Raw genomic sequence first — 229815 nt, forward strand, 5'->3', positions numbered from 1 at the left:
CGCCGTCAGTTGTCACTCAAATTACAGGCAGCCGGTCGTTTTAGTGCCTGCCCGGCTAGACGTCCTTGCAAATTATGATTATTAGCGCATATACGCGTCTTTACGACGCTCGTAACGGACGCTGAACGTGCAACTCGTAAGACTCTGCGCGATTGTCTTTGCTTTCCCTCCTGCTCGATGGTACGCTGTTAACGCGGAAGCAAAGATTCGTCATGGGACCGTTTTTATTAAAAATAATTTTGTGGAAAATCTGTAACTTTTATTGCATGTTCCTGGGCGATCGGTGTGTAACCGTACGCGACAAAGACGTATCGTTATTATCATTATATTGTTGCAAATCGAGAGGTTCGTAGAGATGAATCTTTTTGGTCATCGTAATATTTCTACGCAGCCCGGAACACGCGATCGGGAATGGCTACGCTTTCGCAGCTGCGATTACGAATTCTGGCTAGGGTCTGGCCTCGATGGCGTAGCAATCAAATTATCGTAGCAGAGGGCTCGTTTCAGACAACGATTTTAAATGGGGTTGGAGAAGGCCATGAAGGGAGCGATCAAACTACAGGAAACAAGCCCTTCTCCGATGAAACAGGAAGCACGAACACTATCGAGTTTTGTATAAACTTGTTAAGAACCCGACGAGCTAACGGATCGCGTCTGCTCCAATCGTGAAACGAACCAATTTCTACGCGCGTTGCTGGATATTGCTTTTTTTCGAATCGACAAAATTTTTAATGCTTCGTCGACGAAAAAGATCGCGCCACCGCGTTTGAACCGTAGAAAACGATCATCCGACAAAGATCAACTTGCGTCGACGAACGAGTAGTACGAGTATTGGTTAACGTTCAGAATAATCGTCGAAGAAAATTAAATTGTTCCTTTATTTTCGTACTTACATATTTCGTACAGCGGAGGTGAAATTCGTAAGAAACGATGTAAACCGCGATATGAGTGTATCTACCGCAAAGGGAATTGTTGCCTAGAGTGTCGAAATACGTAGCTTCGTGTCTGATCGGTACCAAAAGGACTCGTTGCAGGATTCGGAGGCATATCCGCGGCAGGAACGCAGGAGATCCACTCAGCCACTTAGCTCGCCGTTGTAATTAGATCGAAACGACGCAGACGCCACGGCGTCGCGCGACTCGCTTCGGAATTCGCTTAATTGAGTGATTCAGTGCTCTAACTGTTATTTCAATTAACGCTCGCGTGCTTGTCCCGACATCTGCATACAGGCGCACCTGCACGCGCGATTTCGACGTTTCACGGTCGAAGAGGAACGCGTGTGTGCAGGCATTCGACAATGGACGACGGAGCGCCGCGACAGACAACTAACCGGGGCAAAACACGTTCCCCGTTTGACGCCAGTTCTTCTGGCCGCACAGGTGTCCTTCGAGTATCCGCGTTAATGTAGACCTCACGCTAGGCGCTCGCACAATGGCCTTTCAAAAGAAACAGGCCGTGGCCACGGTTTTTAATGGACTTAACATACGAGTATGGGACGCGCACGTGGGACAGGTGAGTCGAGCAAATTGCAAAGTCGTCGATGACTTGGCGTTTCGTGGTAATTAAGATCGTCGCCGCGATAAGCGAGCTCGTGGCGTTAAAATTTTCGTTATCACGCGAAAGAACGCGACAGAGTCACTCTGTAACACTGATTCTTAACGGTTCTCGTTTCTCGATCGACGTATTCGACGCATAGAGATCGGCCGTAAACTATGTAAACGCGCCATTACCGAACACTAAAGCTGGTAGGTGGGGGGTCGGCACAGCAGGCGACAGTCGAGAATCGTCAGTCGGTATAGCACTTGTCGCAGACTAACCTCATAGATTAAATTATTCACGTTCTCGCTCATTATATCGGAAACCCTTGAAAAACTTGGAAAAGCCACGAACGCATGCGATATCCACCCTCGTTATACGCGGTGTCCGACCAGTTTTCGAGCATCCGGAGTGAAAACTACGGTGGAAGAAAAAAGTCAGAAGTTGTAAGGTTAAACGGGCGACAAGCTCCGTGAACTTGTTTGGCGGGAATTTCGCGTAGGAAGGGCTCGGCGCTGCTGAAATCGCATACCGTGGATCCCGAGCCGCGCGTGTAGTGATGTAATTGGTCGGCGACGGTGCATTAAACATTTCAGCTCGCCAGACAAAACAAAAACTCACGAGGTGGCTAGAGCAGACGGTCTCCCGTGGCGGGTAACACGAAACCGCTGGGATGGCGCGTCGTAGACGGCGGATGATCGAAACGGATGGCGACGTTACGACTTCGTTACCCGCCGCGGCGGCACCTCCCGCCCTCGTTTCCGGTATCACCCCGTCTCCTTTCGGCCTTTTTCCTCGGACAGCTCACGGCGAATGAAAGGCCCGCGCGACCGAGCAACAAGAAACGAGGGTGCAGGCGGGGTTATGTTTCGCGGCGACGAGCATTATCGAGCGAGCGTGCAATTATTTCGTAACGGTGATCTTATTATAAAGCAGATTTCACGTGTGACGGGAGCGGAACGACGTCCCGCCCGGCGTGGACCGGAAATGGCTCGATTCTGCTGCGTACGATCGATTTAGCTGCAGCTGCGTCCCATTCGTGCATGGTCGAACGTGATTTAAGGGGGAATTCCCGACGGGAAGACGATTACTTTAACAATTATTGCAACTTCTTTTAAGCCCCACGAATACGAACTTGTGAACTATCGCCTCCGTGTTCTATCTATGCCGATATATCGTAATTGAGACGTTCGATGGAGAAGGGGCAATGTAAATGTACGTTCGAACAGTTTTTTCACGCGTTGCAATAAATGTTTCAGGCGTATCGCTCCCGCTGTCTAAGCCAAGGTGTTTTTACCGTCGATGCGATTTACACCATTCCACAGGTAGGAACTGGATAAAACAAATTATTCACTCGGGTCTCTTTTTACACGATTTTTTTCCAACGTGTTTCATTTACATTTACACGGTTTTTTAACCACGTTTCGCTTACTAAAATATATACGCCCTCTATTACACGGACCATTTTTTTCCACGCTTATTTGGTACGCATCTACCGTGTAAAAAGAGACGTATGTATGTACACGAGCGTGGTTATCGACTATTTTGTAATAAAAAATATATTAAAAAGAATAACGCAGCAATTTGTTGTATCGTTACAGGGGTCTGAAAATAGAAAATTAAAGCGCGATGAAAAATTTGACAATCGCAGGTAACGTTTTTTTTTTTGCAATTATTCTCCTCTGTAATCTGTCTTTCGCGTTTTAAACAAACGATAGATTTTGCTGGAAAGTTTGTCGCAACGCCCCTTTGACACGTTTTGTGGGTGGTCGGAAAATCTTGATAATGTGTCGCCTGATGGCGAACGAATCGTGCGTTTCATCGGCCGTTGCTCGGCTGTTTGTTCGGTGGCCACGTGGGGAAATAAATCTGTCGATAGAAACGATGTGGCGGTATTGTAGCGTACGGTACTTTTCCAGGGTAGCTGCCCTTTGTTGTACATTTCGTAATAAGGGGCCGTACACATATTACGTCACTCTTTTAATGGAGGGGCCGAAGCGTCAAAGAAACGTGACAACTTACAACGTAGGGTGGCAATAGTAATGTATGTAATTTCCTAACTTGTATTATTTTAGTATTCATTTCGAGCGATTGTATTATAAATGCACCACGTTCGAAGGTAACGGTGCATGATAAAATTTGGACTCTGTAATGAATCGCGATAACGCGATAAAAAAAGCAACTTGCATTCCGTAAACCGGCGTAACGGTCGATCGACGAGAGTAATCGAAGACAGCGGGGAGGAAATAAAATTGTAATCGGAACGCGCGGAGTCACCCTCGGGGATTGCTTGAAATCAAAGGGTTGCCGAAAGGGTTGCCAGGGTCCGCGACAGGGGTGCCGGAAAGTTAATTCGTCCCCATCGCGCAAGAAAATCGAGCAGTCGGACGATCAAATTTTCTACAACATCTCGCAATTTTCACGCTCGAGTTCGCGAGCCGTGCAACCTCCTCGATTCCGTCTCGTCGACAGCCATTACCAGCAAACATCCCCGAAGCAACGATGGAACCGACGAGCAGACACGGACGAGACTCTTATCCGTATACGAATTTCGAATTACTAGAACGAAAGGGCGAAACGGCCGTGTTTCTAGGGGAATAGTTTTCATTTTTGTTCATTTAATTTTAAGCGGACTTTTCTTAAACAAGCTCTCGATCGGAATTAAATTGCAATTCCCGTCGATAGAGCAGAGGACGTTTCGTACAAAGGGAAAGAAAACAATTGTTACGGCATTGGGAAGAATACAGAGGGGAACCATTTGTCAAACGCACCGGTATCGGAAGATCGAAATGGACGCTGGCAATATATCTTGGTCCGTGCTTTCTTCGACGCGTCCGTCGCGGATAAGGATCGCGACGTGGAAGCCACCCTCTATTATAAGGATTTTCGGTCGGTTCTCATTGCCGTGCGCTGGAACAACGAACGATCGTCGACCGATTCGTGACACCGGGAGAAAAATAACCGGCATCGAACAATGCTCGACGCCATTCATAAACGATGACGGATGCCGCTTGTTACCCGGGGTATCTCTACTATTGCTCGTTACCGATTCTTTGGTCCCTGGGCGACTCCTTAGGGACGCCGGGCGCATCGTTCGTTGAGTAACGGGGTCACCGCAATTTCGCTTCCGTGAAATATACGACACCGAGACAGATTTGTTATTTTGTATCCTCGGTTTCCTTCCACTCGACGATATTTCTTCTTTATTAGCGCCGCACTTTTTCCCTGCACCGAAGCTGGAGGGAACTTCAGACTTTGGTAAAATCGTGTCACAATTTTGTACGGGGGTTTCATAACGGGGGCTTTGTATTAATACTGTTTTTGTGTTGATCTTTCCAGAACATGGTCCAATACATACGAGATGCGGCGGTTTGCTTGTATGGAAGAAGCGATAGCAGGAGGAAAGAAGAGGGGAGTCAAGAAGGAATGTATGTGTAGGTTGTCGGTCGAGTATTTGCGAGAGAGTCGTGTCGAGGGCAGCCCTCTGCCGGCGAGTGCGGGAAATGTCGCCCGAAGGGTAAGTAGACACATTCAACACAGCTTAATAACAGACGTCGTGCATCCGTTTACACTTTCACGTTATGCATCGATCGACATTGATACACGATTTACAATTACTTTTAACAAATCGTTTTCCTACTGCTCGGTTTAAGCAGCCCTTTCGTCGCCAAAGGGAACTGTGCGCGGTCCCATTTAGGACCAACACCTCCTGGTACCAACAGCTGGGAAATTAATCACCGAAAGATCGTCGATACGGTACGGTCGGGTAGATAACGCGGGCCCGGCCGTACTTTTCGGACACGCGAGGGTTGTTTCGGTCGTTATCGCGATACCAATATTCGCACTCTCTTGACGCGCGGCCCGACCGTGCACCCCCGGTGTATACCAATTGACGCCTGCTTCCCTTTTCGCGCAACCTATCCAATGGGATCCCCTCGATCGCTCGCGCGGCCGGGTGATATCTGAAGTGGCGCGTCCCGGCACGCGAGCGTCATCGACATCGGACGCGAAGCGTGCCCCGCGGGAGTTCCCGCGTCATTTCGCTCGCGCGTCCATGCTTCCCGCTGCCTCTGCCTGGCACTCTGGGCTCCTGTCGATCGATCATTCCGCGGAACTTGTTTTTCAGATTGCGCCGCGGGAATTTACGACTCCGAGCGGCGCGTCGCGCGGACAACCGCGGGACCTCGAGTCCGCCTCGCACGGCTCCGAATCTTACCACGCGCCCCACCGCACATTATTAGAAACAAATCGATCTATTGCACCATGCACGCAAAACTTAATTGTCCCGCTTTAATTATTTATATTTTAAAAACAAATCGAAGTTGGACCTGGACTTTCCCTCACGGGTGTGTGATACAAACAACGCTCGTACAAATAAATTAACGGTTATTCTACAACAACGTACAATATTTTTAAGAAGTTTTGTTATTGTGCAGGTAGTGGAACGTTGGTATCTAGGAAAGTTGATATCTGATCCTCTATAGGCGATGGTGGGGATGAGCTAGCGACGATACGAGAAGCAGGAATCGCGACAGGACGGCAGTCGGTGCACGGAGGTCAACGAGGAGGGGGGAGGGAGGTGACGCGTAAGGGGGGCAGGTGAGAAGGGGTTGGAGGAAGGAAAGACGGGACAGGGCTGCGGAGAGAAATTTGCGGGATCGTAGATGTAGAGACACGGCGGGGCACGCTGTAAATTACAAGCGGAGCGCCAAACCGCTATGGTCTTCTCTCGGTGGCGCAGGGGTGTCTAGACGTATAGATAATGCCGAGTTTGTGCGGGGCAGACGCAAGCTAGACGGTCCCTGGTTCATCCAGCCACCCGAACCAGCCAGCCAACCAGCCAGCCAGCCAGCCAACCGGGCTAGGCTAGACACATCGACCATGCTCCGTTTCTCTCGGTATCTTCTCTCTTGCTCGTTCTCTCTCGCCTTCTCCGTTCCTCCATCGACCTTCTATCCCGCTTTAACCGTCGCTATCGTTCCGACCTACACGGTCGCGATCCTCCTCGCACCCGACCATTCGCGGAACATACCTACACGGTATATGCCGACCGGATTTCCCATCGTTTTCGTCGCAACCGGCTCCCACCGCGACAGATTTCTCGAAACACGGTCGAAACTCGAATCAGTAATTTATCATCGGCCTTTTTCCGCCAATTTTAACGCGTATTTACAAAACACTAGCTAGATTTCAAGTACCAAAAAACCTCCATCGATGGTAGCCGCCAAAAAGTGCAAATAATTATAATAAATTTATAAATGGTAGAAAAAAAGGATATACTACGTCCGCGCATAAAATCGTATAAAATATCATTTACGTTGAAATTCTACGCGTTCCAGTTATGAAATATTTACGTTCTGCTCGCGACGTCCGCGCAATATTTTACCTTCGAAGAAAGTTCGAATTACCCGTTAAACGCATTCGTTATAATATTAGTAAAAAAGCAAAAGCACCTTGCTTTCAGGCTGCCCATCCCCCCCGGACGCGGTATATCGTTCCGTCCTCCCTGCTGCCCCCGGGGCGGGCAGCCTCGGGGCGAACCGCCGTAGTGTTTTAATCGGCAGACTGCAATGCATAAATCCCCGTTAAATAATACGGCAGTTAACAGTGCCATTAAGCCGTTCGAGATACCGCAAAACCGGGCAGGGAGCTCCTAGCTGGGAGCGCGAAGTCCGTATTTATCGGCAGCCGACGCGCCGCCACCGAGAAATATTGTTCCGCATTCGTTTCCTACCGTTCGGCTGGCCGGCAAATACGCACCGCGGCCACGAGGAAAAAAGCCACGATTCAACGTCGGTTCGGCTCGAAACGACCCCCCGGCGAAGGTACAAATTTCCATTCTGCCCCTTCGTCTCACCTTCCCTCTCTCCGTTTCTCTCTCTACCCGTCCGCGACCGTGCGCGTAATTAATTGTTTCGAAGGGGTAATGAGTAGAATCGTTTTTACGCGGCGCGAATCGTAATTAGTGACCGGCAGCTCGCTATAAATATGAAATTTCGTCGGGATTATTTTACGTCTCGTTGTCGAGTGCAAGCGCGCGCGAACGCCTCGAAAGGGGGTTGCTCTACAAGGGACCGCTTTAATGATCTCGATCCGATGATTCCGAATGATTCACCGGGAGGGTGCGTTTTCTTGGACCTCCGAGCCGCCGCTGATGGCGACAGTGCTCGTTAGAACTCCTTCTTCTTCGTCAAATATCAAGGAGGGAGGGTAGAAAGTCCAAGGCAACTTGAAATTGAAATAAAACGAAAGCTACGAAAGACTATTTCGTGCTCGTTCTTTTATCGTAACGTTTCGACGACGTTGTACGTGAAATACAATATCGTTCGACTGTTTGCTGGAGCAAATACGATAAACCCAATTTTCGGATGAGCGTGGTACATAAATTTCTTGTTCTTCGCCGATAACACAAACGGTGTTTGCTTCGAGATCGTCAACTGTTTGTGTGACAAATGTTTGTTGACAAATTAAAATTCTGTTTCATTTTGGAATACGATTCTCCGAGAACTGTTATGGAAGCTATTTACTTATTTATTACAAAACCCCATTAGTATACGAGAGAAAATATAACACAGAGGTACTTATAAATTGTAGACTTGATTTTCGAATTTATACTCCCAGACGGCGGTGAGTCTGAAATAAATTCTTCCCCCATCCAAAGTTCTGTCAGGGGGTACGATTTAGGCAAGTTCACCCTACTTCCACGTTTCTTCATGCTCGCGAGATACGTTCACGGAAGGGAATGGCCACCATATAAGGGCTGGCAACGCGTTATCCGTACGAAATTGAAAAAATCGCCCGGTTAATCAAAAAGGAACGCCCGACGAAAGGCCCCACCCCCGCGAACGAGCGAGATCCCCGTTCGCCCCCCTCCATTAATATCCATCGCCTCCCATAACGGGTGTCGCCGGGCTCGTAACGTCGCCGTCTCTTCGCGCGAGATTACTCGTCGTCGGCGGCTTCATTTATTCCGGCCGCGTTTTACGCAACCGCGAAACAATCTCGCCGCCTTGGTACTTGTTTTTTTTTCCACGCCCGGCAGCGTCTACGACGGCCTGGTAAAAATAAAGAAGGACGAAAGGAGGCAAAACAGGAGGCGTGTCGCCTCGTGCTTTATTTACACCGCGCGGGAAAAAGCCTAGACCAAGGGGTGGCGAACCTATGGCACGCGAGATTATTCGATTGGCAGGCAACCAAGCCCTAAATAAAATTCTGTGCTCGAGATTTTCAACGACACAGTTTTTTAACACAATCGCAAAGTACAAATAGTTTGATGAGAAATGAAGATTTAGGACGACGGTGTCGATATTTCCCTTTGCGTACACTTGTATTTCAGTCGAAGTTTGCTTTTGAGGAGATCGTATCGAGGATTTTGGCTTTCGGGAGTCGCATCCTCGGGTCGCCTGTTCGCGATAAAAATTTCAAAGGAGCTGCCGCGTCGGAAGAAATACGAGAAACAATTACTACCTTCCTGGTGTCGCGTGAGTTACGTTTTATCGTCCCGACCACGAGAACTGTTTGGCTGTGTTTTATACGACTGCCAGTGTTCCGGTCTGCGCCTTACGATTCTTTTATCCCGCTGTGCAAATTCTCGGAGAAACCCAACGAACCGACGCCCGGTGCTTTCAGAGTCTGAAAGCTTACGGTATAAATGTTGTAAGCGCGTGTATGGACACTTCTAGTTATTTGGTTTTACTAGCGCGACGGTCGTTTCGTCTTGGATCCGTTAAGGGACTAATCGGCGAGGCTTCTCCAGCGGATCCTGGTTACAGAGGAGCAATACTATTAATTGTTTCGATTAAATGAAAACTATCTAAACCGATGGAACGACTGGCTTGAACGTTTGCTCTACATTCTTTTCAACCTCCATCTTCGGTGGTTCCAAAAGTGATTCCCCCGGTTGGGAAGGATAGGAAGGTTCAACTTATATAAACTTGAGTAGTTTTGCTACCATAAAGTTCTAAAAATGTCCTTGTTCCCTCGTGTTCCGACCAGAGGAAACTACCCCCTTAAGAGACCACTGATCCAAATCGTTACTAGTTTCTCGAAATTTTGGTTTAGACGAGACGTTTGGTTGTCTTGGGCTGTTCCAGCAGAAGCGTCTCAGCTACCCTTAACCGGTGAATCTTTCCCTTAAGTGGATTCCACCGATAAAGCAGCGCCCCGGTCGCGTTTACAGCGACTCGCGGCACGGGTCTCTTCGCGACTCGCTTTCTCTTGATTAAAGGAGTAATCCCCGGAGGGCAAGGAGCACGATGCTCGTCCGATCGTTCCGTGTCCGTTCCCCGGGCCCTTTAACATGGTCGCTCGGGGCTTCTGGAACGAAGGGGAAAAGTTTTCACGGAAACGAAACGGGAACGGACGCAGCGGGACCGGAGGGGCGGAAGGCACGGGAAAAAGAAAGGGAACGAACAGATAGCAGACGGGCGCGGTCGTGCCGGACGGCATTTTAATAGGTTCGCGGGGTTCGAGCGAAAAAGTTGCAAAACAAAATAAATCGGCGTCGCGACAGGTCGGTCCGCGCGCTCTACTTCGTCCGCTTCCAACTCTTTCACTCCCTCTGGATATTGTATTTCTTCTTCTTTTTTTTTCGCGTGCATATATTTTCTATCTTTATATTTTGCGTACCTCGCGCAGCATTTGCAGAATTTTCGTCGCGCATTATTTCAGTTAATTACTCTATAACATCTTCTGCGGTCGATTTTCTCGTATCGAGCCCTCGTATCTTGCTTTGTACTCCCTCTCTGTATTTTACATTTATATTTTATACGCGCAGCACAGTTTCCCGTCGAATTTTTCTTGCCCGTTGCTACGGTTAATTCTTTCGTATTGCACTTTTCCGCCTAATTGCATTGTATTCCGCGGACATTCTGTATTTTCGGGCAAACGCTCTTAGGGGATCTCGTTCCGGGGCATATAATAAACAAACGTTCTCTCTCTCCCTCGCTCTCTGTCCCTCTCTATCGGTGTTCCCTGCCACGGTTCCCGGGGTGCAGGTCATGCATATTCACGTGTGGCATTCGTACGCACGGAATTAAGCGGCTGGGGAATTAAAGCGCTTTTCGGCGAGAGCAAGTCCAGGAGCCGCCACCCCTCCCTCCCCCCCTCGTTCTCGTCTCCAGGTGATTACGCGGGGATTTTTCGAGGGACTGGCATTTCTATGGCGCCGCCGGTAAGTGCAGCTGCGAGAGACTTCGGCGAGCAGCGCGTCGATTCGAGTTACATTATTCCCGGGGCAAATTGGACTGTCTCGCGTCTGCCGCGCGGACAACGCCAATGGCGGCGCACGGTGGTTGCAAACCCTCGCAAATACGATAAAAAATCCCAGACACGACGAACTATTCGATCGGCTCTGCTCGAGATATCGTGGTTATTAGAATTATGGACGAAATAACTCGAATATAATTTTTAATCCAAACTTACTCCTCCGATCGTAGGTAGATAATTTTAACCCGATAGAATCGAAATCGTCTCTGCTCTCGAACGAGAATTTCTGGTTCGGAAGTATAAAAGAAAAAAGTTCTCCTCGAGCGTCAGGTCGACGGGGATAATTCCGCAACGATCCGCAGGACATTACCGCGTATCAATATTTCCCCCAGGTCGGCGAAAAACAGGATCAAAGGGTAGAGAGAGGCGGGCGGGCGCAGGACGCGCAGGATTTAACCCTGACGAGCGACACGATCGCAATTGGTCTGGCAATTTTCGCGAAACTTTTATGCACGAACGAGTCGGCACTCGTTAGAAATCCCATTGACGATGCTCCCAGCCGGCAGCGTAATTTGTCGCGGGCGCGTACGGCCCTGCCCCCCTCCATTCTCGTTGCGACATGCACACGGTTTCTCACGTACGCTGATATTTACGTAGGAGAGCCGCGAAAGAAGCGGGAAGAAAAGGGATGCCCGGGAAGGGGGGGTGGGATGGGGTAGGCGGGGAACGAGAAATCGCCGAGAGGAAGACGAAGCGTCTGAAATAAGGCTCGAAACCTCAAACCTCCCGGAATCTCCGGCATCGTGCAAGTATCACGTCTGCCAGCCAGCTTCCTCGCCCACCCCCCTCGACTCACCCCTTTGCCGGTGTGTGCGTCACGTGCGTGTGTGTGCCACAGTCGACCACCCCTTTCACCGCCGCGCCGTCGCCGCCGTCGTTTTCATCTCTCCTTTCACCCTGCCCTCGTCTCACCGTGCATCCCCTTGCCCTCCCGTGAGGGCTGTCTCACCCTTCCCATTCGACCGACCGCCCGTCTAGCCGCCCTTCCAACCCGTGACGCTGCGCCGCCACCCCCGATCGCTGCGTCGTCCCCAACGAAACTCCTCGCCAGCCGTTCCAGACGACAGAAGCTCCCGGTAACGGAGACTCCTTGAAACGTCGAACGAGCCCGTTACGACCCGTTTTCACGTAGACGCGATCGACGCCCCGGCTCGCGAACACGAGCGTGCAAGGTCGAGTCGAACCACTGCCGCGGCCTCCCAGGGATCGATCTTTCGACGATCGGATGATTTCGAGTTTTCGTTTCGGAATTCTTTTAGATTCTGTTAAGAAATACTCCGGGAATCCAAAATGCTCGAGACTTTTAGATGCTAAATTTGTTTCTTTGGCTATGGAACTAGAAAAATTTGCGAATTCCAGCATAGTTACGATAATAATTTTCGATTATGGTGTAAAACCGAAATTTTAGTCTTGCGGAATATTATGCGGTTTCTAGTATCGAGTATCTCCACCCCCGATGGAATGAATTTCCCAAACTAGCGATACGGCCATAAATAATGGTGTCTAAAATTAAGAATTGATTCATAGTGATTTATAGTCCGCGTCGTGCGTCGATGTCGGATGATTATGGATGGTGTTAAACAGCGGCTCCCGACGCAGCAGATATGGTTCGAGCGGTCTACCATGTATAGCAAGGGTGAAGGAAGAGAGGGGACCGTCTAAACCTGCGACCGTGACATTGAAACGTTACGTCGGCCATCCCCCTCAACGGATGGACAGGCAGACGAACAGATCGAAATCTGCCTTCACGGTCCTCCGTCCCCCTTCTCCCGCGATTGCCGTGTCCTTTTTCTTTGATGATTCGGGACCCCGGGGTCTTATACGCTTCCATTAAATATTCATCGATAACAAGGTGTTCCCTGGCGTAGCTGGAATTACGAAAACGCTGCTAGGATTGATTATTAATAAAAGATTGTCGACCATTCCCTTCGAAGATAGGTATTATCCTTTCCTGGTCTGATTTACGGGGTGTCTCGCAGCATGAATTGTATTTTTTTGTGGTTTTCAAACATTCTTTGATACCAAAACGGGGGGAAAATATAGAGAAAGGGGTGAAGAAAATTTGCAGCCTAGAAAATAAGCAGATGTAGATGCAATAAAGGAGGATTTGTGATTTTCTAGCGTGCACGATGGCTATCTTCCTGAATCGTGCACAATGTCATTACAACAAAATTGCAGAGGAGAAGAAAAACAGAACTTCCGATTTACAGGCCACGCAACATGTCGCTCCGCAGTCGTGGTTACAACCGGTCATCCGATATTACATCGTTAGATACGTAGTTTAAATTAGCTGTATCCTTGGAACTATCCAGAATCTAATATTTTCCAAATATCATTAGAAATCCGTACACTATAGCCCTACGAAAGATCGTTAAAATCGAAGTGGTACCGTTGGGGTCCTCCCCTTGTTAGTTCGCCGGATAATCGAGGTCCTGCCGTATTACAAAGCAGATATCTCGAGTGCCCCCTTTGGTAGAAATTGCTATGTCAGTGTCTCCTGTCGAAAAGTGGCATTCGCGAGCGCGTGACGATCTCGATGACGAAAATCGGCGGAAGTCGCTTCGACCACCTGCTACGACAAAACTTTCTCACGCGACTCCCGGATTTCTAAACCGACGTCTTCCCTCTCTTCCTTTCGACGAGTATGAATTCAAAAAAAACTGTAGATCCATCGATCCGTCTCTCGGAATTTCACCGAAATAAATAACGAAAGGGTCGAACGAAGGCGTAAATTTTGGCGCACCCTGTACGCTACAGGACGACGACCATTTTGCACGGAACTCGATATTCCACGGGCACGAAGGTACCAGCGGGATGCGCATTTATACTCGCGGTGGCGGTCGCATGAAAAATTCAAGCGTCACCGGTGTTCCGTGAATGCACGCGGACGCGCCGCGGCTTTTCGGCCGGGTACCGTCAAGGTGCAGCCGGCTGAGAGCCGCGCAACCGAGCCAAGTATCTTCCGCGACGATCGGCGAGATCGAAGCTGACGGGCAGACGAGGCGTGTTACGTCCCCGGGGCGGTTTTCGACCGGACAAGATCGCGTTATGTTCCGTCCTGATCGGCGGGAATGTTCACTTTCGTATGCGAGAAAGGGGGAGGAACAATGGCGTACGCGGCATGCACGACCGCACAGACAGACGGACGGCCCCGCGGGAAATTGCATTGCACGCATCGGACGGGCACGGAATTGCGGCCCCCCCCTCCCTCTTTCCCCCTCTCAACGGCGAACCGCCTCCTCTGTTCGGTTTGTCTGTCGCTCCCCGAACGCGTCAGGGGCCCGATGTCCTCCTTCCTGCCCACTTACGATCGTCAACCGGCCACCTGTCCCTGCCGTATCCTGTCCGCCCGTCTGTCCGTTCCTCCATCCGTTCGCCAAGCACCCGACGCTTCGCGCTTCCGGGACAGCCGAGCGGCGATGCTTGTTCTCGAGGAACGCTTACGGTTCCTCCTCGAAACGCCACAGAGAGCACAACCGAGTTTCTCCGACGAGCAGGATCGCGAGATCACGGAGAGCTCTGCAACGAATTATTAACATTCTAATGATTCTTAAAATGAATCCTCCCCAGATGAGATTGAAAGGCACATTTAAACTTCCATTGTACAAACGATGAACATGCCAAACTCGGAGCGACGTTCACTTTAAGAATCGTTGCTGTAGTACTAAGACTCTGGTGCAGCGGGCCCGGTGGTTCGAGAATCGAATGAAGTAAATGCCACAGGTTAACGATAATAAATGCATTTAGATGCTACTAGTTCGGTGTCTAGATCGAGTCTGGGCTCTTGTCCTCTAAAATAAAAGGGTGGGAATCACTCGCTTCGAGACCAATTACAAAGGTCGTCTTAAGAGTATTCGCAGACTCCTATGTAAAATAAAAAGCAAGAACGATGGAGTTTCAGGCCCGTTTCAAAGAATTTACGATCCGTCGAAGTCTCTTAACCCATTAGCGGCCAAGCAGCGATCGAGTACCGCTTCCGAACGGTGATTTTGGGATATCCGCGTAGCCGTCTAATCGGGCAAAAAGCGAGCGGTGCGCGGTGACCTCGAGCGGCTAAAACATCTGGCGCCGACCTCGTTGATCGAGGACCGAAAACGTCGGTTCGCGTTTACGGAAAGAGAAATTCACACGGGGCCGATCGATCGTTGGCACGACCCGTTGCTTCGCGTGACATCGAACAGGATTCCCGTATTTTTGTCCCGCGCTTAGTTCTTGCGTTGGTATGCGGTAGCGATGGGATTAAGACGTGTTCAGATGGTATCGGCGCTCTGACGTCAGTACGGATCCATCGTACGGAACGACCGCGGTTCGAGACTTATCGAGTCACGCGACCGTCTCATCGACGCTTATCGATTCACGAACCTTGATTGCTGTTTACAATTCGCATCAGAAATAATACTAGACGACGTGGGAGTCGTGAGCGGGGGAAAATTCTTATCTGGATGGCAAGCTCTGAATAACGAACGAGCAAGTGGTTTTATTTCCGTTCGGTGATTACGATGGACGGAACAAAGTCTCGTTCGAACCAAACGATTCGGTCGCGAGGAGATGGCTAGCCTCTGAATAAAAAATAAAAATCGGTGCGAACGGGTATTAGCGAGTAACGTCATCGAATTGGTTCCATCGCTAGTGTGCAACCAAGACGAGTAGGACAGCTTCCCCCCACGGCGTCAGAATCCGAGACCCTTGTCCACGTCTCGGTCGACGCTTCTGCGTGACCGTCGTCGAGGATGGCCGATACCGGGTATCCGGGCAGCTTTAACGAGGAAAAAGACATCTCCTTCTATAGGGTTGAGAGACGGGAAGCTACGTAAGGCGATGGCGAACGCCGAGCAGCCAGCAGAACTTGCCTATAAGGAGGCAAAAGAGGATGGCAGACGCCCGCTCGTCTAGACCCCGCTTCGACTCGACTCGACTCTCGACTCTCCACAGTCACTCGATAAAAAACAGTCCGTCGCTTTCCTGGCCGTCCGATGCATTGGCGTACCGCGCCAGGAATCGCTCCCTCTGTTTTCCAACCCCGACGACAACGTGGCTCAACTTACGTCACGACGTCAGCGCGGCGTCAGCTCCGTTTTCTATTTCTTTATTTCCGTGGACGGGAAACATCCATGCGATGTTTAAACGATAACTATAGTTAGGTGGTTAAATGGAAAGAGTCGAAATTTGAACAGGGTACCGCTATCTTCAGTTTCTCGAGGTCCATCACGGTGCTAAAGCCGATTAAAAAATCAGCGTTACACCTGGGGACCTCTCCTTGTAAGACTGTTCATAATACAGTAACTATGGTCAACGATGGACGTGGAACGACCGGTTTTGTAGGAAGCGTACCTAACAAATTCGTGTCGAACCCTTTCCAGCGACGTTTTTGTACTTGACAAAGTGCGGGGAGAAAATTACCGATGCACGCTCGAGACGAGGAGGAACTAGTTCCTCGAAGGTAACCAAGGACCTTCGTTCCAGCGTGAAATATGTAATTATAATGATCTGTGAAACTTGGGGTAGAATCCATTAATTATTTTTACTTACTTTTTGTGTCACGTTGCCGCGAATGTAAATGTTTCGAACGACAAAAATCGGTAGCCAAAGAACATGCGTATTAACTTGCCGCTGGTGTCTCCCGCGTTGGAGGAAAATGTTCCGTAGTCTGAGCGTTTACGTGTACAGAGAAGCACAGCCAAGAGTAGACGAGACGCGAATTACCCGGCAGACAAGAGGAATTATTCCATCGGCGGCAAATATGATTTGCGAAACCGCAACGACAATTACCAGGGCAGCGTCGCGTGTGCGTTCAGCCGATCGTGGCCGGGTCGACGCGTTCCCAGACCGCCAGATGGGAATCGAATTCGCAAGGCGCAGCCAGCCCACGCGCCGTTGCCTGAATTTCTAAGGACGAGTATATCTAATTTAAGAATTTATACGCGGAATATTAATTATAGTCGGTTCGTTCCGATCGTTCTTCGTACAATAGCGTTTCACCGAACTGTCAGCGTCCATTCATCAAAGGCATTCAGGTCTAGACATGCGATTTTTAAGTCTTTTTTGTTATTTTATAAAAAGGAAACTATACACTGCTGTGTATTGGGATTTTTTTCAAGAAAAAATAATTAAAATTACTCGAGCTACATCATCGAAGGAAGTTCCTTTAATTTAGCAGATTCTGTGTTGAACGCGACGCCAATGGTTTTTCGAACAATCGCCAATTAGTCGATAGCGTATTAGCAGATAATCGAACGGATTATAGAAACAATCGGTAGTCCAATGCATACGCCAATGATGCAAACGGGTTAAAGGCTGCTGCGCCGTTTAAGCCTAAAAACGAGAGTTTCTAGTTATTTTGGAAACCGAATTCGCGCCTCGTAACCTTCTTTCGTGGGCCCGACCGATCCACCGTCGACCAAGAGATTTGAATTTCAGCCTCCGACTCATCGGTCCGGCTTGGCGGTTAGCCGTCGCGATGTCCTTTTTCGTGTCTCTGCGCGCGTAATCAGAACACGTGCGCCCGGCCGGTGGCCGTCGTCGATGCAGGTGCAGCCTGCAGGCGGACGCGCGCCGTGACCTTTCCGGGAGAGGCCACCCTGATCGCGCCAGGTGCTGTTCTCTGCGTCGGTCTGGCATCGACGCCGACCGTTTCCCAGCTCTCGACGCCAATGCAGAAATTACCCCCTGCGACCCCCTGGACCGTCTGAGCGGTGTCTAGCCAGCGCCCCCTACCTCGAACAACCGGAGCCCTCGCCCCCGCTGCGCCCTAGCTCCCTCTTTCTCCGTTCTTCTCCCTTCGAACCTCGTTTCTCTCTCTCTCCCTCCCGCGCTACCGTATCCGACTGCCCCACCCATCCTCCCTTGCCCGTCTCCGTCGCTCCTACCCCCGTCCAAGCGATCTCTGCCGACCTTCTCCCCGTTCGGCGGGGGTGCAGTCTAGCCAACGACTATAGTCTCCGCACCGTGGCACGTTATGCCGTGTAACCGTTCGACCCAACGCGTTGCATTCTATGGTCGACCTGCACTATAGGCGACCAGCCGAAAACCCATCGACGAGACGTTGTTGTTGGATCGAGGAGGAACATTTTTGCCTTTCCTCTCGTCTCCACGGTGTTCGCGGTGCTCGACTTACCTCCCGCGAGGGGGGCGGACCGTCGAGGGGCCGATTGACAGCCCCGTCGTTGAAACGTAGATCGCTCAACGATCTTGGATATCGAGTTCGCGCTCGTACCATGAAACGGATCGTCCGTCTCGCCGGCGCGGCGCGAACACACCAAGGCGACGACGGTCCTCGATTTCAGGATACGCGATGGACCCGTTACACGCCAAAGGCGAATTAAATTATCGGTCGAGAAAACACTTTTTCAACGCTTGTAAATTAAACAGGACAATGCATTTGTTTTAACGATCGTTTTTCTAACGATCCGCGGTGCAGCACTGGTATAATCTTGGACGACGATATTTAGGTATGCGTGGCCCTGAAGCGAATAGCAACACTTTTGCGGGGTTGACACGCAAGGTTATCGAATTAACCTTATCGAGTACCAGTTTAGCATGCCCCAAGGAGCCCGCTATATCTCTTTCGTCGACTGTGCAAATGGAACGACTGCTCGAGGTCGGGTTTAGTTGAACTTTACGACACGAAGGAAATCAACTGTACATTCTTACGATCCCCTCAATATCGTACTCGTTCGTAATACTAAATTATCAGACAAGTAATAGTTGGTAACTCCGTCTCTTCTACGTATTTCGTCCTTCCGTCAAACCATGTAATCCCAGTCGATTAAACTCTGTCCGTTAATGATAGCGCGGGCACCGCGTTTGAAACTATAATGGTATTTAATGATAAATTCATGCTCTGGGAATGGGTTAAGGTAGCGACAAAGGGACGATGAAAGTTATCGCGCGATGGCAGAGGGTCCAGGGCGATGATCACAGAAAGGCTGTTGTTAGCGAAGAGAAGATTCAGAGTATTACCATACGGATTAACTACAGTATTCCTTTGAAGCATATTGAGTTTGTTGAATAATAGAAGCTAGAAAGCGGAAGTCAAGGTTGCGCGACCGGGGTGCAATCAATACCGCGTAATTGGACGAGCGCCGTTCTTCATCTTTGTGCTTTAGACCCAATAATCGTAGAATAATAAAAAAAAAAGGGTAGAATAATAAAAAAACGTTCAGGCTGGCCTCGAACGTTTCCAATCGTCTTCGTGCAACCGTTAACGCGCACGCGCCCGTTAAGGGGATGATTGGGAAATTAGCAAACGGCGGGTACATCCTTCCGATATTGGTTTTCATTTAACCGATCGCGTCGGGTAATTATTTACTGTCTACGCGGCGATACCGATATCACGCGATATATTCAGCCGGCACGGCGTGAAATATCGATTCTCCCCGCGGGATTCCAGTCGTTGCTCGGTTCTATCGTTGCTTTATGATGGTCATCGGGGCCGGGTCTCCGGAGATCTATCGGAACGGTTTAACGGCAAGACGTTAATTAACGGGGGTCCCCCATCGGTGACCTTGTCACGGCGATGGAAGGTCCACGCGGTTCGCTTATTACGCCGTCGACTCTACGTTTGGGACCTACCCCAATCAAAGCGAGACTAAACTCCTGCGCTCCCAAGCGCGGACCTAATCGTCTTGAGTCACGCGACGATGCGAAGGGCGTCTGCGAAAGCGTCGGGTAGCTTTTTGCGCGCGTTCTTCGATCCCCTTCGGAATGCACCCACTCGTGATCGCTCGTACGCAACGGACAGAAAGAATTATTTACGCCAGTCACACGGAACGCGGACAGTGTCCGTCATTGTGACCGCGCGTACGACGCGCACAGACGTTTGTTCTCTCGCGCGTTCGTGACGCAGCGTTTTCGTACGCAGTTTACAACGTGCGAAATTTAGAGGCCCCTTGCCCGGATCGTAAAAATGGAGCTTAATCGCCGGAAGTGGTCTCCGATCGGTATGGCGAACCTTGGCGAATTCATTATCTCCGACGAAAGGGGGGGATATTTTATTTCGTATTTACTATTCTGAGCCTGGGTTTGTACGCAAACTGACTTTTGGATAGGTTGTCGCAACGTGTAATTATTTATACGTTGCTCCGTATAAATCATGGGTATTTAATATGTTTAACCCTTCCATTCCGGTTTCTCTTCGCAAGACCGTCGAATCGATATTTGAGCGACTAGGAAAGCGTTTAATTTAACAATAGGCAAGATGGCTACACGACGACGATTCATGCTCCGCGATTGTGTTCCTTACTTGGCGGAGCGCATCTGGAATTTTCTCTCCATCGATAATGCGTCATCGGCAACACGTGCGTGCGTTTGCGCAAGACGATACAGTCGCGTCAAAGTCAACTGGCCGTTCAAGGCCACTTCCCCGGCTTATGAATCACGCCAGACGCAGCCCCCCACTTTCCAGCTACGCAAACTCGTCCTGGTAAACTGTTCGAGGGTGAGGAACGACTCGATGTAACAAATTTCTGTAGCGGAGGAAGTCTGGTATATATAGCTTGCGTGTACACCTGACCATTCTTTTGATAAATCGTGTTAATGGAAACCGTGTAACTGTAAAATCGCGTAAAAAAAAAATACGGCGCGAGAGGAGGGTCAGGTGTATATGGATCTCGATCATCGAGTGCTCCCGTAAAAGCCCTTCGACCGTGGCAACAAAATGTTGGGCGTGTGTGACAATATTTATTCAAACGGACAGACAGTGGCTGCTTCATCCCCCGTAGGAAAAACTCAGGAGTAATTACCATTCGCCGGCGTTGTGTATTCCGTTTGCGCTTTGTAAGCTCCAGGATACAATGGACCGGCCGGGGATCTATGGAAAATCCCATGGCTGAACTGCGATCGCGGCACGTCCGTGAATACGAATTTCCGAGCCCGGCAGATTTGCTACAGTTCGGAAATATTCAATGGGAAATTATTTAACGAAACGATTTTTGTTTGTTGCGCAATAAATATGAAAAACTTGACTTAAGCCCACTTAAGATTTGCATCGCGTTGAAGTGTTTTAAAAATTCTGAAAAATGATAGCGTTTGCAAAGACCGAGGAACAAGTGGCACGGGGGGGTATGTTTCGGATAGGAAGTCAAGATTTTGGTATCGAGATTTCATATCGCGTGTCTTTGGTAGACGAGGACCTGGCCAGATGGTTGTCGTAGGTTAGTAATCGATAAAAACTTATTTTTCCCGTGCTTTGGTGCGGCGACGAGGGGTCGGAGTAGTGCTAGTTCTATTATGGTTGGCAGCTGTACATTTCGTCGCTTCGCACGAGTGGCGTTATCGAGGAAATCGTTTTGTTGCATTCGTTGTCGCGGAAGACCAATAGAGTGGAAGTGAAAAAAGAGGAGAGTGCGGGGCAGGGGTCGTGCTCGAACGAGTTATTGAAAAGCGTGAAAAAAGAACGCATAGAACGCGCAGCACGCAATGCGATAGGGTCGGGGAGAGACACGAGTCTGTCGGGGCACGGGTTGCCGCGCCATCGCGTAAAAAACCGAATGGAGAAATCCCGAAACATCGTGTGCCGGGACGATGTGTCACGTGGTTCGATTCCGTTTCCGTCGAGACGCGATCTTTTCCACTTTTCGTGTCCTCGAAATCCTCCGTGTCTCGTCCCCACGCTTGCACGATGTACGAGGACTGATTGATAAACGAGGTCGAAAAATCGTTTGGGGGTGGGGGGTTAGAACATTTCACATTTCCTTAACCATTTAATTAGAGGAACAGTTGGTTTAATTTGAAAAAAACAATGACATCTGCATCGAATGATAACCCCATGAGGGGTGCAACTTTTTGTTACAGTTTGTCCCATTTTTTAGAATCACCTGTATAATGGTGTAATGGCCAGGAGGCAGACACGTTTGCATTATGTTTAGCGGATAGTTTGACGGCTCTGCGTCAATTAATGTCAAGATAATCTTCATTCGATATCGTCCATACCGCGTGATTTGCGATAATGTTTTGAGTCATACATATTACTATTGCATGATTTACGTCACTGATCAGATTCATTTTTATTTTATATCTAATCGTAAGTAAATACGTAATACCTAACAAACGTTACGTACACATAATTGATTTCTGTTTAAACATATTTCGCTACAATTAGTGACATCTGTCGAGAAACATTAGAAATAATCTGTGGATTAGAGAATCCAGTCCAGGAGAAATGATAACCTAACCGCGAATCAATGATAATCTGGATCGTATAAGCTGGTGGATTTCCAAAAAAATTTTACAGATAGCACGAAGATATTTATGCACGTTGCTCGTTATTTTTATTTGGTATCCGGGTAAAAAGAGCTTGGCGTTCGAGACGTCGAGAAAAAGGATCCAGAGTTCGAGTTACAACGAGTATTTCGGGTACTCGAGTGTCCGGGATAGAACACTGGTGGGAACAATTAAATTGGTCACGGACCTGTTGGAACAAAATATGAAAAATGTTTCGGACCGTGGCGGCGCAGTTTGCCGAGCTACGTGAGAAAAAACTAGTTTTCTCGGGCGTTTCATCGGCCATCGCGAACAAGTTCCGCCGCGTGGCGCGACATCGCTTCCGGCGTGGTACACCCGGCTCGGGACGCGAAAGTTTTCGATTTTTCGTGTTCTGAAAATCGTCCTGGTAGCTCCGTAGCCGGCACGCTGGTATGATGTAACTAGCGCGTGCATCGCGCGGCCGCGTCCGTGGAAACGGTGTGCATCGGGCACGTGTGCGTGGCGTTTCTCGTTGCGAGCGGGGGCACCGCGTCCACGCGCGCGTCCCGGACGTACGAGCGTGCACGAGCGCGGACGAAAACACGCCGTTGCCCGAAATAGCCCGGGTATGAGTCAACTGGAGAGTCTAAATAGGAGGTTCGCCGCATTTAGAGCTCGCGTCTGGATTATATACGGTCTGCACGCGAAATAACCCAGAAAATACGTGGCTGTCGAAAGAGTTCGATCGCGGGGGTACGGGCGGATACGCGTCGAACGAGAAGAAACGAATATCACGGCGCGGCCGTATGCGCGATCTTTTTAGCAACGGGCATTCGTCGACATCGATCGCTGGGTCTGTTCGCGGCAAAGCAACGCAGTTAATGGGAATGTTTTATTCATCCCGTTAATCGACAATTAAGAATACATCCGACACGCGAGAAAGTGTAACCCATCGAGTAGGTGCTCCTCGAGAGTACTCGCGATTTAATTTCTCATCGTCTTCGGTTCGCTTGTTAAAGCGTACCGCGAGGTCACGAAACGACTGGTGGAGTGTTACTTGATTTTGTAGGAACCATGATAAATATGTACAAAGAGGCGTCCGCGCGGCGTGGGTAACGGGACGCCGATAACGATGGTGGCAAAGCGAAAGAACAAAAGCTATCGTTGGCTCTGCGCGCTTGTAATTCAAATTTTCTCTTTTCCGGGGTGGCGCAAGATGTTTCACGGTGCCAGCGGAATGAAACAGAGGTCGTAATTAGCCGGTTCCGGGCGGCCGCGGCGGGAATCGTTTTTGAAACACGGTGCAAAAGCGCGGGCGGCGAGGGTACTTTATTCATCGTTGCAAAACCGTTTAACGCGCGAAAGTGTTTTCATGAGTGGCTAACACCTCGCTCGGCCCCGACAAAAAGGAGGTCTAAAAAAGCCGTTCTCCGTAGTGAATGCGCCGCGCGAGAGCGTGGCGGCGGGATACACGAGCCTCAGATTTTTCAGGGACACGTTTTCGATCGCTCCGCACCGCGCCGCAGAGATCAACCCACCTCTGACGCGCGCGAGCGTGAATATAAATATATACACGGTGACGCGCGACACACGCGCGAAAACCCCCCTTCGCGAGGCTGACCGGCACGTGTCGAGACACGGCGGTTTGCTTGAAAGCGCGAGATTGAAAGGCAGACAGGAAAGAGAGACGGAGCACAAGGGAACAAAGGGTGCCGTGAGGGGCGGGGAGGTTAGAATTATACGTGCCCCGAGGAAAACTCAATTCGCGGCCACTTTGACGCACCCTCCATCTGGGTGAATCGTCGGATACGCGCTGATACAAATCCGCAAGGTATATTCCTTCTTCCTCCTTCCACACCCCTGCATCCACTGTTCTCCCTCGTTCTGTCTCGCATAGTCGTAGCAGTTTATCCTGCTCTCTTGCCCCACGGTGCACACCAGTCGCGCGCGGGCACTCGTTCCTGCACACAGACGAGGCTCGCAGCACGTGCGCGGACCGGCAACAATTCCTAACCAAAAAGCCGGAGTCACCCTCGCCCCCCTCCCCGCCGCAGCCCGTTTTGCCCCTCGCACGGGAGTGTCTGGCTGCGACCGTCATCGGCGCGGCATCATGACGGAGGGAAGCGAGAGGGGTGACCAGCACCAGGACGCGGGAACCGAAAGGTGCGGGGAATAGGACCGTGAGGGGCTCAGGGGGGTGGCTACGTACTCGTGACGTTGCGTCTAGACGCCCCCTCCACCGCAACCCGAAACGACGTCCATACAACGAGCGTCGGGCCAGCGCCGAGGAACCTCTCGGCTTTCTACGCCCCTCGGCCACGTAAATTGCCGAGCACCGAGGCGATCGAAGCCTCCCCCAGCCGCCGCTAGATGGCGCCGCTGCCGACTGGATCGTCCTCTACGGCCGCGGTTTTTCGAAGTGCGCGGGCTTTGTCGTTGCGAACGATGGACAAAAATAAATGTAAACATTCGTGCGATCTCTTTGTCGTGGATTCTTGGCGATAGTGATCGTCGTGAGCAAGGGGCAACCAGCGATCATCGCGTCCCATGCATCGCCGTGGAACGAGGACGGATCTACGGTTCTGGAATTCAAGTAAGGTTATCTTTTTGTCGACATGCGTGCCGTTCACTTGAGAGTTTCTCGCGAGGTTTGACATCGAAAGAGTATTTCTCACGAGATACCAGGATTTTCGCGTCAAAGTTGCTTCGTTTAATCGTAGGCTCGATTCCCGCGTGTTGTACGAAACATTTTTTACTCTAAATGTTGCGTTCATTAGAAAATATTGTGTCCAAGTGTAAAACTCTCAAGTGCCAATTGCGTTACATTCTCCAGAATTGGAAATCGATCGATTCCGCGGCACGATATAAATGTTGGCTGTCAGAATTAACGGTGATTAATATCAGTCGATTTCTGAAATTAATCGGTTATGGCGATTTATGATCAATTTCATCGTAAAATTGCTCGCAATGCGTGACGGTTAACCCTTAAATGCATCGTGTTGCTGTTTGGCAACATTCCAACGTTTCTTAATGTGGCAGAAACGTAGCACTTACTGCATTGTGCGTTCATGCTATCTACGTATAAAACATCAGGGTAAATGATAAATGGCGTCTATATTCGTTAATAAATTATCTTTATTTTATTATCGTCGCACGTCACGGTTTGGAAATTGTGGTAGGTGAGGTTAGATTCGGTTTCTTGAATCCCCTGGTAAAATTCGATGGTTAAACGAGTAATTGGTGAATATCAGTCGATTGTCGACCGCGGGGTAGCGAGTTCTCCGGCGACCGTAGTTGACTCTTTCGTTTTTATCGCGTTATCGTGATTCACGTGACTCACCGAGCAACCCGTGCGTACCCGTTTATCTGGACGCGGGGCTCGCGCACGTCGGTAAAGGTTAGGCAGGGGATTTAAGAGCGGCGTATCCTTAAGTTTGCGTTCTTACGCATGCGTTTAAATTAGGAATGGCATTTAAGGCCATCGGTGAACTTTATTATCGTTTAATCGCGGGGAGCGTGCACGCGCGCGCTTTTAATCGCGTGCACACGCGCGCACGGCAGCTCGCACGCACACGCGTAGGGAGGACACGAGAGTAGATGTGCATCGTTGAATTTTTATGGACTGAGGGGAGCGATGCGAGACAGACGTTTCGTGGCCTTGAAGATCCGCGAGCAGCGATAGGGGCACAGTTCTTTTGTGGAAAATAATTTTAGTCGTTGAACCGACGTTTCCAGCGGCGGTACGTGCCGGTTAATTAAATTTCTACGGATCGGGTATCCCGCTTAACGCGGCAAACAGAGAGCCGGACTACTAAATACCTTTTAAAAAGTTTAAGGCCGAAGTTCGTAACGGGAAGTTTGAAAGGGCGCGTCGTAGAGCAAACTCCGGGACTAAGCGATCTCTTCCGTCGACGAAACTAAAAGCAAATAACGCTCGACCGGCGACCATTTGTTATTTGTCCAAGTTGTTTCGACGTTCTTCGCGAACGCTTTTCAGAAAAAACAAGAAACTCCCTCTTGCTTCGTTATGTAGGGTAAACTTACCTACACCGTTCCTCGACTATGTTATGTTCGTAGTAATCGTACGAGAATCAGAAAAGCACTTAAACTGTTATAGAGGGTACTAGTGGCTCGTATATGTTCCCGATAGATTGTTAAATTTTAACGATTTTACCGTTAAGTTTTAATAGAAAATTCACGTCGAAGATCGAGGGTGCTCGAAAGTTTCAAGCAACGGAGTCAGATCGGTAAATCGATGCGAGGAGGAGCGAGCAAAGTACGGCAGGTATAGCAACCGATTACAGGCTCCCCTGCAGTCGCGAAAATTATTATTGGCGCGTTTCGATTCCAGCATTCCTCGGTTCACGTGCGCGCGACGACCGTGGACGACCGTCACGCGGGACGACCGTGGATTCGCCTTCTGTCGGCGACGACGGCAATAACAATTGAATCCGCGGCGAGCGGTAACTGCACGTGTTTACGACGATCTCAGTCTGCGCTCGTAAAGAGTGGCTGGCCTCTAAAGGCCGAGGCATCCGACCGACCCTTGCCTCGTACTCTTTGCTTTAATAAATAAGACGAGGCCGATTGGATTCCCTACTCCGCTCTTTTCCTTTAATCTCGTTTCTCGCGCCCCGTCCTCTTTGTCTACGCGCTTTCCTACCGAATTCCGCGCACCTCCAACTTGCACGCGTCCGATGCAGGTAATCGCGGAAAGGAGGGCAAGGATCGTTTCGTTAACGATTTGTTTTTTTACAACTCCACTTTATCAATACGACGAATCACGTTGCTTTCTTATCGTCTACGGAGAGGAACGAGCATAGAGGTGGAGGGGAGAGTCGGTTGCAAGTATGGGTGGTGCAGATTGATGCAACAAGCGAGGGAGGATACAATCGCGTGTCCCACATGGGGCATTCTTCTCAGCCGTCGACGATGCTGCTCAGACGCGACGGAAATTTGATTTTCGAGCGTACTTACCGTACCCTGCGCACGCGGATAACCGGATTTCGCGGGACGGGAGGAACGTCTCGCGTTCCCCTGCGAGGGTACAGTGCGGAGGGCCGCGTTCATCGCAAAACAGAACTTACGCAAGCGAATTCGCTCGAAATGCGGGCTCGTGCAGCGAGCACGGGGAAACTATTTAAAGGTCACGCATATATTTCGCGACGGCGATGCAGCTGCACGTCGACCACGTAAAAATATGCGAGCGAACGATCGCGCAGCCCGTTTCGTGCGTATTGTCTTTCGCGCTGCTTGCACCTACGCGGGCTGCAGCGGCACAACCGACCTTTCAATTAAGCGGTCACGCCACCCTTGCGGCGAAAAAATTATGTATTTCATCCCTTGAGAACATAGAACTCTGGCAGTTAAAAAAAAAGTCAATTTCTGGGGAATTTTTGTGAATATTCGTAATTTTTTAAACGTGTTGCGTGGTCTTTCGATGATCTTGAAATAGCGTTAAAAGTTTCTGTCAGCTAGTTCGGTACAGTAGCGTCGAGCGTGTGCGTGTCGGACGGAACAGGTTACTTTCAATAGACTCGAAGGCATATAGAACCAAAAAATTGATTCGCAGGATGTGGTTGTAAAAATCATTCACTATCGAAGAATAGGTTGGCACGCGAGTTACGATGTTGCTCGAGACTCGGGTTCCGTTGTCCACCTGCTCGCTGTTTCGGCCCAGAGAGCGTGCACCCACTGTGGTTGCAAGCCGGGTTCCGTGGCGAGGCTAATAAAATATAAAAATAAAGAAACATGGACGTTCGAAGGGGAGAGGAAAAATAGAACGTCGAGTGTATCTCTATCGGCAATGGGAGAAGTTTCGCGAGGCGGATGGGTTTCTGGGAGCCAGCTCGTCGTCGGCGTGACGTCCGTCGGAGTAGAAGAATGCAGGACGCGGAGAAATCCGGGAAAGATTCCAGAGAGTAAGGAGATCGAGGACGGCGAGGGCCAGAGAGCGATAAACGCTCGCGAGGGAAAGAGAAAACGGTTCGCGACGGGTTTCCTCGTCTCGTCGACACGCCGGGGGGCACTCGACGGCCCCGACGTGCCGATGGTGGGGTTGTTTTGATGATTTTGCGTAAACATATTGCGAAGGAATCCATCGTCGCAAGGGAGCGACGAGGAGTCGTTCGCCGAGTTACGGGAAACTGGAGGGGGGATGATCCGACTGCTTGGTACGAGGCGGGAGGGAACGGTGCGAAGGAGGGAGCCATCAAATTCGTCTTTTTTTGATTAATTTTACTCGCCGACCGACAGCCACGTTTCTAAAATCGTCCCCATTCTTAGCTTTCTGTGTATGGGGCTCACGCGAACGCGGGCATCCTCTTAAACTGCGTCTTACGGGCTCCGGAATGGACGCGAAAACATCCAATTTTCTTATCTGCTGATTATCGACAAAATGTTTTTGCTATCGGAAGCATTTATTGTACGTTTAACGAAGAATTGTTAGGACCCTTAACAAAGGCAACCACGAGATTTAGTATGGCGATAGACTACCTCATCCTGGTATTGTATGCTTCTCTATTAAGATCTACCAAGGTCAAAATGACTTCTTTTCTCTGTAGCGCTGCCCATTTGGGTTTTGTAATTTTTCGGGGCGTGTCCTAATTTATTTTGCAATACTTAGGGTTGCAGAATCGATTATCTACCCGGCAGGCTTAAGATCGTGCCTCGCAACCGCGAACGAAATATAAATTGTTAATGCGGGGCAGGTTATTGTCGAGTTAATTTTAATCGCGTTTTATGCCAAGATCAACGTGCCCCTTCCTGTCGCCCTCTTTGTATATTCATGACCGGCGATCGTCTCGTTGCTTAATTCTCCCTGACCGCGAGGCGTTACGCTCGTGGCCGAAACGAGAAGCAGATTCGCTCTTGCGCGATTCTTTCCAGACCGTCTGCTCCCGCGAAGACTCGTTACACATTTTAAACACTGTTCCAAACAACGCGTTATCCTATTTCGTTTCCAAAATACATTTACGTTATAGCTTTAACATTTCTGTATTTGAAACAATTCTTACCCCGCTTCGAAGCAAACTGGTGGTCTCAAAAATACTCTGCAACGGATTATTTTGGACAGAACGTAACAAAATATACCGATCACTGTTAACAAATCGTGGAATCATAGTGGACAGCCATTTTCAGAAACATGACACAGCACGTCGCGTCTGTAACGATGAATACATTCCGTTTAAATGGACAAACGAAAGAGGGGGAACGCGACGAATTTACAGGTAAAAAGTCCGGAACAATTAGCGGGAACAAATCCTAGAATAGCGGCAGCCGATGAACGGTCGTTTTTAGAAACACGCGTTCGATCGGTGATAAATATCGCTGCCCGCCTCGCTTTCGAGCGAATCGTTCGATCGTATCTCGCTCGAAAATGGGAATTGCCGTACTTATTTCCGGGACATCGAGCCGCGGTTGGTCCCCGTTGTAGGATCTATCGTGGATCTCGACTTCCATCGACGAAAAAGCGTGCACGGTTCCGGTGCACTTTGACCCGAATCGCGGCATCGACGAAGCTGTCAGGCTCGCCGAGCTCCCCCGTCAGGGCAACCGTAACCTGCGTTAGCAGGCCAGCGATTCCAGACTAAACAAATACCATCTGCTCGCGGTTTTTTGCCCCCGGGTCGTAATCAGCATGCCCGATGCGGTCGCGTTCCCGTCTCGTTTCTATTATGACTGGGCGTAAGGGATAATAAGCGTCTCGGCCTAGTGCATGGGATCTCCACGCACCGCGAAAGGCAAACATCTTAACAGCGCGTGTACACCGCGTGTGGAATTCCACTTCTTGCGTGCCCGCCGCGGCGTTTCACTCGAAACGCAACCAGTCGAATAATACGACGAGACGTATTCGTTCTCCATTGCATTGGTCCCGACGAGGACGCTAGCCTACGTTCGAACACGTCACTGGATGCAGCTGGTATTTCAGGAATTATCTTCTTCTGGATTGCAACTGCGGCAAAACTTGCCCCCACTCGCCGCCAGAGGGCTACGCCCAACCTGTCTCTCTCACAAGTGCACGAGGGATGCTAAAAATTTCTAACACAATAGACAGGGTTCGACCTAGGTCACAGATAGCTTCAAAAGCTATTATTGCGATGTTGCTCCCCAGACAGTGGATAGTTAATTCGTTGACTGGGTGAGAATTTAGCTCGCCTCTGGACGCAGAGAATAATCTATTCAGCGAATTCTCGGGTACGATGGCTCGCGCGTTGCGAGAGATTTGCACCGAGATACCGGGGCAGTTTTTATTTAATAATCGGCCGTTGAACGGCAGAGAGGCGTAATATGTTAATAACTCGCGGCCGACCGCCCACAAGATTCTTCGCGACGATCGATCGGTAAAAGTGATAACTGCACAAGTCCTGCTGGTAACCAAGGAGCGCCTTGTGTTGCGGTGAGAGGCCCAGTGAAGGGTAAGGAGAGGAGTATGAGAAAGGAGATCCATAGTAACAACGTCTTTGTCAAGCGCTCGTGCATTCTTCGTGAGCCCGACAATTACATTCCACGCATCGCTTTGCGCTGTGCCCAACCCGCCGCCCGTATTCAGCCCGGCCACACATCGACGCGATTTGCTCCTGGAAAATTTCAATACGCTTTACAAGGTGGCGGACAGTCGCTATCGAGATCAAAGGGATCGTGCACGTATTTCGCGTTTCGCTTGTATCGCGGGTCTGCCAGGGAATTCGCCCTTGCGCTCGTCCCTGCCCCGCCTCCGCCTTCGATTCCACAAAAGAAATTTCGCGTCTCGTTTTCGTCGCCGCCGCGACGGCCTTTTCTCACCGAGGAAAATTCACCAAAGCAAATAATAATAATACCAACCACGATAGGGACAATATCATATCTCGCGGTTGTTTTTTAATTCGCTATGTGTATATCGAAGGGAGAGGGAATCTTTACTTTTGCACGTGCATTAATTCCCATCGTACGTTTCTATTCTTTCCACAATAATACGAAGAAACGCTGGGGATCGTCCATCCGGTATGAATGCAGGGATACGAAAAACTCGTTGCGCACTCAACATGCTAAAGTGGACTCATTAATAAGGCTATTCAATTTGGGACGGGAATATATTGGCCGCTGGAGGTCGCTGATGTGCCATCTCCTCTATCCCGATCGACCACCCTCGCTCTCGGCGTTTTACCTATATCTACTTCGCGATTTTGGACGTTTATCGAAGAGACAAAGTTTCGAACACACCGTCCACTCCATTTCTTTTTTCAAAAGAGGTCCGAATGATTATGTTCCGAACGCGTTCGCAAGAAAAATAGAAACATAATATTTTCCAGCAGGAACAGGGGTTCGACGGGATTGACCATATACGAAGTGACCTTCGACGGCCAAATGATTTTGTTCCGACTCTACTTTCGCGCGAGAACACTTGGATCGCGCGTGCACTCGTTGACCGAACCGCGTGATCCACGCCAGGTCGTTGCACCATTGTTTACACACATAATGTTATTGTTACTGTATCTCTGGTTGTTGGCCGTTGCCAATGGAACAATGACGTGCCTCTACGTGGCGGGCACGCGCACATTTACACGTCCGCCGTGGAATCGCGACGTACGAACGCGCGAAGATTCAATGCGCGCATTATTGGAGGCTGTCGGTGAACATATTATTATTCAACGGATCGGCTGGCATTCGAACGCTCGCGCGTCGAGGGACCCGGCGACGGTATTTAGTCGCATAAACGCATGTAACGAGTACGGGGAGAATCACGGGCGTACGAGCCGGACGGTTTTTCGAGGAACCTCCTTTTATTGTTCTTCTATTTTTCGCGTAACGGGCTTTTAACCGGCCGATCGAGTGGTTAGAGTTTTCTTCCGCGATAAACGGTACATCCAAGTTTGCATAACGGCACTCGAAACACTCGAGTGACTTTATTGCTCGGCTAAGGTACTCTCGGTACTTTTAAAATACCCAACGCGTTACGCAAGCTGGATGTGCGGTAAAAGTATTACCGCGACCGTGAGAGTAATTGGAGTTACTCGACTGGCTTTATCGCCCGATAAACTACCCGACGTTTCGAAAATATTGCTATCGAAATGTCGACAATTATAGAAATATTTCATATAGAACGACGTTAGATCTTTATCGAACGTTTAGGTCGGATTATGGACGATCCCGTTCGAAGCACGGTAATGATTCTTAAAACGATACGACACTGGCTCTTTGCGTTTCACTGGCTACAAGGGTTAATAGAAATGTTCATTTAAAGAATAATTACTGTAATAACCCAGTTAGGAGTATTAATCTTCGTTTGTCAGGTTCAGATCCCTCGAAAATTTGTCAAACTACCACGAACTGGTCCTATTGCTAATGGAGTCCATTCCGAAAGCTAAATGAATATTTCGCCCGGGGACAATAATTAAATAAAATTGCAGAGCACGATATAGTGTTACGCGGTTCTGCCCTCGTTTATGGCCTCGCGCATATCTCGCATGCACGTAGGTATTCGCGTACGCAATAAAGCGTGCTTTTTTCCGGCGGCGCTCGACGGATATAATTTTCCACAGAATTAGAATTTTTAATGCACGCATGGCGACGACGTGGCACGTTTTTGCCTTTGTCCCCGTATCTTTCACATTTGACGGATCCAAGTTTCCCGAAATAGAGGCGCGACTCGGTCGAACAATCGCGTCGCCCAAATTCTCCGAAACTCGTGGATCCGGGCGACCTATTATTTTCAAGCATTCCCGACGTCACGGGAATTCGCGCTTGTATTTATTTACGCCATTCGGACAGCACAAATACGTCGTCAGTTACCGAGGTGAACGCGGCTTGTCGTACAAATAAGCGCCTCTATTATTAGTATTCTAACATCGTGTTTCTCATTTGATGCGTCGAGTGACTCGCGTGCGCGTGCCATGATCCGCTCGCGAGCAAACGCTCGAAGGCGCCGGTTTCCCGAATAATAGTGTTCATTCCCACTGACGCTCAAAAGAAAATATTATAAAGATAGTAGTCGTGTCCGCTGACAGTGTTTTACTTTCGTTTTCGATGTTGCTTGGTGTTTGTTAGCCTTAAAATTTGGTCGCGCGTGTGTATCTCTTCGAAACTAAAATGGCTACCCTCCGTATCCGTTCAAGTAAGTAAAAAGTGCAACATCCCGTCATCCTGTATTCCTCAAACAGATTCGATACCGACAAAATGCTGAAATCTCCTCTGTTTTCGCTCGAACTACATATTTTAACAACTCCCTGACGCGCATCGAATCGAAACGTCTTGAATTCGGCGCTAGCGTTGTCGGAGCTGTAGCATCAGTGAGAATCGCTTGTAGGGCGCTTCATTTTTCCCATCGATACGGTCGCGACGTGCTCCTTTCCCTCGGTCGTTTTCTTCGCGCCCTTTTTCTCGTTTCCCCGGCTCTCCTCCGCGTTGTTCCTCCCACTCGTTCTTTTTTTCTCCTGTGCATCCACTCGTCGGTTCGAGCGTCAAGCGGCGCTCGAGCGAGAGAAAAGAGAGAGAAAGAGAGAAAGAACGGTTAAGAGATTTTGGACGAGTGCATCGGCGAAGGTGTGAGGAGAACGGTGCAGAGAACGAGAAGGAGAAAGACCGGGGGGGAGGGGTTGTTACGACATTGGTCGCAACCTGTCTGCTCGCAGTCTGAGTGGTGGTAGTGGTGGCGGCGAGGGTGGTGCGCAACGGGGGGTAGGATGGGCCAGAGGGTGGGTGGTAGAAGTCGGGGGACTCCCGTCTAGACTAACCCCCGATTCACCCCCGGCAGACAAGCCAACCAAACTGTTCGAGTGAACTGCTCCGCTCCTACTGCTCCGTACACCCCCTTAAAAAGTTAAAATACTCTGTCCTCGCGCCTCCGTCGACCTACCCTCTGTCCCAACCGCCGACGCCGACCGCCCTGACTCGCGACCCCTTATCCAACCACCTCCCCCCATCCACCTATACCTCCCGTAACTCTCGACTCCTCCAGATTTTATTATTACCATTTCTAGTAAGCACCTTCTTTCGCTTCCACCTCGGTTTCTTTCATTCTTTTCGCCGTTCCTTTGCCTCTGTCGCTCCTTCGGCGACCGCCAACCCCTACGCCGCCTCGTGACTTCCACGGTCTTCGTACAACGTCGACGTAACCGGGACCGGGCGTCGTTTAAATTGTTTCCGAGGGAAAAGTGCGTCGCATCTGCTCGCTATCCGCCCTCCGTGTCGCGGGGAAGTTTCATTCACCGGGATCGGGGAACCGATCGGAGACGAAACTTCGAGACTGGTCACGGAAAACTTTGTTATTCTTGGACTGGGGAGCGCGGAGCCGGAGTTGGATCTTTCAGCCGGCTATCGGAACGATTATTATCGTCCGCGCGAATAGCAGTAACAAAACAAATATTAAAACACGTTAACGCGATCTCTATCAAAGGTGTTTTCAATTCCTGTGTACACGTTCCTCGATCGATCGGGGAAGGGCCTACTAGGTTGTCTTGCGGGCGAATTGAACGTTTCAATCTCTTCTAACTGGGGGAATCCCATAATCATTTTCACGCTCAAGAATCATGATTGTACCTATCTTCAACCCTGGTTACCAACTAACTACAGCGTTCGATCCAACGCGATCCACGATTCCCATCATGATCCGAACTTCGTCATCTCATCCACGTCATACCCAAGGTGGATACGAACGTCAAAAGCCATTTTTGCCGCGTCTCCGGGGTTCCGGAACGCAGATCGAATCCTCGAAAGCAATACGAACCGGCGATTCCTCCCGGGTCCGATCTTCCTTTCTCCCGTCTATAGCCCACGAAGGACGATCGAATCGGTGGATCGCGTTCGTTCAGAGGCGGCTGCCCACTTTTGTACCGCTGATAGGGGGGCAACGGGGGTAAGGGCAAAGAGGAGGGTCGGCTGCGTGCAGCCACGGAGCGGAGACCGCGGCGTTGCATTTAAACGACGATAAGTCTCGAAGCTTTGAAGACACCGGTCGGTCGGGATATAAGAGGGGCAAGAGGGGGGTTCAACGACCCGTTGACAGCCAGACAGGCGGACGCAGGCCAGACCAGTGCATCACCTCGGTCGAACCAGAGAGAAACAAGGACAGCCGCAACGACTAGCATCGCCGGGGTGACGGAGGGAGGGTGGCGGTGGTGAGACACCAGCTATAGGTGGCAAGGAGCACGAGTATATCGCCGTTATTATCGCCATCGACTTTTATCGCCAGACGATAACTCTCGACTCCTGGCGGTTACCTAGCCGCTCCGACGATGCTTTTTTCTCATTCTCCTTTTTCTCGTTCTCGCTCCTCTCTGCCTTGCCGCCTCACGTCCCTCCCCTCGTCCCTTTCGCCGGGTTCTTCTTGCCCCTTTCGTCATCGCGGCAACGCGCGGTTAACGCGACGGGAACGATCCGGGGACTGGTCCAGCCGCGGCAAATGCCCTTTGACGGCTTATCGCTCGCCGGCGTTTCGTGTAATTTTTCTGCCTTCGTTTGTTTTTTTTTATCCTCGTACCAGCCCTCCTTTCTCCGTCGCCGCCGCCACCGCCGCCGCACGAACGAGCGCGTCCAGCGATACGGAATGCGATTTTTCCTCGCGGTTTCAACACAATGCGAAACGACCCTCTCGTCGGCCGGACGGACGCGTGACAAACCGAGGACTCCGGTTGCGTTTGATTCGTTGCACTCGCGACACTCTACGTAGCTTTAACGCGAACAAGAAACAAACGTGTCAAACTTGTAGGGTAGCACAAATATTTATTTGGCGCCCAGGTTTCGCTCCGAAAGGGAGAACGGATCGCTTCGCGATCTTGGGACGAACGGGTGGCAGCTCCGATTCAGAGTATTCGCGGCAGCCATTGAGCGCGATTAACGCGATTTAGAAAGAGCCAGACAAGTGTCTTCGGACACCGATCCGTCGGGCGGAATGCGGAATTTTGCAATCACCGGGAAGAATTGGATGGGTCGCGCGTGTGCTGGTGTCACGGGTCGACGGTGCAGTAACGGCGTTGAACCGATAAAGATGAAGGATGAAGCCCTTTCCGAGCGATTTGATCGGATTCCGTGTTTGATCGTCGATAATCCAATTTACCCTCGACGCTCGGTGAGCTTTATACATATGTACACGCGCACACATATGTACAACGGCGGCGGGCGGGGAGAAGCGAAGGGGGGGCATGTATTTTTCAACGAGCGTGCACCGTCTGCTCCGTACAGTCGAATAGATGCCCCCTGTCAGACGTAGAGCCGTTCAATTTTCTGGAATCATGCATACCGTCGCGGCGGGCGCGGGGCAAGGGGGATGGGGACGTATTTTCGCGCCGGCGAAACGTTTTCCGTCGACGGAGAGGAAGCCGGGCGCGGATTCGACGAGTCAGAATTTTTCGGAACACCCCCGAGACTGATTACGATTTTTCGACCCTCCGTTCTATGAAAATACAGCGGCCACATTTGCATAGGACGGTACAGCCCCGTGACGCGCTCGCGACAACTTGCCAGGGAGGGTGAAATTTCATCGTTGTTATCTCCTGGGTTCGATCTATTCTCTTCGTGATTGAGGTCTGACTTTGAAACATCGCTTTTCGTGCCTCCTCGCTTACGTATTTTATTTTTATGCAACCCGCCCCACCCCCGGACAGCCCGTAGTTTTTCGAGCAAAATAAGCCCGGGGACGATGAGGTTACTTTTCTCTTCTGGATTTCCCGTAGCACCGGTACCAATTTTCATGCAAATCCGAAAACTCCTATTCTTCTGCTTCGGGGGATTCCAAACCACCGAGGCGAGCAACTTTCCAGAAATCGAACGGACCTGGTAATTTCGCGGCTCGAACTTATTAAGAGGAATCATTCAACAGGTGTAGCCGCGCGATACACGAGGAATCGCGTTCGCGGAGATGCAAAAGATCGACAGATTTTTTAACGATTCGTGCTCTATAGTTATCGAACAACGGCGTTCAACGTTATCACCGCGTATGGCAATCGACGGGGGCACGTCGTTCGCCATCTTGCAAAAATAGATTGAAATCGAAGGCGGACGATTCCGGTCCTTCCGTCGCGAGAGCCTCGTCCGATGGTCGGTCGCGTATAAATTTCATCCGGCAGTTTAATTGAATATTTGAGCGAGCGAGAGAGGCCGAGCCGCGGCTGATTTCGCATAATCGGGCAAGTTCATTGACTTCGAAAGAACAACTTCAAGAGCGAGTATGTACGTCTGGGTTCGTCGCGGGTATATTCCCTTTCGCAGTCGCCGGTTTCTCTTTTCGGCTCCCCCTTCGTTCAGCCGCCCTCTTCGTTCCTTTTTTTTTTTTCTTTCCTTCTTTTTCCTCCTTTTTTCCCCCGTTGCTCCCCGGTGGCTGGCTGGCACCCCACGCTCCCCGCGATTCGTACGCAGGGCCCGTCCTCATGTTCCACGCATGAAGTACGAAGCGATACGACGCGGTGCGTGACGTTCGCGATCGGTGCCTCGAGAGCGGCAGGTGTAACTGTAAAAAGGCAGCCGCAAAAACTCCGAACCGTTCGCGAGAAGAAGCCCTCTCCCCGTAGGGAGGAGAACCCTCCTCTTTTCTCGTCTCCGTCGAGCGTACCTTCTACGCCCTTGGCTGCCCCCGGTATTTGACGGAATAATAACAGGACGAGCCGGTAAAGATTCGTGACCCGGACGGGGACAGCGGCACGCAGGACCAGCTACGACAGGTTACACGAAACCAACTTAAATGACGGATCATTACACGCAACCGAGTATTTGACCCTGCACGCACTCGAGTCTCTGCAACTGCTCGCCATCGGACGTCTCCAGGATTTTCGAGTCGGTTTCTCACGGGAATCTTCTTCCGTTCGCGTCCTTTGATAATTTCTAACTCGATCCTCAAATTATAATCGTGGGCCAAGGGGTTAACGCAAGCCATACCCTCGTTTTAGCTCAATTATCTCTGATGTCGCTCGGAGGTTTCCAAACCGAGGATATGAAAAGTGACAGACTGATTTGTGATTTTAGTTGGCATCCTCCTCAAAGTCCCCTCGGGAGGCTGCAGTCTCGGACAGTCGTTGGTAGAACCTCCTCGACTGTACCGAACCTCCGCCCTTTGAGCCCCGTCTTTATCGCGGGAACGATAACCCTAGGGAGATAGGGAAGATGAAAAAGTCACACGCGGCGGAATCGGGACAATAGGCAGGGTTATCTTCCGCGGATTGAAGGCTCCCGCACAAAGGACGAAGGTTTGGCACAGTTGACGAGGTTCGGGAAGAGAAAAGGATTGCGTCGAACGGAGGACCATCGCGCGAACTCCTGGGAGGGACCGCGCGAATCTGAATCGTCTCTCTTTAACCTATTTCCTTGCTATAGTTCTCGGTGGTTCGAGTCCCGTCGCGTAAAGTTCCCCGTCGACTGACGTAGCCCGCCGCGCAAAAGAAGAAGTCACGCACGCTAAGCGAGCGGGGGGACAACCGAGTCGGAATGGCTCTGTTGAATGAGGTTTAAGCGGACGGAGTCGTGGCCCCGTGAGAAATGAAAATCAGTGACGGGGGCGACGGGGGCGCGAGGGGCCCCTCGGTGTGTCTTGCTTTCAGTCGTTCGCGCGTTACTCGGTCGTGTTCGCTGTATTATTTATGAAATATGGGCACAGCCGAGAGATAAGAGAGCGCGTCGAGGCGAAATGACGAAAAGGAGAGAGGGGAGGTAAAAAAAAAAAAAGAAGTGGCGAGGAAGAAACGAGGAGAGGAGAGAACCGGGACGAGAGAGGAGCACGGAGGAATGAGCCGGAGAGGCCACGGGTTGGAAAACGAGAGACGGAGACGCGTCGGTGAATGGCAATGGCCTGCACTGTACCAGAAGAGCGATGCAGAAGGGGGTTTGGAGGGGGAGGGGCGGAAGGGCGGAGGGGCGAGGGAACGAAGAGGAGGAAAGAGAGCAGGCCTGTGCCGCAGGCCATCACAATGTGTTCTGGTTGCTTCGGTCTGTCCGTTCGTCCCTGTGCACGTCCGTACGTCTGTCCGTTGTCTGCCCTGGCACTCCAACCGAGTGCATAGCCGTCTGGCCCCTGTAGAGGGTCTCTGACCGATTATCACTTGGTCTTTATGCTCTTTGAGGTTCTTTTAAACGTCCCCCCTATCCTCCCTTGGTCGACCGTTTCTCTGCTCCACCTCCTTTTACTACGTTCGCTCCTTCTCATCGCGCCTCGCATCTCTCCGCGTCTTCCTCCTCTCCTCTTTCTTATGCTTTGTCGCCATTTTTTTCGTCCCCGCAAAATTCCCTCCACGGCGTTCGGTGTTTCTGCCTATCTCACGATCCACCGACGTTCCCTATTTTTCTTACTGTTCTCCCCCTCCCCCTCGTCCCCTTTCCTCGAACGGGGGGACATCTATCCGTTCCCCGCGCCCTCCCCGAGCAGCGACGGCGCTCTTGTTTTCTCTCCGTGTACACGCAATCGTCGGCGAACGAGCGTATCTCCGCGCGACGGGAGGATGCGAGAGAAAAATATTCCAATCGGTTCCGATAGCGGCGACCGATACGTCTAATCTGCCACGGTCGTTCCGGCGAAAATAATGACGCTGTCGTTGGCCGCGGCTCGTGGTCCAGCAACGGGCGAATTTCCATCGAAGCGACGATTCACGGTTACGGTGATCCGGCGCGGCGGACAGCGCTCGGGGCACGGAGGGCGCTGGCGGCTCACGGGGGAGGGCACTCGGCGCCATTTTCTCGCGTATTTTGACGATTACGGTCGGGGACAAAATTAACCCTTTCCGCTGTTATTGTTTCCTCGCTTCGTTCTTCGCTATCTCCGATTCTGTTTGCTCCTGTTTCGATACCCTGTTCTTGACGCATAGAATAACCTACTTTAAATAGAGATGCACGGTTCTTATTCGTCGATAAATTCTACAAGACTCGTAGTGTGAATCTGATTGGTAAACGGGGAGTAGTAATGCCACGATCCAATAATTATCGCGAGTTAGCATAGATTCTCACTAGGGGGGGGTTTAAGCACGGTGCTCGATTGCGACACGGCTCTCGGCGAGTCGACGACGCCGACCACGCGAGTGACGGGCAAAAGGTCGACGGAGAGGTTGATGGTAACGGTAAACGGGGTACTCCACGGTGTGCCTTTCTTTAAATAGCATAGTTCTCGAGTGACCGTCCCGATTCCACGAACTCGGTGTCCGGTTCCAAGTATGTCCGTGGAATGCCGGTGTCCGAGCGCCGCGTAAAAGTGCATTTTTGCATTTTCTTCCCTCCTCTCGGTGTCTTTCCCCCTACTCGTCCCACCCCCGCCAGGCTGCTCGGTAGCTGTATCTATACGCCTATCAGCCAGCGTGTTTCGCCTTTCGCCGACGAGGCTCGTTCTCGGTTCGACGTTTCCCTCCTGGTCGATGACTAGAGACCGTGTCTGTCGTCGATCCTCCTCGTTACGCGAGCGTTCCGTTAACGATACGACCGCCTCGACGAGATCGAAGACCTCTTATCACGCAGATAAGATTCGCTGTGTACAGTAGCGGGGCAACGGTAGCGGCAGCGAGACGTTTGGCGAGAGTCTGCGGACGCTGACGACGTAAGCGTCGCGCGTACCCAGTCACGTGTGGTATGACTAGGCGCGAGTCGGAGATGGGAACGATTCTTATCTATGCAAAAATTCCAAATAAAAGATAAACAACCGTACGTACGTTACTCCTTAAACAAATATAAAAAATTTTTACGTGCTCGTATCGATCAACTACGATCGCATATACGATCAAAGCAACGATGCTTAACAAGGGATGAATAATTTCGAGCGCTTCTCGATCGTTCTTTTAGAACGTCCAACGGAGAAAGTATAGAAAAATCGAGAAAAAGCTCGAATATGTTCAGAATTAATGTTCGTTGCATCTAGGTATGGGCTCGAAGGGGTTAAATCCGAACGATGTTACGTATTTACGGCATGGACGGGTCCGAAGGGTCGGGTGTATCGAGAAAGCGTCAGAAAACCGTAGTTCCAGGTCAGCCGTGCAGGTACCGGTTTTCAGATCGATAAGCTGCCGCGAGAAATCCTGTAAAATTTCCAGCATCTCGCCGAGCTTTTGGCAGAAGCGTCTCTCGCTCAGGAGGCGTCATGAAATCGTTACGTGACAAATTATTGAGAACTGGTCGACTGGACGATTCTGACGTCCTCGTTTCTAAATGGAGAACAGCGAGTCCGTGACGTCGATGCTCGCCACTTTCTAGACAGGGTGGAAAGAGCTCGTTGGAAACGAGAAACCGTCCGTACGACTATTAACTTTATGTTTCTGAACTTCACCCACTCCATCTGTTTACTCGGAATACAGTGAAGGCATTGATATAAAAGAAATGAAAATTGGGGATGTTGTAGGTGGTCATCTAAGTTAGCGTTCACGTTGCAAAGGGTTGATCGTTCCGACGAATCATTATCCCTGACCTGGTGCACCGTGTTTCCTTTCCTAGCCGTGAAATCATGTCGGAAACGAAACAACGTGACCCACAAGCGATTCGATTTCAAGGTATCGGCGTGCCAGAGACAGCGACGTATCGAAATTCGGTTGTACGGCCGGCATGTGTCCTGTTACGTCTGCTGCGCGTGCTTGAGACCGAAAGGGTGATTCAACGGAACGTGCCGCGAGTGATGTGCCAAATATGCATAGGTTCGTCTGTATTGGAGAATCTCGGATTCGGTCGTTCGATTGTCTAGGGCAGTGTATCTCAACCTTATTTGGCTCGTGGCCCACTTCTAAGTACATATTATTTATCTGTGCAACTCTCTCCCCCCTACCCCACCCATGCTCCAAAATTTACTTGAAAGGTTTTTCCAGAATTTCTGGAAACGAGCGTTCCAAGTATTCCGGACGATGTTGAGAGGCCATAGTTTGTTAGGGAGTTTAACACAAAACAACGATCAATTATCGACATCCGCATAGCTTTGCGTCTCACGCTTTGCTTCGGCATCGATTCATAGATCCGAGCGTCGCTAATAGGCTTCAATGACTCTATTAAGCATATCCTGGATCCTAGATTGCAATTCGTCAAAATAAAAAAAGAATGTGAAAGAATTTCTTTTCATTTGAAACTGCACTTTATACACCCATGCTTCAAACATCCTATGTATTAGAGAAACAATAAAACTGCAAAGGGTAACAATCATTATCCATAGAACAATGAAATATAAACTTTTATTAACATCCATTAGTCTTGACGTACACTCCATACGTATACAATAACGAATTTCATTTTGAATAATAATAATGTGATCGGGCGATATTGAAACGTATATTTTCGGAAATTTCGTTCGTTGTAGGTCGGAAAGTAAAACTGGAAACGAGGGGTCGTGAATGCAAGTGGTGCGTATTGGAGGGGAAAAAGAAGGGAAGGATCGCAACGGGGGAACGCGATTCGCGCGATCAAGTCGTCAGGTTGAACCGGGGCCAGCGAGTGCCATAAAACCGGACGGTTTTCGCGACAGCACTCGTCGACTATGACTGCTACGACGGCTGCGGGCGACGACAGCAGCTGTGACGATGGTGGCGGCGAAGGCGGCTGCGGCGGTGGTAACGGCGGCGGTGGTGTTGACAGTGGGCGATGGCGGCGAGATGGAGAAACGATGGAGGCAGCGGCGTTGGCGAGAGAAGGAGAGAGCGAGAGGGTGTTGCATACGGAAGAAGGGGTTAGAGGATCGGCGAGATCGCGAAGAGAAGAGAAGCAAGACGGGTGAAGTTAGGTAGCATAGACGTGCGGAACCGGCGTGAGACGCGGCGGTAGAACTCGCGGGACGGAAAGGGGCGAAAAGTGACGAGCGTCGCCGAGACGAGACGAGGCGCGACGAGGAAAGACGATGAAGGCCGACGGGGGTCGCGCACCGCGGCGCTGAACGCAGTGCCATCCGATAGGCAGCACCGCTTGCTCCACGGATATTCGGCTCGCTCGCTTCGAGCTCCGGTCGTTCGCTGTACGAATCCACGCTCGATCCGCTTCATTTCTACTCATTCGTCTTGGCGTGGCTGCTGTCGCGTCCATGCCGAGAAAGGAAAAGCCTGCATAGACACGGTACACACGGTGGAAAACACGGAGCCGCCGCGAAGACGCGTGCACTCGTCGTGTGTGTCGTTGCCGCGCGTAGTTTTACGTGTACTGCGTATATACGCTGTTCGTGCTCGTGATCAGAGGTGCCCCCTCCCTTCATCCCGAACGGCGAACGCGTGGTGGTCAACACGGTGCGTGTGCTTCTCTCCTTTCTTTTTCTCGCACGCTTTAGTCTCTTTTTTTTTTACTTTTACTCCTTTCGCTTCTTTTTCGTCTTTTTCCGTACCGGCGGCCTCGTCTCTCGCGCGCGTCGTCGTCGTCGTCGCGGTCGTGGTTTTCCTTCTCGTTTGATTCCCGGTTCGCGTGTTTCACCGTTTTCTTTTTCCATTTTTTTCCCCTCTCTTGCTCATACTTTTTTGTTTTTGTTTTTACGCGTCGATCGTCGAACGATCGGGACGCGCGATTACTTCCGACCGTTTCGCGAAACCGCGATACGGTAACGGGCGCGACGACGAAATTTTCTGCGAGTGGATTCGCGAGTTTTCACCGTGTACGTAAAGGGTACCCATTCTCGGAACGCGAGAGAGACCCAGCATGGCCGCCTAGCACGAGACGAGTAGAGTTCCTCACCGGTGTCCACACTACAACGGCAGCATGCTCTCCGTCTCTTTTTCTCACTGCATCCCTTTCGCTCTCCGTTTCTGTCCGCTTTCTACCGTCGTGTATTCAAAGAGTATATGACACACTCTCCTCCCTCTGTCTCGCTCGCTCTCACACACATACGCATATAGATGCATCGCAATCTGTCTTCGTTTTTGTACAATGTTGTTGCTCTCGCTGCGTCGCTTTCTCGCTTTCTGTTCCACGCTTTTCCCTCACAGTTTGTTCCTACGTCCGTCTTGTTCGCTTCTTCCCTCGGTCTTTGTCCCGCGTGTACGCTCCCTCCATTCGCTTTTCGTTCTATCCGCGTCACTCCGTTCTCTCCTTCGCTCCCTTTCTCTCCCGGTTTCTGCATCTCTCTTTCGTTCTTGTCCCCTGATCGCGCCTTTCATTCGAAAATAGAACGTCAGCACGCGTGCCGCGCACATTTTTCCTCATGAAAACAGCGAATTCCCACTCGCTGACACGCGCGCACGACACCGGCTAAGCGAGCGCTCGTGTCGTATTCTAACCTCACTTTCCGCGAAAAAATTGCGTGGATCGTGCGTTAGCTGACGCGTCCGAAATCCCCGTAACCCATCCAGTGTCTTCGACTGTTGTTATTGTTATTGAATTAAATACATCTAAAAATACAAACTGCTTTATTAACAATAATTCTATCATTTAATACCTCACATAGCATGCACTTTTCGTTCGATCGATCGTTTATTTACAGTCGTTGCGATCTATCGATTCGACTGATATACGGAGTATCGCGACTTTCAATATGGCGCCCGCGGTACCTCTCCGTAGAACGTTGTTGTACAGTTGTAAATATTTCACGTAGAGACTGAGTGTGTTTGATAAAGAAATGAAAGTAGTAATTTTGTTCGTGGGTACGAGAAGAAGCGGTAAGGTTATATCGTCTTGCGTTCATCGTGCGTTGAGTTTGTTGCGGTCAGACGGAGGCAGACGTCCGACGATATTCTGGCGGGAGACTCGTAAAAATAGTGTCTTCGCCGTTTCCTTCCTTCGACTCTGTGACTATAATTAGCGGGATTCGCGTTTTCTGCGTAAACAAATATTCGCCGGTCTGTCGCGGCGTGGCGTGGCGTGGCGTAGCCTCTTTTACTGTTGTTCGTGATTTCCTGTTCGTTAGAGTACGCTGAATAAATACCGCAAAACACGACTGTCGACCAGTCACGGGTGTCGCGACCCACGACGTCTATCGATGCTACACGAGTTTTGCATTAGGAGAGTGTGGACAGTAGAAACAGACCACTCTGTCTGTTCCCGTCCACCTTCCCTTTTCCTCTTACGCGGGTTCTATGTTGGCGTACTCTAGGAGACGGTGTCTGTGGCGAAGAGGTGGGCAGAAACTATTCATACCCGACGAGAGCGTTCATAAAAATAGGATTTTCGCGATTCCTCTTCCTCCGATGCCGCGCTTAATGGAAGTCCGCGTACGTGGCAAATAAATGTTAGAAAAATTCTTTCCTTCGTTCCTCTTGATCTCAAAACAACGTTACGCGATTTTAATTTCCGTCCACCTTGGTTTTTTTTTTTAATTTAAATTTCATTTAATAATAGAATTTTTGGCAGGAAATCCGTAAGAGATTTATACAGGAAATTTTCAAGCAGTTCTACGAATATGTTCATTTGAATTTGAAAATGATCGCATGCTAAGGGTTGAAACGTTATTTGGTATTAAAAATGGTAATAAATCTAGGAAGATGTATGTCTTGTTTCGTACTTTGCAAGCCCCTTTACGAATCGAGTAAAAGTTGTTTACCGTTAGAGGAAGTATAGCGATCGTTCGGATTCGCAGACAGATGTCATTTGAATCGTATAATTTTCCACAACTTTGCACTTTACACCTCTATCGGGCTGATTTGTTTGCATTTAGCGCGTTATCGATCGACGTCTATGTTTTTCTTTTTATCAGCGTCATCGCAAATATCGATCGTCATTTATCTCGAGTATCGTCGTCTGTGCGGTTCGAATAATTATTTCTCGGCAAGCGTACTGGCCGGGGTCTCGGGTAAAAGGGCCCCAGAAAACGGACCTGTGGGTCACCGATGCTCGGTGTAAATCAGTGCTTCTCAACCTATGGGTCGTGACCAAAAAGTGGGTCGCTGAGCTGCACGACTCATCGACAAGGTTTACACTCAGTACTATATCATTAATTTTGTTCTCGCTTCTTTGACTTTTCCTACATGTTTGAATTCAAGAAAGAATAACTGTTCACCGCGTAATTTCGTTCTCACTTTGGAAAGTTTGAGAAGCACTGGTATAAATAATAAATTCACGCAACGCGAGACACGACTCGCCTAGGACCACTCGAATCTCGAGTGAGCGTTCCGCGGGGCAACATTTTCATTTTTATGTCGTACGTGAACGGGCGTCACAGGGGAGGGTAACCGTGTGTTGGACATTGTTGTTCGTTATATCGTATATTGTCATGCACGAGGAAAGGAGACAAAGCGCGAAAGAAGGAGAGAGTTAGAGGAAGGGGTAGAACATAGAACGAAACGAATCGCTCGAAATCTGTTCGCCAACTATTTCCTGGGGGCTCGTATTTTAGGAAGTTGTAGGAAGCATGAGACCATGGACCAGAATAAGACAGTGCATGCTGCGTGGACTCTGTCCCTCTTCGTCTCTCACATCATCTTCTCTTGTTTATCGGCCGACTTGTTTCGAATTTTTCACATCGTTCGAACGCTTTTCGCATTATCTTTCATTCCGCACGACTTTAATCCGAATTCCTCCTTTTTTAACAAATATATTTTACCTTTCGAAATCTGAGTGCAGCGCGTTATAAACAGCTTTCCTCTTTTGGAAACGGGTGCAAACGAATTTGTCTTTTGGTAGCTTAATCACATTCCTGACGTCTTTTCTTACTGATTTTTATAAATAGGTCAAAGCGTATATTATTTTTTAAAGGTGCCAAATTTGTCAAATACATATTTTTTTTTAACGACACGTACGCGAGATTTAAATTGGAAGCTGCACTAGATCGACCCTACCAGTTTTCGATACATTCAGGATCGGGCACTTAAAACAGGTCACCTGGATAACTCGTTTATTTTTAAAGATCGAAGAGAATGTTTGTAGCAGAAGTTGTTTGGTTCCATGGGGGACATATTGTGGCGAGGTTTTATTCGTGCTCCAGGTGGAAGTACTAAGGACATTTCAAGGTCGTTAATTTTGTTCAAACGATACTATGTAGTTTTTTTATTTACCTTCTAACGGAAGCATCTACCTGTTCAAGGCCGTCTGGGATCACTAAAGAGGGGGAAGAGGATTTACGAAAAAAAATATTTCGTTCTTTCTCTGGATCGTATCTTTTTAATTTGCGAACACACAAAAACAGTAGTTGGGCGAGAGTAAGAGCCACAGGTAGATTGCGCGGCAAGAGGCAGGATATTAGGGTGGAGGCAATAAAGTTAATAGCATTATTGTTATTTTCCTGTATCCTGATCCCCTTACGACTTGATCGGTGCTCTTCCCTTGTGTAATAATGGTACCTCTCAATGGAGCTCGCTTGATTGATGTTTTTAGGTTGTAAAACTCGCTCGCTGAACCTCCATCTTGCTTGCCAAAACCTCCCCTGTGTGCACATTTTGCTTTTCTTTATAAATGTTCCTATAGAAGAATTTAGATCGTATATTTCGAAACGCATGTACGGTTACTCCCACTCTATATGAAAAAGAAAACTTGTTTCCTACGAAGGGTTTAAGGGTTTGTGTATGAATAAATTACAAACAAACGGTCACGGTGCCACGTTGAAGACACCGGTTCTCGACAGTGGAGCACTGGTCTTTATACATCTTTATCGATTGTGTAATTGGGCAGTATACTTGGCCGTTGATATTAAAACAGATCGAAATTTTGAAAAACCACTTTGTGAATAGGAGTAAGATAGTTGTAACAAACAAGTTTCTTTTCATTTATAGTGAATCAGGTAGTGAATATTACGAATACGAGAGGGAGAGTAACTGTATGTAAAAAAAGGGGGGAAAAGATCGATTTGGTTGAGCCTAACCCTCCTTAACGCGGCATATTGTTTCTTTCCAGACGGTGGTCGTGATCTCTCCCGCAAGGTCGGCGGCGAGAAGCAGTCGAGGAGGATCACGGGTACGGGCGTGGTGAGGTCTGCCGTCGGCGGTGGAGATGCAAGGGCGAGTGCTCGGGGCGGTTGTTATCGCGGTGGATCGTCCGTCGATCGCGCGCGTGATCGGCCAGCGGCGCTCGCGATGATGGCGGAACGCGATCGCGTGGCAGCGATTTCGTCGGTGGAGTCCGCGGGGCCCGCGCACCTCGGGATAAACGTTCGACGCGCGACGGGATAAATGCGAGACCGTAATCTCGCGGGTGGACCAGTTGTCGCGACGACGAAGAGGAAGAAGAAAAAGAGACGGCCGGAATCATCGGGTGGTTGCGAGAGGCGGAAACCACCGCAGCAGTGTACGGGACCAGGCGCAACGGGGAACACAGGCGTCGACGGGACGTTGGATGTAGATCTCGAAGAGGGGGAGGAAGAGGCGGCTGGTAATCCCAGGGAGGAGAGAAATAGGAACCTGGAGGAAGAGGAGGACGAGGGAGCAGCGGAAGGTCGGCCTACAACCAGCTGGACTGGACGGCCTCGCGAGTTTTCGTGGTAGGGCCGGGGGTTGTGGGGGCCACCACGGGGGCGGGGGTGGGCTTGCCCCTGCTTCTTCTCGTCGTCGCTGTCCTCGGCAATCAAACGCGCACGACGACGGCTGCGTCGGTGGTGTCCGATACGTACGTGTCCCTCGACGCTGCGCCTCCTCGTCTTCCGCCTCGATCGCCGGACCGTTCGCCGTCGGGGGCCGCGTTCCGGTTCGCCACCCAACATTTCTCCAGCCTGCGCCCGCGCCCAGAACTGGATCGCCACGTGGCGTCGTTGATTCCCGAACTAGCGGACGATCGGGACGGGGCTCGATCGTTGTTTCGCCAGGACCCGACGACGATCGGCGCCGTCGGGACGAAGGACTCATCTTCGGCCGCGTCGGGCGAAGCGGGAGGAGGCCTGGCTCGCGAGAGGACCAAGTCGAGGCGACGGCAGGTCACGGCGAGCTTGCTGGACGATCGGGGGTCGACGGTAGGTCGCCTGGAACCGTACTGGACGGGATTCTCCAGGCTGGTCGAGGGAGTCGAGGACTCCTCTATCACGGCGACGACGACGACGACAGCACCGGTAACGCGGACCACTGTGCCCTATCGTCCGCTCGGCGGTGGGACCGCGTCGAACGGGAGGCGCAACAGGAAGTCGAAGGACGAAGGAGGAGAAGCAGCAGCAGCATCAGCATCAGCATCAGCATCAGCATCAGGTGTTTCGGTTAAAAACGGGGGTAGGTTCGCGGTCGCGGGGGACGGTAGTGGTGAGATCATAGGTGGTGGTGGTGGTGGTGTCGTCGAGTGGACCACGACAACAGTCGCCGGGCCGATGTCATCGTGGTCGTATCCTGAAGATGAGGAGCCGGGAGCTGGAAGCGTAAGGACACGCCCGAGCCCGGAGGAGGCGCGGACCGAGGACGCGGAGGCTGAGAGCAGCGAAGAACAGGTCAAGGTCACGGTGCCGCAGCCCAAAGGCTCGTCCACGTCGACGCCATCGACCACGAGCACGTCGACGACCACGCAGTTGCCACCACCGAGTCAAGACACCTCTATGGAACCACGTGAGTACCGCAAAATTCACTCCCTATTTGCTCGGCCGACCCTTTCTGGCCTCGCGGTTTCGACTCCCCCTCTCGGTGTCGTTCCCCGTGTGCCGGATACGCAGCCACCGGCCTCTCTCTTGCTCCTTTTGCCATGCCTCTCCCCACGGGCGTGTTTACAGGAACCGAAGCTCGACGCAGGACCCTTGGTCGGGTTATTTTTAACTATTCTAACCGTGCGGCCACTTTCTCCGGGCCTCCCTTCGCCCTGCCTCCCTCCGTCTTATTCTCTCTTCTCCCGTCTCGACAGCTTCTGCGCTCGAACGCGACTATACGACACGCGTACTACACTCGCCCGATCTTTCCCCCTCCAAGGGAAACGATCGCCCTTCTATCAATAGTCTTTCTTTCACCTTTTTAACGCGTTCGCTGCCTCGCTAATATTCTGGATCTTCAACGACAACAACTAGTTTCGTAGCTTAAGTAGAAATCGATATAAAGCATCAGACGTACACACTTTATAGGATTGGAAGAATAATTTTTTTTAAACAGATTGTCACGAAATACAAAGATCACAAAAATCACGATCGTGAGTGTTAACGACCAACGGAATTAGGCGGAACAGAGTATGTACAGCGGGTCCGATTTTTCGCCTTGAAGCGAGGGAGTACTGTTGCTCTATTTTAAGCAAACACAATACAAACTTTAACGACCCTTATCTCATCAAGCACATCGACGCACATGTCCAGTGCAATTAAATTTTGTTCTTTTCTTTATGTATTACTATCTAATTTCTTTTCAGTATCGCAACAAATACTTAGAAAATTTCTCCGTTGAATTGTACATTTTTACTCGCGTTTTAAAAGCGTCACAGTCTAAAAAGGGACTGGCGATTGTTGCCGTTATTCGTGTTTCTTATCTTTCCACAGAAACGAATTTCCCCGATTGCACCATCAATCGTTTAGCCACTATTTTTATATTTATAACCGGCACTAAACCCGCGATAAAAATATACGGGTAGCTTTACGCTATACAACTGGAATGAAAGAACCGTGGTGCGATTTAAAAAATGCGCTATTTATACGTTGGCGGAAGATCGGTGATGATCTACCAGTGGTCCATAACGCCTGAAATCGCCGCGTTGTGTTTTGTTTTCGTCACGGTTCGCTTAATATAACAGACAAGACGATCGAAAATAACATTTTAGAACCTCCCGACACTATTTCGTATATATGACATTATTTTCGGATTATATTCATCCAGTGGAATCTTTACGTAACTTCTTGTTTAACGCGTTGTTCGGTGCACGGATTTTTGCGAGAAATCCCCCTGGCGCCGACTACATTTTACGGTTCCAGCTTTTATCGAATAAATTTTCAAACGTCCAGTGGTTCGCGCCATAGCGCTGCTTTTCGATAGCGGCTCGTCCGCGACAACTAAAAGCCATCAAGCTATCCATGCCCATCCAACGATGCACTTTGTCATTCGAAAAACATAAAGCTGCGCAACAAAACCGTAATTCAATCCGAAAGAATATTCCACCGAATCGTCTCGTAGGAAAGAAAAATATCCCTTTTTGCTCTTTTTTACGGTAGATAGTAATTTGGAGTGTCCGTAAACTTGATACTGTTGTAGTTTGGGTTATTGTAAAGGAATTTATTTTAACACATATTCAACTGTACACGAAGAGTCGCTGTTGTGTTTATAATACGGCTGACGAGACGAAAGTGAGTGAAGGAGCGTACAGAGCCGGAAATCGGGAAACAAGAACAATACAGAGATCACGTGACACATTACATAGCGTTTACATACTATACTAAGAGATGTCACGATTAGTATGATTTACAACAGATACTAGTTCCTAGATAAAATGTTTAATTTGTGGAAAAACCGTCGAAGAGTCTGGTAGTTTCATTTATTGTCATCTCGTGACAAAACGCGAGAGTAAGGCAATTTTTACAGGTTCATTTTATCGCTAAAAGGTGAAGTTGTTCGGTGGATCTTGTCAAATATATTCGACGGAGTTTTTGAGCATTTTGAGCTAAAGAGTAAGCTTGTCGATGTTTAGTTATCAAGATATTGGAATCTGCTAGAAGCGATGCCTAAACGAGCGTAAAGTTGCACTCGCGCGAGCATCGGGTTGCCTGTTGTCAGGCGCGATGGGAGCAGAAGAAAAACGAAAAAAAAAAAAATAATAGATAATTACAATTTATTGACAGTCGGAGTGTGGGCGGAAAGGGGACTCTAAAAATCTACAACTCGATCCTGTACCTTTCCCTCTGTAAATATTTCGTTATCCACATTATATTTGTAAATATCGATAGCTTCTGTTTATATTTTGACAGCACCAATCGCATTATTTAAATCAGTACTGCACCTATATGTATTTAAAGTACGAAAAAATAAAAATAAATTGTTAGGTCGAGTCTCAGGAGAAACAACAGGAGCCAACGACATTTGAAAAATGATCAAATATAGAAAATTATTTCAAATTTGAGAAGGTCCCTTTTGGTTAAAGCAACGTTTCCACCGGTGAAAAAAGAAAATACATTGTAGATCGCAAAATCGACGAGATCTTCGGCGAGTGGTCGTTTCGCGAAACAGTGGCGAGCGTGGTCGGGCCAGCGAGCGTAAAATTCGCGAGAAAGCGTTTCGCGGAGGATTTTTTCGTCGGCGCGGCGTTGGCCTCGCGGAAGGTGGAAAGGAACAGTGGTATAAAAGCGCGCACGGCCGTGTCGGTACGAGGAGGATGGGAAGGGAACAGGCTTCGCCGTGGAACGTGTGCATCTCGTGTGTTTTCGATTACGTTTGCACGGCCGTACGCCGGCTGCGTACGATGTACGGCTCGTGACTTCGCGTATGAATCAGCCGAGCTATTCTTTTCGCGCATTGGCCGACCGCCGACTCGGTTTCCCGTCTCCGTCGCGATCGCGCTCGCCTTCTCGCACTCTCTGTTCTGCTTTTGCACCGTCCGCGTCCCGCGCACGCGAATCGACCAACACCGAACGCGACCGAATCCTTGCAACCGCGTCTCCGTCGCTGGTGCGTTTCCCGTCCTTCTCCGGGGGGCCGCCAAAGTTGGTACCGTACCTCCAAATCCGGTACTTTTTACCTTTCTTGGCAGTCTCACTCGGGGACGGTCGCATTTCCATCGAGTCTGGTACCTTTTACGTTTGGTGGCACCTCTGATAGGGGGTAGTTACACATCGAGACAAATCTGGTGACTTTTGTCGGGGGATAATTAAATATCGTACGGAGTCTAGTACTCTTGGTACAGGGTGGTTGTACATCGTACAAAATCTGGTACCTTTTGCATTCTGTGACCATTTTGAGACGGGGTAGTTGCACATTGTATCGAGTTTAGTGCTTTCTACGTCTCTTGGTGGCTTTACCAGGGGATAATTAACACTAGATTTACGGGCATTGATCGCGCGTATATTTATTGATACCTTTCATGTTGACGATTACCTTACAATTCGATTTTTCTTTTAATTAGAATATGTATTCTAATCAAATTCAACATAAGTTGTTAACAAATAATATTTACGCGTTCTGCAATTTAAAATATGGAATCAGACACCCGTCAAATTGACGGCTTCCGTAAATCTAGTGTTAAACGTCTTACGAAGTCTTGGTACTTTTGGCAGGCTATAGTTGCACCTCTTCGACCTGTTTATCATTAATAAATATAAATACTATGTTGCAAGAATCGTTGAGTTATCTCGATCACCTTTGACCCATATAAGATCAAAAAGGGGAAAGCAATTACGAAGTTTATTCCTTAAATTGAACCAGAACGATTTATGGACTAGTGCTCGGCATGTTCGGTACCACGCATCTGGCTTATCACGTAGGTTATGTGACACGCATCTAGCTTATCACATAGGTTATGTGACACGCATACGGCTTATCATATTATTTATGTAACACTTTAATTCTCATTTGAGTATGCCGACACATACGCAACAGCCACGATTCCTCGCTTCGAATAAATAATTAAAATCTATTTTTAATTATTGACACGATAACGGAAGTGTTAGATATACGAGAAAGTTTTTTTTTTTACGAACAATAGTTCTGAATAGTAACTGAATTATCTACAATTATTTCATCGAAACGTGGGGGCTCTATTTTTCCTTTAGTTACCTTCCGTTTTTAAAAACAATATTTCTCATTTTCTTGTTGCAAATTAACTGCGTGAATCGAATGGAGCAACTCACCTTTTTAATTTTTTTTTAGGTACGTCTATAAATAATAATAAAATTCTGTATAGGTTAGCTTGTCGTAAAATTCTTGGCCTTCAATTTGATATTTTTTTGGCGGAAATCCGACGATTCTACGCCTATCCGTGGCCGTTTAAAGTTTGCCAATTGATCGAGCGCAGTGAATGACGCCCGGTTAAATGAACTTCATAAATTCCTGGAAATGCGTACGAGGAATAGTAAAAAAAACTGACCGTGCGTACGCGCAGCAGAAAAGAACTGTCTATAGAAAAAAAACGTCTAGCCTCAGCACGTAGCACGTTTTTTTTCCGGTTGTCTGGAAGACCCATCGGCGTAACGACAAATTATTCTTCATTCGACCGCGGTTTCGTTACTTTTCCATTGTCGTAGCTACCAATTTTTTTTCCTTATTTCACGATTCCAACAGAAACACTTGCGTCACGTGTGAACCATGCTGGACACGTTTCTTTTTGTTTCTCAGACCTGATAAATAATATATCAATTGTTTAGCGGAGTTCTTCGTTCCAACAAGAATACCACGATTTAGTTAGCATTTTAATTAAGTAGAATAATAAAAAGCAACGAGTTTCTCATACAATAGTCTTCGATTAAAGTTGGTCGTACGAAACAATAGTGTACAATATTCATAAACAAACCAAATGTAGTCGTTGGGGTGTTAAAATACCCCCCGCGTTGCCAGTTAAGGATCAAAATATAATACAATTCAGACTCGGTTTCGTCGCCAACTGACACACGATCATTCTGGGCTACGATGCTACGCAGTCAAAGGGTTAATCGATTGATTTTTTGAGTCAAATCGTGTCGGTCGGTAGGGAAACGTCCGTTTAAACGTACCAGCGACGCAAAGAGGCGGACACGTTTGGGGAAGCCGGGAGTCTGGTGTTTTACAGGCGTCGCGATTGTTTGTAATAACACGGGACGGATATCTGTATCGCGTGTTTGGCGAACGCCGCTTGGAAAGCCTCTGATAAAGCTCGCGGAACAGGGCCGCGGTTTATTTTAGATTATAACGTTGCGTATCGCTGCGTGTAATCTCGATAAATAGCTCGTTAATTCCGCTCGATCATAATAAGATAACCGCGTATTGGCGGCGCGCCAAAAATTTGGACATTCCTGGATTCTGCCAGCCCTCTGCCCGCCGTTTTTACTCTCTTCTCTTTTTTACTCGTCCGTCTTCTCCTATATATCCCGCCCTCTTTTTCCCTCCTTTTCGCCCTCTTTTCTTTCCTCTCGTTATCTTTGTAACCGCGATGGTTCGTTGCTTCCCCTAATTAGACGCCCCCTATGTCGGCCAGGAATCCTTAATTTTATTTACTTATTTGTCGTCTTTATTGCGCGGCGAAGAAAATATACATATATACGTCTATATATACTAGAATAAAACCAGGTGATGTCAAATCGTCGCGTTGTTTTGCACTGAAAATTAGAACGGGGACGGATTAGGGTTGGGGATAGGTATTATTATTTCTTAGTTATATTGGATTATCAGATGGGAGGAGCTAAGAGTAATTAATCAGAATAATAAAAAAAGGCTGACATGGACCAAATAATATTAAATTCGTGAGATGAATAGAACGAACGGAGCTTGAACATCCAGAATCGTAGACGATCGTTAGTCAATTAGGAAAACAACAATTGGAAAGTAAGTTTTGCTATGGAGAAGAGTGGACGATGAGACGAACTGGAGGCAACAAGGTTGTCAAAGGTTCTTGACAGAGTTTGAAGGAATAGTAATCGAATTAATGGCGACTAGGAGCAACCTGTCTAAGAGATAAGGCCAACCAGGAAGGACGATTCGGATGGATTTAGTGCGATACCACGAGGAGGGGATCAGTTTGAAATCTTTGCGATATCTAGTTCGCGTTAGCCTCTCCAATATCTGATAAGTCAAAGGATTGAGGTAGGATTTGTACGTTGGGAAGGGAAACGACGGGATGAATAGGGTTCCCGAAGTTCCGCGAGGACCAAGATTTTTAGCAAAGTTAGAATGAAGTAATCGTATTAATGGCGACTGTAGACTCAAGGCATCCTATCTAAGAGACAAGACAAGTCACCTATTAGAAAGGTCAAATTGGATGGATTCAATATGGAGCCCTAAGACCTAACACCGGTTTGAAATCTCGGTAATATCTAGCTCAAAGTAGACAGGTTTTGAGAACTTCATGGTCCGGGTGAAATCCAAGATTTTTAGCAGAGTTGAGAGGAACTGATCAAGCTAATGACGTACTTTAAAGGTATCCTGTTCTATAGGATAAATCGTGTACATACGATGAGCAGATGGTAATCTCCAAAGCGTTGGTAATGTCCAGTCGGAGGGCAGGGAACGGCGCCTAAAATAGCCGATAATCGAAGGATCGATGCGGAGTATCGGCAAGAGACGCGTGTTCGTGAAGATACGACGACAGGGGGAGGGTCCGGGACAAAAATATCGAATAATAGCGGGGACGGTAATTCGCGTGGAAGGCGTAGCCCGTCGTACGCGTCGCCCCGATCGCGAAGATGTATTCCGATGTTGTTACTTAACGTGTTTATTTCGGTGTGCTTCTGTAACCCTCCGGTGCTTTTTTCGCGAGCTAATTCGTGATCTGGATAGTTCCCAAAGAGCGAGTTCTGGTGACTGCGGGCGATACCGAGTACCCCGTTATAAGAGGAATGACTAAATGGTCTGACTAACCGGTCAGGTATTCCAAAACCCGCGGCCTTATTTTCGACCGCTATAACAGAAGTGACACGTGAGTGACAAGGAGGGCAGAGAAGCGGTTTTTCGCGGGAGGAGGGCTGCGCGCGCGAATTCCGCCCGGTATTTTAGTGGTTTTCATCGCGACACGCGATCCCCAAGGGACGGGTAAACAGATCTTGCGTTCGCGAACGATAAATTTACCGGGGCGGCGACTTTATTTTAAACGTTCGCCGCTATTCTCGCCACGTCGAGATTTGTCAGGATACGCGCTAAGCCGCCGCGGGGTTCGTGGAACCGATTACACGCCGGATAATAACGGCGATCGCGTCCCGTAACTCCGTTTTAATCAAATAATAGTCGTTTAGCGGATCACGCGTACGCGCCCCCCCCCGGGCGGGGGGAGGGGGAGGGGCCGTTAATCTTAGGATTTCTCAAACGACGGATCCGTAACGTCGCTATTTTTGTAGCCAGAAAGGAACGTTGACTCTCCGAGATCCGAGGTCGAATCGAAAACCGTGGCTCGATCCGATTTTCTCGCTACTCTGGTCCTCGTACTGGACGATCTAGGATCTAGCTTTCTCGGGTCGCTTCTGATCGTTGTTCCAGCCGACCTACGAATTTCGTTATCCGAAAGTTGCCAGTGTTTTCGAGCGGTCGAAGAAAATGCAAAGGAAGCGAAAGGTGGAGCGAATCGCGAAAGGGGGTTGTAACGCGAGGAACGAAAACGGGATAATCGGGGCAGAAGCCATTACGCGTGCACGAGCGTAGCTTTAAGATCAACGGGAATAATAGTACGAGGAACCCACGGTCGTAAAACAATAGGTTGGCAAAGACCGGGTAGACGCCAATGATTATCTTTACGACTTTTTAATAATATAATGACGTGTTATTAGTCGGACAAATTGGCCCTAATAATTATAACGTCGAAGGTTTCTTCCCACGAGCACGGTCGAAACGCCGCGATATGTCCGTGGCCGGGCGGTTAGGTCACGCGAAAATATGCAAAGTGTCCCAGAAATTTCGCGCGCGATCCTCGCCGCCGTTGCAAGGCACGAGCGACGCCTTTTTCCCCGCCCACCCGTCGCTGATTTATTCGCGCTTTCGGTTCCGCGGCGATTATTCGTTATTATGAAAATTTACGCTCGCCGCGACCGGAAACGATATCGTCGTTGTCGGTCATACGAATTGGTCGTCATTTTTTTGGATTCCTGTGCTTCGACTTTTCCTTTGCTCCATTCGGGGCGGAGATTAAATTGTTCGGAGTGTAGCTTGGATTTTCGAAGGCATCGTGGGTTGTATTTTATTTATTTAACGGGCGGAGACTCGTCGGCGTATAATAAAGCAATTATAGCAACGAGGGCAGAATTGGTCCATTTTGATTTTTGCATGGTTTTAGTTTTTTATGGATAAATGAAGAATTTATTAATTTAAGCAGAGTACTAGTACTGGAATGAGATATATAGTTTGGGGTCAAAATGGGTCAAATTAAGGAGTCTGATACTCTTCGGGAGAAAATTGATGTAAACATAAACAATAATATATCGTCGAAAGAAGAAAAATTCCTAAATAAATAAGGTCTTTCGGTTTTATTAATACGAATGGATCTACTCCTATATTTTAGTGCCTTACAATAAGTACTCTAACGCATTCACTATTTGATCAAAGATAATGTGGTAGTTAAATTGTTAAAAAGGTAGTTTCATATAAATTGCTATTATTCCATGATAATAAATCTATATCTATCCCTCTGAAGGGGCATCCAGCAAAGAATTTGGATGTATATATTATTGTTTTAATATAGGACAAAATACATAATCAAAGATTGTAAAAAAAGATATATTTTCTTGGAGTATTTACTATTTATTTCGTAAGAAAGTGTGCTTGAGTTGGTAATAGGCGATCGAAGAAAAGTTTCCGACTGCAAAGGGGTAGAATCGTACGAATAAAACCGACGTGTTTTGGAGTCGAAAATTTAGTCCGAACGCGAAGTCGTTTTCCAGAGCGGCAGAACGGCGTGGAAAGTTTGCCATGATTTTTCAGCGGCGGCAAGAAGCCGTCCCCGGCTGACAGTCGATCGCGCGCGACAGTCAACCCTTCGCGCTGCCGAGGGTTAAAGCATTTCCGTGGCGGTTCGGTGGAAACGTCGCGCACCACGGCCGCGCGAAACCCCTCGATCGAGCTTCTCCCGTGGCTCTCGACGAATGCCTCGCGGATTCGTAATTTTTGTTCTCCCCCTCGAGCGCGAGCGGAGGGCAAGAAAGGGGGCAGGGGACGCGCGAAGGAGCGAGAAAGAACGGAGGGCGGGTGGCGCAGAGAGGGAGCCGTTCGCGACGGGGCGGAGGACGAGGAACGAAGCACGAAGAACGGAGAGAAGAGAGAAAGGGTACGTCGCGAGGTGGAAAAAGTGACTGAGGTTGGAGAGAAAGGGACGAGGTAACTCTCCTGCGGAAAGGAGCACTCCTGCGATGAGAAGGAACGGAGGGATGGGCCGGAGAGAAACAAGAAAAGGGTTAACGTCCTTTCGGTTCGCTCCTTGCTCTCGCTCTGGTTTTCTCTTTCTCCGAGTCTCGGTGCCTCTCTCGACCAGCACACCCTTTCCTTTCTGCTCTCCGCGACGGTTCTCCTTTTCCCTCTTTATCGCGGCTGCCCTTCTTGCGCCCGAGACTCGAGCACGGTTCCACTTCGTACTGTCTCCTACCTCCCCTTGTTCCCTTGGTTCCGCCATTTATTATTCATCGGCAAGGAAAATTTATATACGTCTTACCGCGCTCGCCGTCATACTTAATTCTCGATTTACGATTCCGCGGCTCTCACCTTTTTTCTCCAATTTTTTTTTTCTTCTCGTTCTCCCTCCCCCCGTTTTTTTTTTCTTCCTTTTCGTCGGCGTTGCATGTCTGATGTTAGCGGACCCTGGACGACGATCGCGCGCATCCTCGGAATTTTTCTCCAGGTTTTTTTCGCGTTCGTTCTATTTAGCTTCGCGCGCAAGCTCGACGATAGCCGCGAAGGGCTCGTGCTAGTTTCTTTTTAGACGAATCGAGACCGCGCGGAAATCTGCGGAACTCTCGCGTGCTTTTAGGACTTTGGCACTTCTGCAAACAGCATCAATACTGGAAATAATTTTTTGAGGGAAGAACAAGACAGCGAGTCCTAAAAATCACTAAAAACCCATTAGTGTGCAAGAGAAAATATAATATTTTTACTGTTGAGTTGATGTTGAGACTTATAATTTTAAAAGATTCTACCCTTGCCCGGGTTAATTTTGGCCTATACGAATCATATATTTCAGAGACTCGAAATTCTGGCTTTCAATGATTAATGATTAAAAATTTGCTACAATACTTGAATATTTTTGCCAGCTCATCTTCTTCCAAATGAATTTTTTGTAAACTAGAGCGATACGAGGTGTGAACATCGAATACTGTAAGATTTTCGAGCGAAAGAATGCCATCCACACTACAAGACGAGTACTTAGAGTATCGATCACCTGATTCGGCCACGTGAGCCACTAATACTCCAATTATCTCGGTGCATACTAAATTCAGTACGCGGCAGGATAATTAGTATCACCTGATATATCGAATGCATAATATTTTCCCTGATAATAAAAATTAGAATTCGAAGAATAAAGTTCGAACAAAGTCACAGTACGTTCCGAAAATTACCGGCGTCGCGAAAATCGAACGAACCGCGCAAAAAGAAATAAATTTCACCGAGGGCAATAAACCAGAATCAACCCTTAACTCCGGGCGCGTTGGGTGAAAAATTCTCCGGGAACAACGCCGAAAAGAAACACTCTCTCGCGGCGTCTCGTCGTTTCTCGTTCGCGTCCCGGCGTGTCCTGATTTATTTCATCAGGGCGCGATACTTCCTCCGGCGGCGTTGTGTGTATCTTTGAATTTGTCTAATAGATTTAGGGCAGCCAGGATCTAAGGGGTAGCGGCGTAGGTATAGGTCAACGACAGAGGGGCGCGAAAGGGCTTCGGTCGCTATGGAAACCCTGGCGCAGCGTTGACTGTGGGGTGCCTCAAGTTTTTTATGGCCTGGACGATTGTCGGAGGGTCGGGACTCTAAAAATCGTTACACAGACCTAGATATGTACTCTCGGCTCTCCTCGACGCCCTCCCGCGGAGGGGGACCCCGTTCCCCGCGCTCCCTCGACGCTGAAAACTTTACGCAATCATGTTACAAAACCGAAACCGCGAAATAAAATTTTCAATTTTCAATTTTCAATATTTCGTGGCTGCTCAAAAATTCGATGCAATCGTTTCCAAGATGGCGACACGATCCATTTAAGGGTTGAAAATTCAAAGCAACATTCTCCATGATGGCGACGCGATTCGTTCGAGGGTGAGAGTGGCTACTAATCTTCTGGACGTAGGTATGTTCGTGGTGGAATTTATGGTAGGAGTAGTCACAGACAACATTCTTTCGGATGTCAAGATCGGGGAGCAGAGATCTACGGACGATCTATGTAAGGCTCGGCTAATCGGACTTGCCCGGCCAGCCGAAAGGTTCCGGGTTCGAGTCACGGTTCGCTAAACCGACTAATCTTTTCCTCCCCGGGCGTGGATCACGATAAACTAAATAAACTCGATGGAACGAACAGTTTGGGATGTTGACCCTTTGGTGAAAAAATATTTAATCTGTTATAGGCTCGTTACAAATGGATCAGAGAACTTCGTACGTAGAATGTGAAGCTAGAACGGACGGGGATAGAAAACAATTTTATTGAGCAAAATTAAACGATGTTACGTGGCCTAGATTATTACATCGATGCGATTGCACTATACTTTTCTTTCAAATGAAATAAAATAAATGATATCTAATATCTCGTGTCTTCTTAAATAAAACACCGACACTTTCTCGAAGGTTCGAGTCCATTGCAGAAGGTGGCCTAATTACAAAGGTGTCGGTTGTTTTTGGTGAAGTATTCGTAGGATTAGAATCCTACACATACAAATCCAATAAAAATTCGCATTTTCCAAATTCTTTGAGGATTCAACTTCGCCTGGCTGAGGATCGTCTCGCTAAAACTACGCCAAATTATCGAGGGAAGGTCTATTCCGATAGTTTCGAGTCGAAGCACCGACTTTTTGCGTTCGCCCGTGCGTCGATACTGCAAAATGGATCGAATCTACCGTCTCAACGTAAAGTAGGATAATCGAAGCAGTGCCCAGAGCCACGGATCTCGGTCTTTTCGTCGCTTACGAACGAGCAATGGAGTTACCGCCCGAGTTTTATTCGTGGTGCGTCGTCGCGGCAAAATTCGCGCAGCCCTTCGTCCTCCCCGCGGGTCTGGGAAACGCTGTACGGATACAAGGAATATTGCTAGCTGCCGGTGAGACCGATGGGAGATCGTAGAAACCGTCGCTCGTATTTGCCCCCGGTGGTGGAAGAAAGGACGGGGAGGAAAACGACGGCGCGGGGTTTGGCGTACCCTCCACCGGTCTACGGGGCGAATAGGAGGGTTGAGGGGGGAGGGAGGGAGGGAGGGGAACCGCGGAGAGCCCAGAGAGACGGGGAAGTTGGTTCGTGCTATAAAGTATTGACTGTTGTACAGCGAACTATATGTACCCCGGCCCTATAATACCGGCAGACTCGGCCCTCGCCTCCAGCCAGGAGGAATAATGCGACTTCCGGAACCGAGGAAATACCTTTCAACGTTTTAAGAGCTCCGCGCCGAGCGGGAATCCGGCCCAGAAAAGGAAAAATAAAAGAGAGCTAACCGGGAGTTCCAGCTAGGTTCGTTAATGCACGGAATCCCTTTGGATACAAATATTCGGATGGCCCCGACGCGGGGGCGGTTCCTCCGGCGACGCTCGGTCGCTCCGACGTCTTGCGCGCTCTATTTTAACCCTTTTGGATCGTGTGTACGGACCCCATAACAGTCGACGCCCAAACCTTTTCAGGAGTCCACCAAAAAAACCAAAAAGAACAATTTTATGGACGATCAGTGTTTTGATTTTGGTCTGATAATCTTATGCACCTTCATTAGGGCGAGTTCTCGAAACAATGAAATTATTCATTTCTATACTAGTGTTTATGCGTAATAATGTCTTCAATTTATTCTATTTTAAATACCGTCATGGAACAGAAGTACAACACGGTACAATATATCGTTGAATCATAATTCCAAGATACCGTTCGCGCCTAACGTTTCCCAGCCGCGATAAATCCTCGATACCGTATTTTAAAATTACCGCGCGCGTGCGCGCGAAGCAACGGGCACGACAGCGTCGCGTTCCATTAATTCCGTTTAAAAGAAAATTGCGTTTAAAGAGTCCGAGCGGTCGCTACGATCCCAGGACGCTAATCCCGGCGGTTAATTCAGCAGAAGTCGGACGTTTCTCAACCGGAAGAGTAGAATAATATCGTCGAGGGGTTAACTCGAAAAGTCATCGGCGTAGAGTACACGCGAGACCTCGTTCACCGTTCGACTCGATTGCCGCCGGAAATTAAACGTTCCTCGCGAGCGCGCGGATGCTGAGCGCCCCGTTGCGACGCGCTGGAAATTTAAATCCCGTTGCCGTTAATTGGCGATGTAAATGTTAATTACCGCGGTAAATCGCGCGCGACCTGCGGCCAGAGGGGCAGTGGGGGAGGAGGGAACGGAGGAGAGGAGAGAAAAAAGTTCCAGCCGGGTGCAGGTGATCGGTACGCGACCGATTTAACGGGCTCCGGGGCACGACGAGTGTGCGCAGAGAAACGGGATGTTCGGCCTAATTACCGCGTTTTATCAATAGGGATTCTTCCGTGCGCCCGTCTAATGGTGCGTCTAGGCTGTAATCTGTAGTGGGAAGCACGTGACACGATTTCGAAGCCGGGTTCGTCGACCCACGTCCGTTGCGCCATTGTCGCTGACATTTTACACGTTGGAACGACGCGCGTTCCTACTTTCCCTTTGCCGAACTTGGAACACGGACATTTTATTCGATCGACGGGTTCACCGATAGGACCGACGCGTCGCGATGGAATAATTTAGCAATCCCTTTCGTATTTCTCGCAGACGATTTTTGGGACAAATAATTTTTACGTAATCGTAGACCCGAGGATTTCAGAATTTATTATTCAAGTTATCCTCCGCAGTCTGAGTTCCAAGCGCCGCTCTTTGCGCGTAATTAAATGCAACCCAAAAACCTAAAGTTCCTTAATAATTTAATTTTATTTCGTAGATAAATTTTCCATCGTCTCCGTTCTTAATTAATAATTTCTACTGTATTTATCGGGACGTTATGAGTTTCAATAACGCGAGACGAATGTCAGCGAGGGATGTAAATGTCCTTTCCATAACCGTGACAGTTATAAAACCGTACGGCGAAGACAAATTGGTACTTTCGACCCTAGTTCACCCCACCGGTGTATGGAATTATGCCGTGCGATAAATATGCCAGTAAAGTTTGGCGAAACATTTCACGACCACCCTATACATGCCACCGTAGTCCCCGTAGACGCATCGGACCCTCCTCCCTTTGATTTAATCCGTTCTCCCTTTTCCCTCTTTATTCCTCCGGAACGAGGAACGAGGAACGCCGAGCGAAAAAGGGTTGGAGGAGGACGGAGAGAGGGTGCAATGGGGTAGGGTAGGAAAATGGTGCCAAGTGCACAGCACTGGGGCATCGACCAGCCGTCGTTCGCGGTTGTCGTTGGTCCGATACTCTTGGCCATTTTCCATCGCGCGACACCCTACGCCCGGATCGAACGTCCAATCTCGAAACCGGTCGAAAACAAAGCGATCGATACGCAAACTTACTGAGAAAAATTAAACGAATGCCACGGTTCGTTAAACATTATATTCAACAACGTTTCGAAATGGAACGATTGTTAAATACTTTGTCGAGTTCGTTTTATCGTTAGACTTTTAGTCGCGGGTAATAATTTTGCAATTCCATCCCCGGTCTACGGACGAGGCGAAAGCGGTAGATCAAAGAGGCTCTTCGCCAGTTCTTTGAATTAAGAAACAAGTTTATAGACGAAGTAACTGTAAATAGCTCTCAGTGCGATACACGTATAAACACTCAGGCCTGCCAGCCAGCGACAACGTCCACATCGTGGGAAATCGCTAATGGGAGAAAATCTTTACGAGGGGAGCGGAATCTGCCACGCGGAGCGTTGCAAAAACAGCCGTTTCAACCCTGCTATACTACACCTACGTATGGTCTCGTTAACGCTATACCCGGGGAACTGTGACAAACTACAGCTGAAAAAATCGTTTCGAAAGGCAACGATCCACGGTTCTTCTATTATATAGATTTGAAAGTGAAGCGTTAAAGATTTAGGGAATTTCGTAGAACACAGGGACGCGTTAGCATGCACGGAGCGATTCCGTGCAGGAAAATGTTTGTACAGATGAGGATTCGCCCATAAACGCGGGGGTGGGAACATAACAGAACACGGATACTGGCTATTTTAGTTGCAAGATGGACACACGCGGACGAATGCTGCATTCTCGACTAGGAATAACAGTTTTCTAATAAAGTTATCGTTACTTCCCGAGCACCCCTGGTATGTGGACATGGAAGAGCGAGTGCCGAGCGTGTGTAGGTTCGACCGTGCGTGGACGAGTGTGCCCCGCGTGACTGTGAATACGAGACTCGAGGAATGTTTTTGCAAGACTGCTTGTTTGCGACTGCCTTTGCAACGCTCCGCGTGACAGAATGGACTCTCTTCGCTCGTAAAGATTTCCTCCCATTAGTGATTTCCCACGATGTGGATGAGGGTCTGTCGCTGCTGGTAGCCTTGAGTGTCTGTTAGCGTATCGGACCAGACAGCCATTTTCGCTGGAAACGGAATCTATCCGACTTTTTCTGACCCGTTTCGTGATTCACGAGCGTTCCTGGCTTCTTAGATATCGGTTACTCTTCTCGCGTTGTCGTTTCTCATATTCACCGAAGCATATTTCGACCAGATCGATAAAGCTCGATAAAATTGGTTTTAAACGTTGGGCCAGAGAATAGTTCTACTATTAGCGCCGCCAGCGGAGGCGCGATAAAACTAGTGTGTTCGCTAGCGACGCTAGTGGTATGGACGACAACTATTTTTTCGCCCAACGTATTATACGATGTGTAATACATATTTGTTATGTTCTTGGAAATAGTTTTGTTATTTAATTCGTGAAATTAATGGTTCTATTGTCGAAGAAGATCATAAAATTAATCCTTGGTAGAAATTGTCTGAAACATTTTGTTGTATCGACAAAATTCAGCATAAATTGCCAACAAGTAATATTTACGAGTTCGGTATCTTTACGTATAGGATCTAAGACCTATGAAATTAATGGGTTCCATGATTCCAGCGTTAATGTCGTTAACGTTGGTTCGCGTTGTTATATCGAGGGAGGGGTGTGTCGTTGTATCGAGGGCTATTAGTTTCATCGGAATCCAGCATCACCCCGTGGTACCTGCAAGCCGAGCGTAGCGGCAGCCGTTTAGGAGGGACGGGCAGACTAAACAAAAATAACCTCTCTCGCCGCGTGCGCGTTCCCGCCGCGAAAAGAGAGTGACATAAGTATATTTCTAGTGCGAGGAAATCTAACATATTGCCGTTGAACGACGGGACGAGCCGAGGTCATTCGGTTACGCGTATCGCCGCGTGCCGCGTTCCGTAGCCCTTCTGTCGCCCCATTCGGAACCTCCGAAACCTCTCTCCCGGCTCCCTCGTGCTTACACGCTGACTCGTCGACGTTTCGTTTTGTTTCCCGGTTCGCTAACTTGTTTACCGCTCACCAGCGACGAGAATGGCGGCCATCGCGGGACACGAGCAATTTTAGACTCGAACCACCCCCGAAAAATAGGGGCCCAATTTCGACGAACGCTCTCGAGAGTTTTGTAACAGCGAACGTATATCAGAGCCTGTTTCGTTCGCCGCCACCGTTTCCAAATCCCGCCGGCGTTGTTTCTTGACGACAAAAATTCCACGGACGCGCGTACATCGGCGTCGTGTCTGTTTCCTTTCGAACGGGGGCGTTTGTATACACTGGCGCGGTAGCAAAGCATCGCGTGGCGTGGCGCTGCAGCCGGCAGGCTGCCCGTCTGGTACACGCTCCGTCGAGCGTCTGGCCAGCGTCTGGCCGCCGGGATCCTTGAATGAACGACTATTTTTAAAAGGGCGCGCAAACGGATAAACAACCGGCCGCCGGTGATCCGAGTCGGGCGTCGCGACGCTGCATCGATCGTCGATTGCGACGACGCCCGGGCGACGGGCACCACACGCGTCGAGAGCCTTCTCTCGAACCCGACAATGGACCCGGGGGTCCATTGCTTCGATCAACTTGGGCTAATACTAATTGGGGAGACCGTTTCCTCCGGAATACGAATCGCGATCGATGGGTGGTTTCCCATCTCCGAAACGTGGTCGAAATTCAACAAACGGTGGCCATTGCTCACCGCCATTTTAAGCTTACAATAATATTGTTTGCAACGAAGAATCCTAATAGTTGTAACATTCTAAATAACGTTAGTTTAATTAGGGTTGCTATGAACAGCGTTAACCCATTCAGTTTCTTCATGATAGTCAGCTCGAAAGGACTCAGTTAATTTGAAGTTTTTGTTACGAATCCATTTTTGTCGAGGAGTGCATATGTACGAGAAGTATCGCCATAGTTCTCACATAGAGACACTCGCTTGAAATGTGTTAAAAAACCAGTAATATTTTATTCTTATTAACGCATTGACGTGACAAGAATTTGGGCTGCTGAAAACTAATGTCACGGGTCGTTTTAAGGTTTAATTTTCAGTGCTATAAAGTGTCGGAATATTTTATTTGTATATGCTAGTCCCTATAAATGGCGGCGCGTACGATGGTTCGAATTAACAGAGTGCGTATACCTCGTGAAACTGGCGCTCGTTAATAATTTCGCCCTATGAAAGGGGGTCGCGAGCGAGGAAAAGTTTAAGAAGCACCGGAGCTAGAGGACTCTTCAGGAAGGCTTTTCTGCAAATCCTGCTTTAGTCGCGTCTACTAGTTGAAAGCCATCCTCTATGCGTGGAGCCTTTACATCGAACTCGGTAGCGAGAAAAATCTTAATAAAAGCCATTTAGTGGTTAAAGTGCGACTAAACGAGGAAAATGAAACTTAGCATTTTCATTCAACGACTTCGTTCGCCAAATGAAACAAGAACAATATATGTAGAAACGTGGGCCTGGCATTGCTCTTGTAATAAAAATAAATTCAATTATTTTGGGGGATCGCAGTATCAAATTTTGTACAATTGCAATAAAACATTTTGTGGTTTACTTTCGAGGGGATCGTGTATTCGAAGGTGTTAGATTTTCTTTGTTTTGTGGCCGTGTTTATCGCGTCTTTTTGTCGCGGACTGTATGTTCAAGCGTCGCGGTAGAATCGGGTTAAAAGCAGTCTGCAACGACGAGGCGCGAATAAAATGCGAGCGCGTGTCGTAACGAGGCGACGCGCGACACGGATAGTCGCGATCGACACTAATAGCGTGTCTCTTTATCGATAGGTCGGTGCGCGCGGTCTCTGGTAGACGCCGACTAGACAGAAAAAACCTACGCCGCGACGCGTCACGTTGCAGTGCGCCGATAACGCTGCCAAGGTGTTCACGTGTCTGGCTACCGGTGTTTTTGCCCGTCGAGTTTTTATTAGTCTGCAGCTGATCCGACAGTACTTTTATCTCAACTCTTTTTTATTTTTTTTTATCATTTCAGTGAATCCTTGACTTATCCGGTCAAATCGTACTGAAAATTCCACCGTAAATCCGAACACGTTTCTCCAATTACAAATTTCACAAGATGATTATTTTCCTTACTTTTTTTATTCGTTGCAACAACGAAAGAAAAATATGCTCTATGATACAAAGTAGCTAGAAGCTTATAAAATTCATTTGCCAGAGGATGCACATAAATTTCAATAATTTTATGCCGTATTTTTATGTCTCGGGTCGATCTGCGATCCTCCAACGAGGAGGGAAGAGAAAACTTGGTTTTTCCATTAGTATTTATTTGTATATTATCCTCTTCGTGGCACGTAGGTCCGCGTCCCGACGTCGACGCGATTTCTAAGTTCGGAGCGCGACGATTGCGTCAGAAGGTCGTCTACCAGTCGCGGAAATTGCACGGGTCGAATTAAAATCGCGCGTTATTCGAGCGATCGGGAGCGATGACCGAAATACGCGCGACGCCGCGACAAACCGGAGGCGTCTTTTTTTTTATGGAATCCCGGACGCGGAAGAAACGCATTCGATCCGCGCATCCGCGTCGTTAGGCCTCGAAACCTTTTCACCCTCGAGCGGTACGATAAAAAAAACCCTACCAAATCGTAGCCACGGACTCGCGATTCTCGAACAATTACTATTATTAAAAATATTATTTAAAAAATAGGTAAAATTAGCAATGTTTTAATATTTTACTAAATATTTATCACGATAGATTATTATTATTTGTGGTAGTATATTTATGCAGCTGGTCAAGAAATGCAAATTTATTATGAGGAAGATCGATATTTCGCCATTTTGTGGTTTGAAACTTTTTTACCGAAATATGGACGCTTGAAATTTAAAAGGGGTGACTTCTGCTATTTCTGTATCCCCGTCAGCTCACATACGAAAAAGATTCTTCTATCTAACGATTTTAAACATTTGTTTGCAATAGTATGCTAACCCTAGAGTCGTTGATGTAAAACATTGGTGAATTGTAATGATCATTATATAATCTCGACGCAATAGGAAGGAGTTATGGGAATCGTTCGAAAGAGTTTTCTTTGTTTTCGACGTAGCGAAATAATAGCAGAGTTCGATGATCCCGAGCCAATAAGGAAATACTTAAAAGTTTTCCACGAGCGTACAATAGGTTTTATGGCCACTCGATGGGGTTCCTCCTTATCTGGTTAGCACGATCAGGCCTGTACCTGGCCTCAGTCTATTTTTCGAGGAATTCCCAGCCACGAATCTTCTGTACAATCCCACCATTGCATCGGTGACCGACCTTTCCCAATTTCTTAGAACGTATACAAGACCTGGCCCGAGCCTATTCTCCCAACAATTCCCTGTCACGAATCTTGTACACAAGCCACGAAACCGTCGTAGCAGTGACCGACCTTTCCCAATTACTTAGAACGTATACAAAACATAGGGTCTCGAGACGGCACGAATGTCTCTGTAAAGTCAAGCGGAACTTCTGGCAGGCAGTCTTATTTCGGCAGCGAACGCGAAAATAACGATTTACATAATTTCGTACAGTTTCGTCGGGATTAAGATCGAAACTGAACAAACTATCAGTGGAACAAACTTCAGTTAAACGACAGTCGTGCGATGAATAAGCAAAAATCTGAGGGACAGGCTACTGGAAATAAACAAATTGTTACATACGTTCCATACGAGTTAATATATTACAATTCTCCAACACGTGGGAGAAATTTTATTTCGATCGTGGTTTAATGTTTAGTATTGCAAATAAAAACTTAACGTCGCGAGATACGAGAAACGCGTGGTTTCGGTGCTCGAAAAATTATTAAAAATGGTGCGAAAATATATTAAAGTTAGTATCAGCTGACGGTGGATTAAAACAGTCGATGCCGGAAGCCACGCCTGTAAATTTCCAGCGTCGACACAGTGGAGCCTCCGTCCTCAAAATGGTAAGGGATTTTTCAATTTTCTTTTACATGAGAATAAATTTCTGTGTCTATCAAAATATCATTGTGGCAAATTGAGAAGAAACAAAACGATTATAAATATTTGAAAAATATCTCCAGCTGTATTCGAATCAGTGATAAATAGAAACTATCAAACTACTAATCATTTGCCCCGGAAACGAGGTGAAATCGGTTTAAAATTTTTAAGTTCAATCGTCGTGCAAAGGTCGTAAAAGAGTCAAGCGTTATTCTCGCGAATTTTCTCCATGACCAAGTTTGAAGGATCCGGTATCCGGGTGAATAAACGTTGGAAGACGCTTTCCAGAAAGATCCCCTGTAAACCCTTGGCGTCGTATTGCTTCAGGAACGACTGTTCCATCCATTACTCGGTCATCGGCGAATAAATCTGGCTTTAAGTATCGCGACCGCACAAGTCAAGTTGCGCTGCAACATTCTCGCGTCTGGTTTCGCGCTGGACCGCATGATCGCGATAATATTCACAGACTGCTTAACATATAAACAGGAGTGGCCAGCATCAGCTCGACGGAGGCTGAAGAAAAAAATAAAAAAAAGGAATCGCACGCGGTTCGGTGAAAATTATAGCTCCCGACCATGCGCGCCAATTATCGTTTTCTGCGATTCCGTATTATTTTAGTGCCGTGCATCTGCCCCGTCGAAAGCATTTTAATTGCCCCGGCTACGCCAGAATGCATCGTACCGAGCCGCGATTCGATGTACATCGCGAGACGCAAAGTCCTCCTTTGGGTAGCAAATGATCGAACAAAAAATTGGTAAATCCCAAGCATAAAAAGTGCAGTAAATATTTGCGGCTCCTTAGAATCGCCGACAATGTTTTTTCTCTTTTCGTTTTGTCGAAAATTGCAAGCTCAACTCTCTTTTAGCAGGCTCTGTTTAATATCTTTCTAAAGATTTTTTTAAATAAATAACTTCCAAATACCAAAAGTGAAATCCCAGGGCGAGGACCTGACCGAACGCGGATAAGTGGGACTCCGGCTGCTCCGATTTCCTTCGGTTATCCGAGACGTATCGTGATTCGAATAAATATTTTTTCCGTCAGATGTTCGACACGCGTTCGAAACAGTGGCGTTCGATTTGCATATTGGCTTGGCTTATCAGCGGCGAACGATAACTAGTCTATCGGAACGAGCACGGATGATATCTTATTATTACGTGCAACCACGCGCGTACGATATCGGCGCACGTCGTCGGTCGTTCGCGAATAATTTATATTCCGCTGTCAGGACGCGCGCTGCTTCACTTCGCGGCTCTGGTCACGCGTGCACGTGTCCTCTCAGCGGGACAGTCCAGAGCAAAGATTAACAAAATTCGATCCCAACAATAGTAGACGTGCTACAAAAATACAAAAATTAAAATAGTCTTCGATGCAAGGTCCGAAGGTTCGAATAAATAATGTAAAGAAACTGTCAAGGACGAAAATAAATATCGTTATTGAAATTTCCCAGAACGATATAGCGCTGAAACGTCGTCGGAAGATCGATAAGCGTCAAAGGTGAACGACAATTAGAATTTTTATTCGAATAAAATAATTCGGCCCTGAAGAGGTTGTGTAACCAGTGTAAAGTTCGATCGTGTCCAATATAAATTTTCCCAACGTTTTCCTCTTTCCTCCCCACCCCGCGAGGGAGCAAAAAATTTAGATTCGCCGAAACGATCATCAACCGCGTATAAAGAATCCGATCGTCTCGCTGTTTGAGCAAGTAGGATAATGTTTATGTCTGGTCGTATCGCATCAAAATCGCCGAGCACCGACGCGAGGATCGATAAAACGACTCGATGCACGGAGGATTGTAACCCGTGGATTTCTTTCTATTCCGCGGGCCGCGTTTATGGCGATGGTTTCTCAGAAGCAGCGTCGGATAGTTATTACTTTGCATTCAGCAAGAAATCGACTAACGGAACTTATACGACAGCCTATATAATATAAATTTCGTTACGCCGGTCGTTGTTTTGCAAGCGATGAAACGTTATCTCGCGTTTAGAACCGATGGTGATCGTCGGGGTGAACTGAAATCATCCATGCTCGGAGAATCGAGACGCCGACATCGATCGACCGTACGGTTTTCGAGTTTACAATTCGTAAATCATTCGTAGCTCTTCGTGAATCGTTAACTCTCGGTTATATAGTTTTCGTATCGATGCTTTGGACGATGGAAAAATCTGAAGTTTTTTGGTCGCGTTACGATCGAGTCACTGTATTTATTTTTGTTCATAAATATAGCGGGTTATTTTATATTCGCGTACCAGTGTGTCCCAAGTATAAAAATATACTTTTTGTATCGTTGGTCCTCTGGCGCTGTTTGGGTCTTTTACGACCCTAAATTTTATTTAAGAACGAAAGTAATTGCGGACCCTTTCCTCGACAGTCTCGAAGAACATCAGATTCTTTAGATTGACCCTCGAGTGGCGAATCCCCGGGTCCATCTTGACCTGCATCTATATTTTTCGTTTATCGTAGTTTCACTCCTTTAGGCGTTTTAGGGATTTTTTTACAAAGCTAGTATGACTTTCTCAATTTCAACATGTTCTATACATATTTATTTATGTTTCATGAACTTTTTCCAAGCAAAAATCCTACATTATTACTTCTGCGAATGTCTACTAAAGAAAGAAATGAATTTTTCGAAAGGTCTGGATCAGTCACACCCCTCGATGTCCACGAAATGAAACATTCAACGCTAAAAAAATGAACGGAGGTCGTCGGAATCAGTGAGAACGATGGTCGACTTTAACGACTGTGACTTTCCTCGTCGAAATCCGGTTCGAGATTCCTCGCTTCGGGGCGCGAGGCGATTTTCCCGTCATCGACGGGCGAACATTTCAAGACGGGAGGAAAAAACGTAGGAGCGTTCGCTATGCTTGGCGAAACGCGTTGTCGGGCATCGAACGAATGCGGTCCGATTATGCAGGAATGAAGGCAGAAAGGAGAGAGAGGAGGCCCTGGACGTCTACGACGGCAGACAGGAGGCTAGCCGCGCCGGAGGAAACTCGTTTCGCGGATTTTTCTAGGATTCTAGGCGAGGCCTGGTTGAATATACCCGGCGACTCCGGCCATTAGTTGTAATCCTCGTAGTTGCGTGTAGCTATTAATAATGCGCGTTTGCCACAAAGAGGACGTCGCACTCCGCTGCGTTCGGCTCGATTACTTTTCTTACCGGCGCGTCTATTCCCAGTGAAACGGTATAAATAAAGGAATTTACGAGGGTGCACACGCACACACGTTCACGGTGATTAAATCCGCGCCTCGCGTCGCCGCGAAACGATACGTTTCGACATTTTTCCAGCGTCGCGAACGCGAGGGAAGCGGCTCGTTCATGGTCCTTCCTATTTAGACCGGATCATCATCTGTGACCTCGTTGCATCGACGAAGCTCGCTTGACTATCGTACGACTGCCACACCAAACTCGAATTGTCCATGTTGGAAGCATACCCACGACATTTATTTTTACAGACGCAAAGTGTTTAAGTTCACGAATCCCATCTAGATTTGTTTTCATTAACGTTTAATCTTGAGAGCTAATATTTTTTAAGGGGCGATGCAATGGCCTGTGGAAAGCTTTGCAACATCGTATATCGTTTATCGCGATCTATAGAATTTGTAGCACGGTTCGGAGCCTTGATGTCCCATGTTTCAACCTCCTCCTTTTCTATCGGTGGTAGCTTACGAAGTTCTCGACTGGATAAAAAAGTTTCGAAGGACGGATACAAGAGACCGACCCGAGAGATTACGAACGCGTTCTTCGCTGCATTGTGCGTCGTTATTACTTTTCATTTATTATTCTCTGAACTGTGCGGGCCGGAACGACTCGGGGCAAAATGTAATCCGACTACATACAAGATTACTTCTACAAAGTAATTGCAACATAATTGCATTCTAATTACACTGTAGCTGTCGCCCAATTATAATTGTAAATCGTGAAACCATATAAATGCTGCGCAATTACCATCTAATTAGAACGTAATTACGGTATAATCACAAGGCAGTTACTTCTCCGGGAGTAATGTAACAAATGTAATCGAATTACATTTGGCCAAACGTCGGTTCGACTCTCGGCCCAAAAGCGTTAAACAACGAGCGCTTCTCAAATAGGGAAACCATGTTCCATCCGGGAAATAAGAAAAACTCTAGAATATTATTTCGTTAACGTTAAAGGGTATAGCCGAATAAGGGGGTCAAATGTGCCCCCAAACCGAATGGAACGAGCCACGGGTCATTCGATAGCAAAAAAAAAATAACCCCTGTGTGCAAATTTTTAACTTGAAATCTCGACCGTGGGGGTAGTAATGGGGTGAAAACGAAAATCATGTTTTTGAATTATTTCTCTTGACCTATTGAGTAAAAAAATGTAAAAAAATTCAGAGACATTTCGGGTACCGGGGCACATACTTTGGGAGATTTTCAGATTTTTTGATTGAAGAACCAGGTAGTGAAAAATAAAAAACAGCAAAAAATGCCGAAAAATGCCGATTACGTATTGAAGGAGGCCCGGAACTACTTTTATACTTTTACAGTAAACAGGTATTACTATTACTATTACTCTAAATTTTTTTCAGATTTTTCATTTTGGTGCGCCGCAGTGAAAAAAAATAAAAACCGAGTTTTTCCTCGTTTTCTGCGTATTAGAGTAACTTACACGTTGAATTTTTATGCATCCTTCAATATATAAGTGTTTTGTAGACTGTTTAATGTTTCTACACTAAGCAGAATTACATAACAATTGAAACAAATAAAATAAAGCCAACCATTGGGTGTATATATCCTAAAAAATCAACGATATTTTCAACGGCGTCGATGGCGCAGCGTTAGAGTGTCCGACTGCTGAACCGCTGGAAGTTTTTTTACCGTAGGTTCGAGTCTCTCTTCTGGACTTAGTATTTTTTTTTCTTCATTATTTTTTTTTTCAAATTCTAACTATATAACAATGCTTTATATTTATTTATAAATGTTCTGATAGCATTTTACAAATATTTTACCCTGAAATATGTATAAATATTGTCTTGAAGTGTTTTTTGCGTTTTTATTTTTTTTGTCAACCACGATTATTGTTTAACATCTCTTACACTGAAATTAATGTGAAATGTTAGTTTTCAAATCTCTTACCTTTAACTATTGTGAATGGATCGGAGCAGAAGATTGTATATTGGCTTACTATTACTTCTTCTCGCCCTTCGATCAAGCAGATCTTTCCTTCTCGTTCTCTTTCTTTGATAAATATGAATGTTTGCTGCGGCTTTAGTATCTAACGTAGACATGTAAGGGCCATTCCACGCCAAATCTATTAACCCACTCTCTGCCAATGATACTTTTTTCTAATAAACCCATTTTTAAGTACCAGTTTGATCGTTTCATGCTTATTTTTGAATGAAGTATCATTGCTCGATGGAAACCACGGGGAAAAATGATTAATTGTCCTACCTGCGTTACGAAGGAAATAAAGGTTCGTTGGGTGAGGGCCCAGACCGTTCAGGTCAATGGGTGATTGTCGCGTTCGGGTTTCACAATGTATTTTTTAATTACTCAGTTCAAGCTACTGTATGCGATGGGATTTATACATAATTACTTGGCATGGTCCGTAGAGGTTGGTCCTACAAGTGTTTTCATTATCTTTAAAACCAGCAGTAAGTAAAGGATAATAACCCTTACATGTCTACGTTAGATACTAAAGCCGCAGCAAACATTCATATTTATCAAAGAAAGAGAACGAGAAGGAAAGATCTGCTTGATCGAAGGGCGAGAAGAAGTAATAGTAAGCCAATATACAATCTTCTGCTCCGATCCATTCACAATAGTTAAAGGTAAGAGATTTGAAAACTAACATTTCACATTAATTTCAGTGTAAGAGATGTTAAACAATAATCGTGGTTGACAAAAAAAATAAAAACGCAAAAAACACTTCAAGACTATATTTATACATATTTCAGGTTAAAATATTTGTAAAATGCTATCAGAACATTTATAAATAAATATAAAGCATTGTTATATAGTTAGAATTTGAAAAAAAAAAATAATGAAGAAAAAAAAATACTAAGTCCAGAAGAGAGACTCGAACCTACGGTAAAAAAACTTCCAGCGGTTCAGCAGTCGGACACTCTAACGCTGCGCCATCGACGCCGTTGAAAATATCGTTGATTTTTTAGGATATATACACCCAATGGTTGGCTTTATTTTATTTGTTTCAATTGTTATGTAATTCTGCTTAGTGTAGAAACATTAAACAGTCTACAAAACACTTATATATTGAAGGATGCATAAAAATTCAACGTGTAAGTTACTCTAATACGCAGAAAACGAGGAAAAACTCGGTTTTTATTTTTTTTCACTGCGGCGCACCAAAATGAAAAATCTGAAAAAAATTGAGAGTAATAGTAATAGTAATACCTGTTTACTGTAAAAGTATAAAAGTAGTTCCGGGCCTCCTTCAATACGTAATCGGCATTTTTCGGCATTTTTTGCTGTTTTTTATTTTTCACTACCTGGTTCTTCAATCAAAAAATCTGAAAATCTCCCAAAGTATGTGCCCCGGTACCCGAAATGTCTCTGAATTTTTTTACATTTTTTTACTCAATAGGTCAAGAGAAATAATTCAAAAACATGATTTTCGTTTTCACCCCATTACTACCCCCACGGTCGAGATTTCAAGTTAAAAATTTGCACACAGGAGTTATTTTTTTTTTGCTATCGAATGACCCGTGGCTCGTTCCATTCGGTTTGGGGGCACATTTGACCCCCTTATTCGGCTATACCCTTTACAGACATTGATTGCACACCTTTTTATTCAATATCTTGTTGACGATTTCAATGAAATGCATTTTTGAGATACATACCATTACGTCAATGAAATTCGATATAAATTACCAAGATTCGTCAAACCACTCGCTAAGCTTCTGAAAAGCTTCCGGTTTCGTCAAAAAGATTCGCGAGACGTTGAGAATGAACGCGAATGTTCCAAGATGGCGGTTGAAATTCCGATTCGCGCGAGACTTGGGTGCGCGTATCGTTTTATAGCGTCTCGATAAACGCATCTGGCTAAAATTCGAGACTTTCCCATTCGCTGAAATGGGTACCTTGGTCGACTAGGCTATATGCGGAGGAGCCACGGAGGCGAGGCGGAACGTGGTCAGCCGTAAATTATTTCAATGCACCTAGACCGTCGAATGCACCAAGAGTATTATTTACGACACAGGGTTCCCTAGGTGCAGCCTAGACCGGCTCGGATAGGCTAGGATACGATTACATCACGGCATAAACAGTCGGTAATAGTGGCTCAAGGTCTGCTATGCGCGTATGCGTCGCCGCCGCCGCCGCCATTCCAACCCACCCAACGTCGTCGTCGTTTCCTCTCTTTCTCTGCCTCTTTCGCGGCCTCGGAGTTTGCTATGTGGACAAGCTAGGCTTTCCGTTTAACGACGACTATGAGACTCCGGCTCGAGGCTCGCTTTGCAAAACGCTCGACGGATTCTTTCGTAAATTATCCGCGGCCCTGTACCTCGAAACAGTGAGAAAATAGCGCGAAACAGCGTTCGATCGAACCCTTTCGAACCCCTTCGTGATTCTGGTCAACCATTGCTGCCGAGGAAGGAATAGAATAAACGATAGCCACGGGTTAACGATAATAAATGCATTTAAATGTTACTGGTTTGGTGTCCAGATCGAGTCCTCCCTTTCTTTGATTTTCTCAAAAAACAGTTGAAAATTCAATTGTAAGCGATAGATTGGCGATGACTTCGTACCTGCGCTCGGTTCCACGCGTTCTTGACTCGCAACAGCGTTTATTTCGCATAAAGAGAGAAGGATTGGCTTCTTTTTTTTTTTTGCCCCGTTACACGAGGTTCCCGCTTGAAAGGTGTCCACTACCGGAGCTCTCGCCTTACCCGGAAGCGTCTAACTGTTTCGACCGTAAGAATCCAGGCTGTGAAAGTCTCGGGGATCCAGCTCGCAAGGAACGTTGCGTCTTCTCTTTTCTCACACCGATCGGAAGGCCCAGGCGTTCACGCTCGTGGGATAATTAGGTATCCGCGAGGCTGTGCGGACGGGTCCACGAGGGAGGAGTAACGATCCATTCTGTGGAACGCCATAGAAATTTCCAACGGGTTGTGTCTCAAGGCGCCTCCCAAGCCCCTCGAGGCCCCCTGGATGTGCCCCTTTTGCCTTCAATTACACCGTTTCCTACGGGGCTCTGAATTTCCTAGTCGCGCGACGATCCTCGAAAGAATCGCGAAAAACGTAGAAAGATTCTCCGGAAATATTGTACCGGAGAATTTTTAAGGATAACGATAATTGCACGGGTAACCTCGTTCGAGTATGCATATAAATAGAGTAAAATGAAATAGAGCTCAGAAATATCGTTAACAATTTACATCGAGTTTGATCAATGTACTAAAATATGGATCTTAAAGTAGAAAGTAGGTTTGGGAATTATTTTCAGCGACTCTTGAAACTCTTACGAAACTAACTCTCAGCTTCGTATCTAAATTTTTTAAACGTTGAAATATTTCTCGAGAGCCCTGTTAGGAGCCTCAGACACCTTTGAAAGGTTCAAATAAATATTTTGCATCTACGTACCATTTAAAAATTATTTGTCCATTGAGATTACTGGTTCGAATACACGGAGAGACAATATTTCCCAACTTGGCACCATCCGATCGTTGTCCAATCCCCGGAAAGGCAGAAATAATTTACCAGGCGCAATGTTTAACGAAACAGGCTTTCCGAAAGCGTCCTCGGGGTTTTCGCGTCGTTTGGTCCACCACGTGTTCGTTTCGTGACGACCATTCACGAGTACACGATATTATTCAGGAGGCGTTTAGAATTGAATGCCTGCGAAGAACTTAAAAGGGGCCGGGAGGGGTAACGCCGATGTAATGCAATGCAATTGGCCTTGCGAGGTGAACGTACTCGCGGATGATTCGATGCATATTATACAGGCACTGCACCGGTACAGGACGAAATCGTACTCGACGAGGTCTTCGATCCCGTGTCCCTCCCGAATGGACGATCCGTGACTCTCGAAATGTCTCCGGTACGTCGAGCCACCAGAAACCGCCAAAACGACAAACTTTTTATCTTTCCATCTACCATCATCACAAATCACACGAATCACAAAATAACAAATTTCAAAGAAGAAAATTAAATTCATGTTCGATAAAAATTATTTTAAAATATAATTTCAATTATATTTTATGCCGAGGCTGACTGAAATTTGATCGAAACGTTTTCGAGCGAACTTTTGTCAGATTTTTCCTCGCGCAAACGATCAGCCCTAATCGAACAGGGGCAAACAGAGCTCGTGCCTGGTCGATGTGTGTACGTTGGTTTAGGCGGCGGTATGCGGGGTTTCAAATCCATACCTTTCTAGGTGGATGTCGTCCGGGCGATCGTGCAATTAACTTTATACCTACAACAACAGGAAACACTGCGTGAAAAGCGGATGTACGTTGGACGAACGTAATCCCCGCGTAAGCCCTTCGTAATCCTAATACGCGCACGCATCCCTTGCATGTTACTTTTCCTATCGAAAATACAGACGATCGGTAATTTGTAACGCAACCGAAAAGTCAATTCCAAATATGAGTTGAAATTCCAGAATTCTGCTTTAGATAATTACATTTTTGATCTATCCAAGTGCGTAGAAATTAAAGCTTTCTTCGATCTTTATTCTTCACAATTTGAAGGAGAATCAATCGCACTGGGTCAGATATTTTAGTCTTTGAGAGGTAGACTCGACACTGTCTACATTCTACTTAACTATATTGTGTTATTTTTACAGTGAAATTAATTTTTCTTATTACTTATAATGTATCGTACATAGAGGGTGTTTATTTCGAAGAGAAACTAAGAATTTCTTTCTTCTTGATTGGAGATGTCGAGGGAATATTTAGTAAATTTTTGTACGTGAAATTGAATGTGTGTCACCGTGACCAAAGAACGAAAATAACCATCATTGTCCATGGATTTCTTTGAAAGTCTAATGCGATCTCGAAGTAAGAAGACAGTTGTTCGCGCCAGATTTCCTCTTTCAGAAAGTTGACTTCAAAAATTTGCATGGCACACGCGGCGTCGACATTATCGCCGCGACGATCCTTCGTATTGACTATCGCTATGTTTGCATGGTACGCTCGTTACATCATGTTTGTTAAAGCAATTTCCATGTATTAATGTCATAGGTACTTACTTCGACGAGCGATAAGCTATCGAAAGTGTCGCTCTTGTTGACGCGCGGAAATTGAATTCGTTTACATTTGCGACAATTTATCGTCTAAAAAATTGTGTCTGTAAAACTTCAATGTCATTGAATAGCAATAACGTATCAAATCACATTTACGAGTCTAATATTGCGTTGGAATAGTCGAAGTTATATTCCATTCATTTTTATTTATATTACACTTGACTATTGCGTTAGGGAAGAATAAAATAATCCAACGAAATATTGTTACCTTCGTCTATTGTTTAGTTCGAACAAATTTCAGATAGTAAGATATTTATGAAAATGTATAAAACGCATAACAGAATCGATATCGAGACTTATAATTAAATCATAAATATCTTTCGTTTCCACCGAATAATGTATTTAATAACTGTCACGTAACCGTTGGTAGTATTATCGCGATAAAATATACTCGATCGCGGCTCGGTTCGAATTTAAAATTCCGTCTTGGCGAGTTCACGGAACGGAAACGTGAATTAAAGCGACTTCTAGGGCCTTGACTCCTTGTTTAGCCAGTCGATTGATTCACAAACATTTTCTCCAGCTGTTCCCCGAGATCGTAAATTCAGCCTTCGGAGCATCGCGACACTACGTATGTTCGAAACGTAGGGCTCGTAATGCAAATCGCGGATTCAATCTCCTCTTTGCATATCGTAGGACGCGTAAAACCGGCGGAAGTTTTACAATTTCTAAGACTTATCGTCGCTTTTGAACAACTTTACAGGCCTCGAGCGTGCTGTGAAAAGTTCCGGACGTCTCTTTATGGAAATAACACTAGTTCGTAGGGCCGGGTGAACAAGGGACACATTTTTGACACGTCTCTGACATTCGTCCACATTTTCCTCCACGTTTAAGCCTGAAAATTTCTTTAGTATTTACTTCTGTAGCGTCGTCCAAGTTTGGGAATTTGTTCCTTTTGTCAGTGAAAGGACCAGTGACCGGAATTCGAGCGACGCGCGAAACGAACGACCCGTTGAGGGTATCTGGCGTACGGTCGGAACTAATTTTAGGTTTAGGGACTACGTCGAACGGTTTCCCGATGCGTGTTATCCGCGATGATTCAGCGTGCCGCATCTTCGTCTCCGTCGACACGCGGCGAACGGCTGCTCCGTAATTGCCTTATGTAAAAACGTGCCATACAACTGTACGCGTCCAGCAACGCATCGTCGGACCAAGGACGCGTCGCTTAACAGCGGGTTAACACGTAACACTTAGCGCGATAACGTTACACGCGCGTGGGTTACCGTCGCGCCAGTCTGGACTCGTTTCCTCGTAGCTTTGCCCGTATCGGGCCAAGAAACGAGACGTTCCCGGAAATTGCGATCAATTTCGTGGCAACGTCGTCGCCACCCGCGATTTTACGTAACTGACGACGCTCGGCGTCTCCGCGAGCCACCGATCCATCCGCCGTCGCCGACCCGGCGTCAAAATTTCCACTGTTTTTCTCTTTTGTTCGGCAACTTGCCGTTCGCGATATGCAAACCGTAATTGCAAGTAGTTCATTTGCACATACCATTTGCATTTTATGAGCTGCCCGCAATCCCCTTTGATAAATGTGGTTTCCATTGTACACCAGTACTTGTTCAAATGTTTTCGTTTCGATGACCAAAAAATATAGTTGTTCTAGCAAAAATTTCAAAAAATCGGTTATACCTTTCTCGTTTTATTTGAGGTTGTCATCAGATTTCTACAACTAGTATAAACCTCGGTTAATTTATAAGACTTTTATATATTTTTCTTCCCATTATTCGTCTACAAAGGTATTCTATCCATAAATAAATAAGTAAAGACAAATGAACGATCTACGAATTATCAGAGAGACTTTGCAGCCCTGAAACAAAGATGGCGCCTGTGGAGATAGAATTTTGGCGAGTTTGCGACCCGTGTCGTCGCCCATGGGAAACGTTGACGTATCCCGGAGATAGTCTTGCAATAATACTTCGGCGTCGGGACGCGTTGGAAATCGATTTTCCCGCCAATGAAGCGTGACAATGAAAACGACGCACTCGATTATCGACGGGGACCCGTTCAGCCCCGGACACTTTGATCCCGCGTGTTTTCGTTGGTCGTTATTGACGTTGGAAATTGGATTCCGGACGTGGGCCCGGTGTTTTCGTTGGACGCCCTGGGAACCGGGTCATTGGGCCTCGACGCCGGGCGTAGTCGCGATGAACGTCGCGACGCTACCGCGCCTCCGCGGCGTCGTTACGTAAAAGCTCGATCGCATTTGCATTTTCAAACAAACACGGGGCTCCACCGTCTCGCGGCACGAGACAGCTTTTGTTCCTCTTGGCACGAAGACGCAGACTAGGCGACACGCGTCTCGTCGCTGAAGCGTCTCCGCGTCTGGCGTCCATTTTTCTCGCCGCGGCATTGTATCAGCGTCTGCCGCGCGAAATTACCGTTTTTGTGGGTGGAAACGACAATGTTACGGCCAGAAAAATTCACAATGTTTCTCGAACCAAAGAACATAATAAATAGTGTTGATTTTCTTAACCATCCTTTGTATTTAAAGGGGTAGTTTCTTGGGAAATTAAATTTTACATAATAGTCCTATCCCTTGCCTTGATTTGGTTTTTTTTTAACTGTGAAACATAGCAATTTTAAAGATAGAGACAATTATTTTTTGTGCCATTTTTCCTGATTTTATCGAGCCGCTGGATCGAAGATCTCTTTTCCATTAAAGCTGTTTCGAAATATTTCAGCCCGCTCGGAATGCGAGCAATTTTGTGCGATACAAGCTATATAGTAACGACGTTTGCTAGCAATTGCACGGCCCGGTGCCGTTGCACCGAAAACCGTCACTCGGTGCCGTTGCACCGACTGAGATGCACCGAGCTCGACGATGCATTTTTCAATCCCGCTGCTCGTTAGACGAAGTACCTTCAATTAGCTTCCATTGTCCTTCAAACGGGCTCGCGGCGTAATTTCCGCGTGCATCGCGCTAAAGACGCGCCACGGCGCCATTTTATCGTTCGATTTTTCCCAAGCAGACGAAACCTACGGTCTATTTTTACGACGGATTACATTTTAAAATTATTCCTCGAACCCCGCGAGACGTTCGGGTTTGACGGGTATCGTAAAATATTCACCGAGGTTCTGAAAATTGCATACTTGCTAATCAATTTTACGGCATATCGAATCGCAACGTATTTAAGAAAATAGAAAATAACTCGTTCCCGGAAACGGAGAGAATTGTGTTCCCGATAATCAATACTCGCCCATTAATCTCTCAATTTTTTATTTACGTTACGAACGAGTTTATCTGACAGCGCATTATTAGTCGAATATCGAACTTTCATTATTTTTCGAGAAACCCGTCGAAACTCGTATCAAATAAAAGAGTAATAAGTCTGGCGGCCATATTGCTTCTCCTCGTTCCGTTGGTACGATGGAGAAAAATAAACTGAATCGCGTATCGAGCAATTAGCTTTCTTTGCGTAAAAAACGTCGATCGAAACTCTTCTGGATTAATAATCTCATTAGGGGTGTCGATTTTTCGTTCTACGCGTACGTTCGCCAGATATTCAACGTCAGTTTCCCATTTCTGGTTGCTCGTTTCGCGTCGTCGCGACGCTGCTCGAGGTCCACGCGGCGCAAGAAGCGGCTTCAATCCGGTAAACAAGCACGGAGAGGCGAGTTGCCCGTACATGGCGCCGCAGTCGCGATTAGTCGATTTACTTAAGACCGTCTCCCGCGACGCTCGGCCTTTTCCGCAAACTAGGCTAAGGCCATACGCAAGGCGCACACCATAAGGCCGATGCGTCCTGGAATCCGACGTATCTTTAGAAAAGACGTTCTTCTTCGGCTCACGTACGGCGATTGTTCCATTTAACGAGGCGAGTACGCTCGCTCGCGTTTCAATTCCCACGTCGCGACTGCCTTTTATTTCGTACGCGAACGGTGGCTCGATTAACTTCGTCGCGAGTTTCTCTAACCTCGGGCAAACGAGCTTCCTCGCGGCAGACGACGCAACGATCCTCGCGAGATAAAGACGCTTTTGCATATTTATGAGACCCATGCGCGCTCGATCGGATCCATATAATTGGCGGACACTCTACGACGTTGCGTTCCTACGATCACAATTAACGATTATTTGACAAATGTTCACCCTTTCAATTGAATCTCCCGTCAGCAAATATCGTTTTTGATGTAACAAAGGTGGAAACAAGTTGTAAGTACCACCGTTATCTTACAATCGAATCGAGTCGTTGCTGGACACAAAATGGTCGAACTGATAGGGGTCGAAAGAAAAATTATTTACGAAGTCGCGATCTTTCACGATTGAAACAGAGAAAAGTTTGAAGAAAGTCTCGTCGTTGGAGAGGATGACGAAGGAATGTGCGTAAGAGTCGGCTAAAAATGTTGTTGCACAACCTAATCGCACGCGACCCGTGTACGCGCTTCGAGATCCGTTTGGCGGAATGCTGTTGAACAGTCTAGCTGATTGATGACGACTCGGGAGTATTTATACCACGCAGAAGTTTTCTCGAAGCTGGCGGACGCGCTCTTAGTCTCCCAAACAGAGAAGTAAACGGACGTAATTCACAATGAAGGAAGCGGTCTTCGGTGGCCGCCGGGTCTCGCCTTTGCACCAGCCCTCGCTAAATTATCGCAGGGGGTGGAATGGTCGGCCAGCAGCCGCAATTTTGCACCCCAATTCTCCGTTACTTCCCTCGTGGGCCAAAGTTTGCTCGAGGAGGGTAGGGAAAGGATCGAGAAAAGGATCTTACTTGGACAAAAATGGCTCAAGGACGATACAGTGTTCGTCGTCTCCCCGTTTGACGATCCGTTTTATTGAAACGTGCCAGATGAACCGAATAATCCGTATTATCCGATGTTCCTACGGGGTAAATGATCATTTTATAAACTCGAGTCTATCATCATGGTAGTTTATTTGAAACATAACAAACAACAATTATTTGCTATAACAGTGAGAACTACCCCTTGACGCTAGAACTACCGACAGTTGTGTCGTGTTTAAGATAAATAACTCTCGCAGAAAATCACGGTAAACTTGCAAAAATCTAGTCAAGCAAATTTGTAACAATTTTGACTGTTTTAGTAACTTCGGTGTTAAGGGATGCATTTAAAAGAGTGCAAATTCGAAATCTCGATCGTGTGGGGTGGTTTTCGAGAATCGTCGGTAAATGAATAGGACCAATGTTTGTCGACGTTTGGGGAAGTTTCGATCGTAGTCGATCGGGGTTTGTGGGAAGTCTGGTGGCCGATGCTCGTCGTAATTGTCGGGGGCGAGGATGACGGGGAGGCCACGTGTAAAAAAAGGAACCCGGAGGAAAAAAGTTGAGGCGCCCACGCAGTGTTGCTGTCGGGGGACGCGTGGGTGGACGGTTCTCTGTGCGCGCAGACGGGAAGGTAGGTCGTCGACGAGAGCGAAACGACGACGGGAGACGGCGTAGCCGAGAGGAACGTGGCGAACGAAGAGAGCCAGATAGCAGACGGTGGAGGAGGAAGGTGGTACCACCAGGTTGCGAGGACCGAGGCTGGCCAAGGCCAGAACGTCGTGGAACCGAGCCGGATTATTTTTAGCGCTTCCTACTATTGTGCAAAGCACAAGTCTGTCAAGTGTCTAGGCGGCTGCTTCAACGGGGGAGTCCACCGTTACACGTTACTAACTCTGGGACTCCCCTCCCCCCTGTTGTCTGCTCCAGACAATTTTCAAATTGCTTCTGTTTCGCTCGACCCTGCACTTCCGTAACGTACTCCGCGAGTAACGCCCCTTTGCTCTCGAGGATGGTCAGTTTCTTTTCCTCAATGAAGATTCTGTTTAGGTTTTTCACGTTCGCGTGTAAGTAATTCATCGTGTTTGGGACTCAAATTCACCTTTATAGTTTTTTAATTACGTTAAACGGAGGTCAAAATTGTCAAGATCTCTTCGTTAATATTTGCAAACGGGTATAAATAGCGTACTAAGAAGAATACATACTGATTTTGCATCGCAGTAAATATAATTATAATTTATAGAGACAGAGTAGAATATAATATTGGTAATAATTTCGATTGGTCGTTTGTAAATAAAATTCGTCCGTATCTGGCGGTGGCAGTTCGTCCAGGCGACGGTTGTTCGGTATCTCCGGGCGATCGAGCAATCCTCTGGGCGCGCATCGATCGCGGTTGCGGATACGTTGGAACGTCGGACGTTCCCTCGTCGGCCACGGAGAACGTGGATGACGTACGTCGACGAAATGACAGCAACCACCGGCGACGGGTCACGCAGTCATCCTCGGTGCATTCTGTACGCTCGGTTGCACCGAGATCCTTATCAGCCCATTGTTACTCTTTTTTTTTTTTCTCTCCGTCTCGTTTCCTTCTCTTTGTTCTCCGCGCCTCGTCGAACACCGGCGACGCACTTAATAAATAGATAATTACGTTGCAGAATGCGCTCGCATTGTCCGCGGTCTATTTTTAAACGCGACTCACGAGACTTCTCTATTTTTCCGAAGGCGAATGCGCGACGGAGGCGTTCGCCGTCGAAGGTGCCTTTCCTGCCCGGGGGGATTTTTTCGTTCCTCTTAATTATCGCGGCGTCGGTCGCTGAGAATCGTTCGTCGCCTCTCGAGTTTCGAAAACTATCTATTCTTTTTTTTAAGTATTTATTTCAACAGACTGTTCGCTTGGATTCATTTCGTGACGCCATTTTGGGGAAGAAAATTTTTTCATTCGATTCGTTAATTAAGTTTGGGTTATCATGAGCCTTGAATCTGGCCCCACTTATATTCTTGGAGAAAATTTCACCTGTAGTGGTTCGTAGATGTAAAATGGCTGGAGAAAGGGGTCGAAATCGGTCGGAAAAATTTCTTTGAAGATCGTGGATCGATTTTCTCGATTTGGATCGAGCACGGAAGTTGGGGCATACCGTGTGTGCGTGTTTATCGTCGGCCGTTGAAATCCCTCGGGCGCGTCAGACTGGCGGACAGAAGGCGCGCTCTTACGGCTTCCATCGCGACGATAAAACGAGGTGCTGCTAAGCTCGTTCCCCGCTGCCGGGGCTGGAGATAAACTAGGAGTCTCGTTAAGATCGACGATACGACGATTTCGACGACAACCACGACCCGTCGGTGAAGAGCGATCGTTAAGGATCCCCTAACGAGGAGCCGTGCAGCCGGGGACAATAGAAAAGAGCCACGACGCGGTCGTCCAGCCTCTATGCGACGCGTGCTCTCCCGCCTGCCCCTTGGATCGTGCAAACGACACGGCTACCACGGTTTTCATCTTGGTCGCGATTCTTCCCTCCGCCAGAGTCCGCTGGAGACCCCGTTGGGACCGTATTAACGAGGAAACGGTGCAACGGCACCGCGACACGATTCCTCGAACAGGAACCTCGCGTCACGACCATCCGGACTGCTCGTCCAATTCTTCTCTCCAACGGTTTCCCATCCACCGATACTCCAACACTCGAAATTCACTCGTTAGTCAATTTGCGTCTACTTAAACTTAAAGGCAATCGTTCCTTATTTCGTCGTATAAATGTACATTCTCCAATTGTATCGATCGGATCCTTAAACAAATGTTCGGCCATTTTAAATAGGCGAAGTTAGATGCGACTATTCTATGCACTAAGTATTCGTTTTTTATTTCGAGAATTCACAGATGCAATAAGAATTCCTTCTACTGGAATGCGAAATAAAATTCAGAATCGGGTCAAGAGGCACTCAGGTAGCGTTACAGATGGAAATTTTTGGGAAAATTCTGGGGGACTCAATGATCCGGATTGGCCGGGTAATCGCGTAGGGAAGATGGACGAATCGGACGCCTTTTTCGTCGTATTTCTCGCGGCAGGAGAAGGAATTCCGTTGCCGCGAGCCCACGCGTCGCTGAAATCCACGAATTCCATCGGTACCAAGCGAGACGGAAAGTCGTCCTTGGTCCGTTAGGTCTCGTGCACCAGCAGCCAACAGCGCGTACACGAACGGTTCCGTGGGCCGAAAGGTTAACCTCGAAATCAACGACGCGTGCATCGGCTCCGTTGTCTCGTTTTTCTCCATTTTTCAGCGGTTCCCTCCTACGGACCGCCTCCACGGCGACCGTTTAACGGGATCGAACGTCAATTAGACGCGCAACGCGATCGGATCCACGCGCGACGGAACTCGCCTCCGAAGGAATAGAGCGGAACGTCTGCTCGATCGAAACAAACGAGGCTGAACGTCCCGCTACTTGACACCTTGTCCACAAATATCAATGCAAATACCTGTACAACGAAAAAGGACTAAATAGTATTTCAATATCACCGTGAACCTCACGTTAATATATTCCATCATTCTTCTTTCGAGCAATTATTTTTCAATCATTAAACGAGGCATAATAGCAAAAGAAAACTGCATTTTAATGTTAAATAGAGCCTCTTATTACAGAAAAATAGACGCGGCGATGGTTCTTGCGCTCGCCACCAGAGGGCTACGACTCAACCTGTTCTCTCACAAGTGTTCAACTGTCTCACCCACTTCTTCCTACAACAGCAAGCCGTCACATAGAATATATCAACTTGAGATTAGGTTCAGGATAATATTAAAAATATACCACGGTGTTGCATTAAACGAGGCACACATTGTCTTCGATCCTCCAGTTTTAAATATTCAACGGTTCAATAATATTAATAACATGCAACAGAAATTTGCAATTTCGACCCGTTAACGTACGCGTTTCCATAGTTTTCAATTTCGTACGGCCTGCAACAGAAGAGAACCGTTGCCGGGTTGCGCTCGCGTTTCCAGGCCGCGCGGGAGCGCATATTATATTCGCGATCACATCTACGATACGGTCAGGATTAATTGGCCGCGATGTCTTGGCGATACCGGCGCTGAAATAGCTCTTCATTTAGATCGTAAACATTGCACCGCGAAATTGCGCGTAAAGCAGAAACCGCGGATGAATTATGCCCCTCTCCCTCCGGGACGAATCATCGCCCGTTGCCTTTTGGGCATCGCGTGTTGCTCGCGGCGGCTCTGCCGTCGGGGGGTACAATGTATTCGAGGGGGGGGTTTTTATCTTGGCGTCTGGTCGCTGCCTACACGCGTCGAGCGGCGCGTTTCGCGAAAGAAATCCCTCGGACAGAACGGGAATATCCGCGTAACGCTGCGTACGCGCGACCGTAAACCGTGCTTTTTCGTCTTCGGGCGAACGCTATCTGCTCGTGGCCATCTTTACTGCCCGCCTCATCCGCGTTTCACCGTCGATCGTAACTCCTGTCCCGCCTTTGTCAGCCTCGCCTCGACAGGGGAAACAAGTAGCTGATAGCGCGCTAAGTGCGAGCGCGTTGTTAGCGGTGCTCCTGCCACCGCGTTTATGGTTCACGATAGGATGCACCCGGAGGCACCGCGCTGATTCCAACGCCTAGAAAACTCTCGTTTTTACACTTTTCGTATCAATGTCCATGCGTAGGTGACTCAAACAATCGATTCTCGAGTTGAAACCATAAATAAGATAAACTTACCAAAATTATGTAAACAAGTACCAAGATAAAATTTCAAGTTACATAGTTTGCAATTGTCTGAAATAAAAATTTTTTGATTACGGTGGCGTTCCTTTTTTTTAAGCCAAACAAAGCGAGATAACCGATCGACGCCTAAGCTCTTTGCGGCGAGTCGACGATCGCCGCCGACAATTATCGTTTCTGCTACCAAAGAAGGAACGGGGACGCGTCTCGTGCGAGATCCTTCTGGAACAATAACCGTACTGTGCGATCGTTTGCGCGAGATTGTTCATTTTTTACCGGTCCCGGCCGCAAAGAGCCGCGTTAATTTCCCCGAGACGGCGAGCCTGTTTTTGCGGCGTCGGGAGACTCGCGATGAAAAAGAAGAAGCGAAAGTTGCAAAGGAAGATCGCCGGGGACCCGCTACCGAGAATCGTGTCTTTCTTTCCCGGTAGATGACCTGGACTCCGGGGGCGTCGTATCCTTCTCTCTATCGCGCTCTCTCGCGTCCCCTTTGCTCCGATCTACTCTCCTACGGCGTCTCTACGCAGCTATTTAGTTCCAGCCGTGCTCTTTGTCCTCTGACCTAGATAGGAACCTCTGCGTGGAGACCGCGGCGTCAAAGCACCCAGATAGACGAGCATCACTCCAGCCTTTCTCCACCTATGCCTCTCTGTCTTCCTCCATCTTGGTACCTCCATAGTTCCGCCTCTCCGTATCTCCATCTCCATCTCTCTGTTCGTCTTTGTCTGGCCAGGGTGCGGCTGGATTCATGGCACGATCGAAACGATTCGATCTTTCACGATTTTCCAGAAAATGTTAAATTATACGTTTACTCTTCAATTCACAGACTACTTGGTAACTTCGAATCCTATCTGCCACCCAGAAATCCTCCTTCCACCTAGATCCAGCAGTCCCATTATTTTAGGATCGCAATTTACCTAAAGACACACCATACCTCCGGGATATAGGAATCGTCGGTTGTTTTAGACGACCCAGTAAATAAAACATAAACTTTACGACTCCTATCAGCTGCCATAAAGTTTCCGGGAGCATATTCGGTGCTTATTCGTGAACTTCCGTCCCCGTGTATTACACAGAATCGGTACGATGACTAGCGTTAAGCTTCCCAAACGATGTCGATGCTTAGAGAGGCTGGCCACGTTATCGATTTCGAGGTTTAGAGCTCGGCCGGAAACCACGCTGGCAACATCAGTTTAATGATTTACGTTGAGCTTTCGAACACCGTTAGCCTCTTATAGGATCCAGGCCCGGAGAATCTATTAGTTTCTGCCACTCGGAGCTTACCTGGAACTACACCTGTGTCCACTTTGCCGGGAAACATCGGTTTTACGGCTTCCGGTCGGCGCTTACGGAAGCTATCCGTGAACTTCTGCGCCGTCGAATGCGTCGGTTTACCGACTTATGACGAGCTTTCGAGCACCGGCTGCTGCGGCAGTCAGAAATCTCAAACCCTCGTCGTGTCTTTCCGATCCTTGTTCCTCCCGTTGATTTGGAATTTAAAATCTTTCCGTTTCGGTCCCACGGTTCCCTGATCCCCCCCGGACGAGTCGACATCTCGGTTCTCTCTTACCGAGCGGAAAAGGTAAATCCCGGAATCGTGTGCTCGCGGATAAGCGCCGCGTCCGGCGGTTTTGCGTTTCGCAGATTCCTCAAGGGGACGGATACTCTCTTAGCAGAGGTCTGAGAGAGGAGCTTCCACGCCTACCGGCGGGTTAGACGCGTGTTTGACCCGGCCATCCGAACGAAGGGCAGAGAGCGAAACGGAAACCGGATTTCGGTCGAACTCTTCGCCCCGGCCTCGACGGCGGCCTCCTCGCCGCCATTCGTGGCGCGAAAAATTCGAAAGAATCGCCCGGAATGCGTCGACGCCGCGTCGGGCAACTTTAACGTGGAAAATTTATCCCCGACGTTCGAACAAACGACGAGGTTGTAAAGTACTTTCGACGGTACAGCCTCGATAATGGATCCAGAGAATAAATAAAATTGTTTCTCGCGACAAATTTATGCACGGTTGAGAAACAGTCGAGGGTTCTGGTACGGTAGAGTTTCGATTATTCGGCACACGGTTATCCGGATTCTTTTTTAAATGTTATAGATTATATTTCATACAATCGAAGAAGTCACAGCCGACGTTGATATTAAACAGTTGTCGAATAAAGCGCAGGAATTTTATATATTTTATTTGTTATTAATAGATTATATTACTACACTACCCATGATTGTGTTTATTAAAAATGAAAGACGAGTTTTTAAGAAAAATCGACAAGGGGTAAGTGGACAAATTTTTGGGTGAAATTGAAAATTTTCAAATCTTTCTGAAAAAATTATTTTTGGTTGCGGGGTTCGATTACAATTATTTTTGGTGAATACACATACCCCCGAAATCCTACGCACTTTCGAGAAAAAAATTCCTTAACGAAACTCTAATGCGAGACCCTGAAATGGTTCCCTGAAATTTCATGCGTATGTTAAAAAATTTATAACTCCCGAACGGATTGGATGATTTTCATTTTTAAAAATGCAAACTACGCGTATTTTGGTGCAGAATATGTAGAAATTTTTAAAATGTTGGAAAAGTTGTTCCTTAAACCCATAAACTGAAAAAAAGCCCATAGATGTAATTCAATTTTCAAACGACCATAACTGTTACAATAGTCAATGGATTTGATTGAAATTTATTTCTGTTGTAGAGCTAATGGACACCTACAAAAAAGTGTTAAACAACATTTCCTTACAGCAATTTTTGGCGAATACACATACCCCCGAAATCCTATCCACTTTATAGAAAAAAATTCGAGAAGGTATAAAATTTTTTGACGGAAAAAAAAATTTCAAATCATTCTGGAAAAATTATTTACGGTTGCGGTGGTCAATTACAATCATTTTTGGTGAATACACATACCCCCGAAATCCTACCCACTTTATAGAAAAAAATTCGAGAAGGTATAAAATATTTTGACGGAAAAAAAAATTTCAAATCATTCTGGAAAAATTATTTACGGTTGCGGTGGTCAATTACAATCATTTTTGGTGAATACACATATCCCCGAAATCCTACCCACTGTATAGAAAAAAATTCGAGAAGGTATAAAATTTTTTGACGGAAAAAAAAATTTCAAATCATTCTGGAAAAATTATTTACGGTTGCGGTGGTCAATTACAATAATTTTTGGCGAATACACATACCCCCGAAATCCTACACATTTTCGAGAAAAAAATTCCAGTTTCCTCCGATATTGGATTCGCGAAGTTTCTTGCGAAGTCTTTCTCTGCCATCGGTCGAAACAAGATTTATTCCGTCGTGTCCCGGGTTTTCGGTGGTCGCGATCGATGATGTTCAGCCACGGGTAAAAATATTTCAATGTCTTACGACCCGTATAGGCGATACCATCTGTCGATGACGTCAGCGTGTAGCCCGCATGTACGCGGTTTTCCATTTCGCGCACGTGACGTCTAGTTTTATGTAACGAATAATGGTCAATTCGCGTAGCATGTTAAACCGTCGACAGGTGGACAACGCCGACACAGAGACGATATTTCCCGTCTTCGTTTAGCAACGCGACAATTGACTCACCCGACGGTTTCTTAGTAACTTGAAAGTTTCTGTTCGCGGAGCGTAGAGAAACTATGGCGCCGCGAATTTTTAACGACGAACCGTCGAAAAGTTTCGGGGACGCACTTATTCCCGAACTTCGAGAGCATAGTGCTCGGGAATAGGCGGATTTCGAGCGCGTAATCCAAAGTTTTAGACGGTTCGTTTCGAATGCTAAAACTGAACGTTAAAAAGAAAATTTGTCGCCAGTGGTATTCAAGATTCTTATCTTAGGAAGAATTAAACAATTTCGTTACGTTCGTTGGTATTAACTATCGCTTATTTTGGGTGAAATATTTATCTTCTTATTTTCGTGGTTGAATGCTAAGCCGACCTATTTAACGTTGTTTCCCGCAAGTGAAGGCGAAACGTGCCAGTTTTCGTAACGAAAAAGCACAACACGCTACACTTCGTCGCTCGAAATAGAAGTATGCTGATTTTCGAGACCAAAATCGTGCTGATTTTCGTAGTTGCGAGCTCCAAATTGTCTTTAGAAAACAAATGAAACGTGCTGGTTTCGTCAACGCGATTTTACGGTTCTCCAAAACTGGCCTCGGTGGTTCGACGATAATTAAACTAAATTATTATTTATTTAATTCTTGCCTACTAGGCCTAGGATAACTTCCAGTATACATTTTAAATATTCTCCCTCTAGAATTTTAATTACTTCTCAGCTCAAGTCTTCAATTGTTAATTCTTTACTCGATGGCCCCTCAAAATATATTATCAGCTATTTGTTGAAGGGGTAGTCCACAATTTAAAGTGGTCCAAAAATTGTACAATTACACATAAAGCAAATTTCAAACGGGGACAATTATCGCGCCATTTTCGAGGGCCCCAAAAACTCCTTGATTTTAAAATCGCGGACGAAACGTAAACCCGAGTGTAATCGGCGAATCAACGTTCTCCAGCGTTTCCATTATTGTAGAACCAGTGTATCCGTATCCCCGGTTTGATATCAAAATGCAAAACGCTATCCGGATCGCGGATTAACGAAGTTCGCGTCGGCTTAAAAGAAAAACTGCCGACGCCCGGTTACAGTTGGGTACATATTCATGAGAGCCTTACCGACAAAGGTGGATATCCTGTCCCGAGAAGTCTGGCGCGAAAGTTTTAATAATTTATAAAGAAGCTCCGGCACCGCGTCCCGGAGAAAATTAATTTCTGTTTCCTGGAAAGTTTGCGTGTTACGGGGCCCGCGGTTCTGTCGAACACCGTGGCGCCATTACGCGCGCGCGTTATGGGAAATTAATGGTAAAATTGTTAGTTTCTTTGACGAGCTTCGCGAGATTCTTTTTTTTTCTACCCCCCCTCTCTGCCGGTTCGCGATCGGGGATGGTCTTTTTTCGTGACGTCGTCGGGTCGGGGGAACAGGAGGATCGTGAAATTCAAATTCGGGGTGGCATAGTTTATCGACGGGATCCTGTTTGCCTTGTGTGTGTTCGCCGCTGTGTGTTTCTGCGATGTTAAATGTTCGTTTCGAATAAATCGAGGACTTTATGCACGGTGTACCGAAGGTATTTGCATTTTAACTGTTATCCCTGTTATTCTTAGCTGGCGCGACTCTACTACAATACCGAATCGCTTACTTGCTTTCCGATGCACGGTTTCTTTAAAGCTGGAATCGATCTCGAGCAACTTTAAATCGTAGAAAAATTTATTATTTCTGCGTGCAATCATCCGAGCGGGACGAGTCTAAATTAAGAGAAAAATATTACGTGCAGAAACGAAACGATTCTGTGTCCAAAAATAGATCCGAAAATATATTTTTTTTCGCGCTAGCCACTGTTTCCACGAAAATTGATTTTTAACCTCGTTCGGGGCTTGTTAAAATTCACAGCATCGTTCGTGTTCGTTTTCTCTTTAATTTAGATTATTCCGCAATATTTTCGATCGAAAGAGCTCGAAGACGAATTTTTCAGAAAAAATTGCTGGTCGTCGGTCGAGTTCATAAACAGATTACAACGTCGGTTAATTGCGATGTATTTGCCCGTCCGCGAGTCGCGACATTTGTACGTCGAGTTGAAATAGATAAAAAAAAAGTGGAAAAAAGTATCAAAGGTCGCACCTGCACGCGAGTCTCGATTACGACAGCGCGACGAACGTCGTTGTCCACCTGCAGAGCCATCGGAAATCCGGAACGGAACGACGAGGATTGCGTAATAGTCGGAATGACAGCGAATTGTCGCGTCGTCCTTGTACTATCGCGTACAAAAGAGAATGAAGTTCGTTTTGCTGCTTGTTCGGTTCGGCGAAGTTGCAGTCGAACGAGTCGCGACGAAGAAATTATTTGTATCTCGTTAAAACGCATTGAAATCCCCCGCACGAATGAAATATTAATTGAATTTCGAAACAGTGTTATTAGAGCCAGCGGGCAGTCGTCTAACGAACCCTTGTCGATTCGGGGGCAAATCCTTTCCGACGGAAGGACTTTCAGCATTGGGTATATCGTACCATTAATAAAATACGAGGGTCGATCAAGAAGATTACAACTCCTCGTACGATGGTGGAAATTTCAGTTGGGATCAAATGTGCAATTTATTCGTACGGTTAAACTATTATTAAATGGTTTTATATTGATGGAACAGAAATTTATTTTACATTAGCTATTGCGAAATGTTTAATTTCGAATGAATATTCGGTTCGACGTAAAAATGCATCGAACTGCATTCGAATGGCGGTATCGAACGTTCCCATTCTGTGGGCCTGGCCCCGAGAGCTATATCGGGCCATCGTAAAAGCGGCTGGTAGCGTTTCCGCGAAGCGGCGCAAAACCGTCGGGGGAACTTTCCACGATGGCTCTCGTTCCCGACGGCGATATTCAACACCCCCGAGAAGGAACTCGTTCCGTCGCGGTGCATACGATCCTGGCCGGTCGGGCTTAAAGTGCATCGAGGTCCGCCGGCGCGCAGCCACGCAGACGAACGCACAAACTCCACAGACGCGTTGCACGCAGAGAGCCCCGGCACACGGGACCCACGGCATCACGGAGGTTTCGCGTACGCAAGGGAGTCGGTTGCAGCGCAGGAGGGGCCTGGGTTTGGGGCCCGTCGCGTGTTTTTGCCCCCCGTCTGGCCCCCACTGCAGCTCATCGTTTTTTGTCTGGTGCACTGCATGCGCTGCACCGCCGTCCCCCTTGCTCCCCTTCTCCCCCACCGCCCCGCCGCCGTCGACCGTCATCCTCCACCTCCACACCCCCCCTCCTCTAGCTTTCTTTCCTCCCTCAGCCCCTTTCGTCTTCGCTACACCACAATGTACCGCGTCCGCTGCACCGGCGGGCTAAGTGCACGCACACCGACCACCGACCACCGACCTGTCCGTGTGTCCGTGTCCGTGTCCTCCCCGCGTGTCTGTGCTCGTAAGTGCAACGATCGTGCATCGAACGCGACGCTGGAAGGAGGAGGACGCCGACTCGTTGCACACGTTCTTCGGTGCTTATGATCGCTCGAAGGGGCGGGCGGACGAGGGGGAGGAAGCCCGCGGAAGATGCAGCCGATCTTCGCGATGCACCTGCCGTCGGTGTCGTCCCGACGGGCCCGTGTCACGCCGATTTCCAGTCACCGACCAAACGCGAGCCGAAGGCCGAAGGCGTCGACTCTCGGGCCCAGTTTCGACGTCCGTACGCGTCTCCTTCGATCCGTTCGCTTTTTCGGCTCACGGCGGTGTTCCCGTCTTCGAATACGCCAAACAAATTGACCGTCTTTCCCCTTATACGTTGTTCGTTTAGACGTTCGATCTGTTTTTCATACTTTTTACTATTTAAAATGAATTTTTGGGAATCAAATTTCTGTTCAAAGAGAAACTATTAGTTTTATTTATCATAGTAGGATCAACGAAAGTGACGATTTCTATCATTTTACTGTTGGATTGTCCCATAATTTATACAAGCGTACTCCATTCGCGATTTATATTATTTTACTTAGGCTTTAATCTCTTGAGCAAAGAATAGATATGTATATGTATATGTACGCAAGTATGATACAGTTAAAAACAGTACCATAACCACGATACAGAAAACAACAATATTTATTACAGGGTGTTTGCATAAATTGCATACATTAGAAGTTTAACAAGGTATTTTCACAAATAAATGAATTTGTTGAAATTCGAATCATATTGTCCCAATTCACTGCCTATCAGCTAAATAATAGTAAGAAATATTACTAGTATATCCAATTCATATTAGATTGCTATATACTCACGAAAAAGACTGTACAAGAACAAAGATGGCCGCGATTATTTTTATCGAAGAAACGAATTGGCTGGTCGGTGTACCGAAATTTCTCTCCCGTCGTTTATTTTTCGTCCGTCGTTGGAAATTCGCGGTCAGATAAGAGTTTAGCCCGTCGCTGGTTTCCGCGATGATCTCGACACGACTCCCAGACATCGTTTCCATCGAACGAGTGTCGCGTGCAGCGGCGGAGATAGCGAACGAACGAGTCCCACGGAATGCCGGCCGATCCCACGCTACGAAAATCGTCCGTGGCCAATTCCGCGTTCGTTCACCGGGGGCAATAAAAATTAGAGCGTCGCCTCGTAACCGTTCCAATCGATGGCGGCCGTCGCGACCGAAAATCTATTCAAATTGACCATCGAAACCGAGCGTATCGACAAAACCGCAGACTCCGCCATCGTTGGATGAATCAACGCGTTAAGGACGCGCCCGGCTTTTACTCTGCGAGCCCGAAGGGACGCTACTGTTCCTAAAATTGCTGTCAAAGACCTCGCGTTCCCAGCATCGAGCCCAGAAAAAAATATCTTACATTTGTGAGATTAAATTATTTAACTCGTTACAAATTCACCTTTTGGAATCTTCTATTCCCAACAGGGTTCAATCCTGAAATATTTTGCCTCGAGACAAGCTACTGAAACTGTCCATATCGATTTTAAATAATTTAGTTCAGGGGGTCCTAATTTATATCCTGAAATCGTAAAAATGTTCACCTGGAGTGAAAGACAATGGACGCCTGGCGTAGCTACCGCGCTCGCCACCAGAGAGCTCGAGCCTCGACTCTCTCGCAAGTACTCGATCGACCATCGAATTAAAAATTGTAGAACACAGTTCTGTTCTGGTGCAATGAAATTGTTTGTTCCACGGGAGAGGCAATACCCATTGATGGTTAAAAGTTGAATAAAATTGTGGTGTCGATGGAAGAAGAAGGATTGACCGGTTGTGATCGGGTCTGTCGCCGTTGTCCGGAGGTTTCTCGAAGGTGGACCAGGAGCGAGGGAGTCCGAAGCCCCCGGCTACCTGACGGGGAAGACCCTTTCGCGTCGGCTAGAAAGAGAAGTAAAAAGGTGTACGGAGAGGAGAGGAGAGGGGAGGCCGCCCCTTCGGGGATCCGGGGGATAATATGCGCCGGGATCCTGTTATATGGCAGCGCCTTCTTCTCGGCAGAACCGTGGCCGATCCGACGAACGCCCAACAGTTGGCTCGCGCGGAGTCACGAAGGCCATCTTTCAGAAACCTCTTCAGGGAAATCTCGCCACGGAGGAAAAAACCCTGTGCTCGCCTTTGATCGCGCGGTCGACCAGAATGCCAAGCGTTCCTCCTTGAAACACGGAAACGAGAACACGACCCTCGCAAATTGGTCCACGGGCACCAGAATTCGAGAGAGCGCGGTACAAAAGTCCCATGATAATATAAAACGTCGAGTTCCTTTATTTGCCAATAAGGAAAATCTGTTTGAGAATAGGAATAATTTTCGAATCGAAGTCCTCAGCGTCGAGAGACACCCGGGAAACATTCCCGCGATATTAAGTTTAACGAGTAAAGAATGTCACTACGCGCTATTGTCTCCGAGTATCAGATCGGTCCGAGTGTTTCGGTTTTGTTTTCGTCGACTGGTCTTTGAAGTCTGCGTACCACCATCGTCAGACGTAAATTGGGTGCTAGACCTTCCCTCTCGCGAGTGATACTCCTCCGTCGACTCTGCCTCCGCGCTATCGCAACGTGTTTACGAGACTGTTCGAGAGACACCGTCGAATAAAAAATTCGCAGCGATCGAAACGCGTATCCAGAGTCATTATTCCGCGAGGCAACAGCCTACTCGAAGCCATTTAGCAAGGTAAATTCCGCCATCGATCAACGGACGAACCCACATATCAACCTACTAGATTTCTGCGTTACAAATTACAGTCCGGGCACGGTGATCGACAACCTTGAAACCTACGAGCCCCGCGCCACGTGCGTTCTGGAAATATTTTCCCGACAGGATCTCTCGTCCAAACTATTTCGATAATATTTTATCGTCGTTCGAGAGATTGCGAGCGTGGTTGGGATCGCGAACGACCTGGCCCCGTCGTGAGAGCAGAAAGGTGCAAGGACCTTCGTCCTTTCGGGGCGTCCGACGCGTCCAGACGCCAGACATCCTAAACGCTCCGTCAAATATTGACACGCGAAACGTTTGGCGACCTGCACTGCTCGGTCTCGGGCTGGCCGCTCCCTGAGCGCTGCCCGAACTTGCCAGGACGACCTTGCCTTCCCTTCGAAACTTACTTCGACCGAAGAAAGCCGATGGAACGGGGCCTCTCGACGTTCAAACACGTCAGGATCGGGGCGTGGCGGTTAATAACGCTAATGCTGCGACCTGTCGCGCGTGGAATGTCGTAAATGTACGGGAGTGGACGGATAGCGCTATCGAAACTCTCGCTGTAGGACGCAGGGTGGGCTCTTCTTTGTCCAAACTCACGTTAGAACACTGCTTTACAAACCCCTCCGCGCGCGTTCACCATCAAACACGATCGTACTCCCGTCGAAGTCATTTAGGAAGATTAAAACACTCTGGAAAATATTGGCTTCAAACCACGAGGAACGTGTTCGTGAAAACTCGAACAAAATATTTCAAGTATTTCTCCAAGATAGAAGTAAAATGATTATTTCACTAAGCTTGTGCATGTTTGAACAGTCGAAACAATTATTTGGGCCGTAACGATCGAACCAAATATTAATAGCTTCGGGAGAATTTGTATTGTTAACACGATCTCGATCCCCCGAAAGTCTCGAGAAGTTCGGGGAGGGCAGCTTTCGGTGGATTAATTGATTAGATCCACGGTTGGGAATATCAAGAGAAATGTTCCTTCCATTCTGTTTCGTTGTCTTGGAGCGAACCACCCTGACAGAAATAAAAATAAAACGCTGTACGTACGCGTCGCGAATTTTTTGTTTGTCAAACCAGTCACACCTCGTAACGGCTGTGACTAATCGACTAAGAGGAAAAAAGATTCCTCGGATGGCTTTGAAGAGGCGAGCAGCGTTTCTGTTACTGTCCATTGAAATGACTCGCACTCCCGAGAGTTTCCTTGTAGTCTCCGGGTAAATAGCTGTTTGGCTTTGTTATTACCGAGTTTCCCCAAACAGTATTTTCTATCCTGCAGGTTCTTAATACCCTGCTAAGCCTGATGGTACACGTACCAATCTGGCACACCTCTCACGTTCCTCGTGTTGTGTGCCTTCTCAGTTTCAACGATTTATAACTTTTCCTGGGAACGTGGCACAACATCTGTTCAAATTCTTTCCTCCTGTCTCGTTTTTACAACACTCGCACAATATCCCTCGAAAACAGATATAGATCCGCGAAAGAAACGAAGTCTAGAGAATGGAAGAAATTTAATTCCTCTAATGAATAACCGATAAAACCAAGGCATAGCTTAAATTGAACCTTTATCAGTTCGCTGGGGAATATTTCGCTTCACGTTTGACGTTTCTCCTTAAAACTTTGCCCCGTTGTAGAAAATAGAAGCCACGTCGCTATTAATAAACTATTAGTCTCGGTCACCTGTCTTCTCGATATAATAAGTGCAGCTTTATAGGTGCAAGGTAATCGAAACCAATATTCCTGTTTTCTATGTTACTATTACTGTGCGGCTTCGACCACAAAATGACCGAGCTTAATCTCGCGATGAAAAATATCTAGGAATATCGTGTTCGTTCCGAGACGCGAACGCAACAACAAATTCCAACGCCAAAGTGTACGGAATCGATTCAAACTTTCGACTCCTCCGAAAAATAGATTCCTCCGACGCTTATGTGGTGTTTTTTTGGAGGAAACAAATTGTCGTCAATTTCTTTGTCCGGACTGTCGCGACGTAGGGCCAGCTGGAACGAAACGCCACGTCCAGACAGTCTAGACGTAATAGGACCATAAAGGGTTAACACGTCGACTGTCACGCTAAATTCGCGCGTTAGTCCCACAAGGCCACGGATTTCTGGACGTCGACGGTCGTGTATTACGTATACACATGTCACATTAATTAATGAATGGATTGACTTCTTTGGGTCAATGCTATGCCACGTGTACGCGACGCCAAAACCGTAATCTTATCTTAATCCATTCCAACGTGAGCCATAAATTTCGTATTCTCTCGAGAAAAAAATAGTCTTGGACGTTTCCGGTGATCGGGATTGTCGAGTACAGAACTTTACAGTTTCGTACCGTTTGGGGGAAGTTGAGAACCGCTTCGAATCGAGATACTCGGTTCCATTATCATTCAACCTTTTATTCCTAGAACCGATGAGTTTCGTTCTGCAAGACGTGCAACGTTACCTACTTTCTTGGCGCTTTCTCCTACTTTTTACTACCGCGATAAAAGCCACCGGCCGCTAAAACTTTCCGTGCGTTCGGGTTCAATAATTAACTTTATATAATCTTGACCGCGCGCGAAAATAAAAACGAGAGTCCGGCGATAAGAAGCCAGGTTTACAGGTGCTTCTATTCCCGTATCGGGGAACGTGGAGCCTTTTAAGGGCCGTTCGGTCCGTTGCAACGCGAGATATTGTACGAAGAGACGTTCACCGAATTTCCAGCGGCGCGGTGGAGTCCTTTGTCCACGGTCGGGACGACCGGTGCGCGACCATTTCGCAGAAGTTTCAGCCCGACGAGGGTCAGGGACCTCTTTTCGCCCTTTCCTGTCCGTTCTTTTTCGTCGTGGTCGCTGTTAGCGTCTCGACGTGACCACGGGGCCACAGGGTGCACCGTCGCGACTCGTAGAGCGTTTAACGAGCGCCGGGTGACGAGCGGTTCAAACCGTTGAACCGGCGATGATGAACGTTGATAAGGTTTTATGGTCGTGTCTCATCCTGTCCCACCAATCGCGTCCTCGGCCGAGCGCGCAAACACACTCTTTCGCTCACCTCTTCGAGTACACGGCAAGTTACGATCGCACGACGCCGTCGGTTCGCCTCTTTTTGTCCCTTTCTACCTCCAAGATGCACCTTGCTCTCCCTCCGACCGGTCGAGCAATTTTTAACCTTAATTCCAAGCAGGTTTCGTCGACAAATTTTCGAGTTTCGATTCGGAAAATACTTAATTTTGTTCCTCACGAAACGCGCGAGCTCCATTCTGTGCTCATTAATTGTTCTGTTCAAATTTAATTTTGCAAGATTCAGTACCACTCTCTTAGATCCACCTTCAATAATCGACATAATATAAACATTAGGAAACTTTCCATGTCTTCCAAATATTTTTTTTCTAACATCATCCATCCATTCTCTACGACTCCTATGCTACTCGTTTAGAAACCCAAAATGGCCGACTCCGATGGACAGTCGTCACCATACGAGCCATTTCAGTCTTTTTACCCGTGGCACGTGCACAGAGAGTATTTATCAAAGGGTGGGAAATGAATAAACGCGAAGTTTTTCGTCCGTAGTAATTTTTATTCAATGTTTATGACCCTGAACGAATCGTTGGGCGATTAAAGGAGGACGCGGGTGGAGCCAATCCTTCCGAGTGCTCGAAAACGTTGGACGAGCGTCGCCGAGCATGACTATAAGAAATTTTCCAGTCTCGTACACTTTCTGAATCGAGGTGGAGACGCAAAGGGCCCGGGGATCCCCGGCGGAGGGAAAACTCGCGCCAGAAACTTCGCGCCTCGAGTCTTTTTCACGCATCGCGTACGAAATTGACTGGAAGCGGGAAGTTAGTCGATACTTTCGTACATCGTCGCGCGGTGAAAAGCGCACGGGAACGTCTCGCCGCGAGCGGGGCATTCGCAGTTCGAGTTCCTCCCGGTGAAATTCCCTCGATTCATCCCGTTCGCGGCTGCGTCCCTTCGAACCTAATTCGCCCATAAATCACTTTAATCCAGGACCGAGAATCGACTTCGAAATTTCTGTGAAGAGAATTATCCAACTAAAGTTATTAAATCGGGAGTCTAAAGAACATTTAAAACAGAGTCTAAGTAAAAAATATCGTTTTTTACATTTTTTCCGATCACTGGTTCGAACAGATTTTTCGTTGTGGTTTGCGTTTCACCGCCAAATTTAAATTACTGATAACCTCAATATGACACATTTTTTGAGAGAGCGTACAAAGAATAGTAGTACTGTTATATATATAATAGTATTTTTTATTTTGTAGAGAGTTTTAGAGCAGGGTAAATTGAATTGCAACGAGTGGAATTAGGAATTTCGACGTTTGCATTTCTGGGAGTGAAATTCTTTATAGAACACCTCGGTCTCTCGCTGCACGGCGATGCCATTTTCTAGAGCCGACAGTTATCTCGAGCGATATTTCACCGAGCAACGTCTAGATCCCCCAGGAAACGGTATAGGAAGGAACGTTCCCGCAAGAAAAAAAAAATCGCCTATCACTTATCATTGCAACATAGATTACGACCTATTCGTTTGTTGGTTCCGCGAGTACGGCTTCGCAGTGCGCGTCGCAAGGACTCGAAACGCGCAGAAATTGTGTTTCTCTCTTGACTGTATACGAAAAATAATACTATTTTTAAACAAGTTACCAGCGAGAACGATACGTTCGGCTAAAAAATTTATTTCCCACAATTTACACAGTGTAGACACGTTTTGATTAATAATTATTTGTTGGACCTTGTCTCTTCGATTCGTTTACGTACGGTTTGCTTTTTGTTGCTCGACGAATAAAATCGTTGGAACGAGCGAATGTAACGTCATAAAATGGTTGCATAATGTTTGCAGTGAGCGCAAGCAGCTACATAGTGTCAGTGGTGCTCGTCCTGGTAGTCGGAGCACTGGTGGGTGTCCTGGCGACTGTATCCCATCATCTTCATCATCGTCGGTTGCTACTGCACGAGCCGGCCTCCGCCTCGATCTTGCATCACCATCGGCATCATCATCATCGTCACCATCATCATCATCATCGCGAGGAACTGCCGGCGTCGCATCAACGACGTCTTCTGCTGCAAGATCACCATCGTCATCCTGGCACGCCGGTGAGTCCTCCATTACAAAATAGATAACTTATTAATTCCGTGACATCACGACGGATTTGAAAATTAAATTCATCGAACCACCGTGTACATAATTGTTCGATCTTACTTTAAATATCGCGCCATGGAAAGAAAATTTGTCATAAAAATAGAGTTAAAATAGAGCTTTCCTAGCTCGGTGATGTATCTTATTTACTTAAACGAAGAACGAGTTAAGTTCTGTTGACAAAAATAACACGCAATCGTGATCGAAATTTTATCTCATCTCATCTCGAACGATACGAGATTGAACAACAAAATACAAATTTGAATTTAAATAATACGTATCGAGGTTCTCGAAATCTTGAACCCCCTGTTCGCATAAATTGGGGAATTCTAAATCTCGCGTAAGGGTGTCTAAAAATATAGTTTTGCATATTTCGGTGTTCCCCCCACCCCGTGGTGCAAGCCTGGCTGTATCTGGCCCTGACTTTGGCAGCTTTGGTGCTAACCCGAGGAATCCGGCAGCGGCGTTTTCCGCGTTCCCTCTCGGTGCATTCCGTCGCATACCAAACGCAGCTCCGTGATTCCCGTGCAGCGGTGCAACGATCGTCTCGTTGTTCGATCGAACGCTAAAGACACGGGTACGAGACGAGGGGGAGGGAAACGGAAACGCGATTTTCCATCCGACGGAGGTAGCCGCGTCGTCGACCTTCGACGAGATTATTACGCGATTCGCGGAACGTCGAAGGCTGTCTGGAAAAAAAGCCTCTGATATCTAATCTCGGATGGTAGCGCAGCTGCGTCTATCTAACCCACATGTTTTCCTCCCCGTCCCCGTCCGGGGAAACCAGACCGCGGTCTCGCGCCCACATTCCTTCCTCTTCTTCCTCCGCCCCTCCTCCCTCTATCTCGCGCAGCTTTCCCCAGTCGTTTTCCGATTTTCCAGCTCCCTCTACTCGCCTCGTAACGCTCACATCCGCCATTCCGTTACTTTGCTTCGACCACGTCCTCCAGAAGGGTCTCCAAAATTTTTGGAACTCCTTGGCCTCGAGAAATTACGATTCATAAAGGAAATGAGTTTTCTCAAAATGATTCGTTTCGAATTATTGAATAATAATTTTTAAATATTCTAACGAGAGCTCCAATGGTAAGAGCACTGTCTGAGCGGATGATAAAATAATATTCCAGTAATGAGCAGCGATCCAAAGGAAATGTTCAGTTTCGTTCGGTGGGTACAGTTTATAACTTCCGTGGAGTTTTTCCTCGGTTTTTCCCGCCTCCGGGATCCTCCGGCGGGGAGGAGGAGACGCGGAGATCCTTCTCCGTCGCTTCCACAAAAGATTTATTTCCAGCGGACGCGACAAGACCTGATAACATCACCGTCGCCAGACACGGGAACCGAGAGAAACGGAAAGACGTACGGATAGAGGAGTGGGAATGTCCCTGATTCGATTTGTCTCGCGCTACGACGTGCTTATGGCCCTGACGTCGGACTTCCGGAACACCGGGACGTATTGTTCGCCGCCGAGGATAGCGTCGCAGACGGTATCGATCTGTTCCCCGGTCGCTTACGCGCGGACCCGTCGCGTAAATAGAAATTAGTCGATGGATTCTCTTCTGCACGCGAATCCTGTCGTTTCCTTAAACGATTCAACCGTCGAGGACGGGTTTGATAAAGCGAAATTATCAGCTTTTTTCTTTTTTTGACCCTCGGGGCGCAAATAAAACTTCCATCTTCGAAAAAGAATTCGGTTATATCATATTTATGCAGAGGATGGCTCACGGTGATCTGGGGAAGGAATAAAATAAATAAAAGCCACGGGTTATCGATTATAAATATATTTTTATGTTACACAGGTGTCTAGATTGAGTCTTGACTCGTGTTCACCTTTTCGAAGGCCTAATTACAAAAATGTGACAACTCAACAGCACAGTGACATTAAAAGTATTCGTAGAATTCCACAAATGGGAAGAATTCTCCTTCGTAACAACACTAAAACCTCGCCAACTAAAATAGAAAAAGAATACCAAAGATTGCAAAGACTCGATTCCATAAAGATTAATTTTCCTGTTTAGAAATAAATGTTTTACGTCTTCGTAAACGAATGAGTTTTAGAAGCGTAATTTCTCGGTGTTTTCTGTGCATTAACCTAATATTGTCGATGGTTTTGCACGCGAGTATGGTCGAAAAGTTTGACGATGGAGGGTTGATCCCAAAAAGGAACTCCGGCACCTTAAAATTCTTTCGAAACCCTCCCCGGAAGACAAGCAGTCCGACAATTATCCGGTGCAGAGGCGTGGGCGGGAACGACGTGCCGCGGTAATTCACTTTCAGCGAAAAACAATTTACTTTTTTCCCCCGGGTGGAGCTTAAGCCGCGTACAACGCTTTGCGACGCGGTTTCGCAAGAAGCCCGTCGACGGTGGAGCGGCACAGCGGCGGAAACACGAGCAGAAAGGGGTGGAAGGTGGTTTACGACGAGCAGCTCGAACCGAGAAATACCCGGGCAACGATATTGCAACTTGAACAGCCGGGGACGGGGAGGGGTGGAAGGGTGACGGCTGTCCGTGATCTAATTTGCAATGCAATCTAGAACAACAATGGTCCGCGTCGCGAGCAAACGGGGGGGCCTCGGAGGGTGGAACACAGAAGGGCGTAAGGTTGGTCGTCCTACAGACTTCGACGAACCGACGGAACCCGGAACTCCGGGCGAATTCCAAGTTTTCGAAGTGCCGTAGCCTCTCGGGGAAATTAAGTAACGACGACGCCATTTTATCGGGGAATATTATACAACGTCCTAATTATTTTATATCCACGGTACACTTACGACGAACCGATACTCGAGTTATTCAAATTTAAACTTTACTTTATTCAATAAGATACGAACAATCATTAGAAAGTCTAAAATTATCCTCGCAACGTATTGTAAATTAATTTATTTTGTTAAAATTTTATTAGCGATCGATTATGTAAAATCCACATTTGTAATTCCTTACATATTACATCCTTTCTATCAAAGGGTTTATTCCCGTTAATAAATAACAAATTTTCTAATCGCGATTTACTAAACGTGGAAGGTGTATAATACATCAAAGTTCGTCGAAAAAATGAAATTGTTTCTTTCGAGTGGAATCAAAGTTGCTCCGAGAAGAAGACAATGGCGATTCGCCGCGGAATCTCGAGTCGGTGGCTCCGATCGTGCAATTTCGAGCGCAGATCCGCGTAAATATTCAAGTACGGTCGAGGTTCGTTGCACCGCCTCGGATGTCGTTCCAAAGGAGACGCTTTATTACGCCACTTTCGTGCAACGAAAGTGACTCGGCGTCCAGAAATGTCAACGGATAGAGCAACTCGTTCGGTGGGTACACAGAGGAGGCGCGCGTTCACTCTTCCTTTCGCTGGATAAAAAGGTCCCCGGCGTTCCACGGACGTCGGAGCGACTCGCCGCGAACACGGACGTCGAAAGACTTTTCCTACGTATATTCCACGGGCAACCTTGTCCGGGAGAAAGCAAAAGGCTATTGCTCGTAATCGATATCGCTCCGCGAACACCACCCACCCATTTTATTTTACTCTCGCGATCGAAAAACTTGAAAGCTTCTCGGTGTCTAGCGATAACTATCGCAAAAAACAGCGAGAAAGTATGGATCTTTCTTTAGTTACGCGATTAGCTTGTTTCTGCGCCCTCATTGTAGAAATTTTAAATTGAGGTGATAAGGGAAAGGTTCTCACCTCTCAAACCGAATTTAAACGTTCACCCCTTGTATAGAAATATATTTGTGAGATCCAAGATCCTTCATAGTTGTATGACAAAAGGGATTATTAATGTTACAAAAGGAACGGTGCAGCGTTGGCTCAGCGAGTAAGATGTCTGGACCAGTAATTTGAAGATCGCGAGTTCGAGACCCCCCCAGCCCGTGCCCAAGTTTTTTCTTCGATTTCTACATATTATTATATAATTATCATTAGACCCTCTATCGTAGAATTCTATATCCTATTTACCAACTGTCCTAAAGTTTATTCTCTAAGAGCTTGTATGGGGTTAGAAGTGACTTTTAATTCTCTAAAGCCAATCAGTTGAGGCCCCCGTTTCACGGGGCTACAGGGAAAAATTCTGGATGAGAATGAAGTCGTCGAATCCATTCGAAGCGTAAAAATCCAATTTTACGAGGTGGACTCGTCCCGACTCCAGGGCTCCCTTGACTCTGCCGGGGAGAAGAAGTTGCGCGAGACTTCTCGAAGCCCCCTGGAATCGGCTGGTAGAAGACGGTGTGTGCGTGTTTGGTACTCCGGGTATATCGATACCATCCTCGCGGTACGTGGAAAATGGAATTTTCGAGCGTTCGTCTCGCACGTGACGCGAATCCGGTAGCGAGATCCATCGCGGTTCTCTTATTTCCAACGGTGCACGCGCGCCTCGTCCCCGCCCCCGCGTCCTCCTCCCCGCGAGAAGATGCTCGACACGTGGAAGTGAAAGGTCGGATTTCGTAGGAGGCTAACGTTCCACGACGGGGAATCCTGGATACCGACGACGACGACGGTTCGCGTCCTCGTCCTCCTTCTGCGCGCTCCTTCTTCTCGCGATCCTCGGTTTCTCGCCGTAAAACAACTATCGCAAACTTCAACGAAACTTTGTGGCTTCTCTACCCCGAGAGCCTCAAACTTGGGCACACCCAAATGCCAAATTCTGTAATCGTTCCTTGTTCCACGGCGTCTACAATTGCGCAATTTTAAAAAATTTCTATTCGACGCAGACTCGTTCCCTTGGGTTTATCAGCGTCGGAGGCGCGATAGTTTCGCGATGGAACTAGTCTGCGGGTGCCACATCATGCAAAACCAGTCCTGCGAGTCGCGTCGGCAAGGGCACGCATAGATTACGACAAGGTAAATGGTTTTAGGGGTGAGGGCATCGACAGCGGAGTCGACGCGACGCCGGGGCAAAAGGAACGAGAAGCGGGGACGAGCCACAGCGGCCGACGGTCGCCAGAAAAATCGGCACAGACGGTCATTACACGGCCGCGACACGTCTTTTTTTTCTTTTTTCTTTCTTTCTTTTTTTTTTAATCGGCGATATCGTTACGCGTCGGGTAATTGGAAGCCATTTCAAGTTCTCTCGCCCTCGCCCCAACCTTCTCTCGGACGTCTGGCCGTCTCGCCTGTCGGGGCGTGCGCGTAACGTGGAATTAAATCGGGTCAATTAAGAACGCGTATTAATTTTGCTCATTAATCATGCGGCGCGCGGGTACATCGATTATTTATTCGTAAATCAAATTTAATTGCCGGCGCGGGGTTACTCCGCCCAGACGAAATAAATCAACGATTGTCCGACGCCTCGACGCGACCAGACGACGAGGAAGAAGCGTCGGGGTGGGCCGTGCTGTGCGAAGTTTCGTCCCGAAACGAGTCTGCCGGAGTTGCTGGAAGTTGCTGCAGAAATCCCGTAAAATGGCGGCTGGGTCCATCAATCGTCGGGGGATCATTCGTTAATTTTTCGAGACTTGCAATTTAAAGTTATGTTTTGAATTGATCTAAGAAAACATTGTTATAGAGGGTGGTCGGCCCTGGGAAAAATTTTAATGGCAGATTCTAGAGGCCAAAGTAACACGAAAATCAAGAATACCAATTTGTTGATCGATTGGTACTGAAATTTTTCGTCGAAAATAAAAAGTTTTAAATCGTTCTGAAAAAATTATTTTTAACTAGGGGGGTTACTTACAATCATTTTTGGTGAATACACATACCCCCAAAATACTACGCACTTTCGAGAAAAAAATTACCGAAAGTATAGTGTCTGACCAGAATACTACTTATTCTATTGAAATTCCATGCGTATCTTTAAAACATCATAACTCCTGAACGGATTGGAGGATTTTAATATTTCAAAACGCAAACAACGCGTATTTTAGTGGAGAATATGTAGAGAATTTTTAAGAAAAATCGACAGGGGTAAAAAATAAAAATAAAAAATAATAAAGAAAATAAAAAAAACCTAACCCAAACACTTTGTATAGTTCGAAAAAGGACCACAGCGTTAAGTTAAAAGTGTACTTCGTATATTTGGCTATTTTGTCTAGTAGAAATGAAAAAGGGAAACGAGGATGCAAGAAAGGGCGAAAGGGTGAGGCATATAGCAAACAAGAATGGTTTACAACGCGACCCTAAATTATTATATGTAACTGCGTCATACGCAAGCTGGGCACCGTTGGTTTCGAACCGCGACGCGATTAACGATAATCCTTCGGTTGTGCGCGCGTGTGCACTTTAGACCTTCCGACCGACCTTCCCGATCCAAGATGGCCGCCGTGTTGTAGGTGGCCAACCGAGGGGGCAGGTGGGCAAAAGTAAATATTATGTCTATCGCTATAGTGGGAGTCTCCAGTTACGGCGGGCTGCGATTGTTTTTCTTCTACGTGTGCCCTCTTCTCGTCCGGTTCGCGAAAAATCCGTACCTCCTTTTCGTGATTTCTCCGCCATACAATCTGTTCTTTAAATTAAAGTTAAAGTTTTACGCAAAATAGATAAACAATTTTGTCTCTATCTTCCGTGATAAAGGAAGTTACTTTCGTTGCTCATTTCCCAAGAACATCAAAGTCTTGGGGATTCTATTTTTCAGCGATAAATTTTTATATTCGTTTTATTATTTATTAATTAGAAGCTTAGTCGTCGTAGCTTCTTTGTAACTATTTATTCCTCGACGCACAATATTTTCTAAAAAATGCTCGAGCCTGAGAAGCGTTGTTCGAGGAATTCGTGGATTGTTTTATGGATAGGAAATCCGTGAAAAAATTATTTCTCGGAAGCATTGGTTTCCAGGAGCCAGGAGTGTCCGATTTTTCTCGTCTCCCAGCCGGAGCCGACGTTTCTCGCGGATCGTCGATCACGATTTCACGAAGAAGTTTCCCTTCCCCGGTTTCTTTCCTCGCTCGCGATGATTCTTGGGAATAATAATACCGGTGGCTGCCTCACGGAAGGAGTCCGGGTGAAAGACGTCTGAGCGGGAGGGAGTCACGTACGTCTGTCGTCTCACCTTCGAGGAAAACGTTCGAGCGTCGCGACAACGCGGCGTCGTCTGGCGAACGCGTTTTTACAACGGTTCCCCCGCGTCTCACGTTCCACTCAGGAGTTTTCCTAGGAACCTCGGGGGCCTCCCCGGTGGCTGCTCCGTTGTCGCGGCGTTTCCTTCCGCGTGGACGCACCCTGGAGCACCCATCTGTCCTGTCCTCGTCTTTCCACCCCCTTGAACCCCGTCGACCCTCCTTTTGTCCTGGCCCGTTCAACGATAAGATTTTCTTACGGAGTTTTTCCGCCTCGTCCTTTTCAATGGCCCCGGCATCCATCCGCGAAATACACCTCCCTCGTCTCGGAACAGTCTATTCTGTCCGCTGCAGTTCCTCGAGTGCACCGGATCCACGCGTTTACCTTCTCCACTGTCCGTGGGAATCCGTTCCGACCCCTCACAACCACCCCCGCTTGCCTCTCTATTACGAGAAACGTCTCGAGAAACTCGACTCTTGGACTCGACCCCCCTGCGATTTTTTAAAATTTATTTTCATGGAAACTTTTTTGCAAAGTCGAAAATTAAGAAACCTACGCCCAATCACGTAAATTTCTTTTACACCCAGGAAGTGGTCGATTAAATTAAAGCAAATGTTCGAAACCGTACCGTACGAGTATAAGAAATTGCTACAATGAACAGGGAATTTCTTTTTCTCGTCGACACCGGTGTGGAAACAAGCCATATTTACGAAAGATTAACGTGACTCATCGACGACGGTCGTAAATATGAAATTTCTCGTATCAGTCTGCGTCACGGCGAGCTCGCGACAATTTGCATCCCACTAAAACACGAAAAGTCGCAGACAGTTTCGAAGACCGCGTCGCGTTTCGAAATGTTTTCGTGCGCAACCTTGCGGCGCGGTGACGTTCGAATTTTCCCTCCCCCGAATCGCTGTTCCCCGACCGTAAACGGAGGCATTATCTTGGAGACGGTGCGCAAATGTTTTTGTTATCACGGAGTTCGCGCGATTTCTTTTTGCAAACAAGGCTTTCGGTGGTGTTCCTCGAGAATCACATCCGTCGCGTGCAAAATTCGAATTTGACTAATAGATTCAAACATTTCACAACGAACGATTAAATGTATCTGATCGAACAAGGTATAAGTTGATCATTTTCGTGCTCCATTGTTCGAATCAAATTTTTTAAAATTGTTTCAAAATTGAGACGTGTACGAGACACTTATTATTAATGTTTACCAACGTTCTGCCGCGTGGTTCATTATTATCGTTCATTTATTAACAATAAAATTGTATAAAACAATTAATGTACGATGATAAGGATAGTTTTAGACTTCGAATTGTATCTGTTCTCGTGTGCACGTAGTTAGCAAAGTTTATGTTCAGAGGAAACGAAAAGCTTGGGTCGCAGAGGGGTTAACACACCTATTCGCGACAAATCAATTTCGCGCATCGGGACAGGCCAATCGAGCCGCGTCGTCTCGTTTCTCACGTCAGTTCCGCCAATCGTGCCTTGGACGATAATCTCGCCGGTGAAGCGGCTGATAAACGCGCGTACAGGATATGCGGGGTCAGGGTGCGATGGACAGAGATAAAGAGAACGAACGGAAAGGGAACGCGAACGAGTGTTGCACGGTCCAGGGTATAAATAAATAAAAATTTAGAACAACCAACGAAACGCAAACACCGTTCGATGCGTTATTTCCTCGATAAAATTTATCTTTTACATTACTCTGTCCTCTGTGCTTTTTTTGCACAAAATTCTCGGTTTCCCTTGATAAAAACCATGGAATAATGGAAAGATAAACAAAGTTCGATGCAGCATCTGTTTAATAAAAAGTTCCTATCGTAACAAAAGCTTCTGTCAATAATTGTTGGGTCGAACAAACGGTACTCGAGTGTTCGAATAACGTAACTTGTAGATTCGTGAACTTTTATCGACGATATATTATTCGAGTAAAATACCGGCCATCTACGGGCCGGGGCCAATGCAAACGGTGCTTGTTTTCGCGTTGCGGGTCCCTCGGTAGCGTCGGGACGCGTGGCGTCACGGTCCAGCCGCGTCTAGTCGCATCGCGCTAAGTGCAAAGAGAAGCAATGACCTGATTTGAAATTTATTACGTTTGGGCGACGTCCAAGTGCGGTGCATCGTCTGCCAAAAGCAAACGGGCCGGGCCAGCCGGCGCATCGAACGAGGAAATAAAAAAAAAAGAGAGAACCCCACGCGGATAAAAAACAGAGGATGATCGTACGCCGCTCGTTCCTCGAATTCTTTCGCGCGCCGGCAAAACAGGGAGAATGCGTGCTCCCTCGTCCGTCTTTGCTTTCGAACACGACGCGCCCCGGAACACTCGAAAAACAGTGGAACATTCTACGATCTTGGAAACGTTGAAAGAAATTCGAATGTTTGCTTTCTTGAGAAATTTCCCTCGAAAAGTGACGAGTTTCTCGAAAGATTCTCAAGTGAAGAAAGTACGGTCACGCTCGATCGGTAAAACGATGCTTCGAAACGAACCAGAACCACAAGAATAATCCTACTTCTCGATACGATCGCTTATGACGACGTTATTTAATAATATTATTCCATAATAATTGTATAAACCGTATAGTCAGGAATTCCCAAGTATAAGCGTTCGAAGATGGCGTCGTCCCCCCAAACACAGGCGCCATCTTTACAGCTTCTAGCGTTCGTAGCGTTGGTCCGACGAGCCGGAAGAACAACGGCCGAGAAAAGTATCGAAAGGCGGTAACGGGCAGGAACAGCGAGAATCGTAAATAAGCCGGAATCCTCTTATTTGCAGCCAGCGATAGACGCCTCCTCGTGTCTCGCGGCAGCTTATCCGCGTGCGTGACTTTTGCTAAGTAGCCTTGAAGCTGTCCAAAGCGGATTACCGCTCTGTCGGCCCGTCGAAACTTTGCACGCCCGTCGACGCGCGCCTGCTCGCTCGCTCGATCGCGCTCGAATATCCAGGTCATCGACGGGCGGCGATTTACCTGGCCGTTCACCGGGAACACCGTTCCACCTAGGTGTCCCCGCAATTGTCGATCAGCTCTAAGAACCAGAGCGAGTCGAAGAGGATCCCGCCAATTACACGGGAGTCTCGAGGTTTATACGAATATAGGAGGAATATACTTGTAATTATTAGCCTCCGATTCAACGGGAAGTCCTGCAGGACTCTGCAGTAGGACCCCCTCGTTCAGTCCAGAATTCAGATTTCACCCTCTCGTTCGCAAGTTACCCCCGCCAGTTCTCGGAACTGCTCATTTCCAGCGAGCCTCGGAGGGGGGATTAGAATTTCACGTTTAGAGGGGAGCTAAGGATGAATCGAATTTCGCATCCTGCCCCCCTCCCTGATTCCGTCCAGGGCCCCTGGTAGTGGACAGGACGAGGGATAGTGTCGAGGAAGTTTTCTCTCTGGTCTCTTTTGACCACCAGAGTCTAATACGTGGAGGATGACCCGATGATTTGGGGAAGGGAAAGAAAAAATGATCGCCACGAGTTAACGATAATAAATGTATTTAAATGTTACTGGAGGAATTCGTTTTTATAAACATTGAATCGAAGGATTTAGTATAGTCCTGACGTCCAAGCATTGGAAGAGTAAACTTGGTAGTTTTTTATGCTACAGAAGCTTATCCGCTGACCCTAGATAGAGATTGTCGAGGGTAGAATTTCAAAGTTGACACTTGGTACGTCCACATTTTATTGTTAACATTCGATACGACGAACGTTAAAAGGTCTTCGATAGGAATAAACGTGCGCCTCAACATTCTCATCCACGATTATAGTGAAAGAACCCTTAGGGATCGTGGCATACGAACGTTTCCCTGGGTCTCAAACGGTAGATCTCGATGGTTCTTTAGAAAACTATGGGAAAACGAACCATCGAGAACGTTCGTTTCGGATCCATGGTTCGAAAACCCCCTTTGAAGTCGCCACGGAAACGTTTGCAAGGCAACCTCGCGAAACGCATACACCATTTTTCTAAATCATGGGCCCGAGACAACTTTTAAAGGTTGCACCTGGGAAGCCTAAAAAATGGACTTTCTTTTATTCTATAAAATGGCTGTCGTTGACACTTTAGGGTATCCGTGAACGTTGGAAATGTACATTTTTATTCCTCTGTTAACGTTGGGACCAGGTTTCGATCGGTTTATTGTCTGAGATAAAGGTTGTTCGGAGGTAAATTCTCCAGGACGTCTCGAGGTTGCGTCACGACGGCGGACGAGGGCGATCCATGCGCCACAAACCGCGATGACGTCGCAAGGACCGTATCCAGGTTGACGCAAATATCTCGCACGAGGCCTCCCGCAGTCGTCTTTATTGCTTTTTCCGGAAATATACGCCGTCTAGACGGGGGGCTCTATCGCGGCACGTCCCTGTGAATCATCTAGCCGAGACGGCGAGGTGAACCTTCGTGATGGGCCTTCGATCGCGTTGGATTAGCTCGGTGCATACGAAGTACCCTGCGCGGAAGAAAAGACCTTCCTCGAGCTGGTTTTTCCACCAGTCAAAATATTTCACGAACCATTCACAAATTATAATTTTAATAAATTTCAAACGCCCAAATTTCCTTTTCCTTTGCCCGAAACGTTAAAAAATTTATCGAACATAATCGTTCGGTTCTTGACAGATTTTGTTGGAACTTTATTTTCTCGGTTTCGTGATTTTTGAAAATTCCCTTCGTTGAAGCACCCGGTACATCCTTGGATCACGGGGGAGGGTATGGCAGACACAAAATTCTCTGAACTATTTACCCGGGAACATAGCATCCTGCCCGTGACCGCAGTAAAAGTACTTTCTTCCCTGGGTGGCGGTTCGCGCTGGAAAACCGCCCGTTCGAAAGCTCGGCCCCGTTAAAGCGATCGTTGGCCCTCGAAGAGACGACCTGGCCGCCGCTCGAAACCACCCCCGCCGCGCTACACGCCCTTTTCCCTCTGTAACCGAGTTTCTCGTACCTTCTCGGCGTACTCTCCGGGGCGTGTGTTGGCCCCCCCGGAATCGATTTCGAATTCCAGCAACGCCGAGGCATCAGCATTTTCCGCCTCGGCGCGTTCCCCTTTCAACTGATCGTCAAAGCCTCGGAGAGAGAGCCGCGCGATCCCCGGGTCTCCTGGCTCTCTAAAACGCGCCCCGGGATCTTCCGGGGTGATCCTGATTTAAAATCTTCAGAGACACCCCCCTGCCCCCCTGGGATACGCGGGGGAGAGTACAGGGTGGTTCCAGAAACTGGGACAGCGTCGAATATAGAACTCCCTGGTGTCGGCCCTCTCGAGCGCAAAATTGGCAAATTTCATTTAAAATTCAGATTTTAGGTGGTAGGAAACGGAGGAAATATAGTTATTTCGTGTTTCGTATACACTTGCAATTCTTTTCTCATGAATTCTTTCTCTATTTATTTTTATCAAACGTTGTTTATTGCACTGTATTAATGATTTGTGAAGTATTTTCTTTTTTTATATTAATGGGCAAGTAATCCACAACTAGAAACCCGATAGAGAGGTACAATAATAGTTACAAGTATAACAAATTAATAAATACGTGTTTTTTTTTTTCAACAACGATTTATTAACAATATATATTTATATTTTACATGTATAGTCTTAACCTAGGTCAACCTTATACAGTCTTTTTCTCAAGGCTGGTGTTTGAAAGTCCCTGCCTCCCTTTATGGCTCTACCTTTCATTTTGATACAGTCTACACACAGTATCTATTTTTCTATTACAGTTATCACAATGTGATGTCTAAAAATGTATGGTTTCTATTAAAGGGGTATATTTGCTTACAGGAAAGTGTATTAAAAAACCTGTTTTTAGAAATTGTCGAGAATCAGTGGCATCACGTTACTTTATTCAAATATAAACTTATATATTTTCCATTTACATTAAATCACCATTACAGTGTACGAATTAGAGTGTAACTGTATATAATACACGGAAAATGGGCGACGAGAAAATTAAGATAAATCGCGAACCCAACCCGACTTAGCGTAAATACAAAATCAGACGAGTCATCATTGACAAAGAGAAATAAGAAGATATACAACATTTTTAGACTTCGTTTTCCAAGGAACATAATAATTTCTAACGCTAGTGTAATTATATATGTTCCTGGAGCACCCCGATACACGATTTAAATTTCTCCCCCGCCGGGGAGGCACGCGAATTTCCAAACCAAATACCGAATCCATAAATATCCATTTCGTAATTTTGTCCGACCGGAATCCCGGGCGTCTTTCGCGTCCGCGTGCCAGCGGGAGACCGGCGCAGACATTTTACAATCCCATACCCGTTGGAATAATTCGCAAAAATATACGATCCAAGTTGCCACCGCGGCCGTGCGCTTCACCAGCCCTCCGGAGGCCACATTTTCTCTCCAAGTCCGATTTAAATAAAACTGCCCCCGAGGCGCTGTCTTCCTCCGTCCCCGTTCTCCATCCCCTGTCCGTGTCTCCGTTCCCCGAGTCGCGGTCGTATTCAAGCATCCAGGACCAGACACCGATGACGCAGGGGGTGGAGGGAGCAAGTCTGACGGCGGCAGGAGGGTCGCCAGGACTCGAGGGTGGTTTTTTTTGGATCAGGACCGGCTGTCTGGGTCGCGCTTAAAGCGGAAACGTCGGACGGTGTCGCCACCACCCCCGTCGTCCTCTTCTTCGACCACCATCCTCGAGGACATCAATTTCATCCTCTTCTGGCGCTACCGGTCATCGTCTTTTCCGTTTCGTTAGAATAAAAATTCTCAAATCCCTCGCCATCGATTTTACAAAATTAAAAATAAACTACACATTCCTTTTTTACTAGTTTTATGTAACTCGATGAGAACTATTGAGTGCAAGATACAGTTTCTGAAACGTAGTCGCCATGTTTCATATTTCGTGAAATTTTGAAAGTTTCCTCGCCAATGATCGTTGCAGCGATTCGTACGAATGGAGATCTAGGGACTGGGGTGGACGTAAAATTCCCCGGAAAGAAATAATGCTCGTTTGAAAGTCGAGGACCGGCGTCCTTGACGAGCGTTCGCGCTTGGCGCAAGGACAATTTCGAGGCGCGAAATAAAGTCTGGCGGATTCAATTACGGGGGTGGCTCTTTCGACTGGTCGACCGGCGAAATGTCCGTCGCCGGGGGTGTGTACACCGATTGCAACCCTACTCTGTCTGGCCATTGTCGAAGGTTCTGGCAGTGCGGTCGGGCGGGCTTCGTGTGTGCGCGAAGCAATCGAACCGACACGGTTCGCGCGTGTGAATCGCGACGGGGGTGGATCTGACGGCCGTTTCGGGGATGCTCCGACGCGCGTATGTGGAACACGAAACCGACGATATTTAGATTTTATTCCGCCCCGACGAACCCCGCGATTAAAAATCAGAATTTCCATCAGAGGTTGAACAGGTTTCCAACCCCCAAACATTTCATCATTATAGCTCGTCGCTGTTCCAGAAATCTGCTCCACTAGCGACTCCCAATATCACCCCCTGTTCAATTCACAGTTTTATTCAGTAACCATTTTCATCGATGCGTTCACTGTCCATGACTCGTATACGGCTCACAGCTCCACGCTACGAGATACGCCGTTGACAGTTCGGACAGCGACCGTCTCGACGGAACGTCGATTCCTCCGCAGACTCGAATATAAACGTTCCAACCCCCCGTAGACCGCGTGAGCCTAGAATTTCTTAACTTTCGTCCACATACGCGTCTGTTTATGCGCGGGAGAAGCCCCCCAGGTACGCGATAAGCCGCGAACGCTACCGGCGGCGCGTATAAAATTTTGTATTCCCCTAAACAAGATCCCAGCCAACGATCTCTCTAGTTTACGAGGGGCGAAAATCTCCCTGCGTCGCCGAAAACTTCTCTCGGTTCCTTTTTTTTCTTTCGTTTTTTTTTTTTTCTCTTTTTTATGCGAGTTCTGGTCACGTGCACGGGCGGCTGGCTGGCTGACACGGACGAAGAGGGGTGGTATTAGCCCCTGCGGAATATTTCATAATGGCTCGTGAATGGGACGTGCCGAACATCCCTCGCGGTGTAATATGGGGTAGGGCTACGTCGGGGCGATATATATCGACTGGCGGCAGCCAGATTTCCCTCTCGATTTTCTCGCTCGCGCGTCGACCCTGACCCAACGACAGACTCGCACCCCCACACTCTTTGATACACACGATCTCTCTGTTTCCTTTCGCGTTCGTATTCCCGCCAGTGGTACGCGCCCGCGCGCTCTCACACACGTATTTTTAGACACTTCCAGGTACGCTGTATTTTTGGACATTTGTTGTTCCGCGTCGCGAGCTTTTAACCGACCGCCGCCCAGGGGGGTAAGGAAGGTAAAATTCTTTGGTTGTCGCGGTTATCTATCCTTGAGAGTGGTCAAGGTCTTATCACGAAACACGAAAGATAGAGGCACGCAGAAATAACAAGAATCATAAACTTTTTTGCTCGACTTTTATCGCATCGAATAGATAATATTTTACTGTTCGTAAAAAATGGTGCTCGCACGAGGGATCGTTGGAATTGATTTATAGGGAGCACCGTTGTAATCGCTTTTAGAAAAAATTTTTCAGACTTTGGAATTTTGTTTCTTGCGAACGGAAAGAATTTAATTTTTTAGTCTCCCTTGAAAAAGTTCGCCATTCGTTGAATATTTATGAAAATATATGATTTGAAATTTTTGACGTTTGCTCCATCGCTGGAGGCAGTTGTGGAACTATTCGGGGGAAATACTATTCACAGCCCCTGGCGATATTTCTCCAGGAAAATACTTACACCGGGCGAAACACGATATTGTAACAATGTTAACCGATGAAACGAAATCCGTACAAAAGACTCGTCGATACGAAATAAGACGTTAGGGGTGTGCCTGATCCGCCGTAGCAAATCGTGAAGTTCCCTCGACGCGTCTTCTCGGTTCTCCGCGTACGCGTAACAAATTCAATCGTGGAAGCTTGACGACTGTAGCAGACTTTCTCCTACGTCAGCTCTGAGAAACGTTTGGAAATATATGTTATATATCTTCCATCGTCCAATATCGCGAACAGAATAGCGGGGATAAATGACTTTCTCGCCGAAATCGAAGTAATTCGCGCTACACGTGTCCACGATTATCCCCCGATGGTCGCGTGGGCGGGCAAAAGCGAACTCGATCCGTTCCCCGAAAGGTTTCCCTCACGGATTTCTTTCGTCGAAGACTCCGCCGTACGTCTCGATAACGAGCGGCCGATAAGACGATCCCGGCGACGACGCCGCGTTCCTTTGTCAGCGCCAGTCGGATCTCTCCCCCTTTTCTTCACGGACAGACGGTGGATTTCTCGGGGATCTTCGTGGAATTCACGCGGCTACGGGTTTCTTTCGCGGGGGGAACGTCGACGGACGTGTCTTAATCCGAGTCGACGCTTCCCCGCGAGAGAAGACGGGTTTTCTCCAATCGATTGTGTCGGCGGCCGCTTTTTTGCCACCTCGATCGTACGTCCGGCGTTGAAATGTTCATCGGACGGTCGACCAGACGCCAAACGCGCCGTACATCTCTCCAACGGCAAAAATTCTCGATAAAACCGTCCAATTTTACGATATCAACCAGTTTGCAGAATACTTTAAGTAGAACATTTTATATCATGACGTATATACTCGTCACGAGGAAAAAGCAACATTTTGTATCACGACGAATATACTCGTCAGAAATTAATAACCACACTTTGTGTTACAATTTGATGATTACAAGCGAAGTTATTGCTGGAATGCATTGAAAAGACAATTAATCGCGTACATGCAATAACGTGGGTTAACTTCCAAGCGATCGGTCGGAGAATTGGACGTGGTGACTCACCCCCATCGCTGCGATTAAACGAGGCCAACGTCGAACGAAGAAGAAGTAGACTCCGGTCGGAGGGAACGTTTGTCGAACTCCGTCGAAGCAACGTCTGCGGATGACGAATATATTTCTGGATATCTGCGCGTGGTTCTGCAGTTCCCCCCGATCGAACGATTTACACGCGCGCACGTCGTCGAAGGTTATTCTCGTTCGTTCGTACGACGACTCTTGTAAATTTGAAACGATCAGTGACACGACAGCGTCGCAAAGAAACGAGCCCGAGCGGAAGATCGATCGACGACTCCCCGGAGCAGTTTCGATCCGAACGACCTTGATCGTCGAGACCGGGAGCCCCAACGTCTTCGCCCGAGAGCGGATCTCGCTACTCCGCTTACGTAAACTGATTAATAACGAACCGGTGGCAAACGATAAGGCCCCTAATAGTACAAGTTCCCCTTATCGAAGCCAACTATAAACGCGGTTAGAACGGAGGAAAGATCCCCGTCGGCGCGGACGATAGAAACGACGAGCGCTGGTCTCGAAAAACTAGTTTGCATAAATGGCTAGCCTCGATTAGATAGCGAATTACGTAGACGTGTTTGTCGAAGTCTGGCCTTATCTGCCACCACCGGCGTCCGTTCGTTCTACTCGACGTGATTTTTTCTCTCGACTCGAGTAAAAATATGCCGTCTCGAACCAGAGGCCACCGTCATCGCGGAGTTATTTCGACTTTTACGTTCCTTTTCGAAGTTTCGTACCTCGACTTTCAGCGTCGAGCTGGTCACCGATGACCGACGTTTGTTTAGAATATCCGTAGATAGCGTAAACTGGCAGAGGACGCGTCAGTCGAACCCCCTGTGCGACGAACGCCTATGAGCGTCAAAGATATACGCGCGCCAAAGGCAATTGCCTGACCCACGCACACGGCACGTGTCGCACGGTCGAAACGTGATATCGAGGACTATCGTTCATGGACAGTTATTCTTCTCATTAAATTATCTCATGCAGATAGTACGAGCAGGTTTTATCTAAAAGTAAATAAAAGTTAATTTCAAATATTCTATCATCGTAGAAAGAAGGGGTCCGCAAAACCAGAGAACAAAATTAGAATTACCATCCATAAATTTCCATAAATTTTCTGCTTAAAGATCACGCTGTGTTTTTAATTTTCGAAAAAAAAGGCTTGTACTCGGTATTAAAAAGTAATCGCGAAGGATGAGCGCGGAACGGATATCAATTAAAACCGCGATACCGGAGGAATCACGCCCATATCGCGTAGCTTAACCCACATCGGCGTAACCTTAACAACGTGAACGACACGATGATCGATCATCGAGGGTGGCAGGGAATTAGGTTATTCGGCCGTGGCCGGGCGAGGCGAGACGGGGAGGCCGACATCGACCCTCGTAATCGGCGGACGAGTGAATTTTTCAGCCCCCATAAAAGATTCGTGGCGACAGTACGCGGAGCGGATACCACGTTGCTCGTACCGGGCGTGGTTTGGCCACGGTCGAACCGTACCGGAACTCGGCCAGACGAGACCGCGATTTGCTGGGCCCTGTCCGACGGAAATTTACGCTCCGGTCTCGGGCTAAAAGCCGCGATAAGCGATAGGAGTAGACCGCCCGCGGAGATTGCGCGCGTTAAGAATTCAACCGTGTCGGGGAACGTTACGCGGGTTTATTTAATCGCGACTTTCGACCAGGACTTATCGATTCTCGCCAGGAACCGCGGATCGACCCGGCCGGACGCGACCAACGAGCTGCTCTCAATTGGCTCGATTCGCGGCGATTAATATTTACGTTTCGAGCGGATTCTGGGTTGGTAAAAGTAAATTAAGTTTATCGAGGAGACCTCCGAAAGGGGTTTGCAACGGAACGCCATTATTGTTTCCCCTTTAGGACCGAGGGAGTCGGAAATTTGTTATCACTTTCGAGATAATTTCTCCGCTAATTTCTGCAGTTTTCCGGCCACGGTTCGTTCGTTTCGCGATAGGTGGAAGTCGTGATATTTCGTGCGTGCATCGTCAGCACGGTCACAACTCTGAAACCGACAGCGCGTATCAATATTTATGAAGAGCGTGGTAATGAACCCCTTAAAATAAAATTTGTTTGCACACAATGCGTTCACCTTCTTCGCGGCGATTCTTTTCAGTTCCTGACAAAACGATGCGACCGGAAGCGCCCGAGGCGAATAAATCAGTCACGGTTTCTTTTGTTAGAGAAATTGAGCGGAATACATCCCGGTAGCCGGTCGCGCGACATACGCACCACGAGAATCATATCCTCCTGGTCGTGACCTTATCGGTAATTTATTTCTTTGCAATGATTTTTGCGCGTCTAGGCAATTACGTCGACAGGGAACTTGTGATTCTTTGTTGAACGTCTGCTTAATGAAACGTAGTTAATGATTCAATGCATTAGTTATTTGTTTTCCACTGGAACCGGTAGACAAAATGTGCAAAATAAAAATAGCGTAATTTTTATCGCGAATAATTACACGCCTCGATCGAGGGTAAGAACGTGTGGTCGTCGTTGGCTCGACCCGGACAGTCGAACATCCGAAAATTCCGCAGGGCAACGGTAGCTCTCGAATTACAGAGAAACCGGAGCACCAAAGTAAGGAGTCTCTTACGAGCGTTTTACCAAGGGCCGAGCGGGAAGTTAACCGAAATTTTCGCGCGGTCGAAATACTCGACAGCGAGTGTTGCGTAGCCGTGAGAAGGCTGGCGCGGTCGGAACAGACCGCAGACCGCGTCTGCGGTCCTTCCGCCTGCCGCTCCGCTACTTTTTGGACTTTTCCTGCAACGGACGCGTTTATCGATCGTCCACCGTCGCAGCATCCGGACGGCGAATTAAGCCCTTCGCCGCAAAACGTAAAGTCCACGATCGCCTTCCGTTTTAAAATTGACCGTTTCCCCGATTTGCGTCACGCATCTGGTTCGCAGGAAACGGGACATCGCCCAGTCTTTCGAAACATTACATATCTCGTCATAAACGAGCAGAAATCGTTTGGATGAAACAGTACGATTACTCGATCTTGTTAAGAAGAGTCAATTTCATTAGACTACTTTTAATTTCACGCGAACGTTTTCACGAAACGCTAGCGCCACCAGCGGAGAAACGATCGCAACTCAGGTGGTGTACGCAAAGCGAATCCGCGGAAGAGTGAATTTTGTCGAGTAAATCGGATTCGATACAAGATTTTAGATTTAGATTTAGATCATCTTCAGTTACGGATACGTAACATCGACTCACCTGCGTGATACAATAAAATTCGCGTCAGGCTTTCTAAGTGGGTTGGAGAACGAATCGATCAGAATGCGATCTCGGAAAGCTCGGTCGGCTTGTTCTTGAAAACCGTACCGCGGAAGGTTGGCCTGTTAATGACGGCCAAGTGAAAGTTGGACGTCTAGACGTATTTATTTCTAGAGCGACGGACGCCGTGATTTTATTCCTGTCACGGTGACACCGAAGCCGTCTGATTGACGTAGGTGTTGCACCGATTTCGTCTAAGAATAGGTGCCTCTATATGGCACGGGCGGGAAATGTTCGGCTCGTGGCGTCGATCCATCGGACCGATTGGCACCATTTGCAACAGACACGACGCGAGCTACGCAAGATGCAGGAAACATAGACCGAAACGTCGTTGGAGTATCTCGAAGGGCATGACAACAGGTGGGGAGATCGTTCGCGTTGACGAACGCAGACCTAGGCAGGTGGCGAACGAAGTCGTTCACTGTTGGGATATAGAATTTCTAGTCTCGACAAATCCTTCTCCGAGCGAATTTTAACCTTTAACTTCGTCAGGGTTAAATTGCAAAGTTTGAATCTCGATCCAACAAGTTGATCTGCACTTTTGCGCCCCCTTTAGAGCCTGAAAGGTTCTTGAGACTCGTTATATAGTGCCTAACGATGCTCTGGTCTACATGTTCGGGATTCTGGTGTCATTCAGCTATTTAGGTGATTGCGCCACTTGGAATCTCCTTCCTCACCTTGCCAGAGCTCGGGTCGAAGTCACTGACATCAATCTTTCGGCGTCCCAACTATTCGCAAACATCACCGAAATCTCTTCCAACGTCGCTATCGTCGAAGTAGGTGAAACTAACTGTACCCCCCTCCCCCTATCCATCAGTTTTCACTCTAACCATTGGAGAAACATCGTTGGACTGCAAATATTGTTCGATGATCTTCGGTTCCGTCTCAGTCGATTTTCTCAAGCCTCCACAATTACTAGTCCCCGTAGTGGAGATCCAATCTCTAAGAAATTGAACTAGACTCTGAAGAAACTTTTTGACTCGGATATTTAGGGATGGTTAGTTGTTCGTAGCCCCAAACACTCTGATAGTGGTGCATCAGAGGATGGGTTAGGGATCTTCTTGATCTTCAGATATAGGCTTCTAGCTTGGGTTCTGCCAAATAATATTGTACTGAACTGACCCAATGGTTCTCTCCTAATGGTTCTTTCACACGGATATGTGGAGTTGAGCATAGTAGTATTGTGGCATCTGTCATGTAGACTGAAGGATCCAATTCCTGAGGAATTGAACTAGACTCTAATAGCAAGAGGACCCAGCAGACACTTTGTGACCTAAATAACGAATAAAAGACTGCTATTCCTAGGCTCAAATCCTCAAAATAGTGGTTGCACCAAAAGATGCATCTCTATTCTGATTCTCAGACCGAAGGATTCAATTCTTATGGAGTTGAACTAGGCTCTAACAGCAAGAGGACCCAGAAGACACTTTGTGACCAAAATAACAAATAGTAGACTGCTATCTCTAGCCTCAAATCTTCCAAATACTGTGTGTACTAAAGGATGCATCCGTATTCTGATCCTCATAGACGTCCCCAGTCTAGGTGCACCTAGGCAAGCGTCGCAGGCCCGACCAGAGACGGTTCGCGTCGGTTTCGAAGCGTTGTATCGCGGATTCCAGAACGTCCTTCGACTCTTCTCGCCTGGGAAGCCAGTTAGAGGCGAAGCTCGCGTTACAACAGAGGCTCGCGACGGAGGTGAAAGTCGGACGTCTAGACGTGTTTACCCGCGCGTCGGACGCCCGCAATCGCGGCTGCATTGCGACAACCCGGGGACCTCGGATGGACGGGCACGAAGTCGGTTTCCTCGTAAGTAGCTGGCCACTCGAGCGTGTGTTCCGCAGCGTCGGGGACATTGTGTACCCACAATCGCCTCGTACGTGTCTCGCACGCGTAACGCGTCCCTGTCCCCCCGTCTCTCGCGCGCTTTCCAAATTGCACCGTCGTTTACGAGCCCGATCGTCCGCGAAATCGGTCCGATCTCGGCCATCCCGTGCACGTACCTCCAAAGGATCCTTCGTTCTGTACCAGGGTGGCGATTTAACCCTTAACGCGGACGAATTTTTATCCGGGGAACCGTCCAACAGGAATGAGTTACATTTGTATGCGCGAATGCGACCGGTTCATAGAGTATTTGGAGAAAATTTCGATTGGAAAATGGCGTCGAACCCTTCCACTTACTTGGGAATCCTCGAGAATGTCTATTCCAGTATATCAGATTTCGTAAATTCTAAACTATGAAAGTTTTTCGTTGCGAGCATAAACTTTCCGTACGCGTAGTTCCGGCTGCAATAAATGTTTAAAGGACCGTGAATATTTTACGTCTCCGAGCTGGTGTAACCCCTTAACTGGCTCCCGCGCGAGCCAGAGGTGAAAGACCCGTCATTAGGTCGCGCGGAACCGAGGAGATTAAATGCGACGTCGGGTCGCGAATGGCCCACCGGTTGATCGCGAGCCTCGGCGCCATTGCGCGTTAAATATCACCGAACCCCAAATAGCCCTGCTTCTCTAACAAAATCTAAAACATCCACCGTGAATATTCAAGCACCGTTGGTTGACAAACTTCGAAACTCTATGAATGAAATCGTACGTAAATTCGAGCGTGCCCGGATAACTGTCTTCGCGGACGTCTCGAAGATCCGTCGACCTTCGAAATCCTGATGGTTTCCGACGAAATAGACGGAAATTTCCCGAGCAGCTAGAATCGAGCGGATGGCTTGATCTCGATCGACAGACGACACCGCGATGAACGGGAGCCAGAACGACGACAAAGACGCCGCCAACGAGGACAGCGAACGGGGACGCGACGAGTACCCGAAGCCTCTCATCTAGCCAGCGGACGGGAGGATGCCGGGGGAGAGCGCCAATCAATGCCTTTTCAGGGAATTGCGTAATCGTCTAGACTAGCCGACCTCTTTATCGCTCTTATCGGCCCGCCAAGGTTGATTCATAGTCGACGCCGACGCCCGAACCAGAAAGAAGGTGTACCGCCTAGGCTAGGCTCATAGCATCGACTTTCTATCGAACGACAGTTTGCTCGATGTGGTAATCGCCATTGTCCCGTGGTTTCGAACTGTTTGAGACGGTCGGAATTAACGAAACTTCGAGTAAATTGAATTTTTCGTTCCTTTCACCCTCCTAATCGTGGTTCGATCGGATCCGTTTGCACAAACTCATCATAGCGCGGGCGAACGTTCCCAAATCGAACGCTGGTAAATCGAGCAGTAATCAATTACTGCTTAACCGTGGTTTACACGGTCTGCGCGGCGCGATAGCACGCATCGGAATATTTCCGCCCGGCTTTCCCTTGTTATCTCTGGGATCCTAGGCGGTTCAAACAGAGCGATATCACGCGACGCGAGGGAAATCACGGCCAGCTTTTCACGAATGTATGGAATTTTTCATCTTCCCGACAGGTGCAAATCCCCCCAAACTCCTTCGTTCTTTGCTCGTCGGAAGCCTAGCTAAGATTGCTCCTGTACACGAAATTCGTAGCTCGATCGCGGGATTTTCGGTACCTCGTTGAAGCTCTATCCCTTTGATTATCAAAGAGGAAACTATTTTGTCAAAGTCAGGTAGCATCCAAAAAATGTGAAACCTAGGTATATTCTTTATATTAATAATATTGAGTACCCCGTGGGAGGGCTTCTAGAAGTTAAAAATAAATTTACGTCTCAAATCCACTTGTCGAGTGAGAAATTAGAAAATACAAGATTTGGTACCTCGTTGAAGCTCTATCCCATTGGTTATCAAAGAGAAAACTATTTTGTCAAAGTCAGGTAGCATCCAAAAAATGTGAAACCTAGGTATATTCTTTATATTAATAATATTGAGTACCCCGTGGGAGGGCTTCTAGAAGTTAAAAATAAATTAACGTCTCAAATCCACTTGTCGAGTGAGAAATTAGAAAATACAAGATTTGGTACTTCGTTGAAGCTCTATCCCATTGGTTATCAAAGAGAAAACTATTTTGTCAAAGTCAGGTAGCATCCAAAAAATGTGAAACCTAGGTATATTCTTTATATTAATAATATTGAGTACCCCGTGGGAGGGCTTCTAGAAGTTAAAAATAAATTAACGTCTCAAATCCACTTGTCGAGTGAGAAATTAGAAAATACAAGATTTGGTACCTCGTTGAAGCTCTATATCTTTGGTTATCAAAGAGGAAACTATTTTGTCAAAGTCAGGTAGCATCCAAAAAGCGTGTAACCTAGGTATATTCTTTATATTAATAATATTGAGTACCCCTTGGGCGGGCTTCTAGAAGTTAAAAATAAATTAACGTTTCAAATCCCCTTGTCGAGTGAGAAATTAGAAAATATAAGATTTGGTACCTCGTTGAAGCTCTATCCCATTGGTTATCAAAGAGAAAACTATTTTGTCAAAGTCAGGTAGCATCCAAAAAATGTGAAACCTAGGTATATTCTTTATATTGATAATATTGAGTACCCCTTGGGAGGGCTTCTAGAAGTTACAAATAAATTAACGTCTGAAATCCACTTGTCGAGTGAGAAATTAGAAAATACAATTTTATTTAGACCCCAGTGTGGTTAAATGTAACTGTCGAGTATAGGAAAATATTTTTATTTTGAATCTCCCAACTGCTTCGTTATTTGGGTGCTGTACACGTGCAGGGAATGTTTGAATGATGGGGAGGCTCGAGTGTTGAATCGAGGAGAGATTGAGCCGGTCCAAGAATTACCCTTATCGATTCACGAATGGAGACGCATCTCGGAGGAGCGGCGGGGTGGTCACGGTACGGCGACTTTTTCTTTCAGGATTCCAGGAGGAGAGGGACCCGTCCGTCGGGACAGCAGCGACAGGTCGTTCCACGAGCCTCCTTCGGTCTTGTATGCAAATTCCCGGTCTTGTCCGTCTTGTTTGCGGCGGACCGGGGCGACGAGCGCCTCGTACGCGTCGTCTACTCGAAAAGGCTGGTCTGGGGACACCAACCGCGGAGGAGGTCGAGGTTACGACCCGGTTACGGTGAGTTGCGGGTCGCGGCCTCGTCAGGGACTGGGTCGAGGCTGTTGGGCCCGGGTACATAAAAACCAAGATCGCGCGCGCGCGCTAGAAGCACACGAAAACCATCTATTTTAACGGAAAATAATCTGAACCGTCGACCAACGTCGCTTTGGATAGGTGACAAATAATTGTAATAAAGTTGTTAATTTTATCTTTGGCTCTGTTGGGCATCGGTGATACAATTCTTTAGGGTCGTTGTAATTATTGGACTTCCCTTTGCACTCAGGTGTCCCCTCTGAAGGGACAAAGAATTTGGATGTACCTTCTAAGAAATTACAACGATATTATTGTTTCAAAGTGATCGTATAGGACGAAATACATAAGCAAAGAATCTAAAAATATGTACTATCCATTTCGTAAGAAAGCGTGCTCGAGTTAGTGGTAGGTGATCGAAGAAAAGTCTCTGAGTGTATAGGGTTGATAAAGTGCGTTTAAATTATTGTACAAGGCATAGTAAAATTTGCAAATATAATACTTTGCATCGTTTGATGTTATCGATAAAATGATTCATGTTGAATGTGATAGGTATCAGGAAAAATTTTCCTAGGTACAGGCCTGAGGTACTAAAAAATAAAAATAACAGTACGGTGGTGTACGAGAGCGTCGCGAAAAGTGCCGTTCGCGGCTACGTGGATTTCGACCGGTCCTGTCACCTCCGTTCTTCCCTCCCCTCCACCGTATACCGAACGACCCTCTCGGAGGTCGAACCAGTTCCCGATGATCGCGACGAGAGGCTGGTTCCCTGCGGTTTCGCGGGGTGGAAGGGTTTCACGGGCATCGTCCTTCGCACCTTCTGCCGCCTCGAAAGCTGGCCCTCTCTCGATACTCCTTCTATATGGGTATTTCGATTACCATCCATCAGGTGCGCGTCCGAGACTGCCTAAAACCACTTTTCGAACCATCATTTACTCCACACTGTCCACCGTTAATAAGCATAATTGATATTTATGATCCTGTTGTGGCGTCTGTACCGAAGGAACATGGTAAGCGAGATGTAACAGAAGTTAAGAAGAGGAAGCTAGTTGACTTGTCCAGTAAACCAATCCTAGCTGGTCCTGCGTCAGACGCTGGGACATCGAATGGTTAATCGAGAAACGTATATTCTTGATTTTCGTCTTATTTCGACCTCCAGAATTTCAAGTCGGTCGAGCGCTTGCGAGAGACGTGAGAGCGTAGCCCTCTGGTGGCGGTTGGCTCTATCCTCCACTAAGTCCTCATTTCTAGATTCACCCCTAAACTAAATTTCATATGTTAATTAAAACCACTCAGTGTATTACACGAAGGAATATAAAAATATTGCTTCCTCGATTCCGAGTAAAATTTGCCCGAATCTCTGTTGCTCGAGAAATAGAAAAATTTCGCCCACAGATCATTCGAAGATTTCACTCTCCGGCGATCCTGTTTGTCGGACGATCCCTCCGTTCCGATTACGATCGACGATTTTTCACTTTCGGCCGGTCCCTTCGATGACGTTGCATAATAAAGGAACGATCGTAAGGCCGATAGTTAACGCGGCCAGGCACTGTCATTATGGAAGCCACCGAGGAGCGCACGCTCGACAGAGCACGTCAGATCGCGAGAGCGGTTTCGCGCGTACCGATAGAGAAGACAGCTCCCTCCGCTCGCGCGCGCCCGTTTTCCTTTTCTTCTTCGTTCGACAAGATCGGGACACGGCCGCGTCTTTAAGCAGATCGTCCGGATAGCGTTATTATAGTTATTATTATAGCGTTCAGAAGGAGCCAACCGCGATCTGTCGGAGCGTAAATTTCCGCTAGTTTTCTAGCTCGTTAACGCCGTTCCACCACCTCCTTTTCTACCTCGTTCCACCTGCGTTTTCTCCCTCATTATTGTTTACCCATTATCCATCCCCGCGGTGCTCGCGCGCACGCACGCACGTTTCACGCGCACACGCGCGGGGTTCATTGTCCTCTGGCAGTCTCTTTAGGGGATCCCCGTGAACGCGAGCCTGCCACGGATCACCGTGTAGGAAAGCCACCGAGATCCAAGAGCCCCCTATAAATTCCAGTCGTTTATCGTTTCTAATAATTTTTTCGTCGATAGAGATCGAGCTAAATCAATTTATATCAAATTGGGAGCCACTTCGAACACTTCCTCCAATTCGAGCGAAAAATTAATTTTTAGTCGCTGAAAAGAAATTTATACTTGAACAATTTTTTCGAATTAGATCGAGCTGAAATTATTTTTTATTTAATAGCAGTCAGTCGTTCGAAACAATGTTCTCCAAATAATCGTACAGCTAAAATTTATTTTTATTTCTTGGAAGAGGTTGTTCTCGACTATTTAAAAAATGAATTTTTATTCAAATGGAAGTCGTTGAATTTCGATGGAAATTCGTCGCGAAGAGGACGCTAATTTTTAACTGCTCCAATTACGAACAACCAGCGTCGACGCCGGGTGTTTTATTTCGTTCGACGATAACCCGTTATCGAAGACGGGAATTTTATTTTGGTCCCGGCTGACCGATATCGACGACGAAAACATTTCGTTGGTCGACCGTAACCGATATCCAGGACGGGAAATATCTCTGGTTACTTTCGTCCGTAAATATTTCCCAACATTACCGATAATTAGTGTCCGTCAAGGTCGTCAAATTAATTCCATCCCTTCGATCCGAACGATTCGAAATATCTAAAGAAATAGATTTAATTGATGACTGGCCCGAAAAAAAAATTTTAGCGAGCGAAATTGCCGATCTCGTCTGTACGTACTTCGAAGGCGATCCGAATCCCTGTGGCCCACCCCTTTCATCCCCTCCGTTCCCCGAAAAAATCGTCTCGAAGTTCGAGACGGTCGGCTCGCGCAGGAAATCGTGGGCCGATTTAATGTCTCACTTATCCACTTGTAATCTCGGGGACTATGTAGTCATCGTGACTAAAAGTCTCGAGTGACGAGACTAACCGAGATCGCGACGGGGGTCGTACGTCGAAAGAAAACCAGCCTGCACGAGGGGTGGGTGGGGACGAAGAGGGGGGTGAGTGGAGATTCTGCAAAGACGCCGAGTGAATCAAAGTCGAGTACACGCAGGGCTACGCGACTTCTCGTTTATTATGCCTAATGACTCAGACGCTGACTGTAGACTCGCATGCAACGTTCCGTCGTTCCTCTCTTTCCATCTGCCTGGCCTCTCTGGCCCCAGACAGTGGCCAGACGTCAGCGCGTTCCTCTTATTTTGCCTTTTATTAGTCTCGGTCATTCGGATCGACGTCGAACGCTCGCGTATGCTCCCGCTGACCAGACACGCTCGAAATTCTTATCTAGATAAAAATACGCGAATAAAGAACCAGTTATTCGTCGCGTACAATGACTGGGGGGGACGTCGATGACTCGGTCCTCAAAAATTTCAACGCGACCTCAAACGATAATTCTTTGGACTACTTATCGCGATCTAAAATTTTTTGAGAGGAACGAGGAGGATTTTGATTTTTTTCAACACAAAATAATTCCAAGAGCTCTTATCAAACCGAGTATTTGTTCGAACGATTATTTAGAAAATTGTGCATATTTGCGAAGCTAAGAGAAATTAAAATTGTTGGCAGATTTTTTCAAAACAGGATTGAAATTTAAAGGAACGGTTCGAGTAAATATTATTCAGCTGCCCGAAAGAATTTATTGCTTCTAAGATCGTTTTATTTGGACCACGCTGACGATTGTGAAAAGGATAAAATCATGGCTCGAGACGGTAAGTGGATCGTCCGCTGCCACGAGACGGACTATCGTTCGTAACGTAAAAGATCAAGAGACTCGTTTCGACAGATATTGCTCGGAACGATCAGAGAACGAGCCCGTTTCTGTTGTTTTCTCGAACTTTGATATTTACTGTCCGCAAAGGCAATCGCGAAACTGTATCTGGCTGGACGTCGCCGGGAATATTGTAGCGACGGAAAGTTGTGGGTGTTTATTCGATGGTCAGTCGGTTCTGTTTGCTCCTGCGTCGTTGGAAATTTCCGAAATTATATTTGGAGCGCCGCTGATGCCCGAATATGGGGCCCGGCGACGATACAGGAAGCCCCGAGGAGAAAAATATTATTCGAGGCGAGATGTTACGATACGGGTTCTTCGAATTGTTGTCTCGGTGGACGGAAGCTGAACAACAAATTATATACATTTTAAACAGTTTTTTTTTATTTCGAATCGTTTTTAACACGTTAACTGCCAGTCTAAAATCCTGAAATTGTTTACGAGACCAAAACTTTCATTTTAGGCAATTGTAAACTACACAACTTAAAAATCGTCGTAGCAGTTACTTTTGTAACCTCATTAAAATTTATTTTCTTTAATATTTCAACTTGAGAATTCGTTGTTAAAAGTTCTATCACCCATATATGGGTGACGTGGCAGTCAAAGTGTTAAAGATTGAAATGCATTTAAAATTGTTGCAAAATATAGGCATATTAGGAAACGGAATATAGTACCATTTGTAATATTTGAAGCATCGCCATTTTGGTGACGGGAAATCGTCTGGACCAGATAAAAAAGAAGTGGAATGTCGTTCCAAGCAGAAAAAAAAAATACGATTAATTTGTAGCCTGTTCGTGTTATTGCTGGGCGTATTTAGGCACCGTGGAAGACGCGTGGTGACACTAGTACGACAGAATGGGGGGAGGGGGGAGAGGAATACGGAACAAACTGTAAATAAAATATCGTCAGGGGCTTCTCTCGATGAAATACTGCCGTGGGACCGGGATAATGTAATCGGTTTTAATTTGCATATTAACGCGTTCCTTTTGCCAGGTGAAAAATCGGCGCGATTTCACGGACGAGCGGAAACAGCCTCTGGCCGAGCGGCGAAATTATTCGTTAATCGATGGAAAATAATTCGGTGCCGGGCGAAATTGTTTAAACGCGTAACGGGTCTCGGAAAAATTTCAGATAATAACTTGGCAAGCAATTTATTCCACTCCTCAAATAATAAAGCAATAGAATACACTATGACGGCGATGGGAGCAAATAACATTCAAGGAATAAAATTATACGTATATTTAATCGGATAAATTAACGTCAAATCTGAAATTTATAAATCTAGTAATTTACAATTTTTAGTCGACAATTGGATATTCTGTAATTATTTCTACCAATGGTGTTCATAACTATTTTCCAATATTCTTAGAATTTCTACATATTCTTGCCTATAATACGCGTTGTTTGCATTTTGAAACATTAAAATCACCCAATCCGTTCAGGAGTTACGACTGAAATTTCATTTATGGTCAGACATTGTATTTTCGGTAAAGAATTTTTTTCTCGAAAGTGCGTAGGATTTCGAAGGTATGTCTATTCACCAAAAATGGTCATAACGGACCCCCGCAACTGAGAGTAATTTTTTTAAAACGATTTGAAATTTTTTATTTCCATCGAAAAATTTGGGCACCTCCTGAATTTTTTTCTTGAAAGTGGATAGGATTTCGGGGGTATGTGTATCCACCAAAAATGGTTGTAATTGACCCCCACAAAAAAAAATAATTTTTTCAAAACGATTCGAAAGTTTTTTTTTTGGCTGAAAAATTTCCTGATCGACATGGAACTTTACACGTTAATAGCCTCAATCAACAAATTGGTATTCTTGATTTTCGTGTTATTTTGGTCTTTAGAATCTTCCATTCAAATTTTGAAACCACAAGGATTATATTAAACCCAAGTTTTGATGGAAATAGACATCGAAACTTTGGTCCATCCCCCCTTGGGAGTCGTTTCTAATTACACGATCGAAAATTAAAACTTTACTTTCCCGTGTCTGTACAGGTGACAGCGTAAATGTAAATGGTGCAGCGTTCCCGGGCAAACGGGTAAATGTAAAACGTAATTCCACGCGTCTCGTCGGTTGAGCGTAAATACCAGCTCGGTCCGGTCGGGGAGGAACGGGTAAAAAATTGCTCGGTTCGACGCCCCCTTCCGCCATTAAAATCTTCGAAAATATTCACCTGCGACCATCGAACGGGCGCGTCCCGTTCGCTCCTAGCGGCGCGTCGAATAAATTCGCGCCAGCGTAAATCCCCCGTCGGGGTTTTAATCCGACTTACGGCCAGACGAGTATCAACAATTCGACTCGGCTGGTGCTCGTGCTGGGCCCGCAAAAACCTGGCAGATACTACGGATCCGCTTCTCGTAGCCTGGCAGGCGCGACGCCGAGGTCGGTCACCCTGGCGAACCATCGCCAGGAGAAGAACACTCGCCAGAAGAAGAAGAAGAAGAAGAAGAAGAATGGAAGAAAGAGGCTGACCAGTCGCGTCCAGTCGCTGCGTCTGCAGTCAACTGCGTCTCCCCTTTCTCGTGTCTTCTCCGAAGAGGTGCTCGTTTCTCCTGAAACCTCCGGCTACGTCCTCTCAGTAGTCCCCTCCCCCTACCGAGAACTGCAACGATTCGGACGGAAAACTCGAGCTATCTAACCCGAATTCGAAGAAAAGCCACCAAGAGCAAACAGCGAAGGGATCGACAGATTTCAGTCTTGATACTCTCGTTTTTAGTTGGTTGAAAAAATTGGTCGGGGTCTAGATTGGGGCGTTCAGATGCCCAGAATCTTTTGCTCTTATCTATCAATCCTTTCTAATCTGAGAAATTGTTGAGCGCAAACGACAATGGTAGCGACATATTCAAGTCTGGATACTCTCAGTTTTAGTTAAGTAACGATTCATAAGTACAGTGGAGGTGAATTATAACCGAAGAAAAGGACATCGAGAGCGTGAGCGAACGAAAAAAAAAGCATTGTCTGTTGTACTATGTACAAATGGTCACCGACACCCCTCGGCTCGTATCGTTTTTTAAACGTCGTCTTTCGCGCTTCACCGCTTCCGAGGGTGATTCCTCCCCGGTCGGGAGGGATAGAAACGTTCAACTTACGAATTCACGGAATCGCGTCTGGGGTTCGTTTTAACCGGATTGGAAACTCGAGTATTCTAACTGGAAGACGACTCGAGGCGTAATCCTACGTAACGGCTCCCATTTTGCTTAGGCGGCCGCGTGATTTGCGCGTTTAAACAACCTTCGATAAAATCTCGCGGACTTGAAAATACAAGGAAAATGGCGCGGCGTAGCGCGAGCCCTCGATCATCGGGCGTAGAATATTTTCAACGCCTGCTCGGCCATTATCTTCCCCCTTTCGCGTTTATCAAACGACCGGGGCAGCTCCCATTAGAGGGGATTAAGCGTCGGAAGATTTAAAAATGGTAGTCGGTCGCCGCGAGTTCCCAGCCGCGAACGGAACCGGCGTACGTCAACGAGGGAAACGCGTCGCATCGGTTTCTCGGGATCGGCTATCGTTTCTATTTAAAATCGACATTTATTACGAGCGATGACTCGATGACTGCCAGTTATCGGGTCCCCGAGAGACAAAGAAGCCGCCCAGCTGTTGCCCGATCCGCTTAATGGACTTTGGCAAGCCCGACGGCTACTGTGCGCCCACGGACGCTTAATCCTTCCGACTATCGACTGGTCATCTCGTTAATAAATTACGAGGTGTCGATCGACAGGAGAGGTGTGTTTCGTAACGGGACGGAGATCGTCGAACCTTGCCAAACACAACGATGTTCGTGAGCCACGGGAATCGAGCAATCACGGTTCACGGTCTTCCTGACGATAACGCTTCTTGCCTACGATATTGGCCTCCCGCCATCTTTCTAGTCGTTCCCAGACCTGGGAGGGGGAAAAATTGGAATTTTATTCCAAACCGAGGATAAGAAATCCGATCGATGGTATTTCGATATTTTCAGAATTATGCGACCTATGGTGCTGGGGTATAATAGGCACAGCAAGCTTGGAATTACTATGCTTGGAAGAAACGTCTATTTAACCCTTAAGTGGACCTCTCAATCTCAACCAAATTGGTAAATGGAAATCAATTTTAAAGCATTTAAAAAGTAATGAACCGATGGAGGATTACATAACTTCTCAAATAATTTGAACTTGTGGATAATAATCCACTTAAGGGTTAAAGGTTCTAATAACACGTTCAGTGTCCCCGTACGATACGATTAAGCATAGTTAAAATTTAAGAACCGTGGATGTCGTTTAAAAAAGGGGACAGTGAACGTGTTAAGCTACTGGTATACTGTTCGACTCTAATCGTATTCTTCAATTGTGTTGCAGGTACGTATGCCAATTCGTTCAGTGTCAATAATTCTTGCCGATTAACATGGGGTAAGTGTCTCTGCTATTATTGTAAGTGGAAGGGATGTTCACTTAGCAATGAGAGAAGTTAGAGGGGAGAGTAACTGGTAGTAATGACCGTAGGTAGTGGACGTGCACCGTTTAAGTGGTATTGTATCCCTGTAAGCATTTATTCGCCTACCAAACATTTAATAAAAAATTCACGTTACTATATCCAACAGATAACTTGGACAATTTTCCTTTTACAAAATCGGGCTGGTACACCTCTTTAGCTTATTTATTAGTTCCTTGTAGCTTAAGTTAAAAAGGGGGTTCCATACGTTTAATATCAAATATATTATTAATACAAAGGGGTTTCTCAATTTCCAACGACGTTTCTACAATTCTATATTCGTATATATAGGAATATAGGTGGTCGTTCGAGTACTTGCGAGAGAGTCAAGAGCGTAGCCCTCTGCTGGCGAGCACGGGAAGTGTTGTCACGCTCCTTAAAAGGCGTTTAGATTATTTTGCTACGCTCGATAGACTCGTGTCTCGCAACGAAACTTATTCAAGTCAAAATGGCGGGGGTTCCGTACGTTCCGTATCAAATATATTATTAATGTGTTTCTCAGTTTCCAACGACGCGAACTCGGGTTTCAGGAAGAAAATTCGAGGCACCGGGATCGATGGACGGATTTTCGACTGGTCCATCAAGCCTGGATGGTCGCTGTCAGCGCGATTTGCTCAGAGGCACGTGCGAACGACATCCGTCGATCGATGTCGGAGCGCGAAATTCCACGCGGAGCCACGGAATACGCGCCGCTGCGACCGCGTATTGTGTCGCGACCAGTAATCCCACGATTTCGACAGACACCTGTCCTCCAGGAATACCGACGGATCGGAGCCCCGCGACGACACGTTCTCGCGCGATAGGTTGCGAAACGCCGCGGTTGGACGCGTCTAGTCGGCTTTGATCGATCGATAGCGGCGTGAAATACTACACGGCGTATCTGACGATCGTTGTCCCACCTTCCCTCGTTCCTCCCCCGCCCGCCCCGTCTACTAATTTTATTTATTTCCGTGGGCGGACATCGCGAAAAACACGCGGACAAATTGACCGTCCGTATACAGGGTGTTCGACCATCGCCCGAAAAATTTTAATAGCAGATTCTAGAGAGCAAAATAAGTCGAAAATTAAGAATAGCAATTTATTGATCGAGGCTTCGTTGAAAAGTTATCAACGTTTAAAGTTGCGAACTGTTGTGTGCGCGCGATTGTGTAACTTTAAACGTTAATAACTTTTCAACGAAGCCTCGATCAATAAATTGCTATTCTTGATTTTCGACTTATTTTGCCCTCTAGAATCTCCCATTAAAATTTTTCCCATGGGTTCCTCCAAAATTTTTTTACCTTCTGAGCTACTCTATCGGTTAAATTAAATCTAATTAAGTCTTCCATTTTTGAAGGTAAACAGTTGCTCGAATTATGGTGGACATATAAGAATATTACGCCCATTCCTAGTTACCGTAGAGTTACTTACAATTTACAAGTATCGAGTATTTCCATTGCCTCGTAATTTGAAAAAAAATGCCACTAGACGAGAAAAGCTGGTGAATTTAATTCCGTTAAGCGCGTACGTTCGATACACCCTGTAGATGGCGGATCGCGTGCGTCAGACGTCGAAAGATTCGTAAAAGTACACGCGTTTGTCGAGGAATGTGGTCAATAGGAGCGTTCCGTGCGGGGATTTTGTTCGTTTTTTTTTGTTTACCGAGCAGATGATATTTTCGGGGGCATCGACGGGTTCACGAGACTCCAAGCGAACGTAGATACGCGCGTAATCGCGATAGCTTTTCGCGAACTTTACACAACCCCGGAAACATTGGGAGGTCGGAGGATATTTTCGGACCGCTGACGAAATCAATGAACCGTTACCGACTAATTATCAACCGTTCGCTTCGACGGCGAGCGGGAATTTGTTATTCGCGAAACTGGCGACGTACGCGTTCCCCGACAGACTGTTTTTTACCGCGAGAATTCTTGGTATCGAGATACGTCTATCGGGAGACGAAGAAATATGGCGTCGAGGTTACTCGAATTATTTCTCGATAGCAACGAATAATGGAATTCGATCGTTTCGTCGAAACGGAGTTTCGATACTCGGAGATTGGCTCGTCTTGGTTGCAGTTTTAATTAATAAACTTGCAACTGTATATTTTTAGCACCCCACGATGGGTGTTTCAATAATTATTTGCAACGTTCCTATCAATTTTATTCGAATAGATTTCTGAAAATAATTAAATCATTGTTTTTTAATAGAATTTTTATACGAGCAACGCATTAGTCAGAAAATTCCAACACGAAAGAAATAATCGTGACGCGTATGTTTATCTGAGTTACGTTCGGGGTCAAGCAGACCCCAGTGGGGTAATCATATTACAATTTTTTGGTCAAAGTTCACGGTATTAAAGGTTACGACAGTAAGACTTTTTTAAACAGGGGAATATTCTCGGCGATCAGTCACGTATTGTATTTGCGTAATTTTTCATTTTTAGAAACTAATCCTCTAATTTCGTACTAATAATCGTGTCAATTAATTTTCAGCATATCTACCTGGTTATTTGTATCGTATAGAAAATTCAGATTAACAAAGGTAAAGAATAAATAAATTTCCCTTCTTCGTATTTAACTGAGAATTTACATTCGCGATAAGTCGCGAGTGCAAAGAAAAGGGTGACAAATTTGATGTAATCGATGTGTATCGACACGATAGTCGTGTGTTCCGATAAGTCAGAAACCGTGTCTAGATATTCGTTCGAACATCTCGATACGAGAATATCAATTTCGAACGTCATCGGGTCGACTGATTTGCCAAACTACCGAATGATTACAACATCCTCGGCGTTGCGATATTTCTGAAGTCCACTCTTATCTGTTAGGGCGTTGAAGAAGATACTGTGTATTTTAAAACCTCAATTTATAGGCTGATAATCCCAATAATTAATACGATACGAAGTTATTCTTCGTTTACAGTCGTAAACGATTTCCACACGAAGCGTACGACTTTTGCAATTGACTGTAAATCGAAATCTTGCTTCCCGAACGCCTGTAAGCCCAAACTTTGTTTGTTCAAGCTCGATAAGACGAAACTGTAACTCGAAACACGTTTCACCATCCCTTCGATTTCGACTTCGACTTATCGAGGTTTCGTCTGTATTTCTTTAGAAAAAGGAAAAAAAGGGGAAAGCGACCGAAAGGGTTCAGATAACCAGTGCATACGTGGGTGGAGCCACGCAAATAGCCGAAAACTCGCGGCGAACGTCGCGTCTGTTTATCGGCGTCCCAAACTCTGACGCGCGCGTATCGCGATAAAAATCGACTCACGCGTCGAGATACCGCGAACGAGGAATCGACGCGTCCGCCCGTGAGTCATCGGCGCACCGATCGGAATCGCTCCGCGGTATCGATAAAACGCGCGAGACTCGCCGCGATATCGCCCGAGATTTCCACAATTTTTTTCTTTCGTTCCCGGTATTTTTGCCGAGATTGGTTTATTAATAGAACAAAAGACGCTGCTCCGCGTTCTCCCCTTTGTCTCTCTTATCTTCGCCTCCCACTTTCCCCCGTTCTCTTTCCTTTTCACTTTTTTTTTTTCCCCCCGGTTCGTTTATCGACCGACAACGTCGCGACTTTCACTTTCGTCGGTCGAAGACAGTTTCTACCCCTTCGACGACTATCGATCCCCCCCTTCGAGGGTCGGTGTCGTCGAACCCTCCCGCGACTCGCGAGACCGATTTTCATTCTCATATATACACATTTTCGTTACCTAAACACATCGTCCACGGTAATACTATCTTAGTCACTGTTCACATTTTTATTGCACTTTGGGATCATTGCATCCTACGTTTAATTCTTCTACAATTAAGCTCGCTTCTTCGATCCATTCTATAATTTCTGCTGTGGCGGCTAGCTGTTGCAAACGACGTGTCGAGAAGCGTATATACAGGGTTTTCAGCCACCCCTGGGGAAAATTTTAATAGCAGACTCTAGAGGACAAAATAAGTCGAAAATCAACAAATTGGTATTCTTGATTTTCGTCTTATTTTGGTTTTCAAAATCTCCCAATAAAATTTTTCCCAGCAATGGCCGAACACCTTGTATAAGAGTAGATTGTACTTGCGAGTACTTGCGAGAGAGTTAAGAGCGTAGCCCTCTGCCGGCGAGCGCGGGTAGCTTCGCCGCGCTTTTAAAAGCTCGATAGACTCGTATCTCACAACCGAATTTTACTAAAATATTTTCGAATCGTCGGAATGCTCGTCCAATCGGTGAACGAAATCCCGAAGCGCAATTATGTCAATCGTCCGCGGAGACGCTATTCGTCTGGTCGATTATATCACGGGTTCTGTCGTTCCCTCGCGAAAAGCCTCGGTCGGGTAACGAGGTATCGTAATCCAGTTTGATCGATGTCACGAGCAAACGTGCACGCGGGACAAAGTGAAACGTGAACTCGAAAACGTGTCTACCCCGGAGCCAAGCGTCTCGCGTTCGCTCGGGCCACGAGGCAGCCGTCCAACGTATCCCTGATCGTCCCGGTCGTTTCCCGGCCCCGGCTATAACGCACGGGATATCGACGCGCTCGTTTTTATTTTTTCTACCCCTCGCAGACTCTCGATCGGGTGTCGTTCGCCGGCTCCAGCACACCCGGGGGACCGATATCGGCCCACGTCCATTTCGCGCGCGGCAGATTACACACGCTACGTACCCCGAAACTTTCTCAACTCGAATTGAAACAACGGTTTCATACACGGATATTAATATTTCCTTTATTATCAGTTAGCCTGAACACCCCCATATCGGCAACGAAATCATCGATCTCAAACAATTGTAAACAGTGTAACCTAACATTTCTCTTCGACGTTTCAACTAGGTATATTCCTGTCATCCACATATAGATTATTAGTTTGATCTAGATAGAAATTAATAAGTGATTCTCTACAAAGTTTCTTTGAACGAAATCAAATAAAAGTGTACGAAACACAGGATAAAATCTCTGAAGATATTTGACTAGAAAACTAATTTTGGTCAGCTTCTCGAATGCCCTCGACTCGTAGGTCGTGTATTCTTGGTGTCTTTTTTCTCCTCCGCTGCAGACTATCGATTTCATCAAAACTTCGCGCGACAACCGTCGCTTTCGTCTTTTTTCCCCCCGCGTGGCACCGTCGTCGGACCCCGGTCATGCGAGAATGCGTCGCTCGGAAATCTCGTAAAATCTTTTATAAGCCCGTGGGCCCCGCCGTAACGACGTCGACGAAGGTGGCGAATATTCGACAGAGAAGACGTTTATACCGCGATATCCGCGCTATAAATTTTAATCCCCTGGTACCTCTCCCTCGCCCCCTCCTCCCTTTTGATGGGTGTTGCCTGGCGTTCCGGCGCGCTATTCCCATCTATGCCAGGCTTTCGCGCTTCTGCCGATAAAACCAGTATCGCGGAGGATTTTCGAGATTAGAGGTGCCCGGGCGATAATTCGCGAGCATTGTAACGGCCGAAGGCCGCGGATATTGTCAATTCACGACGATAAGAGCCACCAGGAGTCTACCGGGGACCGGCCTGACATCGATAAGGTCCCCCAGGGCTCGCGTGCGGAGCAGTTCTTAGGGGAACCCGATGCAAACGCCTCGACTTCAACTGTTTTCACATTTTCAAGACACCATGCTATCAAAACAGACTAAAAAATTTGCTCTTTCACATATAATTCCTTCGTTAAAAAATAAGTTCCGACAACCATCGAACCTTGTGATTCTTTTGACAATTTTTGACGTCCAAATTGCTTTTAATATCGTACGAAAATTTAATAAAAAGCTAGTTTCTACGATTCTCCTTAAATTTATGCGTCGGTCCGCGTTCATCGGTCGAGGGAATAAATTATGGAATTTATTGGCACGCGTCGATATTTATCAGCGGCGCGAGAAAAAAAAGGAATTTAATTTATGCCCGGCGTCGTCCGCGCCGCAGAATTAAAATCGAGTATGGGAGAGAAAGGGGACGGAGGATTTTGAATCGAATTAAATCGCGAAACAATTTTACGTATGATAACGATTCGAGGATAAAGCCCCCCGATGGATTTACGAGTCCTCTCGGGTCTTTGGAGCCGGCGTTTATTTCGTCGCGTGGTCGAAACAATAAGGCTCCCGACCCCATTTGCAAGTTATGGAAACCTTCGCCGGGCATTGAAGTCACCGCGTCCGCGTTACGTAAGCGAGTCATCTTGAAAGCTCGGTAAATAGCCGCATTTATCCGTGAATGAAATTTAATCGATCGAAATGTGGCGCCGTTTCAGGCGGTCGTCGGAGCGTAATCGCGCGTAAATTTGTTACATTCACGATGCATTATGAAGGGTTCAATTAATTCTCTTTCCTCGAACGCAGATTGTTACTCCATTGACGCAAAGCTGTCGGGCTCGCGTATCCACCCACGCTCGCGTCCTAACATCATTTGCACGTCTCTACGTAATCGACGAACGCACGAGGCGGGTCGCAATTTTTCCATATCTTAAATATTACGATTTATAATATATTCTGCTTTCTTATATACGTTGTTTCGTTTACTGTTCGTAAACAAATATATATCCTGTTATCTTTCGTAGCTGGCGCCAGTGCGAACAATGACGTATCACCGGTTGTAGTGGAATTTCGAAGTACGAAATAAAAAGTTGTTATTAATCCCAATAATCGTGAGTTTTCCCGATAATGTAAATCCTCGACTTAAGGGCGGTTGGGTTCTTCCGGAATTGGTTGCTCGAATCGAATTGTTTAAATAGTTGTCGAAGAGCATGAAAAGCGTCGAGAAACGTCGGTCTCACGGATTATAATTGCCTTTACCAATTTAAATAATAATCCGGTTAAGTGCATAAAACGCAAACTTTCCACCGGTACTCGGTCCGGGCTAGCCAAAACCACGCTATTGCTTCAAAGCCACAATTAATACACATTGATAATACGATTACATTAGATTAACAAACGTCGATAACAGGTATGTGATTTCGCAGTCACGAGGGGTGGTTTGAGAGAGGGTCGAATTGCTTTAAAACCACAATTCGCACACATCGATAGAATGATTAAACCGGACTTTAAAAGCATAGATAATGGTCGCGTGGTTTTGGAATCATTGCAAGTCAGAGGGTTAACGCGCACGATCTTCTGGACGCTCTGCTAATCTAATGTTAATCTCTTCTAGGATAGGCTGTGAAGCCGTGGTGCATGAAACAACCAAATTCTCTAATTATTCAAAGCAATCAATACTTTTTAAACGCTTAAGTGACTCTCAATCTCGATAGAATTATTTTACTCAATGTTGATTTTTACCAAATTGGTAAATGGAGATCACCTTCCCTTTAAAGCAAAAATAATGAACTAACGGAGGATTGCATAAATTTTCAAATAATTACATTGACATATATTAAAGAATTATTAGTTTAAACTTGTGGAGGACCCTAATAATCCATTTAAGGGTTAACACGTATATTTCTTACTAGAAACGCGATACAGTGTTGTGAAGTCTATCGTTTCCTGTATTTGCCGCCAGAGGGACCGTTCCTCTCGCAAGCACTCGACCGACTCCCAATAGAAATGCCATCTAATCCACAGGAGTCCCAAAGTGTACTTCCAAAAAGCGAGAAACAGTGCTCCGGGTGCCTTAATAGGCCCGTAACGTGAAAAAGGATTATCGAGGCATCTGTAGCGTCGCGCGTGGCATTCTTGGAGCGACAAAGGGGAAGACCCACGCAACGTTTCCACGGAAGACGGACACGGGCGTTATTGAGCGCACCGTGTAGCGTCGGTTTTCGACTCGTCCTCGGCCACGATACCCTCTTGGAACGACGGCGTACCGGTTCCCCGGGTCTGATTGGTAGCGCGACGCAGCCGGCGCGACCCCCATCCCCGCGATAAGACAGCGCGATGTCTCTCGCGAAGGGCAAATAAAGGGGCGAAGGGGGAGGTAGGGGGGGGGGGAAGAGAAGAAAAGGGCAAAAGGGGTAAAAGAAAAAGAAAAAGAAAAAGAAAAAGAAAAGGGAGCGCGCAGGGACAGAGTTATCGCGTTCCGTCTGGGCCGCGTCGCGCGCGGTCGGATTCGATTTGTAAGGGCGAGAGGAGAGGGAGATGGAAAATTAGCACGAAAGAAGGACGAGGAGGCGTAGGTAGCCGGAGGAAGAAAAGGAGCAAGGAAGCCAAGGGGGATAAGGAGCCAGAAGCTGCGTCGTGAGGTTGCTCTGCACCGATCGGGTGCAGCCAGCGTCTGGACGAGGTACCGAAGGGCGAAGGAGGATGCACGAGGGCAGACGGAGGCGAACGGAGGAGAAGGATCGACCACGGTGAAGAAAGGGGAAACGGAGGACTCGTAGCAGCGGCCCTGAGATATGATAGCCGGTTATCATACCTCCCCACTATCTCGTTTCGTTGTCTTCCCCGTTCACCCCTCCAGCCGGGCGTCCTTCCCGTCCCAGCGTCCACCCCCCACCTTCTCCCAGCACGAATCCCTCCAACCTAGCCCGTCGTCTTTCGCCTCTCTCCGCCGACCCTCGTTCGGCCCCAACAACCTCCTGTCTAGACGGCGCGCACACGCGCACACGCGCACACAGACGTACGCTCGCGCGCGCACACCGCTTCGCTACTCGCTCCCGGCTCCGTTCCCGCTCACTCTCTCTCTCTCTCTCTCGCTCGAGCAGCGTGTATTAAGCCGCGTCCACACGCACAGCCCCAGACACGCGCTCGCCCGCTCTCTCGTTCACTTGCGAGCGATAAGGTCACCGCCGCCGCCATCGTCGTCGTCACCACCATCAGCACGTCTACCAGCAGCACCGCTGTCGTCACCGTAGATACGCTGATAGAGAGAACAAAAGAAAGAGAGTATTCGCCTCGTTTGTTTTGATCGCTGCCCCCCCCTCCCCCATCCCCCGCAACCACCGAATATAAGGACCACCCCGTCTTCTATTCCCCTGTCTATTATATTTGCCTTCCTCGCGATTTCCATTTCGAAAGATTTTCAACGAGCTGCTCGAAATAATTCCGGACGGTCTCCAGCGATGGTACGCGTATCGTTGCCCAATGGTCTTGGGGGGACATTGTCCCGGGGCATGCAATAAATGACTTATCCGTCTAACCATCTGTCTATCTCTATCTCTCGCCGCGATCTCGCGAAAGGGAAAGTCAGCCGCGGCACGAAAATGTTTGAACTGGCTGATTCTGGGAGCGCGCGCCTACCCGCGCGGAACGCGGTTACGAGCGCGAAACGAGCGGGGAAAAGTTCGCCTGGGGACACAGGGGGAGGAGAGAGGGAGGGAGAGGGGGCCTCGCGAGTGTCGTACACGACCAGGGAGAGACGACTACCTGGAAACTCGCGGTCTCTTCGTGGAAGCTCGAAAAGTTAATTACGTAACTGTGTTGCGTCTTACGTAGGGTTCGTACGGTCCTCCGAAGACGTTGCTCGTACTCCTCGCGTATCGAAATACTTTTACCCGCGAATCGGAATTTAATATAAGAGCCGGGGTCGTTAAGGTCCACGGGAGACCCCGTCTAATGGAAAAGTTCTGTCTCGAAGCTGCAGCGCGCGGCAAGTATAGTCCCTCGCTTAAAGGCGGAAGACGAGATCCGACGTCCATCGTGGATCGAAGACGAAACGCAGTCTGGACTATGTATATCGCCAACTCGAATAAAAGTCAAGATAGTCCTCCGTTCAATGTTTACAAACTCTTGGTCTACGTTCGCGCGCATATATGACGCTTGTTGTTCGCATAAAAATACAATTACCGCTATCGATCGTTACATAAACGTCTAGACTCGGACTGTATCTAATGACATTTCGTGTTACGATTGCGAACTACCGGACCACGAATATGCTTCATGATTACCTACCGGACGGTCCCAGCGACGATTACTCGATAACTAATAACCACGATCACGATTACTTTTTACGATCGATTACGCAATCGATCCCCCCGACACTGGTGCGCGTCTAGGCTAGCGGTGCGCCGCTCGAGAGTGGCCGGGCGCACGCACGGTCGTCAAAACACGAATCGCAGTCAGTCAAAACGCCATCGGAGGCAGACGGTTCGTCGTGGCACGACCTTGGCCGAGGTGAGGTCAGGCGTCGAAGTTCCTTAAGGCGCGCCTATACCGACGTCGTCGCGAGCGAGCCCGTATGCGGCGAACTCTTGCGAGACTGTCTTTTTCTCTGCCTCTGTCTGCCCGTAGCCTCTCCCTCTTTATCTCTCTCCGTCTATCTGTCTATCCGTATCTCTACCTCCTGTTTTCTCACCGTTCCCCTCTCCTCCTCTTCCTCCTCGGTCCGTGGAGCGCGGGTGTGAGATTTTGTCTGTGAGACTTTGGCCTCTCGGTGTGAGGCGGTGAGCCGCGCGTGGTGGGGGCCAGTACCGTCTGGTGGTGCAGCGGAGAAGTTGTGTGTGCGTGACCGTGTCTGGCTGCGCGTCGCGTCGCATCGCTCCGGCTGGCTACGCGCTCACTCGCGATCGAGTAGCAGCCTCGGCGAACAGACAACCTCCAGGAAGAGACACCGCATCCTTTGCGACGATCGAGGTCGGAGCAAACTGCGTTCCTGGTGCGCCGCGATGCATGGTCCTGGCCCTGGAATACGCCGCTGAAAATCAACCAGTTCCCTCGGCCGGACTATTAATGCGTCGGTGATCACGATAGCCCGAGCAAAGAGACCGAAAAAATTGAATTTGGCGCTGAACGCGACGCCAATAGCGGCGGGTCTGGTTATCGTAGGCTAACTTAAAAGACTTCGAATAAAGGCACCGCTTTCACGATCACCGGCGATTATCTTCGATCGTCGAGGTTCCTTTTGTCGCTGTCATTTCTTGCGTGCTCAAATCGAAAACTGTTCCCCGAGCGACGAGGAGCGTCGCGTACCCGATGATGGCCATATCGCATCGAACGAGCGCTATCGATCCCGGAGCAAGCTGACGGTCGATGTCGGTGCGGTTCGAGTATCAACCTGTTATAATTTCAAGGGTAATTTCACCCTCTACAGGGTAGAGTGGCGCACTCGAATTAATGGAACCGGCTGGAGCACCGTCGACGAGAATAATTCGCGCGAGTGAATGCACGTAACCGGGCGCATGCGCGCGCTCTCACGCGCGCTTTCCCTCCCCGTCGCAGAGATATTGTACCTCCTTCCTCCTTTCGGAGATTTCGGCACTCGAAATTCCGGGGTTTTACCTTCCGCGTTGACGGCGAAAGGTAATTACTTTCCGCGCGCGCGGCACCCGTGACCGCGTGCGTTTCATCGTCGGTGAAAATTTTATGACCCTCTAGGTAACTCTCGTCGGGAACTTACGGTGGGGGAGTAACGCGCTGTGAAAGAATAAACGTTCCCCGATATTTAGCCTCCTGCCGATTCCTCCACCCTGATCCCTGATCCGATACTTTACCCTTTCGACTACGCGTTCCGCTGCGTGGCTGAAAACGACAATTTTAAGGTTTACGATTATTCAATTTTTATCGAAATTCTGATACAGAGAGCAAATTGAGCATTCGTAAAAATAAGTTTCTCCGACACGTAGGTACGGGAAGAAACAATCGAAACGCGGTGGAAAAATGTCCTTTTGTCGCTTGACTTTTCTTTTTTGTTTCGAGCATCGAGTGCAACGACGTTGCATGCTTTTCAATGGTGGATGGTCATTGGAAACTTTTATTCTTTTCGAAGATGTCGAAGGAGCTCGATTTCGTTTTCTTTTCTGGTCTGATTCTTTTCTTCTTGCTTCTATCAGTCTTTTACTCGCTTGTCGGCTAATTGTACTCGACCAAGAAGCTTTTTGTCCGATTTGAGTAACGGGAATTGTGAGTAAAGCTATAGAACTCTGAAATAATAAAGGGGTTAAAGGTGACAAAATACGTTTCTCCAATAATTTTGTATCTAAATGTAATATCATAGTCTCCACGTTTTTTTGGTTTCTTCGGCTGTTGGCCTGTCGCTCCTAGCTCGCTTGAAAGTCAGAAATGGGAAAGTAAATGTAAAAGTAAAAGAGGAAAACAAATAGATATCACTGGCAGTAAGAAGGCTGACGAAGGTTGGACCACGCTACTGTGCGTCCAACGTACCTACACATTTTTCCGAAGAAAACCGTGGAGTAGGCGAAACATGACGTCGCGCGTCTGTGGGGAAGTGTCCCTGGCTGACCAACAGTTTTAAACCTCACTCCGGTATAGATCCTGCCGTGTGGCAATAAAATCGTCTCGCGTGCAGACGTTCGCCACCCCTACGCCGAGGAGACATTAGCCAAAGAAATTACGAAATCACCGTTATTAACTTCTTGCAGCGTTAGCTCGACTAACCACCTAGAAAATATCCATTCAAGCATAGCGATTAACATCGATGACCACTTGCTCTTATAATCTACTCTTTTATCTCTTATTTAGTAGACCTCCTAAAGTATTTCTCAGACTCTTTTTACAATAAATATTTATTACATATACTAACAAAGAGTTGACAACGTTTAATAAAATAATTTTTTCGTGTGTCCTATCGTGTCCTCCCTGCACAGCTAACCCCATCTGCTGGACTCTGCAATCTCTAAACCACGTCAAATCAAAACATACATTTTTCCCCATGTTGTTAGCAATGGCGTACGGCTTTCGAGACGAACGGTAACTTTCAGTTTCTTTTTTCGTACGTACATCCTTTTCCATGTCAACGGCGCAATTAAGTTCGTGCGATCACGCGCGATTAATCGAACGCTTCCTGGCCCCGGATGAAACTTCGCCTCGCGGTGTCACCGTGTCGAGTCCTTGTCGCCTCGATACCCTCCGCCCCACTCCCCCTCCACCCGGAACGTAACAACGCGCCGTCCTGTCGCGGGGATATCATCGTCGACACACCGCCACGCGGATGATTTTTGCGTCGCGCCACGACATACCGGCTTAACCGGCTGCTGGCTGGGTCCGTCAGGCGTGCGTTGCGCGCGCTGCGTCTGTAGCGTGTCCCACACACGGACCCGTCGATACCGCCGCACGCAGGACACCCGCTGCACGCCACACACCGCACACACAACCCGTCACACCATGGGAAAAGTGTACGGTGAGTGTGTGTGTGTGTGTGTGTGTGTGTACACGCAGCGGCGTCTACCGGTGCACCAGACGGAGAAAGAAAGCGATAGATCGCGAGTCCCTGCTCGCCGAGGAAGGGCGAGGGCGGGACGAGGGGCGGTGAGGGGGCAAATGCGACCGCTGCGCCGACGGTGGGTGGTGGGAGGTCGGTGGAAAGGGCTGCGCGAGCGGCCGGAGGGGGAAACGCTCGGCGTCGACGGTGCTGCGGCCTGACAGCCACCGGACGAATTCAGTCTGCCGCTGGACTTGGAACGCGTTGGACGTATCGATCGCCTTGTCCGCGGTTTTCCCCATCGCGGAACAGGTTACGCTTATCCAGGCCTACGTACGTCGCTCGGTCGCTGTACGAAACGAGACCTCGCGACGGGAAAGTAAACGAGTTATACCAGTGCGTGATTTTCATTGCGTTTCGACCCGTGCGTGCGTGTGCACGCGCGCGCAACCATTCGTCCCCCGACTCGCACGAACGACTCGCGTGAGAGAGAGAGAGAGACTCGTGACATCAAAGACACACCGTCGACTTTCGCAACGCGCTGACGTTTCTGCCCGAGTCGGCGGGCGGGAAGTCGGCCAACCAGCCCCGTCTTTTTCCACGGCCGGGTCTCTCGTGTGTTTGTCTCGCGAGACGAGTGATACGTGATCACGGGCGGCTACGAAAACGGCGACAGGCCGACTGGCCCGATCGAAACGACAGTTCGAGGACGGTGTCTCGCCGTGTTCTGGACGGTACGAGTGAAACAGAGACAGAGAGAGAGACGTCGTACGAGGGAATCGAGGAACCGTGGCCGCGGAGTCGAGTCCCGCCGACAGAAACGAGTCTCTCCGTGGCCGTTCGAAAGTCAAGGTCGCGGCTGTCAAAAGACGACGCGTGTGCCGGGCGCGTTGTTCGACGCGACGAGAGATTCCACTCTCCGTGCGGTGGACGTAGCCGCGGGACGCGGCGGGGGCCTCCATCGCAGAAGTCTCTCGCTGGAATTCCTCGGTTTTTTTGTTCCGCCGCGACCCGAGCCGCGCGCCATACGCGGCGTCCGTAGGAGTGCTCTGTAAATATCGGTGGGACGCGGGAAATAAAAGGAGAGGATCGGGGAAAGAGACGAAGGCTCGCGCGGCTGTCAGACCTCTCGTCGAACGGAGTCCGTAAGGTCTGCGGTCGAGTGGGATATAAGGAGCACCGTGCGGAGGCTAGCGGATCGAATTGAACAGAAACGAAACCGTTTCCTTCTTACACAAACACGAACACGAACACGAACGCGAACGCGAGCGCGCGAAAACGATCGCTGTCATGAGGGTTTGACAGTCGCGCGCGTGGCTCGCACGACGCCCGAACGGAGAGAGGAATTTTCGGTGACGTTCGCCCGTTATTCGACGAATTTCCAACGAACTCCATCGGGCACGGAGGTGGGAGGAAAAGTGACCAGTGAGGAAGGAATTCGTAGCAGGGGCGAGAAGGTTGCGCGAAGCAGCTACGGCCCGAGAGTCGGAAGTGTTTATGCCAGCTTGACAGCTGACGGTCAGTGGTTTCCAGCACGTCGACAATCTGGCGGCGCGGTTCAAATGAAGCTGAGGCGTCGCTGCATGCAGACGCTCGGCGTCTCCGTGAAACAGTTGAGGAGAAAGCTGCTTGAGCTGGGCGCACGAATCCTTCACGTACAGGGTTCGAAACCACGCGACATGGCCCTTGTGGTATGTTGATTGAATCACTTTTTTTTTTTACCCTTTCTTCTCCTCCGACTTGGAACATCGTTCACGTGCGATATGTACGCGTGAATTTCCGAGCTACCGATACGGTTATTCGTTACCAATACGTATCTCGGTCTGAGTAATCGTGGAATAAATTAAACATGATGGATCGGAGTATAAAGTGTCTAATAAGAGATCAAGATTAAATAAGAACACTCAGCCACAAAGCATACGAAAAACAATTATTATAAAAATAAAATGGTACTTACATACTGTATTGTAAAAATTGAGATAAGAACTAACAATTCACGTTCATAGGATTATTTACTCAGTTACTCGTAGAAACTTTTTAGCGTAAACTATGCCCCGTATTGTGTCAAGTTATTTATTAGTTATTTGACGAAACAAGCATTTATCGTCATTACGTTTATTTAAAACTAACAATAAGCCGAACTATCCGGACTTTGTACAGGATTATAATTTATAATAAGCTAATCTTCTCGATGATTCAAAAATATACAGCAGACATGTCAATCACGCGACTTGCTTGACGTTATTTTTTTTATTTTTTTTTATTATTAACATATTTGTGCGTAGTGCTTCGTTCAATAACGAAGTACATGGAAGAACCTCAAAGATGAAGAGATTAGAAATTAAGAAATATCTTCTATACTCGATGAAAACATCTTTGTGTAACATAAATGTTTTCGACTAACAATACAGTCATCATCGGATGAAAAAAATACAATATAAAATTACAGGAATAACGTCTATACAAATGAATGAATCTGTAAGAGCAGATATTTTTGTAACTTTGTTTTTTTCTCGGAATTTTCGGTACTTTTGTGTTCGTTTAATGATACCGAAGCCCAAAGATGTATTTTCAGAATTTTTGTTTATCCGTCTGTCTGTCTAAATGTTTGTTCCGGCGTAACTCGGAAACGGATCAACATTTTTCGATACGACTATATTTACTTGGATGATTTTCATTTTTATTCTACCAAACAATTATATTGTTATAGGTATTTATAATATACCAATCGTATATTCTATTTTCTTCTAGGTAAAACATAAATTAAATTTATTTAATATATATTTCTTTACTCAATCTCTTGCTTTTGCAAAACCTGTTCCATTCTTTCCACTTCTGATTGTTTATTTAGCAATATGACCTCAGTCAGTGATGAAATTTCATTCCAAAAATCATCGAAAACATCTTTTAAAAGCAGAAATAACTATACAGTTATTCGTATAAAATTAATAATAGATGTGTTAGTTAATACTTAAATAAAAGTAATAATTTTTTTATTAATTCCTTTCCACTCGAGCCGAGAACTATCGTCTAAATATATCTGCGGTTTGGTTTTACGTTTGATCTACATCTGTATTGCATATACACGGTGTCCCCAAAATAAACGATCAAACTGTGTCAGCGTGTTCTGCGAATAAAAATAAAATGAAAATGTTATATAAACATAGGTCTGAAACAGGTTTATTTAAAAGTTTTAACAAAATTTTTTCAACAAGGAAACTGGCTTGTATTTACATTAAGACGCGAAAACAGGTTGGCGATGTTCCCAGAATTTTTATTAGATTTGTATTTACTAATTGAAATCTCCCTATGTCATCGATGTAAATTTTTTCTTTCTTCATTTATTGACGAACTTGTTACCAATTAATTTCATTTTCTTTGTAAAAATAAAGAAAAGCTTTCTTGACGCTGCGTCAGATTTTATAAAGAATATTTATTTTAGTAACTCTTTATTTATATTTAATTATTCCTTAATTAATCTATTCGGAGATAGTTTCGTTCACTGGATATTGTATCACAATCTCGACGTTTTAAATATATTTAACGCATCTGTAAATTCGATGTGAAGATTTCGCCCCAAATTTACTCTACGATCAGTTTCTTATTTTGGAAAATGAATAATAAAAATTCTTTGTTAATTCCACCCGATATTTTTGACGTTGTACTCGATCATTGGCGGGGTTACTCGTTATGGCATTCCTGTTCGACTGTTGACCCGGGGGGGTCGGTACTTCCGGATCACCTCACGAATTTTCGGAGCATTCAGGCGTTTCCTATACTTAGACGCGTACAGTGGTAATTTATTCACCGCGGCTGTGTCGAATTAGACATTTATTCGCGCGAAACACACGGAGGATATCTATTAACGCCGTGTGTTGGTTAATCAGGACGTCGATATTGTCACCAATTAAACGCAACCCGAAGCGACGTCAGTCGACGCCCGCTGCATGGAAAATGGGCCAAACTTGATATACACCAAAAACGTCGAATCTTTAATCGTTTTAATCACGCTGTCCACCGCCTCTTATTATCTTTGGTCATTCGTCAGCTATTCGTTTTTCTCTTATCTGGAGTCGTCGGGGTACCATCCGCGCAATCAGACTCTTTCAATCCACGGCAACAGTAATTCGATAAGATACGTGTGCGCGTAATTGGCCTATTATTGATTTTTCCAAATACAGGTGTCTACAATCTTCCCGAAATCGACTGGTTTTCTTTTCCGTAATCTAGAAATTCCATATCTTGTTTATTACTCTTATGGACACTCGATGATGCACTAAGAGGAATTATTCGGATAATAATTTCAAATGTTTAATATCGTACAATATTTTTGGCCCTTGGTATCCGATGAAATAAGCCCAAAATCGTTGAAAGAAAGGAAATCAAAGATGGGGGGTTTCGAACTCGCGATCTTCGGATCAACTGGCCGTCGTCCTACTCGCTGAGCCAACGCTGCGTTGCTCCTTTCATGATGTCAACGATCTCTTTTATCTTATGGGGTACGGAAGATCTCGGATCTCATTTATACAAAAATGGAGCTCGTCTCGCGACGTACAATAAATCGATCGAAAATTTTCCCCGAATAATGCATAACCTCCAAAGTCGCCACATACGTACTCCCGACGTGAAATAGTAATCCGTTCGTCGTGACGTGTTTCGTTGCATAATACAACCCTCCCTGTACTCCAATGGCGTCGCTACGTGCCGCGAAACTTAATTAACGAAATTCAATGCACGAGCATTAACATAAATTTTTCTGTAAATTAAGAATCCTCGGTCTGGTCGGAATAGAATTCTTGCGGAACGAATTAGAGATTAAACGGGTCGTTTATCTTTTATCGGGGATTGGAAATTCGCGCTCGGGTAGGAATTCTCGTACCGCGGCGTGTCTGGTCTGGCTCGTTTCCCGCAGTAATCGTTCCGTTCTCGAGTCGCGTAACCCTCGAATCTCGACTCAGTCGTTCTTACCCGCGATCGGGAATTCGGCCCTCGCCCTCGTGAGCGCGAAAGTCGACGATACCCCCGGGCCACGTAGAGGAGAAAAATAGGAAAAACGAGCGTGGCGGCGCGGACACGGACGTGCGGGCAGCCGTGAGACGAATCGAGACGGGAACAATCGATAGGAGCGAGACAGAGGGAGGCAGTTACACCGTCTGCCTCGTGTTTCTTCCGTCTGGCCCAGAATGCGAGTCGGGCTTTCACTGCAGTTTTCTCGTCTGGGTCGACAGTCCGTCTCCCTTGCGCCCGTCCCGTCTCTTGTCTCTCTTTCTCCGTTCCACCAGCCACACACAGACAAAGCTCGCTAGCCTCTCCCTCGCTCTTTTCAGCCGGTCGATACCTTCCCGTCTCGTACTTTTAAATGTCATCAGCCCGATCGTGAGCACGGCCTCGACGTCTCCTTATACAGGGTGTGCCCAAAATGTTTTGGCCTCGGTCGACCACGACAGGCGTTTCGATTAAATATGGATAATTGGCTAAGTGACACCCGGGGACGCGCGGCGTCGAGACGCGCGTTACGCGAACCGGTCCGAGCGCTCTGGACCCCTCGGTGAGGGATGCTGCGCGGGGAACCCGGAAATTCTGACAATTTTTTCACATTGTGTTCCAGCAGTTCATCCGTAACACGCAACTATTTTTTCTATTTTTTTTTGTGAGGACATGGGGCGATTCTATGGGGGGGAGCATCCCCCTTCGTAGAAATGGAGATGTTTCTTTTACGCATCGTGGCTTCAGGGGGACGAATAGAGTTCCTTTATTTTTACTTTCGGAGATAAAGCTGGAACGAAAAGTAAGAATTTTTATTTAACCCCATATGCAGTCAGTCGGTCGACTGTGTGCGTTAAACGCCTATAAAGGGCTAATAATGTTTTTATGTACAGTTGCATAAAAATCGTGTCGAACGAGGGTGAATAAATTTTTGGATCGAGAATTTTTGGAACGTCCTAAATTGGAATTCTAACCGTGTACCGAATGCCGTGAATTAATGACCGTGTCTTTTACTGATTAAATGCCCGAAAAATACCGTGATTCAGGTCGCCCCGGAATATTCCATCCAGCTTGGGAGCCGTTGAAAAATTGAAAGAACGAACGAAGCTTGCTCCGCGTCGCTGGAACTCCAATTTGTATCCTCATCAACAGCCTCTATGGAGGCCCTCCCGCGCATCGTTAATTTTTCCAAATATCTTTCCTGCCGCGAGGAGACTCCCGGTCGCTTCTATTCCCGTGGAATCCACGAAAAAAGGGAGGCAATTTTCTTGGTCCCTGCCGCGTTCATCGATTTTCCTAGCTTATACAGGTTTTTTTCTCCCCCGTTCGGCTAGGTCGTTCGGTTCGTAGATCGTCAGAACCTTCCTCCGGTTCTTTGTCCTTCTTTCCGTGTGTCTACCGTGCGGGGATTTACGGTTTTTTTTTCCCCCTACCGGGAGAAAATGGAGGCATTCAGGTCCAGTCCGCCAGAATTGGAACTCGAGCTTTTCTCCAAAGCAGACAGCCGTGTTCCAGCCATTGTGCCTCCGGGGAAACTCTTCCCTAAGATCTTCGATATTTTCAGGTATCTCGCTCCGCACGATCCTACGCGATCGATCCTTCACAAAGGATTCGTTCTCCGCCCCTACCCCCCTCGACTCGTGCATCTGTTCGACCCTAATGCATCCCCAAAAATAAATGATCTCTCGAGTCTCTTTCTAGGGGTAATTGTATCGAAATACACACCTTAATAAACTTATAAAATCTTCCTTTTTCCTGCCAGGTTTTCGATAGGATCAATTTTATCATTTAACCCTTAAATGGCCCTCTGCAAGTTTAAACTAGTAATTCTTTAATATATGTTAATGTAATCCTCCATTAGTTGATTTCCATTTACCAATTTAGTAAAAATTAACGTTGAGTAAAATAATTTAGTAGAGATTGAGAGTCCATTTAAGGGTTAATTTTCGAGCTAGACGTTGCGTCTAAAATTTTTAAGACACGCATCGAGCTCGAATACCGACACTCGTCGGTCGGATCCAGCGTCTCCGAAGGGATCGTCACGTCCCAAAGCTCCCATCGATTGACAAAAAAGTTAAAAGGGGGGAAAAATGGTAACATCGACGCGGCTGGATGGGCTGGCTGCAGCCTCCGACGAGTTTCCCACGGGCCGACCGGGCCTCTCTCCGTCTCTCTCTCGTCGAGACAGAAAAAAAAAAAGAAGGGGAGACAGAGGGACGGAGAAAATGAAGAAAAAGGGAAAACGGAGCCGGCTGACCTTAATTTCGCGCCGGGAAAACTGGGGAGCTCGGCGGTGCTGCTCGGGGCACGCGCGCGTCGCACGTACGCGGAGACGGGGCGCGTGCAACAGCGTATGTTAACGAACGTGGCGTGCTTTCGATACTAATGAGCCCAGATTAGACGAACCGTTAGATCCGCGGCGCGATATAAATCAGCGAGCGTACGCGCGGTTAGGGCCCCCGTTCCGATTGCTCGCTCACGTTGCCCCGGATTCTCGGATCGACGAGATAATTCGCCCCTGGGCCCCGCGGATATCGCGTTATATTTTCCCCGTGGGAATTTCCTTTCTCTCCTAGCGTGGCGCGCACGCCGGACCCGCCATATTTCTCTTTCATACGCGACGGAATTACTCGTGCGTGCCCGTCGAGCGCCGCGGAAAACCTAAATAATCGCAGGTCCAACGAGATATTATTTTTTTTTTTTTATTCAACACGTTGATCGCGACGTAAATATTAATACTGATAAATTTTTGATTAATACCATTGTTAGTGTAATGGTTTGAAGAAATTAATGCCATGTAGAATATACGTTGAAACACTTTAGGTAAAGAAAAGGAGAACCACAATATGGCACCACTTTTCTAGTACAATTCTTTGCTTTCATTCTCCCATGACTGCTTCGAATCTTTTTCGTTGCATACTTAGCAAAATTGTCTTACATTTCAATTAGAATTATTTTTATATTGGAATTTAGAATTCGACGGAATATTTCACTAAATACATCGCTAACTTCAAACGAGACTAAATCACCAGAGTAGCTGCTTGGCACCTGGAGCACAACAGTTTGGAAAAACTGATAATCGCAAGATCCACCACGGAGAAATGCATTAAACATAATTATACAACTTACCTTATTACCTGTAAATAATATGCATCGCATAATAAAGAATTCTTGTTGGCGCCATGGGCAAATCACGTAAGATGCGCGCGACAGTCAACGCGTTAGAAAGAAAACGAAAGTAGCAGAGCGTAATTGCAGAGAAATACTGCACTCCGAGAGTTAACCCAATTTTCGAATGTAACGAGAGCAAAGAGTTCGAAGAGCGTGTTGTCATTTTTTGGGACGCGAGCATCGGTCGAGCATTACACGAGGCTCGTTTGTAGTCGCGGTTCGCGCACCTGTTAAGGCGGGAACACGGTCGCGCGTCATTGCCATCCGCGATCCCCATTGTGATCCGGGCGCAATTTACGAGGACGCATTCACCGACGAGGCACGTCGGGTCTCGTTACAGGCGACAATAGCTTTAATTTCGCGATCCGAAGGTGGCTCGTTGGGCCGTGACAGAGGAGCAGGAAATCAACGGGAAATTACGACGAGCCGGCGTCGATCGGTCGCGTTCGCAATCGGTCCCGTTGATAATAAAATCGTCGCGGGACACGGTCACTTTGTTCGTTTATTTATAGTACGTAACCTTTAAGCATTTACGTCCCGATGATTCCCCCCTATGATATCGATGATTTTAGGTCAGGGCCTTAAAACGGGAGAATTAAGACGCAGATGCAACTTGGACGACGCTCGGGATATCGAATATCGGAAATATTAGAAAATCGATTTGTAATTGGCGCGAAAGTATCGCGAGTTCGAGATTCGAATCGACACTATTCGATGGACAATTATCTTACTGCACTATGGTGACAATTCCTGGTGCTCGCCGCCAGAGGGCCAAGCTCTTAACTCTCTCACAAGTGCTCGATCCATTCGTACATATACGCTCCTCGAGTGACCATTCAGTGTCCCAGCGTCTCCCCTCTTCACTTCTTCCAACCATCAACAACAAAACCGCCATAGTGTGCAAATTTAATTATAAGCAATTTTCCCAAACATATACTAATATATTATTTAATTCTGTTTAAATTGGTTCGTACATACAGTGCTTGCAAAATAGAATTCGTTTCACGGAAATATCTCACAAATGTGAAATCGTTCACAGTGGAAGATACTTGATATTAAATCGTTGTACAGAATGCTATAAAAAAACAAGCTAGCCTATCGATTAATCGAACAATTTGAAACAATGGGGGGGCATCTCCAGATCGAAGCAAATTTGTGACTCCTCTTGGCATCGGTTTGCGATCAACGGGGGGCAAGTTTCGGAGGATCGTAAAATAAAATAAAATCGTCGAAAGGCGGGGGGCGGTGTGTAAGAAGGGCGCCGAGAGTCGCGCGCGGGCAATTTTCGAGGCTCGCGGGAGCCCGCGAGTCGGCCACGAGCAGTCGGTGCACACGCTAGCGTAATTTCCAGCAGACGTTTCTCGCTTGCCGGAGATAACGCTAACGAGGCCCAGATAATAACGTCGGCAGTCTAGACAGTTAATTACAAGAAGTCCTTTGGAACAACGCGCTCGCGAGAGCGGGCGCGCTTTCAGCCTCGCCGCGTACTCTTTCAGGTGGCAGCAGAAGTTTCGCCGCAACGAACCATTCGCGGGCGGGGGGAGGCGGGTGGAGGAGAGCCTCTTCGACAATTAACGAACTCGAAAACGACCGAAGGATTCCCGCGTGCTGGCCTCTTTTGCGGACAGGCGACGACGAACGTCGCTTGCGAAAATTTCGAGGGCAACTGTGCTCCCCATTGTACTTCCATAGCGAAATCAAGACAAAAATTAAAATTTTATAGATTGTATAGGATCGAACATTAATTTTCACGGTACTCTGGACGATACAAGATTTTAGAGACTCTCGATTAATTGAACGCATGGTTTGTATCAGTGGTTCTCAAACTGTGCTTCGCCCTTCGTAACCTCGAGTCTGCTTATTATGAGAATTATCCTCTTAAATTAATTAGACGTATGGTTTACGGCAGTGGTTCTCAAACTGTGCCTCGTGGAGCCCCAACGACGAAGCGTTTGTCCATTTAATTTTAACCCTTAACAAGTTTGAGAATCGATGGTTTATATCGTTCGTCTATTTGCGATACAACCGTCGTTATGAGCTATTAAACTGTTTCTAAAGTTGCTCGACGTTCTTTTTCATATCTACTGTTTACATAAACTGCTTGTATTTGTTTAGCGAGTGGAGAGGTTACGGTCCAAACAGTTTATCTTGCCTGTAGACCAAACAGTTTGCCTTACCCTCCGACAGACTAAACCAGGGGTTTCCCAAACTGTTTCACGTAATGCAACCAAACGTTTACTGGAAAAAATAGTAACCAATAATTAGAAAGATAAGATAGTCTTTATATTCCATCGTCGTGACTTTTAATATTATCTTTTTCGCTAATATACCCAAGTTGATAATCAATTTGCATTTATGAATTTTTTATTTGGATAAGAATTCCGACCGCTTCTGCTTCGAAGATCTTTCTTTCTCCCAACAATACTTATCGTTTCGCGTTCTTTCGAAAGTCAGAGGATATATTGGATTCCAACGTTCGTCGATGCGTTTCAACGCGATTATCCGCGACGATAGAAGCTTCCCAATTGGATCTTAATTCTTTACGGAGAACTAGGAGAGTTTCGTAAGGTTGTCTACAAAATGTGTCGCAGAATAGTTGCGCAATTATCGCCTTTCCAGGAAACTCACGACGTTTATCGCGACGCGTCTTTTTCCTCGGTTGCATAACGCGCCCGACTACTGACCCGGGCGTCAGAGAATTTTCAATATAAAATGTTTTCGTCGGAATAAAAATAATCGAACATCTTCGGTAATCGTCGTCGTCGATATTGTTGGAACGTTTCGGGAAACAATCGTATTCACCGCTGATAAGCGTTACAAAGAGATAAGGGGAGAACAAAAAATTGTGTTTTCGAAAGCAGAAATTAAGAATAAAGAGAAGCCTCTGTTGTCTCGTGCATTTTTCTCGGGATCGATCGTCGATCTTCCCGAGGTGGCTTTTTTTTAAACTCGGTTTATCGATTATGTCGCATACGCGGATTTTATGCTCGGGGACAAAGGTTCCAGAAAACGAGAAATTTCTTTCAGCATCTCGTTCGCTTCGGTTTTATGCAAAATGATGCAAATTTCGACACGTTTAAATTTCAAGTTATCTCGTTGTCTCGCGAATATTTGTTTCCCTGGACCGCGATCGGAGACGACTGGTTTTTTTCATTTAACACAGGCGTCACAATATTTCTCAAACTCCAAAAATCGCGACGAAATTAATTTTAGACATTGAGGAAACTACATAGAAAAAAATCATACGTCGTTCTAAAACCTAAATTCATAGAACTATGATCGACCATTTTGGATCCATGGACAAATATAAAATAAAAACAGCGTTCAGGATTTTTAAATTTCAATTTTTATTCGACGTGTACTCGCTTCTTTGCTCTGTCTAACACATGTGGTTTCATAAATAAAAATAACGATTTAAAAACTAGTCTTTTATTCGAAGGTTCAGATAACAATTATGCCCGTTCCTGCAGCGAATTCCTGACACTGTGGGCGTCGCGTTATCGGCCGTCGTCGCGACGTCTGCGACAAACGATGACAAATTGTAATCGAAGCAACTATAACAAACCACAGCGAGCAAGTTTATTAATACCGATCGCGCGATACATTATCGGTGGCCGCGCAGTCCGTGCAAATACTCGATAAACGTTTCAACGTCGATCGACGATATTTTTCTCGTCGATTTCCAAAGGGTTATCGACTGTGATTCGTTCGAGACGAGTTCCTCTCCACTCGAGACGCGATCGACGACGTTATCGTACCGTCCTCGGCCTTATTTTACAGATCGAGGACAGCGTGCAGATACGATGTTATCGTCGGAGGTTTCTTTCGCTCGTTTATGGGGTCGCGGGATCGGGCTCGTCGGCCTAGATTCGTCCACGGAAAAGAACATCGCCTACGACTCACCGAATTCGTCTCGTGACTCGCCTGGATTACGATTCTCGAACGATCATTATCGTACCTCGAAAAAATTCATTCGAGAACGACGCTCGTAAAAGCCCCTGGGGTATCAACATTATCGAATTTCAAACATAATACTTCGCGATTCGTTTTACAAAAATATATAATCCCGTTTAAAAAATTGTCACGTCACTTAAAGAAGTCTTTCGGAGACAGAAAAGTACATAATTCCACTTTACAAAATCGTCAATCGCCCAGAGAAAATATTTCTCTGCCCTCGTCCCTTAACACGTTCACTACCAGATCAAAACCGTATAATTTTGCTTATTTTTCTAACCTTGTTAAAATTCACAAATTCTATTCAAATTTATTCCCCCCTACGTCTTAACTTGAGAATTAATTTTTCTACTATCATAGTGGTAAATCCTTTAAGAAGTTCCTCGAACACAGAAAACTATAATCCCAATTTAAAAAATCGACGACAACCCAGTGAAAAAATTTCTGTCATTCGCGTGTTTTAAAATATCGGTTCGTCGAAAGAATTCTCGCGGTACGATTCAGGAAATCCGCTCCAACGTCACGAAAACTCCACGATAAGGTCAAAGATCGATCTTTTCCGCCACCGAGATCGTCACCTGTCATGGCGGACGGAATTAATCGTCGCGGCGAACGCTACGCGCCATGAATAAAAGGATTGGCATCGTTCTTTTCGTCTGTTCTGCACGGTGACCGTGCAGCGTCCTCAACGGGAGCCGTGGAAGAGAAAATACGCGTTACTTATGGAACGATCTGATACAAGGATCAGCGACGCCGGAGTGCTGAATGACGAGCAGGTGGAATTTGAATAACAGAGAGGGTTATCCCGTATTCCGTTTCTCCGATCGATGGAAAACTCGACGCGTCAGCGTCTTCGGGGAGTCCCACGTGGCCGTGGAACCTTCGGTATCGCGGTTATTATTGTCGTGCCGACCGGACATAAACGCGGCTCCGTCGCGTGAAATATAAACGCGGAAACACGACTTTATCCGGCGCGAAACGCGTCACGCAACTTTATGGCCGCTATCGGGCCTCGACGCTTTCGCGATTTATTGGCCCCGATGCTCGACGCCGATTCACGAGCACGCCTCCGTGGCGGACGACTCGAAACCGACTCTAAACGGACGATTAATAATCGAGATCGCAACGAGGATCAACCAGACGCCTCGATCGATCAAGAATTTCCCACCCAACGCTCGCGACTGAAACTCTCGATGACTCTCTGCGATCTGGAGTCCGTTTTCCCCAAATATTACTCTGGAAAATTTATTCGAGACCCCCTTGAAATTATTTTAAATCCATTTGGTCGAGTCTGTATATTCGAATACTTGAATGAATTTTATTTCAATTTTCTTTATTTAAAATCTCTGCTCAAGAGACGCCGGGAGATTTGGACTGTGTTTGTTTGAAATTTACTTACTTGCAATCAATTTGTTCGAGCTCTCTATATTAGAATATTTAAATGAATTGTATTTCAATTTTCTTTGGTTCAAGCTCTATTTATTTGTCATTTGTTTATTTTAAAGCCACTTGTTTGGACCTCCATGTATTCAAATATTTAAATACGTGATTTGAATTTTATTAATTTTATAAAAATTCCCGACCTGTTCGGTGATACAGATAAAAAACAGTGGTTTGAATTTGCTCCAAGCATTCCAAGCCCCCCTCCCCCCAAGACAATTGTTTGTTCTCCAAGGAGCGTAATCTCGTCGATTCTAAAACCGTGGAACGAAGAAGCATTCTCGAGGCTCCGTTATCGAGACAATCGACTTCTTCGAGACGGATACGCGTGCACTTGAGTTTCAATTTTAAATGTTTCCCTTGGTATTCGAACGTCTGCGTGTATTCATGAACTCAACTCGGGCCTCTTCAATATTCATAAGTCGCGTCGCGTTCGCGGAAATAACGCGAGGGAAGACAAAGATACGAACGCACAAAGACGGATCCGTAGGCCTTAAACCTACGTAAACGTTAACCGGCGTTCGATAAAAGAGCGAATCGATTCTTTCGCCAGCTAGATAAGAGGCACGAAACGGGTCGTAAGCGAGACGATTTCGTTGTATAATTACCGGGGATCCTCGAACGGAGATATCGTCGTTATGCAATTTTTCTAGAGACCATAAACAATTGGGGATCGAGGGTACCGCGGGTCTGCAGCCCGCTCGAGATCGTATAGCTTCTCGAGATATCGATATAATCGGATCGTATCTGTCGAACAATGTCGATACGGCCACGTGTAATCGTGAATCGCCATTAACGAAACAGAACTTTGAGGATATACGAAACGATCGATAATCCGTATCAGATAATTGCCGCTGCCTTTGTGTATAATTGCAAATCCGAATCGGCGAAGCTCGGTTTACAATACCGTTTTACGATATCGTAAATTAAAGATATTCGAATATTCTTTTTGCTCTTTCTAGTAAGCTAACGACACGGAGAACAGATCGACTAATTTGTACAAAGTAGAAAAGTACCCCATGAAACAGCCAAACAGTGTGGGGAAGAATACTGTTCGCAGTTGACGATCTTGTAGCGCCAGGGTTAGGTTTTATAACAGTATTTGGACGTCAAACCACGCCCACGCTCCGGTACGCTCGTGTTACTTCCGTCGATGACGTTCCGCGTACCGATAATTACGAGGCAGTAAAGTCGACGTAATATTTATTATTATTACATCGCCAGATGTCTCGAATCGTCGCGGGAACACGCTGGGAAAACCTGTACCTTTTACCTACCGGAGGATCATCCGATCGTTGGGAGCGCTGTAGGGCGTGAAAGTCCGCAATTCCAAAGCATAAAGGTCGGAACGCAACTGGCTCGATAGATGAAACCTAACAGTACGATCAGTCCGCCATGTTTCATCCCGGGTCACGGTTGAAGAAATCTCCGAAGATTCTCAAAGCATCTCAGAAAGTATCGATCGGAGTTAGGGTACCGTTTGTCGGTTAATTGTATTAGGATTCTTGAAACGTAGCGAATCCAAAATCAGCTTTGGGGTGAATTCTTGGGATCTGGGTTATTGGATTTCCTGTAGTCCACGTTTCGAGTTCATTGAGTTACTTTGAATCTTGAAAATTGGGTTATTTAGTTAACGACTGGAGGGGTTCTTTTGGACTCTGAGGCCTGGAACTAAGATTGTACTAGAATTAAACTACTTTGAGTACTAAATCCTAGGTTATTTAGCTAACAATTGAGTTGGGGCTGGACTCTGAGTCCTGGAACCAAGATTGTGCTAGAATTAAACTACTTTGAGTACTGAATCCTAGGTTACTTAGCTAACAATTGAGTTAGGTCTGGACTCTGAGAGCTAAAACTACGATTGCACCAGAATTAAACTGCTTTAAGTCCAAGATCCCAAGTTAATTCAGCTCTAATGTACAATAGAGTCCTTTTGGTGACATGATTTGTTGGTTACACGATTTCTCCTGTGGTTCATACCACCATAGACCCCATTTGCATCACTTTCCCACAGGTGTTACTTCCGACAGACCTAAATTGTAACCCCTTGCGCTTGGTAAAGAACTTGATTTCAATTTTATTCTCCTTTCAATCGCTCCCAAATCGTCTATTCACGACCCAAATAAAAATACGAGATAGAGTTCGATTTTTTGACGCGTTTGGGGGCGTAAACGGGTCAGTTTGGGTCAGTGCAATTGCACCGGGAAGCTTCTGGTCGGCGGAGTGCAGGATCGCGGGCACGGGAATCGCGCGGATTCTTGGCGCGGTCGTGGTTGTTTGGCCTTAAGGTCGCGGCGATAACGAGTCGCTTGCGTCAGTGGAGAGACAGGCGACGCGTTTCTCTCTTCGTCCCCCGTCCCTGCCCCCGTCTCTCTTCTCGTTTCTCTTTTGTTTGTTTGTCTACCTAATCGTCCTATCTTGGCCCTCTTCTCGAATCGGTCGCGAGAGTCAGCCACGCTCGGACGTCGACGCGTTCCCGTCGCGACGGTACCGATTCGTTTCGAAGGCCTTGGCGATAATTGGCGGGCACACCGGTCGCGCGACGAAGATACCGTCCACTCCACGCACGTCTGTGAATCGCATAGTTGCTCCGCGATCGAGATTAATAGGCCACTTTGCGCTTTCACGATCGCTGACTGGCGCGTGGGCCACGCTTCGAGGTCCCAACGAACTTCCGGTCTGCGCATCTGAACCTTTCCTCGAGCTCCCTGCAGTCTAGAAAATTTAATTTCGTCGATTTTTCGTCAATCTCAGCCCCCTCGAGACAACCCTTCGACGAATAAAGGGAAAAAATATATTTTGCTTCTGATGTTTGTTATACATACTATATTTTATTGGATTCTGCGGGCGTTTTTGTAATTATACTGCATTCTCGAATAGTCTCGAACCTTCGAAGAGGTGTCGGTGTTCTATTTAACCCTTTGACTACGGTCAACAAGTCGCGTGCGGAAAACTTTTTCTCGCCTTGAATAATACACACGTTGAACGCCCATAGGCGTTTCACGCACACAGTCGACCGACTGACTGTCTGTAGGCGCTTTTCGTAGTCAAAGGGTTAAGAGGACACTGAACCACTAACATCTAAATATATTTATTATCGTTAACCTGTGGCCATCATTTATTTTATTCCTTCCCCGAATCACCAGATCATCCTCTATAATTCATACAAAAAGTCGTAATCATCAATAAGGCAGTGTAAAATTCAAAATAAAAAAATTTTATTTCAGCTATTAAATAAAATCCGCAATATCGATTGAACAAGTGTTCCGGTGACACCTGGATGACCGGTTCTCGTAACTCGTTCAATTTTCCATAGAATGCTGCGTAAAAATTTGTGACAGTACTCCAAATATGCACGAACAAGTATGTAAAGCGTGGCCATCGATAGGTTCGTTGGTTCTCTCTCAATTAATTGCCGAAGATCGTGTCGAAGACGCCTAAGGAGACTCGATTACGTTTAGGGATCCTTGCAGATCAAATCGATTCGTTGGATCCCAATATCGCGTCGATGATTCTCGTACGAGATTAAGATCGACAGCCATCAACGAGTTTATGACTACGTTCTTTCCCGCTGATCGTGTCGAATCTTGCGCAGCCGGGAAGTCGATTATCATGCTTGTCCTAGGTCTTTGAAGGCTCGTGCGAAAAAAAGACACCGTTAGACCCGCGGGGGGAGGGACGGATGCTCGTCGAAACCGAAAGTAAATCCGCGACAGACCGTTTCGACACCGTTAGTTCGTTCGCTGTCCAGTGATTTTCTGAATCCCGACTATCCCGTTCCAACGCGAATCGCTTTTCAACGCTTCTTCGAACGCTAAAACAATTCTTTATTTACCAATGAAGCTCGTCTAGTATTGATATTGGTAAAAAGTCTAAAATTATCCTTTAAAACAATTCTTTATTTACCAATAAAGCTCGTCTAGTCTTGATATTGGTGAAAAGTCTAAAATTATCCTTGCAACATATTGTAAATTAATTTATTTTTTATACTATAGGGTTCAATACCCTTTAATAAATGAATAATAATAATAATAATAATAACAATTTCACGACTCGAGGTACACTGAAATTGCTAACTACTATCTCTTAGCATCGAGAACGAGTGAAACGGAGAGAAATGTTCAATGTTTGTTCATCCTACGGATTCTAAAATCGTTCAGAAATCAAAGTACATGTCTGTTTTAGAAATTGTAAAATTTTTCGATAGCTCCACTTAAAAATAGCTTTAAAAAAGGCTAATTTTCCAATAGCTTCACGCTATCTTTCAACATCTGGTCCTTGTGTATTTCTTCCTCCTTATTTTTAAGTTTAATTTACCATATTTTTGAGGAAGCGTTAATCTTACGTTTTAATGACCAGATTTGCAACAATATCGAGGGTTAGAGACGGAGTACCCTGTGGTTCGTGTCTAAATAGACTCCCCCCACGTAGTCGAAGAAAGGCCTTTCCAAATCCGTGTGACCTTATTTACGAGACGGTGGCCACTTTCGTGAATTTTCGAGTACGAGGATCTCGTGGTGTTGTACCATCGAAGGCATGATCGACGCCAGGCCGGAATTGCAACGGTTGCATTCGCTCGAAACCTGGGTGCAATTTTTGTACGACGCCGGTTCTGCATCGAGGCTTATCCTAGTTACGAGGCCGGTGCAACTGGTGCATCGTATCGCCAGTGCATTGCCCTCGTGACGCGAATATGCTTCTCGATCGATTTGCCTCGACCACGGCGCGGATCGTTCCTTGTAGTTTGGAAATTCTCGATTACTCCGCGTCCGTGTCCTGAAACGATACCCGCGAGTCCTCCGCCATATTTTTTAACTAAATTATCGTCGATAATTTATTTCAGTTATCCTAATATCTGGACCTTCGCGAAGACCAAATATTACAATTATAATTTATTTCTTTTCCTAGTAGGATAGTCCTTAAGTAATTGACAAATAAAATGGAGGAATCGTCGATTGTGTAATCCAGTTTCAAAATAGAGATTAGAATTACTAGTGGGGGAGGGGGGGGGGGGCTATATTTCAAATTTCTTTTCCTCCAGACTTCTCAAGTAGCTAACAAACGAAGCGGAGGATTTGTTGATCGTGTATTTATGTATTTTAATATCACGAAAGAGAGATAAGAATTAGCAATGGTCTATGTAGACTGCAAATAATAACGATTCATTCCAACGCATATGTGTCTTTTTGAGAAGATTCGAAAGAAACAGGTGGTTTCCCATAAAATGTGTGTCCGTCCCAGGTTACTTGCGAACAATGATGGACTCTGGTGAGGCCACCGGTAACCCAACACGAAACCACCTGTTTCCATTGAAGAGCACTTTTTTAAATCTTCTCGATACACGATTACGCACCGAGACATTTATTATTCATTAATTCCCGTATCTTACTCTGAAATTTTTCTGAATTTCCACCGACCGACTAAAAATTTTTAAAAATGAAAATAGTAAAAAAGAAATCCAAAAAAAAATATCCCTATAAATTCATAGAAGCACTCATCGTCTGGCATTGACATTTGCGTTCCACTCGAACGAAAATACGCGTATTCGTGCAACGTTTCGTTTCCCCGAAAACTGTTATTTCGTACTAAATAGGTCGCTGCCGGACTTAAAAAGTAAGGCTTGCGCGTTCTTACTAATATCCTTGGAATGCGGTTTATGCTAATCGCCGGCCAGAGAGTTTAGCTGTCCGTGTTTTAAATATACTCGGAACAAGGTTTCCACGTAGCTGAATCGTATCCATTCTCCCGACGACTCGCGATAAAAGAAATCATCGACGCCTGGTAATTTCATTCCCATCGATCCGTGCAATTATTTTCGCCTCGTCACCCGCGTCTATTAAAAATATTCTCCCGGGGCGTCTAAACTCTGTCGTTGTCCCGGCGACGATCGCGCACAGGATCGGGATCGACGGTTTGTTTGAAGAATTTAGCCCCGTTCGTTCGTGGCCGTGATAAAAAAATTCTAAAAACGAGAAAAAATAACAAAAATAAAATTGTAAATACGGCGAGATATAGAACCGATGGTGCTCTCGAACTCCGAAAACTTCGTTATCTCGATCTCGGTAATGCTCGCCGGCTGAGGCGTGCTTGTATTCAGCTTAAGAAAGCGATACGAATTTCTAGATGTTAATTCGCAGTCAGATGTCCTTGAAGATCTCGAGAAATCTCGAAATACCGAACGGTTAACACGTAAGAATCGTAACTGTACCTGCGTCGACGCCAGGTGAAGGTACGAGCACCGTCACCTGTCGCTGGGAATTCGCAAATTTTAAATCACGTTATGTCTGGGAGTCGTTGCTCGAAAGTTTCTTGCTCTGCTCTGAAACTTCGTCTTATAACCAGTTTAATACAAACGAATTTACAAATTGTACGATTGCTCGAACCCGAGTCGGGTGTAATTGCGCGTGGTTAATATTGCCTGGAAAAACGTGGAAAGCTCTCCTTTCTCGACGATGCGCGAGTATCGAGTTGTAACGCGCGTGGTTTCGCTGAACGAAACTCTTCTGGCGATCGGTTATCTAGTTGTTTTGACTTCGACACCGTATTGCAGATAAGTGACAGCAACCGTTTCGTTATTAAGCAACAGTTTATATCGACAAAATTTTTACTTCTTCGAAGAAGTTCACACAGAACGATAAGAATTCGCAGCGATACACTGTCTAAATCCAAATACAATTATAATTTTAAAACTAATCTAATCAACTTTGATCCCGTTGCAAGAATTCGTTAAAGCAACTATTAAAACTCTCTCCTCTACACGCTGTTTTTCGTTCATCACTTTTCTCTTTCTTCTCTTTTTCTGGCTTGTGGTTTACTCTATTGGATATTTTAGACGCTGAGGTATAGATTGATCGGTCGCTCGAGCACTTGCGAGAGAGTTGAAGAGCGTAGCCCTCTGCTGGCGAGCGCAGGAAGCTGTAAACGACGATAGCTATCATATAAATATTATTTCGACGATCAAAGTCCACGGAGGTTAACACAAATTGCTTGAATTCTTCTTTGGAATCAAAATTCAAATGTCTCAGAATTTTCCAAGTTGAGAAATCAGCATCGACGTAAGTTGAATTTTTCATCTAGGAATCGATGGTTCATCTCGAACCGAATCTCTTAATTAATTGCTTCCGTTTGGAAATCCGACCCGTAGTAGCCGCGAAACGAATAGAGACAATGCTCGATAACGGGTGCCTCGATAATCCCCGACGATTCCAGGGAGACAATCGGGGCGCTGCAGACGCGTTATCGCGTCGAGGAGACTTAAGCCAGAAAGTCAGGAACGATCGTGTTTTGTCGTTTAATCGGTCGCCGGTGAACGACTCGGTGTCGATACATCCCGAACTCCGTTGTTTGTCGAGAACTCCAGCCGCGACGTTGATAACGGGCACGCGAGATTCATCCTGGAATCGCGAGAGGCCAATAAGACACGTTATTGGCGGTGGTCGTCCTGTTGTTTTTCCAGTCTCTGACAGACAATCGAAATTACTTCGCTGATAAATGCTAGACGTTCTCCTGATTATTTTCTTTTTTATTAGCTAGAGTGGGGTACGTAAGCAAGGGTCAGCACTATAGATAGAACATTCTACGTGTTTACCTCAGTTATTAATACTATTGATGTTCGCGAGAGACGAAACACTGGAGGTCTTGTTTTTCCAGTTTCTGTCAGGCGGTAGAAATTACTTCGCTGATAAATAACCCCCAGACGCCTTATTTTTGATTATTTTTTCATGTTAGATCAGTAAAGGTTTCTAGCAGGCCCTATCTTGGACGTTGAGATATTAGATACTGGATTAAGGAGTGTATATATAGAAATGGAGGGGGCAATCAAGTGCTTGCGAGAAAGACAAAAGCGTCGTAGCCCTCTAGTGGCGAGTCGTTCCATGCAACGGTCGTCTATATTCGTTTTTCCACAATTCTGCTCACGAAATTAAGGTGATCCTGTTGCTTGGTTTTCCAACATTTTTCACTGCCCTTTCAAGTCGCGTAGCAATTATATTCGACCAATTATTTTCAATTTCACTGTTCGTGTCGTCGATCGAACAAGGAAAAGTGAAACGAGAGGCTCTCAAGAGTGCGTTCGGCAGCCCTTTGTCTCGCTGGATGACGTAAAAGTTAACGATTGAAACTAATTGTATAATAATTGTATAATGTAACGGAAATGTTTAAGCCGTGACGGTGGAAAGTTTGAACGCCGGCTGAAATAAAATAATTACCCGGGCGTACGGTGCGAGGCAATGCAGTACATTTTCGAATAGTAGAATCGTATTTTACGGATAAAAAAAAAAAAGGTTCGTGGGTTGATATCGAGTTACAAATTCAGACAGCTCGTTAAACGTTGCAAAAATAATTGAATTCGCGGACGGGTAACCTATAAATAAAGTGTCACGCTCATCCGGAGCATTTCTTAGGGCCATTAATACGTCTGCAAATTCCAGTTTGTATGGCCGCGAAGCGATTCAAATTTTGCCCAATTTCACTTCGTATAAATCTTCGTTAGCGTGGTAATATATCGATTCCGACGGATCGTGCTTAATATCTTGACTAATACCGTTCGTAATTGAGCTTAATGACACCCCCAACACCCACCCCTCATCTTCTTCTCCTTTACTTTCCCTATCGGCGCGATATATTTCTATCTCTCTCTCTCTTTCGCGTAGCGTCATCTCCCGTTTTGTTTTCTAAATGAAACTGTCGGTCGTTTATGGGTTAGATGAAATATACGTGTCATCGGTACACGAGTTGCATTCGAAGTGTTAAGAGAGGAGCGCGCATTAAACTTACGTTTACGATACGCGTCGTATACTTGTCACTCGAGACCGACGCGAATAAACGTTAGAAAGTTTCGTTGCTTCTGACAAAAAAAAAATCCACGAACTGTCTTCGATTTTTATCAAACCTTTCGGGTATACGGTTGGCTAAAAATAAGGGTTGCATTCTATGTTTTAACGATTCCAGAGCTTAAGGAGCAAAAACTACCCTCCGAGAATTTCTGGAAAATTTCTCGAAGACGAATGACAGAAAAACGTGTGAAATTTTCAGTCGTGGATAGCGAAACTATCGTACGTATAGAAAGCAGCGTTGTAAACAAATTTTGTACGTATCGGTAAACAGAATTAATGGGGATAGTTAAGAAATCGGTTGTAAACACTGACGTTCGAGTGACGCACGCGCTACTGACAACCGTTTATCGTCTGACGGAGATTTCTACAATCGCTCGTTCCATGTTTTTAATTGTCAGTATGCACACGATATTTTTTGTTTGAATTCAGATTGCCAGTTCATAATAAAATAGTTCGACGTTTTTTTTTCTTATTCCGTAGATAGCAGAATTTCCTTATTGTTAAATGTCCCAAAAAATCGTAAATCGTACAAAAATTTCTATCCATTTTCGAGACTTTAACAAAGACATTTTGGAAGGTGCTTTCCACCCTCAAACTTGAGCCAGCGGCTCGAAGTTTGTCGCCCCGCGGACCGTAATCCTCATCGAACCGCGAACGAAGGCAGTAAATCTTTTATTCGTCGTACGAAATTTTTATCCGGATATGAATTTCCCCCCCATCCACGCTGGTAAGTGATTTTAAAAGGTTAACGTCCGTGGATCGATCCATCTCCCTCGACGATAAGTAATCTCGCGCCACAGTCGTCGTACCGTCGAAGTATATAACGGGGCGCTTTTAAACTCCCATAATCCACCACGCACGTGTACCTCGAATCACCCGTCATCGTACGCTCCCGCAGAAACTTTCAAGACACCCGTTACTTTTCGCAAAACTCTAATTCGTTGTCTTTTTCTAATCTCACACCACGTAAGGATGAACAATCAACGAAAAGTAAAATGAAAAATAAATATTATTGTTTCAAAGATGAAACGTAGACACGTGTGTGGGTGTATGTGACCTCGGTGCAACGCATGGTTGGAGCGGATTAACCGTAAGCGCGAAACGTCTAGCGTTTCGCTCCGAACCGATACGCCGCAATCTGCAATCTTCCCGTCAGCCGTAAAAAAAGCCACCCCCCGATTGCGAGAAGTCATCGCGAGGATGGCTTGCAACGTTCCTAATCTCGCGTCGGGACGTCATCGTTCCGTTAATAGAACAGACATCGTAGCAGCCGGTTCGATCACGCGACGTCGAGGTCGCCGGAGTGCTTCGCGGCGATTAAACGATCGACGAGACTCGCCGAGAAACAGATTGACAATATTTTAATCGAATAACCGGACGACCAACGAAACTTTAACGCTGCAGCGATTCGTTCGGGGACGTTTTCTTCGATTCGAAGCGTCCGCAAACCCCTCGAATTCTCCACGAAAACGAAACTCCGATCTATTAATATTTATTGAAATATTGCAACGCAGAGTTAAAGTCGATAAATATTTAAAGCGTCCAAGTTCTTCTTCGTTAGAAATCTTCTTTGGCACCCTTCTTGAAGCGCAAGACGTTCCACCTGGGGGTCGCGACCCCAATTTGCGCGCAGCACTACAATGGAGGGGTTAAAGTAGATACTTAAATTGTCGAAATTTTTCGATGGAGAAAACTGTATACAATGTCTCGAAATAAATATTTAAATCGTCCACGGTTGTTGTACATTAAACATTCTTGAAGCCCTCCTCGGATCGTAAGAAGTATCGACAGGGGGTTGGAATAGTCCCCATATATAAAATACTTGAATAAACAATCATCGTCCACGGTTGTTGTACATTAAACATTCTTGAAGCCCTCCTCGGATCGTAAGAAGTATCAAACAGGGGGTTGTAATAGTCCCCATATATAAAATACTTGAACAAACAATAATCGTCCACAGTTTGTACATTTATCCATTCGCGAAGATCGTTCAAATAAAGTAATTTTACACGGTTAAAATTGATACTGTTAGAACCAGATATTTGTCCTGATTTCTCGGTATTTGTTGGGTTTTCTCTTCTAAAAGAGAAAGTTTTCTTTATGTAACGTTTGTTGCGTTTAGAGATACGAGTCAAGAGGGTGCAGTTGTGTCCCTTCCTTGACTTGTTTAGACAAAGTATAGGACCGATTGGGTCTGAGGGTACGGGACGAATTCTTCGTCACTGACCTTTTCTCATTCTGTATGTTTCTTTCAATGCGTAAAGACGTGCCTTCCAAGTGTTTCAAATAAAGCTTAGTAAAAGTTATATCGTTTAAGATTATTTTATTTATTCCACCACCTATTTCCAATAGTATTGAACATTCTTTTGTGTTTCGTTTAGGGTTTAGGAACTTTGTCTGGTAGAGTACGGTGGCGGGAGGGTTGAAAATAAAAATTTGCCGAGTCCCGGATGGTTATTTTTCGCAGTGTAGAAGTGAAATTTCCAGGCAACCCCTTGGTTATCGAGCCGAGTCCCTGCTCCCAGTGCTCGATCTCGCTCGCGACCTATCCCGTGGACATTGTGCGCGTCTTTGTTACGCGGGGACCATTGTGTGCGATCAATACGAGAGTGCGAGCACACCGAGCCACGAGCCCGCCATCCCCTGGTGCTCGTTACTGCTCCTTACGGCCGTCAGCTTTCCCTTTCGTCGGCCTCCGTGGAAATGGAGAACCCCTTTAAAGCTTTAACGCGACCAGCCGCCAATCGGCGCCGCCTTTCCACCAAGAAACATTTTATTCGCTTTCTAGAAATCTCGACCAACTTCATCCTCGATCCTCTTGAAAATTAATATCTTCTCGCGTAAATTTTTGTATTTATTTATTTATTTACCAGGACTGCAGATTCTTGCTTAAGAGTACTACAATTTCTTAAACATATAAACATAGTTCATTTAATTTAACTTAATCTCTGTGTCTAGCGTACCTTATATTTCTATGTTAAACGTATACAATTTATTCATTTTATAGAACCTGATGCTATATCAAACGTTTGTAAAGTATTGTGGTTGCTAATGACCCTAATGGGTTGATGCAACAGTAAAAATTAAATATAGAATCGATATCGAGACTCCGTGATTTAATTATAAATTACAATTTTTAACGTTTGAATTTCGAAAGTTTTTGAACATTTTTCTGAAAGCGAGAACGCGTTGTGAACTAATGGCGCAAAAGTCGCGCGACAACGTTGCCAAGGCGTTCCTTCTCTGTTTTTCCCTCTGTCGCGTCGCGTTATCGCCGTTTTATCGGAACCGCGATTAATTCCGTCGAGTCAGGGAACAATTTCAACGGCGACACGGCGTGCAGTTCGATACGTCGTGCAATCGAAACGTTGCAGCGTGTGTTCGCTGATAATGACGCCGGTTATCGCGACGACGATCGTCGTGAGCACGCGGACGAAATGTTTTCGCGGCGATAGTCTTCGATGCACGATCGACGCCCCGGATCGATAACCTCTCGGGATTCTTTCTGTCTAAAAACAAATCGTAAAATAAAAATTTCAGTTTCAAATACCTCGTTTCATTATTCGAATATGGATTTTAAATTATTATCCCGACAACCCGTTTCTTTTCGATCTCGCGAGCGTTCGAGAGGAAAAATTTGTTGTATCGCGAAACAACAGGAAACATCGATAATCTTGATAACATTAAGAATCTCGATGATTTCACGCTCGTAGATAACGAGGCTGATAAAAAAGAAAAAAATTGTTCGGAGCTATTTCATCGATCGGACAGTAGGATTTGATCGACGAGCGGAAGGTTTTTCGTTTTTTTATTCCGCGCGTAAAGTCTAAAAGCGATCGAATGACGCGAACGAAAAGGAAAACGTCCGGTTCGTCGGTAGTCGGCGCTCGTACCACTTTCCCTGTTTACTCGAGGATGCGTTGAAACGCAACACTGGCTATTGCAGCGGTTTTACTTGCGGTCGCACGTCTGATCTACGAGGACTGCGTACCCGTGGCACGTTTCTCGGTTGCCCCCCCTCGTCTAATGGAAATTCGATGGAAGTCGTCCGTGGAAATCGGCCAATTAACCGCCTGTCTCTGCACGACTGTTTTAAAGGGCATGGGACGAAACAGGACCGCGTCTGCTCGGTTGCGTTCGCAATTAGGTCGGTAATCAACGCTCGCGAGGACGCGTTAGGCTGCTCTCACGGTGCAAGAGTTACCAGAGTCGAGCAAACGGTCACCCTAAACGCAACAACGCGAACGCTTTTCTTCGCAAAATATATTTTATAAAATTTACTCTTTAATTATTGAATTACAATCGCCTAAATAACCAAGCTCGAAGTTGAAATATATATTTCTTTCGAATTTTTACGGTTTTGAAAAACCGTTGATTTGTTTATATACACAGTCTTATTATTATATAAATTCAAGGTTCATGAAATTCATAGTGTTACGAAGATTATTCTGCCTCTGCCTCGACGCTTCTCTTCGATATACTTCGAAAACAGGAAGCTGTAAAGTAATTTTCGAGTTTAACAGCTGGTTAAGAACGTGTTGAAATCGCTAAGTTCCGTTTGCTTGGTGCAGACGCAATCAATATAGAAACCTTATCGCGCGCATTGTTGTATTCGCGGTATGCGAGTCGTCGCTAAAATAGCAATCGCGCGCCTTTGATGCTACTGCAAATACCGAAAATCCCACCGGGGGATTCAATTTTCGTAAAGGTAAACACGATTTTTGCAGAGGATTATTCGCTCTTTTTTTTTTTCATGGTCATCGTGTTTTTCTTTCCCGAATCGCGAGGCTCGAAGTAATTGAATTTCTCGCCGAGCATCGGTATTTTTAATACGACGGTATTCCCCATATCGTGGCGTACTTTGATAACCTATGACAATCGTTCATCCGTTCGAACGATAAAAATTAACCGAGAATTGAATTAATAACCAATAACTATTTGCATCGAATTGTTATCGAACGTACGACGATAACATTCCTTAAATATCCCAAGGATAATGGATAATTAAGCAATCGGAAGAATATATATTTATTAATAGGTCTTTATCGCGTAATGAATATTAAGTGTAAAGGGCAAAATCTAAACGACACCGTTTTTAAACGATACGTCTCAATTTGAGTGAAATAAACTTTATAAGGATAACATAGAAACATAGAAACTGTCGCGTATATATTTTTATCCCTCTCTATGGGGAATTGTATACGCGGATCGTACAATGGTGGCGATTTCTGTATAAATTACTCGCCAGGAATCCATCGTGCTGGTCGAGGAACGGTGCCACGTAATCTCGTTCCGTCTTCCAGTTTATCGTGGTGCATTGAAACGGTAGCGTTACCAACCGCGATCATTTTGCTTACGGTCCCACGTTTCACCTACGACCGTATTGCACACGTATCCTCGTATTTCCGCGCGCACAAAACGTGCCGCGTCGATTTGTCCCCGGTAGTCTTCGGTGAAACATTCAATAAGAACGACTATCGCCGCCAGTGTCCTTAGACCTCCTATCTGTTTCGACGATTGCCGGAGAACTTATCGGGCCCATTCACAAAATGATAAAGTGGTAAACGTTTATCGTACAATTAAGATATTACCGTAAATTAAACCTACTACTACTAACTTCCTAACGATCTCTTCCTTCGACTGTTATTTTCATTATAGTGAAATGAATTAATTTTATTTTAATTTCTTCATATTTTTGTACACTGGAGAATGTTATAGATAAATCAATGAACGAAGATATATAGCAAAGCCCATTAGATAAAGTAACGTGGCGACGCTTCGAGCGCTCGACGCCAGAGGGCCACGCTCTTAATTCTCTCGCAAGCACTCGACCTTCCACCTACTCCTCCCCGACGGACTAAGGCAGGGCCTGCTAGCATTGTCAGGACATTCAGTGGTCTCTCGAAAAGAGTGTACAAGGTGACCAAATCGAAATGAAATCAACACTCTTTTCGATAGACTCGGTCGTTTAGTAGTAGGTTCAAAACCATTTTATCAATACACCCCTGGTGTAATTCATATAGTAAAAATTCTAGCGTATATTTAAATATAGCAGACTCAATTTAACGTTGCTGGTGAATCCAACTACACTTTGTACGAGGGGCTACGCGAACCCCCGTTTCCGGGGGAAAGGCACAGAGAGACTTCCCCGAAAATGCGTTGGTCGCCTAGGAGTCGAGAGGGCAGGTCGTCCAGGGCGCGATATTCGGGGTCTTCTCGAATGTTTCCTGTCATTTAGCGGCAAATGGATCACGTAAGTGCCAGGCGCGCGGAGACGCGAGAGAGATACGCGGTGTAACGGAGCGAGAGGGGAACACACGAAATGACGGACACGGGGAATTTATACGACGGGGCCTGGTCACGGGCAATTGCCCTGCTCGTCACGGACCAGAATAATGTCGTGATACGTGCAGACCGAAACGCCCGAGAGGAAACAACGCGGATGACGACGACGGTCCCGTGGTCTGCGGCTCGAGACGGATCGGCGACGGCCGTTGTTGTCCGCGTCTGGCCTTGCGCGTTATTATCGTATAGATTCCTCTAGTCAGCAGTCTACAATGTCGTTGAATTGGCAATGAGACGCGGACGGCGAACGACGCCCGCGGAGGAGCGTGTGTTTAACCTTGCCGTGAACGCGAACGCGAACGGAGGAATCGTTGGCCATCGACGACCAACAGGATGAACGATTCCGGGGATCGAAGGAACTCGAACTCGAACTCGAACTCGGGGGGAGCGTCCATTTCTGTCGATCCGGAGGATTTATGACCCTCCTCCTTTGGTGAACGGAGTTGGCAAAGGAACCAGACGTACCCTGGTTTCGGGGATATTGAGCGTTTGCCAAGGACGATCGAGAAGTTTTGAGAATCAGGTGTTCGGTTGATGTGGATGGAGCGAAGATGATGTGCAATGGCGGCTGGCGGAATCTGAGAAGTCTCCTGCAAGCGTTTGGGAACAGGTGTCTCGTGGTCCAAGCTGAGGAATTCCTTGGAAAAACTGGAAAGAGTGTTGTGGTTGCTGGTAAAGTTTGAGAAAGTTGTGCTTTCAGGATGACCAAGTCCAACTTTTGAGGAACAGAAATCTGATTAATGTGCGTGGTGCTTGGATATTAAATTGATATTTAAGACCTATAAAGTGAAATAAATATAGTGCACAGGATGGTCGAGTCCAACTCTTGACAAAAATTAAAAAGTATGCAACAGTTTGGGTAACCAAGTGTAGCCTGTTTGATCAGAAGTTTTGAGGAACAAGGGTGTCCGCTAGGTGTGACTGATACCGGAAATTGAAGGAAAACTTCTACACAAAGTGAATCGAATATGGCGTATAATGGTTTGGGAATTGCGTCTCCGCCCTGGCGTTGATCGAGGTGAAATTTTGGAGAACCAGGTGTCTATTTGATGTGGGTGCTGCCGGAGGATTCGTTATCGAAGCTAGACGAACTTTGGTGTTCAAAGTGAATCGAAGATTACGTATAATGGTTTGGGAATCGAGTCTCTGCTTGTGTGGCGATCAAAGCCGGATATCAGGGAAGGAGAATTTGTGTTCTTGAGGTTTTGAAAAACAGGTGTCTCTGTTGCAAGGAGGACAGATGATACATTGTGGCGAATGTAGGTTCCCTCGGTTGGTTGTTCTCGTGTCTTGACTCCCTAAAAAACATTCCCCAGCCCGTAAACAAAGGAATAAACGTCTCCTCATCGACACCGAGTCCCGTGAATCCTCGTGGAAGATTTTATGCCCCCGAATTTGTAGTCGCGGGAGACGATCTGATAAGAAAGCCACCGGTTTTCAATCGGCGTGGAGCACTTTCGTTAAATCGTGCGCAGGTTTTACGATCGAGGCATGAAATTTTCCGTCCGCGCGATAAATCCGATCGACGCTGCCCGGTTCCCTAAAAATTTTATGCCCGACAAATGTCTCGAGATCCCAGATTGCGTTTGTATCGTTTCTTATTTCCATGGTCACGGTTCTCGCCCACGATCGTAAACCAAAAGCCAGTTTCAGGGGGATTTACAAGCGTACCGGGGATCGAACATTATTTTATTTACAAATTATCCGCGAACACAGCTTGTTAATTCATATAGATAGAATTATTCGATAAAATAAAGCTTCCACTGGTTGATTTTGATTCTATTAACTTTGTTGTTTATCTTTTTTATTAATAGAAACGAGAAACAAGTTTAAATGAATTTAAACTACTAACTAATAATCGATTGTGTGTCAATTTAATAGCTTAGTCCTTATTCTTCGATGTACAAGACGAATCGTCGATGAAAATTAAAGAGAATAATTCCATTTACGATCCGAGACTTTCTCCCGTTAGTTTTAATTCATTGTTATCAGTGGTACTCGCTAGTACGAGTACTTCTGACACAAAAATTGAATCCTCGACAACAAGCGTAAAACATGCATCGCAAATAAGTTTTTACGACGGCATAAGAATTTTACGGTAACATAAAATCTTACGCTACGCGAGATATCCGCGAATAAAATGATAAGGAATTTCGAGCAAAAGGGTAAAACATGAAATATCCCTCGTAAAGCATCGATTTCTATGGTCAATTTTTCGCGATCCCCGGGACCAAGGAGATGGCTACAACTTGTCCCCAGTAGATCGGGGAAGTTCCGCGACGACGAAACTCGCAGCTATGATATTTAGTAGCCGTCGAAACGGTCCACTTGCCTGCTCGGAACAGCGTCGTTACCGTTAAGTGGTCGTTTCTGTTACACGATGCGTTTAACGACGCTAACTGCAGGTGGTTGATAAATTATTAATTGGCCCCGGTAATCGAATTTGCTTGACCCAGACGCGAGCCACGTCTCACAGTTTAGTATTGTTCCTGGAATTAACGTTCGAGTTGTCACCTACGGTACTCGCCGCTAGAGGGACAGCTCTCTCGCAAGCACTCGACCGACTCCTAATATCCCGGCGTCTATGGCAGAGTCCACTAGCAGACTAAACTTTTCTTATCATATAATTCACAGGGGACTCCCAAAGTATAATAAGTAAAAAATGGAAATGGGACTATGTAATCAATGTGAGAAAGGGGGAAAGTATGGTATCAAGGTCTGAATGTGGACCACGTAATAAAGAAAAACTGAAGTCCACTAGAGCAGGCCCAGAATGAGACCTTTCTAGGATCTTTCTCACCTCCTCCACAGAGTATTTCGACATGCTTTCTCGTATCAGTAAAGAAGGTTGAATGCCAAGACATTGGTACAAAATATTTAACCCTTTGCACTCCAAATTACATTTCAATTTTGTTGCCAGCAACTCCCAACGCTTTTAAGTGTTTTATTTGAAATTTACGTTAACTAAAAAATAAAGCAATTTAAACAAATAGACGAAGAAACAAATTCAATTAAATATCTGCTTAATTTACACCGATGTTGTATTTTGTAATTTTCAAGTGTATGATATCTCTTGAAACTTGTTTCGCAAAAAAATGATTGATTTCCCTTCTTCCCTCGGGTATTTCTCTGTTTGAGCAAACTGCACAAACCTTATGCTTTCTTTCGGAATATACGGAAATGAAATTGAATTCTATTGGTTCGAATTTGAGAAAATGTCGAGCGGGACTCGACGAAGGAGCAGCTGACATAAGAACCGATGTCGAGTCACGCTCCACACAGGAGTGCAAAGGGTTGAGGGGGGAACCTTATGTAAATGGCCTGTTTTTCAAGAATTTTTTTTGAAAAATCCAATGCACAGATTCATTTAAAATTTGAAGTATATTAACGTTATAATGTAAAGAAAAATATTTTTTATAAATTTTAATTGTTAATAACAATGGTACAATGGTGGCTTGAAAATGGCATCCTGTACAATGCACAAAAATGATCTAAAACAAAAAAATCAAAATAGAATAGTTAGTTTATGCAAAAACGCTCAGCATGACATTCTTCTTTTGTTAAAATTTTCAAAATTGCAAAAATGGCGGATGTTTGAAAAAATAACCGGATTTCTGATCATGAACAATTGTTAATAACAAGGTTTTGTATAAAAAATAAAAAAATCGGAGCTCGTCATGCTTAGGCCAATTATTTATAGAATATATATGCCAAGTTTCATAAAGATCGAGTAATTAGTTTTTCACTTTATTTTGAAAATAAGGCACAACGAAATCTCTGATCACTTTCTAATTTTTTTATCGTATTCCCGAGGAAATTTCCTACCAATTTAAGCAAAAAAAAAAAAAAAAATGCTCAAAAATTTCATTTTACATGAGGTTTCCCCCTTAGTAGAGAAGGTTTGTGGGAGAATCTGTTAGCTCGTTGGGGGCGGAATTTAACAGGGTTCCTTCTGGTTGTTTCGCAGATGCTGTCGGTGAGCCCAGGAATGGAGGTAGGCAGCGGCGGTCACGGCGGCCTCGGAGGTGGACTGGAGGGTGATCCGAGCGGTGGTGGCGCCGGCGTCGGAGGGGGCGGGGGTGTCGGCGAAGGAGCCACCGAGGGGATGCAGGAAGCGATGGTAGCCGCCGCCAGGGACCGGGCGATCCGCGCCGGAAGTGTCCGGCAGGACCTCGCCCTCGACCTGCCACCACGGCTTCAGCTTCCTGACGGCGAGGAACGTCCTTACGGGGCGCACACCGCCCTTCATCTGCGCGACCCTGAGCAGGTGAGCTCTCGACCCTTCGATTCTTCAGGGACTCCTCGTCGCGTTCCACGGCTCGGAAAACCCTCGTTTCCTCGAACTTTTGGATCTTTTACCGGGCCCCAGGGTCGAATTATCAATTCCTCCATGTCTCTCCGTAATTTAAAATATGCATCGGAGAGCAGTACTGTTTTAAAACATTCTAGAAACTTTTTTTGCAATTCATTTCCATGCAATACTTATTTTACTGTTATCAACACATGTCGCGGGGCACGAGATCGCACACGCTTGCTTTGTGTGTGTTATGACTAATAATACGTCAACAATAATATTATCTTGCGTGACAAATTTACGCCCATTAACGAAACGATCGACGTCTCGGGTATCCTAAAAGTACGAGACGAGTAAGAAAGATGCGGAATAGTGTTTGTAATGTAGCTTGTCCGGGGAGTGCTCGTATGGGAAATCTTTATCGAATTTTTTTTTTTTATACCGTTCATTGTCGTATCGACATTTATAGTTCCTCGTAATCATTCCTCTAGCGTTCGAGTGTAATTCACTTTCGTCTATAAACGTCAGTCGATGCGGAGAGGTGGCTCGAGTCTGATTATAAGTAACTTGACATAAAATTCGTTTCCGAGAATAGTTCCACCGTGCTAAGAATACATAAGTTTTTCAAATACTAAAACCCGCTAGAAATAATCTCCTGAATGCAAAATGGTTTAACCCTCGAAAGAAAATAAATCCAGACTTTGTAGGAAATATCTTTCGCTTGTAGTGGTTCGAATTTTTACAGAAGAGAAATTTTTCAGCAAAAAAAGAAATTTCAAATCATTCTGGAAAAAATTATTTTCGGTTGCAGGGGTTAATTACAATCATTTTTGGTGAATACACATACCCCCGAAATCCTACACAGTTTTGAGCAAAAAATTCAGTAAGTGGACAAGTTTTTCGTCGAAATTGAAAAGTTTCAAATCGTTTTGGAAAAATTATTTTCGGTTGCAGGGGTGAATTACAACCATTTTTGGTGAATAGACATAACCCCGAAATCCTACGCAGTTTCGAGAAAAAAATTCCTTAGCAATAATATAATGTGAGGCCAGAAATGTCACTTGAAAATTTCGTGCGTATCTTTAAAACGTCATAACTTCTGAACAGACCGATAGATTTTAATGTTTAAAAAAGCAAACAACGCGTATTTTAGTGAAGAATACGTAGAAATTGCAACAATAATGAAAAAGTTGTTCCTTGACCCCGTAAAATTAGAAAAACCACATAAAAATGGTCCAATTCTCAAACTGCCATAACTCCTGCAATAGTGAATATATTTCAATGAAACTTTTTTCTGAAGTTGGGCTCTTGAACACCTACAAAAAAGTATTAAACAACTTTTCTATAGGGCGTCAAACAAAAGTACTAAAAATGAAAATCGAATTTTTAAGAAAAATCGTCCAGGGTACTGCTGAAATTTTTCGGTGAAAAAAAAAAATTCCAAATCCTTTTGGAAAAATTATTTTCAGTTATGGGGGTTAATTACAATAATTTTTGGTGAACAAACCTACCCCCGAAATCTTATGCACTTCCGAGAAAAAAATTCGAGTAGGTGGAGACATTTCTCGGCGAAATTAAAAAATTTCAAATCGTTCTAAAAAAATTAGTTTTGGTTCCTGGGATCGATTACAAACATTTTTGGTGAATAAACGTACCCTCAAAATCCTACGGAGTTTTGAGAAAAAAATTGTTTACTGAAACTATGTCTGACCAAAACACATATTCTACTTATTTTACTGAAATTTCATGGGTATCTTTAAAACATTATAATTCCTGAACGGATTGAACGATTCTAATGTTTCAAAATACAAACAATGCGAAATTCTTGGATGTATGGTCTACTCGTATACCTCATCTGTGATTATGTCAACCGAGGATTAATACCATTAAGCGCCATCGCGGTGGCGTAAATTTTCTACCGATCGAATGGCTGGATTTCCCCCAATCTCATTTTCATTTATTATACGGTCGCTTATTAGTCGATAATAACCACGCGTTTTCGAACGGCTGATTAATAACACACGCGAAAAGGGACGAATTCCCGCGCTCCTGGGATATAATTAAATCGATTTTATTTCCCAAAAAAAATATCCATACGCAAATGGGTCCTTTTAATGTCGTGGTGCGTTCATTAATCGTTCGCTTGGTAATTAGCTGCGTTGATCGTTGATGCTTAGAAATTATTTACGAGCGCACTCGGATCCCGGCGTCAAAAGGCACAAAGTTGCTCGTTAACCGACCGTGGCGCTTGTTACCTCGGAAGTTTTTCGGGATTCCCGGGTGCCGCGCGGCGAAGCTCGATTTTCCTACGGATCGTCCCGTAATTAATGTCGACCCGAACCGTGTGCTAATTGGCTCGGAATATTCCGAGATGCAATTAGCGCGCCGCCGCGCGTTACACGCTCTCAAAATATTCCCGATGGAGGAGCTTTTTTCGAGGCCGTTAATCGCGTTTACTTCGACGGGAGGTTGATTTCCCCGCGGAATAATCCGCGGATAATACTTGTTCGACATCTCGAAACGTCACGGGGACGTAATGCACTATTCAAACGCTTGCCCTAGTACTTTTTACTCGACGGGTAGGCTTGCGCAAGCATCCTTGATAAGCGTCGCTCGAGCTTCTCGAGAACGCTGGAGACCGCCATTTTCAACTTTTTTTTTTTTCGCCTTTGTGCGTTTCCCTTGTGTTGCCCGCAATCCCGCTCAGAAATACCCTCCGCGACTTCCACTCAACCCTCTCGGTTCGAAAGTATTGAAAAATTGGATTTTTATCGGGCATAATTCTGTGTACGTTTGGCTTCTTTTTAATAACTCCAACAGGCTCTGCCTTGGACGCCAGGACATTGAATGGTCGGTCGAGCACTTGCGAGAGAGTCAAGAGCGTGGCCCTCTGTTGACGAGTACTGGAAACTTTGAAAACTCCTGGGGCTTCTTAACGGTTATTTTTACTCATCAGGTCGATCGTTTATTATCAGAAATTGTTCTCTATAAGTTCTCTGCGTTTTGGAAAATAGCTTGAACTCAGAGATAAGTTAATTTGAAATATCTCTGGACTTTTAACGGCTAAATTTGTAAATTGTTACGGGGATAAGAATTTATTCCGGTGTTTGGAAGACGATGGAGACGCCGCGTGCTCGCGTCTGGAGACAGCCAACCAAAGGAGGATCAGGTTCTACCCTCTTGAGGCTTCTGGATGCCGGGATCGAGCTAAAACACGCGCTCCCTCGGGACCGTTCGAGGGTCACGGGTTAGAATTTCAGTAATTCTACGCCCCTGCGCGTGTATACCCGCGAATGGCACGTCGTACTCCCGACCTGCTGGCGTCGAACGAGCCTCGCTTCCGCCCATCCAACCACGGATAAAACAACATTTATAATGAAATAATTAAACGTCCATCCATCGTTCTCTGCCGGTCAAAAACAGTTTTAAAAATTTAAGGAGCAATTATCCTGGAAGCGGTTTAACAATTCTAGGAGCAAAACCATCCGACATATTAATTATCGAAATAAAGTAATGGCCCCCGCTGGTGTTTCGTAATTATTTTTCTAGCAGGGTATGGGTGCTTTCATTGTTTTCGTGTCCCTCGATCCACCATCCAAGTGGGTTCCAGCAGAGTTGTTGCGCAACAAGTACCATCGAGTCTCTGCAAAATTGTTCGCGTTCGAACCTTGCGCCTCTCGAACGTCGGAGGCTCACGTTTGACCTACTATTTGCCCATAAAGCTATAAACAGTATGGTCAAGAGCCCAGAAATATTAAAATGCTCCAACATCTGGTTGTCGGCCATAGGCCACCGACATTTTCTTAGCGCATAAACACCGTGCATGGGTCATGGTTTCAACCGGGTCGACCATACTATAATCAACGTGAATTTGCATGTATTAATTTCACAAATCGTTAACATTGTAAATAAATTAAATTAAAAACTCAAACATTCGGCAAATTGCAATAAATTTCCAAGCATCATTTTCCACAACTAATTGTCAAATTCGGTAAAAATGATCGATAGTACTCTGGGGACTCTTTGCGCTCGCCGCTAGAGGGCTACGCTCTTAACTCTCTCGCAAGTGATCGAGTGACTATTCGTATATACAGGGTATTCGACCACTGCTAGGAAAAATTTTAATGGGAGACTCTAGAGGGCAAAATAATTTGTTGCGTGCGTGTTTGTTAAAAAGTTATTAACGAAGCCTCGATCGCCAAATTGGTATTCTCGATTTTCGTCTTATTTTGCCCTCCAGAATCTCGCATGTTACCCTAAGGTGGCCGAACACCTTGTATACAATCCTCAACCGACCACTGAATGTGAGACCAACTCCCACGCGAGCAATTGGCTATTGTATTAAAAGTTTCCTTCAGCGGTGGACTAAAGCGTTTGGTGTGTATTGCAGGAGAGCGAGATCTACCAGAAGTGCGTGCGACCGCCGCCGAATCGGACGGTGTTCGACAGCGAGAGCCCGCCGCCTTACAGGAGCCAGTCGGCGCTGTTGGACGCGCCCGAGCGGATAGTCCGTTGCCACAGCGCGGGCAGCTCGTTGCTGAGGGTGTTCCGGAAGTTCCCGAGTCCGAGCAGCTCGACGCCCGCGGTGGTGGTGCCGCCTAGGAGGCCGACCCTGTCCAGTTATTCCGAGTCCAGTAGCAACCTGAGCAACCTGTCCAGCCTTACGGTGGTGCCGTGCGAGGCGGACGAGAGCCAGCAGCAGCAGCACCATCACCATCAGCAACAGCATCATCAGCAGCACGTCTGATCCGCGGCGCGGCCGAGAAGGAGAAGAGCACTCGAGGCCGCGACGCCCCCGGGGAGAGCGTTCCTCGAGGTCGACGGACGACGAAGGATCACGCGGAAGCGTCGACGAGACCGACCGAGCGAACAAGACGTGGCGAGGAAGGACGCTGGCGCCGAAATCGTCGTCGTCGTTCTGCCCTCGAGAATCCTCGAGCCGTCGAGGATCCCTCAAGACTGACTCCGCAGGAGAAACTTCGGTACGGGTTCTCGGCCAGCCGACGCACAACGGCGTCGCCAGCCGTCGGTGGAGTCTCTCGCTGACGGGGACGGCGGGAGGAGAAGAAAAGAAGACTCCGTGGATGGTCCTCCACAGTATTTCGGTAAGAGGCAGGAGTGCGTCCTCGGCAGACTCGACGAGAGGCTTTCGTGCTCCTCGATCCGATCCGTGTTCCCCGGAACGCTCGTCGCCCGACGCTCGTCGTCCAACAGCAATCCTAAACAGGGCCAGTCTCTAGCCTAGATCTCAGACGATTCCAAAGCACCCAAGACGAGACGCGGAGAAGGGGGTTACCGAGCGGAGAACCACTATGGCCGGGCGACGGAAGAGACAGCCGACGAGCGTCGCGACGGAATACCCCCCGCGGCGGGGAGGTCCCAGCGAACACGAACGCCAACCATCCTTTCGCTGGCGTCCCTGGAGAATGTCCCGGTGTTCGCCAGACGCGGTTTTTACCCTACGAAGAGGTCTTCCGAGGGCCTCGAACGGACGATGGATGGTTCACGTCAAGGTCCCGCCGTTCGAGATCCACCACTCGTCCTTCGAAGACACACCTGACACGCTCCGGTGGACAGAACAAGAATACGCATCGCGACTCGCGCGGAGAGAATAGAGCATTTGGTGGACACCGGAAACGACAGGGGACCAGCGACGGAGCCAACGCCGCGTCCGACAACCCGGACGGGTCGATCATCGAGTATCGTGGAAGTTTGTTCTCTGCGAAAAAGACTTAGTAAATTATTTATTGGCGGTTGGATCGCGAGTCTGCGCTCGCGGTTAGACCGCGAGACAAACGGGAGAGAGAGGGAGAGCCTGGATGGATCAGGCGCGACGACGCGCCGCCAGACCCTGGAATAAATGGACGAATAATTGTGTCTATTTGTGTGTGAGTGTCTCCGTGTGAATGAGAGAGGAGAGACCCCGGAACAACTCGGATCTCGGGGAAAAAACGATGGGACGAGGACGCGATCGGGAAGCAGGAGTTAGGCGACTTGGGGACGAGGATCGTCGGCCGAATGACGAGAGCAAAAGAGAGAGAGAGAAAGAGAGAGAGAATCACCGAGGAAAAGTAGTGCCAAGAGCGTAACAAAAAGAAAACTCTGTAAATATTAGGTTAGGTAGTTCAATATCAATATAATTATTACGACTAAAAATGATATGCTATATACTGATTAAAAAGTAATACCTTACACCACGCATAAACACGAGTTTACGGGCGGTGCGAAATCGCTGCTGGGACGCGCCACGAGGTCCGCGAGAACTGTATTTTTCTTTTTTTTTTCATCGAGAAACGTCGACGCGTCGATCTCTCCCCGGACGAACCGAGAGCCCCGGTGTTTCCGTCGATCCGCCATTTTTTTTCCAGAAAATTCGACTCGGGGCGTCTCGGTGACCGGTTTCTTTTGGAGTACTAGACAGAGACGATTTGTTGGCGACGATTGGCATTCACGTTTTAGTGATTGGTTGTGTAACGAACAGCCTCGAGAAGGGACGGGCAACGTTCCGTTCGCATCGAACGGCGATAATTAAATGTAATTTCGTTTTATGTAATTGAAGTTGATAGTTTTATTCGACCCCGGGGGCGACGACGTAAAAAAATTTATCGTCTTGTTGTTCGTTGCCCGTGGACACGCTCGTCCGGTCGTGGAACACTGCCCGTCTCTCTGGGTCTCGAGGAGAGGACGAACGACAGCGGGGAAATATCGATTCGTCGATGCCTCGATCGATGGTCGACGCAACGCGTCCCGCCGTGTTTCGCGCGGCTCGAACGATGTCTGATATAAACGCTACTTTATTATTATTCAGATAGATAAGGCTTCAGTTTTTGACGAAATAGGACGAGATCTGCTTTGACGACGAACCGAAAGTCGACGACCGGCTCTTGTTTGCCGTTCGTGATCTTTCCTCTGCGGTTCGACGGGAACGTTCTAGATTTAAATTGGCCCCCGTCCGGTTGCTGACCGAGATTCACTCGAGGATCTCTTGCGAAACGACGCTTCGATCGATACAAACGCATCGCGAAATAATTTCCAAGCCTTCGCCGAGACCCTGCGATTTAAAGCTGAAAATTAATTGGCGATCGAGCTCCTCGAATTTAGACTTTTAGAGAGCTCGAGTATATTTTATTCGTTTTTGGTTAGGGGAAACATTGACGCGTGTTGAGAAACCATTCGACACAAACAACAATTATATTTAGGCGAAACTCTGATATACTCTATTATTTATTTATTTCGATAACTAAGTTTAACCCAAGCACTATAATTAAATTAACACGTTTTAAATAGGAGATTTCAATTGCGCTCTTGTAAATTTCGATGAAAACAAATTACAAAAGTGTCCTCTTAAGACGTTCGCTAGTACGCTTGACAACAGCTCTATGTCTGTACGAGCAAATTGAGTGTGAATTACACAGACCAGTGTCGCCTCATGCGCGACATATTACTCAGAATATTCAGTTACAAGACGTATTATTTGTACATAGATAAAGACGACTATAAGTACAGTCACTGTGGTGGACGCGTTTCCAATTGGACTTTGGTAGCGAACGTGTCAAGACGAGGTTCAATGAGATTTATACGCGATCAATCGCAATTAATTTTATCCACCGTAACTCGCTAAATTTTTTTTAATTAAAAAATACTAAAATAAACTTCGATTGGAAGAAGATCTACGGATACTCTCGTCAGCAACTCGACAGAAAATGTTTCGTTTACGTTTGCAAGTCGCTAACAAGTATTGCACCCCGTGCAAAAGAGTCGTTTATTTTATCCGATTCGCATCGATCGATCTATCGGTGCACGTCTCGCGAACGAGCGCGATCCTCGAGCGTGGACGAGCAAAATGGCGGCGTCGACTTCGGTTCTCGGCCTCGGGACAGAACGAAACTACTGAAGTATCTCATGAGAAGTCACCAATTATTGTAATCCTTAAAACTGTAAGACGAAGGGGTAAAATTGCAAAGAAATTACCGTCAGGTCTCGCTTCCGTGTCGCGGTACGAGCGTGTCGAGACAAAATACGAACCTTGTCCAGCGCCATCCGAACGTCGTCGAAGAGAAAAGCGATCGTACGCGACCCGGAGGCGGCCCGCCGTCGTAAAACCCACGATTTGGCGTCGAACAATGCGCAAAACGAACAAATGCCGATGAAAAATCGTACAGGATATATATATACATATACACATATACACACGCGTACATATATATGTATATATATTGGTGAAACGAAATCGCAAATTTGTCATTTCGATTAAATGTCCGGGCAGTTCTACACACGACACTCGACCGTCTCTCTGAGCGCCGCGGCGCTGAGCGCAGCGACGGGGAAGTCTATCAGTTCTCCATCTTCGATAAAGAAAAGGGAATAAAAAAGAAAAAAAACGAGGGGGAAACAAAAAAAAAAACAATAACGAAGGAAAAATGTGTTCACGCGCATGCAATATTAGGCGATGAAGGATTATATAAATCGTATACTCCACGCGAAGATATGAGAAAACTATGTGGGGGGGGGAAGAGTGACGAAACGAGTAGAATGAAAACGAAATGAGACGAGAGGAACGAACAATAGCGGGCTAACGAGATATATGTGTGCGTACCTCGCGATTGAACGCGCACCAATCGACGAGAAAATGTGACGAAAAGAGTGGAAGAGAGAGAGATCGAGAGACTGCGTGTGATTGATAGCGAGAGAGAGAGAGAGAGAGAGAGAGAGAGAGAGAGAGAGAGAGAGAGAGAGAGAGAGAGAGAGAGTGAGAGTGAGAGCGAACGAGAACGAGAACGAGAAAAGAAAAGAAAACGAATAAGATTACGGAAAGGTGCGGCTAAATCCAATGGGTCTTGTGCAAGCCTCGGTTAAATTAAAGCTGTTATCGACTTAGATTAAATTTTAAAATGCCAAAACGGAGCTCCGGAAACCGCGCGCGAAATTTTTCCTAACGGGGGGGGGGAGGGGGGAGGGGGGGGGGAGGAGAAGCGAAAAATTTTCCAGCGAGCTCGATATTATATAAATATATAAATATATATATATTCTAAATATTATCATCGGAGTATCGTGAGCTTTTCGACGATCCCGGTACGAGCGAGGCGGATTCGATCGTTGAGTGTGGCCTTTCGATGAAAATCACGGGCGAATCGGGCTCCCCGGTGCCGATCGAATTTTTTGCCCGGTCTCGCGACGCGGTCTCGACTCGGAACGAACGGATCGATACTCGAAACGCTGACGCTTGGAGCGGTGTCCTCTTTCTCGGATCGAGTTGCCGCGCGATTAGTCCCGATACCCGCGTTCGGTGTAGATAGACGGTAACCATTTTGGAATATTGCACGTTAACACGTTCCACGGCCTAATTCGTGTCACGTTTCCAAACGATCCTCTTCCAAAGCGAAAGGAGACGGTTGCGTTGCAAGGACGTTAGGAATCTTGCCGTTAGAAAATAAGAAAATTTATGCTTAAGGTTCCCAAGTGTTGACTGTGTCTTGGGTGTCCCTGATGAACACGTTACGGTTGTCTGTTACTTAAGGGCGTGTTGCTGCTCGTAGATGGTCCGACGTTCGAAATTTCAGATCGTATAGGTGAATTGTACATAGAACGTGGATACTGTGTACGGTACGATCGAACACGGTCGCCGATGTGGTGTTAACGAGCGTGGATAACGACGTATGGAGGATTCGTAGACAGATATCGTTGCTCACCGACCATTTTTTGACTTCGATTGTTCCTGACTTTGGGTTCCTAAATGTAGGCCCCCACCAACCTAATTGTTCAAAAGAATGATATTTAAGGAGTAGCTTGCGTCCTTATTGTCGTTAGGATGATCACCGGATGGATGACTATCTAAGAACTTCCTAGCCGGTGGTCGGAGAGCCTGTTCAAACATTCTCAAGGTTCCCCTGTGCTTTCTTATGTAATCGAAAACTGTTAATGGCGATTGCTGGCCAGTTCTGTACATAACAGAGGACAATCTCAAAATCCACACCGATCATCCGAACCTGGAGAGGCCTGAAATTGTTTGGTAGAGCATTATCGAACCATGACATAACCATGGACAGCCTTAAGCAATAGTAGGCCTGCGAGGCAGGAGGGCATTGTTCTAAAGATACACGAGTTAATAATGTAAAGGCCTTAGATATATTAAAAAAGCAGACTGTGTGTCGCTATACATAGACTGAGAACGTGTAGATGGCCTGGAGGATAGTTCGATCCCTGGAGCGTCGTTGAACAGTGACATAAACATGGATCTTTGATAGTTGAGACATGCAGGATGCAGATCATTGTCTGCTAGAGTCACATACGAAAATCCCAAACAGTATCCACTTGGAACGAACCCAGACTATAAGACCACGCGAGACCAACGTTTTTAGGTCACTTAGTAGACCACAAGCGTGGACACCCTTAAGTAATAGTTGAGTCAGTGGATCCTCAGATATTGGGGCACTGTTCTAAAGGAATTAAGCTTCGGAATCTCAAGCAGTAACAATCTAAAGAATTCGAAACACGAAGGGCCCAGGTGCACCTTGAAAAGGTTGGACGATACTGGAATTGTCCTTCAGTACCTTCCGAACGTGTTAACGATCTGGAGGATAGTTCAATTGGTAGATCAATGTCCGGAATACGGCAGATCCTCCTAGGTGAATTTTGAAAAAGCTTCTTCGAGCGTCAGAAGCGAACGAAAGCTCCGTTTGTCTTTGTTCTCGCCGTTCGTACGTCTTCGTGGAAGCGTTGTGCTCAGGTTGATCGACCGGACGCGTCCACGAGCCCGTCGATCAGACTGGCCGCTTCCGGTTCGTCTAGTCATGCTGAGCCGTGCGTCCCGTCGTAAGATGAAATCAATCGGTCGTTTTCATTGATCGTTGGATCCCGAATAATTGGATCACGCGCAACCGCGATTGTGATTTCACGAGGTGTTCCCAAAATTGCGTATTTGGCCGCTCAAAGCCAACCAACGAGAATTCGACTCTGCTTCGAGGCTTCCAGCGAAGCTGCAATTATTATCATCGTAAACGTCGATAAGATTGGTGTGTCTAGTCCACCACGACTAGGGGGATCCGGACCGTTCAGGCTTCGCGTTGCTCTCATTTCACCGACGCGAAACGATCGAGAATGTTTCGTCGTCCCCTTTAGCCAATCACCCGCAGCAACGCGACGAGGATCCCCGTACGTCCTGGAATGTAAATTACGTTTCTTTGTTTTTTTTTAAATTTACGTTGTTAGGTAAACCGAAAATGTGTAGGTCGAGGTGGAAGTTGAAAACGAATCAATGCACAGACCCGCAGACTGATATGGATGCAAATCTGAGAATCAAAATTTTAGACCGTCTCGTGGTTACTTCGAGGACGCAGTGTCTTATGAACGTCTTTTGGTACGTTTCGACGGAAGCGAGACTATTATCAAGTGTATCGAGAGAACGAAAGAGAGAGAGAGAGAGAGAGAGAGTGTGCGTGTGAGAGAGTGTTGGTACCAAAAGAACGAGGGGGATGTGTGCGTGTGTGCGTGGGAGGGGGAGTGAATGTATGAGAGATTGAAAGGAAAAAAAAGACGATTAAAGGGAAGAAGAATCACTAGCCAACGTGTGTCATTCGAGTCGAATAATCATCGTTTCGTTATCGTGATGTACGAGCAGGAGAACGAAGGGATATAAGAGAATAATAATACGAGAGAAATTGGAGAAACTTTTTTCAAGGTAATCGATCGATGTTGTAGGAACAGTGTCATTTAAAGTAGTAGGTTGCTTCTACCAAAAGGAAAGTCACATCTCGGGATGAGTAAAAAAAATGGTTTCACGTGATTCGAAAGTCGCGCCAACCGCGTGGCGGCGCTCGAAGCGGCGCGAGATTCGAAAAAAAAACGCGCGGGAGGGAAGACCGTTTCGTGCTTCTGTCCGCTCCTCCTCGATCTCTCTTTTGTCTTCTTCTTTTTCTTCGATCTTTTTTCCTATGCGCGTCGATAAACCACGCGAAAGGTCTCGAGCTCTTCGAGCGTGCCACGAACGCGCGGGAAAGTAAACGGTTTTTTATACAGTAGAATTGTACCAATTGTACCACATAGGAAATGAAAAAAAAAACAAAAAAAACATAATGATGTTCGTTGTTCACTGCTCTGGCTTGCTAGGAAACAGCAAAACAATAACTAGGGCCTCTCGGAGGCTGTTCGGACCAGGAGTGGCGCGATAAACAAAAAGACTGTTGACCAATAAACGAGCGTAATTCATTCGAGAGAACTTGCTCCGGACAGTCCCCTTCGTGCCCCCGGTATGAATCGGCAACATTTCGACATTGCAAGATTATTGGTGTACTTATCACGCAGTTTTCTACAAAATAAAGAAAACGATTTTGAAAAAAAAACAAGACGAGAATTATTTCGCACCATTCTCCACACTTCCTGAAACGTTATTGATCCTGATTATTCTTTACGCCCGACGTTATCGAATATTTTGAGTGGTAACACGTTGCACGCGTTGCTTGTGAGATGGCGCTGGACGTGCATGCATCTCCGATGGTATTCTATGGGTCGATTCTAAGATAAATTTCTGCTGGAGAACGTGAAATCACAGATGAGGTATACGAGTAAACCTTTCAACCAACGTATCTTTTCATTTTTCTGGGGCACCAGAGCCCCATTACTATTTCCGTGTCGTTCGCAACGTTATTTAGAAATGAACACAAGAGGAAGTGAGACAGAGATTTTTGTACGGTCCATCATTGGACATCAATCGATTAATTTCATTGGAGTAATCAATCGGTTAAGATTATTAAAATACCTAAGGATGTATTTCATTGATACGTACACCGCAAATCCTCTATTTTTTATTTTAAATTGTAATATATCATTTATTTAAAAAATAACTCGGGAGAAACGTATTTGCGACTCGAAATCAGTGTTATCAGACCGCGCATCGGGGTCTCCAGGAACTCCTTATTCCACTTTCGCACACTATGCCCAATTGCGTGTACGTGAGCTCGTAGAGTTTCGGAGAGCCGAGAAGAACAGGCTGATCCTCGCTTTCTTTCTCGCTGTTGCATCGCCTCCCGTTTGAATCGTCAGTAAACGACAAAAGCCATCGTGGCTGACAGCCCTTACTTGCCTTGCAGATGGCGAAGATTCACGCCACAAATTCGAATAGGTGCACTTTACCGACGAAATTAAAAAGTTTCAAATCATTCTGAAAAAATTATTTTTAGTTGCGGGGATCGATTACGATCATTTTTTGTGGATACACGTACCCTCGAAATCCTACGCATTTTCGAGGAAAAAATTCTTTTCCTGAGAACAAAATGTAAAAAAACCTGGTGGGAGAACGTCCAAGTTTGTCGTGAAACAGTTTGCTGTCTTCGACGCTAGATGGCAGCCATTTTGGTCCACGAATGTCCATAAGGTGAAAGGTCTACTTGTATGCAGAGGTGCCAGATTCTGCACCGGGTGCACTACTCACACATGCCAGATCACGCGGACGCGAGCTCATAGAGTTTCGGAAAGTCGACAAAGGCAAACTGACGCATGTCCTCTTTTTCGATTCCCCGAAGCTGCCCGAAAGTACTTTCGGACCGCCTCGTGGGAGTCGAGAGAGGAAGGCTCACATTTGAACAACCGAAATCCGCCCTCACGACAACAGCATACCAATAACAGGAACCGACTTTCACGCCGACAAACTCTTTCATTCTTTAACATTACCTATCACCATATTTTTGGAATTTAGCAATCGATGGTACAAGTGGAGTATGATTATACACAGAACTTCCGTGCGAAAGCATCGAGGATTTCTGGAATCGTTGGTGGTAAACGCGAGCAACCGTTGCTGGCTAGTTCCTGGAGGGGTGGCCAGGTCCAAGAAGCAACGTCGTGGCGCTCGCAATTTTTTTAATATCGTTACCCGGGACCAACCTGGACTCGCGAAGCGGGATAACGCGAAGCTATTTATACGCAACTAAATATAAGTAATGTAAACCGTTTACGTAGCTAAATTTAACGTCACGTTCATTCAGCAGCCACCGATACAGAGCTGCTAAATCGAGCAAGACAAGCGGATAGTTCCGACGAATGAAAAAAATTCGGTTGCATCGCGTTTGATAATCACGGGAATATGGATCATCATGGCGGTCGAGTTTGCGACGTGAACCGAGTTCATCTGGAGGACCTCGATTGTCCCTCTTAAACAAATCTTTGTTGATTTATGTTTCGACGTCAGGTAGACGCAAACAATTATAATATTATTTCAAGTTGGATAACGATATTGTTCTCAAACTGTTCTATTACCGATGCTGATATTTCAACTGCTACCGGTGCTGCTACGTCTACTACTTCGCTGATGATATTGACTGCAACACCCAACCTGAAACACAAAATAAACTTTATATTTTATTACTCCAGTACTTTAACGCGTTGAGAGACCTTTAGCTTTATTAAAACATGTTACCCTAAATGCAAAGTCATTACAAAATTAAAGGGACTCTGTCGCATTTGCTTCCTATACATTTTCCCTGTCCAGTCTTTTCAACATTCTTGGAACCGTGACGTAATTCCCAAGAAATATAGTGAAATGGCAAGCTAAAAGTTATTTAATACATAATGTTAAGCTTGTCGTTGGATCGAGGAATTCGTAAGATCCCCCGACATCGTGTATATCCATGAAAATAACACTTTACTTCTCTACTATCAGTTATTATAATTGGAGTTAGGAGTCGAGTTGGCAATGGAATTATGCTTCAAGGTAAGAATATTGCGAATCACATATTTCAGTTTTCAATGGACAATGGTGGACAGTTTTCAATGGTACAAGAACGTTTACACTTCGTAAACGATTCGCAGACTGTCGTCGTTGAAGAGTCGAATGGCTGCAAGTTGCGTACGATGTTTCAGATATGATATCATAAATATCATAAATTCATAAAATAACATTTCTACCAAATTGTACAACGATGAAATAAAAGTTTATTCGATAGAGTATTTTTTTTTAACATTGCTTCTATTAAAAACATGTTTCCCAAGAAACTCTGAATGGATACAAATATGAATGATGCATTAGGTCGTCAGAAAGGTTCACGCCGTTTCTGGCATGTGTCTATTGCCTTTTTTCAGGAGTAGTAAAACGTGTACATAGTATTCTTAATGCGGGTTTCGAGTGTGGCGACTGTGCAGGGGTTGCGTCTCCGGGGAAGTTGATACATGGACTAAAAATGGTTTCAAAGAGAACGACCTTACTGCCATTTTAGGGTCAAGTGGTTTTTGGTCCTCCCAAAACCCGTTCCTTTTATGACTCGAATAACGAAGAGAGGGCTAGTTATTTCGAATCCAAAAGCGTCTGGCAGCAGCGAAGCCAGGGGGTAGATCAAGCCTAACAATAAGACCTGGATACTCAAAGGTGTCGTTACGCTCGTGCAACTATCAATTTTGTAACATTTGCAAAATCACGATACAATCGAGAACGAGAAGATTCCTCTTTCGAAAGTAATTTTAAAATATTTTCTATCGGGGGACTAGATTTTTCAATTTTGACAATGCATTTGAGTTTTGAAAAAATTCCTTTTGGCGTCCGAGGAAACCGTTGCTAAATTATTAATTTGTGGCGACGCGTGAGTTGCGCACCGCTGGTTGATACGAACAACGCACAAGTCTGCCGCGGAATTTGTTCGAGAAATCCCTCGAACGTCGTCGTCTCGCTTTCGTTTTCATCGAGATCAACGAACGTTCGCGGAATCGCCGGCGTAATTCGCGCGACGAGAGGTTTCCCGCGCTACGCCGAATTTGGCCCGATAAACACGCGTGGCAAAAATACTGCCGTGAAACATAATACCCGCGGTGAATGTAATGCCTATCGTCGGGCCACTGAATTTCCAGCGGAAAGAAGGTCAAAAGCACGTACGTAGCGAAACCGCGGGAAACCGCGCGTGGAGGGGGCGTAGTGGTTCGGGGAGGGATTGGGAGGGGAGGGGAGGGCAATGTCCTGAACCAACGGCTCTCAAACTGGGGCCCGTGGACCCCGTCGGGGTCCAAACGCTCTGGAAATGCTATTCGATTTTTATATTTTTTAAAAATAATTTTATATACCTAATCCTTTGCAATTTAATGTTACTTTGGAAACTCAAGTTTCCTTGCTTCTACAAAAAGATTGAAAACATTTGTAATTGTAATTTTATTGCTTTTTTTAATTAATTTTGAGCTGCGTGTTTCGTTTGTTGCCATGGATGGAGTTTACTAGTGTAAAAGGTTAAGATTCACTTTCGCGTTGTCAATGTCTGTAATGTGGGAGTTACGGAAGCAGTTTGCGAAACGTTCCCCTATCGAGAGGGTTAGTGGATGTTGGGAGTTTGAGAAACGCTGTCGTAAACGTTTCGGGCGCGGTTGCCTTGCGCTTAATGAACAGGCGGCGACGGGTGGCGGCGGCTTAACGAAAGTGACGCAAAGGGAGGAAGTGGAAGCAACGGAGCCCGAGGGCGGGTGGCGTCGTTTAAATTTGGAGCGGCGCGCGCTCGGAAATAGACGTCTTTCCCTACCTTACCTTGTGAACGCGATCCGCTCTGCCCTCACCCGGTTCCGTGGACTCTTTTCCCGTCTTCCGATCCCCGTTTGCCGTGCACCGGCCAACCTCTTTACCGAAGTTCGCGCCGCGCGACGGAAACGACGCGTCTCTCAGCCGGAAGTGTAAGTCGACGAGACGCGTGCAACGAAATCGTCGAGCAAACGAGGCGCGAGCGAATTCGTTCAGCGAACTGGGGAATGGCACGCAAGTGCCCGGAATTTCTCGAACCGAACGCGTGTACCATTTTTCCTATAAAAGGCACTTCGTTTTACTATGTTCTAAAGAAAAGGGTAGGCCATTTTTACCGATGGGTCTCGATATGGGACACTGGATTCAGTATCTGAAAGGTCGATGACAACCAAATAGCTTGAAAAGGGGACCATTTTTGCCATTGGCGTCACACGGTATAGACTACCGAATTCGCTGTTCAAAATTATACTATCCACTTCCATACTGTGGCAATATGTCCAGAGATGGAGAGTAGCAAGTTTCAGACCATTTTAAGATAAGGGTGCCATTTTTGCCATTAGTGACACTCGGTATACAACGCAAGATTCGGTATTTAAAAGACTGTTACTAAGTTCTAGACCATTTTAATATGCCCTAAAGCGAAGAGTGCCATTTTTGCCATTTCATCATACAATACAAATGTTCCAAGGAATGCTACCTGTTTTCATACTGATTTAGTAGGTTCCAAGGAGAAGTGTACCATTTTTCGACTTAGCATCGCCCTTTATACGCCATCGTTTAACAAATTCTGCCTGACACGGTCAACTGATCGCTTCGGAACGAAATGCAGCCAAAGCAAAGCAAATATTGCTTCTTTCGAAATCGACGGGAAATACCATGGCTGCATTTCCAATACATCAGTTCCTTGGCAGTGGTCGACAACCAAGAACCGTGTTGCACTGTCAACGTGCCGACCAGTTGACAAACGTCATCGCGTGACAATGAAACGATAGTCTGAACGTACCGAGTACATCGATATTTTCGTCCAAGTCAAAAATGGCGGATCCTCTGCCAGGAACCGAGCAATTACCCTTCCACCGTTCGCTGGCGAAAAATTTCATAAATCATCGAGCGACGCGTTCCTCTCGACGATGGAATTTGCATATTCGCGACGAACTCTTTCATTATCAAATCATCAAGAAAATTGGGGAATAATATTCGCCCGCGTCATCGTGCACATTAGAAAATGAACGATTTGAAATTTTTCGTGAGCTTCTTCGTTCCATTTTAAAATCGATCTATCCGGTAAAGTTTCGTACGAATTTAAAAAAGATCTGGATCCACCACGCGATCCAAGACACGGTGGAAGCTCGTTAACGTATCTGATTTATTTGCAGATGTCGTACCAATCTCCTCGAGCCTCTTCAGACACGAAGTACGGTCGGAAGTAGAGAAAGTACGGTCGCTCAGACGCGTATTCGAACGAACAAGAGTTTACTTCTCGCGTATCGATCGATGGATCTCGTAATTTTTTCCAACGTTCCTCGATACGATTTATCCTGATCTTCGTTGGTCAGAGGATCGCAAAGACGAACGCGTCCAGGATTCACGGATCGATCGGAAGTTGTAAACTGGGACGAAACGCGATCGGTTTGTTTTCTCGTCCGGCATTCGGTACAGATTTATGCATTCGTATAATTGGCCAGATGGCTCCCAGTTTTATTTCGGTGACACTAAAATATTACGGTATCCGCTTCCCCGTGTCATTCCACGTCTATTTTTGACCAGTAGAAGCTTCTAGGGGCGTTCGACTCCTCCGTTCCATCCACCGCGAACTTAACTTTCTTCTCCGTTCCCGGCGATCTTCCACGATGTCTCCATTCAGGAGTCCGTATCTCTTGTAATTCCGCGCCATTTGCAATTCTCGGTTAAAGGGAAATTAATACGCACAGACGGGGACGATCAATCGACCGAATCGCGCTGGATAAAATTAATGGTCACCTTAAAGATACCGGAAATTGAAACTTTTCAATCAACTTTTAATAATAATTTTACTAATGATCCGTGCTATAGTAAAACTAAGCTTCGATTCAACCCAGAATACGAAATTAATGTTAAATTATGGAAGATGCTTGGTCTAAGTTTATAACTTATGAAATCACCTCGTAGTTATCATCGAAGGGAAAATAAAATGGTGGGTCCAGTTATTGAAATCGCTGATGGCCCTCCCCAGGTCCAAACAAAGTTTATTTAAACATTAATGATCCTTAGAATAATAAAACTAAGCTTCGATTCAAGCCAGAATACGAAATTAATGTTAAATTATGGAAGATACTTGGTGTAAGTTTATAACTTATGAAATAACCACTTAGTTATCATCGAAGGGAAAATAAAATGGTGGGTCTAGTTATTGAGAACACCGATGGCCATCCCCAGGTCCAAACAACGTTTTATTTAAACATTAATGATCCCTACAATAATAAAACTAAGCTTCGATTCAAACCAAAGTACAAAATTAATATCAAATTGTAGAATTTGCTTGGTCTAACTTTATAATTTATGAAATCACCTCGTAGTTATCATCGAAGGGAAAATAAAATGGTGGGTCCAGTTATTGAAATCACAGATGGTGCTCCCCAGGTCCAAACAAAGTTTTATTTAAACGCTAATAATCCCTATAATAATAAAACTAAGCTTCGATTCAAACCAAAGTACGAAATCAACGTTGGATCGTTAATTTCGGGAAATATGGTAAATCCAGGTGGCCCAAATCTCAATAACGAGCGAAACGAATCGTGGCGCGGGAGTTTCGAGTCTCGTAAAATCATTGTTGCATTCGAAGCGTCAAAATTGTCGACATGGTTACATTTGATTAATCTACGTGTTTCTTCAACGCCTGAAATTCAGCATGACCGGGCAAGTATACCGTGACGCGCGATTAATCAGCGACGATGCTTTTTGGCATTCTTGCGAAATTCGTGTAAAATGACGCGCATTCTTCCCCCTAATTTATTCGTCCGCGTTGCTAGAGGCTGCGCTGCGAGGACAAAACGTCGTAAACCGATGCGAAAATATCTTCGTAACGAGATAATCTTCGATGCTGCCAATTTGTAAAATTTATTCATCGACCGGAACGGGGGGGTGGGGAATTCTTTTGGCCACGGTCTCGAGATTCTACGTTCCCGGTGGTATCGCGTTAAACCGTTGTCGAAGTATTATAATACGAGACGGTTTGGATTGACAACGTGCAAACCGTATCTTCATTTCCGACGATAATATTTATTTTTACGCGATGCACAGCCGACTCTGGAGGCGCGCCAAAATTTGTTCCGTACGTGGAAATCGCGGAAACGATGCTCTGAAAAATGTATAAACATAGGTGTACGATAGGAAACCTCGAATCGAAAGCAGGAAAGCAACGAGTCGCTAATTCGACGTTTGAAACAATTTATCATCGTGACATTAATGGAGAAAAATACTTCATAAATTGGACCAGACTATTGCAATATTATAATGTTTTAACAGCTAATTTATTCAGGGACCTAACGCACCTAAGGGAAACCAAAATAAAAATTATACCAGAGAAAATACGACGCTTGACCAATTCACTTGCAAACACAATTCTTTCTCTGTTATGCAATCTTTAAATTTCATTGATTTCTATTGGAAAAAATGATCGAAGCAAAGGAGGTTTCCGTCCCGAGTTGTGGGTGAAACTGTTCGTCCTTTGAATTAAAAATGGAGCCTCTTGGAAACCCGTATACGATCTCGGTAACGAGGCAATTCGGGCTAATTGAAATGCACCGATCTCTTTCGTTTGGTCGACGAGGGACCAACATCGGTCGCGGCCATTGCCTATTAATATCGGGGGCGGAGGGGGAGGTGGGGGGGTATGTTTCAATTAATCGAAATAAATCGGCACGCGACGCGAGGCTGGCGCGCGTGCGTCGTAGGTAGAAACGAAGAAAAAAGAGCGCCGTCGGGGCGCTTGCGCGAGGGGCGTCGCGACGACCGCCGACGCCTTCTTGAATGAAACCGTCGCAGTCAGTTCGCATCAAGGCGTCCACCCTCGCTTCGACTTTCACGGATTTTCGAATTCACCGGCCGAGGACGATTTTCCAGTCCAGTGACAATTTTCCACGGGGATAAAATCTCGTTTACGTTCGCGCCACCCCGGTCCCCGTTAACGAAACCAAAGGCAGGTACGAATTTTCTCCTTTTACTTTCTCACGAGTTCAAACCCACCCGCGACGATTCGCGCGCGCTCGAACTTTCGAACTTCCGCAGCCCTCGTGCCCTTTCGGGGACGCTTCGGTGGTTTCCGGCGGCACCACGAACGATCGAAATTGGCCACGAGATTTGAAAAAAAGTGGCACGCTTTCTTTTCGTCACCGAGCCAGAGTGATCTTTCCGATTTCGTAAACTATGCGTAGAATTTGGTTCCGTTCGGTGCAACACTTTTTTCGTACATTTTACGCACGTCGCTTCGAGAGTTATATATAACCGTAACCCACATCGGAAAATGGATCGTTTGGAATGGAGCATCGTCGTTCGTTTAAAATTTTTTCCATGCTCTTGATATGGGACTTTATAGTTTCAAAGAACATTTTTATGGCAATCTAAAACTCATTTTTAAATGTATTCCATCCGTGTCGAAGAGAAGTTCGAACACACCGACGACTAATTATCGATTTTTTATATTCTATCGTTGGAACTTGTTAAAATTTGTCTAAGGGTGCTTGAAATAGATTTTATTAACGAATAACAAATAGAAATTTTAAATTCATCGAAGTTTTAATAAAAAATCATTAATGGATTTTTAAAAGCTCACGAACGAACATGAAATTTCTATTGGCCGTTCGTGAATGAAATTTAACTCCGATGGCAGCCTCCGAGGATCCGGGGATCCGTAATTTTTGCGAACGGATATTGTTTGGGTACTAAAGACAGAAAATAATTTGAGGGTTAATTAATTGTTAGGGGACAGCGTGATAAAATCGTGGGACGGATGGGGGGACGCGTAACAGCGGAGAGTGAAGAAGTCATTTGCACGTGCAATTTATGCTCTCGGAGAGTACGGCTGCTGTGATATACGAGGACCCTTGCATGTTTACGGCGTATGTATACGCCACGAATATCCGCGAATATCGCCACGGCCATGCTGAATTATTACAATGCTCCGCCATCTGCACGTCGTTAAAGTAACGGGGTCGAAGTTTGACCAACTTTGACTGAAAGAATAACATTAGACAAACGCACCCAAACTCGGGACTCCCCATTTCCCATAAAATCTCTTTGCAATTAAAGACAGATTAATTGTTCAATCCCAGAAATATTGTTTCATCGATTACCTACATTTCAAGCTCTGTCAAAAACCTGCTAATGAATTATAACGATAGGCGATTTCGAATTTAGGAAAATGCGTCAAAAATAATGATTTCCACAAATATTGGTCCACAATTTTAAACATAATCTAATAAATACAGAGGCTCTAGAAATTTGTATCAAATATTATTGAAAATACGTATTAAATTCAATTTATTTTGCTAATTTTAATCTACCAAAAATTGATTGGCCCGACTATGACGCGCTCGATCCTCTGCGAGGAGATTCGTGCTCGAGATTCAAAGAACAGTCGAAATCTCGTTCGTTCGAAAAAGAAAATACGAAGATTAGGGGTTTCAGTTTTTTCGAACTTTTTCGGCGAACCAGTTTCGTTTGGATATTTTCTTTCTGGGTGATCGCGCGGCTGGTCGAGCGTGTTTGCGGTTTCCGCGGCGGCAAACTCAAACAAACCGAGCGTCGCGAACGGGAACGAACAAACAATTCAGCGTTCGAGGAAAGTCAGAAGATAGGATCCTTTGACGTTCGCCGATCCCTTTTACAATCGAGCGCCGCTCTCTGGAAAATAATATTAAAATAACAAGTAACCGTCGAACCGAGTTACTGGCAATAATTTCCAACCGCGAGGCTCTGCACCGGAGGATCCGAAAACGTTTCCTCTGGACGGAATTATTCATTGCACGAATGATTTTATATACATTTATACACTCTGACCAACGTGGAGTGAAAATAAAACCAGCAAAATCAATGGTAACATTATTGATGTAGAATTAAAAAAATGGCTGTTTGCTGTCTCCATTTTTGTCCTAGCTTTTGGTTCATTCTTACGTTTTAAAATATAGAATATTTAGTTCTATATTTTAGCAATTTTTCAAAATTTCAATTTCAATCCGCGTCCTATTATTAGTGTTTATCAATGGATCCGGCGTACGATTTTGTTCGACGGCCAAGTATAATTCTCTTCGCGGTGGATCAACGAAGACGATCGGGCAGAAATCGGGCCAGACGCGCGAACAATCGTACGATTTGATTAGGATCCGGCCGGCGCGGCTGATGTACGGTGTCGCGGCTAGAGACGCGCAAATTAGCGGGCACGGTTCACCGCTAATTGTTTGGACACTTGCTTGCCACCGGGAGAATTGTCAAGCTAAAATACGAGCTGCTCTCTCCGGGGCACTCCCCGTCGCTCATATATTCAACGATTACCACGTGACGCGCATTCGACCGCCCCGAATACGACTTCGGCCAACTTCTGGCAAACTGGGAATTATTTGTACCCTTCGACGACGTCCACGCCTCTATAAAACTCCATTTTCGAACCTCTTATAAACCTTCCGTTTCATAGCAGATCGAAATAAGAGGAAATCGACGCAAAGATTGCAATAATATCACGACTTATCGACCTCTAGCCGGTTAATCGACTTTCGAGTGCTCCACGGTTATCGACCTGATTAATCATACATTTATTAAAGAAATATTAAGTCGAGGATCGGGAAGGGTCGAATCTCGTGATAATTGCATGTTCGACGGGTTGACCGGAAGTTGGTCGGTGCCCGGGAGGATCCGTTTGGCGGGGGGTTTCTCGGAAAATCTAATTAAGCGACCGAAAGCGTGGCCGGGCGTCGCGAGGTCCACGCAGGAAGTCGTTCGCGGTCCGCGGTCCACTCTCGAGCATATTAAAGGTTCATACGAGGAACAGCGCGGATATGACTGAACGTTATATAAGGCGGTCTTAATATAGCGGGAACACACTCTGGATCTTAGCCACGTAGCAGCGGGCCTAACCTATGGACGGTGTTTGTAACTGTCGCGGATCGGGTTCGCGATGAAGGAAGGACGCCGTGGGATTACGAGTCTTCTGGTGAGAAAACGCCAAGAGAGTGGACGCGTGATACCGGAAGTCATCCGCGTCCTTCGCGGAGGCCGCCCAGACGCACCCACGTTGGAACAGTTTTTATTCTCGAAGCAATTATTTTGCAATTTATATAGCTTTCAGTCATTTTCCCCGCTTTATTTATAATTTCTCAGTACTTGTATTTTCATCAAATTTCACCTTTCACGACCTATTATTAATGTTTATCTGGGAATATAATTTTTGTCTAGAAGGTGGAAACAATTTGGGTGCAATCTGTATTTTGGAAAATTTCTTTTAACTTGGATTGTTATTTCACCGACGATGGAATATTTTCAGCCATCGTTGGAAATCGCGGTCGATGCAACTCGAAATTGGACCAAATCGATACGCAATAGGATTTGGGTATTTATATCTAGTTACAGGGGATTTTAATTTTTACGATTAAACGTCAATTTTCGTGTCAATATCGTCGTTCGCGTCGCTCAACTGTCAACCTCGATTCCCTTTATTGTTAATCAGATTCCCAATTCCGGGAGTCGAAACTTAATTTCCTGAGTCGGGTAAAATCTCTGAATTTCGACCAGTTCGATCCTCGAAGGCACTGGAGAACGTTTAAAAATATCTAGCCTATCAACGTTAACTTCCACTTTCCATCGCGTTATCGGGATCACAAAATTAGCACGAGTCGAAACACACAGCTTGCTGAAATCTAGCGTCTATTTCGAATGCCCACTACAGACTTTTTCATTCCCGATTCGCTTTGAACACCCACCATTTGGCGGTAGTTTAAGCAAGTAGCCTAAGTAGCCATCAAGACCTGCTCTTGAGGCTAAGTATAACCAGAAATTTAGTTTATTTACAACGATTGTGGAGGCCTGTAGAGAGATGGAAAAGGGAAGGACAGCGTAGTGTTTGCGAGAGAGACGAGAGCGTAGCCCTCTGGTGGTGGCAAGTACTGACAATGGACTCTACGACCATTTACCATAGAATCGAGCTCTGAAAATTAATTTGAAATAGCAATTCAACGTAAAAAAATTTAATAAACAGTTTAATACTTTGAGGAACGCTAAAAAATAGTCTCTTATCGATGGGAATTTTTTGTTAAACATTCACTCGACACGTAAAGTGCCATTTCTGAACGTCGTCGTTTTTTGGGGGAATGGTACGGTATTCTGTGCGTCGCGAGGAAACTTGTCGCGTCGTGGAAACAAACTGCTGCGGCTTCGTAAACTCGATTTCACGCGGCGTCACGTGAATTCCCGAGTTAAGGTTAACCGCGTTCGCCACACGTGGACAGAGTTACGGTTAATCCGCACGCACGGCGACGCGTCCTCGAGGGATTCTAGCCCCGAGTTGACGCCCGGGGGATGGAAATTTATGATTACGAACGCAACCGAGAACTATCTGGCAGCGTTCCTGCGCGACGAATCAACGATGCCCTCCAAATAAGTTACAACGTTGGAGTCGGAAGATTTATCCTCTCGTCGCGTACCCGAGCAACTGCATCGTCTACAAACTTTTCTCGCTTCATCTCCCTTAGCGAGCAGCGACGTGTCTTTGAAATCTTACGATAAACGAACTCGAATTGTAAATCTTTTAATAACGATACCGACGTTGGAAATACTGAAAAATGATACAGTTAATCACGCTCGTATTCGTACATTGAGATATTTAAGGGTTTATATTAAAATAAATTATGAATAAAATTTGTCACCGGGTGTGCCTCGTTGGAAACACTGGGCCTCGTCCGATCACCAAACTGCAGCTGCATTGGGCGGCGTGCAGACTAGGATGGGTGGGTGACCACTCTGGGAGGGGGAAAACACATAATATTCTTTACATTATTATTACCTCTCTATGGGTTCTGTAATTGGGTATTACTTTGTATATTAATATTAGAAAACAAAAGAAAATTACCAAAATTTAATACAGTGTAATAAAAACAAGATTGGTCAAAGTAAAAATGGAGAGAAAATTTAGAGAAAATCATAGTGTACGAATACGAGTGGGAGTAATTGGGTATAATTTGAGAAAATGTTTGAAATAGAGGAAATTGCGGGGGGTGGTCACACAGCAACTACTAGAAGAGTATAAAATTTGCATAAATTTCTGCACTATATAGTTCTGGTTTGTTGGAATAGCCAAGATTGCATCCCCCCATGGTTCAGAAAAAGTCTGATTTCGCAGAAGCAAAACTTTGGTGGTCGGTCGCGGAAATTTCCCTCAGGTTTAATAAACAAAAACAAGCATCGGCGGGACGGGTCGCGTCTTCTACGTGTATTTTAGACTTAACGAATTGTGCCAAGATTCCGAACACGATGCAAGAGAGCCCTGTAAACTCGTGGCGGTCGAAACCGGCGCTCGATGTGGGAGGCAAGTTAAAAGCAACAGGTATTCCCATTTGCTCACCGGGCGTCGCGACGCCACTGATTGTTTTAAGTGACCCCGCTTTCGAGTCGAATTTAAATACCGTCCTTTGCTTAATGGGTACTTTGAACGTTTCCGTGGCACGCCAGGGATTTAATTACTCGCACGGTTGTTCGAGAAAGTCCTCTTCGACTTATCGTCGAGCGAATATTATGGAAAAGATCGAAGATTTCCGGTAACCTTCGACTCTAAACGAAGAAACGACGAAGAAGATGCCTGGAAACCTAAACAAAGACTCTTAAGATCGGAAATCTTGACCGAAGTGAGACGGAAAAATATACAAAAGCTTGACGCGGGAAGTATGCTCGCGGAGGAAAGAGAAAAATCTCTAAAATCCACATCGACGAGGCCCAGACCTTTTTTCGAAGGCCAGCGGGGTGTTTGGAATTTAAATTTAGCCACTTTTCGCGCGATGGCCGCTCGCTACCGGCTACGATCTCAACGATGAATCCCGGCTACCAGTTTAATCCCCGTTATATGTTATAAACGCGATCCCCGGCGACGTACAGCTACTTAATTACGGAAAATAATTTGTATATAATTACCACGGGAGCCAGGTTACTAAATGCAATTAGGTAGCTACACGTTTTCCTGACAGATAAATTATGTCCGTCGGGTACATCTATCTGGCGGTTTGCTCGCAATTAGAAGCTAACGGGGACCGGGAATAATGTCTCGACCGTAATTTTATATTTTGGACCCTCGTTTCCCTCTATATTAATCGACGTTACCGCAAAAAATACTAAACGATTTTGGCATATTTATAACACTATCTTCTGATTAAATAGATTGTTATTTCATTGACGAAAATTAGTTCTGTCCAACAAGGTTGAATATTATAATAGGGAGTGGATGAACTATTATATATATATATATTTTTTTAAAAAGGAAGTATGTATTAGACAAACTTTATTTGATAAAACCTATGGACACTTCTTTTTAGATTTCTGGCGCTATATTATAACACTATCTTCTGATTAAGTAGATTGTTATTTCTTTGACGAAAATTAGTTCTGTCCAACAAGGTGGAATATTATAATAGGGAGTGGATGAACTATTATATATATTTTTTTAAAAAGGAAGTATGTATTAGAGAAAATTTATTTGATAAAACCTATGGACACTTCTTTTTAGATTTCTGGCGCTATATCGAATGTATCGATGGGCGAATGGGCACGAAAAATCGAGGAAATCCGATCGGACGAGCAATTTTCTCGCCGCAGTATCCACGCGAACCGTTTTCCGATCCGGTAAAATTATCCTCGCGTCCACTTGTCGACGCGTGTCAACGAACGCTAACAAGTATATGGACCATGACTGCCACCCGCGGTTTCGTGGCATGGTGAAACGTCGTCGAAGGAAAACGCGATGCGATCCAATTATCGAAATGATGCGTGTGTACGCGTCCGTCGTGGGTGGTCCAATTAGTGGCTGCGAACACGTGCGCGGCAATTCGAGAAAAGGCGTCGATTCGACGAAGGAACTCTATCGGGAACACCGTGCATCGCAAATTAACAAACACGAGACTGTAAATTGAAATATAATGGATTATCGGTAATGTTTTCTTGCTTCGGGTTAAGACAAATTTATATTTCGTTACTAGAAATGAAGAAAAGCTTGCGAAGCTTATGAATTTAGTCGTTTCTGAAACTGGTGGGAGTTCATTGTTTCGTACATTGTGACATTTGAGGGTTTATGTGTGAATAAATTAGAAATAAAACTTGTCAACGCTCGTACCTCGTTGGATACACTGGTCACCGTTCGATCACAGAGGTGCAGTTGCATTGGGCGCCGTGCAGTATGAGATTGGGTGACCGCTCTCGGAGAAAAAACATGGTATTATATTAATTTGTTATACTAATTAATATTAATATACCTCTCTATCGGGTTTTCCAGTTGGATAATTGATAATTGCTTGCCTGTTAATATTAAACAAAACAAAATAATAAATAGAAAAGTAATTACAGTGTAGTACAAATAAATGGGAAAGAACAAGAGCGAGCCAAGCTTCTCTCGATCACAGGAATAAATAAAAGAAACTCTATAATAAATACAAGGATAAACAGAAGAAGAAAGATCATTTGAAAATGTTCCATGAGAATATACAAGAGGTAAAACACATGGTTCGAGGCAAACTACATGACGGAAGAAGGAGTTTTTCAACAAAAATTGTGTGTATCGAGTTACGCGGATAAACATGGTTTTGGAGGGTTGTTGGGAGTCCGCTGTACCCGCGCTATTAAGGGCACTTTGCAGGATCGACTGTGCAAATATGTATTTCTGTTCGTAAGCGTGTCTCACTCTCCGTGGGCCGTTTCATCTTCGTTGGGTCGGTTATATATCATCGCGTGCGCAGCGTTTAGGCGACGACGCTCGAGGCAGAGACGCCGCGCGTCGAGTGAAAAAGGTAAGACCGTGGAAGAGAGGAGAGGAGGGGAAGAAGGGAGGAAGAGAAGAGAAGAGACTTGCAGAAATCGGTACGGTGTTCGTTTTGGACACCGTTGGATCGTCCGACTGGCAGGAGTGTTGGCCGAGGGTGTGTCTTTTTCCGCTTTGCTGCCGCTGAGATGGAGTCCGCCAGCAAAGGGGAACAGGCCGACCCTCCCGCACCAACTAAATAATATTCGACGACAGTGATTTATCGGGGAACACCGTCGCCCCGGAACCGACGCAACTTTCTCTTCGATATAAATCTCGTCAACCCGGTAAGTCAGTTTTAAGGTCGAAACGACCACCGTTTCTTTCGCGCTGGCTCGCGTTCAGCCGTTTGTCTCGGCTACGAGCGGCGTCGCGACGACGTTGACGGTTGTTTTGCTGCGCGGGTAATTTAGGGCCGTGGAAAAACACCGTCTCGAACCTGGTTCGAACGCGCGGCTGGTTATCAGACGCCCAAACAAGCGGGACCGTTTCTTTCTCCATCGTCCAGCGAGGACAGGTCTATTCTGACCCTTACGAACTTCATTGAAATTTGTTAAAATAAAGAATCATAATTATAAACCAACTTACAAACACTCTAAACCTTACGCTGGAACGTGACGCGAACTTCAGAGTCGAGTCAAAGTGGACCCGTGCAAGGGTGAAACTCGAAATATTTTTCCCGCTATTTCACAGTGTAAATAGTATATTCAGTCACGATGTCTAGCTTTTTTTATAAACATTTTCAATAAGGAACGAAGTGTTCGATGAAATTTGATACCCGACTGGACGTATTAAATACAGATTCGTATCGATTGCGTGACACGATGACGGAAAAATTGCAAACGCGAGTGTAAAAATTTATTTCGTTCGCGCCGAGTATTTTTTGGGGCACGTTACCGATACCGAATTCATAAATCAGCGAGATCCGTCGATTTATTAATCCACGAACGTAATTTATACGCCGAAACGTAGGAAAATACGCGACGCCGACGCGGTCGGTAATTTAAAAATATTTATTACTCGATGCATTTTTTTTTGTATTATTATTATTGCAACTCGTAACGTTCGTCGTCGCGTACAAATCACTGTTCAGGAAGAACCGCGTAACGCTTTATTTAAAAACGAAACCGAACCCTCGGAAGACGCGAGACTGTTGGACGGTAGGCGCGCAAAATTATCGAGACGCGCGACGGATAAATTATTGCCTTTTTCCCCGATAAATTTCACCGTTGCGCGTTAATAGAACGACGGTTATCGCCGTTACTGTATTTTCTCGCGGTTCGCGCGATTTACGCCGTTCGAGACTCCCGCGAGGCGATATTTAAAATCCTTGTTGTTAATAAATTTCGCTGGTGCAAGTTAATGGCGAGGAAGTTGAAGATTCTGGACGTGCATGTCGGTCGTTTGATCTCATTTTCAATTAAAATAATCTCAGAGTTACTACACAATTCATATTAAATAATTTTAGAATAGAAAAATATTAATGGTAAAATATCTCATCCTTCGTCCCTTGAGATCCCAAAATTTTTCGTTAGAGATTTTCGCACTGTTAACATTTTTACTACGGTGGTCACCGGTGACCGTCACTCGAAACAGTGTGTTCGAAAATCGTTCGCAAGGAAGGAGATAATTTCTGTAAAATAGTAAATAACACTAATGTTGTTACGAATGCTGTAAATATATCATCGAATCACCGAATATTATTGTTTTCCACGCTATAATTAGAAGAAACGTGGATATATTGCCAGCTGGAATCTTTCTATAAATTCGATAATATCATGCTACCACTTTCCACGGCATAAGCTGGCAATATTTTTACCTGCTGCGAAATTCCGGCGAGCCAATTTTTATTTTCCCGGCGATCCTCCGCCTTCCTCCTCGTAACCCACGTCTAATTTCGGCATCCGCGTCCGGCTTGTTTATCACTCTATTAATATTCTCGTGTTTTCTGCGTGTATCAGTCCTTGGTCGCGCTAAACCATTGGGAAAATTGCGTGCAAACGGTATTGGCGTCTCCATCGATTTCAAATGCATTCTAGTCAAGGTGCATCGAGGTGCATCCTGGATAAATTCACGTTTCGAACATCTGTGGGAACACGAATTTTCAATTGTAAAAATTCTATGGATCGTCGAGGATTTGTCGAAAAAGATATTTTGTTGAATCTAACATTAACAAAGAATCATCGTTAAAATTTACGAAGTAAACTGTCAAAGACGAAGGTACAGACGTGGGAGTAGAAATATAAAAAACAGAGCGATGGTTGTTAGAAATTGAGGGAACACACGGCGCCGTTTCGAGCACTCGTTTGTTATTTCGATCGGATTACGACGCCCCGTGTTCGTTCCATCCTATCGGAAGCGTTCAGGTTTCGCGAAATTTATGGAAACACTCGATCGAAATAACGACGTCTATATCCATGATGGGCGTCGCTCGAGCGTGTAAACGAGAACGATAAAGAGGCCTCCTCTTATTGGATTAGCTAAGAAATTAGCGCGAACTGTCCGCCTCTTTGACGCGTATTTTCGTCGAAACATTAAGAGACAAGTGGGACTTACTCGAGCGCGTGTTTACCCCTTTGCTGTTCGAGCAACGCGTGAAATCATTAAAAACAAAAAAACAGAATGAAGTACAAGTGTCTTCTGCGACACGTACCTCGAACTAAATCAAACTTTGCTTCGGTTTACGTGCAATCGTGTCACGTATGTAAACAGACGTATTTTCACATCTCTTTCAATTCTAGTTTCTTCGTTTGGACTGGTCGAAATTAATTATATTTTAACACCCGACATTTCGCAATTTCACATTTCACATTTCGTCAATTTGTTTAGAGATAGTAGAATTTTGAATATAGTCGAATAATACGTGCGTAGAATCAAGAAGCCAAAAACAAATTAATTACCAATCGTAAGATTGATTTCACGAGTTATATTTACCCTTTGGCCCGACAGGTGTTTAATGTTCGTTGATTTTCAGTCGGGGGCGAGGTTTAGTGTCGTTCGCTATACCAGTCTGATTAACAGTCTGTAAACAGAGTCTTTAATAACTCGGGTACTGGTCGGAATCTGTTCTCGTCTGACAGGGAACGTTGTTCACGACCACCGATGTAACGATATTAGTAGGACCGCCATCGCGAAACGAGGCTCGTTTTGTGTGCAGATTACACGCGATCTGCTGTTGCGTTTGGCAACGATCGCGGTTTGCTCAGCTGCCACGGTTAGACAATTGGATCTCGCTCGATACGTTCTAATTGATTACCAATTCCCTATTACAGACTAATTATGTCTAATTCTAAGAGACTCCATAAAGAATCTTCCAAACTCCCTGTGGCGATCTCGAGATTAATTCTAAAAAAATTAGTGGTCTTAGAATTGTCTCTTTCACGTGATCCACTTAATAATAATTTAAATTAAGTTACCGCTATGATATATTAATGTTTACTTAGTATAGATAATTTGTGTTTGCAACGCGTCGAAAAACGACCGTCAAACGTCGGACGCTTTTAAAAAAAATTGATGGAGAAACCTGTTCCGCCAGTATTTCGGATCCTGACCGGCAGTTATGCGAACATTGTCGATTTAGACGCGGTTGTCGTTCCGCTGGATATCTCGAGGACAGATTCTGCTCATTATCCAGCCGGAAGGGGGGGACAGACGCCCTCGCTTGACAGAGACCGATGTTGGTGTAAAGCGTTTTGCTTCGGATCGCGTGTTAGCCGTCGCTCACTCTCGCTCGCCTCTCTGTGTTTCCTTTCGCGAATAGTCGTAAATTATGAGCTGCTTCTGCATCCAAGAAATTCGCCGTCTGGTTAAAGACTGGAAGCAACTACGCCTAGGACGCCCTCCATGGAATCCGACCCCGCCATCGTTAAAGCGTTTTATCGGAAAGATTCGAAGTACGTGCAAATACGATCGTTAAAATGCCGCGTGGCTCGCGTGACGGTCGAAATAGCCAAAATTACCCTCTTACGTTTAATCCTTGTTTCCGTTCCGTTAAAAACGACTGTGGATATTCGTCTGTGAATTATAGAGCGCCCATGAGTCTTGTGGATTAGAAGAATGGTCGAATCTGCGTCTTAGACGCTTAAATGTTCGAGACAAGGCTTCCTGGTAGACCCTGGCTTAGACGCTGAGATATTGGTCGACAGCTTGCGAGAGAACGGCCCCTCTAGCGGCGAGTACGGGAGGCTTTGGACCCCGCAAACCGAACAACGAATATGGAAAGCGAATTCGTAAGCGTCCCAGTGTTTATCGGGACCGGTTGCACATCAATTTGGAAAATACTTCCAGGTAGGCGACGTTAGGAAGGAGGCGAAGGAACCGTCCGCTTTATGGTTTCCCCTGATACGCGTCCGATGTCGTTAACGTTAATGGGGTATTCATTCCTTTCACTTACCAGCGCGGTCGAGGGATCGTTCATTTCATCCCTTTTGCTATTTTCGACGCGCGACCGGCATTCACCGAGCAAGTCCATAAAACGGATCGTAAACTTGTCGAATATAGAATGGCGTCGTTTACGCGTCGCATGAAAAGGACGTTTCATTCGACGAACAACGTTCGGGAGGCAGGAGGAGAATAGGACAAACGAGATTCGTTCGCGCATCACCATTCAACGCTCAAGCGGCTCGCACAATGCCCACCCCGAGTGAAACGTAATTAATTTATCGTCTTGTCGCGCTATTTTACCCACAACTGGGCACGGTAACGACCCGCGTCGAAAATGATTATTCGAAGAAATCGCGAGCCCCGGCCTCCCGAGGAGATTCTACGGGAACGTAAATAATCAACTGCACCGTTTGCTATATCGAGGCGCGAACAATGGGTGGCCACGTTTCGTTCTGGATTATAATTTTTGTTAAATGCTATATTTAGAGTGCCCGGGTGGTCGAAAGTACTTTGAAATATGAATCTCGAAACGTAGACTAATTTTCTCTAAATGTATGCTCGAGATTATCTTAATAAAGGCTAGTAATAGGCTAGGATCGTGCTCTGTGGGTCTAAATTGTATATTATTTATTGTATTTTCAATGCTACATGGTTCCAGACGACCGTACCGGGGCCTGAAAAAGAGGTCGAACCGTTTACGGTTTAATGGACGTATAAAGTATGTTTGCGAGGCTGTAAAGCCTTTAATTTAGCATATGATACACATTTGACGAAGTATGCGAGCACACGCGATCGTAAACATATGCACTTCGTCCACAGAATTATTTGCAATAGTAATTCGCCGCGACTTCGAGCAATGAAAATTCTAGTAGAATCAGGGCTGTCGCTGGTCAGACGGAATTTAATTCCCGCGCAGATAGTTCCGAGAAACGGTATAACGTGCAGGAATTCACTTTCGGTATTCGTAGACGTTAACACACCATAAACGAATGTTCATCGTTGCTTTTGATAATTAAAACATTCGAAAATGATTAGAAAATAGACACGGATATCTGTATATTAAATAAAGTAATATTCTCATTGAGCAGGTATTCTATGTGTGTGGTATTTAAAGTATCCGAATCTTACCCTTATTCTCTATTGTAACGCGTGAGTTGTTGATAGCTCCCGCACTCGCCAATAGAGGGCTACGCTCAACCCTTCTCTCTCGCGAGTACTCGACCGACCATCTATTTCTATACAGTATTGTCTCTATAGAAGCGACGCTCTCGGGGCTCAACGCTCGGCTATATCGTGGACGAGAAACGATTCTTGATACTTTGTTGACGCCTACTGGAGGCGGCGAGTATAGAAAAGAACAGCGAGCATATGACAAAGAGGGACTGAGCGGCCGAGCATCGCCGAATTTGCTATCGCTTCCTTCGCTTCGGGTCGGCTGTAACGAAACACAGGCGATGTTTATGCGAGCCTATACGAAATCGGTGTTCTAATTCTGACTTCTACCTCTCTTGGTAGAGGTCGCAGAATGAAATATTGATTCTGTATAGGCTCGCGTAAACATCGCCTGTGTTTCGATACAGCCGACGTGGAGTCACTTGAGCGATGCATGCCTTTGATTTCTTATTGCGTTAGTAAATAGGACCTAAATTGTATATCGTATTTGGTGTCATTTTAATCAGAAAAGTGTCACGAATATGTTGATGAAGTTTGAAAAAAGGAAGAACAAAAATAAAGATGAATTTCGTTGTTGATTTAATATTGTATATGTACTAGTTAAATCGTGTCATAACTTCAGTACATATATGTATGTATCGATCGTTTACTGCAATAGTGATATAACCCGAAAAGATATACATAACTTGCGAATTTAAACTGTTTAACCAACTTATTTTACTCTGAGTTGTCTCACGATTTCGGCAAATAAATGATAGGTCAATTAAATTACAATTCCTTTTTTCAGATGAGGATACACTTTAAAGAAAGGTCAAATGTATATTATAATTTATGAAAAACAATAATAAAAATTATGTTGTACTTGATCTTAGTTAAATCAGAAAACTGTCACAGACATGTTAAAAGTTTCAAAACAAGAAAACGAAAAATAAAAAATTTGTATTATTGCACTAGTGTTGCCTTAGTAATTTGAGCCCGTATCGTATGACAATGTTCGACGACCGACTGTCAAACGCGCCGCTATCTTGGGGAACCGCCCATAGGAAGGCATACTCGCCGATACAGCGAGTGCTTAGTTCTAACGGTACGCAGTGGGGATAAGTAGAGGGGATATGATATTTGCCTATATCGTGGACGAGTTCCGAGCTTATATAGAGAAAATACTGTATATATATATTACTGACCATCACTTTGCCGACGAATCTCCTCCTTTCCAAGCCGCCACATTCAAAATATCAAATCTGAAATAAATAATTCAGTCTTTTTAGTCTCTGCTCGATCTCAACACTAGTTCCACCCAAAACAACCAGATTCCCAAGAGACGGGGGCGAGCTACTATCTTCAGTTTCGTCCATGTCCGCTGCCAAATAACTTAACTTGCTAGCAAATTACCACCGCGAACAAAGAGCCACCCGGGGTATGTCAAATGACGACCGATAATTCTTTCCTGACAAATGGCAACGGCCGCGGGAGTATTTGTCATTCTCCCGTTGCGCGACGACCACGGAAAAGCATCCAAGTTTTCTCCCCCGATCGCTGTCTCGTGCCACCACCTTTGCTCGCGCGAATTCCACCGAATCCCAAAGAGTTCCACGAATTCCCCCGCAGTCCCGTAGAGTCTCGACACTTCGAGATCCCCCCGGCGAGTCTAATCGAATCTTTAAACGGCCCTCCGGGTCGCCATGTTCGTGGACGTCGTTAGGCGAGAAAGTGCCGCGGCGGCGTTAGTTTATCAATCATTCGAACCGTGCAATTACAAACACGCGGTTTCCCCCCCTCCCGCCCCCGTGTCTTTCGCCTAACGCGCGGTCGGAAATTTACTTTGTCGCGACACGCGGTCCAGCCGGGCAACGTGTTATGCATTGTTGGAGGGTGGTCGGTCGCGAACCGCATACCACGGGTGTTTTGCTCGTCGCGACACTCCACCGACGCCGTCTCCTTCTCGCTTTCAGCGTTTCGTCGTTCCGCGCGTGACATACGGGACACTGACACGGCGGGACACACACGCGCGGAAAGCGAAATCCGCCGCTTCTGCACAATGTCGCCAAACGGTAGAATTATTCACGGGCGAGCGCTGTCGCCCTCGCGCCTAGTAACCCGCTCGTTTAAAGATGCGACCGGAGGCACTTCGCTGGTTAAAGCCCACGTGCATTAACCGAGACACGGATAGGCGACGAGTGACCCAACTGACGGGTACTCGGGAACGTTTTATTCGCGTTTCGTGGTTCCACGCGAATATTACCGCGTTTGATCTTTCGACACGGTGACATGTTGATCAATTTAGACGCTCACGGTTTTATATTATAAAATGATTGGACGATGGAAGAAATTTATTTTTGTAGCGAGATAAATATCACTCGAAATTGTTAATCGATCGGAGAATCGTGGCTGACAGTCGCGTTCGAATATCGAGCATTAACTTTGATTTGTAACTCTGGTCTAGTTATGCCAAAGTTACGATTCGCTCGAGTATTACGCCTCGCTTGCACTTCAAACATGCTACAGGATTGATTTACGGTAATCTTCGCTAGCTCGCGATCGCAGACCGCCGGTTATATTTGCGAATAAAACTCGCGATTATCGGGGCTGTAAATTCTAAAGGCTTAAGATTCATTTTTTCTAACGAAAAGTATTCCAACGGAATTACGAAATACCGTTCTATTTCTGGCGAGGACGGGTTTAGGTCACGTTCGGTGTTTCGATTTTGATCTTCCCGCGTATTTGTGGAATACGATATCGGTTATATCGAGAGATACAGGTGGCCGAGAACCGTAATTCATTTTTCGATACAAGCTTTCGCTTATTCGAAGAGAAAGGCGACAGAAACGGCCCTTAAATCATCGTTTTGTCAATGTTGATTTTGAATTGCTGCCTACTCGGGATAAGCTTCCCTCTGTTCGTTGATTTACGAGTCCTAAACGTCGTTTATCCTTTGCTCGAACGGAACAGAAATTAGACCAACGTACGCCGATGGTATGAATCGCCGTGCTTCCCGTTCCTCTTTTTGTCCTTTTTATTTCGCGGTCGTAAAAATGATTTACGCACCTTCGGGAGTTAGTGAACCAGGTACTTGCTTTGCTGTCGTTCGAATGGCTTCCGATAATATTCGTCAACCGTTCCGCAAATTTGCTAACGTCCCAGGAAACGATACGATCCTGTTCCTGGCAGCTTTACGACTCTGTCCATCGAAACGTAACAAAGATCCGCCATCGACGTCCTCGATGATTCTTGGAAAGCTATAAACATTACCAAACGTGCTAACTTTTAGTTACAATATTTAATTCTTTCTTTTTGCAACGAGTTTAGAAGGAGATTATTAAAAAATAAAAATGAAGAGAAATTTAAAAAAAAAATTGATAATGTGGATTCTGGTGGTTACCAAGCGGTCATCTAAGGGTTCAGATAATGGTCGTTCCGATGATTTCCCTGTAAGTCGTAAATCTTGCGGTACTTTAGGTTGGACCGTCGACCGGACAGCGGTAAATCATCTTTTTCAGAGCAATTGCTTGCTTCCCCCCACTGAATGAAGTATACACAGTAGTGGCGACAAAGATAGATCGTATATCCGTATTGTTGATACAAGAATAGCAATTTTACTGGGGCACGAAACTTGCACTTCGAAGTCGGAGAGAAAATTTACGACGACGCACACCCCCTCGATAGAAAATTATATTTCGGAAAAGATTTATTGTAAACGCGCCCGATCACGGCCAAATACCTGTCACGTTTTTACTTCGAGAAAAAAAAAACATTTGCAACGATTCTTAACTATTTTGGTAAACTTCAATTTAAGAGGAAACAACGAGAAGAAATTTTTAAAAATATACAGTGGCCTTAGCGAAGAGTCAACAAGTAAACGAAGATTTCAGGAATTTAAAAATTCCCTCCCCTCTTGAATTCTTGGACAAAATTTTAGCTAAATGGAAATTTCTAAAACATCTTCGTTATTTTTTTTGGTTTCTATCGACCATTTATTTACTAGCTCGCTAATAGGGACCACAGCCCTATCCGCGTAGAAAAATCTTGGAATCCGACCAACGTCTCCAGCCACTAAATCACCCCGGTCTTCGCGAAAGAATTCGAGATCGACGCCGGGGATAAGCTTTTTATTTTTATTCGCCGCCAGCTTCGATGTAACGACCGGGTAATTTCGCGGGCGTAATCTTCGAATAGAAAGAAGTATCTCGCGCGTGACGTATCGGATCGCATCCGTGTCTAATTTTACCGCGATCCACGCGGCGACACTGTTCTTTTATTCGATCGCCCCTCGCGCGAAATCAAAATTTTTCGGTCGGTGATTCATTTCCGAGCGCGCCTTCTGGCTTAGAAAGTCAAAAATAACATTCAGCGAACATCTTCCTCCGATACCGCCGATAATAATACCTCTTTGAAACAGTACGCTAGGTTTAGCCGCGAAGATTTAAATTATTTCTTAAAGGCTCTCTTGATGGCTAATCTTAGAAGACTCCTTAAGACCTAATCGTCACTCAGCGAGGTCTTCCGCCTTAAGCACGGCACAGATCGTCCTTAGTTCCCTCCGTGTAAGCAATCGTTTTGTTTACCGGGGAAATGAATCGTTCGCTATTCCCTGTCCGTACCGATCATTCTTGTTCCACGAACCTGCTTCGAACGTGTTCGGGGAGCAACGATTTTTCCGTTATCGGTGAAAGTGGTCCAGTTCGGGAACTGTAAAACAGAAATTGTAAATGAACGAGGTGTACAGAGGGTGATTTCAACAACTGGGTCAGGCTGCAGCTGTGATCCAAGTTAGATACTGGTTAATGTTCGCATAAAACTCGGCCATAGCGTGGCCCAGTTAGCGCAAACATCCTGTACGTTAAAAACGATAGCTGGTGGTGGTAAAGGATAAAAGCATAGTCTTTGGACAGATTACGAGGAAGTGGTCGGCGGGAAACGTGTCGAAAATGAAAGTCGTTTCGGCGAGAAACTATTTCCGTCATGGATGTCGTGCCACCCCCGCCGTAGTCTCGCGGCATAAGGGCTCTCATAAATATCATCCGATGGCTTTGGTCGCGGTTGTCGACGATGCGTGTCGTCTTCGTGATCTTCCGGGCGAAACTGCGATCGGAGTGTCAAAAAGCGGAGAGGAAAAGGGCGGGATAGATGTTCGGGACGCGTTCGAGACGTTGGGCCAATCGGAATTACGAGAGAACGGCGGATTTGGCTCGAAATTCTGGCAGAGAACTGATTTTCTCGAAGGTAGGGGAGACTTCAAATTCTATACAATGTTCTAGTAAGTATAAAAAGCTTTGGAGCATTGAAAGTTATTTGCTCGTTCTATGTTCTGTTCTAGATGATCTTGGGCCACAGAAAATACAGAGGACAGCTCTTCGAGCCAGCTGTATATTCTAGGTATAACTGTGAACGTCTACGAAGGTTGCAACACTTTTTCTGCGTTATATACATTAATTTAGTAATTGTTTTATAAATGTATTTCGATTGAATTTAACAACTGGAATCTACAAGAATTGTATACACTGAGAAACGATTGACAATCGAAGGATCGCAACTGAACGAGAGTTCTATTACAACTCTTGACGATTTCAGGCTAGAATCTACAGAATTTTACAAAGGATCAAGACCGAACAAGATGCAATGAGATTGCGCGTAAAGCACGCGGAAGATACAGCAATGGTGTAGAAGCGAGGGGGGGGGGAGAAAAAACTAAAGAAAATTCCGTGCATCGTTCGTGGGAATGCGGCAGCCCAATTTCTCGCGTTCGTCGGGCAAGTTATTCCGTCGCGACGGAAGAGTATCCGTCGTTTATTGGCGCAAACGTGGACTCGTTATTGCCCCGGGGGACATATACCGTGGATCGTAAAGATCGCGCGATCGACCCACGATCTTGAAACGGAAATTTATCGCCGGTGCCGCGGATTTCCCGCCCGTGTTTTCCAACCCGTGTGCAAATCCGTAGGAAACGAACGACGCCCGAGCGTGGGCGCGTGTTCCGTGGCAGTTGGCGTCGCTCCAACGCGTGTTTCTAGCCGCTCGAACGAAGAAATGCGACACTCGTTTCGTCGGGACGACTTTGTCCGCGGATCTCGCGAAAGTCTCGGCGCACAGCTCCGTAACAAACTTTACGCGTCGAACTAGATCGAACCGCGACTCGTGACCCGCATGCGATACACCCAGACAGTTATCGCCGCTGTCTTCATTCACTTTATCGAATCCAAGTGTCGTTTGCTAATAAAATGAATACGAAACACGATTACCGTGTACAAACCGAATTTTATTTATTTATTTATTTATTCCGTAGATACGAATCCCTAAATATTGCGTTTCCTCCGGAGATCAATGAAGACATCGACTTTGTCATCTCTATATTTTTTTAATTAGCGATTCAAAGGGTAGAGAATCTTTTTAGAGCAACTGTTATCACTGACACACGCACATTTGGAGCGTCATGTATCGACCATAGACCCGGACTATCGATCGCGGTCATCGACATCGCTTTTTGTCGCGAACACTCGCGAACAGGTGATCTCGAATGTTTACGATTTCGGCCATTGGCTCGATGACCGATCGCGCGCCGTATTTATCCTCGAGCTCGATTTCGTTTCGCGAATCTAGCACAACAGAACGTCGTCTCTTTCGTACGCAGGCATGTCGTTGACCTTTCTTAAAAATTACGAGACTCGATCGCATTTTTACGAAACGTCGAGGATCGGTGAATCGTTCGAAAGTGGATTCGCGGTACTCCAGTTCCCGAAGACAGAAGAAACAAGCAAAGAAACGTAAGTAAATCGTTGAATGGAATCAACGATCGTTCCCGTTGTTTCTGTCTGACGCATTCCGCGGCTCTTGAGTGCTTTTCAGCGCGAGGAATTCGTAAATATTTCACTCGCGCGCTAAAATAAAGTCCCTCGCGAAGTGCATCGGGCCTAGCGAGGCCTCGTTGGCTGATTCATCGATTGTTATACGCGAAACGGAACACTCTTTCGCTGGTGAATTTCCTCGGTTTACTTTAAAATATCATCCGAGGACCGTGGTTGTCAGCGAAATAAACAAACAACGACGATTTGTCAGCCCGGAAGCGACGAAGAAAACTCTCGAGCAAAAATTAATCGATCTAAACTGTTGGGGCATTAGAATCAGAGTGACCCATTTTCACCTATTTGCGGATGTGTTTCATAAATGCGTTGAATCGATTAAATTAAATATGTAGGTCGTAAACCAGGCGCGAAGCGACGTTCGAGTCTAACCATCGCGTCTTTCGAAATCGTTTGTGATTTTATAAAACTTTATTCTTAGTACAAGGTCGAAAAAAAACGAACGAGATAAGTTCGACTAAACGAATATCGTTGAATGGACTTGTTTTAAAAATCGTGTGCAAACATAGCGATAAGAATCAGAACTCGTAATTGTAATTTATTCGGCAGTCGTAAATAATTTATCAGCGTTTCTTAAATCGTCGGTCGCGTCGTGCCTGCTAATGTAAACCGTAAATTTACTTATCTAAAACTGCCATATTTTGTAACGTGTTTCGTTAAAACATACTTTTACGATTTTAGTAAAGGTCGACGCGTTATGTAGTTTAAAGGTTCGAGTAAACAGTGGTAAATGTATATCTTGTTTCGTACTTTATGGTCTCCTTAGCGAGTTGAATTTCGTTTCCAGTTCCGTCTTATCTCGGTCGTTGCACGCGATATACGCGACCGCGCGCGCGATACGATTTCATGTTCGAAGAATTAAATCGGTTCTACCTTGTTTCGCGATATTCCGTTCTTAATTACGGTTCAGATCGATCCCGGGAGGCTTTGCTGCGAGCATCGTGGAAATCACGACATACTTAATGACGCAAAGATACGTTTGATCAATATTACGCCCATATTCTCGTTCCACTTAAATCTTGGCAACTTATGCGACGGCTGCAAATGCAACGCAAGAGGCCCGCTCGGTCGAGAATCGCACGCGATACCGCCATATTGTTACGTTATCAGGATACACACCGCTTACCAGACTTTGACATTAATCCATTGAATAATTAATCGTAATTAACTTCAACCGTAATTGCGAATCGCGGATTGACAGAGCTCGATTTGCAATTAGCACGTTTGTTGCCCGTTTTCCGTGTCCAGAGACGTCCTCGACATTTGTTCGTAATTAAATTAATTGTAGGTTTTCAATTACGCGACACGATTACGCAATGTATACACATAATTCGTACGTTGATAAGGAGATCTATACACGCGAACTTATTTAAACAAGAATATTGTCGCAGTGACATAATTACGTATTATAAACACAAAATAAACCAGTTTTCAGAACTGTCAATAAATTTTGAACTCTTGACAATGACCTTGGTTCGAACACGGCCATAACCTAAATGAGTATATAATAATACTGAAAAACGGATGTATACTGGAATCCTACTATTTTATCGAGTGTTCCTTGCCTTTTTTTTAGATTTCACTGATACAAATATTCACGAATTTAGTAATAGCCAATAAAACATTTTCCTATTCCATTTTTCATAAGACTGTACATCGAAGCAAATACACAGAGTACTAATGATACGACCATAACTCCAAGATGTCTAATTAAAGTTTTGTATCGAGTTACTTACATATTTGTCGTTAATAAGCGGATCTTATATATTTCTTGCTGGTTCCTGTTCCGTCCATCGATAGAAAGTTGCTTCGAAGTATTTAAAATGGCGCGATGAAAATACGCCCGCACCGCCATCTGGAGTTCGTTGCTTCCTGTATCGAGCAGCAGTAGAATGGCAGTTGCGCGCAAAAGTCTGTTTATTTACGTGCTGTCGATGATTAATTGATCGCAAAGTCGAATCCACGACCGATATTTGCTAAGTGTGCCTCGCAGTGACGAGATCGAAATGGTGCACGCGTGACATACGCTGAAAATTAAAACGCTACTAAATGGGAAACGCGGTGAATGTCGTCGTCGACAAATTCAACCTGTCGTCGTTGTCATTCTAACCTATTTACCGAAACATTGTACCTTGCGTTCTGGAACTTTCCGACGCGCTGTCAACGTTTGTTTGCCAACAGTGGTTCGGCACGATGCCATGTTTCCGCAAACTTTGAGCACAGAACCGTGCAAAATCGTGAGCATGGCCGACGAAGTACTGCCGGCGAGTTTGGAAAAGCTCGAAATTGATCGTCTTTCCTCGAGTTGTCCTCAGTAAGCATTTTACCACTGAACGTTCTCGGTTCCCTGACATTGATCATTCAAAGCGCCTGCTCCTCGCAAACATCCCTCCCAATTCCCTCGAACGTGCTGAACCTACTATGTGTATGCACGTTCGATGTATCGGATCGTAGCGGTTTTGCGACTCAACCCCTTTTCACGCGCGGTCAAGGTCTTCGATTAACGTTGCCTCGTTTCGCAAAGTACGTGACCATCTCTGTTTACATTGCGCGTGTTTTCGAGTTATTAACGATGCAAATGCTCGTGAACACGCATTTCAACGACTGTCGTTTCTTGTTCTCGATGGTGCGAGTCGACAACACGATTAACTGTCACCCGTAAGGCAATCGAATTGTTTACACGATAGAAACGAGTTCGATAGAGCGTTACGACGCTGTGCACGGTTCACGAGCTGTTGTTCCTGAATCTTTTACGCGTTGAGAGAAACCGTGGAGCAAAACGTCGAGTGTACAAGTGCAGTGCTAAAGTTGATATTACTAGTTAAAGTGCGTTTATTGTGAAGTAAATTTCTATTGACATTTGTTTTTAGTCGGCTTAACGCGACACTTTCGATAGTTCAAACGGGCATATTCTTGATTCATGTCATTGCATAAGATGCAGAGAAATAAATATTTGCCAATACTTGATTCCAGGCTGTGTGCCAAGGATTTCGAAATAATACATGAATTTTGAAATAATTGCTAATGTCTATGATAATTATATTCGTTTTGAAATTCTATTACTTATAAACGTTAATTTTTTGTTGTTTCAGTATTACGTCCACCGATAAAACAAACTCACCAAATCCGTTCAGGATGACCAGTAAAAACACTGGTTCCGACTGCAGTTACTTATTTCAAAGAAGATCGATGCCTGGCAGGCCGGTGTTAACCGCGGTCAGTCCTAGAGGCATAAAAAGCACAACGAACTTCAAACCATCAAGAAATGAAAGAGTACTTGATAAAACTAAGAAATCTTCGATAATCAAAGAGGCTGTTTTAAAATTAAACGATACTGGCACTAATTGTCTTAGCGATAATCTAGCAAATACACTCTTTAAAGAAACTTGTAAACTTAGTATTTCTTGGAAGAACACAAAAATTTTTGGTCATGGTTCGGTGGCAAAGGACTTTAAAGCGCTGAACATTAGTCAAGATTCTAGACAAGCTAAAGACGATACCAGCATTCAAGATAATTTTCAAGCTAGTAGTTTTCAACGAGCGCGTAGCAATACGATGCCCAGTTTAAAGAGGGGGCCTGGTCCAGGCGGAGGTAATAGCAATCAGTCGGAGACAAGCAGTTCGTCCGGTCAGCCTTCGAGTTCAAATACATGTTCGGTACAAGCGAGAATATCCCCACCTTCGTGCGACGTCACTATCGACGAACTTGCCAGCTACTTTGAGGAGTTTGTTCATATTCCAAAGAAGATGTCACACATGGCAGAAATGATGTATATTTAATTGTAATGTATTGAATTATTAACTGGCAGATTTCTTACACAGTTTTTCAAGGACTAGCATGCAGTGTTTATGCATGATCGTGAGTCTAAATATTATATGTTTGCTACAAAACCATTTAACTTGGTACCTAAATTATACATAATATACAATAAAAGCAAAAAAAAAAACAAAAAAAAAAAAAATGATAAGAAGAAGAATCTGCATCTGTGTAGAAGGAAAGTATTAAAAGTGATACAATTTCAATATCGGTTTAGAAAAAAGTGATAAAAGGTTAAGAAAAAAAAAAGAAGAAAAAAATGAAGAAAAAAATACGAAAATAATAAAACGATGTGCGGGTTTCTTTGTTTTCTAAAACCGTTTGTGTCCAGCTATTTTATTTAGTTCCTAATGAGAAAAATTTAATATCTTTATTTACAAATTTTTGTATTGTGAGATGAAAGATTGGTACTAGAATAAATTTCTTGAAATTAATATATTGTATCATTTAAATTCCCGTTCATCTACTACACGTATATCGAGAAAATAATGCTGCGTGTTGTGGAGAAAATATATATGTATATATCATTTGACGAGGTCATTAACACCCTTCTGTTAATATGATACATAATATATTTATCTGCATAGGCTTATGATACTTAATACAATGATACAAAGTAACCGTTAAATTACTTAATGATAATAAGCTTTGGTACGTAAACAATGACGATATATTGATCCATTTTACTTTAGGTACGAGTGAACCATGTTGACGCGCCGTGTACTGTGAAAACCTCGACGAAAGCCTAAATGCATTAAAAAATATCCATCTATTTGGTGTGCGCATCACGTGACGACTGTTTTCATTTTAACATCTACGAACGGTTATTCAGCAGTTTTCTAGTACGATGATTTCGTAGTAGCCCCGCGCAACACTCAAACTCTGTATCAAAACATGAGGTCTGTCGCTATATCACAGATTTATTAAAATTTCATTTGAACGGAGCCACAACGAAACGAATTTCAAGAGAGAAATCAGACTTTCCTTCGAAAGAATGCAACTCACAATTGGACAAGTCATTACGAACGATACGGAAACGAAAAAACTTTGTCGTTTATTATCGTCATATTCGAAACTTGTCTCCAAGCCGAGAGACGCAGTGTTTAGACAGAAATACCTTTCGATTAAAACGAAATCGATCTTCGATCCGAAAGACGAGTTAAGAACACTGCTGCGCGATATGTTTAACAATAATCATGAAAGTGTGGTTTGCTACGGTGGTAAATGTATGATTAAAGATTGAATGTGAACGGTATCGAAAAATGAAAACATTATTTTCAATGTATCACGATTTCGTAACTAATTAAATTGATTAAAGTGATAAAAATAACTACTCGATAATGGTAGTAAAAATAGAGTTAAAGTTATGAATTGCTACTCGATCGATAACTATGACGACAAACATTTACAGACTACGAAAGTTTAGCTCGAATCATTTAAATTCTACGATCTTAATATTCTATATTTGTCCGTCGCAAC

At 46.1% G+C, this 229815-nt stretch overlaps 3 protein-coding genes across 6 annotated transcripts; all 3 read left to right on the top strand.

Annotated features, from left to right (window-relative positions):
* Window positions 1-48333: 48333 nt before the first annotated feature.
* LOC122401973 (lateral signaling target protein 2 homolog) lies at window positions 48334-192541 on the top strand. The gene is made up of 4 exons (XM_043404445.1): window positions 48334-49262; window positions 103982-104235; window positions 183281-183580; window positions 187998-192541. The coding sequence occupies exons 1-4, from the start codon at window positions 49031-49033 to the stop codon at window positions 188352-188354; spliced, it is 1143 nt and encodes a 380-aa protein (XP_043260380.1). The 5' UTR covers window positions 48334-49030; the 3' UTR covers window positions 188355-192541.
* Window positions 192542-222525: 29984 nt separating this feature from the next.
* Window positions 222526-223072, top strand: LOC122402014. Its single transcript, XM_043404507.1, has 2 exons — window positions 222526-222885; window positions 222980-223072. Exons 1-2 carry the CDS (start codon window positions 222591-222593, stop codon window positions 223036-223038), a joined length of 354 nt encoding a protein of 117 aa, XP_043260442.1. The 5' UTR covers window positions 222526-222590; the 3' UTR covers window positions 223039-223072.
* A 664-nt stretch (window positions 223073-223736) lies between these two features.
* Window positions 223737-228481, top strand: LOC122401979 (oxidative stress-responsive serine-rich protein 1). 4 transcript variants are annotated; one of them, XM_043404456.1, is made up of 2 exons: window positions 223737-224423; window positions 227612-228481. In XM_043404456.1, the coding sequence occupies exons 1-2, from the start codon at window positions 224293-224295 to the stop codon at window positions 228297-228299; spliced, it is 819 nt and encodes a 272-aa protein (XP_043260391.1). In that variant the 5' UTR covers window positions 223737-224292; the 3' UTR covers window positions 228300-228481. The 4 variants fall into 4 exon arrangements, with proteins under 4 accessions (XP_043260391.1, XP_043260392.1, XP_043260393.1 ...); XM_043404457.1 differs by lacking the exon at window positions 223737-224423 and adding an exon at window positions 226383-226833; XM_043404458.1 differs by lacking the exon at window positions 223737-224423 and adding an exon at window positions 227080-227177.
* Window positions 228482-229815: the final 1334 nt, after the last annotated feature.

The sequence above is a fragment of the Colletes gigas genome, unplaced genomic scaffold (genome assembly GCF_013123115.1).
Source record: "Colletes gigas isolate AHSC1104 unplaced genomic scaffold, ASM1312311v1 Colletes_gigas_Sc00031, whole genome shotgun sequence".
Lineage (NCBI taxonomy): Eukaryota > Metazoa > Arthropoda > Insecta > Hymenoptera > Colletidae > Colletes > Colletes gigas.

Bases quoted from the DNA above. Each gene is read 5' to 3' on its own strand.
- LOC122401973 (XM_043404445.1), top strand. From the start codon at position 49,031: ATGTCATCGTGGTCGTATCCTGAAGATGAGGAGCCGGGAGCTGGAAGC. The intron at 49,263-103,981 runs GTGAGTACCGCA...TAATGTTTGCAG, and splicing joins AGACACCTCTATGGAACCAC to TGAGCGCAAGCAGCTACATA. The intron at 183,581-187,997 runs GTGAGCTCTCGA...TGTGTATTGCAG, and splicing joins ATCTGCGCGACCCTGAGCAG to GAGAGCGAGATCTACCAGAA.
- LOC122402014 (XM_043404507.1), top strand. From the start codon at position 222,591: ATGAAAGTCGTTTCGGCGAGAAACTATTTCCGTCATGGATGTCGTGCC. The intron at 222,886-222,979 runs GTAGGGGAGACT...GTTCTGTTCTAG, and splicing joins GAGAACTGATTTTCTCGAAG to ATGATCTTGGGCCACAGAAA.
- LOC122401979 (XM_043404456.1), top strand. From the start codon at position 224,293: ATGTCGTTGACCTTTCTTAAAAATTACGAGACTCGATCGCATTTTTAC. The intron at 224,424-227,611 runs GTAAGTAAATCG...TTGTTGTTTCAG, and splicing joins GAAGAAACAAGCAAAGAAAC to TATTACGTCCACCGATAAAA.